This window comes from Myotis daubentonii, chromosome 3 (assembly GCF_963259705.1).
Source record: "Myotis daubentonii chromosome 3, mMyoDau2.1, whole genome shotgun sequence".
In the NCBI taxonomy this organism is placed as follows: domain Eukaryota; kingdom Metazoa; phylum Chordata; class Mammalia; order Chiroptera; family Vespertilionidae; genus Myotis; species Myotis daubentonii.
Window position 1 is genome coordinate 63,827,236 of NC_081842.1, and position 288,358 is coordinate 64,115,593.

Sequence of the window (288,358 nt, forward strand, 5' to 3'; positions counted from 1 at the left end):
ACCCCAAGCACATATGATGCCACATGTAATCTGCCGTCTTTGCCAGCAGATGACACTTTCAGGACATGACTGTTGGTAGATACAAGTATTGATCATACTATGGCCACACTACACTTCCATAAGTCAATTAACATAAGAGACCATAAGAGACCAGTTAATCATGTAAGCCCCTTGAGAGAATTATGCTGTAGAACTGGACATTCCAAGTGTTAGTGCCAGTGTTGGTCCACAGAGAGATTGAGTCTCCTAATTAGTGCACTGTTATGTAAAGATTAAATCTACTTCTCATTGCACCCCAAATCTGCTTTTTCAATGGAAAAGTTTGGTTATTGCTATTACCAGTAACTTACAAAGCTTCTGATACAAAAGGAAAGAGAAGAAGTATTGGATGCTCTATCTCAGGGGTCCTCAAACTTTTTAAACAGCGGGCCAGTTCACTGTCCCTCAGACCGTTGGAGGGCCGGACTATAGTTTAAAAAAAAAAAAAAAACTATGAACAAATTCCTATGCACATTGCACATATCTTATTTTGAAGTAAAAAAACAAAATGGGAACAAATACAATATTTGTATTTGCATGTGGCCCGTGGGCCTTAGTTTGAGGACCCCTGCTCTATCTAGATTCAAAATCAGATTGGACTATTGTAGGTATTGACCTGAAGGTATTGTACCAATAATTGGCAATAAATAAGAGTGTCTGGGGACAAATCTAAAACCCTTTAGGTAATGTTGTGCAAGCTGTAGTGAACCCAGGAAAGACAGGTGTGAGAAAATTATGGCCAGCTCAGCAGGTTCCTAAAATAATAGTAGATTCCGAAAACTTTCAGATTCTCAGTTGTGCTCTGAGCTGTCTCTAATGAACACTACGTTCTGAAATCTTTGTGTAGAAAAGATGAAAAACTGTGGGTGTTAGAAATGGGTTCAGTATTTGCTTTCATGCCTCATTGCATAGCTCTTAACCTGTTGCAGATTGCATTTGAAAATGAAGGACAAAGTGTAACAGAGGCTTCCTAAAGTCTGAGAATATTTGTTTCTGTATGCATTTGCCTCTCCAACTCCATTTCTATGATAAATTCTCTAAAATGCAGAAAATAATTTACAGTGTTAGTACCACAGCAACAGCAGGTCTGTGTGGGTCGGTTGTCGATTTATATATAAAATAAATGGCATCTTTCAGGATGAAAGATGGGTGTGGCAGGATGCATGGTTATACGTGTTTACTGTTGTCAGGCTGTGTTTTTGTGTCAGCATGTCTGTGAAAGCACACTTAACCATACCTGAAGCTAGCACATGTATCCATGTCTGGCCTCTTTAGGAAATCATTTAAAAAGAGTGCACACATGCCTACTCACATCTTACCGAAAGGTTGAAAGACTTATGCCAGTATAGTTTCCCCAATAAAGACCTGTTTTATGCTCTCCAGAAAAATAGACAACCCGTTGTCTTTTGGTGGGGTTGGGCAGGGACAGGCATTCCCTAAACATAAATGGGGAAGGAATTGGAAGGTCTGGTTATTTCTTGAACAGGATTTTAAAAAAAATCCTCCTGTTTTAGCTCTGCTTTGACCTGACTACCTGCGGTTTTGAGTGCTACAAATACCTGCCCTTGAAGAAGGAAGTGGTTTCTGCAGGGCTAACTTACTGTCTCAGATTTATGTTGCTTTAGTTTGAATTTGACTTTCTCAGCTCAGTTTATGTCAATTATCACTAGCTGATCTGCTTTTCAGTTTTCAAAGTTTTGTTAAACTCATTGCCTCTGATTTTTTTATTGACCATTATGTCTTTAAAATATGTATGTTTTCTTTTGTCAGTTAATAATGTTTTGGAAAGAAGCAGAAATATATCTGTGTTCAAGTTGCCATCTTTAATTATAAGTGTAGTATTCTTTAGCTTCTATTTCTTAAATTTCAACCCTTCATTGGGGACCCTGGTATTATACTATAGTATGAATCTCCCTGAATGTTGGTGATGCCCAGGGAGAGATGGTTTATATGAGTTTTTGAAAATGCATTCAATTCCTGACTGGCCAGCTATGGACAGCCACTGAGAAGCTGCAGAAGAAGTAGAAATATCAGATTAACTTCTCCTTAAATAGATCAATATTTCTGGGTCTAGGCCTCAAAAATATATACATACCTTGTTACTGGACTGTGTGCATGGCTATAAATAGGCCATTTTAAAATTATTGTTCTAATCCAATTTTCTATTATGTCCTCAACTAAAAAGAAAGTTTTGATGTCTTTGCTTTGATTATAAGGATAATTTAATTCTACAGAGGACTAGCTCCTTTGCTTGTTATATAACAATTGCTTTTTTATAAATTTAAGAAGTGCAGCAACTGACCCAAGAAAGATTAGAGTTGTAGAAATAATATAAATCAAAATTGTACATAGTAAAGTTTGTGATATCTCATGGAAACACTGAGAACTATAAAATTGACCCAAGAAAAATTAGAGATCTGAGAAACAAATAGAAAAAAATATAACTGAAAGTAGCTAAAACTGCATATAATATCATCTGTTATTGACTAAAAGTTGATAAAAAATCCTTACATTTTAGATATGCAAAAATTACTGACAAAAATTGGATTTGGTAGAATTAATAAACACATATATATAAATATAAAAACCTACATGTAAATGCAGAAGCTATAATTAATAAAATTCAATATGAACAGAAGACCTTGGTCTTTAAATTATTCACTGTACAATTTACACAAAAAAAGAATTAATCATAACAAAGCCAGTTTTAGCAAAGTGAAAAATGAAAAAAATATGGAAAAGATTTAAAAGCATCATATAGAATATTAACTAAAGAATGACATAGGTAAGTGGAGTTTTATTCAGAAAACACTCTCTACAAAAAGTTGAAAGTGCTCATTGAACCTTGATGTCAAAAAGTTCTCTGGCTCTTAACATGTTGTCAAGCTAGAGTTCATGGCTACAACATTTTCCCCCTGAAAATAATGCAATATGAAGGCACGAGTAGAAAAGTACAAGAGTGTTGGGTCTAATTCAATACACAACAGTGAAGCTCGCTATGAGGTACATATTGTGCCAAACTGAGTGAAAATTCTGGCTCTCTCAGCTCTCTGATTTCAGTTTGAGAGACACGGCTAGAATAACATTTTGTATAACCTAAGAATTCAGGAATGTTTGTTGAATTATGTTTTACTGAACTACCTTAATAGGATATGCTCAATCCTTGCGTACAATTTATTTATGAACCAGAGCATTGTCTTCTGTGCCTTGACATGTTTGTGTGTTCACCTGTTCTAAGCACTTTCTACTTTCAACCTGTGCTGGGGCTCTGCAGCTGGAACTCTGACTTGCAGATATCTCCTGGTTCCCAGCAGATCCACAGGCCAGAGGAAAACTGGTCTCCTTTTAAGACCCAACTTAACCTCTTTGTTCTCCTTCTCTACCAAATATGTCTCAAGACTTGTTTCATCTTTACAGGTGGTTCAGCCCTTGTATAGTAACTAGCTTTGTGCTGGATACAAGATGGATTAAGAATTGCATTCAAATTCATGATAAAAGATAAATCCTAAATGTGTACATAAAAGCAATAGTGCAGCCCTGGCTGGTGTGACTCAGTTACTTGATTGTTATCCCATGCATTGGAGAGTTACCACTTCGATTCCCTGTTAGGGCACAAAGCCAGGTTGCAGGTTTGACCCCCAGTTAGGGTGCATGTGGGTGGAAATCAATTTCTCTCTCTCTCTCTCTCTCTCTCTCTCTCTCTCTCTCTCTCTCTCTCTTTCTCTCTCTCTCTCCTCCTTTCCCCTCTCTCTCAAATCAATAAAAACAAACAAAAAAAAGCAATAGTACAGTCCTGAGGGGAAAGGAGGAGTTTGAGTTTGTCAGAGCAAATCACAGTGAGATGTATGGTCTATATGCCCAAGAGTAAAATGGTCTGCAAGAAGACCATGTTGAAGATTTGACTTTGGTGGTGGGCACACAATGCAATATACAGATAATGTATCATAGACTTGTACAGTTGAAACCTATGCAATTATTAATCAATGCCGCCCCAATAAATTTAATTTTAAAAATTAAAATAAATAAGAGTTTTAGATATTAACCCATGGAATTAAATAGTATCCATGAATCCATACTGATATAAATATGTACTTGAATAAATAATGTTTTTAAAGACCATTCTGGGCCGCGAAACAATCCTGTGTCTTAGGCAAGCTCTCAATGTGACTTCACTTTTTGTTTAAAATGCAATCCTAGGACACAAAGGACACCTGTATGCAAAAGCAAGCATATACACATTTCCTAGCCAAATAGCAGTTATATGAATTGTGTCACTTTGGATTATACTCATTGCTTTGTCCTTCCATTCATATGAATCTTTGAGGATTGGTTCTTTTGTAAAACCTCTCTAATCTGGCAATAAATATGTACATATCAAGGAAACCTTATGGAAAGAAGGCATTCCTAATGTGTATACTTAAGATTGCTTTGAAAACAAGTGTGGATTCAAAATAAGTTGTTTGATTGTGAGGGTGTTTGCACTTTGTTGCTAGCAGAAGGAAATTTTAAAAACTGCAGTATTTGTAAACATTCAATTTACAGCCCAAGAAAAATACATAAAATAAATTAAATTAAAAAGCATTACGCTCTACCTGATGGAAATATTTACAAGGAAACATGACTTAGAATTTGAAAGAGCAATTAGAGATCATTTAGGAGAATTTTCTTATGTTAAAATGAAGAAATTGTAACCCAAATAGGTCAGATAGCTTACAAAAGCTCAGAATGCTAATGCATACTTGTTTATTTTCTAGGACAAACATATTGCACATGTTAATTATTTTTTTACTTAAAATAGATGTTATGGTAATCCATCCTCTGCAACCTAAAGCAATACAAAGTATACCATATAGTGAGTGAGTCATTTCCAAAGCTTACTGCACTTGGGAGACAAAAGGAAGGCAGGTAATCAAGTTTAATGAGCATTTAATATATGCTCTGCCTTGTGCTAAGTTCTGTATTGCAACTTTTAGAGAGTTGTGCAGCAATGAAGCAATTCATATATTTACTGATGAGTGGTTTAGTGTTGACAGAATCGATGCAAACTATTGGAGTTAGGGTTTGAACTCAGGTCTCTGCCTTCAAAGTGCATTCCATGGTGTTGAGAGATAATTTCTCATAATTCTGGCATTTCTGCATGTCTTCTGGAATGGCATATGCTTTACAAAAAAATCTTAAAAGTTAGAGTTAGTATCTCTCTAGAGATAGAGATCCAGGTAGACTTTCACAAATAGTCAAGCCTCTCACCAGAGAAGATTTGCATACCTTTTAGGGTAAAACAAAAAACTAATCTTCCTCTCCAGAGGGGAGGATGTACAGATTTGAAAGCAGCCCCTTCTAAGATTAAACAGTTCCTAAACTCAGTGTTTCCAAACTGTGACACCTACCTGAGTGTGAGGCACTTGCCTGGGTTGGTTCCACAGAGTCCCCATACAACTTGGGGGACAAGGGAACTGGTATGACCATACTGTGCCATGAGTAAGAAGTTGTATAAATAAATGTGGGCTCATTGTTTTATCAAGAAATTATTCAAACAATGTTATGGGAGCATGGGAAGCACATTTTAGAGGCCACGTGACCACTTGACAGACATTACTTCTTCAAACCACACATCTGCCTGTCAAATTTGAGCAAAGAGATTTCATTCGTTCCCTGACAAAGTCTGTGTTCACATGGCTAAATCATTTGAGTGTGAAAAAGCATGAGACATTTCTTAGGTCCGTTGGTTATAGCCTAGATTCCATGGAACTCATTAAAAGCCAAGGGAGACGAAATAACAGGCGTTAATGAGATACAGTAACAAAGAGAAAAGCAGTTATTTACTAATTTAATTTACTTAATTTGAAATTTAGTTAATTGCTAAAAAGCTCTAATTTTCTTTCTGATTCGGTGTTGTTTGTTATCTTTTCAGACATTGTTCCATGAGCATTTCACTGATACTCCCAATCAGGAAGGCGGCTGCCCTTTCTGACCATTTTGCTCTGTTTTATGCTACCCGCTTCTGGCATTCTTGACAAAAAACTCCATCCATTTCTATAGATGTTTTTAATTATTGGGAAAGTGTAATTATCTCCAGTATACAACCCAGCCAACACCAACCTAAGATGCATATATTGAAAATTATTTAACCTTTTCTCATTACAAAATCCCCCATCTCATAACGGTTACACTTTTGTCTTGTGAGTTCCTTTGAATTGAATAGACTCTTCTAGCAATGTGCCTCTAAATCTGAAAAGATAAATGCTACGAGCGTTATCATTAGGATAGCCGCCAACATAGCCTGTGAAATGGTGCATCTTTATGCTGCTTAGTATAAGCTTCGGTGCTTTTGGCTGCTAGCTCACATGATTCTATTGAGCACTGTCTTTCCTTTTGTATAAATATGTGCCCACTCTGCCCAAACCTGTCACTCCCCCACTGCTACCCTAGATCTGATGGGTATGCCCCCCTCACTTGCCTGACCTCCTCTTGGTCAGCTATGCCTTCTGGAGCAATGGGCTTTGAGAAGAACAAAGAGAAAAGACATATGTTTCAACCGCTGAGTGGGCTGCATTTCTCCGGTCTTTTCGATAACAGCCATGATAATTGGAAGCTGACTATGAAGGGGAAGGGAGAACCGGTGTTTGAGCAAGAGTACGTGGTGAATTTCTTCTCACTGGAAAGGCTCTGACATGAGTCAGACCATGGCAGATAGAAGTACTCTATTCCACATCAGGAGAATTAACTAGTTTTTCATTGTGGGAAATTAAAAAGAGAAAAGTCATGTCATCAGAAACAAAATGGTCAGCGTGATTCTTTGTACTCTGTCCATACCTTTGTGCCAGGGGATGAGGCAAATTAAAGATATTAGGTTATTAATTTCCATGGTATCCTTGTGAGGGAGGACAATGGAAACTAATTATCCTTATTTTCTAGGTACTGAGAGCAGTGAAAAGACCTCTGTGCAGTCTGTGTAATTCATTGGTAGTGGAACCCCAAGCTGTGGATTAATTTCTTAGTAGTTCCTGGGGTTTGAGTCAAGTGGGAGGAAGACCTGTTCTGGGCAGGGGCATGTCACAGAGCACACTTCCTGCACAGGTGTCCTGTGATTCTTTCTCATCCTCTCCAGGATTTCCAAAGAGGCATGAAAAGATCCAAGTCAAAAAAACGGGGGGTGGGGATGCGGGTGGAGGTGGAAATTCATCTTTGTTCAGAAACAAAACTAAGGAGAGCATGTAACCACGTGACTGATTCACTGCAATAAAGTGATGTTGTCAAGTGTCTGATCTTTTCAAGTTTTTAGAAATATCACAGGAAAGACCCTTCCCAAGCCCGTCAGCTTTATGTTTGATAAAGTGGAAAAGTGTCCCTGGAGTGTCAGAACTGTCATGCTTATCATGGCCTCACCAAATTCTTTCCATCCTCCCCTGAAATAGACCTTTTTTGGTACGCAGACATTCCCTGTCAGGGTCAGGGGAGAGAAGAGGGAAGGAAATTGGATATAAGGATGTGAATAAGACTAAGAATCCTGTTAGGTGAATTTAAAATCGTGAAAGGGAATTTGCTGCATAGAGCGACAGAAAGGGGTTGGTGAGTAGCTGAAGGAAATCCCAAAAAATATATCAGTGGATACAGCAGTCAGTGATAAGCAATATGCCTAGAATAAATAAATAAATGAAAATCGCTTTCTCTTCCACACTTCAAATGGTCAGAAATTTGGCATGTAAAACTAAAGTAGGAAAAAAAAAATAGATTGAGCAGAAACGAAAAGGAAATCCAACTCCAAAGTTGCTGTCTACTGTACTTAGATGCATTCAAACACTGAATAATTATAAAGGTAATAATTAAAATGCATTTCATTTTCAAAATTGAGCTACCAGCTGTTAAAGTGTACATACATTTTTGGGTGACATGCTGTACGTGTGTGTGTGTGTGTGTGTGTGTGTGTGTGTGTGAATGTGTGAGTGTGTGTGTGAGAGTGTTCATACACACACATGCACACACGAGAAAATGTCTACAAAATCCTTTTTCTGTCATATTCATGTAAAAAGCATCCTTGAAAAACAGCTGGTTATGAGCGTGTGAAACCCTCTCACGATGTAGCATTCACTGAGCCCTGCATCAGGGTTAGCAGAGCGGGCGGCTGCAAGAAAGACCTCAGTAATGAGAACTGCAGAGTGGAAAACCCTTTGCACTGAGGGCTCAATAATTAATCAAAGCAAAAATTTCTAACGAAGGCGGCAGCTACAGCAGAACACAAAGGAAGCATTTATGGAACTAGGGCTAAATGAAAGAGAAAAAGACGGAAGAAGCTCAAAAGTCATGTTGCCAGTGAATCAGGATGTCAGACGCCTAAATATTTGAATTTCAAGGTTCCAGAGAGCCTGGTGGAGCAGAAATTCGTGCCACACATAAACTATAACCTTCTCTTCTCTTCAAGACACACCTATGGGGAGCTTGGAAGTTTGATGTGGTGGGGATTTGATGCTCACGGCCCTCAGGGCCTGGACTCTTTAATGAGATCTCACAGTGACAGCCCAGCCGAGAGCCAGCCTAAGGTGGGCTCTGGATCACTTATCTTCTGACACCTAGTAAACCTTGGTTTTCTATGTAACAGTACAAGCAAAGCGCACTTGCATTTAAATTGTATTCACATTCGCTCACTTATTAATCAATAATTATTGAGCAACTACTATGTGTAAAACTTAGGATGACATGGTGCAGACAAGGGACAGAAGTGAATATTGAAGTGGCATATCCTAAAGAAGATATAAAACACTACATTGAGTTCAGTGCCATGGGAGAATTGAAGACAAAGTGACATGGAAATTCACAGGACGGCAAGATCAATTCTTGTTTGGGAGAAACCAGAAAAGGCTCAAGGAAGAAGGTAGCATTGAAGTTGAGACTCCAAGAATGGCTGTAACTCTGTCGGGGAGCCAGCGTTGAAAAGAGCAGTTAAACATGGTTGTGTTGTCTTCAGTCGCGTGAGGCTGTCTAATTTAACTATTCCATGTAGCCACGTTTATCCCCCTGCTGCAATGTAAAATAATTTGAAGCCACTGAACGACTAACAATGCATGGATTGTGTATTTTAACAGAGAACGACCGCGGGGGGAAAGCAAATGGGAAACTCTGGGAGCATTTTTACTTATTTTGTTAGAGTAAGTGATTTTTGACAAAGTCTGAGTTTGTCACTGAGGATGCAGAAAGTGGAGGAACCCTTTTGATGACCACATAGTTACTCCAATGGCCACAAAATGCTGGATACCTTCTCTTTAGGGAGCTGTCCTGAATTACAGTTCTCCAAAGCTAACCTAAAATGGCAATCTCGCCTCTAAGAACTTGCATTTCCAGGGAACACAAATGTACATATAGTTACACATGTAAATCAATACCACATAATTCACTCACTGATGGGTGCCACTATACAGTGTGGAAAGGGTTTTCACATGTTTTGTTCAAGTATATTAATAACTTTATGAAATATGTTGGTCAAATGTTATCATTGTCCTTATTTTATATTAGCTCAAGGAGAATGAGTGTCAAGGAAAGGGGCTGCCTAAAATCAGGCAACTAGAAATGTGACCACTCCAACTATATTCATCTTGGTTTGGGGTTTCTTTTTGTTTTGTTTTTTGAATTATTATTGTTTTAGCAGAGACCAATGGGAGTCATCCATCTTCCAATTCATTTCAACAAATGTTTCCAGCCATGTTACCCACCATCTCAGTCCCCGTTTTTGACCAGTCTTGGCATGGCTGATGTGTATAACAAAATCTACTTTCTGATTAGGACGATGGTTGCTTTTCAGGTTTTTCTCAGAAGTCTTAATATTACTTCACACCCAGATATGCTCTCCAGAGGTGGCAAATTGAAAATCATCCAATGGTAATATGTTCTAAATAGCCCAAAGGCTTCCTTCCAACTCTATTTTTTAGCAGCCAGGACATAGTGGAATTAATGTGAGATGTCTGTAAGAGGGCTATCGAAGATATTGCACACATACATTTAATTATGTGTTGTTTTCTGTATGTGTGCCCAAACTATATTTCAGCCTGCTAGCATGTGTTACAATTACCTTTAATGCAGAGCCTAAAAAATAAATCAAACCCAGAGTGTCCACACCCCAATTCCGTCAAGGTTCCCTTGAAGTCATCGGGTACAGTGCTGCGTCCTTGATCCTGAGTTCTCAAAATCCATGTAGAATGCATCACTGCACATACTTGCAAGGCATGCTGATGTGTAGCAGACTTGGGGCACATTAGGGAGAGCCTCTGGTTTTATACTGTGAAACCTATCTGGTGGGGTATATCTGAGTTGCTGTAGGCAAGTCATAATGCTCTCTGGTCTGAGTTAGGACATTTTTTTTTTTTTTTAGTTGTGAAGAAACAGCCACATGTACTTCTTTTGTTATTTATTTACATTATTATTATTATTATTATTATTATTATTATTATTATTATTATTTCTGGCTGCTTCCAGTTTCTCCAGAATCCCAGGGAAGTTCCAAAGGCCTCTGAAGCTTTGCCTGCATACACTCAGGGCTGGAGCTCAGTAGGAGCTTTTCCTTTCTTGAACTAGTCAGAGGGCACAGGGCTGGCAAGGGTTTCTCTCCCTGCTGGGTGCCTCAGGGTTTATTCTTGCAATGGGCCCACCTAGGTGGGCAGTCCAGCCAGTCATTTCTCCTGGACAGAGTGATTTGGTAGCTGAAAGGCTGTCACCCACAGGAGCCACAGTTTCTGAGACAGAGGGAAACGTATTTCTGTGAATCCTTGATAAAGATTCTGAATGCTATTCCCAATCCTAGAATATCTGTCCACTTTCATCACATTTCAATATTGATCAAAATATGCTGTGAACATTTAGCAAAAATTAGGATTATAGGAATTATTTGGAAGATCGTGTAATCTCACTTCTCTAAAAATCCCTTAAAAGGCAGCAGAGAGAGGCTTTCTTCCTGCTAAGATGATAAAACTACTCTTATGCTTATGAAAATCACACAGCTCCCCTCCCCGACGCAAAGAATTAACATCAAACTAGAGAAAGCTAAGATGAAAACCTCTCTCTTCCCTCTCTCCTCATCAGTTCACCTCTTCCACATGTTTACTGTTTTTAAACTAAGGTTCCTATTTGAACTAAGGTTCATATCTCAGGCTTGTGAGATAATGGAGCCTCCCTGCAGGGTACAATTGTAGACAGACCTCATTGCCTTGCTAGCTTTCATTTTTCTTTCCCGGTAATCTGTAAGCTCTATAGATTACACATCAGAGATCATTTCTCATAATGAAAGCTCTCTCTAGGACAGTTTATCTTTTAACCCTTTCCCTTACAATTCTATGCTTGGTTGTGTTTCTGATCAAAAACATCCACACAGTTAGCATTTCAAAAGATGAATTTAAGAGATTAAATGAGAGAGAAGAGGAAGGAAGATGCAGTGTAATTGATAATTAGGTGAGCTTCACTCCAGCCTCCTCAGGATAACTCTTTGGTCTTTGAGCTAAATTTGGACAGTAATGAATTTTTATCGGGAACCCACTTTGTAGCTGGTCGGAGTCTTGTTCTCGCCTCTCAGTGTGAGCTGTCTTTGGTAAAAGGCTTATCAGGGGTAATGGGCCAGCCATTCACCTCTCCTCACACTGCTGCTGACTGCTGACCCAGGGTGTGCATTGCCATTGAACAATGAGGTGAGGATCAAGTAGAATCTGGTCCCATCAGCCCACATAAAGCCAAGAATGGGCTCATTTTCACAAATTATGCAGGGACAGCACCTGAACTGCTGTCAGCTCACTGGTTAAATTAGGGGAAGGAGAAAAATAGCATCCCCCTCTCTCCCCTGCCAAATTATCCTGGTGGTCTTTTCTGGTCTTGACTCCTTTCATAGAGATATAGCCTAAAGTTTTATAGAACCTTAATTAAATTTGAGGTGCTTTGGCTTGCTGTGAATGCTGAACAGGGGATCTCTTGATTATTTCATTTCACAATCAGACCATATCTCCCATGGCCAAGTAAAATGTGAGGGGAAGGGTCATTGGGGCTTTATGAAAAATATATATATTATATATGTTTTCCCCATTTTAGCATATTTTGTGTTTAATCACAAAGAAATTCACAACTAAATAGATTTAAACTGTAAAATGGGCTGCAGTTTAGCTAGTGGTTAAGAAGTCTAGGCTCTGAAGCTAGATCATTTGGGCTCAAAACCTCTTTCTCCCCACCTTCCCCATCTTTAGCTACGTGGTCTCTAGCAAGTTACTGTACCTCTGGAGCTTCAGTTCTCTCATTTGCAAATTGAGCATAATAATATTGTTGCTGTAAGGATGGAATGGATCTGAATTGGGCAGATCTGGTTCACTCACTGGGTTATTCTGTGGATATGATCACTAATTAGAGTCCTGAATAGTCTTAGGTTCTGTTTCCATGTACTTGATTGGAAATTTCACAGCACAAACTTGCACATACTGAAAGCAGCATTCCTCATTAGGGCAGAGTGATCTGTGCACCCAGGCACACTGCAGGCAGTAGGCGTCCATGTGCTTTCACCAATAATGTAAATGCCAGTCCTGTTGTGTGTGTGTGTGTGTGTGTGTGTGTGTGTTGTTGTTGTTGTTGTTTTTGTTTTGTTTTTTTCTCCACAATCTAGGTGTGCCTCTAGGCCACTGGTCTGGGGGAAACCATTAGCTCATAAACTCTAGGACTGCAGAGCTCTTGAGATACAGAAGATAGGCAGAACTGCTCAAAACAATGAAGTTCTTTAGCAGATCCCGCACTGCACTAACAGCACCTTTTAGGCTCCAATACTTTGAGGATTCATAGTTATTAGTACTGAATTCCTTCCTCTGAGCTATTGAAATTTAATTCTTTCCATAACTCTGATCATCCTCACCACTTAATCCCATATCCACTACCCCTTCCCTAACCCTTCAGTCTTTGTCATTGCTTTCCCTAGACCTGAGCTTCTTTCCCTTCTAAATGCGATGCAGAACCTCCATGTAGAGTCACTATCTTAACACAGACTTGTTCAAGTCTGACCCAGTCCCTGGACCCCTATGCTACAAGATTCCTCTAAGTGAGCATCATTTCTTTGACATTTGCTTTAATCCTTTATCTGCTAAAGGATAAGCGGTTCTCAACCTGTGGGTCGCAACCCCTTTGGGGGTCGAACGACCCTTTCACAAGGGTCGCCTAAGACCATCGGAAAACACATATATAATTACATATTGTTTTTGTGATTAATCACTATGCTTTAATTATGTTCCATTTGTAACAATGAAAATACATCCTGCATACCAGATATTTACATTACAATTCATAACAGTAGCAAAATTACAGTTATGAAGTAGCAACGAAAATAATTTTATGGTTGGGGGTCACCACAACATGAGGAATTGTATTAAAGGGTCACGGCATTAGGAAGGTTGAATACCACTGCTTTAGCAGGATGTAATTATTATAACATTGACTTATTTGAATCTCTTTCAGTAAGTCACTTAGTTCCATAACTAACTTAAGACCACTGAACTGAGGTGCTTGCTTCTTGTGCATGTTCTGTCGTATTACTTACTGTTTGCTTGTTTGCTTGTTTGTTTGTGAGAGAGTGGCTTCTCTTTCAGCCTGGTCCTTCAAAGTACCCCAACATTGATGCTTTTGTCAGATATGAGAAATGAAGGTTATGTTGCAGTAACAAATACCTCTCCCCCAAATCCTAGTACCTTATAATGATGAAGTAATATTTCATCTCACTCTCCATGTCTAACATGAGTGTTTTTTGATTCTGCGCCATGTCATCTTCATCTCAGGATTCCAGCTGATGGAGTATCCATGATGGAATATTGCCATCAGTTGGGAAAAGCAAATCATGTGTCCATGTCTTACTTCAATAAAATGGGCATGTGTAATCCTCCCACAAAAAGGGACCCTGTAGAGTAGGTTACCAAATATGAATGAGCATTAATATGAGCTGCCACCTTACTGAAGCAGGTTGCTATATATTATAAGAAAGACTAATGCAGACTTAGTGATTCTTCAGATTCCTAACACAGGAACCTCAGCTTCTAGCTTTTCACATCTCCAAATTACATACACAAAAAAGTGGTAAAAATACAGTGACTCATAAACTGCATCTTAAAATTAAGGTAGGTAGGCTTACACCTTATTTTTTAAAGAATTGTTATGTTAGAATTTCTTTGAAGAAGGATAGTGGCTGATAGATGGAAGTTAGACAAATTATTCCTTTTCACACCTTCCACTTTATCCAGCTATAAAAGATAAGGAAAAACAAATTAAGGGTATTCTCTAAATTATGGATCTCATTCATATTATATAAAAATCTAATGTAAATATACCATCTAAAGGTGAGCTTGATTATAAAGAGAAAGCATATATTCAACAAATTCATTCAAATCAAATGGGTATGGCAAAAGCTTTAAATAAGTAATGATAAGAAGGAAATACATAGTAATAAAGTAGCTAAAAAATGAGAGCAAAGTCTCATGTGAACCCATGGGAAATATAATGTTACAGTAGGATAGCTGACAACAAAATTAAACTAATAAATGAGAAATACATAGTATATCAATTCAATAACTCCACAGTGAATACACTATTTTACTTTCCCAATAAAGTGGCTTTTTTTAAGGAATAGAAATTAATATTGAGATTTTAAAATGCCAGAGCTTTTTCAAATTTCTTTGAAGAAATAAAATAAGAGCAATGTAACTGACTTTGTAGAGACCATAGAAAACTTTTTTATTTTAGGTTTTATAGGAACAAAAGTGTTTCCTGATCAAATATTGACTTAGTTGCAGTGAAACTACAAGAACACTGGATAATCTGGGGTTTGCAACATAAGATTATATTCCACTGAGAAATAAAAATAATTAATTTATATATTTAAAGCTCTTTGTACATATAAAGTCTTTATTATTATGTTATATTTTTAGTTTGATATGCATGAGAAATTAGTAATTAGTGTATAAGTTGCCTTTGCAAATATAATAAAATATAATAAATGGTTCACAAATTATGGCAGTGAATGACAAGTGGTTCACATAAGAAATCAAATTTTTGAGTTAAAATAGCACACAAAGAATGTAGAAAAATAATTAGAATAGACGAAGGAATGTGTGAACCCACCAATATTTGTTTTTTACCCTTGCCCAGCAAGGTACAATGACCTTTATAACTAATTATCCATCAAACATTCCTAGGAGCAAGTTGCTTCGACAGATGTTTCTAACTCTGTTTTGCATATGGAGAAAATGAAAAACAATGATTTAGGGAGAAGTTGAAATAGAACAAAGTTGACTAACAAAGCCTAAGAAGCTCATCTTTTAACTTGGGCATGATCCACCCAATAGCCCAAATTAATTTCCATTAAACTAACCCAAAGAGTGGCTTCTAAAATCTATCTTAGTTATTTTAAGTCTCTAAACGCAATCATGTTAATAATGCAATTTCTGGTGGAGGATTAATAACCCTAAATCTCTTGAAGTTGGTGAGATATCATGTGGCAAAAGGCTAATTAGAAGGGCCTTGATAGACTTCAGAGGGAAGTGTGGCCACACATGTAATACCTCTGTGGCTGATCTCGAGTTCCCAGTACCTTAGAGATATTCTGAAATGTTTTGCCATTTGGGAAATTAAAATTTACAGTGACAAAATTGCATATGTTTTAAAAAAAGCAAAACACAACCAAAAGAATGACTTCAATTAATGGGTCAGCATAGGGAAATGGATTTTTTATTTGTTAAGAACCAAGGGACTGAATAAAGATCCATCAATATACAGTATCAGGTAATTCTAATTAACTACTGTAAGCAAGGAGTTCATCCCACTTAGCTTAGGGGCCACATGGGAAAATAGCACTTCCGTCTTAATGCACAGGCATTATCTAACATTCTACAAAGGAGAAGATTTTGTCTTCAATGGAAATCTTTGCTTGTTCTATTCCAGCTAATATTTTTGTTAATCAGTATCTGATTAGGCATTTTTATATTCATAATATTTTAAAGTCTTAAATTTCAAAATAAAATTTTCTGGATTATTATCACTTTCTTCTTAACAAAGTATAAAAAACATAGAAAAAGAACTTTGGAGGGTAAAGTGATTAGATTGAGATCAGGGTAGCCTTAGACTTAAAGAATTTGGAGTTTTACATTGTATGGAAATATAAGAAAAAACTGTGTCACCTGATTGTCGGTTTCATATAATTAATTTATATCTTCTGCCAATTATGTGTCTTTTATTACTCTTAATTGAAAATGGCAATTAATTAAAAACTAAGTCTTGAAAATTTAATAATTTTAATTAAATTTTAAACTGCCTTCTACATCTTATACATAGATATATTATATTTTTAAATCCTTGCCCGAGGATATATTTTTATTGATTTTAAAGAGAGAGGAAGGGAGAGAGAAAGAGAAACATCCATGTGAGAGAGAAACATCGATCAGTTGCCTTCCATATGTGCCCCAACTGAGGATGAAACCCATAACCCATAACCAGGAATTGAACCCCCAATACTTTGGTGCATGGGATAACATTCCCACCAACTGAGCCACTTGGTCAATGCTAAACATGTTTATATATCCCAAAGGTTGATTATTACTGTATCTGTTCTATAAGTTTCACTTAACAGATTTTTTACCATTTTGCTAAATATTGAACAACTAATTGGCTATAGAGCATTTTCTTCTGTTCACATGGTATAATTTATTAAGCATTTTATTAATGTTAAATACTCAGATTGTTTCTAGCTTTTCTTTTAAAATTATTGATAATACTACAGTGTTCATTTTTTAAGCATGCTTAATTATTTTCTTAAGATAAGTCCTAGGAGTGAAATTATTGACTCAAAATATATGACTGTCCTTAGGATTTTTTTGGCTACATTTTTTTACATGAATTTATTTACTTACAATACCATTAGCCATTAATTAGTGTTTTATTTTCACTACAACCATTTCAACAGTGGAAGTTCTGTCAAAAAATTGCTACATCATTAAATGCAATATAATGCTTCAAGTCACTTAAATTTCCATTTCTTTGACAATTAAGTAGTTATAGTTAAGCTAAGTAAAACCACTGACATCATTAAAGCTGTATTGGTTATTATTGGGTTTTGATTCTTTGAGTCTAAAATATAGTTATATACAGATGAGTGTAAAATTTAGTTTTAGGAATTCCATGAATGAAACTTGTTGTACATACCATATCACTTAGTAAAATCATTTATAATATTGAACTGCCTCAGTCTCATATGAAAAGTATCAAAAGAACCATGTTAAAAGAATGGTGTTATTTTAGAAAAGCTTGAAGTGAATTCATTATCACAAGGTATGGACCCCAAGGGCATGGCTGCAGTATTTCAGATTTTATTTTTCTTTGATTGGGAACTTGACTTGTTAATATTTCCTCACTGATTCTTTTACCCTTGTGCTTAGTATATTTATTTTTCATCTTGTTTTCAGGAAGCTTGTTTGATCTTTCCTTGTTTCCAGAGTTTATTATTGAACTCTATATAAGAAATAAAATAATTAAAAAAATTAATTACTGCCCTGATCAGTTTGGCTCAGTGGATGGAGTGTTGGCCTGCGGACTGAAGCGTCCCGGGTTCGATTACGGTCAAGGGCATGTACCTTGGTTGTGGGCACATTCCCAGTAGGGGGTGTGCAGGAGGCAGCTGATCGGTGTTTCTCTCTCATCAATGTTTCCGGCTCTCTATCCCTCTCCCTTCCTCTCTGTGAAAAATCAATAAAAATATTTAAAAAAAAAATAATAATTAATTACTAGGAGAGAGATTCTTTAGGCAGAGCTTGAGAGTGAGAGTTGGGTCACTCATTTTCTAACAATGATATCTTATATCTTTGAGGGGATATACGTTCACTAATTGGACCAATTGAATCCCCTCTGCAGTATTTTGTTCAGTGATCACAGAGCCCATGCAGAAACAACACCATAGCTGGGGCTCGTTGCCCTTAGGTAGTTGCCATTGACTGGTTCTTTACACATTCAACTTTATTTCATCTATACAGTAACCCTCATTTAAAAAATAAATGATAGTCAGTGGTCTGCCTAACCACATGACAGGTATATATTCATAGTAGTATGACATTCTGGTACTATCTGACCCCAAATGCCTAATCAATTGAATATATGTCATGTTACTTCCTATTCCTGTCATTAACAGCATACATTACACATTAAAATGCACTTCCTCATGATATATTTTCATATATTTGAAGGCCTCTATGCTGTCTCTCATAACCTCCTCACTGGTAAGGTTAAATATTACCATAACTTTCAACTCTGCCTCATATGACAGTCTTATAATTCTCTTTCCCACCCTGATTTCACATCAGTTTCTAATCATCCTCTTAGATAATCTATTTATATAAAAGCCTAAGTAACCATTATGACTGAATGACTGGAATGAATGGAACGACTGATCGACCAGTTGCTATGATGCGCACTGACCACTAGGGGGCAGATGCTCAATGCAGGAGCTGCCCCCTGGTGGTCAGTGCTCTCCCACAGCCAACCTCCCATGATCCCTCCCCACAGCTGGCCAGCCCTCATCTGCCCCTGTGCTAAACCGTTCGTAGACGACCTGCTTCTGGGTCAGGGTTTCATATGTAGCAGAGCAGCTCCCTCGCTGCAATCTATTGAAAGTCAGCTCTCAACACAAGCTCCCATTCTCTCCCTTCCCCCAGGGGCCACCTGCCTGCCACATTGGCAGCGCGGCGACAAGGGAAGGAGGAGGGTGGGAGGAGGGGAACTGCAAGGAGGCAGGACACCGATGGCGGCATCAGCATCTGTTCCTTCTGTGCCCAGTGACCATCGCCTCCTCTCTCAATCCCACTGGGGCCTTTGGGCCCCAGGCTGGGAAGGGGAACCAGGGGTTGGTGGCAACAGACACGGCTCCTTTCCCAGGGAGGCCGAGGGCCAACTCCTTCCTCAGGGTCGGCAGCCAACCTCCCATGGTCCGTCCCCACAGCTGGCCAACCTCCTATGGTCCCTCCCTGCTCTGCACGAATTTGTGCACCAGGCCTCTAGTATGTAACATAAGAGCAGATGCTTACTAATGACAAACTATGTATAGTGTTAAGTGCTTTACAATGAGGTAAACATTTTACATTCACTTTATAAACAAAGAAACTGAGGCATAGGAATTTTATAATGCACAACATTACAGAACCAGGAAGTGGCAGGTCTGGGGTGCTGACACAGGACTATCTCCAAAGCTCAAGTTTATAACAACTGTGTACACTGGACAACCTGGGTTTGGTGTTACCAATGCAGAGTAAAGTGAGGTGATCAACTCCCTCATTCTAGGTCCAACCATTCTATTGGGGCATCCAAATTTTTCCTTTAAAATGTTTTTTTTTACAGTCCCATTATGTATAGGTCCATGATAAGTTTATTATAATATAAATCTGCTAAATCCTATTTCTTTGGTTTTATTTTTAACATTTTACCCCCATTAAAATAAGCCATCTACAGTTGATATCTAAAACCAAGTGATAGACTTTTCCTTTAGCTCACTTTATATATGAAAGTGATCTGGGGTTAATACAATTACAGATACCCACAAACTTCCAATAAGCTTGATATCATGTGCAACAATTTCAGAACAGCCCTGTAATGAAGCAGATGAACAGTTGTAAACATATCCTATCTGCTGAGTGATTCCTTCCACGACCCGCGTGGAGTAGGGTTCGGTATCTGAAAGAAGAGCCGCACAACTAATGAAAGAAAGAGACACAAGATAATTTTGCAATATTGGGGGACCAGGCGGGCAAGTCCGGAAAGACTTCCTCCTTGTGCTCAGGTCTCACCAAGCTTTTATTCATCTGGAGTAGCCCTTAGGGTAAGGAGGTTTTAATGACACACCTCAGCAGACAATCTCCAGGAATATCTAATCAACAATAATCAACAAAGATCTACATAAGTACCTAAGGAATTAAGTGAACTAAGGTGGAGATGCTTCAACTATTATTACTTAAATTAACTGGGTAGTTCACAGTTCTGACCTTTACTAGAACTTCAAAGGTTACTAGCCTTTTTTGGGGGGTCTCTGTCTAAACTCAGCTAGTAAAGACAATGAATGGACTCCGGCACTATCTAATAAAGAGGGTCTGGGGTTAATACAATTACAGATACCCACAAACTTCCAATAAGCTTGATATCATGTGCAACAATTTCAGAACAGCCCTGTAATGAAGCAGATGAACAGTTGTAAACATATCCTATCTAATAAAGAGGGAATATGCTAATTCATCCTCATGCCATCGCAAAGATGGTGGCGCCCACAGCCAGTCCGGAGGGAATATGCTAATTGACTGCTCTACCCTCAAAGATGGCAGTGCCCACAGCCACAAGATGGCCAGCAGGGGAGGGCAGTTGTGGGCGACCAGGCCAGCAGGGGAGGGCAGTTGGGGGCAACTGCGCTGGCAGGGGAGGGCAGTTGGGGGGTGATTGGGCCAGCAGGGGAGCAGTTAGGCATTAATCAGGCCAGCAGCGGAGTGGTTAGGAGCAATCAGGCAGGAAGACAGGGGAGCAGTTGGGAGCCAGCAGTTCCGGATTTTGAGAGGGATGTCCGACTGTCAGATCGGGTGTGTGGGATCGGGCTGAAACCAGCAGTAAGACATCCCCCAAGGTGTCCCAGATTAGAGAGGGTGCAGGCTAGGCTGAGGGACATGGGACCCTCCCCCCACCCCCCGTGCACAAATTTTGTGTACCAGACCTCTAGTTTTCTAATAAGTTATGATATTTGGCTGAAATCAAAGTGAGGATAAACGTAGATGTTCCCTTGTTAGTAGTTGAAACTGATTAGTTTACTCATTTATTTGATACTCTTGGGATGGGTATTGAAAGATATAGTATTAAACAGAGGATTTTATAATGAACAAAATAAAAATCAAAATTTTAAGATGATGTTTTACATACATTAGGGAAGATCTGTCATTTACAAAAGGCCTGAGGTCTATTATTTTTTCAAAATTTTCCTTTCTATATGAAGTTTGTTTGTTTTTTCTCCGTCTTGCATTTCCTAAGTCTTTTGATAACAAAACTAATTCAGTGTGTTTATGTGCAATTCCTTCACAAGTTGGGAGAGCACATGGGAAGGTAGTTAATGACAGCAGCATGAATACCAGTGGCAGCACTAGTCATGGTAATGTTAGAGGAAGTAGTGATAGTAGTACCTTGTGACTCCAATGGTAATTCACAACAGCTTCAATTCACACCTGGAAGAACCCAGGAGCAGAAGATCTGCTGACTGCGTTGACCATCTCTTCATCTCTCCTATATCTTTGAGCCAAATCATTTCCCTCAAAAACACAGCACCGTAGTTCTACATGTAGATGAGATGAATTGATGTTGCCTCATTGTTTGTTTGTTTGTTTTGTAGGTTAGTTGCTAGGAGAGAGAAAAGTAGGAGTTGAATTTTGGGTAAATAAAAGTTCTGAAAAAATGAGAAAAGACACTAGGGTGTCAACCAGGGTTATGCAGTACAATTGAGAACTGACCATGAATTCCAGGTTACACTCAAAACCAAAATGCACAGTGACTCACATCTATATGGCTATATGATTTTCTTTATCAGAACTTAGCAACCCTGACATAGGGATAGAAAATGTTTTTGCAGAACTGGTATATAAATGAGAGTTTACATGGAGACATAATCTGGGAGACAAGTAAAAGGGAGCAAGAGATATAATGTGCTCAAAGGAATGGATCTAGGGTGGTGGTGTAAGGAATTGAAATTGGAAGAAAGCTGATAGAAATAAAATTGAGGCATCAAAGCACTACAAGTCTCATTGAGATCAAATAGCAGATTTAATGAGACTGAGGAAAAGCAGAGGGGATGAGTAAAAAATAGCAGCTTGTAATTGGAGTAGGACAGTAAAATGTGTGACTGTGAAGTAGTGATGAAGTAGAGTGAGAGAGTAGATGGAGATGGTGAGAAGGCTCAGGGTGAGGCAAGGGATGTGATTTCCTAATGAGGGCTGGAAGAGACTCAAATATCTGAGAAGCCAAATTATTTGAAAAGTAAAAATGGAAACTAGAGTGTTGCTTGAGTAGGAAATAACACAATCCCAGACAAGAAGGCAAGGAAGTGCAAGATTTAAGGATGATGGAAAAATTGAAGATACATATGTTAGTTTAGTGGGAGTAGATAATTTTTAAAAATAAATTTTATATGATCCTCTCCTTCCCCTTTCCTCCCTCCTTCCCCTCCTCCTCCTGTTCTTCTGATTGTAAATTATATGAGAAAATAACAATTCTGATGTTAAGATTCCAGAGGGCTCATGAATTTGCAACACAGCTTCCTAAACAAAAGAAAAAGCAGGTTAACATACCAGGATGAGTACTGCTATTGTTGTAAAAATCAGTATTGTGTGATTGGTTGGTCAATTGTATACATTTCCCAATGTCACTTTGTACAGAGACTACTTAATGGGAAAAGAATAACTATCTATTACCTTTCTTCCTATTTGGGCAATAGAACTGAAAACTCATAAATATAATTCACTATATTAGAAAGACAATTATTATAATTTCAGAAATGCTGATCTCAGCTTCTTCCCTTTATGAATCTAAACAAATATAAATATTCCAAGTAACAACTAATGTTTGTTCTTTCATGGCCAAGAAAAAGAAAAAAAAGAAATTAGATAATTAACCAGATAGTCCTTCTTTTCTCTCTCTCTCTCTCTCTCTCTCTCTCTCTCTCTCTCTCTCTCTCTCTCTCTCTCTTATTTAAACCTTGCCTGAGGATATTTTCTCATGGATTTTTAGAAAGAGTGGAAGATTAAGGAGGGAGGGGAAGGGGGGGGAGAGAGAGAGAAAGAGAGAGAGAGAGAGAGAGAGAGAGAGAGAGAGACATCATTTGAGAGAGACATGGACTGGTTGCCTCCTGTGCACGTGCCCAACCAAGCTTGGCCCAGGATTAAATCTGCAACCCAGATAAGTGCCCTAGACCTGGAATCATACCCAAGACCCTTTGGTGCTCGGGCTGATGCTCTAAGCATTGAGCCACACCAGCCAGGGCAAATACAGTGGGGCCTTGACTTACGAGTGTCCCGACTAATGAGTTTTTTGAGATATCAGCTGTCTCTCGGCCGATTTTTTGCATTGACTTGACAGAGTAATTTGAGTTAACAAGCTCCTTAACAAGCTCAGTCTCAGAAATAATTAAACTCCTAAGTCAAGGCCCCACTGTAGCCCTTTTTGAAATCTCATATCTATATAGCTATCTATAATTTATGAAGCATATTTATATTTAACCAGTGGCCCGGTGCACAAAATTCATGTGGGGGAGGTGTTGCTCAGCCCAGCCTGCACCCTCTTCAATCTAGGACCCTTGGGGGATGTCCAACTGCCCCAGGGATCGGGCCTAAACAGGCAGTCGGACATCCGTCTCACAATCCAGGATCACCGGCTCCTAACCACTCACCTGCCTGCCTGCCTGATTGCCCCTAACCACTCTGCCTGCCAGCCTGCTCACTCCCAACTGTCTTCCCTTTCTGGCCTGATTGCTCCCAACTGCCCCCACCAGCCTGCTCACCTCCAACTGCACCCCCACTGGCCTGATCACCCCCAACTGTACCCCAGTGCTGGCCTGATCACCCCCAACTACCCCCCCTACCAGTCTGCTCACTGCCTATTGCCCCCCCTGCTGGCCTGCTCGTCCCCTACTGCCTGCCCCTGCTGGCCTGCTTGGCTTCAACTGCCCCCCCGCACTGCCCTGTTCACCCCCAACTGTCCCCCTGCTGGCCTGCTTGGCCCCAACTGACACCCCCCTGCTGGCCTGCTCACCCCCAACTTCCCCCACCACTGGCCTGATCACCCCAAACTGCCCTCCCCTCCTGGTCTGATCGCCTCTAACTGCCTCTGCCTTGGCCCTGCCACTATGGTTTTATCTGGGTGGCGGCCATGAAGTCTGGCTTCATTTCCTGGGTCATTGGGGCAACCCAGGAAGCCAAGCCAAGCCTCCCATCCACTCCAGCTGGCTCTGTGGCTCTGGCCGGCGCCACCATCTTTGTTGCATCAAGTTACATATTCCCTCCTTATTGGCTGTGGGCAGCACCATCTTTATTGCAAAGTGACAGTTAATTTTCATATTACTCTTTTATTAGACAGGTTATATGATTAATTATTAATATTAAATATTAACTGTTAATTATATAGAATATATGTATATTAATGTATAAGATATATAAAATGGAATTATTATACACTAGAGACCCGGTGTACAAAGTTTTTGCACTTTGTGGGTGTGGGGGGGTTCCCTTAGCCTGGCCTGCACCCTCTCACAGTCCAGGAGCCCTGTGGGGAGCAGGCCTAAGCCATCAGTCAGACATCCTTAGTGCTGCCAGGGAGGCGGGAGAGGCTCCTGCCACCACCACTGCACTCGCCAGCCATAAGCCTGGCTTCTGGCTGAGCGGCACTCCCCCTGTGGGAGGGCACTGACCACCAGGTGCAGTTCCTGTGTTGAGCGTCTGCCCCCTGGTGGTCAGTGCACATCGTAGTGAGTGGTTGAGCAGCCTTAGCATATTATTAAGATATTATGCTTTGATTGGTTGAACGGACGACCAGACACTTAGCATACTAGGCTTTTATTATATAGGATTGTATACTATAATTTTATATGAATAAAATTGATACAATGTTATATATAAAATACTGATGGGTTTTTTACTGGATTTAGTCTACCTAGCGTTATTTTTTTAAAACTTATCTTTATTGTTGAAAGTATTACAGATGTCCCCTTCCCTGCCCCCATTGACCCCCTCCACTTGGCTCCTGTACCCTCCCTGGGCCTCTGCAGCACTATTGTCTATCCATGGGTTATGCATATATGCATATAAGTTCTTTGATTAATCTCTTCCCACCCCCCTCCTTCCCTCTGAAATATGTCAGTCTGTTATATGCTTCAGTGTCTCTGGATCTGTTTTGTTCTTCAGTTAATTTTGTTCTTTAGATTCCACATAAGTGTTATCATGTGATAGTTGTCTTTCTGTGACTGGATTATTTCACTTAGCATTATACTCTCATGTTTCTCCATGCTGTCTCAAGGGTAAGAGATCCTTCTTTTTTACAACTGCATAGTATTCCATTGTGTAAATGTACCACCGCTTTTTTATCCATTCATCTATTGATGGATACTTTGGCTGTCTCTAGATCTTAACTATTATAAATAGCACTGTTATGGACATAGAGGTACATATTATTTCTGATTGGTGTTTATTTATCTTCCCAGAATCACAATCTTCCAGATAGAACATGTTAGATTTCATTTTCTTTAAGTTTCATATTATTGCTCGGTTGGTGTGGCTCAGGGATTGAGAGTCAACCCATGAACCAGGAAGTCATGGCTCGATTCCTGGTCAGGGCACATGCTCAGGTTATAGTCTCAATCCCCAGTGGGGGACTTGCAGCAGGCAGCCAATCAGTGATTCTCTCTCATCGTTGATGTTTCTATTTCTCTCTCCTTCTCCGTTCCTTTCTGAAATCAATTTAAAAAAATGTATATGTTTTAAAGTTTCATATTTTTTGTCATTTAGTTTTTCTCTGGAATTTGCGTAACTGATTTCTTCATGTAGGGACAGGGTAAGCTATAGAAATATTAAAATGTATACATGCAAGCTTTGGAGTTTCTGTTAACCACTGGAGGCCCATAACAAGAATGGCTCTCTGAAATATGAGTTTGCTTTTCAATTTGGCCCAGTTTCACCCTAACTTAACAATTTTGTGCACACATTTCAAAAAGGTTTAAGGTACTGCTGATGATTGAGTCTGATAAGCAAATTTTTGTATAGTTGTGCTTGGTCTCTCATTCTTCTTTTTCTCTTTTCATTTTAAATAATGAAAGAAGTAAGACAGGAAAGGTCAAATGCTTTAGGTTTTGTCAGGCAGTTTGGGATTTCTCCAGTGAAGAATACATCCCAATTCCCTGGAATGTCAAAGCAGCAGTTTAGTCGGTCACTGGAACCAGGACAGATGGGATCCCCCAGGAGGGTTGGCCCACTTCCCTTCTTAGATCACACAATTGAAACTTGAAACCATAGTTTACTTTGACCTCACATTTGTTTGAAAAAATACTCTTTTTTTTTTTACCTTCAAGAGAGTTTAAGCCAAAAATTTGAAAACTGTTTCTCCAGAGAAAGATCAAGAAGGAAAGCAGATGAAGCAGGAGTGAAAAATCATATTTTTATACAAGTTAATTAATTCAGAAGTTGTAAGTAATTGTCCATGTAGCTGATCAATAATGCCGTTGCTGATATCAGGGTCAGATGGTTGGCTTGAAAAGATGTGGCTTTGATCTCCTAGGCTATTTTCATGACTAGCTAAGGGATTTCTGTGTCTTGAAAAGCTTCACAAGCCTTAATGTCTTTTCTTCTAGAAAATGTAGAGTTAGATAGGTGGGTAATATAATTTTAAAAATATCTTATGAAGACAGGGTTCTTGTCTGATTCATTCAGCATTATAATTGACACATAATAGGCTCCAAAAGAGTGCTTACTGAGTGACTAGATGGATAAATAGTTTTTTGGGTTTTTTTGGGGGTAGAAGCCCTGAGTTTTATTTTGACATGTTCAATGGTTTTATCCAAGTTATTTAATACCCTTGTGTTGCTTATTCACCTTAGAATTTCTCTGGATATGATGAGGATTAATAAGATATTGATCCAAAGAATGTTATTATTTGCCCTGGTCTGGTAGCTCAGTTGGTTAGAGTGTCACCCCAATATGCCAAGGTTGCAGATTACATCCCCAATCAGGGCACATATAAGAATCAACCAATGAATGCATAAATAAGTGAAACAACCAATGGATGTTTCTCTCTCTCTCAAATATATTTAAAAAAAAACCCACCACAGACACGAAGGGTGTTTTTGTTTAACTTAGGACTGTATTATGTTAATAGTGTTATATTATTAGAGTATTACCATTATTACTCATTTTTGGATGCCTGACTGTTTCGATTACACTGCCATCTCCAATTTCAATCAAGACATCTCAACACAAAATATATTTGAAAAATGTTCTAATAATACTATAATTTGCATTCCTGTTGATGCCATATTATGAAATAAAGTCATGACATAATATATATTTCTATCAACATCAAAAAATTTTCAACTTCAGGCCCACTAAGAAGCTTGTCTGTGCGGGTGTTGCATGAAGCACTGTGGACCTGAGGTGTGATTCTGCCCTTGAATTTGACTGAGCCAGAGCTTCTGATTTCAAGCACAGAGCTAGTGGAGGTTGAGGAGAGCTCACTATTGATAGGCCCCTGCTTCCCTGACTGCTCAGGCCATTTGGAAGACACCTGCTTGCAAGAACCGAGTTTCTTCAAATAAGACTATATGAACAGCAAAGAAAATGCCCCCACTCAAATGACCTGGTGGCCTTTCCCATATGCCCTTTATCATGGTCAGCCCTGGTGGAGAGAGGGTTGACCGGGAGGCCTGGGCTTCATGTGGTCTCTTCCGAGGCTCCAGCCAGACCAAGTTCCAAGGAGCCACCTACAGGACAGCCCCTTGGGACAGTGGAGCCTGGATGTGATGTTGGCTTTTGTGCACACTGCCACAGTACCATGTGGTCCTGTTTCTTCCCCATCTGCTGTGCACATTTGACTAGAACAAGGGTTGGCTTCTGACCTACAGGGAAAATAATTTTTCAAGCCACAAGTATGTATTGAATGCCCACTGAGTGTCAATTATGGTTTGAGTCACTATGGCCATAACAATAGACCACATGGACAAGATCCCTGAACTTATATTCTAGTCGGGGATGGTTGTGCATATAAAGACAGATAATAAAGAAATGAAAAAATAAAAGATAATTATAAGTGTTTAGAAGAGGATAAGTAGAGTAAATGTGAAATAAAATGCAGTGGGATGAGTTATTTTAGATTAGGTACTTGGAAACATCTCTCAGAAGAGATGACATTTGAACTGAGCCTGGAGGTATATGAAGGAATCACGGCAAACATCCTAAAAGAGAATGGATTTGGAAGGTTCTAGGAATAGCAATAAACTCACTGTGGCTAAAATAAAATATTTGTACCAGGATTTGATGCACCAAGCAAGGGATAATGAATTTTTTCTATTGTCCCTTTAAAAAGCTTTTATTTCCTTTAGTACTCTAGGAAGAAGAAAAGATAAAATAAAATCTAAGTTTCAGAATTTATTGTCAGTCTGTTGTTTCAATCTACTTCCTGATGTGCAGGGTCAACACATTGTTGTTATAATCTCTCTTAATTCTCTAGTCTGTAACAGATCTCCTCCTCCAAATTTTTTTTATTTGTTTGGAAAATTGCACCATTTGTCTTGAGAAATATTTCATATTCTGGATTTGTTTAATTGTTTCTTTATGCTGTTGTTTACATTGTTCTTCTCTTCTACAAATTTCCCCTAGTTAGAGCTTGATTAAATGAAGAATCAAGGATATTTTTTTCAAGAATGTCTTTTAGGCATTGCTCAGTGCATCTACATAACATGTGAAGGTAAGCTCTAAATCGTTGCCGTCACACATTTTTTTATGCTCAGATTAATCAATGGGTCTAGGTACTCTCAACCCGGCTCTGTCTATTCTAAGGGTCCTAATCAATATTTTACCTAATAGTCTTAGTATCCACTGATGCACTGCCTAAGCAACCTGGGCATGTGCCCTGACTGGAAATCGAACCTTCAACCATCTGGTGCATGGGAGGACACTCAAACCAATTAAGCTACACTGGCCAGGGCAAGAAAGTATTTTTAATCAAGTTTTGTAACAACCAAATACTCACAATGAAGGTATAAATGGCTTGTATTTCTACTTTATTCCATGCCCACAATTAAATTTGAAATGAATACATTTGAACATAAAACCTAGAACCTTAAAGTTCTTGAAAAAAATATAAGGGAATACATTTGTTACCTGGTAGAAGGCAAATATTTCTTACATAGAACTTGAAAAGTACAAACCATAATAGGGAACAAAGATCCTGATAAATTGTAGCTCATCAAAATTAACAACACCTGCTCATCAAAAGCCATCATTAGAAAATGAATAGGTAAGCCAGAGCCGGGAAGAAAATATTCAAAATGCATTTTTCACAAATGAATTGTGTCAAGAATATAGAGAGGACTCCTGAAATCAATAAAAAAAGAGACAAACAATCTAATTAAAAATGAACAAAAGTATTGAGCAGACAATTTACAAAGGAAGATATATTAATGACCAGTGAGTATGTGAATAGGTGTTTAACATCATTAGTCATCCTGGAAATGCAAATTGAAAACTCAGTGAAGAATGCAAATTGAACCCCAATGAGACACCATATCCCACCTGCTAAAATAACTAAAATTAAAGAAACATGAGACAATATAAAATGATGTTGAGGATTTAGAGTAACTTTAATCTTATATATGTTGGGAATGTATAAAATGGAAAAAGCATTTTGAGAATGGTTTGGCTGTTTGCTATAAAGTGAAATGCATCTTTATCCTAGAGTGTGATTTTAATTCTTATCTCTGCCTCTTACTGGTAAGAGAAGCACCCTAGGTCCTTGACATTTTTCAGGGCCACAGATACAGTAAACCTAGCTGTATCTTTTGTTACCAGGAACTGATTAATGTGCCTCTCTTTCTGTAAAATCTCAGGGCCTCAGTTAATATTGGGGAGTGGAGGACGTTAGTACCCACATAGAGAACTATATCAAAAAATGCTTGGCTTCTTACCTAATTGAGCCTCCAGGAACTGAGAAAGTTATAAGCATGTGATAAAGACTGACACCGGGTCATTTCCTACTGAAACTCAGGATGACTTATTCTTTTTTTTTTTTTTTTTACCACTTTTGCCATTAGAATCAGAACCAACCAGGTGACTGCTGTCGGCAGCAGAAAGCCTGGAAAAAGTTGAAAGAGATGAAGAGGGTAAGGAGTAAGGAAGGTACAAGAAAGAGAGGACCAAGTTGGCCTGGTAGGCAAGGACTTACGTATTTTAATAATATATTTAAGGAATAAAACAGAATAGAAAGGAAAACTAGGCTTAATTAGTACTTGGCCTAATTTATGCTTATACTATTATCTGTTGAGTTGAATATGAGGCATTTTCCTATAGAATTCTTATTTCTGCAACTGTGCCACATTTTTTTTTCTCTCCAACATGATTTCCACTGGTCCCTGTTAAGCTTCATTTTGTTGATTTCTGATTACTTCTCCAATTTAATAATGTCATTTTGCATTCAAATACCATTCTCGGAAGTGCTGCCCTCCATGAACCTTTTTGGGTTTCATTTTCGAGTTTGGGAATAAACTCTATAATCATTTCATGGTTGAAAATATTAAATATGCAGTTTGAAATGCATAATAAAATTCCCTAAACTATTTCATGGCTTCACAAACATTAAGAATGATCAAATCCATAGTGTCCTCACAATTTAAGCTTTAGAATTTTCATTTTGTATTAAAACATCAGACTCTGATATTGTATAAATTGCTATTTACACAACAGCAAGACGGAATTCTGATGACCAGACCCAAAGCAAAATCTCAGTTTGTTTCCAGTGTGAAACCAATGTTAGGGAGCCAGAATCACTTTGTAATTAGAAAATATAAGTAACACTTATACCTCTAAACAAAAATTATGCAGAGATGTTTGTTAAAGAACAAATCAAAACTGTCAGGCTAAGATTTTACTTTACTGCAACATGTAAACAGTTTTTATGAATTATACTCTATTTTAAATATGTGAAACATTTTAATTTCCATCTGATGTTTAAACTGTTTTCTCAATGAGAGACAGGTGTCCATTGCACTTAAGCTAGTAGCTTTAGCTACAGTTTTGAATGGAAAGGGAGATTGTCTCATTCACCTAAAATTTTATAATACTATACTAAGAGTCTTCTCCTCATCTTGCTTCATCTGCTATTAAGATAGTCACATCTGCCCTAGCCAGTTTGGCTCAGTGGATAGAGTATTGGCCCAAGAACTAAAGGGTCCCAGGTTTGATTCCAGTCAGGGGACATGCCTTGGTTGCAGACTCAGTACCTGACCCTAGTTCAGGCACATGTGGGAGGCAACCAATTAATGTGACTCTCTCACATCAATGTTTCTCTCTTTCTGTCTCTCCCCCTCCCTTCCACTCTCTCTAAAACTCAATGGAAAATATCCTTGGGTGAGGATTAACAACAACAACAAAGATAGTCACGTCTTTCATTCTCCTCCTCCAGTATAATTTGGAGCCCTTTCTAGGGGTATATTGTCATCATAAGGGTCCAGTGCCTCCTAGTGGAAGAAGTAAGTCATGGGATGCCGGGATTTCTGATTATTATTTCCAGTTGACCAAGAACTGAACGTATAACTTGTGAAAGTTGAAATCACTGAACATCTTTAAAAAATTTAGTTGTGCTAAACATTTAAAAAATTATCTTCTACTCATGAAATATGTTCCTTGATTCCTTAATTAGTATCATCTTGCTTCTCAAAAATACAGTGAGGTATTCTTCTTCAATACAAAAAATCTACCAGAATATTAATACCAATAAAGAAGATACATAGAGGGTCTGACAAGTATAATAGCAGTAATAATCTATCTATATATAAAGCCTAAGCAACCATCTGACCATTCGACCAGTAGCTGTGACGCATCGCATACTAACTGCCAGGGGGCAGATGCTCAATGCAGGAGGTGCTGAGCTGCGGTGACTGAACAGTTGCTGTTCTTGGGTGATGCATCTGGAAACAGAGAGGAGGGGTGTGTCACCTGAGAACCACCTTCTTTCAATCTGGGACCCCTTGGGTGATGTCGAAGAGCTGGTTTCAGCCCAATCCCCACACCATGCATGAATTCGTGCACTGGGCCTCCAGTTTAATAATAATAATAATGGTAGTAGTAGTAGCAGCTAACATTTATTGAATGTCATGTGCCAGGCACTGCTCTATGTAATATACTAAATACAATCCTCCCAGTGAATCTGATTTACAGAACAGTAAACAGAGCAGAGAGTATCTTTCTGAGTAAGTGCTGAATCTTACTGTCTGAAGCTGGAAGTCATGTAATTAAACACTACATACCCTGCCTCTCGATGATATGAACTGTGGGTGCCAAATAGGGAAAGCACTTTCTGATATCTGAAAGTTGAAAGAACATGGAGCCTAACTTTAATCTCATGTCAGTCTAAAAGGTGTAGGCATCACACTGGCATTTGTGTGAAAATGTGGGTGGAATGGAGAAAGTACCCAAGGAGGGATATCCATACCTATTCTTTTATGAGGCAGGCAATTATCATGTGGCAACTGGGATTGGATTTCATGATTCCAGTAAGTTACATCTAGAATTTTCAAACATCTGTGTGATCTCATAGTTATAGGTGAAAAGTCCATAAACTGAGAGGTGAGAAAACTTGCTCTTCTGTTCTTTTGTTAAATGTAATTTGAATTACTTTGTCTATATAAATGGTATTGAAAGGATATATCATAATTAAATAATTCCTTTTATAGACTATTTAGGTTCTTCTAATTTTTCATCATTATAAATAGTGGGGGTAACGAACATCTTTGTATATGGGTCTTAACTCATAGGTCCTTGATTGGATTTGTAGAAATGGGTTTACTTAATCAAATTTGATAGCATACTTACTAAGGCTCTTGATACATTTTGTAAGGTGACTTTTAGAGGACTCTTTTTTCCTGCCAAAAATCGGATAGTGGCAATAAGTACAGCCTTAGCAGCAGGCTAGGTTCAAGAGTCCTATTATCCCCTCCAGATGTTGGCATAAGAAAGTTATTTCCTATTGATTTTTCAAAGTGAGAGTCAATGACTAGACTCCTTTGCTAGGGAAGATTATGTGGGAAAATCCAACACAAAATTTTAAAAACAAACACCTGAGAAGGCTGTTATTCCTGGCTAACCACTGACCTTGTATCTTCTCATTGAAAATCAGATATGGGAATTAGTTAATGTTCTTTCTTCAAGTATCCACTTGAAATTTGACCAAGAATTTCACAGCCTTTGGGCAAATATAGAAAGTAACTTGCATCAATACTGACCCAAATTCGTTTGGAGCCTTTTAGGAGGTTTAACTATGGAAAATGTTGTATCCTATGATGTCAGCATTTACAATTGAAGTTATACTGACTATTTATAGAATAGAAATGGGATAATGAGTTAAGCTAATAGAAATATTATTTACATGCATTTCATTACAAGGACGATAGATTATGAAAGTATTTTATAAATTGAATAATAATATAATATTCCTAAAATGGTAGATTATTTTACATCCCTCCTTTTACAGCTATGTGGAACTGAGTTTTCTATGACTAAATGACTTGCCCTAAGTTTGCCAAGTGCTGCCAGACCTCAGCATTTGGTTTATGTGGCTGATTTATAAACCTACTCATTTACCTCAGACTTCTCTATTTTAGTAACTATGTGTGACTAGCAAAATTAAATTGCATGTCCAAAGGGAAGTGCAATGTTCTTTGAACCTAGATACCCTTGCAAAAAGGAAGATAGCTTAGTTTCTTTGAGTCATCTTATGTTGTTGCAAAACAGAAAGTTAATATGCCCCCCAAAGTCAAACAACTCTTGCTTTTTCAAATTTAAATGCAGCACTAACATAAAAATGAATTCAGAGACTAGAGAGAAGGTACATTACTAGATGTAGACTTAAACTTTCAAGATTTATAAAGTAGGTCACTTTGATTTTATGAAGGCTGAAAATAAAAATATATGGAAATTTTAAATTGAAGAATATTGGCAAAATTAGGTTTGTAAACTAGTACTCCACTGGTTATTTTAATAGGGAAGGATGCTTTCGTTGCTAACAGCATAAAAGTATACATATGATTTGTTATGGACTGAATGTTTGTGTTGCCCCAAAATCCATATGCTGAAACCCTAACCCCAGAGTGTGGCCATTTTTGGAGATGTTGTTTCAAGGAACTCATTAAGGTTAAATGAGGTCATGGGGTGAGACTCTGGTCCAATAGGATTAATGTTCTTTTTAAAGTATATATGCTGTAACCGGTTTGGCTCAGTGGATAGAGCGTCGGCCTGCGGACTGAAGGGTCCCAGGTTCGATTCCTGTCAAGGGCATGTATCTTGGTTGTGGGCACATCTGCAGTAGGGGGTGTGCAGGAGGCAACTGATCAATGTTTCTCTCTCATCGATGTTTCCAACTCTATCTCTCTCCCTTCCTCTCTGTAAAAAATCAATAAAATATAAAATAATATATATATTTTATATATTTATATTTATATTTATATTTATATTTATATTTATATTTATATTTATATTTATATTTATATTTATATTTATATTTATATTTATATTTATATTTAATATATATTTAAATTATATTTAATTAATTTCAGAGAGAAGAAGGAAGAGGAAGAAATGGAAACATCAATGATTTAAGAGAATCATTGATGGGTTGCTTCCTGCATGCCCCCTACTGGGGATAGAACAGGAAACCTGGGCATTTGTACTGACCAGGAATCAAACCGTGACCTCCTGGTTTATAGCGTGATGATCAACCACTGAACAACACTGACCAGGCAGTATTAGTGTTCTTATATGAAAAGACACCAGAGCGCTCGCGCTCTCTCTCTCTCTCTCTCTCTCTCTCTCTCTCTCTCTCTCTCCCTCCCTCCCTCCCTCCCTGTGTGTCTCTCATCTATCTATCTCTATCTCTTTCTCTCCCTCTGTGTGTGTATGTGTGTGTGTGTGTGTGTGTGTGTGTGTACACACACACCTAGGTATTGCCATGTGAGGACAAAGTGGAAAGATAGCTGTCTACAGGCAAGAAAGAGAGCTCTTAATGAGAAATCAGCTGGCCCCTTGATCCTGAACTTCTAGCCTCCAGAACTGTGAGGAATTAAGAATCTGTTGTTTAAGCCACCAAGTCTTTGGTATTTTATAATGGTAATGCAAGCAGACTAATACAGGAAGTTCGATAGCAAAGGAAAGTGTCCATGGTTGTGTTAGAGCTGCAGGGTACTTACCATAAGTGAGTTATGTTCTATTAGCACTTCCTTGTATATTGTTTATAGCTTTCTGTTATTTTATAATTATCTTAAGAGCAACTTTTTTTCTTCTTGAGTAGTCCATAAGAATAAAAGGAAAGAAATTTACATTTATTAGACACTTAACATGTGCCAGTCACCATTTCACATGTGTTTTCTCATTTAATCCTCAGGAACATCTTGCAAGTTAAGTATTATTATTCCAATAATTAAAGTTAAAGAGATGAAATAGCTGTACCCCACAATCACTTAGCTAATTAAATGGGCAGATTTGAGATTCAAACCTGTCACATTTTTTTTTCTACAAAGCCATAATTTTTTCATTACATAATATGCAGGATCCAGTCAGTAAATAGAAGCATCTGAAGTATTTCAAATGGAGAGAATTAATTGCACTTGCAATAGGAGAATTGACAGGCTAATCAAAATAAGGTAAAGCAGGCCAGAGAATACCTCAAACAAGACATGACTACCACTACCTGGAGCTGGAGAATACAGGGAGTAGATCGTATTACTGGAGCCCAGGAGCTTCCTGGTGGAAGCCAGATCTCTTTGCCTGCTTTCTGGTAGCTAGGACCATGGGGGAGAAGTTGTCTAACAGGAACTAGAGCTGCCACCCAGAACACTTACCCAAAGCAGAGAGAGAGAGAAAAAAAATATTCTGACATTCCCCCTCATCTCACTCTCCAGTCTTCCACAAGTGCCTTTCATTAGCCAAATCTCAGGAAATCAGAAAGCAAAAGGCAACAGGGAATGTGACCTAGACAGGGCAGAGAAGGAACAAGAAATAGATCTGAGACAAACAAGGAAATGGGCAGGACAGGATGTGTCATGTTGCTATCTAATTGACAGAGACTCTCTGATTAGACATCTATTTTGCATTCCTCCCAAATCCCAGTAAAATAGTACACTCATGGTCATGTCTTTTATTTATTTTTTTTAATCTTTATTGTTGAGATTTTTTCCCTCCATAGCTTCCCTCCATCTGGTTCCCACCCCACTCCAGGCCCGCGCCACCCTATTGTCTGTGTCTGTAGGTGATGAGTACATGCATATAAGATCTTTGTCTAATCTCTTCCTGCCCTCCCCACATCCCCTTCCCTCTGAGAATCACCAGTCTGGTTCATTTCCATGCCCCTGATTCTATTCCATTCACCAGTTTATTCTGTTCATCATATTTTTTTATTCATTTGACTTGTAGGCTTAATTATTGATAGATATATATTCGTTGCTCCTTTGTTGTTCATATTTTTTATCTTTATCTTGTTCTTCTTCTTCCTCTTTTTAAAGAATACCCCTCAGCATTTCATGTAATCCTGGTTTGCTGGTGATGAACTCCTTTAGCTTTTTCTTGTCTGTGAAGCTCTTTATCTGACCTTCTATTCTAAATGATAGTTTTGCTGGGTAGAGTAATCTTGGTTGTAGGTTCTTGCTATTCATCTGCCGGGAGCCGGTCCATCCTTGCTGTTTCAAGGGACCTGGCATATATGGCATACGGTTCTTAATATGTTTGCTCACCTTCTTGGCGCTGTGTTTTAACCAAGGTCACCTCTCCGAGAAAGGTTGAATCCCCAGGTAGGGATTTTCCCCTGAAGTTAGGGAGGGAATAAAACCCCTCAACTAAGTGCCAGGCGGGTAATTAATCCCTTTAACTACGAACAATCATGCTTAAACTACATAATCTTTTCTCCCTGGAATGGAGATAAGAAACGCCCTAACCTTTGTAATAGAGATTGATGGGATTGAGTCAACTGGTATAAATACAGATGTAACAAGACAGAAAGAGAGAGAACTCAGAACTCAGAACTCAGAACACAGAATCAAGAACATAGGGCTTGGAAGACAGGACCAAGAGAGACAGAGCCTAGGCACAGAACCTACACAGAACATTCTCTAGAGACAGAAGAACTTCGCTGGAGAGAGCATGCCGGAGGATCCTGGACAGGGACTGGCCTCGGAGCCTGGCGAGAGAGCATGGCAGGGGATCCTGGACTGAACCTGACTGCGGAGATTGGCAGGAGAGCCTGACTAGAACCTGGTGACTGAACCTGGCTGGAGATCTGAAGCAGAACCTCTCTGGAGATCGAGACCAGAACTTGGCTGGAGATCCAGAGCAGAACCTCTCTAGAGATCCTGACCAGACCCTGACGAGAGAACCCGGCTATGATGATCAACTGAACTCAGCCTCCTTGTCATTTAGTCTTCACCGACTCTGTCCACGCCTTTGGGGACCCCTGGACCCGCTGGGGCAGGACCCCGGCATTCATTCATCATTTTGAATATTTCTTGCCTCTCCATTCTGGCCTGCATAGTTTCTGTTGAGAAATCAGCTGACAGTAATATGGGCACTCCCTTGATGGTAGCGAACTACTTTTCTCCTGCTGCTTTTAAGATTCTCTCTTTGTCTTTTGCCCTTGGCATTTTAATTATGATGTGTCTTGGTGTGGTCCTCTTTGGGTTCCTCTTGTTTGGGTTCTCTGTGCTTTCTGGACTTGTAAGTCTGTTTCTTTCACCAGGTAGGATAAGTTTTCTGTCATTATTTCTTCAAATAGGTTTTCAATATCTTGCTCTCTCTCTTCTCCTGGCATCCCCATAATTCGGATGCTTGAAGTTGTCCCAGAGGCTCCTTACACTATCTTAATATTTTTGAATTCTTTTTTTCTGTTTGCTCGTCTGGTTGGGTGTTTTTTCCTTCCTCATATTTCAAATTGTTGATTTGACTCTCAGGATTCTCTAGTCTACTGTTGAATCCTTGTATATTATTCTGTATTTTAGTCAGTGTATGCTTAATTTTTGACTGGTCTTTTTCCATGTGTTTAGCCTTCTCACTAAGATCCTTGAAAGTCTCACTAAGTCCCTTGGAGGTTTCTAGAAGATTCTTAAGTAACCTTATAACTGTGTTTTTGAACTCTATATCCAGTAGTTTGCTTTCTTCCATTTCTTCCATTTGTGACATGTTTCTTTGTCTCCACATTTTGGTTGCTTCTCTGTGTTTATTTCTATGTATTGGGTAGAGCTGCTAAGTCTCCTTGAATTGATAGAATGGCCTTGTGTAGTAGGTGTCCTATAGGGCCTAGTGGCTGAGCCTCCCCAGTCACCTGAGGTAGACACTCTAGGTGCATCCCTTTCTGGGCTGTGTGAACAGTCTTGTTGTAGTTGAGCCTTGATTGTTGTTGGTGTCACTAGGAGGAATTGACCTCCAGACCAATTGGCTGTGGGGACCAGCTGCAACTACAGTGGAGAGCTGCTGCTTAGGAGACACCCTTATGAAGCAGGACTTACTTCAGTGGGGCTTTGTTACTCACTGAGTCTGTCCCTTGAGTGTATCGCTTATGGATTTGTAGAGTTGTAAACTGGTATGGTCTGATGCTGACCACTGGGTACACTGGCTCTTGGGTCTCCAGGGAGGTGCAAAGTCAGACACTGCCTGGGGCCACCCAGCAAGAGTTACAGAGAAATCTGAAGATTTCTCCTCTTTGTATCAGGTTTGGAAGTGCCCAGATGAGGCCCAGTTGTGAAGCAAGGCAGGCTGGTTCTGGGTCTTGGGCCTTTTATTAATAGCTTTGTGGCTCCCTGACCCAGCTTCAGCTTGTTCCACAGGTTTTAGCCTGAGCAAGGACAGGCCATTCATATGCAAAAGCAGTTGCCCACAGCTTGGGTGGGGTTGTAAATTGGGTGGGTCAGGGTCTCAGGGAATCACCTGGGCTGAGCAAACAGAAATGGCTACCAGTCATCCCTGCAACCCTGAAGGTCCCAGCATGGGAACAATGACTGCTTTGAGCATCTCCATCTGGAAGAAAGCTGCCCCCAGGTTCCTGCTCCAATGCTAGACAGTTCAGTTTCTCCTTGTATGTGTTTGTGTCCCCCAGAGCCTTGCCTGGCACTGGAGCTCAGAGGAAGCAGGAGCTTGTAAGTTCAGTTCATGGTGCCAGGCTTTTAAGAGGAGCAGCTGGGTCTCCAACAGCCTCTGTGTCATTGAGCCTCAATCCACACTGGTTTTTATAGCCTGTAGTTATTACTGCCCATAGGGACTTCTTTTCCCAGCTTTGAGACCCTGGGCTGGGTGCCTGGTGTGGGACTGCGACCCCTTGCTCCTCCTGGCAGCCTCCACAGAGGTGAACTCCCTCCAGATTAAGAAAGCAGCACACATGGGTGCCGGACCAGCCCCTTCCATGCCTCTGCACTCCTACTGGTCTCAGTGTGCTTTCTTTTTTACTTCTCTAGTTGTAGGACTTCTATTCAGCCAGCTTTCCGGTGGTTCTGGATGATGGTTGTTCTGTATTTTATTTGTAATTTTGATGTGGTTGTGGGAGGCAGAAAATACAGGCATTTGCCTATGCTGTCATTTTGGTTCTCACTCATATTCATGTCTTTACATTTGAAAGGGTCCCATTAATTGTCTAGACTTTCATTTTACACAGTGCATAACTATGGCCCAAAGTGGTAAATTTATTTAATAAAAGTCAAATAGAAAGTAAATGTCAGAGCCAGAACCAAATCCAAGAAATCTGAAACTGAGTCCAGTATTCTTCACATTTCATCATGAAGTGCTCAGTGTGTACTTATCAAGTTGAATTGAACTGACTGAACCACTGAGGGCATTGTGCTGAAAGGGAAATCAGAAGCTTCTGAAAGCACAGCCATGTGTTGCCAGCACTGAACATTATTCTTGGTCAGACACATCTAGTAAATTCTTTTTACCATAAATGACTACTCATCTCATATCTATCTACCTATCTATCTATCTATCTATCTATCTATCTATCTATCTATCTATCATCTATCTATCATCATCTATCTATATATATATATTTATTTATACTTTTGTCTTGCAGTCCATGAAAATGCAGAATTATTTTGAATTTATTTGGCTTCCTGACTTGAGTAAATATAACTACCATAAAGCTAATGACCACCAATGTATTAAGAAAAATGCGAGTATCCCATAAATCAACCACGTAGGCAACTTTTAGTTTTTGTTCTTTTATTTTAAATAAATATGATTTAGCATGGTTCTTGACTGACAGCTTCTGAGACTTTTTCCTCTTCTTCCAACTTCCCATAATTTAGGGATAGCAACCAAAAATAATTTCTTTAACCCAAAGGATAAATATGTTTAGTTCACTTCATAAAAAATCATAACAATTTATTTTCAGCTTATTGTTACATATCTCAGTAAATATAGAAGAGAGGAAGCCATATTTTTCTTTTATAAGAATTTACCCTGTCAGAGGAAAATAATGGAAGATAGTTGGAAGTTTATTCTGCACTCCCCCCCCTTTTTTATATATTGCCCTATCCCACCAGGCCACAATTTCCAAAATCAGAGAACATTTATTATCTTGTCTGTGGAACTCTAAGTCATGTTTTGGGGATTAAAACTGATACATTAAAGTGAACCACAAGCTAAGAATTCCTTCCATTATCCTTTCCCTCTCCGCTGAAGGAGTACCCATATATTGTTATCAATTCTGTCCTCAAATTATAGTTTGTAATACAGAGAATCTTGAGGAATAATCATGCCAGGTTCATGTAGTAAGTTCCCAGTGTCTTCTCCCTTCCATCAGAACCTCACCTTGCCTGGAGTACTCTCTTCATTCCTCTGTGGCATCACAGCATAATTCCTGTTTCCCATTCACACAGGGCTAGTAGTTCTTCCTATTATTCATAGATTTAGGAATATCAGTGACTCCACTCACTCCCAACCACATAAACATAAGCACAACCCTCCAACCCTTTCTCATAGTATGTCATGGCTACCATCCATTTATATGCAGAGACACATATTTAACTAGACAGAGTGAGTCTACTGGTTCTCCATATTACACATTCCTGGGGTCCCCATTCAAAGTAAGGTCTATATGAGCTGTACCCCCACAGAGTGTGCAGTGCATAGTCATTTACATAGAATACAATGAAGAAGTATATTCCCTAGAGTTGTGTAAAAGGGCATATTCACATGGACTTAAACAATGTGGTCTCAGGAAAGTAAGTGGGGTTATATACAAAACACAATCAAGTTTTATCCAGATTATAAAACACTAGAGGCCCGATGCACGAAATCTGTGCAAGGGGCTCAGCCCTCTCAGCCACGGCAGCTTGCCTTGGCCTTCACAACCCCAGCTTCGTCCGGAAGGTCTTCTGGAAGGACATCCAGATGGTTGTTCCACTGTCCTGTCTAATTAGCATATTATGCTTTTATTATTATAGATTACGGCTGAGATTTTGCAATCTATATACCAATGTCTAATTTTCAAGTTTTACCAATGCCCAGGTTCCTTTTGCCAAGCATCTTGAAATTCTGCATTTTCTAACTGCATTATATTTCTCTATTTTATTTCATTTAATATGTATATCCCTTGTTGCAGATAGACTTAAGCTTCTTCTAAACTTGTTATTCTCTAACTGTCCTCTACCTCCCATTGAGCTGTCTGAGTTCACCTTCCAGCTATTATATCTGCCACATAGAAACATATATTATGTCCAGAAAGACAAAAGTCTCTTATTTATCAATTTATCAGCTCTCTCTTAACCATCGATCATATAAATAATGACATGACATTAAAGTGGTTACCACAAATAGATATCATATGATGCTATATAATATATATATGATGCTAACATTCACCAAAGTTTATTTTTCATGAAAACTACAGGAGCAATTTTTATTAATCAAACTTACAAGGTAAACAATCTTTTAAATTATTAATAGGGAATTTAGAATGCATTAACTAGTGAGATCCCACAAGCACCTGCTTGTACTGAAAACAATCATAATTATTCTTTTTTCAGGAAAAAAAGAAATAAATGGCATTCATCTTTGCAGTGGTTCATTAGGAACTATTCAGTTTTTTTATACTATGCTGCTCGTTTGTTCTGCCTTTTTAAGATTATATATGAAGACTAAAGGGACTATCCAGAACTACAATAAAATAAGAGAGGTTCCTTGGCATAGAGTAGTTAACCATAACCCATAGTCACCTAGCTAGTAAATAGCAGAAGGAGGTCTAGAGCTCAGTGATTCTGAATACCCATAACATTGTAACATTTACCTTTTCAAAATAGATGTAAATTAAGAAATATTCCATTTATTTCCTTGACCTAATGAAATCTTATTAAACAAAGACTTGTGGTTAGAGCACATTTTTCTCTTCTATTTTGGGAGTTTCATTAACTGGCACTTATTATGTGGCCATGGGTCAAACTGTGGAGTAAAAGAGAGGTCTGCTTAGTAAACTTTCCCACCATTGCTACAACTATCTTAATAATAATGATCTACTAAATTCTTCAGTTCTGTAGAAACCATGAAAACAATGGTAGATCTTTGAAATTTATGAGTAACACCTGCAGAATTCTGTATAAATCTTCATACTTTCTATGGTTTATTCTATAACAATTTTCTTTTCTGGTTGGACACTAATGCTATCTTAGAGACTCTCACCTTTTATTCCATCATGTTCATAAGAAGTTTCTATTTGTCTGTTTTCAAGGGAATAGGGAGTGGGAGGCCATTCCTAATGGGTGCTTTCCTCTTCTGATACTTCAGTGGACCACAATTGACGTGGACTAGAGTCAAGATGCTGGGCAGTTGGCTGGGTTCATTCACTGACATAAGAGAATCCCGTGTTGATTTGTGAATTGCCATCACTACAATATTAAATTCATAAATGCTAAGGTATCAAACATATCTGGAATTCACCTGAAATGACCACAACTAGTCTCTCCTCATTACCTCCCTTAATACCTTAGGAACATCATTTTTAACTCCAGGCCTATGTTCTAGTCATGCCATTTATGACCTAAAGCAACAGGAGGAAAATGGTCTCCTCTCAGCCTTAGCTGCCCTTCCTTGTTCTAGGGTCTTATTTAAAAAACAACAGGAAGGAAAAAAGCAAAAAAGAAACCTATAGTGGGTAAGCCTGAAGCTGAAACACAAATAATGATTATTCCTGTCAAGGTTTAGCCATGGTTGCTAAGTTACTGGCCTGTTCTGAAAAACCTTGAAGTATGGGATACATTAGGAGCTCGTTAGGTCCCGGTGACTCACGGTAAATGTACAATTTGTCTCTGTGCTAAACACACTTCAAAAATAACAATAAAAAAAACCCCATATGGCTTAAAATTTGTGACCTTTCCCTTTTTTGTTGCATTTCTCCTCCCCTCTCACCCAGCATCTTATAGTCTGGTGTTATTACGAAAGTAGCACTATTGGAAAAATAAACAGAAGCATTTTGCCATGGATGGGAACAAGATATATTAGCCTAAAGCCTTTGGCATTTAATAAATGTGTTCACAGAAAGAACCTCATGAAGGGCTGAGGAAACAAACAAACAAAAAAGATGCTGTAATAATGGTTTACGGGGCAAGCGGAGGGCCATCAGCTCACTCTCAGAGAATGCCTACAGTGTGTATACCAGGCTGCACACCCTTCCAGGAGCACAAAGCACTTGGCTGTTTCTATTACACCTGTATCCATTTTCTGTTTATTCTGGTCAAATTGTTTGTCCACTTCATAGATCTTGGAGGAAACCTAGAGACGTCCATTTTCAATCCACACTTATAATATATAGGGAATATCACATTCTTTGCAGCCCAAAGCTGGGTAGAGTTTTGTTTATTCTTTTTTTTAATACATCTTTATTGATTTCAGAGAGGAAGAGAGATGAAAAGAGGGATAGAAACATCAATGATGAGAGAGAATCATTGATTTGCTGCCTCCTGCATGCCCCACACTGGGGATCTAGCCCGCAACCCGGGCATGTGTCCTGACTGGGAATTGAATCATGATTTCCTGGTTCATAGCTTGACAGTCAGTCACTGAGCCACGCCAGTCAGGCCTTGGATAGAGTTTTAGTTAAATAAACCATTTCTGTTTATTAAGCTTCTGTTTCTCCCTTTAGTTACTGAAGCCGTGTTTCCAGTCATACTATTAGTGCCCCTTGCTATAGGTTGCAACTTCTAAAGTTTTGATATGACAGTGTTAGTGAGAACAAATTAGTGGAGGGTGTGCAGTTAAGAAAAGAGATAAGAGAGAATGGGTCAAGCAGGGATAAAGAGTAGGTGCCAGAAGAGAGGAGAGAATGGGCAGAAAAGAGGAAGTGCCAGAAGAGATCTTTGTGCAATTTCTAGCTGTTGCAAAGTTGACAAGTGACAAAGACAGAAAGTGAGCATTGTGGATTATCCTGTGACTACTCAAGTAATTCACACAAGATTCCACTAATATTTGAGAAGTGGACTCTAAGAACTGGAGGATTAGTTACAGAGGAATAATCACATTTCCTGTACTCAGTTCATAAATCTACCCTAATCCTTACTTGTGTTGGTCTGCAGTCTGAGGTAAAGATACAATTTGGCTCTGAGAAAACTTCCTAAAATGATTAGATCTGAACTGCTTCACATGTAAAATATTTTCTTTTCTGAGTCAGTAATCAATGTGAGATTATGTGTAGCTAGAGTGTATAATGCATGTGGAGGAGGACTAAGAAAAAGAGGTGCAATGAATGATGCCAGACCATAAAGGGCCTTGTAAGTCCTGTTGACATAAATGGGCTTTATCTTAGAGATGTGTTGTATCCATCCCGTTTTTGTAGGGAAGAGAGCCATATGATCAGACATGTGGAAGACCAGTCTTCATCTCTGTGGTTGGTATTTGGTGGGGGAGACACAAAAAGGAAGGCTGTCTAATTAAATGTCTACCACAATCTTCTAATGAAGGAAAATAATCAAAAGTAACCAGGAGCGATAGAAATTGAGAGGTGAGTGTGAATGTGAGTGATATTTATCTGAACATCCACAAGTCTAGGTGATTGACTGGGAGAAGAGAGAGAGAGTCAAATATGTCTCCGGGGATCTTATCTTGGGCTGGACTGACAACATTGCTGCAGTGATCACACGGAGAAAGAGTGAGAACCTGCTCATGAAATCCATTCATGATCAGAGCAACACTTAGTCTTCAGACATTTTCCTTTTTTAGTTGTTCTGAATACTGATCACTATTATTCATATGGGGAATTCAGATAGAGCAGAAAAAATATTAAACATCTGGAGTATCTCTGTATGGGTATCATATTTTAAAAAGACAGTATTGCTTTAAAATCATGATGTGGAGATCACAAGGCAAACTCTTAAAATATCAACTATCTTTGGCTGAACCCTTTTAAAGAAAGAACTCCCAGCTCTCCATGTTTATGAACTCCTTCATGGACAGTCATAGCAACTTATTTTCCTGGCTTCAGCCCATCGCTCTGAGTTCTCCACTTTTATGTGGGTCTCACTCAAACTGAATTATACGTGTGACTTGGCCAGTCTTAGGGATGTTCCTGTTACTGAGTCAATACTGCCACCTAGCATCTGCAGAGAATCTTTATTTCCCTAACAAGAGATTCCTAATCTCTTCTCCTGGCTTCACGGCCAGAACTCCTACCTTGAAAAGAGCTTGTTTACGATTAATTAGCATTGCAGGTGTACAGCTTCTCCTTTTTACATCAACATTTCTGCATGCTGTGCTAATGTTTGGAGTGTCCGTCACTGGAAAGTGCCAAAGAGAAGGCAGCACAGCTGTGTGTTTGTGTGTATGCTGTGCCTGCACGTATGTTCCACTTCAGGATGCAGGGAAGCAGGGGGAGGTGGGGAGAGAGCCTGCAGAGGAGAGAAAAACCATGCAGCTGGACCCATGCAGGAGGCAGCAACAAATCTCCACAGAATGGAATGGATTGTCAGGAGTGGAGGTTGTGGGGGTTGAGAGGATGTAGGGAACGGGATGAAGGGGTAGGAGTGGAAATAGCATAGACAGGAAGAAGAAAGGACAATGTAAATATTTGAGTCAGCAAAGAAGGAAGAGCATTTTCAAGTTCTTTTTTCTCCTCCTCCTTCCTCCCTTGTTCCTCCTATTCCTCCCTTCTTCTCTCCACCCCCCGTCCCTCCTCTCCCTCTCTCATCTTTTGGCTGAAATCTGAGGACTGCACACTTGCTAGCTTTACAGACTAGAAGCAGCATTTCTTGGTTAAGACCTGTTCTTTTTTTTTTTTTTCTGATGAGCATTTCTTGGATTTTAAAAGTATTTTCTCTGCTTTATTGGTTTTCCTGTGTGTGATACACAAATGGAAGATAGACAGGTGTTCAGGCTTAGTTATTATTAAACTTGTGTAAAGGCAGCTGCAGGTTCTGAGCTTCAGGAGGAAGTGTCCGTTCTCAGGATTTTATAGAGATCACAGAATGTGCCCCTTGTGCATCTGAGTGTCTTGCAAAGACTTTTTAAAAAGCAGCTCTTGCAGGGAACTTTGAGCTGGACTTGAGAACACTGTTTCTCCCTGCTGCCCTCTGCCTTGACAGTTTGATGTTCAAAGTCGTTAAAGGTTTGCTTTAGGGAAATGTTTGTACATCTGAAAGAAAGTGCCCAGGTCCTGATTCCTGTGGTGTTTTCCTACCAGTAACAGTGCGACACAAAACTCCCAATTTGTCACTGCCTGACTTCCTTCTTGGATGGCTGCCTTTTTTCTTCCCTTGCTTGTCTTCTGTCCACACTTTTTCCAGACTAAGCAACCTATTACTTCAATCACCTGACATCCATGTCTCCTGCTTATCATAATACTAGAGGCCTGGTGCATGAAATTCATGCACAGGTAGGGTCCCTAGGCCTGGCCAGTGATCAAGACCCCGATGGAACCTTCCTTCCCCTGGCTGTCAGCTGCTGGCTGGGGCCTTCCTTCATTCTGCACTGCCCCCTGGTGGTCAGAGCACATCATAGCGAGCAGTCAAACTCCCAAGGCGACAATTTGCATATTAACCTTTTTTTATATAGGGTGTGTGTGTGTGTGTGTGTGTGTGTGTGTGTGTGTGTGTGAAGACCAACTGTGAAAAAAGAGCTGATTCTGATCCAAAGTCCTGGTGGGTTCCCATAATAAGATTCCAATCAGGGATAGGGTTCCTGTAAGTCAAGTCACCTGTTCTCTACCCTAACCTTTTCTTCCCCTTCTTCTTCTGTGGCTGGCCTTGCATTTTGCAGTCTGTCCCATGGGGAACTATATTTGCAGTCTCCCACCCAACTAGTTCAGCATGTGACTCTCCTAATGACTGAAAAAGCTGCTAGCAAAATCAAGACCAAAATGATCCTTTTTATTGGGCTATTCCACACTGTCCCATACACTGCTTTCTTCTTTTAAAAAGGCTCCTATATGTGTGTGTTAAGGTTTTTAAAATAGGATTCAGTTAGGCTTCTGTCTTGGGCTAGCATCCACCCTCTCATCCCCTTTGGCCGAGGAACACTCAGAAGTAAAACTGTACATACCATGCTTATTGCCAAGTTGTGTTACCTTCATGAACACAAGCCTTTTTCAACCCTGGCCTTCACTCCATCATCCTTGTAATCTCTGTGTGAAACTTTCATAGGAACCAGAGCTCCTATAACCAGGGCTGTGGCCAGACCAGCTGGCAGCAGAGTTGCATTGGGCAGTGCAGCAGTAAGAATTAAAATCATTCATCTTCTTTCTTTCCATTGGCAGTCAGGGGAGAGCTGGGTGGAAAGGTTATGAATTGCAGCATTTCCAAGGGGACCACAGAGAAAAAACAGGAGGTTGGGAATTTAGGAAGGTGTTGATACAGGTTAAGATATGGGTCAGAGGTCCCTACCTTTTTTTTGGCATGGCAGTTCTGCACTTGTATAATTCATACTTCATTCAGATAAATATATTCCATGCTTTCAGCCTGGAACTGCAGCAACATAGACTGTTTTCTGAACAGTGCTGCATAGATTTAACCCTTTCTGAAACCACTCAAAATCTTCTTTGTGTTGATTGAATCCGGTGACATGTTGATTAAAAAGCAGATCTTTTTTTTTTTTTTTAAATAAATGGTTTGGGGCAAAAACATTGATTTAAATTGCAATTTTAGATTTTTTTTAATATATTTTATTGATTTTTTACAGAGAGGAAGGGAGAGAGATAGAGAGTTAGAAACATCGATGAGAGAGAAACATCGATCAGCCGCCTCCTGCACACCCCCTACTGGGGATGTGCCCGCAACCCAGGCACATGCCCTTGACCGGAATCGAACCTGGGACCTTTCAGTCCGCAGGCTGACGCTCTATCCACTGAGCCAAACCGGCCTCGGCTGTAATTTTAGATTTTCAAATAGATTGTTTGTATTGTGAATTGGGGAGCATGGCAAAACCAGCTTTCCCTTTCCTTCCCGCCAGCCCCAATATTCTTAGAATTCTAAACACTGTATATCTCAGTGCCTATGAATCGCTCAGACAATAAAATGTTTATAGTTGAGCTCTACTCAGTGAAATCTGTGTGTGTTATAAAATAAAATAAAGGACGCTAGTTGGAACTAGAAATTTACAACAGACACCCACAGGAAGGCATACTGGTGTGAAACACACCAGGACATGGAACTCTTAATATTGAATTACTCCAATGAGCCATATAGAATGATCACAACCTAAAAACAATGCAGAATTCACAGAGGAAGCCTCTGAAGATGATTTTATATATGATGCTAAAGTGAGAGTTATTTTTTTTTCTTTAACCTCATCTAGATTTCAGGGTCTATCCTAAAACATCAAAATGGAGAAGGCTTATAGTGTTTATTTTAGAACATCTTTTAAAATATTTATTTTGGCATATGCTCTTAAAGAGGAAAGCTCTAAGCATCAAACATAAAATTAGTTATAATTTAAACATTAGGGGTTAATAGTGGCTTCCCTGTTTATCCAAGCCTCTTAATTCTCCTAAGCTTCCTTTTCCTAATCTGTGAAATGGAATGAGGGTGTTTTCAAATCCTTAGTTACAAATGAAATTCTATGAATTTATGTTCTTTTCTGTAGCTTAGTTATGTTTCTCATATCACCCTTATCCTCCATAACATAGCATATATAGCACTTTTTAAATGCAGATGGCAGAGTCTCTAGAGCTATAGAATGAAGGTAGTATTTATCTCAAAATGTCTATAGCTCTGATTACCTAAATATGCTAATAGAAAAATTAGGCAAGAAAAAATGGTAACTAAGCAAAATATTCTCATAGTCAAACTGGTTATTAAAACTTTAGAAGCTATATTAACCAACCTATAATTACTTGGGGGAAGGCACAAAGAAACTGGGAGTAAAAGATTGTTTACATATTTAGTACTTGTTTATGATGTTTGCAAAGTAAATCTCTGAAAAAAAAAAAAGACATACCAAATTCTGATTATACGTCCAATAAGATTCACATTTTCCTTATTTTCAATAGGCGCAATCTTGAAGGACTTTTATCCATGGGTCTGGCAGTTCCATGAGCCGTGTGAGCAGAGGTTCTGACTGCCTTTATTCCAGAAACAGATTATTTCTCCCTCCAGAGCCAAAGGCAGGTTTGTTTAGTGACCATTGCAGTAAAGATTATTCCTTCTCTCTCCAGGGCCACAGTCCGGCAAGCTTTCTTTCTATTATAGAAGATTTTAGTTGCTAAGCGTTGAGTTGTTTTCCTAAAGTCCAACATAGTATGTATTTAAGTGGAACCCGATCCTCTTCAAGTCACACTGTGGGAACTGGGGCTCAGGGGATTGCACAAATGCTGATATTTTGGTTAATGCTTTTACTGTCAGTAATAAAGTCTGTTCTCTCATGTCTTCTGCTGCTAATGTCCATGAGACTGAGGAAGCTAACTTATTAGCTGGCAAGGTCAGAGTAAAATCTCAGACCCTTCACACTTCTTGATAAGCTATAGATTATACTTTTCCCTTGCTCCTAGGTCCAGGTCTCTACAGACACTTCTCTCACCAGTGTAGACTGTTAAGCTCTAGGTGGTGCTGCCTAAAAGCTCACACTTTGCCAGCCTACTGGTTGTCCTGGATCTATAGAGGCAGCTGCAGAAAATGTTAATGCTTCCCAAGGTGAACTTTGCTGGAAGGGAGAGAGGGGAGTCTGCAGGTAATAGATGATCTCCCTACCATCTATTGAGAAGATTCGGACTCTACTGAGATGCACCCTTCTCTTATCTCTTTTCTAAAGAGAGTTAATATGGCCACTCACTAATGTTCCTCTTCATTTTTGCTTCTCCTTGCTTCCCTTGCTCCTTTGCTTCCCTGAGATGGGATTCCTTAACAAATAGTAACATAGAATTTTTTGCCACAGGCTTTCCCCTCACTGGAGAACCCTAGTTTAAAAAGGAGTTTGCACTTTAATGCCTAAAATTTTTCAATTACAGTAACTATGAGATAAAATTGTATTAACAGAAAGGAAATATTCATGCAAGTTGGGTAGCTGTGTATGTGAGCTTTTCAACATGAGCAGTCCAGCAGAGGTGAGTGCATGGACCAGCCATCATAAAGACTGTTATAGCAGTCTCCCTATAATTAAAAACTCTCCCTACTCATATTCTTAGCTGATATATCTCAGTGCAGCTTTACAAAGCAAGGTTTGATGTAGTGCATTATTATTATTGCTATTATTATTATTATTATTATTTTCCACAATTACTGTGACCAGTAAGTTACTGACTTATTCAGAGGAAATATTTGATTCTGGTGCCAGGCAGATCTACATATCATGGTTTTAGGACTATATTCATATTCTCTTTGACATGGATAAGATTTGAAAAGTGATATCCAGGATGTACATCATCAGAAGACAGAAGAGAGAAACTGTTCAGATCAGGGATTTAAAAATAGACTTGATACTTGGAAGATATGTGTTCAAATGCTACTTTCACCACTTCATAGTTGTCAGTATTTTTATAACTAATAAAATAATAGTTTCTTTAAAGTTATTGAGATTATGTTTATCCATATTCTAGAAAAATATGTTCCCTTTTAATTTTTATTGTTGAAATCATTACATAGGTCCTCCTTTTTCCTTCATTAACCTCTTCCAGTCCTCTCCCATTCTCCTCCCTCCATCCCCCCTACCCCGCCCCAAGCCCTCACCACCCCATTGTCTGTGTCCACGGGTTATGCATATATGCATACAAGTTCATTGGTTGATTTCTTCCCATCCACCCTCCCCTGCCTTCCCTCTCTAGTTGTCAGTATTTATCAAACACCTTCATGTGCTATTTTGTGTTAAATTGTATCCCCTACCCCTATTTTCATATGTTAAAGTTCTATCTCCCAATACTTTAGAATGTGATCTTATTTGGTTATAGGGCCATTGCAGTTGTAATTAGTTAAATTAAGATGAGGTCATTAGAGTGGGCCCTAATCCAACATAATTGGTGTCCTTATAAAAAGAGGAAATTTGGACACAGACATGCACACAGGAAGAACATCATATGGAGATGAAGGCAGGGATGAGGATGATACTTCTACCAGCCAAGGAAAGCCAAATTGTGAGAAAACTACCAGAAGCTAGGACAAGGGCATTGAAGAGTTTCTTTTTCACAACCCTCCGAATAAACCTACCTGACAGCACCTTGATCTTGAACCTTTAGTTTTCAGAACTGTAAAACAATACATTTCTAGTATTTAAGCAACCCAACTTGTGGTTCTTTGATTAAGCCTCTTCAGAAAACTCATACAGGTGCACTGCACCATGCTAAAAACTAGGCATATAGAAGTTAAAAAAAAATACAGGCATAATGCCTGCTCTCAATGAATTTGCAATCTAATGTGAGATAATAGACAATTGAACAAACAAATAAAATGTAACTATACACTGTAATATATTAGGAAATAAACAAAGAAGAAGCTCTAAGAGAAAATTGGTGACTGGGAACAATGGTTACCTTAGATAGGAATGCTAGCAAAGGCTTCTCTCAGGATGCAACCTCTAAGTTGAGACCTTCTATTTGAAAAGTTTTGAGATTAGGAGGTTGAAGTGGAAGAGGTAGTACATGAAAAGGACCAGAGACCAGTTAGACCTTAGAGTATGCCAGGAACCAAAAAATGAAAACATTTCTATCCTAGTGATTCAAGGGCAAAATGCAAGAGATAAAGTAGAAGTATACAGAGGCAATACATGTAGGTGTCCAGTTGGAATCCATTTAAGGACTTTAAACAAGGGAGTGATAGGATCTACTTTACCTGTAAGTCTCATTCTGGCTTTTGTGCAGAGGACAGATTGGGGGAAGACAAGAAGGGACATGGGTAGATTAGTTGAACAACCATCCTTTGCTAAGGATGGAGGCATGGGATATAGAAAACAAAATAGTTGGGGGATTTAGTTTGAAAGAAGAACCAATAGAACTTGCTAGTTATTGGGATTAGGAAGTAAAGCAGAAGGAAAAAATCAAGATGACTCCTATGTTGCTGGCCTGAGCAGATAGATGGGCAGATGGTGGCCCCATTTGTTGAGAGATAAAAGGGAGGAAGAATAAAGTTTGTATTCTTGTGTGTGAAAGAAGTTGAGGACTAAAAAATAGTATTATAAAGTTGAGATGCCTTGAGACAGCAAGTAGAAATGTTACATGGGGAGGCGGTATACACATTTTGTCTGTAATGTTGAATTCTGGGCTAGAGATAATAATTTGTTTTTAATCAGCATATAAATGGTTCTTAATATATGGGAATGCCTAGGAAGAAAGTGTAGAGGTAAAGGAGAAAATATACACTCAAGCCTTGAGGTAGACATTAAGCAAATGACTTAACCCTTTTGAAACTTAATTCTATTACCTGTAAATGGGAGTAATATTACATACTCTTAAAATTGTGTGTGGATTAAATAAAATCATTCTATCTCTAAAATGTAATGTAAATCATAAAAACTGAATGCATGGTGGCTATTATTATAATTATGTTATTATTTCTGTCTGGTACTAAAGAGAGAAAAGATGACAACGGGAAGCTGAAAAAATAGAGAAAACAATGTCTCTTGGAAATCCAATGGACAGATTAAAGAAGTAAGAGTAAATACTCTTTGAAGTGTATATGAGAAAAAGTGGAGATGGACACTGAGATATGACCATGGTATTTAGCTATAAGGTGATTCCAGAAAACTGCTTTGCCACAATGGTAGAAATCAAACATGTAAGAAGGAGATAGGCAGGGGGAAGTTAAGTGAATACTTTTCAATTGAGAGGCTTATGTGTGTTATCAAAGGGGGGAAATCATTTAAAAAGGACATTGGGGATATTAAGGATAAATGTCTCTGAGGTCTGATTTAATTGATGTGAAAAATATGACTGACAATAGAGCCAGGGGCCCTTCCTCTGGGGTTGAACTGTACTTTTTTCCAGAGAGCCAGTAGTCTTCAGCACTGATAGTTGAAGATGATTACATGGAGGAGAGAGCTAGTTTGGGAATGGGTTACTGGGCTCAATGGAAGTGTAGGAAGGTGAGAACTTTTAGTGAAAATAAGAATCACTAACCATACAGTAGATGGTAACAAGGAAATACTTTGTGACGCAAATGACTTGAAGGCCTGAGTACAACAGATGGAAGTCACAATTGAGAAATGGTTCAGTTGTAGTGGGGGAAGTGCCAGGGAAGGAAGGGATCCACTTTAGCAACCCATATTCTTGTGATAATGATGTGAAAACCCTTAGTGACTGAGGTCAGCAGAAATCCAGAGAGCATAAGAAGCCAACAGATGACTTTGCTACGTCAATCAACCAAATAGGTGTTGATTGTCTGGAACTAGGGACAGAAACTTTGTAGTTATTCAGATAAAAATGTGTCCATGTGAAAGGTATAATTAAGAAATTGCATATGAGAACATAAACTTGGTTTTAGGCAGTTAGAAGGCAATTGTTAACAGTAAGTTTAAGTGTATGTTAAATTAGAAGAGAAAAATAGGATCACTCATTGATGTGAACTTCAAATTACACGAAGTTGAAAGAAAATTTTGACTGAATGTTTTTTAATTATTTACATGAAACTAGAAGAAGTAAACTGACCCTGTTCCCTTCTATCCACTGATAGTCAAAGACTATATCCTGTCCTTATGTTGTATTTCCTACAGTATCCTGTTAATGTTAGGTACATGGCAAACGCTGATTCTAGTATAAATTAGTGAATACATATATGAATCAATGCCCTTTCTGAGGATGCATTCAAGCACAGACTGGCCAACCAATAGCAGATGCTGTAGAAAGAATCCTATATAATAAAAGCCTAATATGCAAATTGTCCCCTCAACCGGGAGTTTGGGAATTTGACTGCTCGCTATGACGTGCACCAACCACCAGGGAGGAGTGAGGAACATGGCAGGCATCAGTGACGTGACACTGGCAGCGGGCAGCAGTGGAGACGCTGCCAGCCCCGATGGGCCCTGATGAGAGCAGGACCATGATGAGATGGTGGAGCAGGTGAGTGGGTGGTACCAGGCCAAGGAGGATGCGAGCAGGACCCGACCGCCCCACCAATCACCCCGTAGATGGTGACCAGTGGTGGTGGCGGGTGGCAGGTACGCCTCCCGGCTCCCAGGCTCTGAGGGAGCTGGGTGGGGGCCTGATGACTCAGGTGGGGGAGGGTATGTGGGGGCCCAGGGGCCCAGTGCTCCCCAGGGTTCAGAAGACAGCTGGGACCTGCCCTACCACGCCAGACGCTTGCACTTCCATTGCTGGCCAGGCCTAGGGATCGCACCCATGCACGGATTTTGTGCACCGGGCCTCAAGTTTAACTAAAGAGGGAGGAAAGAACAATGTGGTCTCTAAATCATTTGAGCAGTAAACTCTAAAATTCTGAGTACTTTGAGTCTAAGAATTAATAGATCAAGGTTTGCCCAAGAGTACATTCTATCTGAGACAAAGAATGTAGATATCAGACAACATATTTAGTCCCCCCAAACAACATATCCTTTAGCTGCCTCAAAACTCACCTAAGAGAGCAAAAGTTTCTCATCTTAAACGAAAGATTTAACTAGAGAAAGCTTTGCTTTCTGGGAATATATTTTTCAACTTGAAAGGATTATCTTAGAGCTTTCCATGAGAGAGCATTAGAAAGGGATGTTGAAAAGAAACAAGCCTAGGATTCTATTTACATTGGAGGTATTTTCTTGAAACACACCTTAAAGAACACGTACTTCTTAAAAGGTGCAGGAAACTCATGTACGAAGACACTAATGAGACTCTTCTCTGCTTAAAGAGAGTTCCATAAATAATATACTAATTTTAAGAGACCATAGCAATGATGAACACTCATGGGCTGTATCAGATCCAGGAAGTTAGTGATATTTTATGGAAAAACAAATTAATAGTATTATTTAAGTAATTGAGTGTAATTTAGCATTCTCCTACAGCAATGTTTTCTCTGCCAACTTTCTATGGTCTCTTTGACACTTTTAAAATAATATATATATGGCTAAGTGTCTGTCAGACCAGTAACTATGACACACACTGACCACCAGGGGGCAGATGCTCAACACAGGAGCTGCCATGACGTACACTGGCCATTTAAAAACAAAAGGCAATGATTCTCTCTCATCACTGATGTTTCTATCTCTCTTTCCCTCTCTGAAATCAATAAAAAATATATTAAAAAATAAAAATAAATGGCATCATGGACCTGATGCCGACAAACCAATACTCAACTTCCCCCAGGTGGGGTACACAGGCCCTGCCATCACCCTGGAGCGACACCCCACCAAATCGTAGCCAATGGCTGCCAAGACCCTATGGAGCAAAATGCGGCCCACAGCCTAGACCAGCCCAGAAAGGTCACTGTAGGCTCCAGGTAATGACGTCATATAGCAATGTCTGGCTTCCTCTCCTAGTGACTAGCATCCTTGGAGTTTCTTCAGCCCAGAAAATGCTTGCTTTATAGCCAGGTACAAACATTTTATGCTTTAACCAAATATATATAAAGCATTTTCAGGTGCCTCATCTCACATGATCCTCACGAAAGTCCTGGAGTAGATAGATAGGAGACTTGGTAGAATCCTATTTTCTTTTCATTAGCTGGAAAATGGAGATTTAGAAAGTCTAGAAACATGACCTGACTGAAAAGAAGTAAGAAATGGTGGACCTTGAAAATGACTTCAGATTTTCTCCCTGCACAGAATATAGTCAAACTCTGCTGCAGTTAAATATTTTGTCCTTTGTTCTCCCTGTGTGATCTACAATAATAATCTGCTTCATGTTGATATTCACTGCTGTGTTGCTGACAATTACCTGAAAGAGAAGTCAGGGTGCTTCAGTGGGCTGCAAAAGTTTAGCTAAATCAGAAAGCAGGTCTAATTAAGCAAATTTATTTTCTATCTATAAAAGGCTAAGTTGACTCGTGCACGCACAATACATATAAAGCTCTCGCTGGCACCAATCACACCCGTGTATTTTGATCTGTCATTGTCAATTATGAATTTGGTTGATACTTCTATTATAGAGAAAGGGTGAATAGTGATATTAAAATATTTCTTCTAATTAATTTCCTTTCAACGTGCACGAATCCATGCACCAGGACACTAGTATTAATATAATAAAAATGGTATCGAAATTAAAATAGCAATAACTAACATTAGTATTATATTTTATAGCTATCAAGTTATACTATCACATCTCACTTGTCAATTATCTTATGAGTCAGTATTATTATTTTCATTTTCATTTTAGAAAAGCTTAGAGTTGCCAGAGTTGTATAGTAAGTAAAGAAACTGGAACTATGAACTTTTCTGGCTACAATTTCATGTTATTTCTTCTGTTTCCCTTGTAGCTTTTCACAGCTATACCCCTAAATTGGATACCTTTGGTCCTTTCTTTAAACTGCCCAGGCAGAAAAACAATTTCTCTTTATCTGAGCTATAAACTGTCACCAGAAGAGAAAGTTAGAAGATAAGTTCTTGATTCTCTGGTAATGTGGTAACCTTTTGCTTTAGGGATATTTTGGGGTATACAGAGTATTAGACATATAATACATAATTTCTTTAAAACCTTTAAGCATTAGGAGATCACCATGAAGCATCAAACATACTAATTTGTAAATCCTGTTTCCAGGAAACAGAGCTAGACAGTTCTGTTATTTCTGGAGAACTGTGAGTAGTGAAATGAGTACATGCATTGGAAATAGAAAGAACTGAGTTCATATCCCATTTCTGCCATTATTAGCTGAGTGGTCTTAGAAAATGTATTAAATCATTGGACCATAACTACTCATTTGTATAATGGATGATACAATTTCCTTGAATTAGAGTCTTCCTCTTGGATTACAGGCAATATATGTAGAGACTATCATAAGGACTTCCTAGAATGCTCACAGTTGCTACTACTATTTCTGCTACAGCTATTGGAAATCACCCTGTGCCTGCTATACCGGCTTTTACAGGGCCCACCTAACAATGAGTAGGAATTAGCATTACAGACAATATTACATAGGCTCCAAGAAGGTTGCATGCATTTCTCCAATTGTTTACCCAATGTCTGTTCCTCCCACACCAAAACAATGGCAGACCAAGGGCCACACAAAATAGCTGTCCTCTTTTATAATTCTTACATATATTAATGTGTGTTTATGTGATGAGGTAAACCCTTATTACTGTCAGAGCATCCCCAGAAATTTCAGGACCAGGCTCACTTGTTGTAATAAATGCCTTTTTCTATGGCCGATGACTTCAATAATCAGAAGACTTTTCTGATGCACTGAAATCAAATGAGTACAACTTGGAACTACCTGAACCAAAAATTAAATAACACCTCCTGTGCTTTGTTTGTAACACCTCAGAGCCATAGGCAGAAGGCAAAGAAATGATGCTTGTGATGATTTATATTGTTTCTGGGTCTTTTTCATTCGCGAGGTTACCTGTGATCATCAGCTATGCCTGAGAGACAATGGCAGTCCTCAGAGCACAGGGAACAGGCACCACGATGCATAATAAAAAGGTGATCCTAGCAACAGCATCAAAGTGGATGTGTATTTGGTTTCCTTTCAAAAATGTTTTTACATACTATAGTTTTCTGTAAAGATAAAAGCCAGTAGGTTATCTGTATTCAAAAATATATAATAATAGGACTAATTTTAGCATAAAGCTTTTGCTGATTTTAAGTAATAACTTTCAGGTATCACAACCACCATGTGATGAAGTATAAGGTAGAACCACAGGTGCTCACCTTCACCTTTATTTATTGTGGGAAGAAGCTATCCCATAGATCAGAGTCTGGGCTCAGAGTCAGGTTTTCTGGACTCAGATCCCAGCTCTGGACTTTCCTGGCTGTGTAACACTGGGCAAATCACAGCCCTCCCTTAGTCTCACTTTCTACATGTGCAAAATGAGGTTCATTATGGAGCTATTGTCTGAATTCAATGAGATAATGTATGTAAATAGCTTAACATAGAAACAGGCACATCACAGGGGCCCAATTAACAAATGTCAGCTGCTATTATTTGTCATTTATTTATTGGATTCCATTCATTAACAAAATTCGAACAAAAAGCATAAGAGAGAAAGACAGCTCTGGGTGTCAGGGAGCTCATACTCATGACTAAGACACAGAGAAGGGTAGGCTTACATTCTAAAGGATACGCTTATGTCCTAAATGTTCCAGGAGAGGATGGCATAGCCAGGGTATTGAGACATATTGAATAAGGGAAATCTATCAGGCCAGGGTGGCAGGGACAGCTTCTAATCATCCAATAGTTTCCTGGTTGTAAGAGAGACAGGGAATCAGCTATAGCAGGAGTTGGCAACTTTTTCTGCAAAGGGCCTGATAGCACGTATTTCCAGCTTTGTGAGTCATTTCACATCTCTGCTGCAACTACTTAACTTTGTCATCATGTGAGAAAGCAGCTATAGTCCATACATAAACAAATGGATGTGGTTTTATGGCAGTAAAATTCTATTTACAAAAACAGGCCTTTATTAGTCAGGGTTCTCCAGAGAAACAGAACCAATATAATGTGTTTGTGCAGTGTATGTGTGTGTTTGCATGTAAAAGGATTTATTTTAAGGAATTGGCTCACACCATTATGGAGGCTAGCAAGTTCAAAATCTGCAGGGTGAACTAGCAGGCAGGAGACCCAGGAAGAAGCTGGTGCTGCAGTTCAGGTCTGATTGTGTTCTATTCAGAAGAACATATGAGGCCCACGCACATTGTAGAGGGCAATCAGCTTTTCTCAGAGTCCACTTACTAAATGCAAACCCCTTCCAAAAATATCCTCCAGTTTGACAAATACAATTAACCCTCACAAGATTAAGCCCACTATAGTTAGCTTACTGCTGAACTAGAAGGAGAATTCTCTCTGCTCAGACTAACATGGATAGAGATCTTTTCTCAAAAGCAATAGTAGTCAGATCCCAGGTTGCCATCAATTAGTCACTGAGCACTCCATCCAAACCCCCAGCTGAAGGACCAGAACATGCTGACTAGCAGGTTCTGATATTTGGTTTGGTTATTCCCAGACAACTTCTTCCCATCACTGAGAACTGGAGAGCCACTGGCCTGAGCTTCATATTCACATAGGAGACAATGGGGTGGAAGGAGAAGCCATAACTCATAATGGAACTTTACTTTCTCCTCCAACAAGTAGGACTGTGGGCAGAGGAGGGAGTTTAGCTAAAGGAAAGGATGATATAGCCACCTTTTCAAGTGGAGTTAGCAAAGTCATGTGGAGAATGGAGCCCCTCTCTTTAATTCTACCCTCACTTTAATTCAGAGATTTGTTCCTTCAGAAAGACCCCCATTATGTATGGGTGGAAAACTGAGAAAATGAAAATGTTGATGGGGTAGGAAAAGAAAAAAGACTGTGGAGGAAGCAGAGGGAGGAAGAGCAAGGGAGAAGAGAGGAGGAGGTAGGACATAACACAGAAAATGAGGGACAGGAGACAAAAATGATTTTTTTAATTTCACTCTTTAAATTTAAAACTGACTCCAGATATCTCTTTCTAAAATTTTATATTTCAAAAAAAGAATCTTTTCTGGCTCAAAGAGTGTTGTAGGGCTTAATTCATTTAAATTGCAATGTATTTCCAGAGTCTTCTGAAATGTATTATTGAAGTACAGAGCTCAGGTTCATTATTAATAAAATCAGTCCTTCATAGCACAGCCTTCTTTGAACTTATTGACTCCTTGAGAATGCCTAAAGGTAGTTGTAGGTGGCCTTCATTTAATAAAAGTCAGACAAATGGAGGTGTGCATGTATCATAACCCCTTTATGAGAGCTTTGTAAGAGCCATGTCTGACACTTGCTTGAAGAAAACACTGTGGTGTAGGGTAACTTGCTGTATGTCGCAGTTGTACTGGAAAGTTGTTCGAGTGTGGAATCAGTGTAGAGTGCAGCACATTTCAAATATCCTAGAGAAGATTATGGTATTCATCCCTATTGCAATAAAAAAGCTATACAAATTGGTATTCCTGATATTTGTCTAAGTAAATATGAGAAGGGATAAGAAGGAAAATTCTATGTCCCATGTTTCCACAAATGAGGACAATTAATATTATTGCTCTTTCTTTTATTTTATTTTTAATAAATTTACTGAAGAAATTAAGGAAAGCTTAAAGTAACTTTGAAGTTCAACTATGACTCCTCTTTTGAGTTATTGTCAAAGCATTTTTAATTTCCTTTGTATTTCTCTTCCTTCTGTTTCTTTTCTTTTCCTCCCCAAATAATACACATATTATTTGTAATTATTTGTACAAAATGTACAATGAGTTTTTGTGTGAAATTATTTGTGGGATAATATGAGGTATAAATAAACATAATATAAATAATATATATGTAGGAAATAAGAAAAAAAAAACAACAGCAGCTGCCAATTCATAAGAGCAAGCCCTGGCAAATATTTGTGGCAATATAAAAAACCCTCATTGTGTTGAAGTTTTCTTTATATTATCTATGAATTTTGTTCTCTGAATATTCCTGACAACATCTTGTTCCTATTTGATTGACTCGATAGCCTCACTTAATATCTGTGATGATATTAAGCATTATCTTCTACTTCTTGCCTTGTCTCTGTTTCCTTTAAGTTTTTTTTTTCTTTTCTTTTTTCTCTCATCTTTTAATCTATATCTTCAGGTACTAAATCCTTTTCAATATCTTCTGATTTTTGCTGTTTATTCATATTCTAGTACAAGGTGTCAATTCTGATTGGCTTTGCCTTAGAGTGGTCAGCTAGAGGGAGACTCCTACTATTGATATTCACAGGCCTTTCCTCTTATTACAGTTTTTCCTCTGGAGGAAACCTCTGCTCTCTTGCCTAGAGGTTGTAAAACAAATTGTCAGGTTTCTCAGATCTGAGCCAAATGAGTAAAGGACACAATTCAAAATATCATAATTCAAGATATAGATCTCACAGTTCAATGTATAGATGTACCTTTATTTTTTTTGATTTTTAGTACTTCATCCCACCCTCAAGTTTTTATAGTATTCTAGTGTCTCAACCTCCTCACTATTGATGTTTGGGATCAGGAAGTTTTTTGTTGTTTGGACCATTCTGTGAATTATAGGATGTGAGTAGCATCCTTGACCCAACCCAGGGGATGTCAACAACATTCCCCCCTACCCTCATTTTGGGATAAACAAAAATGTCCCTTGGGAGAAAACTTAAATCTGGTTGATATCACACAAGGAAGCCCTTCTATTCAAACACTCTATAGAATAAGTGTCTTGCTTTATTTTGGCGTGTGTGTGTAAGATTAGGGAGTGGTGTAATTATTATGCCTGCAGGAGCGGAGCAGGGATCTAACTGTATACAGGCTTCCAACCAATCTTTACATTTTTATCCCCATTAAATCTTTAGAGATACCTGTTGCCTATAATTCTAGAAACTTCCCTGGGTTCTGTAAGAAAAATGCATTGTTTGTTGGCTTCTGCCTTAAAAATGCTTACTCGTCTTTCATGTGCAAAACCAGTAAAATTTTTTCTAACTGCTTCTAGCTTCCAAAGTCTTCTGGATATATCTAACTGCAATTATTTCTTCTTTTATTGTTGTCTTTGTCTTTGTCTTTGAGGGTTGAGAGGATTTTTTGTCCTTTCAACCCTCTGTACTGTAAATCTTTAAACTTTGTAGAAGGAAAAATTATAAATATGTGTTCTCTCTCATGCTTCTGCATTAATTTTTAATATTAAATGCAAACCTTAAAATAATGAATGTGTTCATGGCAGGCCACTTCAGGCTATACCCACAGAACCTGGAGGGTGAATTATTTTTTCTAGGTTTTTATTACTAATCCAGGAACAATAATCCATTACATGTGTATGTGCAGGGGTGCTAGACACTGAATGTTTGTGTCTCCCCAAAAAATTCATATGTTGAAACCTAACTTCTATGTAATGGTATTTGGAGGTGGGGCCTGTGGGAAGTGATTATGTCATGAGGGCAGAGGTCTTATAGATGGGATTAGTGCCTTTACATAAGAGACTCCAGAGAGTTCCTTCACCCCTTCCACCAAGAAAGGACCCCAAAAAGAAGCACATCTAAGATGAAGTACCTTAATATTTAACTGTCTAGCCTCCAGAATGCTGAGAAATACATTTCTGTTGTTTATAACCCTCTCAGTCTATGGTATTCTGTTAGAGTAGTCGATGTGGACTAAGACAAAGGCAACAGCTTACCAACATAGGTCAGGCAATAATTTACTTCTAAGTTTTCAGAATAACCAGCATAGGCCAAGACCATCATTAGTGCTCAGTTCATTTGTTTATTTGATTCATTGTTTTTCCTCTCAATTTACCTGTGAAGCTGGCCAAACAAATATAAAACCCATGGAAAGTGAGCCATAAAGAGTTTAAGCGGCTTGTTTAAAATTACAAAGCTTGTTTGGAGTAGATGTAAGATTGGAAGTCCAGTTCACTTCTTTTTCAGTTTTCTGTAGAATTAGCTCAACACAAGGATGCTCTCACAGCAAAGAGGAAATAAGAAGACTGTGCTGGTTTTAGAAAGATAAGATGGTAGTGCTACCATGGGATTGTGCAAAAGGCACCCGTAAGGCTTACACAGAAGTAACCTCTGGCTTCCTGGGTGATGATGAGCCCTGTAACAGGTATCACTTATGGGCATTTTACTTAGTGTCTGGCTCTATTATAAGTAGTTTCCATAATGTATCTCACTGTATTCTCACAACCACTTCTTAAGGTAAGGCTCTGAGTCAAAGACAGAGCTTGAAAGTAGAATCACTACTGTAAAGGAATATATTCTTCTGAAAGTATTAGACTCACGCTTTTATGAGAGAGAATTTATACTTAAGTGTTTAAGAATAGGAGACTCTCATTCTTAAACAGGGTGTTAAATATGGTGCTACTAATATCAACTCATATTACAGGAACCAAGTTTATGCATTTTGTTTATTAGTTTAAAATTCAATTAGTTGACCTTGAATTTCTAGCTCAAGTCAAGATCCATAATTTTACCTGCCAATTTGATCACTTGGATGACCCACAGTTTCCTCAACAGAAATTTTTAAAAATTGATTTTTTTTACCTGTATCAGTTAGCTTTTACTGTGTGTAACACAGCACTTAAAAACTTAGTAGCTTAAAAAATAATTTTTTTAAGCTGAGTATCTTGCTGGTTGGTAATTTATCCTGGGCCAAGCTGGGCAGCTCTGATATGGCTGAATTCAACTGATTTTACTCATGTGGCTGAAGTCATCTGGAAGATATCAGAGGCCTAATTGTTTAGAATGATTTTTGCTGGTGAAGGAGACAGAATAAGTCCTCCCACTTCCAAGAAGCCCACATTCTGTTCCCTGAAACTTGTGAGTATAGTATCTTATGTAGCAGAAGGGACTTTGCAGATGTGATTAAGTTAAATATCTAGAGGTGGGGAAATTATTCTTGAGTATCCAGGTGGGCCCAATGTTATAACACAAGCGTCTTTATAAGAGGTAGGCAGAGGGAGATGCTACTGTGGAGGGGAGAAGGTGATATAATCACAGGAGCAGAGGTTAAAATGATAAACTTTGGGGATGGAGGGTGGGGCCAGAACCAAGGAATAAAGGCAGGCACTATAAACTGAAAACAGCAAAGAAATAGATTCTCCCTCAGAGTTTTAAGAAGGAGAAAGACCTGCTGACACCTTGATTTAGCTTAGTGAATCTGACTTCGAACTTCTGACCTTCAGAATTGTCAAGAGAACAATTTTATATTGTTCTGTCACTAAATTTTTGATTATTTGTTACAGCAGTAAAAGGAAACTAATACAGCTGAGATGGCTGGAATGATCATGGCCTCTTTGCAAATACATTTCCTTCCTTCCTTCCTCCCTCCCTCCCTCCCTCCCTCCCTCCCTCCCTCCCTCCCTCCCTTCCTTCCTTCCTTCCTTCCTTCCTTCCTTCCTTCCTTCCTTCCTTCCTTCCTTCCTTCCTTCTTTCCTTCCTTCCTTCCTTCCTTCCTTCCTTCCTTCCTTCCTTCCTTCCTTCCTTCCTTCCTCCCTCCCTCCCTTCCTTCTTTCCTTCCTCCCTTTTCCTTCTTTTTTTCTCTCTTTCTTTCCTATCTCTCCTCATTGTGCACCCTACCCTCTAGCCACACTAAGATTTAAGATTTACAGGAAAGGAGTTGAAAGGACAAAAATCCTCTCAACCTTCAAAGACAAAGATAAGAATAAAAGAAGAAATAATTACAGTTAAGACATATCCAGAAAACTCTGGAACCTACTAACAGATCCTATAGTATTCCCATAAAAGCTGGAAACAAATAAGAGTATTTTTATTCTTTATATTTATTTCTTAACATTTTGGCTTCCTTTTTCATTCCTCACCCAAAGATATATTTTTATTGATTTGAGAAGGAGGGAGGGAGGGAGGGAGGGAGAGAGAGAGAGAGAGAGAGAGAGAGAGAGAGAGAGAGAGATGTGAGAGAGAAACATTGATTAATTGTCTCCAATACATGCCCCAACTAGGGATTGAACTGCAACTTGCATATGTGCCCTGACTCTTGACCAGGAATCAAACTGAACCTCTAGGTGTAATGACACTTCAACCACCTGAGTCACTCTACCAGGGCTCCGGCTTAGTTTTTATGGAGCTTGTTAAATGTGAAGTTTTATTCAGTGAAAATCAGAGGTATAATTTATCTAAGGCAATGAATCATAGATACATATGCAAGGATTGATACATATGCAACACATTACAGTTTGTGAAGCCCATTTAACTGCATCTAATTAAAAAGGGATATCACATTGAACATGCCATGTGATGTTTTTGAATATGCCATGTACTTTAATGCAAGATCAATAATCCGTTTGTAAACATGCATATGCATATTCATCTATGTTTACAGACACTGTGGACACCATGTATGCTGCCCATGATAATTCATGCCTCCATGCTCCCCTGTGTGAGATGCCCTACGCCCCTTGATGGGTTTTCTATATCTATATCTTCAGGACTCTGATCAAACATTAATTTCCTAATGACACTTCCTTATCACTGAGTCTCTGTGACAACAGTGTCATCATCTTCCCCCTTATTCCCTTAACCTTTTAAATTTCAGTAAGTGGAAATTGAAACAAATTCTATGAAATATTAATAGCTCTTGATACATACATTTAACAAAAGTTGACTCCAGTATTATAAGTACTAATATCTCAGAGAAAGTAGAAACAAGTCTAATTGGGAATAAATAAACAGAAAAGCTATTCTTCTGAGAGTTAAATTGTCCACTCTAGGCAGATAAGCTCCTCTCAGATAAAGGAGAATTACAGAAGTTAAATCATGTGCTTGAGAGAGGCACTCAATCAAGTCCATCAGCTGGTTAAAAATAAACTTAGGCATGGTATCACTATAAATTTATTTTTTATCTAGGATCTTTCCTTTCCAATTTAAAAATCATTCTCTAAAGCTTGGATTTTCTATGAAGTCTCTATCTACTAAAATGCATCTCTGTTCAGTGTTCTCAATTATCTGTACTTTATCCATTCTTTTTCTTTTTATTCATAAGCATTTGGGGCAGAGACACACTTTATCTCTATGATATATTCAAAAAGTGCAGGGTGCATCCACAAAGCTTCATATATAATCATAATAACAATAATCTGTATTACATATGACAGGTAAAGAATTACTATTCCAGCACTCATCATTTCAAATGAGAATAAATAAAGCTCTATGCATTTCATTAAAGTGTTTCTCTCAAATCTGGTTTGTGGAACATAGATAACAATCTGCCTATTTCTGCAAAGATATTTTTTCATTGAAAACATGTCTAACAATTTCTAATACACGTTCACACAGACTTAGTTTGCATTTAGTAAATAAAGTCAGATGTTTCATAAAAAAAAACATTGAATTAGTTTTATGGTACATTAGCTTGATGGAATATTACATAGCCATTAAAATGATGAATGTGTGGACTATACAGATACATAGAAAATTATATACTGTGGGAAGAGTAATACAAAGTAAGATGATATGATCATCTCTTTGTATACATTATTTGTTACGCATAAAGCTTGGAAGGGGCCACCCTTAAAAGCTGTTTTCTTAGGAAACCATTATATAATCTACATATTTGAATTTGTTTTTAAAACAATAGTATTTAAGCAATATTTACTAGAATAAACTGTAAACATCCAGGTCATAGAAATTCTTATAATGTATGTTATGTCAATAGAAATAAAAATAGAAGCTTAAAAACATTGTCTCATCTGTAAAATGAGGGCATTGGTTAAAATCATCTCTGGGGTTCCTTTGACCATTGAACATCAGTTACTCATGACAACATTACCAGGAAAGGGGTGAGTTCTCTTTATTTTCATGACATCAAGAGGAAATTAGGAGCATTGTCTTTGAAGTTAGATTCCTTATTTTAAATCATCCCTCCACCATTGAACATCCACTGGATATCTGACCTGGGACCCGTAGCTTATCTTTCTTAAGTCTTAGTTTCCTCCCTTGTCAAGTAAAGGTAAAAAAAAAAAAAATGTTACTGTATAATATTGTTGAGAGGATTAAATGAAGAAAAACTTGTAAAGTGCGTGCTCTGCACAGAGCCTGGTACATATTAAGCTTCCAATAAAAGGTAGTCCTAGACACATGCCTCAAGGCCACTGCTGATTTACCAATGGTTTCTCCCCAAAGAAAACCCAATGAAAAACATATCCCTAGGAATAATACTCTGCAAATTAGGCCAATCTAGATGAAATCTCAACCAACAGGGAGTTTCTTTTATTTCTTTGAAGAGATATTTTCTTATATTCAAACTTTATTTGTAACGAAAGCAGACTTTTGCATGCTGCCTGTAGCAGGCGACCCTTCTGCCAGTGGGGCTTTGTGACAGAGTTGCAGGCATTCTGAGAAGTCATTGAGCATTTTGTGCGTTAATTTCTTTTGGTAAAAGTCACTGGAATTTGGAACTAAAAGTCTTTAGACTAGATAGAATGCCAATCATGGTGCATTCAATATTCCAACATTTGAATGGATCATTTTGAATTTGTCATTCTATTCTCCACCCCTCTTTCTACAGAACATATGTAAAATAGGGGGCCTATGTTTTGAGTATGTTTTATGTCCCCATCCTGCCTGTATGGTTTAGTGTGAGGGTTCAGTGAAGGAAAACAAACAGGTAATCAAAGGACTAGTTAAAATATGGTCAGATTTCTACATAATTATATGTCTTACACACCTGTCTTAGACTCACTGTGAATATGTTTAGGAAAAAAATCTTCTAACTTACTAAATGGGTGCAATTAGGCCCTTCTGAAATCTTATAAGAGAGAAAAAAAATCGTTTTTCTCATTCTTATTATAAGGGTATGCAGCTCTTTCTCTTATAGGGAGAGATTTAACTATACTCACCTCTGCAATGCCCAGTCAGAGAACAGGCAGGCATTCCAAAAGGGAAGCTCTGCCTCTCCAGAATTGGCATTTTCAGATATATTGGATTGATTTTAAAGACTAGCAAAGTCGCCCAGCTGGTGTTTCTCAGTGGTTGAGATTCGGCCTATGAATCAAGTCATGGTTTGGATTTCAAGTCAGTCGGGGCACATGCCCTCATGCAGTCACAATCCCCAGTATGGGGCATGAGGAGGCAGCTGTTTCTCTCTCTCTCTTCCTCCCCCTTCGTCTCTGAAATCAATAAAAAATATGTTTTAAAAAGTACTAGGAAAGTTGAATGGGAATAAGAGACTTTGCTTATTAAGTAATAAGGGCATCTCTAGGGAGAAGGTAGGTCCAAACTAGCCAATGCTAGTCCTAGCTTCTTGAAGTTTGTAACTGATGCTTTTAAGAACAAGGACATGCTGTTCTACAGCTGTTCTAACCTGGCCCATAGGTTACTGCTCTCTTCTTAGCTCCCACATTCACTATATTTTAACAATCGGTCTCCAAACCACAGAATGACTCCCTTGAGACTAAGGAATTAGGGATTAAGGATTGATTATTTATCTTCGTTCACCTAGTTTCTAGTTCCTAAGAAACCAATCATAAACACTTGACTACTTCACAAAGTAGGAAAGTCATACATTTAATTAGGTTCAAAATATGCTGATTTATCTGTTGTGACTTAAGAATAAAACACAGCCTTCAGAGGTTGGTGCCTATTAGGACTAACTACTCCCACAATTTGCAAGAAACAATCCTTTCTGGTTTTGTCAGAGGCAGAACTGGGCTGAATGGTGTATTTTTGTGTCCCTGTACCCTTTTCTGATCTGTGGACTTAAGTAATTCCTTAGATTGACTTCCAATAACTTTGTATGTTTATGTAATATACAGCATTTATCCGTCTTGCACACTGCAGAAGTTCCCCAACTTAAGATCTTTCAACTTATGAATTTTTGACTTTACGCTAAAACAAAAGGGATAAACATTCAGTAGAAACCGCACTTCGCATTTTGATCTTTTCCCAGACTAGTGGCTTGCAGTGAGATACTCACTTATGATGCTGGGCAGCTGCTGTGGGCAGCAGCTCCCAGTCAGGCACAGGGTCTCAACAACCGATAGTCTATGTACTGTGGTGCCTGTGTTTTCTGGATATTATGTTCTGAGTGCATTTAAGGTAGGCTAGGCTAAGCTATGATGTTTGCTAGGTGAGGTGTATCAAGTCCACTTTAGACTTAAGGATGTTTTTAACTTAAGATGGATTTATCAGGACATAACATCCTGAGTCAAAGAGTGATTGTTATTAGCAATCGCTGAATTTTTCTAGACTTCAGTCACCTAGAAATTGAGGCCCTACGGCTAGATTGTCTTAAAGATAGTACTCCACTCTCTGTACGTTTTTACCTGGTGATTAAAGACTAGATTTTTAGGGGCACATGCTTATTTTATAACAGTAAATTCTCCTCTTCTCCACCTCATAACACCTTGACAGTAGAATCCAACTCAAAATGAAAGTAGGAGGTAAAGAAAGAAGTTGTTTTCTGACTCGGTACTAAAATAATAGAGATAAGGCTGAAAATAAGTAGCTAAGGAAATTGCTTTTTGTGTTTGTGTAATTTTTTTTCAAGTTTTCCTATTGTAACTTTCTTTTATTTGTAAGAAAAATCATCAAATTGGAAGGGTTTTCCATTTTCTGCTGGCTGCTTCCCCCCGCCACCCACCTTCCATCCCATGCCCAGGGACTACGCATTGGAAGCAATGTTAACTGACATAACTAATGAAGGGCTGAGCGCATGCATGTGATATACTGTTATTTTATGACCAGGAGCTCTTCTAGATATCTTCTCAACTTCTCTCCTGGGTTGCTGTAGAGTTTGATCACTGTATTCTGTAAGTTTCCCCATGTGTGCAATGAACAGGGCTATATCATACATATCTATGGATGCTGCTGTGATGTATATCATAAAAGATCAATACTCATCCAACACATTAATATCTCTTGGCAAAGGTACAAAAAGACACAGTAATTGTTGCATTGCCTATACATGTCCCTGTGGCTGATTTGCATTTAACAGCTGGGGAAGTAGCCTCAATTCTGGACTGCTTTGCTGTGGACAGATGGGCCTCATCTTTCTTACTTTCCTTGAACTAGACTGCCCTCTTGGGAACTGTTCTCTTCTGTGAAAATCTCCAAACCTCAGACCTCATCACTGATAACAAAATAAGCAAGCAAACAAAAAAGGTTTAATTTAAAAAGTAAAACCAATAATATCAAAGTGAGCAGATTATATTACTTGGCAATGTTACCTGCCAAAACAAAATGTAAAGAACAGACTGTACATATTTGCTACATGTCATTAACACTGTCTAGTAGCTTTCTTTGAGATGTGAGGGACAACTAATAGACTATTAACAGCACTACATTCCAAGAGAGTGGATGTTATAGAGCAATTCATTTCTCCCAGTTATCTAATTCACTTCAATTTTGTGACCACTTACTGTACAAACTGTTTAATAGGTTTCCTGGAGCATATAAAATGAATGACATGGACTTTATCTTCTTTAACTTTCACTAAACACTTTTTGAATGTATGGCATATTGGGAGCAGCCCATTGTAGAATATTGGGATCTTTAAGGAACATTGGAGAAAGGGAAGACATGTACTCATGGAAAATCTTCGTAGCATGGCTTATAAAACATGATAATTTAAGATTAGAATAATTTAAGAACATGGATTTTTGAATAGAATATACCAATGTCTGAACTCTGTCAATTATTTTACCAGGGAAATTAACATAAGTTATTTAATTTCTTGACACCTCACTTTCTCATTTGTGTACATACTTTCATTTAGTAGTTCAAAATTAGTTGGATGTGAGCAAGTTAATGTGTGACTCAATCTAGTGAAAATGATGTTTATATGAAGGTGTTGAAAAGGCATGATTGAATGCCCAGTATTAACTATTAGCTGCTGCTGCTGGAACTGCCTGATGTTGCTCCTGTTACTACTGCTACCATTATCACTACCATCACCTTTGCAGCCACCACCATCACCACTACTACCACAACTACCACCAACCATCACCACTACTACCACAACTACCACCAACCATCACCACTACTACCACTACTATTACTACTACTTGTTATTATTTTCATGATTGACAGTTTCACCAATTACTATTGTCATCATCATCTTCATTATCGTCATTTTCATTAAGTGGAATAAAATGAGTTACCCAAGAATGGGAGAAAAATATGTTTCTTAAATTACTAAGAACACTTTAAAATTCTCGTTACTATTTTTTCTTTAAATATATTTTTATTGATTTTAGAGAGGAAGGGAGAGAGGGAGAGAGAAAGAGAGATAGAAACATCAGTAATGAGAGAAAATCATTGATTGGCTGTCTCCCACATGCAGGAAATCAAGCCTGCAAGCTGGGCATGTTCCCTGACTTAGAATCGAACCATGATCTCCTGGTTCATAGGTCAATGTTCAACCCCTAAACTACACCGGCCAGGCTTTCATTACTATTCTTGACTACTTTATGGAACAATATAGGTGTAGGGCTGAAGGTCAGGAATGAGGTTCAAGGCAGAAACTATGTATGTTGGACTTCCTGTGGATCCAAAACTCATTTTTTTTTTTCTGTTCATCAGATTATTTATTCACTTGATTCTTAGATTCACTTGTTGATAGATGCATATTTGTTGTTCATAATTTGTATCTTTACCTTTTTCTTCCTCTTCCTCTTCTTAAAGGATACCTTTCAGCATTTCATATAATCCTGGTTTGGTGGTGATGAACTCCTTTAGCTTTTCCTTATCTGTGAAGCTCTTTATCTGACCTTCAATTCTGAATGATAGCTTTGCTGGATAGAGTAATCTTGGTTGTAGGTTCTTGGTATTCATCACTTTGAATATTTCTTGCCACTCCCTTCTGGCCTGCAAAGTTTCTGTTGAGAAATCAGCTGACAGTCGTATGGGTATTCCCTTGTAGGTAACTGAGTTTCTTTCTCTTGCTGTTTTTAAGATTCTCTCTTTATCTTTTGCTCTTGGCATTTTAATTATGATGTGTCTTGGTGTGGTCCTCTTTGGATTCCTTTTGTTTGGGGTTCTCCGCGCTTCTTGGACCTGTAAGTCCATTTCTTTCACCAGGTGGGGGAAGTTTTCTGTCATTATTTCTTCAAATAGGTTTTCAATATCTTGGTCTCTCTCATCTTCTGGCACCCCTATAATTCTGATGTTGGTACGCTTGAAGCTGTCCCAGAGGCTCCTTACACTATCCTCGCATTTTTGGATTCTTTTTTCATTTTGCTTTTCCGGTTGGATGTTTTTTGCTTCCTCGCATTTCAAATCATTGACTTGATTCTTGCGCTCCTCTGGTCTGCTGTCGGGCGTCTGTATAATATTCGTTATTTCAGTCCGTGTATGCTTAGTTTCTAGTTGGTTCCCCAATATAAGATCGAGGGTCTTATTAGTTTTCGTGTAGATCTCATTAAGTTTATCGGCAGCTTCTAAACAGTTCTTGAGAGACCTTAAAAGTGTGGTTCTGAACTCTATTTCTTCCTTTGACAATTTTGTCCTGTTTCTTTGTCTCCGCATTTTGTTATGCTTCCTAGGTGCACCCCCTAGTGGTCTTTGTTCGCAGTCTTATAGTTAAATCTTGATTGTTGTAGCTAATTCCAGGGAGGGTTTGACCTCCAGGCCAAGTGGCTATGAGAATCAGCTGTGTCAGCAGTGAGAGAACTTCTGTCCTCTAGGGAGGTGCTAATCTAGCCTTTGCCTGAGGCTATCCGGCAAATGCCTGTGTGCAGGGCTTGGGCAGGGCGGGTCCCACAGGATCAACAGGGTGGGCCGGAGAGAGCAGTTATGGAGGCTCTCAGTCCTGTCCCCAGGGGCTCTGCCTCTCTGAGTCCCAGCACCCGCTGCAAAGCTCGGAGAGAAAGCTGCACTCTGACCGAAGCCAGACAGTCCCGCTTCTCCCGTTTGAGTCTGGGTCCCTAAAGACTTGCCCGGATCTGGTGCTCAGAGTCTGCGACTCCCTCCCGATTGAAAACAACAACCGCGCCCTCCGCCGCCAGCCCGCTCCTCCGCGCACTCCGCGCACTCCGCGCACTCCGCACCTCAGAATTTGACTTCAGCACTGCGCCTCCTCTGAGTGTCCGTGAGCGTTTCTCTTTCCTCCTAGTTGTAGGACTTCCACTCAGCCAGCGTTCCTGTGGTTCTGGGTGATGTCCCTTTCGTTTTTTGGTTTCACTTTTGAAGTAGTTGTTCAAAGCAGCAAACTCCTGCGTTAACCTATGCCGCCATCTTGGTTCTCCCGAAGTTCTCGATCCAAAACTTATTTATTTTAAAATTAATACCAACACTAAAAATTAAATACAAACAAGATAATTAAAGGTAATTGAAGGTAATTAAAGGAATACAGAAATTTAGGTCAAGTAGAAATAAAGGGGAAAGAGACCATCCAAGAAATAAAATGTGTTTAGGAAGGAAAAAAAAATGTTGAATCAAGGTAAATCTTTCCTAAAAGAGATAGAGAAAAATGAAAGAAAATGTTCTTTTTAGAGAATAGGCTTAAATAATAGATGACACAGATTCTATTTTCAATTCTTTTTGGATCATATTATACCTATGTTGAAGTCATGCAAAAATTCTCTCCTGAGCCCTAGCTGGTTTGGTTTAGTGGCGTGTTGGCTCGTGGACTGAAGGGTCCCAGGTTTGATTCTGGTCAAGGGCACATGCCCACGTTGCAGGCTTGATCCCCAGTAGGGGGTGTGCAGGAAGCAACCAATCAATAATACTTTCTCAAAATTGATGTGTCTATCTCTTTCCCCCTCCTTCCTCTCTAAAATCAATAAAAAAATATATTAAAAAATAAATTACAAAGTAAAAGAAAAACAGTTTGTTTGTAAAAAAAAAAAAAAAAAATCCCTTCTGAGAGGCAGACAATATACTAGCAATAGCCCCAACTTAGGTCCCATGCCTAAATTTATTGCTAAACATCTAAGTGACCATGATCAAGTTCCTAGATTATCAACACTAATAAAAGAGAAAAATGGTAATTGGCGTACGAGCTACACTTTTCATCGGCTAATCAGGGCTATATGCAAATTAACTGCCAACTAAGATGGCAGTTAACTGCCAACAAGATGTGGTTAATTTGCATACGTAGGCACAATGCAGGGAGGCGAAAGGGAAAGCAGGAAGAAGCCCCCTGCCACTGACAGTGATCGGAAACCCAGGGGGGAGCTAAGAGCTGGGGGGCAGGGCAAAGGCGGCCCTGGGGCCGCCTTTGCCCTGCCCCCCAGCCATGATCGGAGAATCAGGTGCCTTTGCCGCCCTGGCCAGTGATAGCAGGAAGTAGGGGTGGAGCCAGCGATGGGAGCTGGGCACGGTCGAAGCTGGCAGTCCCAGGAGCTAGGGGTCCCTTGCCTGGGCCTAAAGCGAAGCCCACGATTGTGGGGCCACTGCAGCTGCGGGTCCCCACTGCCCGGGCCGGATGCCTCAGCCAGAGGCATCCGGCCTGGGCAAGGGGCCGATCCTGCGATTGGAGGGTGATGGGGGTCAACGCCTGAGGGCTCCCAGTATGTGAGAGGGGGCAGGCTGGGCTGAGAGACACCCCCCCCCCCACACACACACACCCAGTGCACGAATTTCGTGCACCGGGCCCCTAGTTCCATATATAAGATTCTATACTGATACTCAAAGTGCAACATTACTCAGCTACTTTCCAGTTTAAACATGTGACTCTTATTTTTATTAATCAGCTGCATAATATCAATTTAGAAATAGTTTATTTCAAGCAAATTTTTAAGAATCTAAGGCAAAAAAAATTAGGAAAGGATATTCCCATTGGAAGAAGAAATGAGAACACATTTTTAAAGTCAGAAATGTATAACATTGTTGTATTGATTCTAGCTGCATTCTATGGCCTTCTATGGGCCATAGCTGATTATATTAAATACGTACACTTTCTCATACACTAGACGATTTGGATTGCAAACAGCAACCTAGTTTGACATCTGAGAAGATGTGCTAGTAAGTCATTTTATGTTGAAGATAAAGACAAGAAATATCTTGGAAGCCAATTGGATAAAAATGATTTTAACATCTCTGGAAACATAATCAGGGAACTAATCAATGTAACATCTTCCCAGATGTCTTAGAAAAAGAGTAGAAAAGGAAGTTAGTGGAAAAAAAACCTGACATTAAAGTGCAAAAAGTAATTTCCTCATAGTCACTCTATCACACAGATAGAGATGTTCTCACATGCTATGCATATCACCACCAATGTACTCCACCCTCCACCCCCAACCATTAAGTGCTGGGACCTCACCTTTGCTTTAAATCTACTCTGCAGGCCAGTACAATACCACAGCAAATAACAGTTATTGTTGTTACTATCCATTTATTATATTAGTGCATTAATAATATTATGCAATGCTAATATTTAATAATTATACATTATACCAATGAATTAACAATCATGTAGTAAAGTATTAATAAATAAATGTCAAAATAATAGTAATGCATGTTAATAATAATTATTAATGTTAGTAAGAGCATTTTGTATCTAGAAAGCTGGTAGAACAGTGGAAAACTACGCAGCAGCTGGGAAAAAGCTGAAACTGATGCTAGCAGTGGCAAAATAGATAGTTAACCTGGGACCAATTTAAAGTGTACAGTGTCCCATAAGCTAAAATTTAAAATCCCCATGATTGAATGAATTGACCATTAAGTGTGTCCAAAGGTTGGGGCTTCTTAGACAAATGAGATGCAATAGACACATCAAACTGGAAAGTGATATGTCCACCATTCTGGCATTTCTTATTCCTTCTTTGATGAGCCTGTCCATATGTAAATGTGCCTTTACTCAGACCCACATTTTTGCATATCGAATCTGCTTTCTTATGAAATCTGAAACTCAAGATTGCAGAAAATATACAAACATTCAAATGGGTCTTTATATATATATTATCCTACAGCAGAACATACCACAGCAGAGATAGATTGCTATTATTGTGATGATGATTCCAGGTTATGCTTTTTAGTATGTCTCTGAAATCTTTTGATTCTATATTAGAGTCTGTATTCTGTAGCAAAACTCCCTGCCTATTGGACTTATTCATTTTTAGATCTACCCGATCAAGACTGCATTTATGACTGAAAATTCAATAATATAAATCCTTTGCTGTTTTTATTTTTGCACAGGCTACTTTCTCTCCCATGTAATTAAAGAGAAATACAGTGGAGCAGAACTATGTGTTTAATTTTTCTTAGGTTGCCTAGATTTTAGTGTGTAACTTTCTGTAAAACAGAACTTCATGTTTCATTTACTCCTCATAGCAACAAACATAACTATTAAAATGTATTAAAGTTAGGGAGGCACGATATTTAAGGAGAATGCAGTAAAACTTTCAGGAACCTCTCTACTATACTGAGTTATTTGAATGTGATGATATATCACTGCCACAAATAGTTTAAATGCATAGATATCTGTCCAGACTTTCATTCTTTTGTGATAAAGACCATACTAGAATGTGTCCCCTCAACCCTGTGTGTACTTTACGGATGAATTAATTTTGATTTTACAAGAATCTGGCCTACTTTAGAACATCACTCACACAAGAGAAGTGATCCTACTGTATACAAAAAAAAAGTGCCATCTTGACGGAGTCAGTCATGTTTATCAGAAACCATAAGCCAGGATGACCTGCCCATCATTAGAGAGCATCCACATCCCAGAAGAGCCATTTCTTGCCAGTATCATAACTCAACAACTTGGCATCATCTGACATTTTAAGGCTTGTATAAGCAATTAGAAGAAATAAATGTGTATTTAGTACTTTGTGGACATATGTGTTCTTACAGACTCTTTGAAAATGTTACACAAAGGCATCGACTGAGAACGTAAACTACATATTAAAATAATCAAAACTCTCTATCATAAGTGCTCGATGGCATATCTCTTGAGACTGGCAGATGAAACTCTGTAGTGTGTGAACTTTGATACAACTGCAGTCAACATTGCAGTCTGTGCTTATGGGATTCCACACTAAGCACCACAGAAAGGAAAGCTAACTGGTACACACACAAACAGTATAGTCCTATACTTCATTTTAAGGCACAAATCATTAGAGAGCTTAGATGTTTAATTTTATTTTACCCACACTATTGCCAAGCCATCTGTAATTGTGAGTTTTAGTTGATTATTTTCCCAGAAATGTTTTTATTCAAGGGCAGATGCTGCTCGGTTTTACCTACTTAAGTGAATGTGCAGTTTGCAGTACAATCCGATCTTCCCCTGTGGAGACAGACTGTCCTCTGCTGAAGGGTGATTATTGCTTAGTCAGCTGTCCTGACGCTATAGAATCAGTTGCTATGGCAAGGGGAGTGGGTGGAAGATTGATAGACTCAAAGGAACTCTTTAAGAAAAAGGTTGAAGCAATTTTCAGTGGGAAAAAGGGGGAAATAATTAAAAAGAAATTCTTTCTGGAAAAGATCAATAACTAGAAAATTAACCTTTGAACTAATTGTTATAGGAAATCTATTTAATAATATTTTCTAACCAGAAGACTAATTTTTAAATTGACTTATATTGTCTCATGCAACTTTTAAAAACAAATATAAAGAATCCCATAAAACATCACTCCAAAGAAAAGCAAAAACAATGGTTTTCTTGCTTTTAGGAAAAAATACCTTATAGGGAAAATTTTAATTACCTACATTTAGCATATTCAGAAGTGGTTAAGGTTTAATTTAATGTAGTATACTTATATTTATATAAATGGAAGGTAAATTAAGGAGAATGTGAGTTGAAGTAGAAGAAAAATATACAATGTAGCAAAAGTACTATATACTATCTATATTTTAATATTAAGAGGTAAGCAATATTGTAGTTATCTTTAAAAATCTATAGAAATATATATTTTTAGTATTTTTAAACCCAGCTTTATTGAGGTATACTTTACATACAATAACAGTCACTAATTTTAATTGTGCATTTTGATGAGTATTGAGAAATGTATTCAGTTTGTATTCTCAATGGTAATCATGATGTAGAATGCTTCCATTAACCTAAAAGTTGCCTGATGCCCTTCTGTAGACAGAGCCTTTCCCTCACGCCCAGTTCCTGGAAAACACGGATCTTTGTGTCACTATGTTTTTTTGCCTGCTCTAGAATTTCATATAAATGAATAATACAATATACTCTGTTTGGGGTTAGCTTCTTTCAAAGAACATAATGATTTACAGATTCAGCTATGTTGTTGTATGTGTCAGTAGTTAGAATATTTAAGTGTGAAAGATATGCCACTGAATGGATGTACAATTTATCAATTCATCAGCTGACGGGCATTTGGATTTTTTCTAGTATTTTAGCTACTGTGGATAAAGCACCTATGAGTATTCAAGTACTAATCTTTTCGTGATCATATGTTTTACTTTTTCTTGTGTAAATACGTAGAATTACTCAGTCATCTGGTAAGAGTGTGTTTAACTTTATAAGAAACTGTCATTTCTTCCAAAGTGGCTAAAACCACTTTGAATTTCTGCTAGCTGATTCTGAGCATTCCAGTTGCTCCACATTCTCATCAGTACCCTGTGTAGTTCTAGATCAGTGAGCTATTATGATCATGAATCACAGTAAGAATTTCATTTTATAGTATAACCCATGATGCACACACATAACAAAATATTTTATGAAATAGTACTTTAGTTTACTACATTAAGGCAGTCTGATTTCTGTTTTCTATTCCTTATAATTTTTCTAAAAAATAAAAATGCATGTTTTAACTATTATTAATTACTAGTAGACCATTGCACGAAGATTTGCGCAATAGGCCTTCCTTCCCCTAGCTCCCAGCACCGGTTTTCCTCTAGCACCCGGGACCCAGGCCTTTGGTCTGGCCCCAGCAGCGAGGCTTGGCTTCTCTACTCCAGCTGCTCCCAGTCCCTCCTTTTTTTTTTTTTCCAACTCCTTGAGCAGAGCCCAGGACCCCAGCCCCTCCTTGAGCGGAGCCCAGGGCCAGCAGAAAGCTTGGCTTCCTCCGTCGCTGGGAGCAACCCAAGCTTCCTGCTTGCTCCAGCTATGTGGCTGCCGCCATCTTCAGTCATCTTCCGTCTTTGCTCTGTGCCTGCATATGCAAATTAACTGCCATCTTTGTTGGGTTAATTTGCATAGTCACTCTGATTGGCTGGTGGGTGTAGCAGAGTGGTGGAGTGACAGAGTGATGGTTAATTTGCATGTTTCTCTTTTATTAGTGTAGATACCGTCTACTAAAAGTTTGACCTACAGTTTAAAAAAAACATAACAGTTTTTGAAACATACATATACTCACACAAATATCTAATTTTAGGTTGTTGGTTTATTTTTATAATGAAACTATGGATGCATGGTATAGCATGATTTTCTCCACCAGGGATGAGTTGCTTGAGAGTAGAAGGGAAAGCTGGATGAAGAATTAATCTGGGTTTGGGGTTTTGCCAAATAGGTGAGATGGACATGAAACAAGGCAGGATACTGACAGAAGGGGGTGAAACTTTGTAATGAATCAGGCTGGATATGGCAGAAAGTGATACGGCTAGCAAGCTTATGCTAAAAGTGGACCTTTGGGCACAGTTTGGAACCATTAGGCAGCCATCACTAACAGCCACCAAAGTAACTGCTTTTTCTCTACATTTTCAGACTATTTTACATCAAAAGCTATGTCCATAAATGGGTGGGTTTAGAAAAAAAGTAATTAGTTATGGTTAAACCTTTATTTAGAAAGAATACTGAGACTATTATCTGAAACCATTAGGTTTAATAAATTATTTATACAACTAGAGGCCCAGTGCAGGAAATTCATGCCCGGGTGTGGTCCCTAGGCCTGGCTGGCGGTCGAAGGGTGAGCACCTGGCGTGGAAGGGCAGGTCCCAGCTGACCTCTGGGCCCTGGACAGCACCTGGGCCCCTCGGCCCTCACACGCCTCCCTCCGCCTGAGTCATCGGGCCCCCAGCCAGCCCCCTCAGTGTCAGGGAGCCAGGCAGCGACCCTGCCCCCTGCCGCTACCATCGGTTGCCATCTGCAGGGTGATCAGCAGGGTGATCAGGCCCCTCTCACACCCGTCATGGCTTGGCGCTGCCCGCTCACCTACTCCACCATGCCGCTGCGATTCCACTTTCATCGGGGCCCATCAGGGATGGCAGGGCTCCACTGACTCCCACTGCCAGCACCACATTGCTGACGCCCTCCATGGTCTGTACTGCCCTTGGTGGTCAGCACACATCATAGCGAGCAGTTGAACTCCTGGTTGAGGGGACGATTTGCATATTAGGCTTTTATTATATAGGATTGTCCTTAATGTTTTTTCTTCATACTTGTCCAGGAATTAGATACATCAAGATAAGCAATGGTTGAAACTTGAGAGACTAAAGCTATTAAATGAGGCTTTACTAGAATAATAGTCTGAAGAGAGTGGACTCATAAAAAGTAAAAAATAAACATTATTTTTTCTGTGTAACTCACAGATTTTCTTCCACTTTAAAAAACTTCACGGTGGCCTCTGCTTTTTCCATTAAAATTCACCAATATTTTTCTTCCTGTCAAAGAGTATCCAGCTAGAAACTGAGCTTTGTAAGGTTGTATATTAGAGGAAAGTGTGTGAGGTTGCAAAAACCTTTAGTACACTGATTCAACATTTCAGATTAGCAAAGGAACATGGTCCAAGGTCACTGAATAAATTATACTGCATTAAAAAAAGAGAAAATTACACCCTGACATAGTATGATTTTAATAAAAAATGAAAATGGAATTTATGACCCCCTTTCTTCAGGCTACTAATGTTCACTGCCAAAAGATGAATCCCTTCTGTGACATTAAATGTGAGATGTGCTACAGAAAATGTTGTGAACGAATTCACTTGCCAAGAAGAGAGGCAAAGTGTATACATGCATGTATTTTTATACCCATCTGCTATCACCATGAAGCCAAATATGTTTGAGGCAAACAAATCAGGCCAAATAAGTTCATTTTCTCCCCAGTGCAATAATGAAATCCAAATGAATAAATGAGATGCAGGTCTAACAGAATTAACAGAAGGAAAGTAACAATGCTGATTTGAAAGAAGTGACAGGCATTTGAATTGTAGCACTGAAAATAATTTAAAATAGCCCTTCTAGGAACCTTTGATAGGCCACTGTCAAACTGTAGCAACATGCATTGAGCTTCTAATAAGACACCTCTAAATATAATATTAATGAATATTGTCATTAACAACTCATGGGATCCAGTAAAGAAATATTAAAAGCATAATTTAAAGATGAAACAAATATAAGGGCACAGTAGCATGATGTGAGTTTAGATCAGCATACATTATACCCTGGTTAAATTTGAAAAATTGGTTAAAACCAGTAAGCTGAAATCTTTTTAGCACAAATATAAAATGGCTCAGTAATGGCAGAAATTAACAGATGCCTTTATTCAGAATGACAAAATCTGAGACAGACTCTGCAGGATGGTTGGATGCATAGATTAATGAAGCTTTTAATAAGATACCATTTTACTAAATATGCCATGGAGGAATATCTTCTCCAGCAGTTAATACTTTCGTTTTGCCTTAAAGAGAAAACATTAGTTTAAAAACTCTGAAATGTCAAGATGCTTCTTATAAATTCTTTTATTAAAACTCTAAGAGACAAAATTGGACATTGCATAGCATCATGAAGAGAGCACTTCCTTCCATTGCAGTTTAGAAGGTAACTTTCCTTAATATAGCATTTGCTTGGAACAGCTCTACCTTTATAATGCCTGTTTAGATTGTCTCTCTCGCCTGCCACGCCCTTGAACCTTCCTTGAATCTACACCTCTGCCTCCATTACCTCCTGTGTCCACATTTTGCTCAAGTGTTTCACTTGGAAGATATTAAAAATGGCCTTGTGTTTCCTGCCTATGCAGTGTTATTCCCCAGGTTTTATTTTCCTTTGAACTCTAACATTTGGCATCAGTGACCACGTGCTTCTCTTTTGAAATACTTCCCTCCTTTGGCTTTTGCATGGGTATCCTTTCTCCTTCTCTTCCTTGCTGTGGCCTTTCCTTCCTGTTCTATTTTATAAGAGCGCCTTCTTTACTTCTACCTACTAACAATGAGGTTTCCCATATACTCAAATCTTTTCTTTCTATATACTCAATCTACTGATATATTTTCTCTCCAGGAATTCACTTAACATGTCTATTTTTATCTAAAATTCTCTAATCTACATCTTCAACCTTGAACTTTACCCTTGTCCTCATTTAGTGATTTATTCCACTAAAATAAGTAATTTTAAAATATGCTTTTTTAATTTTTTATTTTATTGTTTAAGGTATTACACATAGTAGTACATATGTCTCCTTTTTTTTCCCATTGACCTTCTCCCAGCCTCTCCTTACCCCATCACTTGCCCTCCTCCCCCCACCCCCTGCCATGTCTGAGAATTTCTATTGTTGCTTCAAATTTAACATTTTCTCTGGAAGCAGAATTCCACTTGTAGTCACTTACTTTGTTCATATAAGTAAAACCACTGTTCTCCCTCTCTGCAAGATTTTGACTCATTCATTTTATTTTCCCTCTTCTATTTTTATCAGGTCAGTCACATTCAATCATCTGCTTCCAGGCCCTGTGTATTACTGTAGTCCAGGTACTTTGCACAGAGTGGCCAATTCCTGGGAAGGCTTTCCATGTGGGTTTCAGTGCCTTAACTGTGCCCTGTACCATCCAGCCTACACTCTGCTGCCTCCGCAAAGCTCCTTAACACACATTCCATCTTGTCACTTTTCTGATTAAGAACTTTCAATGCTTCTCAAAGCCCAGTGCTTCAAATCAATGCTTGTTTGACTACAGTTTCCCACTCATTTCCAATATATTGTGTCTACTTTAGTGAGGACATTTTCATATTTATTTCCACCTTGTGTTTTAGTCATGATGATTTTTACATCTGAAATAGCAATACTTGAAAATTTCAGACCAAGGGTTACTTATCAGCATCTGATAGCCTATGAAATATTCCCCCAAATATGTCCCTTTATTTGTATCTTTTGGGTAAATGATGTCTACTTGTATAGATATTTTCTTCAGTTTTCAACATTTTAAAAGTCACTACAAAGTTGTTGAGTTATTAGGAATTACTGTAATTTGAATATCTAAGTAAAAATAAGGAACTTACTATAGTTTGCTGGGGCACATATGTATTATTTATTTTATTAACAATGCTACATGTGTCAACATTGTAAAGCTTCTACTTCATGTGAAACAGACTGTTGAAATGTTCAGAATAGAACAGAAGGATTTGGTATTGGTTGTTACAGGTATAATATCAATGTAGTTTCCTCACAGTTTTCATTTTCAATTGGAAAAATTTTTACTTAGAAATCTGTGTTAATTTAGCTCCATAGTATTTAATTTAGCTTGTTGGGAGTGGATTTATTAATCCCATAGTATTAGTGATGCATATCCTATATAATAAAAGGGCAATATGCAAATTGACCTAACAGCAGAATGACTGGGAATGACTGGTCACTGACACACACTGACCACCAGGGGGCAGACACTCCTGCCTCCTCAGCAGAGATAAGAATGTCCGCCTGCAGCTTAGGCCTGCTCCCCGCTGGCAAGTGGACATCTCCCGAGGGTTCCTGGGCTGCCAGAGGGATGTTTGATTGCCATCTTAGGCCCAATACCCCGGGGAACGGGCCTAAGCCAACAGGTAGACATCCCCCAAGGTGTCCCAGACTGTGAGAGGGCACAGGCCAGGCTGAGGGACCACTTCCCCGCCCCCAAGGGCACAAATTTTTGTGCATCGGGCCTCTAGTATTGATATAATAATAAAAAAATACTGGCTTATAAATATCTAAGTACTAGACTTCAAGCTATATATAGGTTGCAGTTAAAATATGAATTCACAATACCCCTATTTTCAAATGCATACAAAATTTCATAAATTGTACCTTGATACATCATAATTCCTTATCACCTAGCCCCCAAACATGGTAACAGGCTGAATTAGTTGTTTTCCCTGCCTAAAAATAATTTTGGAAGCATTGATTTAAAATATCTAATCAGTCCCTGGCTGGGTGGTTCAGTTGGTTGGAGTGTTGTCCAGTACAACAAAACATTGAGGGTTTAATTCCTGGTCAGGACACATACCTACGCTGCCAGTTCAATCCCTGGTTGGGTCTGTACAAGAGGCAACCGATTGAACTTTCTCTCTTACGTCAATGTTTTTTCTCTCTCTCTTCTTTCCTCTCTCTCTCAAATTAATCTTAAAAAATAGACATATTTTTGGTGAGGATTAAAACAAACAAAAAAGAAACATCTAATCAGGTTTGCCTTGCTTAATAGCTCTTACTGCCCCAAGGCATGTTCACAGCTCTTGTATAAAGTGTATGTTTGGATCCAAGAATCTCTCCAGGCTACAACATGTTCTGCCATTCATTTCAAATCTAGTTCTTGCATATTATTTAGTCTTCTGGATTTGATGAATAGAACATACAAGGGAAAAGCAAAGGCTTTAGAGCATAATTTAGGTTTGTCATTTAGATCATCTATTGTCTAGTGCAAAATTGGGTATATTATGTAGGTTCTCTAAGCATCAGTTTTTTTCTTCTCTAATATAGGATATTACTTATATGTATGATCCTTTGGGAGGACTAAATGGAGTAACATCTGGCATAAAGAAAATCCTCAATAAATGTTGTTATCAGTATGCTTTTCCTTTGAGCCTATCATTGCCTTTCACTAAATATTCAGTTCTTTGTTTTTACATTAGTCAGATTTATTTGGTTTGTATTCACAAACCCAGTTAAACAAAAAGGATGATGTATTATAGAACACATTTTTTATTGTTGACACTATTACAGATGTCTTGCATTTCCCCCCTCTTTGCCCACCTCCACCCAGCTCCCACTTCCCATACTCCTGGACTTCACCACACTGTTGTCTGTGTCTATGGGCTATGCATGTATGTCATTTGGCTAACCTCTTCACAATTTTTTATCAGACCCTCCCAACCACCTTTCTTCTGACATTCATCAGTTTCCATGAATCCATGCCTCTGGTCCTATTTTGTTCGTCAGGTTATTATTATTTTCTTAATTGAGATCATATGGTATTTATCTTTGACTGGCTTATTTCACTTAACATAATAATCTCCAGTTCCATCTATGCTGTTGCAAAGAGTAAAATTTTCTTATTTCTCTCCTCCTCCTCCTCCTCCTCCTCCTCCTCCTCCTCCTCCTCCTCCTCCTCCTCCTCCTCCTCCTCCTCCTCCTCCTCCTCCTCCTCTTCTTCTTCTTCTTCTTCTTCTTCTTCTTCTTCTTCTTCTTCTTCTTCTTCTTCTTCTTCTTCTTCTTCTTCTTCTTCTTCTTCTTTTCTCTCTCTCTCTCTCTCTCTCTCTCTCTCTCTCTCTCTCTCTCTCTCTCTCTCTTTCTCTCTTTTGTGCTGCTGTGTGGTATTCCATTGTGTACATGTATCACAGCTTTCTTTAATCCACTCATCTACTAGTAGGCCCTTAGTTTTTTTCCAGATCTTAGCTATTGTAAATAATGTTGCTATGAGCATAGGGGTGAATATATCCTTTCTGATTGCTGTTTTGGGATTCTTAGGACATATTCCCAGAAGTGGGATCACTGGGTCTAAAAGCAGTTCAATTTCTAATATTTTGAGGACACTCCATACTGTTTTCCACAGTGGCTCTACCATTCTGCATTCCTACCAAGGTTCCCTTTTCTCCACATCCTTGCCAGCACTTGTGGATTCTTAACATATTAATGGTCACCACTCTGGCAGGGGTTTAACAAAGCTGGGAAGTATCCTGTGATGAAGAAAAATATAGGCTTAGGGGTTTATGACTCTCAATTTTCTTTCTATATCTTTCATTTTTTGTTCCATTTTTTGCACATAGTTCTTTGTTCTCCATCTTTTCAGGATAGCTTTCTCTGCTTGTGAATCCACAGAATAAAAAATACGGCTGACAGTAGCTTGTGAGATTGCTGGTTGCTCATCCAGACAAAGAAAGATGACACACAGATCAATTCAGAATAGCCAGTCGGTCAAACTGGAGGAAGAGATGATTATCCTAGCTTAAATATTGCACCCACTTTTAATCTGTCATCTATACTATCGGAGAGTTGTGTAATGTGGACATGACTGCTTCTGCTAAAACTATATATATGGGACATTTGCCAGAAAATGGGGCTTTCTCCAGAAAGGAGAAATCATTAAATGAAGACTGGTTAGATGGCTTAATGGTTTTCTGTTTTTATTTTATCATTATTAATACTTGCTCAACCTTAGTTCCCAAGCACAGATCATAGCTGCAAAGATCCATCTTTACCTGGGAGAAGACGTTAGATATTAAATCATTTCCCTTTTCCCACCTCTTCAAATTCTATCCATTCTTAACATCTAGCATGTACAAATATCCTCCATTAGCACTTTACAATTATGTATTGTCTAATATATTTTAAAAAAATATCTGAATATAGAAGTAGGTTAATAGAGCTCATATAAAGTATGACAGTAATTTACTCTCTTATAATTTCAAGTCTCTGGGCTATTTCCTTTCCTTTTATTTATTTTTTCTTAGATTATCTGTCTTTGTAATAATGATATACGGGAGCATTTTATGTATTCTATATATGAGTCTGGTAGTTTAAATAGATGACCACAAAATGAATTGACATTTATCCTGCTTTGAAGTGAGATCTTTGTTTTCTCCCCTTGATTATGGGTGAGCTTATAATTGCTTTGATCAATACAACATGGCAAAAATAATACTATGTGACCACTGAGGCTAGGTTATAAACAATAATATAGCTTCCAATATTTTTGCTGGAACATTTGCGCTACCATGCAAGCCTATGAGCCCTAAGCCATCATATAAGAAGTTCTAGGCCAGCTGGTTTGGCTCAGTGGTTGATCACTAGCCCATGATCCAAGAGGTTACTAGTTTGATTCTCTGTCAAGGCACATGACTGGATTATAGGGTTGCAGTCTCAGTCCCCAGTAGCGGGTGTGCAGGAGGCAGCCAATCAATGATTCTCTCTCATCATTGATGTTTCTATCGCTTGTCCTTGTGATTTATTAATAATCATCACAAATGGTGGTATCATGGGAAACTGTCATCAAATTAATTTAAATGGGAAGCCAGTGTCAGATGGGGAAAAATCAATACTTGGAATCAGAACAACCTCTCCCTCTGCAGATCCTGTTAATACTTCAGCTTTGGTAATGTTAGGTTTTAATCTTTTGATAATCAATCTGGTACCCCAGTTACTATTAAGATTTCTTAATAGCATGATGATTGCATCACTTTCAATTTTAATTTATGACACAGCATTCCCAAAGAAGTAATACTAAGAAATTCGATGGTAAAATTTTCCTTTTCAGCATTATCTGTTGAATCAATGGAATCATCACTCAAATATGTGTGAAAATCAACATCAAGTATATCTAAAATGTCTTCATTTAATTTTTGAACATGTTCATTTTTTTGGACAAATAATGGCATGTTTAGATATATTTTTAATGTTATCTATAGATATACTATTTCCAAAGGTAGCTTTAATAATAGATCCATTTCAAATCACTTCACAGGGATTTCAGTAATATCCATTTCTAAATGAAAACTGCTATCAAGCTTGCCATCTCCAAGTTTTACTAACTATTTACTATAAACAGAATCCTCTGATCCCATATTTGTTTTAAGAGACAGCTTTCTGAAACATCCCCAAACATTAGAGTACTTTAAACGCGTTCATACTATGGCTGATCACATAGCATGTGGTACAATTCTGAGACATTGTCAAAAATCCCCTCCAAGAAGGAGAACTTTCCCACCAAAAACAACACTCAAATTTCTAATTTCTATTAGTAATCTGTCTATGGCATTTAAAGCATGACTGGATGCCATGATGCATTCATCAATAATGAGAGGTGGGCCTTTTTAATAGTTTTAGCAACTTCACTGTTTATATCAAGTCTAGAAATTGAAGTTTCATTTAATGGAATTGGTCATTTATATTGGGAATGAAAGGTTCTTCCACTGAGAAGTAAATTTGCAGCAATTCCTGTAGACGCTGTGGGTAAAACAATGCCACCACAACCTCTAATATAATGTATTAAAACTTTATTGTGGGGAGCCACTACGGCGTTTTGGACAGGTTCAAGCCTTGGACTGATGAGAGGGCACAGTCCTCTCATTGCCACGTGCAAGTCCCAGCTTGGAGGGCAGGGCCTTCCCAGCACAATTATAGCCAACAGCTGTAGTTGTAAGCTTGAATCTATGGTCCAAACATGTGGCTGCATGTACCTGAGTAATGTGGGCTTGATAGAGTTCAGGTGCATGTAGTTGAGTAGGATTGAAAACCCAGGAGAATGTTGTAAACATCTTGATCACGCCTTTACTTTGCCTCATGGCATCTGCTATAAAATAAAGACACAGCTGTGGCCGTGGTCGCTGTCTCTCAGAGAAGCAGCGTCCCACTGAGACCCAGCTTTCATTCTCTTTTCTGTCTTTTCTAAGCCTTTCAGCTGCCCCCACTCAGGTTCACCCTTGGCTGTGCTGGCACGGCACACTTTATAAAGATATGCCTCCACGCTTGGAGGGCAGGTTCCTGCCTCATACTTCACCCTTACTGGAAACAGCTCCAGGAAACCGCTCAGGGGAGGGCGCAGCCGTTTCCAAGACAACCCCTGAAGGACTGACTTCCTTCCGGTTGGTCGTGCCTCCGGTTGTGATGTTACACCCAGAGTTTTTATATAAGTAGATTGCATAGGTTCTTTGACTTTTTTTAAAAAAGAAATTATAGTTCTTGGCTATTTTGGGGCCTTTGAAATGTAAACAAAATTGTAAACCAGCTCTTCAATTTATAATCACACATAAACACACACATAAAAACATAGCTTGTTAGGATTTTTATTGCAATTGCATTAAACCTATGGATCAATTTTGGGAAATTTTACATCTTTGCAATATCAGGTCTTCCAATTAACAGACAGATTTATTTCTCTATTGGAGTATTTTTTAGTTTTTTTGTTGTTGTTTGTTTGTTTGTTTTTTTTTATTGCTTAAAGTATTACAAAGGGTATTACATATGTATCCATTTTATCCCCCCGCCCTAGACAGTCCCCTAGCCTCCCCTATCCCCCAGTGTCTTATGTCCATTGGTTATGCTTATATGCATGCATACAAGTCCTTTAGTTGATCTCTTACCCCCCTACCTCCTGCCCCCCAACCCTCCCTGGCCTTCCCGCAGTTTGACAATCTGTTTGAGGCAGCTCTGCCTCTGTATCTATTATTGTTCAAAAGTTTATAATGGTCTCTATTGTCCATGAATGAGTGAGATCATGTGGTATTTTTCCTTTATTGACTGGCTTATTTCACTTAGCATAATGCTCTCCAGTTCCATCCATGCCATTGCAAATGGTAAGAGTTCCTTCCTTTTTACAGCAGCATAGTATTCCATCGTGTAGGTGTACCACAGTTTTCTAATCCATTCATCTACTGATGGGCACTTAGGCTGTTTCCAGATCTTAGCTATGGTGAATTGTGCTGCTATGAACATAGGGGTGCATATATCCTTTCTGATTGGTGTTTCTGGTTTCTTGGGATATATTCCTAGAAGTGAGATCACAGGGTCAAATGGGAGTTCCATTTTCAGTTTTTTGAGGAAACTCCATACTGTCTTCCATAGTGGCTGCACCAGTCTGCATTCCCACCAGCAGTGCACAAGTGTTCCTTTTTCTCCACATCCTCTCCAGCACTTGTCGTTTGTTGATTTGTTGATGATAGCCAGTCTGACAGGTGTGAGATGGTACCTCATTGCTGTTTTGATTTGCATCTCTCGGATGATTAGTGACTTTGAGCATGTTTTCATATGTCTCTTGGCTTTCTGGATGTCCTCTTTTGAAAGGTGTCTATTTAGGTCCTTTGCCCATTTTTTGATTGGATTGTTTATCTTTCTTTTGTTAAGTTGTATGAGTTCCCTATAAATTTTGGAGATTAGGCTCTTATCAGATATGTCATTGGCAAATATGTTTTCCCACACAGTGGGTTTTCTCGTTGTTTTGTTGATGATTCAATAATTATGTAGGCCTTTTCTGTGTAAAAGTATTGTGTAACTTATGTAGGAGTATGCCTAGATATTTAACTGTTTTACATTTTTAATTGATATGTTATTTTTTATATATTTTTATTGTGTGTGCATGGGTTGACCTTGTATACAGTAACCTTGTTCAATTATATACTTAAAGGAGTATTTATCTCAAGATTCCTTTGGATTTTTTTAATACACAATTACATTGTCTAAAAATCATGATACTTTTATTTCTCATTTTCTAATCCAGCTTTTAACTTTATTGTTTTTCAGCACAGAGTAGAATCTTTGTTTTAATGATTAATAGAAATAATGATAGCTAGTATTTTTTTTTTGTCTTAAACTTGGAATAAAGGGACAGATATCTCATCATAAAATATGATAATTGTTTAATTTTGGGTTTTAGTTATGTTATCATATTAAGTAACTTCCCTTTATTTCCTAGTTTGGGAAGTGTTTGGTTGCTTTATTTTTACTTTTGTTTTTAATTTTTAAAATATATTTTATTGATTTTTTTACAGAGAGGAAGGGAGAGGGATAAGGAGTTAGAAACATTGATGAGAGAGAAACATCGATCAGTTGCCTCCTGCACACTCCCTACTGGGAATGTGCCCACAACCAAGGTACATGCCCTTGACTGGAATCAAACCAGGGACACTTGAGTCCACAGGCCAATGCTCTATCCACTGAGCCAAACCGGTTAGGGCTTTACTTTTGCTTTTAACCCTGATTGAGGTGGAATTGCATTACCTTTTCCCCCTTCTATTGACAGTTATGTGCACTTTGTTCTTTATTTTTAATATGGTAAATTATGATAATAGTTTCTCAAATGTTAAACCAATTTTACATTTACATAATAAATGTAATTTGGTTGTAATATATTATTCTTCTAATATATTGCAAGATCCTGTTTGCTATTTTTAGTTTTTATTTTGCAAATATGTTCATGAGAAAAGTTGGCCTTTTATTTTCCTTTCTTGAAATGGCTTGTCAGGTATCAGCTCTGCTAGCTTTTATATACTTTTATACAAATAAATTTTATAGACATAAATTTCAAAGTATATAAAACTTGTATTTATAAAGCTGTATATAAACTCTCCATATATAAACATATCCATTTTATGGGAAATATAATGTCAAGTTATGTCAGCTTTACAAAACATGTTGGGCAATTTTTCTATTTTTTTAACGATAAAGTCATTGGAGTCTAGAGTTTATTTGCAGAGAAGTGTTTTATGTTTTTGTTTTTGTTTTTTAATTTACTTGTTTGTTTCTATATGGAATAAAATATAATTATGTAAGGTATGTAAAGTTTTTAGTAGCAGAACATCAAACATATGGGGCTATTCAGATTTTTGTATTGTGGGATTTACTTTTTTAGAAATTTTATTTTATTAATCTCTACAACAGTCCTAAAATAAAAGTTATGCCCATAACACATATATAGTAAAAGATAAAAGTCCATTTTCTGTATTATAAAGCAGTGTCTTCCCCCTCTAGATATGATACATATTATTTACTGAGAGCAACAAAATATGTTCAACGTTTCTAAGATTCTCAACCATGTGTTATATGTGCAAGGTTCTTCATAGATATTTCCTCTCTAACCTAAATAAGATACACAAATGTAAGATACTATATTGTGTTCCTTCAGAAAATAAAAATATTTAATTTTTACTCAGTGACTTATGCTATTATTCTATCATTGTTTTCTACAGTTGTCTTTTTTTAATATTTCATCCATGATTTTTTTATATATTTTATTGATTTTTTTTACAGAGAGGAAGGGAGAGAGATAGAGAGTTAGAAACATCGATGAGAGAGAAACATCGATCAGCCGCCTCCTGCACATCTCCTACTGAAGATGTGCCCGCAACCCAGGTACATGCCCTTGACCGGAATCGAACCCGGGACCTTTCAGTCCGCAGGCCGACGCTTCATCCACTGAGCCAAACCGGTTTTGGCATCATCCATGATTTTTTAATTGACTAAAGTGCCATACTTTATCATATTTCCTCAGGGTTTTTCCTTGTGTACTTTTTATGTTCCAGGATTTTATCCAGGATATCATATTACATTAAATTAGCAAGTCTAGTTAGGCTGCTCTTAGTTGTGAGAGTTTCTTGAACTTTGCTTGTTTTTGATGACTTAGGTAGTTTTAAGTATTACAGATTAAATATTTTGGAGAATATCTCTTAAATGAGACTTTTTAAAATTCCTCCCCAAACCATGTGTTTTTAAAAAGAAGACTGCAAAAGTAAAATAAAAGTCTCATTATGTCATATGAATGGTACTATTATAAGGACTACTTACACCCATTTCAATCCTTGCCCTCTTGGTGTTTACAAGCCAAATAGTACATTTTAAGTATTCTTGCATTTTATATAGGTAACTAGAGGCCCGGTGCACAAAAATTTGTGCACTCCGGGGGGAAGGTTGGGTCCCTCAGCCTGGCCAGTGCCCTCTCCCAGTCTGGGACCCCTCGGGAGATAACGACCTGCTGGCTTAGGCCTGCTCCAGGATGGCAGAGGGCAGGCCCAATCCCTAGGTGCAGCCCCTGGTCGGGCTCAGAGCAGGGCCGACTGGGGAGTTGGGGCGCCGCCCCCTGTCATGCACAGAGCAGGGCGGATTGGGAGGTTGTGATGCCACCCTCAGTCACGCTCAGGGTAGGGCCGATTGGGGGGTTGGGGCACTGCCCCCTGTCACACTCAAGGCAGGGTCGATGGGGAGGCTGCGGCACCACCCCCTGTCATGCACAGAGCAGGGCCAATCCGGGGGTTGGGGCTCCTTACCCTGTCACGCACAGAGCAGGGCCCATCAGGGGGTTGAGGAGCTCCCCCCTGTCACTCACAGAGTAGGGCCGGTAGGGGATTGGGGCACCGGCCCCTGTCACACACAGAGCAGGGCGGATCAGGGGGTTGGGGCGCCGCCCTCTATCACCCACAGAGCAGGGCCGATCAGGGGGTTGGGGCACCACCACTCTCACACTCAGGGCAGGGCTGATGGGGAGGTTATGGCTCTACCATGTCACACACAGAGCAGAGCCCGTGGGGGGAGAGCGGGTTGGGGTGCCGCACCCTGTCAAACACAGAGCAGGTCCGATCAGGGGGTTGGGGCGCCACAGCCTGTCACACACAGAGCCGCAGGGCAATCAGGGGTTGGAGAGCCCCCCCGTATCAGGCACAGAGCAGGGCTGATCAGGATTTTGGGGCGCCTTCCCCTGTCACAAACAGAGCAGGATGGATAGGGAGGTTGTGGCCCCGCCCCCTGTCACACACAGAGCTGCAGGGCGATCAGGGGGTTTGGGCGCTGCCCCCTGTCACGCTGATCCTGGCGCTGGGAGGCCTCTCGGCTCTGCTGATCCTGGTGCTGGGAGGCCTCGCGGCTCCGCTGATCCCAGTGCTGGGAGGCATATTACCCTTTTACTATATAGGATAGAGGCCTGGTGCATGGGTGGGGTTGGCTGGTTTGCCCTGAAGGGTGTCCTGGATCAGGGTGGGGGTCCCCACTGGGGTGCCTGGCCAGTCTGGGTGAGGGGATGAGGGGCTGAGGGCTGAAGCTCCTAACTGCTCCTTTTTTTTCTTTTTTTCTTTTATTCTGGGCCAGCTTTAGCTCTGGCTCCAGCTCTGAGGCCTCTGCTGCTGAAAGCAGGTATCTGGTTTGTTTGGGTTCTATAATCGAAACTCTGTATCAACTCCAGCTCTGAGATCCCAGGCTCGCTGAAAGCAGGTTTCTGGGGTTTTGTTTAGCTTCTATGTTTGTTACAATGTTTCAAACTGCAGGCTCAGAGGCCGGCAAGGCAGGCGGGGAACCTTGGTTTCCTCCGTCACTAAAGCAAGCAAGCCTCATGTTCGTTTCAAGCTGCCTGGCTGCCGGCCGCCATCTTGGCTGGCAGTTAATTTGCATATCGCCCTGATTAGCCAATGGGAAGGGTAGCGGTCGTACGCTAATTACCATGTTTCTCTTTCATTAGATAGGATAGTTTAAATGTAATTTAGATGTACATCCAAAATATTACTGGATATAAAGTGCTATTAGTGGCATTAAAAAATAAAAGGAATAGAAGAAATGTGATAAGAGAAATAAAAGGGTAAACATTAAATAGCACATTAATACCATGAGATGAAGTTTGGTGAAAGGGGAGGTGGATGATACATTTGCAAAAAAACAATAAAATAAACTAGCATATAATCAATTTAGAAGTCTGGAGAGTCCAGAGCAATTCCAATAATTGCCTACCTTCAGGAGGACAGGAATGTGGAGGAAACAAGGTAAATAAATGAGATAGTAAGTGGAAATGACTAGGCCCATAGGATTGAGTCAGAATTATGAGTCAGGAAAAGGGGAGAGAAATGGAAAGGCTTGCTAACAGCTGAGTGACCAGTGAACAGTACGTAAGCCTGTACTTCTGAACAATGCCTAAATTCAAGGACAATTGTATAGAAAAGAGCAGAAGAAATTTGCCTTCCTCCTCAGGTTATTTTCTGTTTTGTTTTCAATCTACTGATCTTTTACTAGAAGAACTTGTAGCAAAAGGCTCCTTTGAAAACACATACACACAGTGTGTGAAAATATGCTGTCGTCAGAAAGAAGGAAAGAGAAAATACATGCTTTAAATGTGCCCTAATGGTGTTCTGAAGCAATTTTTTTTTATTTAACTACAAGACCAGAAGAACAATTTATGACTTTAAAATGTCAAAGAACTAGGAGAGAGTGTGAATGTGCTGACACATTCTGAGCTTCTACTTAATGAGTGATCCAGGCATTTCAGGAATAAAAGATGGTGTTCAGTGGTCATTCTAAGAGATACTATTTTCTTAATAAATACCTGAAATTTCAGTACTATAATATTGAAATCATGCTCTTGACTTTTTATTTCTATGTACTTATGATTGTACCCTCTATATCCATAATTATTTTCAATAATTTGGCAGATGGGAATTTTGACCTTTAAGATAAGTTTCTGTGCTGGAATTCTGAGGTATGTGCTGTGGAGGTGGGTGTATGTGTATGCATTTGTGCATTTTCCCATCCAACTCAGAAGCTGTTGTGTGGCATTGTTATGTTTTGTGTGGCAAAGTTGTCCTTATGCAGGCAAAAGGCTGATGACTTTTATGCTGTTATCGTTTCCAATTAACTAGAAAAATCCCCCCCCCACCTTTGTCCATTGTAGTGAATCTCATTCCCTGGAGATTAGTGGGGGCAGATTAGCAAACACAGATGACTCTGCAGCAGGGATGCCAGATTCATTTCCAGGATTCAAATTTGAGCCAGCATATTGGTTCTACCTGCTGCTTGGTGTTACAGTCATTGAATTTAGCAGATGGAGGGGGAAAGTTTTAAACTTAAGAACACAGATGGAGAGCAGACTTCAGAGAGAGAGGATTATTCTGGAGTTTAGTGAAAGGTTGTTTGGCTCCAAAACAAATCCTTGGATCTAGAGATTAAGTCTCTATGCCTAGATAGAGAAACAATGTACACAATTAAATGCAGTCAACCATCCAAGAAACCGGTTCTGACCAATGGTTTTGACTTATCCACCCAGAATTAATCAAACCAAACAAACTCAAGGTTAACTTCTTTTTAATATCTTTTTAAAAAAACATTCTCTTTAAATCTTCTCCTAGCAGTAACAATACAAATAAGAAAAGAGATTTTCATTTTTATAGCTAATATAGATTTAGAGGAATAATATAACAAGGGAAATGGTATTATGTGCTTAAAGGCCTCATAGTTTGGTTTTACCTTAGGGAATTTACTACTTTTAATAATATGGCCAGGAGTCCATCAGATTCAGAAACATGATCTCCCAGGCAATGTCTCACATTAATCAAATTCAGAAGAGAATGAAATAGAAAGCCAGGATGCCCGTTTACTGTTTATCTCTGAGAAATGTAGCTGTGTCATAGGAATTAAAATATTAAAATACTCATCTAATCTGTCTGTAAGGAGAGCAATGTAGAAACACAAATCACAACCAGATTATTACAATTAGAGGATTTTTAAAAATATATTTTATTGATTTTTTTACAGAGAGGAAAGGAGAGGGATAGAGAGTTAGAAACATCGATGAGAGAGAAACATCGATCAGCTGCCTCCTGCACACTCCCTACTGTGGATGTGCCCGCAACCAAGGTACATGCCCTTGACCGGAATCAAACCTGGGACCCTTGAGTCTGCAGGCTGATGCTCTATCCACTGAGCCAAACCGGTTAGGGCAATTAGAGGATTTTTTATACACAGGGATATTTTGTCCCTGGGAAGAATCTCCTGGAAGTTTGTGGAGTAACTCCCCGCCCCCGGCCCCAAACCCAGTTATTTTTACATAGGGATGTCCTTAGCTGATGGCACTGAACTTTTAACTGGAGACTAGAGCAGTCATATAGGTACCTGATTCTGGACCCAGATTGCCTGGGTTTGAGTACAGCTCTGTCATTTACTAGCTGTGTGACTTTGGAAAAGCTAGTTACCTACCTGTGTTCCAGTTATAATTACCTCACTTATAAAATTAGGATAATAATAAACCTATATCATAGGATTATTTTAAGTATTAGATTAATTACGACTTTTCTGAAAAAGGCTAGAACAGAACCTATAAACATTATGTGTTTATTAAATATACTAGAGGCCCAATGCATGAAATTCGTGCAAGAGTAGGCCTTCCTTCCCCCGGCTGCTGGCACCGGCTTCCCTCTGGCCACCAGCAGGCACCTGGGACACAGGCTTCCTTCACAGCCCTGGCTTCGTCCGGAAGGTTGTCCAGAAGGACGTCCAGAAGGAAATCTGGTCTAATTAGCACATTACTCTTTTATTATTATAGATATTATATGTTATATGTGTGTTTGTATGATACATATATGTATATATGTACATGTGGTATATATCAACACTAATAAAAGAGAAAAATGGTAATTGGCATACGAGCTACCCTTTTCATTGGCTAATCAGGGCTATATGCAAATTAACTGCCAACTATGATTGGCAGTTAACTGCCAGCTAAGATTGGCAGTTAACTGCCAGCTAAGATTGGCAGTTAACTGCCAACAAGATGGCGGTTAATTTGCATACGTAGGCACAATGCAGGGAGGCGAAAGGGAAAGCAGGAAGAAGCCCCCTGCCACTGACAGTGATCGGAAACCCAGGGGGGAGCTAAGAGCTGGGGGGCAGGGCAAAGGCGGCCCTAGGGCCGCCTTTGCCCTGCCCCCCAGCCATGATAGCAGAATCAGGTGCCTTTTCCGCCCTGGCCAGTGATAGCAGGAAGTAGGGGTGGAGCCAGCGATGGGAGCTGGGCACGGTCGAAGCTGGCAGTCCCGGGAGCTAGGGGTCCCTTGCCTGGGCCTAAAGCGAAGCCCATGATGGCGGGGCCGCTGCAGCTGCGGGTCTCCGCTGCCAGGGCCGGACGCCTAGGCCAGAGGCGTTAGGCCTGGGCAGGGGCAGAGCCTGCAACCGCGGAGAGCTGGGGGTCCCCTGCCCAGGCCTGACACCTCTGCCAGAGGCCTCAGGCCTGGTCAAGGGGCCTGTCCGGTGATTGGTGATCGGAGGGTGATGAGGATCAACTCCTCTGGCCGAGGCATCAGGCCTGGGTGGGGGGTGGAGCCGGGGATTGGGGGGATATGATGGTCCCCTTGCCCAGGCCTGAAGCCTGGGTCAGAGGCATCAGGCTTGGGCGGGGGGGTGGGGCAAGTGATCAGAGGGAGATGGGGGTCCCCTGCCCAGGCATGATTCATGGGCCAGAGGCCTCAGGCCTGGGCGGGGGCAAGAGCCAGTGATCAGGGGGAGATGGGGGTCCCCTGTCCAAGCCTGACACCTCTGGTGGAGGCGTCAGGCCTGGGCAAGGGGCCGATCCTGTGATTGGAGGGTGATGGGGGTCAACGCCTGAGGGCTCCCAGTATGTGAGAGGGGGCAGGCTGGGCTGAGGGACACTCCCCCCACACACACACACCCAGTGCACGAATTTCGTGCACTGGGCCCCTAATATATATATATATATGTATGTATATATATATATATTATATTGCCTACATTCAACATTAAAACTGCTCCACCATTTAAGTGGACCAGACTTTGGAGAGGACTATCTCCTCAAACTAGTTTTCACACCTCTAAATGAGAATATGTGCAAGAGTATCAATCTCAGAGGGCTACTTTGTAGATTAAATGATTTATGCATGGGAAGCACTAGAAAGTGCTTGCCACATAGATGCCTAATTAATATAAGTAATTATTTTTCTCCCCTGGACTGTAAATAGAAATAATATATATATATATATTTTTTTTTCTTTCCTATTTCTAAGTTTTTAAAATGCCCACCAATTACATCAAATTCTTTTGCTCTTTCAATAGATATGTTGTTGACCTTGAATATGCTTGCACTTTAGATTTTCCTCTCTTTTATGGCTTATTCACATGTTTAGTTGCTTACATTCTACAGCTTTGTCAACATGTGTACATGCCACTGTATCAAAGTTTCAACCTCCATCATCTCATCTCATCAGTACACATCTCTATAATATAAGTACTTCCTCATACCTCCTGAACTGATGAAGAATTTAAGGTTTAGAGGAGATACATTATTTGACCAAACTCTACCAGTTAGAATTCAAGCCCAAGTCTTTCAGACCCAAATAATCTCCATTTTTTTGACATCTTATTTTTTTTTCAATTACAGTTTACATTCAATATTATTTGGTATTAGTTTCAGCTATACAATGGTCTCTTTTTATCTACCACACAATGGCAAGAAGCCTCACAGGCTCTTCCATGTACTGATGATGGTAACATAACAGTAAAAATTACTCTGAAATGTTGAAGAATTAGAGACCATGGTATACCTGAAACTAATGAATCAAGAATTGCAGATAAAATAAATATCAAGTTAAAGCAAGGTGAAGTTCGAGTAAGCATAAAATTCAGATTGAAAAGAATAATTTAGAATTGCAGCTATATTACTTTCTAGCATTATAAATGTTTCAAAGACATAAACTGTCACAGAGCATCAAAATATGGGAAGTTCATGAAGGTCTTATGAAGGATCCCACAGTCCAGCTGGAAAGAAAGACAAACAGACAGTGGAATGTCATAGGGTTGTGCCTACGACAGAGGCATGCTCACAGGACAGTGGAAACAGATGGCTCGAGCCCAATGTCTGTGGGATGATACCAAGTTGTTCCTTTTAGTTGTTGCTATGACTTCCATGCCTAGTTCTGTGCTTTCCCATGATATGTGGGAAACATTTTATCTCAATGAGGTTTTCTCTATTTTTTTAAACTAATGTTAGGGAGCCAAGAATAAATTTTCTTCTATGGGCTTAGATCTTGTTGGAAAATTATTTAAAGCCCTGAAACAAAATGGTTGGGTTCTGTATAGCCTGAGCACATCATCCAGCTGTACTGATGACTATAGTTGATTCCAAATGGAATGATTGCCATTCTTATACGAATGGCACTGGAAAAGTTGTCAAAGTAAAAGGACTTTATTAGCATCCAAATATGTGGCTATTAGCTCCACAATTAAGAGCTAGAAATTAAAACTTGGCATGTTTTTCCTCCTGTTTTACTGAGCAAGTTTATGGAAATGTCAAACCCATCCTAGAATAACATTTTAAAAGCAGAGCAATTAGAATGCTTCCTCTCACTTGCAACAATATCAGTACTCTTGTCCAGTTGTCATTTCACTGGGGGCACCTGTAAAGCAGGGCTGAACATTTATTTCACTAATGCCTATTTGTTTTTCTAGCTGGAGGCAAAATGATTTTTAACTTTCAACAGGAGATATAATAATCATACTCTCACCTGCTGGGGGAAGCCTGCTAAGTGAAGTAGCAGTTAGGCCCCTCAGTTTTAGAAGGAATGGAACCCCTACACAGCAGCCAGGCTCTCCCCTTTTCGATCAGCATCAGCTGAGGCCCCGCAGTGCACGTGTGCTTACAGTAGTCCCAGCTAATCTCATGATTCTCCCATTGGCTGCACTTGGCCAGATGCAAGAACAATTTCATTCTCACTTGCTTAAGAACAGGATTTTGAAAATTACTAGTCACTGCTACAATCAGGCGTCATGCCATATTTTATTCCTATTCAGCTCTAAATTCTACTCAACTATCACAGAATTTACAGAAGGTGGGCAGAAGTAAAGAGGAACTTGACAGAAACTAAATAGAAGAAGCAAAAGGCCTGAATCCTGCAGCTACCCCTGTTAGGGGGATAACCAAAGATAGCAAGTTCTTTAAAAACCAGGCAATGGGGCTAATGGCTTAACGCTATGAACACTCAACCCATGGAGGAGGATCAAGCTGACTCATAAAATGCATTCTGTTCAGTTTTCTGTCCTGCTGTTTCTCAAATGGGCTTCCCTGTCAAGAACTAAGGCTGGGAAGGGAAGCCACATGTAAACACTGGGCGGGGCCAACCCAATAAGCCTGCATGTGAGCAGCTGCAAACAATCCATTTTAATTCCAAGTCAGTGTTTAAGGACCCCAAGTGTTATAGTTAGGGAGGTGGGAGAGGAGGTTGAAATAAAAGTGGAATTGGATTTGGCAGGCATGCATTTTCATACGGACTGTGCTCAATTCTTCTAATCATAGTTATTATGAATGTTTCTCTCCAATTTATTCCTCGTGTCACTTTGTGCTTTCATGCTCTCCCCACCATCTGTTAGTCAAAGAAATGGAGAGTAGTTTTTGAGCCTACAAATACTAAGGTAGAAAGGTGATTACATTTCAGCCATATGGACACATGCACACAAATCTCCTTGGCTCCTGCCATACTGGGCTAAACAATTGTGGGCATTTGATAAAGGTTAGAATTACCTGAAGCGTGTAAGGACCTTAGTCATAATCATGTAATTTTCCAAATAGGAATGTATGTATGAGTGCATGGTGGAATTATCTAATCTACTAGGGGCCCAGTGCACAAATCTGTGCACCTTGAAAGGAACTGTGGGCCATGAGGCTGTGGTGGGCACAGGGGCAGGTCTCGGCCTATCCTCCATGCCCCTGCTCGGCCCCTTCTGACATGGCCCCTGGTTCCCTGTCTGCTGGCAGCCCCACTCCCGTCGCTGCTTCCACGTGCTGACAGCACTGGCCCCACTTGTACCCGCTGATGGAGGGCAGCTATTGGGGCCAGTGCCAGCAGCGGGTGTGAGTGGGGCTGGCGCCCTCAGCAGGTGCAAGTGGCAGATGCTGGCCCCAATCACCCTGAGGACTTCTCCATCTCCCCCTTTTCCAGAGGGGTGATCAGGGAAGCAGCCTGGCACTGGCAGCGAGTATGAGCATTGGCTCCGGCACAGGTTGCAGGTGTGAGCAGGGCCCATGCCAGCAGCAGGTGCGAGCGGGGCTGGCGCTGGCAGCAGGTGTGAGCACTGGGCGGGACCGCAGCTCAAAGGAGCAAAGAATTTTCAATAACCACCAGAGGCTTGCCCGGATAACAGCGACCAGTGCCCCACCAGCACCCCCACTCACCTGCTCCACCATCCTGCCGCAACCAACGACCATCATGTTCCACGCTCTGCCACCTGCTGCCGATGCATGCCATGTTCTGTGTGTGCCCCCTGGTGGTCAGTGCACATCATATCAACAGGTTGTTTGGTTGTTCGGTTGTTCTGACGTTCGGTCTATTTGCATTTTATTATATAGGATGTGTGACCTTGGGCACATGCCTCCATTCTCCAGGCCTTAGTTTCCCCTTCAGCAAACCAGGAATAATTTCCAAGGTCCTTTCCAAATATGTCATTATTATTTTCATAGTTAACTTGCTATCAGGCCATCTTTACAATAATGTTTGAAATGGTTATGAAGTACAGGATTGGAAAACAAAAGGATATTTGATTAGTTTAATTCATTATCAAACATTTTCCTGCAACTTCTAAACTTCTAGTAATTCTATCCTAGTAATTCTAGGCTTCTTTTCTTGTTCTATCTTTTAAAATCACTGGCCATAGTCTAATCTTTCTGATCCCTCCCATTTTTATTTTTTTTTAGTCCTTACCCAAGGATATTGTTCCATTGATTTTTAGTGAGAGTATAAGGAGGGAGGAGGGAGAGAGAGACAGAGACAGAAGAGAGATATAAACATAAATGTGAGAGAGACACATTTATTGGTTATCTTCTGCACACACCCTGACCCCTGCTGGGCATCAAGCCTACATCCAAGGTGCATGCCCTTGATGGGGAATCGAACCTGAGAACCTTATGTTCATGGACCAATGCTCTAACCACTTAAAAATCTGGCTAGGGCTGATCCCTCCAATTCTTAACCGCTGTAAGCACGTGTGTTTTTTTATTGGGGTATGGTTAGACCATAAATAAAACTGCTGTGCTGATGGAGAGCATTTCTATTTGTCTATTATTCTCTGAAAACTCAGTTTTTGCTGAGATATTAAGGTACAATTCTAATATAGCTTTAGAAAAAGTTTTCCCATTGTGAAGGGTATTAGCTCTGATATCCTGGCCAAAGTCCAAGTGAATAATTACTTTTCTCCCTGTAAATCTTTCCTGTAGTTTTAATTGGAGATGACATTCTTTATTTCTTTTTACCTCAACTGGTGTCTATTGTTCCTGAGCATCTGTTAAAACTTTGCTGCATTTTACCTCAATGGAGAATTCTTTGCAGTAGTTATCCTGGTATTAAATGGCCTCTTTAAATATACCCTATTTGTAGCTATGTGTGGGTGTGAGCAGGTGTGAGTAGAGACTTAAATACGATGATTTATAAAGTGCATTTGGATCCTGCATGGAAAAGGCAATTTAGACTGGGGTTATCAGCATTATGTGAAAAACATGCTTCTGTAAACCAGTTACTAATTACGCAATTACTTTCTGTGGCACAAGTTAAAAATGATGCGATGCTTTTCAGCCAATTCTAGTTTTAAATAAATAACTCTTCGCGACAGACAAATGATTAATTGTATTAAGTACTCTTTACTAGATACAATTTAGAGTAAGTAGTTTTCTTTTAAAAATGTAACAATTTGATAAAGTAATTGTAATCTGCAATAAATTTGTCTCCCTAGAAAGAATTTTATACAGGACAAAGCAAAATACTTTATTATTTTGGCATGACAAAAACCAATCTGTAATTCTTCAGTTTTGAGATTCTAAATTTATACAGAGCTGTCCCAACTGAGAAATCTTCAAATTAGTTCTTATTGTGTCGAAACTGTCCTGCGGAAACAGGGACACAGTAGACACTGTGGGGGATGCAGGTGACTCTGCTAATGTGGGGGACTTGAGGTTGAGACCTTTTGTCTAGTTCTTGATTAATAAGTAATACATACCTAATACATGAAAATCAAATCACTAGCTTCCTCTCTCCAATAGGCAATGAATACTAGTGCTTATTTTCTTGTACCAAAGAAGCAATAGTATGTTAAGATGGGAAACATTTACTCTTGATTTAGGAAGATGTATGTATATCCTGCAAGATCATACTTCCATGGAAGAATGAGGTATCTGCATAGCTTAGTGAGCCTGAGTGATAATTAGACAGTCTGATGAAGTAAATTCAAAAATCATTTATTCTGGGGAGATTGTCATATTCATAGTTTATGTAGACCAACAGGGAGCCTGTGGACCTGCCTACTTTTAAAAAATGAATGATGTCTTTCTAACCTTACCAATCAATATATATCATAAAATGATGAATTGGGCTATAGCCACCAGAATTGATTGTGGAAATAAGTGAAATTAATGAATTATCTATATACCACAGTCCAGTGTGCTCTTCAAGAGAGGGTTTAATATAGTGTCCAGAACAATACCTCATAATATTGTTTTATAACTAAAATTGAAAATTTGAGCAGCCAGTGGGGTGGGTCAGTAGAGAATGTCCCTGGTAGAATTAGCTGCACACTTTCTTGGCACCTAGTGAAAATAAATCTGATTCAACTATCCAAGATTCAAGGTGTTGAAAGCCCAAGCTAAATGGCCTATAGCACAGAAAACATTTTTGAATTTGCATAATATTTTCAGAAATGCTCAACTCATCCTGAACCTAAAGGGATAAGGATGTTCTCTGAATATTTTATATTTCTTTCATTTTTCTACAAAGACTTGGTCTAAATTGCAAGATGGAAATGGTTGTGCAGTAGAGTTTGCTATGGGAAGTTAACAGGTCTTTCTGTGATGAATAAAGTAGGAAAATCCCAAATGTAACTTGTTTTATTGGAGGTATAGTGACTTTGAAAACTATCAATGACTGTATTGAAGAAGGAATTTTCTTTTCCTTATTTGTGTTCCTTCTGAATCATTTGACTTATTCTTTATAATTATAACTAATTGCATTTAAATAGACTCTTCATTCACATTTTGTAGATAGGTGTATTCCATATATTTTTAGACTTAAGCTGACAATTAGTAGCTTAAATAATATTAAGTTTTAAGTTTCTCCTGTGGTCTGTTTAAATTCCAGTTGCCCTCTTATTACTGATCTATCTGTTTATCTGTATAGCAAACATTCATTCTTTGCCTAGTAAGTTCCAGGAACTAAAAGAAGGAATAATCCTTATTCTTAATTGCATTTCTGTTCACATCCTGCTTGGTATTAGTACTTTGGAAGGTCATCACTTCAAAAAGCAAACAAACAAACAAACGATCAGTTTCCCTATGAGATGTTTAAGTAATTCAATTAACAATGGCTTTTTGTAAATTATTTCTGAACAAGGGCTCACATATAGTATTAGGGGACAATTCAAGGAACTTTTTCTTCAAATGAAATGAAAAATCAAGGAAATCGTTTATGGCCATTTAAAATTTAATGATATTTGGCTTTGAAATGTTAATCTACCAATCCCCATTGGGAAATTTTATTCCACTTTTCTACATTTCCTTGCAGATTCAATTTATTAGGTCACCTTCAGTTTCTACTCTTCCCTATTGTACAGAGTTGTTCTTTCTGTCTGTTAAACAACAATCATAATGTACTAACAGTGTACACATTTCAGTTACCAATAAAGGGACCATAGTACACAGAACTCAAAAAGTGCTTCTCAGTACCTTTGGGCTATCTGGTGGTGTATTAAATATTATGCAGTGAAGGCACAATTCTCTGCTTATATAATAGATTCAGTGTAGTTTATTCTCCTCTGATTTCAGAAAGAAAATATGAGATTTATGTAACAAGTCCTCAAACACTGACATCATTACCCCAGATTCTTACATAGGCCACCAATTCCAGAACAATGAGATTCCTCAACCCAGCAGTCAAGACACTTACTCATAGTTTCTCTTAATCCTGTGTATTCCTTGTGATAATCAGTGTAGCCTCTGCCCTTCACAATACTGTATCCATTTATATTTTTAGCCTGAATGCTTTCTTTAAATTTTTCTGTCAATTTAAATTCTATTTTTGGTAAGATCCAACTCAAATCTCACCTATTCTAGGAAGTCTCTCCTTAATTATCTGATGCCACAGAAATTCTTCCCTTGTAATTAATTCTATTAGTAGTCTAATCACACCAGCATAATAGACAAAAACACACACATACACACAAAAACAAACAAACAAACAAAAAACACCTCTTAGACCTGGAACTTTGGAACTACTCTCTAGTTGCTTTATATTTTATCAACATCCATCCACCCATTCATCCATCCATCCATCCATCCATCCATCCATCCATCCTCCACTGAATGCCCCTAGCATGCTCCAGACTTGCTGCTCGGTTCTAAGAAATCAGGAGGGAAAAAGCCTATATAGTCTAATGGGGGTCCAGAGGAAGTAAATATTCCCTGCCTCAACCCTCACCTCACTCAAGGGATAGAAAACAATTTCTTCAGCAACACTGGCTTTCTGTGATAAAGATCCTCAGGGACAATAATAGTGGCCGTGATGGCAGCAATGGTGATTTGGTGCTGGCAGATTTTAGTTTAAGTTGTGAGGCTTAGAAAGGAACTGCAGACTATATTCTCTCTTGCCCCATAGTACCAAACATCAGGAGTTATATAATAATAGGGAAATAACTGAGAGTTTGTTACTCTGGGGTATTGGGGGCACAGGTGTGGTTTAAACTAGCTCTCTACATTATTCTTGTTGGATATGAAGATTAGATGGGCTTGTTACTAAATAAAGGGGCACACATAAAGTAAGGTACATATTATTAGAGTTACGTATGATTTTCTTTTTATCTGCATTACAACAAAAGAAAAGTTATTTGAGATATTCTTGGAATACTTTGGAAATATAAAGAGCCAGCTAATCTATATCAAACCTGGGAGAGTGACTTGACTTGATATTGGGGAAGAGTGATCATTTGAGTTGACTTCCGTAGAATGAACATGAGTTCACCAAGTAGATGAGAGGAAGAAAGGATATTTCAGGGGAAGCCATTGCAGGCAGAAGTATTATCATTAATAGAAACTAAATTGTTGTTGCATAAAGGGACTGCAAATCTTTTCTTTTGACATGAGAACAGGATTCAAGTTAAAAACTGACAAAAGAGTCAGTTAGGCAACAATTATGAAAGGCATAAATGTTATGCAAAGAATTTGGGGTATTATTTAGAACAAGCATGTCAAACTTGCAGCCCATGGGCCGCATGGAGCCCACAATGAATATTTTTGAGGCCCAGCCAATATAATGGTGTGAGCAGTTATTTATAATTATGAAAGGAAGTAAGTCTCCTGTCAGATCCAGAATTACTGGCATTCACCTTGGGTCAGTTTTGAAAGTAATCACTGTGAATAAGATTTCCCCTGAAGTAGGAAAAGTAGTATCAGAGAAGAGATGCCAAGTGTCAGGAAGAAAACATTAATTTTATAATTGTTCTTGTTCTTTTTATATATATATATATATATATATATACTATACTTTTAAAAATAAACCTATGAAAATTGAAGCTTTTGCTATTTTGCAGCCCACATAAACTTAAACCTTGTTTATTTGGCCCGTGTTAGCCTTTGAGTGTGACATGCTTGATTTAGAAAGTCATTAAAGAACTCTAAGCATGGGTTTTGCCAACATTGTTCTGGTAGCAGAAATAGAGCATGGGTTAAGGTGAGAGCAGAGAAACCAGTGAGATATTCTTATAGCTATCCCATTCTTTCCAAGCCTGCTGAACTAAGAATGAAGTCTTGGGAGAGGGAAAAGAGAGTGGATTTGAAAGATAACTGGTGCTTGGTGACTTATGGGACATGCGCATGACGGGAGAAAGGAGTCCGGAAAATTTTTTAGCTTTTCCTCTCGGTCCTCAGAGGACTGTGAATGGTGCCATTAAGCAAGATAAGTAATTCATGAATCTGAGCCTGTTTGCATGTTTTGGGGCATGTATTATTTCCACAACTAGAATTTCATATTCTCAAGGTCAGGGACCTTTTTTCATTGGTTTTATTTAGCCATTGTGTGAAACCCTCAAGTTATATTAGCAATTAATTGCTGAATACAATAAGAAAGATGAGCCATTAGCATTTTACTAAGGAGCACAGTGAAGCATAGGAAATAGTTAAGAGGACTACATGTATATATGCATTAAATATGCATACCATTTGCATATAATTTGAGTAAATCTGTCAAAATAAGTTTCATTTTTTATGTGCATTTTAATTATTCAAAGTCTATTATTGATGTCTTTTAAAGGAGCCACTACCCATATTAGACAAATATCATGAGAAGACTAAGGACAAAAGGCAAACCTATTACCTTATATCCAGATCTTCCAATGGGATGGTCACTCCTCTTCCTAATGGCTGTTTGTTATACTTGTGATTAACACAACATTGGGTACACTTCAGCAAAATTACCTCTCTCTTGCCTCAATTAAATAGAGAAGTGAAGTTAGTAAAGTTTGGTTACTGGCTAACTAATCATGGAAGGGCTTGAAGAAAGTATATTTAGTAAGAATATAAGATTGCACCCTCCTCTCAAACTGCGGGCATTTTATTCTTCCAATGTTGCTTAAATCACTCTACCAAGAGCTGGACTGCTAATGGGAGGATTCTTTGCACTGAGTGGAAGGTAAAACAGATGGGTGGTTTTCAACAGCCAGTTATATTAATGTAGGTCTGAACACAGTAAAATAGCTGGAAGAACTTACAGAAGACAGATGCATAGTCCACATCACTGGGTATTCTCCCTCAATAGAGCGGATAAAGGGTTTCCACATGTGTAGTTTACACACTCTCCTCAGATAACTCTGGGCAGAGCCAGGATTAGGAATAATAGAACAACTTAGATTTAGTAGTTTCAGAATTCTTCTCAGCATCTGCTTCCAGTGGAGCAGTGAAACTACCTGGCTGTGTCTTTGTCTCCTCACAAGACTTGAGAAGGGCTCTGAGGCCTAAATACTTGGAAGGATAACCTACAGGCATACCTCGTTTTATCATATCTCACTTTATTGTGCTTCTCAGATTGTGTGTGTGTGTGTGTGTGTGTGTGTGTGTGTGTGTGTGTGTGTAAATTGAAGGCAAGATGATTACAACTCGTTTTATGGAGATTCTCACTTTATTGTGGTGTTCTGGAACTGAACCCACAATATCTCCAAGGTATCCTATATAATAAAAGATAAAAATGTAAACTGACCATCCCTCCACTACACTCACCAGCCAATCAGGAGTGAGTATGCAAATTACCCCAACAAAGATGGTGGGTTAATTTGCAAACAAAGGCACCAGGCAGAGAGCAGAGTGGGGGAGCAGCGGCTTAGGGGGATGCGGCTCCCTCAGTTGCTCCCAGCGGCCCGTGGAGCACCAGGAATTCTGGGAATAGTAGTTTTGGTAGCAGCCCCAGGACTGGAAGTGGGAGCCCAGAGCATAGGGAGCACCAGGAATGCTGGGAATCATAGTTCTGGTGGTAGACAGATCTCCTAGACACTAGAGCAAAGTGAGCCTGGAGCAAGTTAGTATTGTGGTGGGGGATGGAGGGAAAGCAAAGGTGAGAGACATAAGTAAAATTAGAGTGTTTAGAAAAAATTAAAGGAAAGATATCCTCAAACTTCCAGGAAATGTCCATCAGTGAAGCAAAGAAAAAAAAATACCTCTATTATTCTGTGAGGAACAAACCAAACTGAGTTGGGGTCTCAGACAATTTGCTCATATGATTGCAAAGACAAACAGAAACTCCCAGATTGGAGATGGTGCAGGTTGGGCTGAGGGACCCCCACAATCCCTAGTGCATGGATGTCATGCACCGGGCCTCTAGTGTCTGTATATTACACACAGAGCCTCTTGGAATCAGAGATGAGTCATCCTAGATTCCAGAAACTCTCATCTGATCATGGTAACAATAGTTAGAAATCTTGAATTTGTTGAGCCAAGCTTGGGCCTTATCTTTAACCCTCACACTATACTAGTATATAAAATGCTTACATTTGTCTAATTGTATTTGAGCTCTTTTTACATCATTGCCAAATATATCTTTAATTTATTTCCTTCTTTTATCATTCCTTCCTCCTTTTATCTCTTCCTCTTATCCTTTCCCTTCTTCTACCAAAAGAAAATTCAGAGAGCTCGACTTGATATGAATAGTTTATTGAGCTAGAAACAAATTATGCAAGAACACAGAGACTTCCAATTAAAAGTGTTAAGAATATGGACTCTCAGCAGTTACAGCTCAGTTTATAAAGCATGAATGAGTAAATAGATTTTTTATTGTGATTGATTACTAAGACTTACATTCTTTTTCAGTGAATATGGTTACTCATTTATAGTGTTTATCTGGGAAACTGTTAGTTCACACCAACAAAGATAAAGCTTAAGTTTTGTTTAAGTTAAGAGTCAGCATTTTGGGGAAATCAGGGCAGCTTTAAGTTTAATTACTTGACTATGAGTGCTTGGCCTAGAGGTATACTCACACTGTAGCCTTATGGGTTTTTTTTTTGTGTGTATGTGTGTTTGTGTGTGTGTGTGTGTGTGTGTGTGTGTGTATGTGTGTTTAAGACTTCTTTAACAATGGGAACAGAATATTGCATTAAACGTATAACTCATGTTTTGGCCCACTTTCAACCTTGACCTGAGCATGATCTCTCTTATTTTTTTCCCCTCATGCATTTCCCTTATTCCTACCCAGACATAATCACCCATACTAATATGTTAACTGTGTACTGGTATTCTTTGCTGTTTTGTCAGTCATGTTTCATAAATGGCATTATGCTCAAACGTCTCTCTTATTTTTTCCCCTGAGTACAGTATTATTAATCTATTTATTCCAATGTATTTACATTTAACTTATTTTTTTCTAATAACTACATAGCATTCTATGGATTACTGCAATGCATTTTTCATATTGATGAACAGATACATAGACTTCAATTTTATGCTGACATAAATGATACTGATATAAACATTCTTGTTCAGATCCCTTCTTAGATTTGTGAAAAGTTTCTCCAAACATATATCTAGGACTTGTGGTATCAGGAGCTTTATGTCTAATTGCTCTAGTTATTGCCAAGTTGTTCTCCATTACTAATAGTTTAGATTCCCACCAGCAATGCTTGAGATTCCCTATTTATCACTTCCTGTGCAACACTTGGAATCATTCAAATTTAAATGTTGCCAATTTCATAAGTGTCAAATGATGGCTCAAAGTTTCAGTTTTTATTTTTTTTCATTACTATAGTTTAAATCTGCCTTCAAATAGTTATAACCATTTAGGATTTATTCCCTATCCATTTTTCTTATGGGCTTTCTGTCTTTCTCTTTGTTGACTTTAAAGGATTCCTTGGGTACCCAAAATATTAATGCTATATCATTTTATATAAAACTACTATCTATTCCCACATTTTCCTCTGTTAATTGTACCAAAGGAATTCTTTGTTAAATGAAAGTTTAAAAATTTTTGTTGTACTCAAAATCATTTTTTATTTTATTGTTTTACTTGTTGGATCTTATTTAGGAAGTTTTCCTCCATTCTGAAAACAAAGATACTCCTCTCCATTTTCTTCTTGTAACTTTATATTTTTACCTTTTTATTTAGGATTTTAACTAATTTTGGGCCCTATTTCAATATGATATGGAGAAGGGATCCCTGTTTCTTTTTCTCCTAATTGTGAACACTTTTAAAAATACCATCCAGTCTGACCAGCATGGCTCAGTGGTTGAGTGTCAACCTATGAACTAGAAGGTCACGGTTCCATTCCCGGTCAGGGCACATGCCCGGGTTGTGGACTCGATCCGCAGTGAGGGGTATGCAGGAGGCACCCAATCAATGATTCTCTCTCATCATTGATGTTTCTATCTCTCTCTCTCTCTCTCCCTTCCTGTCTGAAATAAATAAAAATATATATTTTTTAAAAATCTAAAATACCATCTACTAAAAATTAGTCATTTTTCCATTGACATATATCTTTATAATACTTAAAAATTCCCATGATTCTGAACTTTCATTTTTGTTCCAGAGACATCTTTGTTTCTTCATGAGTACAGTACTGTCTTTTTTTTTATTGTTTAAAGTATATGTCTCCTTTTACCCCAATTGAATCCCTGCCCCCGCTCCAGCCACTCCAACCCCCGGGACAAGCCCCCACCACCCCAGTGTCTATGTCCATTGGTTATGCTAATATGTATGCATACAAGTCCTTTGGTTGATATCTATCCTACCCCCTACCTTCTCTCTGAGGTTAGATGGTCTGGTGAGTGTTATCTTGTCTCTGGATATATTTTTGTTCATCAGTTTATGTTGTTCATAATATCCCACATATGCGTGAGATCATGTGATATTTATCTTTCTCTGACTGGCTTATTTCGCTTAGCATAATGCTCTCCAGGTCTATCCATGCTGTTGCAAATGATAAAAGTTCCTTCTTTTCTTATAGCAGCATAGTATTCCATTGTGTAGATGTACCACCGTTTATTAATCCACTCATCTGCTGCTGGGCACTTAGGTTTTTCCAAATCATAGCTATGGTAAACTGTGCTGCTATGAATATAGGGGTGTATATATCCTTTCTGATTGATGTTTCTGGTTTCTTAGGATATATTCTTAGAAATGGGATCAATGGGTCTAATGGGAATTCCATTTTTAACTTTTTGAGGAAACTCCACACTGTTCTCCACAGTGGCTGCTCCAGTCTGCATTCCCACCAGAAGTGCACGAAGGTTCCTTTTTCTCCACATCCTGGCCAGCACTTGTCCTTTGTTGATTTGTTGATGATAGCCATTCTGACAGAAGTGAGATGCTACCTCATTGTTGTTTTGATTTGCATCTCTCTGATGATTAGGGACTTTGAGCATGTTTTCATATGTCTCTTGGCCTTCTGTATGTCCTCTTTCAAAAAGTGTCTATTTAGATCCTTTGTCCATTTTTGATTGGATTGTTTATCTTTCTCTTGTTAAGTTGTATGAATTTCCTATAAATTTTGGAGATTAAACCCTTATCTGATATAGCATTAACAAATAAGTTCTCCCATGCAGTGGGCTTTCTTATTGTTTTGTTGGTGGTTTCTTTTGCTGTGCAGAACTTCAGGCTGCTTTTCTGGGCACAGCCTTCCTTGGCTGTTGACTTAGATCTAGAGTCCCTGGCTGCCAGAAGCCATGTGGACCCCCTTCCACAGTCAAGTGTTATGTGTATCCCCAAGGTGCAGTTTTCTTCTGACCCTCTAATCCAGTGGTTCTCAACCTTCTGGCCCTTTAAATACAGTTCCTCATGTTGTGACCCAACCATAAAATTATTTTCGTTGCTACTTCATAACTGTAATGTTGCTACTGTTATGAATCGTGATGTAAATATCTGATATGCAGGATGGTCTTAGGCGACCCCTGTGAAAGGGTCGTTCAACCACCAAAGGGGTCGTGACCCACAGGTTGAGAACAGCTGCTCTATTCCCTATTACGTGCCTCTCTTTTTCCAGCTCAGATCCCTGATCCTACCATTCTCCAGGCATCCTCTGTCTTTTCTGGCCACGGATTGTCTCACCAGCTGTGTTTAATTCACCAATTCTGGGTGGATGTTATTCGATTCAGCTGTTTCTTCTAACTGCTCCCTGAGAAGGAGCAGGACAGGTCAGCCTATAGGGCAGCCAGTTTGTCTCCCCCTCCCAGCCACCCCCTCCCCACTTGGCCAAACTTTTTAGGAGCCCATGGCTGGGAGGATGGAGTCTCAGTGTTCGTGGGTTCACAGCCAAGGCATCAGGTCCCTGGCTGGAGTGGCTTTAGTGTCCCAGGAAGTGTCCTAGGTAGTGTCCTAGGTCTCCCCCAGTGGAGATGAGGCTGGGCTTCCAGTCACAGCTGCTCTCCCCTTCAAGATGGCATGGTCTTTAGCAGTAGCTGAGGCTACCCCACTAGGGGAGCCTGGTCCGCCAGTCCCCAACATTCTGCAGAATATAACTGTTTCACACACACACACACACACACACACACACACACACACACACGGGCGCCCCACACACGCCCTCCCCGTGCATGCACTCCCTTTTCGATCTCTCACTCACTCACACTTTCTTCCTTGCTGCCATCCAGTCGGCTGCCCAGTCCTGTCTTTTATTTTTTATTTTTTTTTAGTATGTTTCATTACCTGATGGAAAAATTTCTCTTCTTTCTGTCAAAATTGTCCTTATTTCATTGTTTATTTTTCACTCTGTGTATGAGTGTGTATCTGAATGTTTGCTAGGTTTTGAAAAATACAGTGTTAAATCTATGTTGGGATTTCATTTATGTATAGGCCAAAGTTAGGGGGAACACTTTTTTAATAGAAGTCCATGTTATTTTTTGCATAATATAATTCTTTAATTAATTCAGTTATTAGTTTATGTTCAAGAGAGATGTAAAATGAAATAAGTGAAGATCTTATGTTCTTAGTATGTTTCTATGTTTTCTGTATTCAGCATGAAGTTTTCACAATACAATGTTCTTTATGCTAAATTTTCTATTCCCCTTTTCTAATTTTTAACATAGATTTAAGATTACAGTTCTAATTTGAACATAGTTTTTTATCATCTGTTGAGATATCTATGTGATTTTTTTTCCTTTTACACTGCTACATCTTTAATTTGGGGGATAAATACTGTCTGATCCAATTAAATATTTGAATATAGTCATGAATTTGATTAGTTAATAGTTTATTTAAGATTTTCTTATATAAGTTCTAAATTTAAACGGGCCTATAATTTTCATTTCTTGTAGTGTTTTTACTTGATTCTTTAAATTTGAAGAAGACAAGTAAACTTTTATCCATTTTGTAAAGTAATGTGCAAAATATAAGCATTATCTATTTATTGAAATGTTAGCTGAGTTCTTCTGTAAAATCACTTAGACCTAAGGTTTTTTGTTTTATTTTGTTTTAATTTTCTTTCAATTACAGCTGACACTTAATATTACATTAGTTTCAGGTGTGTTGTATAGTGGTTAGACATTTATACAATATACAGAGTGTTCCCCCAATAAGTCTAGTACTCCCCAACACCATACATAGTTATTAAAATATTATTGACTATATATCCCATGTTGCATACACATCCCCATAAGTATTTTGTAACTGTCAATTTGTACTTATTAATCCCTTCGCCACTTGGTACAAGATGGATGGACTTAGAGGTTATTATGTTAAGTGAAATAAGTCAGACAGAGAAAGACAAATACCATATGATTTCATTTTTATGTGGAATAAAAAAAACACACACCAATAAATGAGCATACAAAACAGAAACAAACTCATGGATTCCAAGAACAAACTGATAATTGCCAGGTGGCAGGGGTGTTGGGGGGCTGGGTGGAAAAGACTAGTGGTTTGTTTTGTTTTAGGGAAGAAAATCTTCATAACATATAATCAATTATCTACTTGTTTCTACTTTCTCTTGTTCTATTTTAGACATTTTCTACTTTTATCAAATAATTTTGTTTAGATTTAGAAATTTATTGTCATATAGTTGTTTTATAGACATTTTATTTTTACTTCTTTCTCTTTTGTGTCTCTCACTTTCTATTGGTAGCATTTTCTCCTTCTTTCTCTCTCTATTTGTGAAGTTTTTCTATTTTAATGATTTTCTCAGAAAACCAGTTTTTCTATTTTTATTAATTATATATCTTTATTTCAATAATTGCTGACCTTATCTTTATTATTTCTTCACTTTGTGTTTTTAGATGTATTGAATATTTGAGTTTAAATGTTTAGCTCATTTTTTTCATATATATATGTATTTATATATATAGTCTCAGATAAAAGCACTTCAAGCTTGAAGTTATTCTTTATGTTACAAGTTATCTACACCCACACATTTTAAAATCCACTTTTTAAAATCTACTTAATTTTTTTCTGATTTGTGTTAAGATTTTTTCTTTAGCCAAAAAAGTAGTTTTAAAATAGTGGGGGTTTGTTTGTTTTATTGTGTTGTCTTTTTGTATTATTATTTTTGTCATTTCCAGACAAACTGTGGTAGCTTAGCTCTCCTTTTATGAAAAAGTTATTATTTTATTATACTTTTGTCAGAGAATATAGCTGAATGATGATGAATCTTTGGAATTTATGCTTTCTCTGGTTAGTATGTAATCAATTATCATGAATGATCCATATGTGCTTGATTATAGTGCATGTTCAGTGGTTATAAGAGGTAAAGTTCTATATCTGTCTATTAAATAATATATATATATATATATATATATATATATATATATATATATATATATATATATATATCATACTCATACCTTTCCTCCTTTTTTATCTGCTTATTTTGTTGGTTTCTGGGGAGTGTGGTTTAAATTGCTGAATAAATAGTTGATTTATGTGTTTTTCCTCTTGTTTCAGTCACTTGTTTGTTTACATATTTTGAGAATATATGGTTAGGTCCTTATATTCTTATGCTTCATTTATCTTTTCAATACATTCTATAAATAATTCTTTCCGTCCTATATTATATTTTTGATAGGCTCTAATATTATTTCATAAAATCCCTGGGTTTCCAAAATCAGGAGCCTTTATTATCCTTTTGCTCTATCCCTGCTCTATTGCTATAACAGTTTCATAGCCAGATATTAACAAAGCCAACCAGAAAAGAGCCTTTATGAATAACTTATTTCTAATTTATTTCTTTCTACTGCCCAGTATTTATGTGCTTCCCAAGTCAGGGAGTAAATTATTCATATGTGTATAAAGAAATGGATGTATAATTGCTAGTGAACACTCCTACATTCTGAGTAGAGTCAAAAATAGAGGTTCCCCAAAGGAAAATGTAAAGAGATGCCAGCTCCTGGAATGTCCGTTGTTTGAAGGGGGTTGTAGGACATGGGCTGAATGGATTTGAAGTATAAACTTAAGCATATGGCACATGTGTGTTACCACACATTTTCTAAAATCGGTGTTACTTTTCTGCATTTTACAAGTAAAGGAGCTGAGGTTCAGAGAAGAAATTGTATTTACACAATGTCACAGAGCCAGTAAGTGGTGGAAGTGAAATAGAAACACGTGTCCTTCTGATACTGAAGTCCACATTCTTTGAACTGAGTTAAGCTGCCATTCTCCCTTCCCATATCAAGGATATTTTAGGTACAGAAGTCCCTTTGATCTCAGGATGCTCGAGGGGTTGGATGCCAGGGTGACAAGACTGTGGTCTTACACTTTGGTCTGTAGGTGGGTAGAATAAAGCTATACAAAGAAATACAAAGGGGATGGGAACTGCTTTTAAAGAAAGCCTGCACTGCTGACTAGCCCAGCACAGAATTACTGAATGTTTTATAAGAGTTTTCTTTAAAAAAAAAGAAGAAGAAGAAGAAGAAGAAGAAGAAGAAGAAAAAACAGAGAAATTCAAATTATTAAAGTTAATTTCATGATAAAATTGCCATTTGTCAATAGCAATGTAATTTGTATTATAAATTACAGGGCTATAGCTTTCAGGCATATTTTATCAATATGTTTCCAATGATTTAATAACAGTATTTTTCAAAAATAAGCCAAGACACTTTTTTTCCTCTTTTTAAGTGAACATGTTCAGAGGGTTTTCATCAGCGTGCTCGCCAGCTCTGCAAAATTTCTAGTAAATAAATTATCACCAGGAGGCTCAAAATCCATTACCATAAAAAAAGCCATTTTTCCCTCCCTAATCGATTGCCCACTGTGCGACTACTAATGGGACCATACACACATGTTGTGCAGAGGGAATTCATTTTCAGGTTCTCTCTCTTTTCTAGAATTTATTTTACAAAGAATTTCTCACTAAACTCATAAATTAGTCAATGCATAAAATGAACACTTCAGCTTCCAGCAGGAGAAACATTAAGGTTGTGCACCTAGAGAATTTTCCAAGCTGGTTCCCTAGGAAATGGGGGTTGCACTGGGGACTCTGCAACCACCACAGCACCTTCCTGGGAGAGCCAGCCCTCGGCCTGCTCCCAGGACAATGGTTTACCTGCTTATGTATCCTTGTGGGCGCACAAATTTCCTGTATGTGCTGAGAGGTATTCCATCTGACAACTGCACGGAACAGTGTTGGCCTTTGAATTTAGAAGTTTTAAAGTGATCTTGGGCAACTACATCCCTTTTACCATGTCATCTCAGTTCATTTCACATTCCCATCTTCTACTTCAGTCCAGTCTTCTGTCTTTCACAGATGATATTGCATTTGCATTAATCCCAATTCAAAGCCTTTTATAAGCTGTTGTAAGCCCAGAATTTGGCTGCATAATCAGCCTTGTCCACACAAAAAAATAGCCAATCTTAGGGACTAAAAAAAAGCTACTGGCATGGGAAAAGGCTCTCCCCCAAATTTTATTCCAACTGAGATCTGTTAAATCTAATGTTTTATTTAGAAATTATTTCTCTTGGCCACTCTGGCTGCCTTTTCTCAATACCTTAGAATCCTGAAGCTAGAAGCAGACTTAAGTTCAATTATGTGACCACCTTCAGTTCACAGATGGCTTGTCTTGATAAAGGTGACACTCTAGTTAGAGGCAAAGTCTGGAATCTGGTCTAAATTTTCTAACTCTTTATTTTTGAATGACATTATCCATATTTGAGGACCAGTTAAGTATTAGTGGAGTTAAGTGAAGGGGATGCCTCTAAATACTGGTGTGAAAAGAGGGTGGATAGGAAAAAGCAGGCCATAGATCAGAGAATCAGGGGCCATTTAAAGGAATTTAGGGACTAGAAAATTATAATAGGAGTGTATTGTGAACCTGGGTAATTTATCTATGTATACAGACCTAGCTCTGCCTATCAAGAATATATCATGATTCTTCTAAGAATAAGATGTTTTAAAAATTATCTTATGGTAATCTATTTTTTTTTCTCATTCTCTCCTTAGGTAAGTTGCCGTTCCTGCTTTTAAAACACTATTATCCTGGAAAAAGTCATATATGTGGGACAGGTAACTATTCTATTATGGTTTCTCTACTCTCCATCTTCAGGTAACTTCTTTTTGCCTCATTTTTCTTAGCTAGAGACTTAATTCACGGAATTCAGAGTTTTCATTTACTTGAGTCTAAAGGTCTGGGTCTGATAGCATAATCCTTACAATGTTTGTTTGTACATATTATATTTATTACCCAATTTCTTAGGGTGTTGTCTGACAAATTTTGATGAGATTTAATAAACTAAATGACACTCACCTTTCTAACACTTAGTTATACAAAATAGTAATATTCAAATGTTGCAGTGGAGCAACACAAGTCATTTCTACCAGTTACTCAATTGTGTCATTGTGGTTTTCATTTTGCAGGATGATGTCTTAGATGCATGTTGAATGATCAGAAATTCTTTGTATAATTATTGTCTGGCACAGATATAAGTGGTACATTTTAGAAATGCCTTCTCTTTATAATTCTTAAGTTAAATTATTCTTTCTGATATCCTCCAGTTAATTATTTCACTCCATTGTCATAAACATAAGATTTCATGATGGATGGAAGGATATATGATGAGAGATAGATAGATAGAAAGATAGATGAAAAAACACATATTTACTTAAATAACTATCAAGGATTAAGAGAGTAACCATTATAAAAATACCATAAAGAATAAAGAATGGAAATTACAAATTGTAAGGCTTGATTTTTTTTTTTTTTTTACCAGTGGAGATTTTTAATGTCCTGTTATTCTGCTCCGATGATCATACCATAAGTAAACTCATATATTTGTTGTACTTTTTATAACTACAGAACACCCAAACATATTTATGTTAGCTGTGTGTGTGTGTGTGTGTGTGTGTGTGTGTGTGTGTGTTGAGACGGGACCTGATCAAATCAGAATGTTAGAGTTAACTGAACAATTCCTAGATTGCCAAAATGGTGGGCCTGAAACAGAGGAAATACAAATGTAAATCACTGAGTCCTGAAAATAGCCATAGATCCTTAACAGTTTGAAAATGAATAGCTGTATTGGGATTAATGGTATTAAAGCTTTGGTCTAATTACAAACATTACTTTTCTTTATTAGCATTGTAATAGCAACTCTATAGCTCGAGGGTCTCAGTCAAGTCCCAAATTATAGATCTTTGAAATTATTTTTTCAGTTATTAACACCTTGCATTATTGAATTTTAACATATTTTACATTCCAATAGGCTTTTCATCAACTATTAATTAATTTTTCTTTTTAAAAAGGTTTCAAACTATTAAAAATAGTGAAATTTCTGGATGTTTAGGTTTTTCACTTTATTCTCTATTTCTCAGATACTACCGCAAGTTTCTTTTGTGCTTAGGCTTTTAACACCACAGGAGAACAAATTTTAAGAATATGTATTTTCACTGATATTTTCAAAGAAAAGAATTATGGCTGCTTTGGGAACTTGAACAGAGAATTTTCTGACTCCAATGTAATTATAATCTTCGTCTTAATGATACATTAGCATATTTTTGCATCTAATTGTATAAACAAATGCAAAACTCTATAATAATGTAGTCTTGAGTGGCAAATCTAAAACTAGAGAAATTAGACAATTTCTAAACATAAGATTCCTTGAGATAAGAATGGAATATATCTATATCTATATACCTGTATTTATCATAACCTATATTCAGTTTTTAAATAAGTTCTTTGCATATAGCTTACTTTAAGTAAATATCTTCATTGTCTTATGTTTTTTCATTATCTTGACTTATCTCACCAAGCCACACCTTATGCTTTCCTCACCAAGTCCCCAAAATATTTGACCAAGTGCCCTAAAACAGAGTGCTTTGACCTTACAAACACCCAGCCAAGTGGTGGTTAAGAGCAGAAACTCTAAAATTATTCTCCCTATGATTCAGTCTATTTCATCACTACCCAGCAGTGTAACTTTGGACAAGTTTCTTACTATCTTTGTGCTTCAGTGCCTCCATCGATAAAATGGGTATGAAAAATTCAGAGTTGTTTAGAAATTAGAAAACAAATTAATATATCTAAAAATATAAAAATATGCTTAGCTCATAAAAGATATATAAATGCTTGATATTTTCACTTTTAAAAAATTATCTTTATTGTTGAAAGTATTACAGATGTCTCCTTTTTTTCTCCGTTAATCTCCTCCACCCCGCACCTGCGCCCCTTCCCCAGGCCTTCACGGCACTATTGTCTATGTCCATGGGTTATACCTCTCTCTCTCTCTCTCTCTCTCTCTCTCTCTATATATATATATATATATATATATATAAGCTCAGCGACCTTTACTGAGGAACAACAAAAACGACCAGAAAGACCATGTGCTATGATGCACACTGACCACCAGGGAGCAGACGCTCAATGCAGGAGCTGCCCTCTGGTGGTTAGTGTGCTCCCACAGTGGGAACATCACTCAGCCAGAAGCCAGGCTTACAGCTGGTGAGTGCAGCAGTGGTGGAGGGAGCCTCTCCCGCCTCCGCGGCAACACTAAGGAGTGGTGAGCCAAGCAGTAAGGAGTGAGCAGGCAGGCAGTTAGGAGCAGAGCGAGCAGGTGGCAGTTAGGAGCAAGGGGTCCCAGATTGCGAGAGGGCACAGGCCAGGCTGAGGGATCCCCGCCCCCCTGTTCACCAATTTCATTAATCAGGCTTCTAGTATGCATGTTAAGTTCTTTGGTTAATCCTTCATCTTTGAATGTTGAAGTATTTGAAAAACAGCTACAGCTTTTGTTTAGATATAGAGTGTCTTTTTCAACATAAAATATAATTAAATAGGTATTATAATAATTCCTTGGAATGAGTTAATAAATAAAATTTGTAATATAGTCGTCCCTTGGTATTCACAGAGAATAGGTTTCAGAACTTCTGGTGATACCGAAATCTGTAGATGCTCAAGTCCCTTATGTAAAATGGTACATAGAGCAATTCATACAGTCGGCCCTCTACAACCATGGATTCCCAACCATGGATAGAAAATATTGGTTTTGATCCATGGTTGGTTGAATCTATGGATGCAAAATCTGAGGATATGGAGAGCTAATTGTATATTTATTGGAAAAAAAATCCATGTATAAGTGGACCTGCACATTCAAAATCATGTTTTTTTCAAGGGTCAACTGTGTATATCATGTTCTTGCTTTAATAATCCCTAAGCATAGTATGCATATAAAGTACTTTATGTAGAATTGAGTCTGAATCAGTTTTCAAAGAATAAAGCTGAAGCTGTAGAAATTTTAGCTGCTGTATCTTACTCAGTGTGCCTCTGCCTATAGCTCAATATTTTATTCTTAGCTACTGGACTGCATATTTATTCTTCTGACCAGAAATTTTACTCAGGATTTATTATCTTTAATTTTCTTCCAATGCCTCTAGTTTATACTTATATTGATGTTCCTAACAAGTAGTCCTGTGTCCTCAGCTTTTTAATATTTCATTCTGCATGGATAACTGAAAAGTATATTTAGTGATATTAGGCATTTTTTGTTTCATTTTTCTCCGGGGATTATGAATGCGTTAAGTCATTGCAAAAAAGGTGATAATAAAAATATTACTTTTATGAATTTGATGGTTTCCATTGCTTCCTTTGGCTTTTTCAGTGTAGTCTCAGGATATTAGTTTCAAGGCTAGATTCTCTTCCAGTGATAGATATTAGGGATTATCTCATCCTTTCCGTGCCTTCATACAACAGAAATATGCCCTTGAGTAGTAATAGAAAAACTTTAGCCCTAACAAAGTGTCCTGTTGTACCCATTCATTCTTTGATCCATCCAACAATGATAAAAATCTGGACTCAAATCCCAGCAGTTCCATTTCTCAGCTGTGGGACTTGAAGCAGGCCATGACTTTGAAAACCTGCTTTCTCAAATGTACAATATGTAAAGTATCACCTACTTTGTGGTGTTGCTGGAGGATTAAATGATATGTACGTGGCTTCTCATCTCAAAAAGCTGGAAATATAGTTAAATTGAGCTAGTTATTTTAAAAATTTTAATATTGGTTCATAGAAGCCAAACCTAGACCCTGGGAGTAGTATTTTCTGTGGCTAACATTTGTCTTCAAAACTAGGCTTGCTTTCTGATTGTTCAACAAAGTCTACTCCAAATGTTGTGGAAATCAAATAATATCAGAGTTTTAAAAAATCTGGCTAGCTTTTAGTCCAACATCTTTATTAGAATAGCTGATAAAACTATAGCCTAAATAAGTGAAGTCGCCTGCCTACAATCACTCGCAAAGTAGTGGATGAGTCAGAAATAGAAATCAGTTCTCTTAATTTCAACACAGAAACATAAGAGATTATTCTACTTTTATTTTTCCCCAAATCTGTTGATCCATACCTTATATTCTCTCACATGGAAACTTTGACGTTAAGGTATCAAAAGAAAAATGCACAGAATAAAAGAAGACGGATCCGCCTGATGGTCCTTTGTAGCAGAGTTTATGGAGAAGGGTATTCCCTCTTCAAAATTGCCCACAGGTCAAAGAAAAGATACAAGATGGAGAAGAGTTTGGTTCTTAAAGAAAGGTCAATATAAATAAATAATTAGAATTATATGACTACCACGTGTAGGTTTGGAGTAAATTTAAGGATAGGCAAACATGTCATTTTTAGTTATAGACAGTCGTTTCATTGGCTTTAAATTCCTAGGAGTTATGTAATGGTGACTACCATGTTGGTAGATAAGTTACAATAATAGAAAATAGAAGGGTGTCTCCAAAGGAAGTAGCTCATCCTATTTACCAACTGAACACTAGTTCTATATTTCCAGTTATGTAGGAGGTATTGCCAAGTCTATATAACAAACTTTCACCACCAACCATGAAGAAGTAATAAGTGAATAAGTATTAGCATTGTCATATTTACTTCTAATTGCTTTCATAAATAAAACATTACACATTGGGTAATGCTTTTCTTTTCTAATTATTTCTTTTTGTAAATAATTTATTTTCTGCCATATGCTAATATCTGTAAATCTGAATGCTTGTGGTTTCTACTATTTACTGGGCATATAATAGATGCTTAACAAGCTTTCTGATTCTATTTTGAAAGAAAATGTAACTTTTTAGTGCCTTTTGAAGATGTTATGTCATTTCTGATCTTGTTCTTTTGTATATTTTATCTCATGTTTAATATCCAGGGTTCTATATAATATTGGAAAAGTCATAAAATTAAAAGGCACTGAAAGACTTTTTACATATTCTTACTTAAATATCCCCATTTCTCCTCTGTCTTAAATTTTATTATTATAACTATTCCTTACACAACCATTATTGTTGTTGCTGTTTCAGTGAATTTTAGGATAAACTAGGCGAGTTCAAGCTGAATATGAAGCCTGGATTGCTTTGGTGGTGTCTTATCCAAATAGATAACTTCTTAATTCTAAGTTTTTCTGAAGCAAGAAGGACATGGCCTTAGAATGAACCTTCTATACTAACCTTAAGGATAAATGAGCAGAGAAATAACAGGAGCTATGGCGAACTACATATGGGACAACCTCCCTTAACATATTTTTTGTCATCGTTAAAATAGTCAGGCAAGAGTTCTGATTTTTAAGGCAGAAAGGAAATAATACAATGGCTTCTTTCCACCTAAATGTTAAAAGCTAGAAGAGACTCTGATCTCAGTTTGACATGAAATGTAAGCCCAGTTCTTGAATATAGATCGTGTCCCAGTTATCTGCACTCTGTTATAGCCTACTGCCTATATGACTGTAATGGGTTGGCCTCACGACATCTTCAAAGGCCAGTAGGAAGCTGGGGAGCCAGAGCAGGAGAGAAGCATTTGGTCTAGTCTGCACTGAAAGGTCAGGCAGCACATGTGTTTACATGTGTTGCTCTCCTGACTCCCAAAGTAGTATACAACTCAGGGTACTGACAGGTCTGAAAAAAGATATCTATGGTTTAAGCATCAATAGCCTGCGAACAACACAAATCACAGACAACATCCCATGGTTCTATTATTTCAGTTTTTCTAATTGCTTGGATTGTGTTCCTGCGGGTGCTTTGTTCTCTGTTAACCTAATACGATGGTATTATTAAAACCAAACTAAAAACCAGGCTATAGTGTTACTATTGAACTCTCTGCCTACCCACTCAAGTAATGGAATACTTAGTTCTCAGTTACAACATGCTTTTATTAAAGAGCCACAATGTTCTTTACAAATATTAACTCATTAAATTGTTCAGGCATCCCTCTGTGGCTCCTAGCAAATATTATTTTTCTTATTTTATAAGTGCTGGAAGAGAAACACAGGCACATTTTGGTAAGTTCACACTGAAATGAAGGCAACAGAGAGAAGAAAGGAACAATTAAATACCTCTCTTAACATCTCATCAGACCCCTGGAGCTACAGCATTATTTGTTCCTTTGAGCTTGTCACAATTCAAAAAGCTTATATCTCTCACTAATGTGTGATCTCAGGTGAATGATTTTAAGCCTCCAAACCTCAGTTTTCTCATATTTGAAATAGTGGAAATGATGCACTTTATTATGATTGTTGAGGCAACTATAACTATATTAGATTCTATATGTAAGCTTCTCAGTAGAGTCCTCTTCTGGTATTAGTAAGTGTAAAAAAATGAAAGCATTTCTTAAATTAAATGGTATTGGTATTGAACCACATTTCAATATTTAAAGAGTCTAATAATGGAAGTGCTATTTCATGAAAAAGGGAATTATCGCTCCCCCTCCCCCCCGCCATTGGCTGGGTCTATACAGAGGCTGATTTCCATTGCTCATTGGAGTATGTTACTAGGTGGTATCGTAGGTCTTCTTAAATTCTATTATTATAAGTAGTACCAGGTGGTGAGGCTTTATATTGGAGAATCATAAAAATCCATGGTACTTGCTTAGCTCTTTATAGTTTAAATGTACTATTATTATGTCTGTGCATTCTCATTTAATCTTCATAATAACCCTATGAGGAAGACAGCGGAGGTATAATTGTCTTCATATTATATATGAGAAAATATTGAGCATCAGAGAAATTAAATGACTTTCTCAAGGTGAAATATTTAGAAAGCAGGAAATTATTTTTGGAAAGCTGGAACTCACATCCTGTTTTCCTGCCTCTGTGTCTTTGCATTTTGCATGCATAATCATTCATGTTTCCGTTCATGGATGGGTACCATTAAAACACACTTTTAAAGATTTACCTTCATTTTTAGCATTCCCCTTCTGTGTTCTCCACATCTACTCACTTCTTCCTGCATCCACAAAACACAATGTTGGAATGCCCACATGCATGGGTTGAAGACCTGGGGTGAGATTGAAGGCACATTGCCAGCCCACCCCTAACCTCACTCTCCTCCAAATTTTGCCAATCTCCAGAATAAGATGAATGCCAAGAGTAGGCACCATCCTGTGTTATTCTCCATGTAGCAATGGCATTCTGAAAAGTCATGGTGAGGAGAGGAACATTTCTTGCTGTGAATTACTCTTGAGGTGAAAACTGTTTTTTAGCTAAACCTGTGGGTGTGTAGTCATTCAGATGGTGACTAATTGGGTGGTTGTGACTAGGGAGGCAGCAGGAAGCTACTTCTGGGAGGCTGAAACTGGGCTCTCACCTCCTGTAATTTACTGCCATAATGAGAGGAAGGAGAAAAGTGCCACAAATGTTTAACAACTAAGGAGAGTGTCTTCAGATCTGCTTTCTTTCTTTCTTTTTTTTTTCTAGACACACATCACTAGAAGAGATATCATCTGCCATTCCATTTGGATCACTCCAGCCAAAGTTTTTCTTTATTTAAGCTTAATTCATGCTGTATTTTCCCATTTACTGCAACAAATACTTTTCCTGCTTTCTTTAAAATGAGATAAACAACATCAGCTAATGGAGGCATTGGGTTTGCTCATCATCACATCCCCCCACGGCAGTAAAACAAAAATGTAGCTACGGGTGTTATATTTGAGGCTGAGAGATGCTGAAACTTAATTCCTCTTGGTCCTGATAAGCTGAAGGTTGAACTGAATCCATAGGAAGGTCTAGCTCAGCCCTGTGTTTTGGCCGTTCATCCTGTCCCATGGGCTTTCCCTCTTGTTAAACAGTAGGCAGACAGACTGGTTGTGGTAGGAACACATTAACATTAACTCAGTTTATATATGTTTGGGTAAATCATAAACGTGTCCCAAGTCAGAATGATTTGTGGAGAAGGCAACAGCCAGTGAGTGGAATCGTCAGGAAATCCTGAAAAGAGAGGTCCATTCCTTGTCCACTTTAATTTTTATTATTTTATTCAATAAACCCTAACCACCATATAATGAATATACAGGGAAATTGTAAAACTTTGAGCCCTTCTAGTAACTCTCAGCATTCTGTGGGAGATATGTAAGTAATAAGACAGTGAACTCTGTGTAATAATAGATGGGAATTCAGGTGTTTCAAAGGCAGAGAAGAGGGGAGCCAGACTATATCTGAGGAGTATAGGAAGTTTCTCTGAAGGTGGAGACTCCTGAATAGTGTCTCAAAGAATGAACTTATGAGGTAGATTCAGGAAAATGAGTCTTTCTAGATAGCAGGATATACAAATTCATGAACTTGTGCGGGAGCATGTCATGTCCAAGACAAAACAGTTTGACGTGACTAAAGCAGCGTGTATACGTGTATACCTGAGGCTGTGGTAAGAACTGTAGTCAGAGAGCTATGGAGCTGTAATCTTTAAAAGTCACCAGGTGTCTAGTGAAAAGGTTTGGATTCCAGTTGTGAGGAGAAGTGATCTGGATAATTTTTAGTTTGAAAGAATTTTAAAAGCCACAAAGCTCTAGCATCTGGTGGATGTGCATAGCAGTTGGTAAATGTTTCTTTCTTCAGCTTGCCTCCTCTTTAAGCTGAGGTTGAGATACCTCATTCTCAGAACCTGGTTCGGATGGATATAATTTATTTGCATATCTGAGCTGGAATGGCAAGGAACACAAAAGGACTTCATAACCTTTAAATAAATCCTTTTGGGAGCTGAACTAAGGCATCACAGTGGGGCTAGAGAAGGGAGAGGCTGGAGGGAAATGCTGGGAAGAGAAAAGCAGGACTTTGACAATGACTAGAGAACAATTCAGATTCACTGGCAAATGAGTGGATAATTGTTCTGAGAACAGTAACTCGCATACAGGAGAAAGGACATTTTTCACTCTGAAAAAGGAGCAGGTATGAAGAACAACTGTGTTGGAGGGGAAGCAGTGTAGACAGTGGTCGGCAAACTGCAGCTCATGAGCCACATGCAGCTCTTTGGCCCCTTGGCCACATGCAGCTCTTCTGCGCATGGGCCACGAAGTTTCAATCGCACTGTACATGTGTGCCTGCACATGATATTTTGAGGAAGAGCCACACTCAAGGGGCCAAAGAGCTGCATGTGGCTCGCAAGCCGCAGTTTGCTGACCACTGGTGTAGGATCCTACACTCACTGAAATTGATATCTCACACATAGTTTAAAACATCTAATTGAACTTAATGTTTCTATAGCAGTGTTCATGGTAGGTTGTGGATGACTGTTACTTTAGTAACATTGGTAAATGTGTCCTAGATAACCCCTAAACTTCCTTAAAATTGTATGCAAGGCAGCCTTGCAGGAACAAGATCAAGGGGGCCTATAAATTTATGCTAGTAATAAAAATAATTCATAAATAAATATCAATAATATAATAAATAATTATAATGAAATATGCTATGCACCAGGTCTGTATTCAGCATATTCCATATATTATTGCATTGAATTCTCACAACCATCGGACAGAGGATGTAGTCTCATGATTACCATTTTATAGAAAAAAAATCTAAGAGCCAGTAAGGTGAAATGGTTTCGCAGGGCCTTAGGCTAGCAAGTGGCCTAAGTAGGATTTAGCCCCAGGCATGATTAAAAAAAGGTGGAGTACAAGTGTGTGAGGCTGAATTTGTCAGTAATAATGCAAGAGCATTAGTCAGCCTACCACCATGAGGCTCCCAAACAAAAGCCTTTATGTTTTTCTCTCTATTATTTATTTAAGAAGTCTAAACCTATTAGACCACTGAGAGTATTCACAATGATAATTCAGTAGATGGAAAGAGAGAGAGAGTCAGAGAGAACCAGACTTTTTTTTTCAGTCTCCAAAGATTTCAAAAGCTACCATCAGAGATTATAAGGGGAGTATACATGAATTAGAAGTTTGTGCATAGAGCCACCCTAGAAGCAATCTGTATGCAAACAGCTCGGATGATTCTGCAGATGCTTCTATGAATGGATGGTGCTTCTATTTGCTTACTGGAGATATACCTGAAGTAGTCTCCAGGCTGTTCCTACAGGTCCTGCCACTAACATCCTGGTGCCCAAACAGAAAAACTGGCTTCAGGCTGCTGCATCAGCTTTCCTCGGAAAGGATCACTGTGGGATGGTGCCTGCTCACTAGTAAAGGACACCACGGACAGTGAAACAGATCTGTACTTGAGCTTTCAAGTATGATGTTAAACTCCTCCCTGTCGGCTTCCTCCCAGTGGACCGTTTTCTAAGACTTACGGTGAAGGGAGAAACATGCTCCAATATCTTGGCCTAATTCCAAGCCAGGAAATTCTATTTGGCTTCCAAAATTGATTCCTCCCAACAGTTTCAATTAGGTAAAAAAATTCTTCTTCCTCCTCTACCATAAGAAAGTGTGGGTGTCGGATTTGCTGTCTTCATTTGGATTCACAGAAGCAACAATGCACGTTTTGAGAAAATATATGTGACAACCAGGGGGCTGAAAAATTCTGTAGAGATGTGAGGTTACTGCCGTATTTCTCTGAAAATATATAGCCCAACCTCTGGCCTTTTAGGGGGAAAAAGTGATCTTTTTACAATCAGCATATCCACTGGTACCATTACTTTCCTGCACAAGGAAGTAAACACATAAATAAAATATTAGTGGTGGTTGTAACAGCATGTTCTATTTTTTAAGTCTGTTATCATTGTAACTAGCTCTTGAGGAATGCATTCTGAAATTCACCGAAGGCATTTGTGCACACATCTTTCTGCAGGAAATTTGTACACATCATTCTTGACGCTTAAAAGAAAGCATTTGAAAGTATTTGGCTATAAATGTGGAATATCTTCCTTATGTTACATATACAAATTTTTCACATCTCCTGACTTTCCTACTTCTATCTTCCTCTTCGTTCACCCTTCAACAAGATCTAGTTGTGAAAATGGATGTGTTTTGAGAGAAACTAGAGATAAATGATAATGGAAAGAAAGAATACCTGGCACCTGAGCAGGAAAGACATGCAATAGGAAAGTAGTGTTGGAGGAGGATTATGAGAAAATTAAACATATATTTACAGGAACATCAAATATTTCTTTGCATGCACTTATCTCTTCCCATTACTCTCTTTGAAGAGCAAGAGCCCTGTAATTCCTCTCTTTGTCTTTCTTGCCCTCCACTGAATCTCCAGGACTGCTAAAACAAATCAAATCAAGAATTAACCTTTTAAGCATGAAATATATCTTTTTGCTATGCTATGTGTGTCCTCTATAAATCATTCTGTGGAAGAAGTCTGGGAGATCGGCACTGCTCCAATTCTCAGGTGACTACACAGGAAATGCTAGCACAGCCCCCTCATTTATTGTGATGACTTTTCTTGGCTGAAATATTGTTCTGCTACAGCCTTGGGTGGGAATGAGTGCTGCAAATAATATCCTCATGCGATATACAGAAACACCACAATTATAAAACTAGCACAGTGGCAAGGTTATAGGCCCAGAGGAAAGAATGGTAAAACATAATTATTTCAGAGTAACAAAGTCATTCCATGGCCAGAAGCTGTGGAGTTATGCTAAGACTAAATCACAAGGGAAAATAGCAAGGGGGAGAGGCAAGTCCAGGTTCATAGCACCTTTTCCCACCTTGCATGACCCAAGGCTACTCCCCCTACAGGACTCAGAGCTGCTGGTTCCTAGCAATCTCATTACCCCTGGCCACAGCACTCATGAATATAACGATGGCAACTATTTACTGCATGCCTATCTTGAGCCAGACACAGGACACTGCTACCTCTAATCCCTCCCTTAGCCCTGCATTTTCAGTGCAATGACAGTCAGTGTCACTGTACAGAGAAATTAATTAGCATGTCCAACTTCACACAGCTAGGATGTGGCAGACCCAGGATTCAAATGCAGGTCAGCCTGACATCAATGATTCTGCTCTTGCAATAACTCAAAGGGAGAGGGGAGCCAACCCATAGGTCTATGGCAGGGGTGGGCAAACTTTTTGACTTGAGGGCCACAATGGGTTCTTAAACTGGACCGGAGGGCCAGAACAGAAGCATGGAGGGAGTGTTTGTGTGAACTAATATAAATTCAAAGTAAACATCATTACATAAAAGGGTACGGCCTTTTTTTTTTTTTTTTTTTTTTTAGTTTTATTCATTTCAAATGGGCCGGATCCGGCCCATGGGCCGTAGTTTGCCCACGGCTGGTCTATGGTATATGGTATACTTCTACTCTCTGTAAGGAGCTATTCTCATGCATAACTTTTAAAAAAGGGAGCATCCCAAAAGTAGAGGATATTCCTCTAAGGCAGTGCTTCCCAGTCTTTCCAATATTATCTATAGTACTACCCCATGAGCCTTTTTAAACAATCCTCCCCCGTGAAATTTTAATACAATAATGCACTGTGTATCTTTTATATACTGTGGACCACAAATAATTATAACCAGCTAGGATGTTTTTTACCTTTTTGGGGATCGTACTGGCCCTGTTGAAATGTGTGTTCCAATGTGGCACAGCACATCACTGAAGCTCTCCTTATATTTGAAACACCCAACAATGACAGCACAGGTCTTCTTCCCCTCCCACTCATCTGGAGATGAAAGACATTGTGAAAGAACTGCATTGGTGAACATCTCCAGTGCATGGATTTAGTGAAGAAGACAACTAGAGCATGCTGGGCACTTGCAGACGGGCAAATCTGATGTCAGAGACAGCGAAGCCGGCACGCCTGCAGCTGTATAACCAAAACCACTGCCGGCCATTAATTATTTTTCTTCTAATTGTTGATTGATCTATACTTTGATTGTAGAATCCCAGCTTTTATACTGAACCTTGGGCTGAGCTACCCAATTAAGAATACAGAGTCCCAAAGGAATCCAAACACATGGCTGTATTTACTGAGAGATAGAGCTGATGCTTAGCAGAGGGGCTAATTAAAAACTCCTGAAAAGTGGGAAGAGACTTAGATTTAAATTGAATTAGCCTTTATTAAGCACCCACTATACACCAGGCATTGGCGTGTTTGTTTGTTTCTACATGATCATATATCTAGATTTCACAGCAACTCTATGAGGCAGATGGAAACACTCACTGGTGAATATCCCCAGTGGATGGATTGAGTGAAGGAGGGCAACTAGAGCATTCTGAGCACTCACAGGAACCTGAAACTCAGCGTTATTCCAAACTTACTAGTTCAAGATCATGCAACGGTCAAGCAACAGGATAAAGACGCACGGTCAAACACGCTTCCGTAAAATCCCATGTTACTCTTTTTGGTTGCAGTTCTCCACTGTAACAAACCTGATACATGAAAATACACTTTTATACAAAATAAGACATTGTATAAACATAGAGTCACAGATATTGACATAAATACATATTTAAGAATTACATTTGACTTATTTAGAAAATTTGACATTAACTTTTGTTGGCAATTTTAAAATGAAGAACTTTTGAAAGCCATACATTATTTTATTTTATACTATTTATATTGAAAATCATACATCTTAAAGGTATTTATAAACTGCTGACTGGTAAGGAAAAAGTGGTTTTTTATTCTCTCATCCAGCCTCTTCTATTCTCTTAATTTCCTTTTCTTTTATCTGAAACTGTCACAGATCAAACTCAGAACAAAGGAGCAGAATATAAATTACTGTGCTTGGTTGTGGGATGTAAGCTAATAAGAATCTGTCTTAAATTGGCTATAACATGCAAAATTTGAGAAAAATAATTCTAAGATCTTGGTTTATTGCTCAGTCTGTGACAGCAGTCCACTATACTTTGTTTTACTTAACTCTTTGTAACTTGACCAAACAACACAAAGAATAGCTGTTTAGAAAAGCAGAGATGATTCATTCATTTACCAAATCTTATATAATAAAAGCCTAACATACTAACTGTCTGGTCATCTGGTGACCGGTCAACTTACCAATCAAAATGTAATAGGCTAATGATATACTAAGGCTGCTCAACTGCTCATTATGACATGCACTGACCACCAGGGGGCAGACAGTCAACCTGTCGACCAGTGGCTATGATGTGCATTGACTACCAGGGGGCAGACCCACAGACCAGGTTAGCTTGCTGCTGGGGTCCGGCCTATCGGGACCGAGCGAGGTGGGCCAGACACGCCCTGGAGCCCTCTAGTTGTCCCTTTTTGACCCCGATCATGCACTGGTGGGGCCCCTCGGCCTGGCCTGTGCCTTCTCACAATCCAGGAACCCTTGGGGGATGTCGAAGAGCCAGTTTCAGCCTGATCCCACAGGCCATTCCCCTCAGGAGGGCACCAGACACAGGGCTCACGGCTGGCAAACTCTGCTGTGGCGGTCCGAGCATCTCCCATTTGGGACTGATTGGGCATGAGCCTGGCAGGTGCAGTAGGGCCAGGATGAGTGGGAGCATCAGGTAGGAGCTTTAGGCAGCGTTGGACTGTGAGTTTTTACCCAATCCCCACAGGCCACCCCAAGGGACCCCACCCATGCATGAATTCGTGCACCGGGCTTCTAGTACTTAATAAATAACTAAGATATGCCAGACTTGTATTAGGCACTGGATAAGAAGAAGTACATTGATTAGACAAGAATCCCTACCTTCAAAGAGATACAGTCTAGGTCAGGGGTCCTCAAACTTTTTAAACAGGGGGCCAGTTCACTGTCCCTCAGACCGTTGGAGGGCCAGACTATAGTTTAAAAAAAAAAAAAAACTATGAACAAATTCCTATGCACACTGCACATATCTTATTTTGAAGTAAAAAAACAAAACGAGAAGAAATACAATATTTGTATTTGCATGTGGCCCGCAGGCCATAGTTTGAGGACCCCTGGTCTAGGTCAAGTTAAACAAGTTAAGCAAGAAACACATACATGAATATCTACTTACAATATTGATAGATATTTGAATGAAAAGATCTGGAATTGATAGAGAATAATGGTGGGGATAGTGTAATCCACTTAAGAAGAGTCAGCATTAGTTCTGAGGAGATGAGACCTGACTCAGAATGAGAACTTCGTCATGAGAAGGAAGGTGGGCTGAACCTAGAGGAACAAGTAGGCTCTGAAGAAGAAATAGGTATGGCATAATTGAGGAAAGTAAAGAGGCCAACATGTGTGGAGTGCTTTGGTCAAGGGGAGAGTGGCCAGAGGTACCCTGGACTCTAGGAAGACAAACACAAGCAGGTCACTGCTGGCCACATTCCAGAGATGGGGTGTTATTCTAAGAGCTGTGGGGAAACTTTACACAGGGTTAAGCTGGGGAATAGCAAGGTCTGCTTTATATATTTGAAAGATCACGTTGACTGATCCAAGGCATAGAAGAAGGCCACAGTAGATAGTCTATAGCAGTGTCCAGACACAAAGCACTGGTTGGCTATAGTAGTATGGGAGCCAAGGCAAATGGAATGACTCAAGGCCTGATCATTGATGATTCATGTGTAAGGAGACAATTCCTAACAGCTCTACTTGGTGAGGAAGAATGTATCTAGGACTACTGTGATCACACCAAGGCTAGCCTGGAATCGTGTACACCCTACCTTTACTAGGACCATTAATGTGTGTCTATTGTCATCTCCCAGGTACTCTTTCCCTGAACATTTGGGAAGTCTGCATGCGACTTCCTTTCCCCTAAAGGTAATGTTTTGCTTTTTGTTGGTGGTTTGTTTTGTTTTCTGGGGAAAAACATTTCTATGTAAGTATCAGGAACAAGGTAGGGGGAGAGGAGTATAGATGTTGATTTTTCCTGTGGCTATTTCTTTATAAACACTGTTTCTAAATTATATATTAGATCCTTTTTAAAACAAAACAAAGCACTTTATTTCTCTCACCACAGATTCTTAACCTATAAAATAAAATAAAAAATACTGCCCTATCACTCTAGGAAAAGTAATGGGAGGGATCAATGTGACAGCCTCTCCAACTGCAATATAAACATGGGTATGCTAGATGTGTTTGCTAAAAGTTGCATTTGGCAGAACTATAAGGTCAAACAAAATGATGAATCAGATGGCAACTCTTGGGACAGTATAACTCCTATCCGTCTGGGGTCTCAAACTGGTTTGCACTTTCCAGGCAACAGCCTGAGGTCCAGCCTTCACCTTCATCCACCTTCTATGTGATAGCCTCTTCAGTGCCCCACTCTGGCTAAGCAGCAATCATGCCAGAAAGCAACCTGAGAAGCCTGCTTTTAAGGCATTAAGGAGTATCTGCAGCCTAAAGTGCGACTCCTGCAGAGATTCTGCATTATGACAGGAGACTCCAAGATTGCAGATCCTTAGCCTAAGAAATATCCATTTCCAGTGCTGATGAAAGAATGCTATTTGGGGCAATAGTTTTCTTGGCAGCCTTCTAATCAGACTGCAGAATCAAAGGACTGCTCCATAGGCCTAAGAGGCCAGCCCTGCTGCTCAGGGTTCTAAATGCTTTTTTTTTTCTCCTCTAGCTTCTGCGCTCATGACAGCTGCCTCTCAATCCTGGAAGCGGGCCAGCTGTCAGTCAACCCGCAAAATTTGATCAAATACCTCAAAGTGTATTGCCCCCTTGAGGCTCAGTCTGGTTGTAGCTTTACTGTTTTGTGAGCCATACATTTCCAGACATAACTTAGCTCAGGGAGACATTTCATTTTGAATGCAAATGTTTAGGGGTCAAAGGCTTATTTAAGTGTCCCCAGGGTCTACTGGGTGGGGGACCAGCATTGCCTTCTTGCCACACATACTCTGTCTGGAGCCAGTTAAAGCCTGGGGAAATAGCTCAAGGAGGCGTGTGGAAACTTAAAAGATAGAAAGCAATCAGTGCAACATTTTCCGAGAATAGTGTTAAAACCATGATTGAGAATAGAAATAAATATGAGTCTCTTTTTTCTTTCATTTTATTATCAATACAATTTCCTGACTCGCTGGGATGGTTTTGGGGTTGGGTGGATTGTTAATAGTCATATTGTATACCTTTTGCAAATGTTGTGGAATTATTACTCTCACGATGAGTGGATACAGCTGATGCCTGCCATTGGAAGTACCCTAGAAATAGGGCAAGCTCAAAATAAAAACTATTGCCTAACAGTCCATGGTGGTACTTGTAGGACATTCCTTCCTGAGTTGCAGGGCCTGTGGATTTAGGGCTGATGGCTGGGTGTCACAAGTGCATTGACCTTTCTCCCTGCCACTGTTGATAGAAGTGGAGACAAAGGAGATAACACAGTCTATGAGTGAGTTCGTGAATGTGTGTGTGTGTGTGTGTGTGTGTGTGTGTGTGTGTGTGTATGTATGTCATGCATGTGTGGGTGTGAGTGTGAGTTTCATGGTGACTAAAAAGAGACTGAGTAGAAGTCTAAAATTCCTGCCCAGGCAAAAATGTGCTGGCAAGGATGTCACTCCATTGACTTGGTTCCATTTCATTCTCCTTAATATTGAAGTTGCTTACAAAGTATATCTAGGTTATATATAAATCAATATTTCTCATACTTACTTTCTCTTCCTTTCAGTCAGGTCCACATATTGAAGAATTATTTTTATCTTTACTATCTTCCAGTCCATTGCCTTCTCCCAGTCCCTGATATTGTAGTTTTTTATCTATATAATTTTAATAACCTTCCAACTGATTTCCTGACCACCAGTGTCACCTGTTTCCACCTTCTCCTTCTTCAACTGACCATTATTCTGAAGCCTAGAGATGGTTGAATCACTTTCTGCTTAAAGTCACAGAATAATTCCTATTGGCTGTAGCTAATACCTAATGGTGAGCAACAATGTCCTTTATGTGGTAGACACTATGCTAGACATGGATTTTGCTCCACATAGATTTTTCTCATTGACCCTTCTGCATTTCTTTGTTTTGGGTGCTAAGTCTAATTTGCATTCTTTAATATGAGGAATGAGTTATAAGATTCAGAACACCAGGAGACAAAAGCAATCAAGTGGTGTTCTAGTGTCTTTTTAGTTTCAACCATAAATGATATTAAACAATAAGTGGATATTACCCATATAACAAGCTGAGACCTATGACATTTATCAGATATCTGAATATATGGGATAAATTCCTAAGAGAAATATCTTAAAGGGTTTGTATGATTTTACTAGTAAGACACATATTGGCAGGTTACCTTCATAGAAGTTATGCAATTTACATTCATACCAGCAGTGTATAAGTGCCTTTTCATTCATTTCCTTGTCCACATAAGCTTGTTGATTTTTGCCAGTCTGATAAATGAAAAATACCATCACCTTGTTGTAATTTGTGTTTCTCATTACCTGAGAGAGGTTATATAAAAGAGGAACCTGGCATTAGCTGGTTTGGCTCAGTGGATACAAGTGTGAGCCCATGACTGGAGGGTCCCAGGTTTCATTCCTGTCAAGGGTAGGTACCTTTCTGTCTCTCCCTCCACCTTTCACTCTTTCTCAAAATCCATGAAAAAATATCCTTGGGTCAGGCTTAGCCAAAAAAAAAAAAAAAAGCAGGGGGCGGGGGCGGCGGGAACCTGGCCAATGGTATCCCAGAATAACTGGGAGATAAATGCTATTATTATTCATCCCTTTATGGAAAGTAAACTGACTCTAGACACTCTCTAGCTTAATTCTTAAATCTCCTATCATCAATTAACTTATTCAGTTAGGTTTCAATACTCATTGTGTTCAGTCTTGATTCGATGCAGAACCGCATCGGCTGCAATACCTCCCTCATTCGCAAGTCCCCCAAATACACAGTGTCTTCTCTATCTCCAGTCTTGGCACCCAGCTCTTTTCTTCACATCCTTCAAATCCTTATCCAAGCAGCTCCTTCACCAGGAAGACTTTCCTGATTTGAATTCCTCTTTATGTTCTGAGAACACCCTCTCTGACTTCAAGCCCAGGACTTAGTACCCTGAACAATAGGCTTGTTTCAATGCCAGATTCTTGATGGCAAGACAATCTTTTATTTGACTTTATTTCCCAAGTACCTGGCCCAAGGACAGGCACATAATAAGTGCTAACTATGTGTTTGTTGAATCAGCTGAAGGAATGAATGATTGAATATAACAAACTAATTGAAAATTCAAAGAAAGTAAAATAAAAAAACACATTTTATATATGACAGTTTTCCAGAATGATATGGTACTACTTAATTGTTAACATATTTTTAACACGATTTTATTTTCTCCAAGGCTGTATACTTTTCAGAAGCTATTACTTAAGATATCCTAGTTTATTCTTCATTTGAACAGAAGACATAGAAAAGGTCTTATACTTCAGAGGGTCCAATTGTCTTAGGGGTTTGGGAAGCCCTCTGAGGGGCCTTGAAAGAGATAGTGGGCATGTGGGCTATACGTCCCATCTAGCCTCCACCTTATCTCCTCTTACCTACCCACCTATTTAAGTAAAGCAAGGTGCCATCTATCTTACATCTTGGATTCCTGTTAAGCTTTTTTAATATAAAAACTTCCTTGTTTATAAAACATTTAATAGTCTTCATAAGAGGAAGCCCAGGTCTTTAAATCAGGAAACCTGGGTTCTAGTCCTGCCTCTGCCTTGGGCTAGCTTAGTGACCTTACACTAGCCATTTACTCATCTAAGGCCCAAAATTTAATGTGAGAGGAATCCTTTGGTCTAGATGAGGCCAAAGTCCCTTGAAGCTCTAGATCAATATTTCTGTTTATATCTAAACTTTCTCTTGTTTTTGAACACTATAATCAATTTTTTTTTTTATTCACCACTGGCATTATAGAGCCCTGCAACCCTCTCCATCCTTCTAAAAGGACACTTTTAGTTTTCAGTGCTTCATGTAATAAGAGTAATTTTCATGTCCTCACCTTCAAAACCTCTCATGGGGGACTCTGTACTAACCAGGCCCCTTGGTCCTTGTTGTGTACACCCCTATTTCATTAGATGCAATCCATGAAATCAACTAAAAACTGACTACTTAAGGGACAATGTTCATTATTTCATTTTTGTGTTACTCATAGATCAAACGTCCTATCATGATAGACCTCATAAATATATAAATGTTTATTGTTAAGATTTATTTTTTGTGGAAAAGTCTCTTTATTATGCAGATCATATTGCTCAGAGACTACAATCTCCTTGAGGGTAAATTTGTTTTAACTACTGCATGAAGCATGAATAAAACAATTATGTGAATGTGAGTATTCATAGCTTTCTGTGTCTATAAGGACTCAGATTTAAACTATAGGGGTTGGAGGTTCCTAGTTAGGAATAAGAGACACTTTGAAAGTAAAATGTAATTTAAAAATTATGCTAAAAGCAGGCTTCTTAGTTCTTTTCTATTACATCTCTTTCCCTGTAAAGTAAGAACACACCTGTTATTTTGTGAATATCAATAATGCACTTTCAAAAGAAGGCCCCTTCACATAGTTAAAATATCCTGGAAAAAGAGAAGTAGTTTGTGGAGTAGAAGAAAAACCCACTTCTGTCATTTCCTTTATTCTTCTGTCATTGTCAAAAGAGTATAAGATGAAAAAAAGAAAATTTAAGAATCTGTGTCTAGGACACTTTTCACTACTTCCTTTCTCTGAATCCTGATCTTTCTGCTACTGCTTGAAAAACACTAGGACCTAAGTTCTGAAACAGATCCAAGTGGCAAAGTCTCTGATGTGACACATCCCTATCAATAAGCAGGATGGCCCCAAGTGGCAGCCTGGTGGTGCCAGCAGACCTGTCCCTCCCCCACCTCCATCTAATGAGCTGACTCCCTTTATCTGGTTCACCTCAAAGGCCTCGCTTCCCCTGGGCCACCGTGGGGAATGGCTTTCTTGTATCACTTTTTTCAATGAGGGTGACACCTCTACCTCCTGTAGGGGAACTTGTTCTCTGAGATGAGCGTTCTGCCAGTGCATATGACTCTGTCTTTGCTTCTCAAAGAGCAGCAGCTGCTCCTTAAACACTGTGTGGCACCACCTCTTACAGAGCGGGGAATCCCTCCCCTTGTCTTAGTCCTACTAGTAGGTTAACTTTTCATACTGTAAAATTTCAGTGGCACATCAGGTGTGCGTAGCCTAGACAATGTAGTCTAGCAATGTAGTGAGAAGAAACTTTTTCCGTAGGAAACTTCCCTCTTTAATCATTTTTAAAAGTCTATATTAATCCTCAGAGTTTCATTCCAATACAAAATGACCTAGCAGACTAAATAAACTCCCAAAGCCCCGTAAACATATGTATGTCATCCTTCTAATCCCCTGGCGTCGGGTCTTCAATAGATGGGATGAACCCTAAATTCCTCTTGTCTTGGCATCCTAATGCAGATGGAGCCATAGGAGGCAGAGTGTCATTAGCCCTTGCTCCCTTCACCTCCATCCTTACTCCCTTAATCTGAGGGAGCGGAGCCCTGTGATTTTGCAGATTAATTTATTCTACAAGTTTATTTTCACTGGTAAATCAGAAAAGGCAACAGTATTCCACACACATGTTCTAAATCACAATGTTAACTGAGCCAGATTCAGAATGCCATTATACTAGTCTGCAGAATTCTGATTACAAAGATGGTGTAAAGTGTGGGGGTGGGGTAGGGAGAGGAGGTGAGGGGGAGGAAGGAGAGGGAGGAAGAGGTGAAGGTAGAAGAAGAGGAGGAGAGGTAGAGACAGAAATGCATGCATACACATACAGAGACCTGTCTCACCAATTTCTAGTTCCCCGGACTTTTAAAAAGTATAGAGAGTATGGAGACGGAAATATTAGTGGGGAATGATTTGGATTTTGATACTGTCACTTTTTTGAAATGTGTTCACACAGGGACAAAAAAGGTAAGGCAGGGAAACTATGAAATTACCTTTTATAATTTTTAACTTGCCTGATGGGAGATTGAGCAATATTACAGACAGGGGTTGCAGTTTATTTTGTTTTGTTTACTTTCTTTTTCTCTGTGTCCCTTGAGCTTTGAAAGGAATTTACCTTGCTTCTGCTTCATAAAGCCTTTAAATTGTAGGCAGTGTGTGGGCTGTAGGGTTTAGACCTGCCCCCTTCTCCTTACTACTTGCCATGCTGTAATTTGCTCAAAGGCTGATCAGGGTAAAACTTTTTCATATGTGTGATGCAGAGCCAGGTAGAATTGGTCTCTGGCTACTGCATTTAATCACATGGGGGATATGTTTACATCTATTTATATTTGTTCTGTACAAAACACAACCTACAAAATGATGATTGGTGCCTGCAAGGAAACATTGAAAGGTGTTTCTCGCCCTGGCCAGGTGGCTCAGTTGGTTGGGCATCATCCTGTGCAGCAGAAGGTTGCCGGTTTGATTCCTCGTCAGGGGACATGTGGGTTGTGGACTTGATCCCTGGTAGGATGTGTACAAGAGGCAGCCATTGTTTCTTTCTCTCCCTCTCCCTTTCTCTCTCTCGAAAAATCAATTTAAAAAGCTAAAAAAAATGTTTCTTCAGTAGTCATTGTGATACTGAAGGTTCGGCCTGGACTGTGCGTGATAAATTTGTAAGATAATAAGACTATTTTACCTTCTAGGCAGTGATGTATCAAAGCTTTGTTGTGAGTGTGTGTGTGTTTTTAATCAGAAAACTCCCAGAGGCTTCTTCTTACTAATATTTGGTTGAGGTTATAAGATGTTAAATATAAACAAAGGCTCACATAAATCACGATGTGGGCCTCCATGCCAGTCCAATCATAAGAGCAACATTTTAATTCTTCATGCTCGAAACACTCAGATGGAGGTCATCAAGTCACTCTCTACATAGTACTTTCTACCTCCAAATAATTGTGAACTATAACAGCAAACATATATAGGATTGAGGGCAAATAAAATTGGAGCACTTATCATTTGAGTTAATATTCAAAATTACATGCACCATGCAGTTGGTTCTCATTATTCACATCAGTTATGCTCCATAAAATTGGTCTGAACACTAAATTAGCGAACACTGAAGCATGGCTCCTAGGGTGAATACTGGATAAGGATCCTGCCAGGCTCTGGTCAAAACACTTTCCATGTATCAATACATAACCTTGTTTTATGTATTTAAAGGCACCTTATTGAATATATTGTTGGTTCATTAACACTGAACTTACACCAACATCTCTATAACTTATACATGAGAAGCTTATCTGATTTACTTTCAGCAAGACCTGTCACAGCCATCTTGCATTTAGGACCAACAGACAGCACTTTAGCACTACACTTTGAGACATTTTAAACAGCAAAATTACCACCAGTAACAACAAAAAAACCACACACAAATGTGAAAGATGGGGCACTAGGAAGTAAAAAAAAAGGGGGGGAGAGGCTGGTTTCTAGTGTGGGGACTGATCAAGAAGGCAGCTGGGCTGGAACATGCATCTCACGTTGGGCATCTCACATTGCACACTGTTCTGTGCATGTCCATGAATGACCTGAAGGTATAGCAAGTATGGATTTGGAGATTACAAATAAATTCCAGCAAGTGGACAAATTTGCAAATAATAGAATCCCCAATAATGAGGATCAATTATAACTTGTAATTTAAACTGAAGGGTCAGACAATGCAGGCTCCCAGAGAAAAGACACTTTCCATCCCATAGACCTGAATGGTCTGATCAATCTCTTTTATCTTCAGAAAAACCTTCCAAGGGCAGGGGCTTCTCCAAATAGCTCAGGGTAATAAAGAAAGTTCATCAAACACTGCAGAGCACATATGGTGGATACCTGTGATTTAACCTTAATCTTGTAGAAGTAATGTTCATCTTTTAGCTGTCTAAAATTCCTGTTTCATAAGTAAATGCCTAAAATTTTATTTATCATTGCAATTAAGAATTTTCCTATGGCTATCTTAAAACTTGCTTTTCTTTCCTATTGTAAATAACCAATAACCACCACATCTTTTGTGGCTCTCTAGAAGATTGCTCTCCCCAGCCCTATACCCTTGGCATAGGTTCAAACTTCCTTGGAGCATTTTAAAGTGGGAAATCCTTTAAAGTACACAAGAATATGTACTTTATAATTATCCAATATAATAAAAGAGAATTATGCAAATTAACCATCCCTCCATTATGTTCAAGTCACACCCACAAGCCACGCCCACAAGCCAATCAGGAGAAAGTATGCAAATTAACCCAACTAAGATGGCAGCAGCCACAGAGCTGGAGCAAACAGGAGGCTTGGGTTGCCCCTGGTGATGGAGGAAGCCAAGTTTTCCGCCTGCCCTGGCCAGCCTTCATCTCCACTCAAGGCCACAAAGTTTCAATTATAGAAGATAAATAAATCCCAGGAAAAAAAAAAAGAATAAAAGGAGAGGCTGGGAGCTTGGGTTGCCGGGGTGTGTGACCAGCCTGAAAACGGCCATCAGCCCCTCACCCAGGCTGGCCAGGCACCCCAGCGGGACTCCCCCACCCTGAAGGGCTGTGGGCAGCCTGAAAATGGCCCTCAGCCCCTCAGCCAGGCTGGTCACACCCCCATGGGGTGAGGGTCCCTGCTGGGGGGCTTGGCCAGTCTGCAAACAGCCATAAGCAACTCACCCAGTCTGACCAGGCACTCCAGAAAGACCCCCACCCTGATCCAGGACACTCTTCAGGGCAAACCAGCTGGCCCCAACCCATGCACCAAGCCTCTATCCTATATAATAAAAGGGTAATATCGCCGAGACCGGTTTGGCTCAGTGGATAGAGCGTCGACCTGCGGACTGAAAGGTCCCAGGTTCGATTCCGGTCAAGGGCATGTATCTGGGTTGTGGGCACATCCCCAGTAGGAGATGTGCAGGAGGCAGCTGGTCGATGTTTCTCTTTCATCGATGTTTCTAACTCTCTCTCTCCCTTCCTCTCTGTAAAAAATCAATAAAATATATTTTTAAAAAAAAGGGTAATATGCAAATTGACCCTAACAGCAGAATGACTGGGAATGACTGGTCACTATGACACACACTGACCACCAGGGGGCAGACGCTCAATGCAGGAGATGCCCCCTGGTGGTCAGTGCACTTCCACAAGGGGAGCTCTGCTAAGCCACAAGCCAGGCTGATGGCTGCCAGCACAGCGGTGGTGGTGGGAGCCTCTCCTGCCTCCTCAGCAGCACTAAGGATGTCTGACCACAGCTTAGGCCTGCTCCCCGCTGACAAGTGGACATCACCCAAGGGCTCCCGGGCTGCCAGAGGGATGTCTGACTGCCAGCTTAGGCCCGTTCCCCCGGGGAGCGGGCCTAAGCCGGCAGGTAGACATCCCCCAAGGGCTCCCAGACTGTGAGAGGGCACAGGCCAGGCTGAGGGACCCCCCCCCCCGAGTGCACAAATTTTTGTGCACTGGGCTTCTAGTCCTATCTAATAAAAGAGAAACATGGTAATTGGCGTACGACCGATACCCTTTTCATTGGCTAATCAGCGAGTTATGCAAATTAACTGTCAGCCAAGATGGCGGCCGGCAGCCAGGCAGCTTGAAACTAACATGAGGCTTGCTTGCTTCAGTGACGGAGGAAACCAACGTTCCCCGCCTGCCGCTGCCTCTGAGCTGGCAGTTTAAGAAACATTGTAACAAATACGCCCAACTTCAGCCAGCAGATTCGCAACATTGTAAGCAAAGGCCAGAAACCTACTTTCAGCCGCGGAGGCCTAAGAGCTGGAGCCAAGCCTCAAGCTAAAGCTGGCCCAGAATAAAAAAAAAAAAAAAAAAAAAAAAAAAGGAAAAAAGGAGCGTTTGGGAGTTCAGTCACCCCCAGCCTGAAAACAGCCCTCAGCCCCTCACCCAGACTGTCCAGGCACCCCAGTGGGGACCCCCACCCTGATCCAGGACACCCTTCAGGGCAAACCAGCCGGCCCCACCCGTGCACCAGGCCTCTACCCTATATAGTAAAAGGGTAATATGCCTCCCAGAACCGGGATCAGCGGAGCCATGAGGCCTCCCGGCACTGGAATCAGCATGACAGGGGGCAGCACCCAAACCCCCTGATCGCCCTGCGGCTCTGTGTGTGACAGGGGGCGGGGCCACAACCTCCCTATCCACCCTGCTCTGTGCCTGATAGGGGGGAGCTCCCCCCCCCCCACGGGCCCTGCTCTGTGTGTGACGGGGTAGAGCCATAACCTCCCCATCAGCCCTGCCCTGAGTGTGAGAGTGGCGGCGCCCCAACCCCCTGATCTGCCCTGCTCTGTGGGTGATAGAGGGCAGCACCCCAACCCCCTGATGGGCCCTGCTCTGTGCGTGACAGGGGGTTGCTCCACAACCTCCCCATCGACCCTGCCTTGAGTGTGACAGGGGGCGGCGCCCCAACTCCCCAATCAGCCCTGCTCTGAGCCCGACCAGGGGCTGCACCTAGGGATTGGGCCTGCCCTCTGCCACCCGGGAGCAGGCCTAAGCCAGCAGGTCGTTATCTCCCGAGGGGTCCCAGACTGCTAGAGGGCACAGGCCAGGCTGAGGGACCTCCCCCCCCCCCCCGAGTGCACAAATTTTTGTGCACCGGGCCTCTAGTATATAATAAAGAGGGTAGTTGTATTTTCAATAAATAGCAAGTAGTGTCATGAAGTTCTTTCTCCTCATGTGAGTAGTTCAAGTTGAAGAAAAAAAGTCAAGTATACTAAACGATGATGTGCTAGAAGTTCTACTCCATAGTTTTAGGTAAAATGCAGAGTTCTTCATGCTTCCCTTATTCAACTCCAGAGGAAGTAGAGAGAATACAGAAGAGAAGAGAAATTAGATATCTTATCAAAACTTCTTTTAAAGGAGTGACTTGTTTTTCTCAAAAGATGGAATTGTTTCATTATACTTGTCTGTATGTCTCAAGAGAACTTTTATAAAGATTTCAGACTTCCTAATAAAAATTTTTTTCCGATTTTCAGCCTCTGCTAATATTTCTTCTGAGTGACCTGCACAAAATAAACATCAATTTCCTGATGCCACTGGTCTTATTAAAATCCATCTGTGACTTTCTGTTTCTAATACATCTAATGCAATTCTACTGCTTGGAATTTAGGTCTTATGCCATTTGGTCAGGGTTTTTTGCTCCTTCCCTGTAATACAGCAGTTCTCAAACTTTAACAAGTATCAGAATCACCTGGAAGGCTGTTCAAATACAGATTCCTGGGCCCCAGCCCCATGAATTGCCAGTTCAGTAGGTCTGGGGTGGGCCCTGGGAATATGCATTCGTGAAAAGTTCCCAGGTCATTGTGCTGATGCCTCCTGCCCAGGGACACCACACTTTAAGGACCTCTAATCCCAACACAACCCATTTACTACATGTTTTAGTACAATGCCTGCAACATTGTAAATACTCAATAAATGCTTATATATCATTTTTATTCCTTACTATCGAATAAAAATGCCATTTTCAACCATGCCCTTGCTTCGTTGCCCACAGTTTATAAATAGGCTATTTCTACCCAATCTTTGCCTACTAGGAACCATCTTGTCTTAGGTAAAACTCCAATCAATTTTCTTAAAAAACTTTTAAGTCATCAATAACCCCTCCTTTTCTGAATGCACATTGATCCATGCCATTTTTTCATTATACATTGGCATGAAAGTGTGCTAATTTGTTTTCTTAGTAAAATTGTTCCTCCATCTAAATGAGGAGAGCTGAAGCTATATCTTGCACATCTGCTGTACCCACCACAATGTCCAAAATAACTATTGAATGGGGAAAAATGGATTATTTGCTTTTAGGTACTCGAATAGGCATCTATTTTGAAGATTGTAGAAAAACTCACAAAGTATATATTTGTTTAATAGGAGGGCAGAGGGTGTGAGTAAATACTGATTCAATTTCTCTTAAAGTACTAAAGGATGACTTGAAAACAACTTCAAAACTCAACTTTATTGCCAAATTAAAATTTATGGTTTAGCTTGTTTCTTTTTGTAAAGTTAGAGTGTTTTGAATCTCAAATCCTACTGACCCTCTTCTCTTAAAAAAACACATATTTTAATTTATTTCAGAGGGGAAGGGAGAGGGAGGAAGAGATAGAAACATCAATGATGGGAGAGAATCATTGATCAGCTGCCTCCCTGCATGCCCCACAATGGGGATTGAGCCTGCAACTCAGGCATGCGCCCTGATTAGGAATCTAACCATAACCTCCTGGTTCATAGGTCAATGCTCAACCACTGAGCCATGCCAGCTGGGCTGAACCTCTTCTCTTTATTATAAATATTTATAGTACATATATTATGTAACATTATAGAGGCTTGATTTGCTTCCTAAGCACAAGATTTGGAGAAAGGCATTTTCAGGTAGACAATTTTGCTGATTCTATGATTGAGAACTAAAACATTGGGCACTGAGCAGTTTTTCATTAAGCACTTACCCATTGGATTAAGCAACTTCTTTTCAGCAGGGTGCTAAGTCTTTGGAGTTTAGATGGTTGACTTGCAGTTAATTTTGTACAGAAGAGAATTACTTGAACACCACTAACTTTTTCAGACACCTCTCTAGAAGTAACTTTGGTTTAGCAGAAACTGCAAATTAACTTGTTTGTTAAGTCATCCAGTGGACATATATTGAATGCCTACATGTACTGGGAATTGTAGGAAATATTTAGAGAATTAAGAGATGCATCCAATATAGATTCTCCTTTCCATCAGGTATGGCTGGTAGAACATGTGTGTCCATAAAGACCTATGTCTTGAGATAGAAAGAATTAAGTGTCATCAAGAGAGGCTACATTGAGGAACAGTACAGACTCTAGAGGACATTAGGGGAAACTTACAGCAGAAGCTTTAGATTGGGTCAGCAAGGGTGCATATCGGTATGTGCAGGGGCGGGGAGATAAACAGCTTTTACAAAACCTGGTCACTCTTCACTCCAGTTGAATTCTAGAGAAAGGGACTGAGTCAGGGGTCAGGGTGGAGGAATGTGAATGTGAAAACCCTCTGGTTCTGTTGGACTGGAGTTCCAGGGGCAGCAGGAAGAAGGTTGGAAGAGCTGGCTGGTGCCAGTTCAAGAAGTGCTGTCAACATCAGGCCAAGGCAGACGGGTTTATGCTGTGCATAACAGGATAGGAAGTAAAATGAATCAATCTGTGCTTCAACAAAATTAGTTTGGCAAGAGAATATAAATTGAATTGTCTATAGTCTTACTTCTGGCCTTCTGTCTATACTTTTGATGAATTGGCATCTTTATGGACTTTTACCCCTCCTGGACCTTGAGACTTGCGGGGATTTCTTGGGCAGTATTGCTTTCCTCAATGAAAGAGGGGCCTAGGGTCTATGACCAACTTGTTGAAAGGGCTTGTCTAGAGGGTTACCAAGTCAATCAAGCAGATAATACTCTTCTAAGAAAAACTAAGGCCCAGTTATATGTGTACTTCATGATTCAACAGGTATATCAAGGACTTTTAAAATGTACTGAAATAAAAATTCATAGGTGTCAGCACTCTATAAAAAGTTGGAGTCCAGCAGCAGAGGGTTTTTTTTTATCAGGCCCAGATTGCTCGAGATAGTCTTTGGGAGCTGATCTGAGAATGATGGAGGCCATGTATATACTAGGCAGATATTGGCATCCTGCAAGTAACTTTACCTCTCCTACAGGAATGGAGACACCCAATAGATATTTTAGACAGCTTACATTATGAAATTATCTGGTGAAATATGGAGAGTTGCTATTTTAGTTTTATATTAATTAATTATGAATACATCCAAAGTGAAAGAAAATATGTACTCCCAGAACACACTAGAATTTTCCCTTTATATTATTTTGAATCTAAATAAAGATGAGAAGTTATCAAACCAATACATCTTCTATCAATGTATTTACTCAGCTGAGAAATGCAAAGTCAGCCTTCTACTAGTAATTTTTTTAAATTGATGTGGATATGTGGTCGTTAGGTAGGTGTTAATTACAGAAAATAAATGTTTGTTAAACCTGCCCACACACATTAACAAAACCAAAAAATCACACTATTTGCTGTAAACCTAATACATTTCATCACACAAAAGCTGTGAGTTTTAAGAGTATGTATGAAATATTATTTTGTTCATACTTCTCAAAACTGTTTGGGGCTGCTCTGTGTTGCAGTTTTTAGATTTCCCTGTCCATTTCCCCTCGCCTCCCAGCCCCCCCCCCCCTTTTTTTTTTATCTGTGTCTGCTTTCTGCAGATGACTAGATGACTTGATGTCATTTATTTTCCAATTGGGATGTTTGTACAAAAGCAGAGCAATTGCGCCCTCAGCTGGCCAGAGAAGTGGTGACAGTGTGAATTTCTCTGAGTTTGAGGCATAGCAGACAGGAGAGAATCTGTTTTGATATGTGAAGATGTATTTTCTTGTGTATTCTAAAGTTTAGCAATTTCCCAAGGCACACTCATTTCTTTAGATATTATGACCCCCCCCATCGCACTCTGCAATTATCAAAGAAGAGAAGAAAGGTACACGCTGAGCTCCTCAAGGAATACCACTTATCACTGTACTTTTGCCAGATAGCTAGAGGGAGTCAACAGAGGTCTAAGTTCTTAATTGGCATGTTGCAGGCCCATGATAAAAATCTCTGAATGACTCATAACTGTTTTTCATTCGTCTCTCTAACTCATCTGTCTGCTTTTTAGGAGGAAATCAGCATTAAACTGATTTAGTACTTCACAGTCTAAAGTTGGAAATACACATTTTTTATTCTCCTGACATCCCCAGACTGAATGGGAAGAAAGAAAATGCTTTTCACTCTTCAGAAAGGATACTGTACTCACTGACTATATATAAGGAGGGTAGGGGCCCTCCCTGAAGCCTGATGGACCCCAAGCAACCAACTCAGTCCCTTCCACTGAAGAAAAAAGCAGCATTATTTCCAAGAGGACTCAGAATGTACAATAACAGTGGCAGCAGCCTGGGGCCTTAGGATTCTTTGGAAAGGGAACCATGGGCCATTTCTTTATAAGCTAATTTGGTGTAACAGGGCTGTCATTAACAGAGGTCAGATATTCAGAGTCTCAGGTGCTCATATCAAGTAATCAATTAATAGCTTTTTAAAAAATATGTTTGTTTTTTAATTGATGTTAGAGAGAGAGGAAGGGAGAGGGGCAGAGAGGTAGAAACATCAATGAGAGAGAAATATCCATCAGCTTCCTCTTTCATGGCCCCTACTGGGGTCAAGCCTTCAAGCCCGGTATGTGTCATAATTTTATCTTTTAAATCTTGCACATATACCCTAATTCATACATTAATTTGGGCTTGCAATGTTTTCCACTAATTTAGTGACCCAGGGGAGAATTGTGATGGTAGATGTGAGGGGAGGATAGGTCCCCAGTTAGAGATGTTTCCCTAGCAAGACAACTGCTTACGTTGCACCATGTAATTGGTCCTGAGCTCTGACAACAAGCATAAATCTCTGAATTACTGTAACCAGCCTGAGCTAGACCTAAACTCGCAGCCTCCAATGGGATTGCTTTTTTTTTTCTTCCTGAAATTCAGCACTTTGGAAATCAAAATGGCTTTATCATTTTCCTGGTAAATTCACTCCCCTCCTGACTTGTCTTTTCTGTCATCGTATTTTCAGTAACAGATTCGTTGCTGACTACTCTTTCTTTCTTGCATCTATTATCCAAAAAGCTCTCTATGCTACATTAATATTCTCAAATTTTCTTCCTTTCCTCATTCTTCCATTCACACCACCTCCACCGTAATTGTGTCCCGATCCCTAACCGGGCTAAGTGTAACTCAATTGCCCGCTCTGGGCTCTGCGTTCTATAGTTCATTCTCACTGGATGTTCACCAAGTAGAGAATGAAAGTGTCTTCCCAAGTGGCTTTCAGTGTGTCCTAGGGTCTGGCTCTCATCTTTGCCTCTGAAGCTCCTATGCTACGATCTTGTATGTGAGCTTGTCCCTCATGTTCCTGTGTTAGCTGGATTCTAGACTTCTGCCCTGCAGTTCTCTCTACCAAAATGCCTTCCCCTCCCCTTTCACTTACTGAAACTATACCCATCCTGCAAGGACATGTTCACACCCTTCCTTCTTTCCAATAACTTCTTTGAATGCCTTGCCAAGAAAGAGATCTCGTACTCCTCTCATCCATTCTACTATACAAAGTAGGGGTCCATTGGCCAGCCATATGTATGCTACATTATATCCTGTGTTTCTCTCATTTATTTTCTAAGTTGTATGTATTTGAGGTCAGAGACAAGGGCTCATTCATCCTGACATATTATCAAGCAACCAAACATTCAGTGCTCTGTACATCTGAAATAACTGCTTATGTTGTTAATTTGAATGTACATGTTTAAGGAAAAATACGCTTATAAATAAAATATGTATACTTTAATTTATCCTTCTTATAAATCAGGAGTTTCGGCTAAATACCTTGCTGAAAGATATACTAGCATCTTATACAGAAATAGGTTTTAAGAGTGCTCTAAGATAATTCTTTAGGGGAATTGCTTTAATGAACAGGTTAAAAAGCAAATATAGTTAATATATTAATCACTTATAAATAAATAGGTACTTTGAAAGTAACAATTATATTTTTTTCTTGGTTGTTTTAAAACTTACATCCTGAAACATAACAGGAGCAGGTAAACTTAGCAAATCCTTTAAAAACACTCTATCCAATCCACATCCAAATATATTTTGAAATATTGGAGATCAAATTTTAAAAATTCTTTTGCACTTCTTATCTCATCTGAACTGTGGTCTTCTTGATACATCTGACAAGAAAAGTGGTGAGATACTTGTCATTTAATAAATATTTACTGAGCAACCAATGTGTCGGGTACCAGGGAACCCACAGTTAGCCAAATTGATAAGGTCCTTGTGCTCCTTTCAAAGCTTTATGCTGGGAATATGACTTTTTCTATTTTATATTCTGCCAGGAATACCAATTTTGGAACCTGAATAATTATTTTAAGGTGAATTGAGGAATATAAGCTGGTTAGCTACATTTCCCTCTTCTGCTAACTTCCTTCAAACTTAAAAAAAATTTCAGAGACGAATTTAATGAAAATTTATTTTTAATTTTGTTTCACAGCAGGAAAAAGTAACTGAAAAGAAAACTTATTATCAGTGTTACCAGAGGACATTACTGGGTGTGTTCTGGTTAAGTACATGTAATTTAAACTTTCTTCTTCCCCCTTTCTCTTTAAACCATGTAACACACAAATAAGATACGTCTTGGAAAGATGGAGAAACTAAATAGAACACTTCATAAAAACTGGAATTTAGAGTTCGAAGGGCCTCTAAGAGCATACAATTCAACTACCTCATTTTTCCATAAAGGGAAAGGAAACTCAGAAAGGAAATGAATTTCTCAAGGGTTTGTAGTGAATTAGCCAATACAGACCCAAAAAAGTCTTCAGACAACCTGTTCAGTTCCTTTTTCTCTAAACTGTATTGTTCCTGACAGCTATTTTCTTCATTTAGACATTGCCCACAAACATAGTTTTTCATTTTTAGTATGTCTAGCATACTTTTGCAGTCACTGTAGATAAAGTAACAAAAATCCCATCCATACTATCAAGAACCTCACAGCCTGGAGAGGGAGACTGCTTGTTATAGGGCATTTTGATAAATGTTGTAATAGGAGATTGCATAGCTTTATAGAAGAGCAAAGAAGGAGAGCATCTAACACACAGTGGAGGGCTAGAGAAGGCTCCCGGAAAGAAATGAAACCCACTGGGGCATCCTAGAAAATGTACGTTCTTTTTAAAAATTATTAATTACTATTGAGAATAAGGCATAGGGTGATATTCTAGACAGAGGGAACATGTGTGCAAAGGCTCAGAGTGTGAGATTGCATAGCAAAGTGCATAGGGCAGGGATCTGAGGGTGAAGATGAGACTCAAAAGGTAGGTGAGGTCTAGGGCATCACAAATCTTGGATACTTTCAAAGGAGTTTTTGGCTTTTTCCCTAATGATGATAAAGAACTTTTGAAAAGCTTTCAGCAAGGAGTGATGGGTATGTGTATGTGTCAAATAATTAAATCTTCATTGTCAAGAGTGTAGCAGTGCAGAGGACAGAGGTGGGTGGCACTACAGACAGCGAGGCCAAATAAGAGTTTGTTTTGATAATTCAAATAAGCACTGATGAAAACTCAACCTAAACCTCACCCTTATTACTCATGTTGACCCAAAGAAAATAAGGGCATGAGGCATACCATGCACAATGGAAACCCACAAATCCTAGTCTAGAAATGAGCTTCAGGAATGCATAAGCTCCTGAAAGTGAAAGCATACTGGCTGCCTGTAAGTATGTGCAGCTTACAGAGAAGGTAGGTGCAGTTTATTATCAAAGGGGATGGTCCTTCCAGTTTTTTTGTTTGTTTGTTTGTTTTTTAAGCAACTGTGCTAGACACCTGACAGAGTTTCTCTGGTGCCTCACTCTCTCCCAAGGAGAAGCTGATCTTCCTGGGTTAGGGTTGTACATGGAAGGGAAATGATTTTTTTGGATCATCTATCTTTTGGCTGAAATCAATGTAGTAGGTTGGTAACTGCAGAAGCCATGGTCATTATCATGGCCTCTCACCAGAACCTGAGCCACAATTCATATGGTTTCAGAGAGAGTGTCAGTGGCGGGGAGGGGGAAGCATAGACAATTCACATTTGGGTGGCACCACGTGGTATGATCAGCAGTTGCTGAATCTCTGCAGTGCAGCATAGCCTCAGAGTCCAGTCTATCTTAAATCCTGAGTGGATTATTGGTCTATGTCCTATACTGCTATAACTGTGCAGTTCTGAGAAACCAGATGCTATGTGTTTAATTTTTTCTATAATAAAATTGTACATATGTATCATATTAATAAAATAATGGCATCTTGTTTTCATCTTTTGTGCATTGTAGCTTTTTCATAACTTAAACGGCCTTTTCTCTTTGAGCATCATTATAAACCCCGAGCTGCTCACACTTTCAATGTGTCCAAAAAGTATTCAAGGAATCATTGATTAGACAATAGGACACCTGGAAGCCGACTCTTATTCTTTCAGTATCATCCCTGCTGTTTTCAAGGTGTGTGTGTGTGTGTGTGTGTGTGTGTGTGTGTGTGTGTGTGTGTGTGTGTTTTTGGTTTCTGACAACCAGATATTCCAGGCACATTTTGATTCCTCCTATCACAAGAAGTGTAATCAGCTACCTTACATGGAGCCCAGGTTCCTTTCAGTACAGATTAGTATCAAAGTAAGGTCTGGAAAACTTTATTTCTAAAGTCATTGCTTATATTATTCTTTCTAATTTACATCTTGCTAGAAGCCTCTACTCTTACAATATGTGATTCTATCAACCAATAACATTTTCCTTTATTTATACCTTTTAACATTTTATATACTTCATAAGACAGTGTGTGGCATACATGTAACAGGTGCTTAGCAATGTCGCATAAACTCTACAGAATCAATGAATCAAGTGCTTGTAGAGCAAAGGGACATGTGTGAAATGATGCACCTCAATCTCCCATTTATTTGGTTTCTGACTACAGTCAGTGTGAGAAAAAATAATGCCCTCAGCCAGCTGCCCAGGCCTGGGGAAACCTTCCAGCACCACAGGCAATGATTAGGGTCTGTTGGTGAAGGAGGTCTCTGTCCTCTTGACCCCATACTCTTTCCACTCTTACGGCTTGAGTTTACTATCTTCTGGATATAAATACTATGAATCCTTTGATATTAGGTTTTGAATTTAAACCCCAATGAAGGATCTGAACAGGGCCCCCAGTTACCTTTCCAATAAGGCACAACCCTGTCGGGTAGGCAGCATTCTTAAGCCACACCCCTGGAAGGCTGCATGGCAGTCTAAGATGGCTGGCTGCCTTTGGCTGGGTAGCCATTCCTCATTCACTCCGCTTTGGTAGAAATGAGGTACTAAGTTTAGTGTCCCCTGGGCTGGGGCATGCACATGTGGCTACTGTCGACCTAGACCTCCCAGCTCCAGAATTGCATATCTAGATTGGAAATGGCTGGCCAGAATGGGAAATATATGCAACCAGAATGCTGTGTTTTAGAAAACAGCTTCAAAACAGTAGAATGCCTCTACCCTGGAGGATGTACTATTGCTGCATAAATGGTTTATAAAATAAACTGGCAGGAGTATTCTATTTCAACAACTAAATTGCCTGATCCTTCATCAGAGAATCAATGAAATGTGTGTTTATTTGGCATGGTTATGTGGTACTAAGTATTGCATGTTGGGTACTGCAGACATGTAGGAAAAGGTGCCAGCCCGGTGATACAACATGCACAGTGTGACACAAATGCTACTTTCTAAACGCAAGATGCTCACTGATGGCTTCCACTGCAGTAAGTCCTCCATTACTGAGAGTTGTGCCTACAGTATTTTAACATACCTTGTTTTCATATTTTAGAGAAATAACAACTATTAATGCTGAAATTTTACTTTTATTTGCTTAAATAATTTATGGATACATACACATTTATGTTTATTCATATATATATATATATATATATATATATATATACACTATTAAATTACAAAGCAATATATTTTTAAATATATGTAATTTTTAATATATTTTATTGATTTTTTACAGAGAGGAAAGGAGAGGGATAGAGAATTAGAAACATCGATGAGAGAGAAGCATCAATCAGCTGCCTCTTGCACACCCACTACTGGGGATGTGCCCGCGACCAAGGTACATGCCCTTGACCGGAATCAAACCTGGGACCCTTCAGTCTCCAGGCCGATGCTCTATCCCGTGAGCCAAACCGGCTAGGGCAAAACAATATTTTTATAATGAATAATCAACTCAAAGCCTGGGATATTTCCCAAATTTGCATCTATCAATATACTGCCTTCCTATTTCATTCTCTTTCCTCTCCTTAGAGACAACCATTTTCTGAAATTTTATTTTTACTATTCACTTGATTTTTGATAAAACACCTATTCTATAAGTATATATGTATGCACATATATACACATATGTGTACATACATATATCATATGCATGTATGTATGCATGTATACATTGAAATAATAAATTTGTTTGTTTTACTTGTCCTTAAGCTTTGTAAAATAATATTAAATATATGAAGTTTTATAGTACCTTTTTCATGTAGCATTATACTTATTTGTTTCTCATCAATGTCTATTTATCACAAAGTGGATATTCCGCAATCTGTATATCCACATTTTTGCCAGTGGGCATTTGAATTCTACTGTTTCCAGTATAAATGTTACAAAAATGTCTTCATTGCATTTTTGTAGATAATTTGTTATTCTCATTTTCTTGGGAAAATGACTGTGTCTAGACTCTTAATCTACTTTTTTCAGGTATAGATACTGACTCTGTCTCAGGACTGCTCCTAGGTTTTGACCTATTATTTTCCTCCCTGGAAATATACCTCCTATCAGCTCACTTTTGGGCCAGTCACTTATTTTCATGGCTGCACAGTAAAGAAAGAGCAGGTGCAGTGCATCCTTGGAGGTATATAGGGCAGCCTTTTAGAGAATAATGCATTAGATCAAAGGCTGAGACATTTTTTTTTGAGACATGTGCTTGTCACCTAGGAGTAAATCCTTTCTCTTTATGGGTCGTGGCAGCAGTAGTCCTTTGTCAGCAGCATGGAGATGTGTTTGCCTGTACATCTGCAGAGCACACGGAGCGGCTTCAGCTCCCTCCTCTGCCTCCTTTGCTTGGAGCTCGTGGATTGGCTGTGAAAGAGAGTACCTCTCAGTATTCATTTTTAGGAGAATTTTTTGGAAACAAGGGTTTACGCTGAGCTTATATCATTTATATAGTCATCCCTGGCGGTAGCATCTCCACCATCATCACTATTGCCTCCTTCACCAGAATTATCCATAAGCATGATTTCTGGGTAGTTTGTCTATTTTTGACTTGATCCTAATGTTGACCCTTTTTTTTAAGTTTTAATGTTTTTTTTTTTTTATTCTAATATATTTTCACTAGGGGCACGGTGCACGAAATTCGTGCATTGGGTGTGTGTGGGGGGGGGGGGTGGGAGTGTCCCTCAGCCCAGCCCGCCCCCTCTCACATACTGGAAGCCCTCAGGCGTTGACTCCCATCATCCTCCAATCGCAGGATCGGCCCCTTGCCCAGGCCTGATGCCTCTGACAGAGGCGTCAGGTCTGGGCAGGGAACCCTCATTTCCCCCATCACTGGTTCTGCCCCCAGCCCAGGCCTGATGCCTCGGCCAGAGGCGTAGACCCCCATCACCCTCCGATCGCCTGATCAGCCCCTTGCCCAGGCCTGACGCCTCCGCCAGAGGTGTCAGGCTTGGACAGGGGACCCCCATCTCCCCATGATCACTGGCTCTGGCCCCCGCCCAGGCCTGAGGCCTCTGGCCCAGGAATCATGCCTGGGCAGGGGACCCCCATCTCCCTCTGATCGCTTGCTCCACCCCCCGCCCAAGCCTGACGCCTCTGACCCAGGCTTCAGGCCTGGGCAAGGGGACCATCATATCCCCCCAATCCCCGGCCCCGCCCCCCACCCAGGCCTGATGCCTCAGCCAGAGGAGTTGACCCTCATCACCCTCCGATCACCAATAACCGGATCGGCCGCTTGACCAGGCCTGAGGCCTCTGGCAGAGGTGTCAGGCCTGGGCAGGGGACCCCCAGCTCCCCGTGGTTGCAGGCTCTGCCCCTGCCCAGGCCTACCGCCTCTGGCTGAGGCGTCCGGCCCGGGCAGCGGGGACCTGCAGCTGCAGCGGCCCCGCGATCATGGGCTTTGCTTTAGGCCCAGGCAAGGGACCCCTAGCTCCCGGGACTGCCAGCTTCCACCGTGCCCAGCTCCCATCGCTGGCTCCACCCCTACTTCCTGCTATCACTGACCAGGGCGGAAAAGGCACCTGATTCTCTGATCATGGCTGGGGGGCAGGGCAAAGGCGACCCCAGGGCCGCCTTTGCCCTGTCCCCCAGCTCTTAGCTCCCCCCTGGGTTTCTGATCACTGTCAGTGGCAAGGGACTTCTTCCTGCTTTCCCTTTCGCCTCCCTGCATTGTGCATACATATGCAAATTAACCGCCATCTTGTTGGCAGTTAACTGCCAATCTTAGTTGGCAGTTAATTTGCATATAGCCCTGATTAGCCAATGAAAAGGGTATCGTCGTACGCCAATTACCATTTTTCTCTTTTATTAGATAGGATATGTGCCTTTTTTATGATATCTTATTGATAAAACCAAGAAACATGTGTTCCCTATTCTTCATCTCCATTCCTACTGTTTTGTTTTTTTTTTCCTTTCTTTTATACTAGAGGCCCGGTGCATGGATTCATGGAAGGGGGAGAGTAGGTCTCTCAGCTTGGCCTACGCCCTCTCACAATCCAGGACCTCTCGGGGGATGTCTGATGCCAGTTTAGGCCCGATCCCTGGAGGCTGGCCTGGGAGCCTACAGGGATTGGGCCTAAACCTGCAGTCAGACATCCCCCGAGGGATGTAGCAGTGCACCAAGTGGCAGGCGGCCAGGGAGGAGCCTGAGCTGCACCACTTGTGCTCATCCTGGCCTGCTGCACCTGCCGCTGCCACTCCCTAGCACTGCAAAGGAGTCGGGAGAGGCTCCCACCATGACAGCTGCACTAGCCAGCTGTGAGCCCAGCTTCTGGCTGAGTGGCGCTCCTTCTTTGGAGCTCCTGGCTAAGTGGCACTCCTGTGCTGAGCATCTGCCCCTGGTGGTCAGTGCATGTCATAGTGACTGGTTGACCGGTTATTCTGGTCATCGGCTGTAATGGTCACTTAGGCTTTTATATATATAGATAATGACGTACCTGAAGTTTTCTGAGAACATCAAATAATTGAACCTCTAGAAGCCTCTCCCGCACAGGTAGATGTTCAGTGGTAAGGAGGGAGGTGCTTGAACAGTTCTCTGTCCAGTTGCTTACAATAAAAATAATTACTCTTGAGGTTAAAAAAAGTTTAATTTTAAATATAGTTCTAGGCATTAAGTAACACTCAAAGTTGAATAATAATACCATAATTTTTACATTATGAAATATTATTTATAGAACTATTGGATGTTTTGAATAACAATTTGGTCCTCTGATAAATATAAGTAGATGATATCATCAAATATAATGTAAAAACATTAACAGTGACTAACTTTGGTTCTACATTATAAGCATTATAAGCAATAGCATGACCTTGTCCTTTTGAGTAAATTGATGGTAAGCACAAGTTTAGAAAAGTTGAACACACTGAAAAAATGGTTTTTGTCCATCTATGAATGCACTCTATAAGTAGAAATTATTACATTATGATTACAGTTTTCAGGTTCTGAATTTGTGTTTGCTGACATACCAGCACATGATTAAAAAATACACACACGCCAGATGTGTGGGGGGTGAGGGGGTAAGATATCAACCAAAGGACTTGCATGCATACATATGAGCATAACCAATGGACAGAGATAGTAGGGGGGTGAGGGCATGTATTTGGGGGTGGGAGCGGCCAGGGAGAGGCAAATGGGGGGCGGGTGAGGAAGGAGACTCATGTAATACTTTATACAATAAAGAATTTAAATTTAAAAATACATACACGCACATGCACACATACTGCATACTATTATTTTTCTTAAACCTAGGGACAGTGTGGTTAACTATCACCTACTTGAATAACATTTGATGACCACTGAAGGAGACACTGACATGGTGCTGGAAAACTGTTCAGGGTGGGACTAGGCTCAAAAATAAATATTCTGAAAAGCTCAGAAAACTGTCCCGCCATGTAGCTGCTAAATATTCCCTAATATCTATAATAATAAGAGGGTAACATGCTGATTAGACTGGACGTCTTCCAGATGTCATTCCAGATGTCCTTCCTGATGAAGCTAGGACTGGAGGGAAGCCAGCTGGGGTCCCAGGTGCCTGTGGGTGGCCGGAGGGAAGCCAGCCCAGTTCCTGGGTGCTGGAGGGAAGCCAGTGCCAGCAGCTGGGGGAAGGAAGGACTACTCTTGCACGAATTTTTGTGCATCAAGCCTCTAGTCTATTATATTTTCCTTTTTAGCATTTGATCACATGCTAAGACCAAATTTTTTTTAAATAGACACCTAGAATTTCCAGTAACTTTATTTGGCTTATCTGCATGGCATTATAACCTATATTAGGTATTGGAGGTATTGGTATGTTCTTTTTATAGGGGGGGGAAAAAACAACAATAAAAAAACAGTGCTTTTCCATGCAGCTTTCTCCTTAAGTTACTGGCAAAGTTTTGTTTTATTATTAGTTTAAATTTGAATTATGAATTCTTTTCTCCCTCCCATTCTTTGTCCCTCTCCAACTTGGCATATACCCACCACATTGCATGGATGTGGTTCTTTCTAAATTCACCAGTGGCCAACATCTTGCAAAATTCAAGAAACACTTTTCAAATCCTGGCTTTATTTCACCTGTCAGCACTTCCAGCACAACTGCTTTGCCTCTCTTTTTGCAACATTGTCTTCACTTGGTTTCCTTGGTGCCCTGTTCCCAAGATTTTGTTTGCATTTTTCTGTCTGCTCCTCAGTTGCCTTTGCTGGCTCCTTTGTCTCTTCCCAACTTCCAGATGTTCGAGTGCCTCAGACCTCAATTCAGGATCCTTTTCCTTTTCATATCACATTGTCTTATTAGTCTACCTCACCCACTCATCTGGTTTTTTATAGACCATGTGTAAGACAAAACATTGCCTTTTTCCCATCAGCTTTCTTATAAGCTCAAGATTTATAATTCAAGCTTTTATGTGATATGCTCACTGGAATACAGGGACTCCCCTGTAGATTAGAGGTAAAACCCCTTTAATATTGACCTCCATCATCGACCACTACATGAGTTTCAATGCTCAGAATTATTTAGATAATTGAAGAGTTCCATTGCAGGTATTTGGCTAGAAGCACCATGTAATTCTGAAAATAAATTATAATGACTTTGAAAATACAGGGAGAATGTTGTCATTTTTTGCGTGTTTTTTTTTTTCCTCAGTGCAACTCTACCATTTTCCTTTGCACATTAGTCAGCTATAATGCTGATGGGATTTTCCCCAGTTAATGGACCAACCAATAATGGTGCCTCTCTGGTATGTCCATACCTTTTCTTTTCTAATTAACAGAGATTGTTCCCCACAAATTCTTCTGGTTATTTTTTATTCCTGGCTATCCTGGGCATTCGAATATCTCTCAAGGGAGGTACTAACATCTACCCCTGTCAGCCTGAAGCAGAGATTGGCATGACATTTCAACAGTGATTGCTGCATGATGAAGACTATATTGGGAAAGTGGAGAATAAATGCTTCCCCCACAAAACTCCGGCACACGGAGACACAGATACACACAGATACAAACACATGGGAGGTGAGGGAAAGGGAGAGAGGAAGGCATAAAATAAAATTGTATAAAGTTGGGAGGCCAAAAATAGAGAAGGAAAGAGAGCACATCCGTGGAAAGATCAATAGAATATCACTGTGAGTCAAAAATGGATGTGAGATGCTGTCCATCCTCTTAATTCTGTTCTCTGTGGCCCTACTTAGGTCTGTTTAAACTCAGTGCTAGGTGGAGGGCTCTGCGTCCTGCTCCTTGAAGTACCAACCCTGGGTCTTGCCCTGCCTCTTAGACTGGCTTCAGGCCATGTCAGCAATGCCCTTCATCCTGCCCAGACATTTGAATTTATTCACAACATCTCATGGCAGATATCCCTGTGGAGAGCCTGGCCTCTTCCCTGGTTCCCTGGTTCCAAATCTTATCCTTGTTAAGGTAAGGAGGAGATAAAAAAGATGCTTTTTGATTTCTGTGCAGTGATAAAACTTCAGAAATAGAGTAGTTTACGGCCAAGCAAGGTGACTAAGGAGATACATCAGAACAGACACATAGTCAATCTGGAGAATGAATAGCTCAATGAACACTTAGATGGGCATCGAGAATGGCTGTGGGCTCTAATGTCTCCTCTTCGTCGGGACCATATATAAAGCACGTCTTTGCTGAAATTCTAAATGTGGCAGCAAATATCTGGCTCAATTGTTCACATGTGCCTAAGAGAAACAAATGTAAAAACTCAAAGAGCTGCAAGGAGAAAGATATCAAGGAGTAAATGACAGGAAATCATCACAATAGCATATTCTTTTCATCACTCCCTACCATGCAAGACACCATTTTTAAACCAAACCTTAGTGACTTTTATCGATTCGAATGAGCTGGAAGCCCCAGGGGCTTCTACTGGTTTATTTCAAAATCTTGCTTTTAACACAATCACATAATTGTACCTGGATTAAGAAAAGATAGTTTAAGGAAAGATGCTCAATTTAGTTCAATTGAATTTAACAAACATGGAGCGTGTGCCTGCTGTGGATTAGGCATTGTAATAAGTACTAAGGAAGCCTCAGAGATGGAGACTAACACCATTCCTGCCCGCGTGAAGCTCAAAGTCCGATCTGCAAGACAGCATTTAAGATGGAATTTCCAGAGAGGTTTATGTTAGCAAGGGAGAAAATTCAGCTCAAGTGATATGAGCTATCAAACAAAAGTGGCACTGGGATTTGTTAAATTAGTAACTATTATATATTTTGTCCTCTTCTGGAGAGCCATACTTCATCTTATTACATTTGAAGCTCTAAGGAGAGAAGAAACTCTTAGTCCATTCTGGATGCTATAACAAAAATATCATAGTCTGGGTGGCTGGAGCAGCAAACATTTATTTTTCACAGTCCAGGAGGCTGGGAAGTCCAAGTTCAAGGAGCCAGCCAATTCAGTGTCTGTGAGAGCTCACTTCCTGATCCATAAGGCTGTTTTCTTGCTATGGCCTCCCATGTGGAAAGGGGCTGGAGAACTCTCTGGGATACCTTCTTAAAATTTAAATGTTATTTTTCAATTACAGTTTACATTTAATACTATTTTGTATTAGTTTCAGGTGTATATAGCATAGTGGTTAGGCCGCTATGTACTTTTCAAAGTGTTCCCCCTACTATTTTCAGTTCCCACTTAGTACCATACATAGTTATTGTAATGTTGTTCACGTTATTTCCCAGGCTGTGCTTTACATCCCCCTGACTCTTTTGTAACTACCAGTTTGTGCTTCTTAATCCCTTCACCTTTTCACCCAGTGCCCCAACCTCTCTCCCTTCTCTCAACCCTCAGTCTGTTCTCTGTATCTATTAGTCTGTTTCTGTTTAGTTTTGTCTGTTTATTTTGTTCTTTAGATTCCACATGGAACTTAAATCATATGGTATGTGTCTTTCTAGGTCTGACTTATTTCACTTTGCATAATACCCTGTAGGCCCACTTATGCTGTTGCAAATGGTCTAAGATGCCATTCTTTTTTATGGCTGAGTAATATTCCACTGTATATAAGTACCACAGCTTTTTTTATCCACTCATATACTGATGGGTACTTAGGCTGCTTCCATATCTTTACTATTATAAACAATGCAGCAATGAACATAGGGGTGCATCTATTCTTTCAAGTCAGTGTTTTGGGTTTCTTTGGATATATTCCCAGAAGTGGAATCACCAGCCCATAGGCAGTTCCATTTTTAATTTTTTTAGGAAACGCCATACTGTTTTCCACAGTGCCTGCACCAATTTGCATTCCCACCAGCAGTGCACGAGCGTTCCCTTTTCTCCACATCCTTGCCAAGACTTGTTGTTTGTTGATTTATTGATGACAGCCATTCTGAAAGGTGTGATTTTAATTGTGGTTTTAATTTGCATCTTCTCTGATGATTAGTGACAGTGGGCATCTTTTCACATGTCTATTGGCCATCTGTATGTCCTCTCTGGAGAAGTTTCTGTTCAGGTCCTCTGCCTAGTTATGTCATAAGGACACTGATCCCATTCATAAGAGTTTCACACTCATTAACTAATCAGATAAATTCTACTCTCACTGTTTTATTTACTATGTGTCACATGTTTCCAGTTAAATCTATTGACCTTGCTGCAAGAGGTCAGTGAATAAACCTGAAATTAACATTTATTAACTAGATAATCAGGCCTACTGTGCAGAAAAAAAAGTATTCATATATTGCTATATGTTTTACTTTCAATTTTAACAAACCAAAGAAAGTCCATTATTCTCTTTATTTCCCAGCATCAAGAAACTAAAGCTGGTTTCCAAGGTAATACAAATAGTTGGTGAAAAGAAACCACACTTTCAAAAAATAAGTAGAAAATTGTAATTTGAACTTTGGTCAGCATGACATGAAAACTGAACTCTTAAATGTTACAGTCTAGTTACAGAAATAAGAAAAAAAATAAAGAATACTAGACATCTAGAGTGAGCAAGCACAACGAAGATAGAGATTAAATAATGCTAAATTATTTATAATAGATTGTCACATTCTAGAATTTTTGAGAATAATTGTGTGTATGTTAATTAGACATTACCGTAGGTGCTCACTTCATTAGTCTTAATCATACACTAGTCACAAGGAATTAGCAATCAATGCAGGTTAGAACTCACACCTGCAACTAACCATATTTCCAGTAGAGGGAGCCTCCATCTCACAATTGAGCCTCTTATCACAGAAAGTGCAAAATTCTGTTTTCAAAGGGAGCCCTGAAAAGTCAGGAAAAACAAATTCTCTTCAACTGTATTGGGGGGAAGAATGACATCTATTTTGAATCATATGCCTTGACGCATAGAGGAATGCATAAAATTACTTGCTCATTACCTAAATTAAAGTTACAAAAACCCAATGGGACATTAGATGTTGCCTTTGGTTCATTGTACTTTTTAAGGGCTAGAAATGGTCAGTATTGTCCTGGCTGTTATTGAAGCATTTTATTCCCGAGGCTGTGTTTTGACATCTCTTGGCTTCATTAATATAGTGATAAATAATACCGACTAACCTTCAATAGGTCTCCTCCTCCCATATTCTCATTTCTTCTGGTTCTTGAAAGGAGAGTGGGTTAGGTCTAGAAATAAGAAAATATAGAGTCAATATGTACACTTACATAGCTATATCCCTATTTTGTGAAAATGTGGCACTAAAGAAATATTCTAAGTTCTGGTAGGTAAAGCAAAACTTAGTTTTGTTTGTTAGATCATTTTAGTTGCATTTTTTTTCTAATAAATCCTCTGATAAGTGACAGGAGGGAAGAGGGGGATGGCACATATTTTTCTGCTTTAGTCTGCATTTTAAGAGACTATGATGTTGCTGATGATTTAATTGTTCTCATAGAATCTCTTTCTTTGTGCCATGCATTTATTTTTCCCTGCTGTTTTTATGTTTTGTTTTGTTTTCTCTTCATTCTTCTACCCCATTTTCCTCTTTTCCATTTCCCCCCCCTCTCCTCTGTGAGACCCATTATTTCTTCTTTTTCTAACTGCTTCACGTTCTCCAGGGTGTTCTTCCATTTCACACACAAATCTACTTAGTCAGCTTTTGTACATAAGCTGTCAGTCATCTGAAAGTACCCCCACTGTACTTCCCCTGCCCCATATGATTTGAAATAGTGGGAGGAAGGACCTAGCCAACCCCACTGCCCACTTCAGAGGAGAAGATGATGTCTCAGAGGGCGCGGTAGCTTTTGAGCTCAGGGGATACAGGGACGGCTATGTCATTGTCTTGCCTCTGACTGGGCACAGTGTGAAGTAGACACAATGTTGCTGGGATTTGATATATATGAATCAGGACAGGAAGAGAAACTGAAATAAAGAAAAATGTAGGTGTCAGGTATTTAGTGAAAAATAAATGCTGGTGGTAGGGTTAAAGCTAGTCTAAGAGTGCTATCTCTTTGACTAGCTGTATTACTGTGGTTTGATGTCTTACATTCTCTAAGCCTCAGTGTCCTTATCTGTATAATGAAAATAAAAATCTTCACCTCCAAAAAGGTTTTCCATGAGGGTAAAATGAACAAAGCATATAAAATGTTCACAAAAGAACTTGGATGTAACTCAAAATGTGGTTTTGGAAGGTGGTGCGATGCTGGGATCAGAGGTTCTAGTCCCTGCTGCCCTGCTTTCTCCACTGTCCACCTGTGTCAGGATGTAGGCAGGTGCCAAGGTTTCCAACCCAAGGTCTGCCTCTGACCTGTGACTATGTGCTCATGGATGAGCCACATAAACGTTGGGCTTTCTATTTCTGTAAATGGAAGATGAACATAACTGCTCTGCTATGCACCTGAAACTAATGCAAAATCATATGGAATGTAAACTGCGATTGAAAAATAAACTTTTAAAAAGTAAAAAGTACCCCCTTCAAAGTTGAGAGGATGGACTGTGATGATCTGTGTGGAACATGGCTGCTGTCACCAGGCAGGCTGCATGTTACCTCTTTCATGTTCCAGCACCCCAACCCTTTTCACCCTTTCTTTAAGGGTCTCAATTACTTCAACCAGTCATACAGCCCACTCTTTGTTGTGATAGAGCTTTCCAGAATCTAGTCTATGTTCTAGTCTCTGTTCTTGTTGATCGTTCCTTCACTGACCTTCTGCTGTGAGCAGTGTGCCTATGCCCAAACGTGGAACACAATCACCTGTCATGGTGACTCCCCTGGGTCTAGATCCCAGTGAGTCCTGGAATGAAATGTGAATACCTCCATGCTCCTGGCTCACCACAAAGTCATTCTGACCCTGCTGCCACCAATGAGGCACCCTTACTTTAGCTCTATCAGATGTCTAGAACCTTCTCTCAAAGGCTACTGCAGAGCTTTATTCTCAATATTCCAGTAAGTACCAATTTTAACTGATTCAGGTTCCTGCCTTACTGAAATGATGGAAACCATTTGGTTGGCCTCCTCTTCTTTCTAAAAATGTGTGCCTTTGATTTATATACCTTTCTGCTTTCAACCTAATATCTGACCATTTCTTCTCCTTTTCCTTAATCTATCTCCTTTATTTTTCCATAGCTGAAATGTGGACACACATAAAGACTTAGTCATAAGTGCTTCTATTCTCCCAACTTTACTCAAACATTTTAGTAAGCACGTTCGTTTTTGTAGAAGCAAAGGTTGCTTTCGTCTAGATGACAGTCTTATGGGCTCCAGTGTTTTTATGTCCTGCTGCCCTCTGGGCATTTCAAGATTACTCTACGTTGGTTACAATATGGTATAGAAAAATAAGAAGTGTATCATCCTGTTTTTAGAGAGTGCATTGTTTTCCCATTGCTGCTGCAACACACTTAGCACTGTAAAGCAACACGAATGTATTCCCTCAAAGTTCTGTAGGCAAGAATTCCAGCACAGCATGGCTGGATCATGTGCTCGGATTCTTACCAGATGATAGTTAAGGAAACTGCTGGGCTGTGGTTTTCATGTGGGGTTCATGGGCATCTTCCAGGGACACTGGTTGCGGAAGGTTTCATCTCCTTCTATGCTTTCCGATGGCCTCCTTCTTCATACTCAAACTATCAATAGTGGGTAGAGTCCTTCTCATGCTTCCAAGCTCTCTGACTTCCTTTTCTGTTTTTAAAGGTTCTTGTGACTATACTAGGCCCAACTGGATAATTCAGAATAGTTCCCCTATTTTAAGGTCTATATGTTAGTAACATTAATTCCAGTTTCAAAGTACCTTTTGCTATGTATGTGATGTATTCACAATCCTGAGGATCAGAAGGTTGATTTTGTTGTTGTTTTTGTTTGTTTTTGTGCCAGAAAGAGCTTTTTTTAAAATTTTCTTTATTGATTAAGGTATTACATATGTGTCCTTATCTCCCCAATTGCCCCCCCACCTCCGCTGCTCATGCCCTCACCCCGCTGGTGTCTGTGTCCATTGGCTAGGCTTATATGCATACATACAAGTCCTTTGGTTGATCTCTCCCCCTTACCCTCACCCTCCCCTTTCTTCCCTCTGAGGTTTGACGTTTTGATCAATGCTTCTCTGTCTCTGGATCTGTTTTCATTCCTCAGTTTATGTTGTTCATTATATTCCACAAATGAGTGAAATCATGTGATATTTATCTTTCTCTGACTGGCTTACTTCGCTTAGCATAATGCTCTCCAGTTCCATCCATTCTGTTGCAAATGGTAAGAATTCCTTCTTGTTTACAGCAGCAAAGTATTACATTGTGTAGATGTACCACAATGTTTTAATCCACTCATCTGCTGATGGACACTTAGGTTGTTTCCAAATCTTAACTATTGTAAATTGTGCTGCTATGAACATAGGGATGCATATATACTTTCTGATTGGTGTTTCTAATTTCTTGGGATATATTCCTAGCAGTGGAATCACTTGGTCAAATGGGAGTTTCATGTTTAAATTTTTGAGGAAACTCCATATTGTTCTCCACAGTGGCTGCACCAGTCTGAATTCCCACCAGCAGTGCACAAGGGTTCTTTTTTCTCTGCATCCTCTCCAGCACTTGTCATTTGTTGATGATAGTCATTCTGACAGGTGTGAGATGGTACCTCACTGTTGTTTTGATTTGCATCTCTCTGATGATTAGTGACTTTGAACATGTTTTCATATGTCTCTTAGTCTTCTGTATGTCTTCTTTCAAAAAGTATCTACTTAGGTCCATTGCCCATTTTTTGTTTGGGTCATTTAATCTTCCTTTTGTTAAGTTGTATGAGTTCCTGGAAATGTTGGAGATTGAACCCTTATCAGAGATAACATTGGCAAATATGTTCTCCCATGCAGTGGGCTTCCTTGTTGTTTTGTTGATGGTTTATTTTGCTATGCAGAAGCTTTTTATTTTGAACTAGAAAACCTAGAGGAAATGGACATATTCTTAGAAAAAATACAACCTTCCAAAAACTCAGTCAGGAAGAATCTAAAAATCTCAATAGGCGAATAACTCTGGAGGAAATTACAGCAGTCATCAAAAAGCTTCCAGCAAACAAAAACCCGGGGCCAGATGGCTTCACAGGGGAGTTTTACCAAACATTCAAGGAAGAACTAAAATCTATCCTCCTCATAGTATTCCAAAAAATTCAAGAGGAAGGAACACTTCCAAGCTCATCCTATTAAGTCAGCATTACCCTAATTCCAAAACCAGATAAAGACAACCACAAAGAATGAGAATTACAGGACAACATCCCTCATGAACATAGATGCCAAAATCCTCAATAAAATTCTAGCAAATCACAACCAGCATTACATCAGAAAGATCATACATCATGACCAAGTAGGATTTATCCCAGGGATGCAAGGATGGTACAATACCTGCAAATCAATAAACATGATACATAACATAAACAAATTGAGAGATAAAAATCACATAGTCATATCAATTGATGCAGAAAAATCATTTGACAAAATCCAACACCCTTTCTTGATAAAAACCCTCAGCAAAGTATGAATAGAGGGATCATACCTCAACTTAATAAAAGCCATATATGACAAACCTATAGCCAACCTCATACTCAATGGGCAAAAACTAAAACCATTTCCCCTAAGACCAGAAACAAAAGAGGGATGCCCACTTTCACCACTCTTTTGCGACATAGTACTGGAAGTGCAGGTCATAGCAATTGGACAAGAAGAAGAAATAAAATGTACCCAAATTGGAAGACACAAAACTGTCATTATTCGCAAATGACATATACTGTACATAGAAAACCCTAAAGACCTCATCAAATATTATTAGACTTAATAAATGAATTCGTCAATGTAGCAGGATACCAAATTAAGGCCCAGAAATCTATGGCATTTTTATACGCCAATAGTGAATTTACAGAAAGTGAGATTAAAAAAAACAACAAAAATCCCATTTACCATTGCACCAAAAAATTTAAGATACCTAGGAATAATTTAACTAAGGAGGTAAAAGACCTGTACTCAGAAAACTACAGGACACTGAAAAAAAGAGATAGAGGAAGAAATATACCCCAAGAAATTAGAAACACCAATCAGAAAGTATATATGCATCCCTATGTTCATAGCAGCACAATTTACAATAGTTAAGATTTGGAAACAGCCTAAGCGTCCATCAGCAGATGAGTGGATTAAAACATTGTGGTACATCTACACAATGGAATACTTTGCTGCTGTAAACAAGAAGGAATTCTTACCATTTGCAACAGAATGGATGGAACTGGAGAGCATTATGCTAAGCGAAGTAAGCCAGTCAGAGAAAGATAAATATCACATGATCTCACTCATTTGTAGAATATAATTAACAACATAAACCAATGAACAAAAACAGATCCAGAGACAGAGAAGCATTGATCAGAACGTCAAACCTCAGAGGGAAGGTAGGGGAGAGTGTAGGTAAAGGGGAGAGATCAACCAAAGGGCTTGTATGCATGCATATAAGCCTGACCAATAGACGCGGACACCAGCGGGATGAGGGCATGAGTGTGTGTGTGTGTGTGTGGGGGGGGGGTGGCAATAGGGGAATAATGACACATATGTAATACCTTAATCAATAAAGAAAAAATAAAGAGATAGAGGAAGACATAAACAGATGGAAGAACATACCGTGTTCATGGATTGGTAGAATCAACATCATTAAAATGTCCATACTACCCAAAGCAATCTATAGATTCAATGCACTCCCCATTAAAATACTAATGGCATATTTAACAGACCTAGAACAAACTCTCCAAAAATTCATCTTGAATTAAAAGTCCCTGAGTAGCTGCAGCAATCCTGAGAAAGAAGAACAAAGTAGAAGGGATCTTAATGCCAGATATCAAGCTCTATTAAAAAGCCACTGTTCTCATAACTGCCGGGTACTGGAATAAGAACAGACATATAGACCAATGGAATAGAATAGAGAACCCAGAAATCAACCCAAACCACTATGCTCAATTAATATTTGACAAAGGAGACAAGAGCATACAATGGAGTCAAGACAGTCTTTTCAATAAATGGTGTTGGGAAAATTGGACAGATACATGCAAAAAAAAATGAAAGTAGACCACCAACTTACACCATACACAAAAATAAACTCAAAATAGATAAAAGGACTTAAACATAAGATGGGAAACCATAAAAATCTTAGAGGAATCCACCGGCAGCAAAATCTCAGACATATGCCAAACAAATGTCTTCACCCATACAGTTTCTAGGGTAATGGCAACTAAAGAGAAAATGAAGGTTGATTCTTATTTAAGGCCTTTTAATTTTCCTATGGTAAACATTGCCAAAGACATATCTACCACCTTTTACATAAATTAGACTTGAAAGGAATACTAGGAACCACTTGGTCTAGACCAGTGGTTCTCAACCTTCCTAATGCCATGACCCTTTAATACAGTTCCTCATGTTGTGGTGACCCCCAACCATAAAATTATTTTCGTTGCTACTTCATAACTGTAATTTTGCTACAGTTATGAATCATAATGTAAATATCTGATATGAAGGATGTATTTTCATTGTTACAAATTGAACATAATTAAAGCATAGTGATTAATCACAAAAATAATATGTAATTGCATATGTGTTTTCCGACGGTCTTAGGTGATCCCTGTGAAAGGTTCATTTGGCCCCCAAAGGGGTCATGACCCACAGGTTGAGAACCGCTCGCCTAGACTCTTTATTTTCTAGGTATGGAAAGTTGAGTTTCAGCTCCCATATAGACCTGCCAAGGTTACACACTGTTCAGTGACAACCCAGTGCTCTTTCTGCTATGACCCAAATGCAATACTTCCATCTGTTCCCATTAATTTCATCTTTTAAAGTCATTGCCCTTTTTTTATCCAGTTGAAATTATATTCGATCATGTGTCTTCTAGTAATTATACCAACTATTCATCTCAGCTTTGAATTTTTTATTTAATGGAACTATCAATAAAAATATTAACAAAAGACTTTTAAAACAGATTCATGGAGACCTGAATGAAGCAACTAGAGATAAGTCATAATGCAACCTGCAAACAGTAGTATGTAGTGGATACACATGGTTAAACACACACACTAGTAGAAAGTAAGAGTGAGTCACAAAAGTGTCCCCGGAGATGGGCTTTGGAAGACAATGAAACATATTGGCAGAAGGGGAAGAGGGATTGTTAAGAAGGAAGAAGGCACAGATGTGTGAGTGGGTAAGTCAAGAGCATCAGCAGATTGGATTTTGTTTCCTGAAATGGAAGTACTGTTTGAAGAATAAGACAGGGATGATTCTGGATAGATGAGATATTTACTAGAAAGCATTGGCTTCGAGTTCACAGGAAGGCATGTAGTTTGGTTTTTGGAAAAGCAAGTTGAACAATGTATTCCAGCTGGCCGTCTGTCATCTTTGGGAGATGGAGATAGATCCTCCAGAGAACAAACCAGGAAATGGTTGCAGAAATCCGATGTGAATTATGAAATGTAACAACTGGACAAATCAGGGAAACATGGGGACAACAGGAAAGTACTTGTTGACTAAAAGGGTATAGTGCACATAGAAAGAAAAGATTTCTGGATGATAGATACCATCAGAGATGGGAAAGATATGAATGATGGCTTGTTTTCTTTTAGTATATGTGGGGCCTCATTCCAAGGCTATCATACGTAAACATGAAATACATTAATCAGCATAGGCAGCTTTACAAGTATAATTTTTATTCTCGTTTTCTCACTTTGTTCCCCACAATAAGACCAACCATTTAAGCTGACATAAAAATAACTATGAAAAGATATGGTTTCTTATATATGAAGTTAGTGTATAGAAAACTTTACAGAAAAGTGAAAAATATTTTTTAAAGCAGACACTGAGGTTTGACATTCTAGATGTATCTCCCAATTTTGATTTGTAGAATTTTCTTGTAAATTTTTTTCTCATTGCTGCCCTGTAACTCTCACATCCCCACTACAAGCAATGCCTATGCCTTCCTCATTAACTGCATGCCTTCCATAGTATTGGCTAGTGTATCTAGTCAGGTTCTCCAGAGAAACAGAACCAATATTGACTTACCTATCTGATATATATATATTCTCTCTATCTATCATCTATCTATCCATCTATTATCTATTTCTGTCTGTATTTATTTATCATTGAGAATTAGCTCATGCATGTATGAAGCCTCATGATCTGCTATCTGCAAGCTGGAGACCCAGGAAAATCAGTGGTATAATTCAGTTCTAAATCCTAAAAGCCGGTGGAGCCAATTAGTGATTTAAATCCTCATGCAAGGGCAGAAGATGAGATGAGATGTCCCAGCTCAGTCTTCCTCTGTCTTTTGTTCTAATCAAGCGCTCAATGGCTTGGATGGTACCAATCCAAATTGGGGAGGATAATCTACCTTACTGATTCAAATCATAATCTCATCTGGGATTACCCTCAGAGACCCCACAAATAATGTCTAATCTGGACATCCCATGGGTAGTCAAGCTGGCATAAAAATAACTATTACAGCCAGTGAATTGGGATAAACTGACTTCATCCATTTGTTTGTTTGTTTATTTGTTGGTTTTTGCTAATTCTCACCTGAGGATATTTTTTCCATTGAGTTTTAGAGAAAGTGGAAGGGAGGGAGGGAGGGAGGGAGAGAGAGGGAGAGAGAGAGAGATATTGATGTGAGATAGACATCCATTGGTTGCCTCGAGTATGTGCCTAACCAGGGCCAGGATTGAATCTGCAACCCAGGTACATGCCTTTGACCGGAAATTGGACTAGAGACCCTTTGGTGTGCAAGCCAAAGCTCTAACCATTGAACATACAGGCCAGGACTTATCCATTCATTTTACTTTTATTTATTTTTTAATAGTTTATTGATTTTTAGAAAGAAGAAGAGGGAAGAGAGAAATGTTGATGTGAGAAATCATTGATTGATTGGCTACGTTCTGCATGGGCCCTACAGGGCATGTGCCTTGACTGGGAATGGAACTGGCAACCTTTCAGTGCCCAGGCCGATACCCAACCAACTAAGCCACATTGGCAGGGGCTCATCCATTATTTTTAATAAACTGATAAAAGCTGCAAAAAATGTAAATGACTGGAGACAAAAATAGGCTTAAAATTTTGGGAAAATCTTATTTGCATTCCTTTTCACTCATTTTTTATTATAAACTAATTTCCTCACCTCTGGTCTCTACCTGCTCCAACCTTTAAGTGGATTTTCCTAAGATCTCACTTCAATAATATCACTTTGTTAAAAAATCAAACAACTTTTTAATTTTTCCTCATAGTCTAAAATGCCTAACTCTAATTCTCAATGTAGCCAATTTTCTGAGATATAATTTTCTTCTCCCAGTATGTTCTCACCATTCCATTTCTTGTTTCAAGCAAGTAGCCAGGCTCTGTACTCCTTGATCTCAGGGGAGGTTTGTGGCAGTGAGGTCAGGAGTTGCCGTCAAGGTATGTCTTTCCCTGTTTTGTTTTTTTGTTTGTTTGTTTTGTTGTTCTTTTTTTTCCCCAACAGCAAATAAAATTTAACTTTAATTTATCTATTTCTTTTTATTTTTCAATTACAGTTGACATCCAATTTTACATTAGTTTCAGGTGAACAGCATAATGGTTAGATATTTCTATAACTTACAAAGTGATCCTCCTGTAACCATGCATAGTTATCCTAACATATAAAAACACTGGGTCCATCACATCCACAACAACCAGAGACTAGAGCTAATGCCCAGGCTGTGCATGCAGCAGGCTCTGGTGGGTGGGAACTTGTGGCAGAGGAGTCGGAGACGAGGATGGGGGAGGCAGGGCCGGCACTCACACTCACTCAAAACCGCACACATGCACAGACCACACAGCCCCCACCAGCTCACAGCCTTTTCTCCCTTTCTTTCCGTTCTTCCCAGCTCGCTCTGGGAGCCTCTCTCAGATGAGGAAAGAAAACAGACTGGGCCTGAAGAGACCTGAATGGAAGGGAGGGCCCGCAGAGGGTGGAGCACTCCCCACTGGTTCCACCCTCTCCTAGCCTGGAAAGAGGCAGAGGGACACAGGGAGGCCTGGAGGAATGCTGAGGAAAACAAAGAGAGACAAAGACTGGATGAGATCAGGCCGGCAGGGAAGGGCAGTTAGGGGTGATCAGGCAGGCAGGCAGAGGCAGTTAGTGGTGATCAAGTAGCCAGGAAGAGAGGTTGGGGCAATCAGGCAAGGGAGTGTTTAGGAGCCAGCAGTCCCAGATTGCAAGAGGGATGTCCTACTGCCGGTTTAGGCCCGATCCCTCTGGGGTCCCTGATTGGAGGGGGTACAGGCTGAGCTGAGGGAATCCCCACCCCAGTGTATGAATTTCATGCTCTGGGGCACTAGTTACAGTATAATTGAGTATATTTTATATGTTGTACTTTATTTTTTATATATTTTTATTGATTTCACAGAAGGGAGAAGGAGAAAGAGAATCATTGATCAGCTGACTCCTGCACTCCTCACACTGGGGTTTGAGCTCACAATCTGGTCATATGCCCTGAGAGGGAATCTAACCATGACCTCCTGGTTCATAGGTCAACCCTCAACCACTAAGTCATGCCAGCTGGGCCCTATGTTGTACTTTACATCCCAATGACTATTTTGTAACTGCCAATTTGTACTTTTTAATCCATTCAACTTTTTTATCCAGCTGGCTTTGTTTTCTAAAAGTCAGAGAAATTTAGAATAAACATCCTGGAGGAATGAAAGTCTTAAAAATACCAGGTATGGATAACATTGACAGATTTTAATTGATGTTGAGATCAGTTGAAGTTGGGCTTATGATGGAGTAAGTACATTTATTCTTATAAAGTCAAAAAACTCTTCCATGCAGAAGGCAGGTCAATATCTCCAGCTTTATTTGCTTTCATAAGCTTCATTTCTTTATCTCTAACTTCCCACTGGACATTTTTCTCTTTTAGATATCATTGAACAAGTTTCAGAAGTAACTTTTTAGTCCTAACTTGCTAAAATTTTTAGTTATGGGATATTTCATTTTATCCTAATCCCTTTTCTATGTTTATTGAGATAATTATATATTTGTTGTTCTTTTATCTGTGAAAGGAGTTAATTATATATTTATAAATTTTCTAATAATGAATTACCCTTTGGTGCCTGAGATAAAAATTAACTAGAATATGGTGTATTATCTTTTTTCACACACTTCTGACTTTTTTATTAGTATTATGTTTAGGATTTTACATCGAAGTTGATAATTGAAATTGGTGTATATTATACTTTCTAGTATGATCCTTGTTTGGTTTTGTTATCAGTAATATCCTAGCTTCATTAAATCAGGCAAGTTTGCTCTTTTTCTATTCACTAGGGAAAAAAAATGATAAGGTTAGAATGACCTCTTTCTTTACCTTTTAGGAAGATTTTTAATTGTTCACTCTGTATTTTAATAATTGATTATAAGTCTATTCAAACTCTCTAGTTATTCTTGAAACTGTCTTTATATATTGTTTTTGTATAGAATATGTCCCATTTTCTTAAATGTTCAAAGTTACTGGAATAAAAGTGTCCACATATTTTGTTTTTATAATTTTAATCCTTGTATGTCTACTTTCCTCCATCAGTTCTGACAAAATTTTGTCTATTACTTAGTCTTTGCATAGGGATATATTTTGCCTTTATTTAATGTCTACATTTTATCACTTGTCTATTTTATAAATTTATTATATATTTCAGAATCGTTTTATCTATTTTGGTTGATTTTGATAATTTTTTATACTTTCAACCTGACAGCTCACACTTTTAAAAGGTACCCTGTAATTTATCTGGAATATAATGGTATTGTAGATAAGGCTTTCAAAGTGTCTGGTTTGCCATACTGTCCTAAAAGGAAGACCTTGAAGTATAATTTCTTGAGCAATGGAGGCAAGATAATAACTCTATTTCAGCTACTCTGACCACACCTGAAGTATGATATTCAGTTCTCTTTATATAACAAACAAACAAAAAAACTCAACACACTAACAATTATAGGATGTGCACTGATAAAAGATAAAAGTAAATAAGGTAGTAGGATGTCTGAAACTCATAATGAGGAAATACTAAAATAACTATTGCTTAGTTAAGCTAGATATTAGAATGGGGAGGGGAATGAGAAAGTCTTCAAATTTTTGAAGTGCTATAGTATGAAAGAGAGACTGATTTAAAAAAAAAATCCTAAATGGCAAAAGTTAGTCTACAAATAAAATTCAGTTAGTTGATTTTTGTTCAAGAAATAAACATTACTAATAAGCTACCTGGTGGTAGAAATCCATCAACACAGGCATTGTCCAGAGGCTGTTCATACAACATAACTAAACGTTGTGAAGAGATATCATAAATGATTTAGAGAGTTCGATGTGATGACCTCTAAGGTCCTTTGAGATTTGGGGATTTTAATCTCAGTGGTTATTGAAGACAGATCCTGTAACACCTACTGCTTTTGTTTTCACTAAAACTCCTAACTAAGCTTTATGAATACCAAAAATAAATAAATTTATAAATAAATGAATGATTGAATGACTAAAGCAGTCGTAATAGCAGTAAAAATAATTTGAGTGGTCTTTTGCTACCTTTCCCATAGTTAATACAACTATAAACTTAAAAAGTCGTGTGTGTGTGTGTGTGTGTGTGTGTGTGTGTGTGTGTGTGTGTGTGTATCAAGTGGGAGAAGAAAATCTATTAAAATTCAAGCACTGGAAGTGATTTCTTATTCAGGGTGAGTAAAACCCTCCAATGCTTCAATTCACTGACACCCTCAGAATGTTTTATGGATCAGGTTTCATCACCTGTTAGCAGTGGGGGTGAAAGGCTGAGCTACTTTTGATGGATGGCCCTTCAGAGTCTTGTCTAAAAAACAGTACCCTGGGCTCACCCCTTCCTAACTACTCCCTTTGTGAAGTATTCTGATAATCATCGTTCTGTTGCCTCCTGAGTCAGTGTAAGGCATCCGCTTTCTCCAGTAAACTTTTGTCTGCCTTCCTACCTGGACTGTAAATTACTTACAGGGCTTATATTTCTGCCCATCTTTCAGGTTTGTGAGGGAATTTTATCATACACACTCTAATTTCAGTCATCACTCTCTCATCCCTGGATTACTATAGCAGCTTCCCAACTAGGCTGCCTGCTTCCAGTTTTGCCCCCTCTCTCCTCCAACTTGATTCCTACTCTGCATGCAGCTGATCTCTCAATAACAAAAATGTTGATGCTTCAACTTACTTATTTATCCCTGTGCAATGCTCCTGCATTACCTGATAAACCCCAAAGCTTTGGCATAGCCTAAGAGGCTGCAAAATATGTAACCTGCTTACCACTCCAGTGTCTTTTCTCAATGATACCTCCCTACACAGGCCATCTTTGGTTGTTGGATATCAACTATTCTCTCTGTCTCTTATCTAGTTGTTGCCTTTGCCTGGAACGCTCACTAGTAATGCCAAATAAGATTGATTTGGTAAAGAAAATTTAAATGTTGGAGACATGTATAGAAAGAGTAAATCTTAATCTTATTATACAAAAGATGATCACTTTTTTTATTATTAAATGAACTTAATCTCAACTCCAGGGCCACCGTCTTGCCACCTTGGTTAGAATTCTATCAGTACCTTGGTCATTTTGCTAGTTGGTTTCTCTTATCTCTTTATACTGCAGAATAATTCTTTTTATTTCTACAAAAACACTTTTTCTAAAAAAAAAAAAAGAACACTCTTTCTGAGTTTCAGATATAGTTATGACATTTTCATGTTTCAGACTCTTCAATAACTCTCTGTAATCATTAGGATAAACTATGCTGTAGACTGCCAGTTGTGCTCTCCATATCCAACTTTCCCTTGTTCCTGGAACATTGACTACTTAACTACAGACTACATTTCCAGCATTCTTTAAGCTACATCTGGCCCTTGACTAAGCTCAAGGCACTGGGATAATGAATTAAAGAGATATCTATAAGTCAAGGTCATCTCCATGTGCCAATAATTACTCTGTTTGCTCTCTATTCTCATATCTTTCTGAAACTTTACACTCTGATAATATCAAACAACTGTGGTTCCCATTGTTGTATGTCATTTCATGCTTTTGATTTTGCTCCTTCTGTTCACCAAGTATGATATCCTTTGTGCCTTTCATCATATTTAACATTTAGAACTTTATCTTCTCTAATAAGTCTTCTTTGTCTTTCTCTCTGAAATCTATTCTGATATGGGATAGATGCTACCCCTGTGAGCTTCTACCATAACAGGTATATGGAAATTTATTATTTTTCAATTAGGATAAAGCCCCTCAAGATAGCTGCTACATTGTATCCATGTCTATATAGTCTTAATGCCTAGCGTGTGCTTGGCACTTAGCTGATGCTTAACTGAACTGCTTCTTCTATTGACCCTGATGTTACAAAAATGCAGGTGGCAGAAGGCCCTGAAACATCATGACTGGATGGATGCACATGGTAAGGAGCTGGGAAGAATCACACTCTCCAAGGGGCCCCCAGTGTCTACTTAACTTGGAGATCTAGGAGAAATCATTTTTCATCGTTAGGGAAAATAATCTCTGATTATGCATTGGATAGCCCCAGATGCATTCTGTCACTCATTTTCCTAGTTTCTCTCTTGATCTTTGGCCATGTCTTTTTTATTCGGCCTTTTTCATAGCATGTGGTGCTCACACTTCAAACGTGGCTACCTACGAAATGCTTTGTTATCACTATTTCACAAAGTCTCACAGTTGCTTTGGGGCAGAGAAAGCAATATAATCCTAATGTCTTGTTTGCCTCAAGTACACAGGAATGACAGGATTGGAGTGGGAAAGTATAATTGGGCATAGGGAAGACAAATATTGGGGGAAAGATTCCTTTTACGGCACAATGCTATAATGTCATGTCACAACTGTCGCAGGACAGTTGTAATTTGCTTTTGTATTTTTTAATTTTGTTTTATTGCTTAAAATATTACAAATAGTAGTACATATGTCTCCTTTTTTTTCCCCCCTTGACCTTCCCCCGGCCTCCCATAACCCCCAGTGTCTTGTCAGATGTGTACGAATCATAATTCCTGGATGACTGTGTGATTTAGATTGTTCGTAATCTGTCAACCCCTCTGCTTACTGAGTTAAGATTAGAGTTCAAAAACTGTCCTCCATGTTCCCTTTTAGAGGCAAGGGGAGTTTTAATCCCTACCTTAGTTTGGCCAATATTTCTATTGGTTGTTATGACAGACACCCCCAGTGGTTTGTCCATCAGAGGCACTTCTGCTTCATCTTCACACATGTCTTTCTCCCCACATGCATTCTATCACAGAGGCTGCACAAAGCTCATTTTCCTATATGCAGATTTTCCTGTGACAGCTATTCATTCATACAAAATATATTTATGGAGCACCTTCCAAACCTGTGCTTGATTAATGTCTTAAATTCTTACTTTTCCTTCTCCTCCTTTTCCATGTTTGTTTGGTTTTATTTTTACATTCGTGTCTGAGGCTTACACTTAGTCCATGAATTTTCCAGCCTTCCTCAGAGTCCCTACTAAACTGGATAGAGCTTTTTCCTTTTACTCATAATGTGGGTGCGTGTCTTGGTTTTGACTTCTATTGCAGCTCTAACTTACTGCCAAGATGCTCCCCTAGCCAGGATTCAGGGCATGTCCTTGTCTTAGTGGAGGTTACAGAGGCTTATTACTTCCATTCCAGGTTTGAGTTAGCATGTAGGGTTTGGGTTATCCTTTCAAAGACAGGAAGGCTAACAGGGCCTCCATGGCGACCAGGGTCTGAGCCTATGGAGAACATTTCCCTCTTTCCTGTGTGCCTGGAGATAAAACGCCCTTCTGTCCTTTTATTCCGCTGCCTTCCCTCTTGTGTGGATCTGTAATGATTGCTGGAGTTCTGGGAATTCATGCTAATAATGAGTTCTCAAGAGCGACTTTTACTTTTTTCTTCTTCCTTTTTTTTTTTTCTCTCTAGTGGTTATCTCTGAAAAGAATAATTTATCAAATAATTTTTATTCAACTTTGGAGGAAGAAGAAAGAGGGAAGGGGGAGCAGAAACCCTTTTTGTGGTTTTAATTGCTTTGCAGCATCTGGGGGAGGCTCTGCTCAGCTTATCAAAGCTCACACAGCCAGGCCCTGAGCTCATGGAGAGGTTGGGCTCCGCTGATGGACCAGATAGGGTCTCCGCTATCTGATGGCTTCAGTGCTTAGGAAGTTAATTCAAGTGATGAATTGAAAATTTGGTTAGAGTGGGAGGAAAGGAAGAGGGGCTTTTTTCAGGATTTTTTAAAATTAAGACGTAAAAAGTTGAAGTTTTATTTCTCCTTCCTGCATTTCAGGACTTGATAAATTTGTATATGTAAGGAGAAAAGTAATTTCTTCTTTAGTACTGAGGTCATAATATGAATTAGAGTTCTTTGCTTTATTTACCATGATCTTTTTTTAATACTCACAACCTCTCTGAACAATAAGACTCATTGAGGAAGCAAAAAATCTCTGGGGATGTTTACACTTGCAGAAGAGTAGGTAGAGGCTTAACGAAGTATTCCAATTAAGGTAATGGATTCCTTTACAATATACAAATCTTATAACACAGAAACCCACACCTGAAACCTATATGTTTATGTTGACCAATGTCACCCCAATAGATTTCATAACAAAAAGAGATCACAATCTCTAGGAAGGAAGACTAAAACTAATAGTCAATTCAGTGTGAGAGAAATAGATGAGCTTTATAATAGATGAGATTTATAAAAGCAAGTGTTTATAAAAGTGGTTTGGGAGCAGGTTATAGAATCACTTTCAACAGAAGGACTTAAAAATTGATAGTTTAAAAATTGTTCTTTATATGTGGGAATGGTGGTCAGAATTACCTTGTGATGTCTTTATTTCTTCAAGATCCTATGTTACCTTGAGGAGGTACAACAGCTTGTGGGCAGGTGTATATGACTGACCAAGGACACACAGAGAAAGGACATACACTTGTTCAAGTGCACTCCCTTATCTATACTTACCCATACCCTTGCCTTCTTCCATGCTGGTTAAGAGCACCAACTTTGAAAAGCCACACAGCCTCGTTCACACTTAATAGCTGTGGGTATGTACCCATGTTTTGTGGATAGTAAGCACATACCCTCTACGTGCTTCAGGGTTCTAATCTGTAAAATCAGAATTATTAATAATCACTACACCATAGTGTTTTCATGAGAATTAGATGAGTTAATATTCTAAAATGCTTGCAGTGGTGCCTGGCACATAGTAAGCCCTCTGTGATGCAAGCTGTGCTTATGCTATGACAATCCATTGTCATGATACAAAATAGATTCATTTATCTTCAGTCCAACTCTATTGAGGTATAGGTATTCAGACCCCAGAGTTTCTTGAATAGAAATGCCATGACCAATTCACCACTATCTGTGTTAACTAAGGCTTTTACAAATTATGATGATGAAGGTCATCATTACTATTATCTCTCCTTAGTGGGTATAGATATTGTAATAGAAAGTGCATGGATTGGGGGATCTCTTAGGTCTTGTTATGTTCAATCTCAGCTTTTTTTTTCTCTGACTATGAGTGATTTACTTAACCTTTGTAAACCCAAGTTTCCTCAATGTAGAAAAATGATTTTCAGGAGGATGGTGATTCAAAATGCAGTCACAGCCATAGCAGACTCCCTTATAAAGGGAAATCAGAAAATGCCTGCCTATTATTGTAGATTAGGGTAATATAGGTAGCCAGCAGGGGAAAGGATACTGTGCAAAAGATTTTAAAAATAGCCTGCTTTAATATCTTTTAAATAAGATAATTTATAGGTAAACCAGTCAACCCAGTTAATATATATTTCACATTTAAAAAAATTAAGAACCGTTTAACTACTATTCCTATTAAATTGCTTAATTGGAGGCAGAATGCAGGGTTATTGCTTGTCAATTATATCTGATAAAGAACCTGTGTTCTCTGGTTAATTCAATTTAAAATAAATCCCATCACTTTAAATATATTAGGAGAAGGGGGAAAAGGCCTTTCTCTCTCCAAAGCAACAATGAAGCGATCTATTATTGAATGTAGAAAATGATGCTAATGCAACCTGATGACTGAGATCTCACAACACACAAAAAATTCAAGAGTTCTGTTACCCACAGTAACTACACTCTCCTCCCCTTGAGCATGTGTAACGTTTCATATTACCAAATATGCATTTAGCTCTAAATGATTATATATGCATAATAGGTCTGGGATGTAGTCACCATGGGCACCAGAAATGTGAAGTTCCTGACATTTGTATATTTGAGAATATAACTTCCAGTGGTGCTTTTCATTTTTCTTCTTTTTATTTCTATTTTAGTTTAGTTTAGCCTTCTTTTAAAATATTGTCACTACCTCCATGCCTCAAGCTTTCATTTATGATGCAATAGATATGTTAGAAAGGCTACAATAATCAGGTCCCTCTATGCATGAATTGGGGACTTACTATGCACAAAACCAATTCTGTGCTCTTTAATTGAAATGTGTGCTTAATGCTCAGGTTCTTCTGTTTGCAACTTCCTACTTGGCCCTACAAACCATCTATTAACATTGACTAATTTTGACACCACAGTCAATAGTTTTTTGTTTAAAAGTGGTATTTGGAAGAACTCACACTGGAGTTTGATATCATTAATATCCACAATCTATGTACTTATTTGATTAAGAAAGACACAACTAGCCATTTTACCACTAAATTACTTTAGGATATAATTTCAACCACTCTGCTCCCTCTTCACTCCATGTTAATTAAAATAAAAAACAAAACAAAACAAAAACCATAATAAACAGTGTTAACACCAGAAATAAGCCAGTTAGAGAAAGACAAGTACCACATGATCTCACTTATATGTGGAATCTAACGAACAAAATAAAATGACGAAGAAAATAGATCCAGAGACATTGAAGCATGAAACAGATTGATAAATCTCAGAGGGAAAAGTGTGTGTGTGTGGGGGGGGGGAGGGGCAGGAAGAGATCAATTATGTAATTCAAGTTTTTAGTGATATTATTCCAGATTAGTTCTTTTGTAGTAGAACAATGACTTGGAGGAAAAGGCAGTTTCTAAAATAGGAACTTTGCTAAAATATTAGGGGGCATTGCATTAGAATTTCTGCTTCATAGAATTTCCCAAAGCATCTAAATAGATAAGAGCACCAGATAGATGTGCAGACACAAGCACAATAACATAGATTGTAATGTTAAAAATAACGTAGATGAACAAAATACCCTTTGATAAGTACTGGTTAACTAAATACTGATACAACACTATAATAAGCAGCATTTAACAATGATTATATATATATATATATACTAGAGGCCCGGTGCACAAAAATTTTTGCACTCAGGGGGTAGAGGGGGTCCTTCAGCCCGGCCTGTGCCCTCTCCCAGTCTGGGACTCCTTGGGAGATAACGCCCTGCTGGCTTAGGCTGGCTCCAGGGTGGCAGAGGACAGGCAAAATCCCTAGGTGAAGCCGCTGGTCGGGCTCAGAGCAGGGCCGATTGGGGAGTTGGGGCGCCTTCCTCTGTCATGTACAGAGCAGGGCAGATTGGGAGGTTGAGATGCCACCCTCAGTCATGCTCAGGGTAGGGCCGATTGGGGGGTTGGGGCACCGCCCCCTGTCACACTCAAGGCAGGGTCGATGGGGAGGTTGCAGTGCCACCCCCTGTCACGCACAGAGCAGGGCCAATCAGGGGTTGGGGTGCTGCCCCCTGTCACACACAGAGCAGGGCCCATCAGGGGGGTTGGGGCACTGCCCCCTGTCACACACAGAGCAGGGTCAATCAGGGGATTGGGGAGCTCCCCAATGTCATGCACAGAGCAGGGCCCATCAGGGGGTTGAGGGGCTCCCCCCTGTCACTCACAGAGTAGGGCCGATAGGGGAGTTGGGGCATCACCCCTGTCACACTCAGGGCAGGGCGGATCAGGGGGTTGGGGCGCCGCCACTCTCACACTCAGGGCAGGGCCGATGGGGAGGTTATGGCTCTACCCCATCAGACACAGAGCAGGGCCCGTGGGGGGGGGGCGGTTGGGGCACCGCACCCTGTCACACACAGAGCAGGGCCAATCAGGGGGTTGAGCCGCCTTCCCCTGTCACTAACAGAGCAGGGCGGATAGGGAGGTTGTGGCCCTGACCCCTGTCACACACAGAGCCTCAGGGCGATCAGGGGGTTTGGGCATTGCCCCCTGTCACTCTGATCCCAGTGCCAGGAGGCCTCTCAGCTCCACTGATCCCGGTGCTGGGAGGCATATTACCCTTTTACTATATAGGATAGAGGCCTGGTGCATGGGTGGGGTTAGCTGGTTTGCCCTGAAGGGTGTCCTGGATCAGGGTGGGGGTCCCCACTGGGGTGCCTGGCCAGCCTGGGTGAGGGGCTGAGGGCTGTTTTCAGGCCGACTGAAGCTCCCAACTGCTCCTTTTTTTCTTTTTTATTCTGGGCCAGGTTTAGCTCTGGCTCCAGCTCTGAGGCCTCTGCTGCTGAAAGAAGGTATCTGGTTTGTTTCGGTTCTATAATTGAAACAATGTATAACTACAGCTCTGAGATCCCGGACTCGCTGAAAGCAGGTTTCTGGGGTTTTGTTTAGCTTCTATATTTGTTACAATGTTTCTTAAACTGCAAGCTCAGAGGCTGGCAAGGCAGGCGGGGAATGTTGGAGTCCTCAGTCACTGAAGCAAGCAAGCCTCATGTTAGTTTCAAACTGCCTGGCTGCCGGCCGCCAACTTGGCTGGCAGTTAATTTGCATATTGCCCTGATTAGCCAATGGGAAAGGTAGCGGTCGTACGCCAATTACCATGAGCTCCCCAACCCCCCTAATAAAAGAGAAACATGGTAATTGGCGTACGACCGCTACCCTTCCCATTGGCTAATCAGGGTGATATGCAAATTAAATGCCATCCAAGATGGCAGCCGGCAGCCAGGCAGCTTAGACTGAACATGAGGCTTGCTTGCTTCAGTGACGAAGGACTCCAACGTTCCCTGCCTGCCACTGCCGGCCTCTGAGCTTGCAGTTTAAGAAACATTGTAACAAATATAGAAACTAAACAAAACCCCAGAAACCAGCTTTCAGCTGGCTGGGATCTCAGAGCTGGAGTTGATGCAGAGTTTCGATTATAGAATCAAAACAAACCAAATACCTACTTTCAGCAGCAGAGGCCTCAGAGATGGAGTCAAGCCTCAGAGCTAAATCTGGCCCAGAATAAAAAAAAAAGAAAAGAAAAAAAGGAGCAGTTGGGAGCTTCAGCCCTCAGCCCCTCACCCAGACTGGCCAGGCACCCCAGTGGGGACCCCCACCCTGATCAAGGACACCCTTCAGGGCAAACCAGTTAGCCCCACCCATGCACCAGGCCTCTATCCTATATAGTAAAAGGGTAATATGCCTCCCAGCACCAGGATCAGTGGAACAGAGAGGCCTCCCGGCAATGGGATCAGTGTGACAGGGGGCAGTGCCCAAACCCCCTGATCGCCCTGCGGCTCTGTGTGTGACAGGGGTCAGGGCCACAACCTCCCTATCCGCCCTGCTCTGTTAGTGACAGGGGAAGGCGCCCCAACCTCCTGATCAGCCCTGCTCTGTGCCTGATACGGGGGAGCTCCCCAACCCCCTGATTGCCCTGCAGCTCTGTCTGTGACAATGTGCGGCGCCCCAACCCCCCCCTCCCCTACGGGCCCTGCTCTGTGTGTGACAGGGTAGAGCCATAACCTCCCCATCGGCCCTGCCCTGAGTGTGAGAGTGGAGGCACCCCAACCCCCTGATCGGCCCTGCTCTGTGGGAGATAGAGGGTGGCGCCCCAACCCCCTGATCCGCCCTGCATTGTGTGTGACAGGTGGTGGTGCCCCAACTCCCCTATCGACCCTACTCTGTGAGTGACAGGGGGGAGCCCCTCAACCCCCTGATGGGCCCTGCTCTGTGCGTGACAGGTGGCAGCGCCCCAAACCCCTGATTGGCCCTGCTCTGTGTGACAGGGGGTGGCACTGCAACCTCCCCATCCACCCTGCCTTGAGTGTGACAGGGGGCGGTGCCCCAACCCCCCAATCGGCCCTACCCTGAGCGTGACTGAGGGTGGCATCACAACCTCCCAATCCGCCCTGCTCTGTGCATGACAGGGGGTGGCACCCCAACACCCCAGTCGGCCCTGCTCTGAGCCTGCCAGGGGCTGCACCTATGGATTGTGCCTGCCCTCTGCCACCCGGGAGTAGGCCTAAGCCAGCAGGTCGTTATCTCCCCAGACTGCGAGAGGGCACAGGCCGGGCTTAGGGACCCCCCTTCCCCCCGAGTGCACAAATTTTTGTGCACCGGGCCTCTAGTATATATATATATATATACCAGGGTTTTTAACAACCATTAGGACTGAAGGCTTGTCCAAACTGGAAGTCTGTGCTGGGTTGCTGTGGGGACCCAGCACTGACTCCCTAAAGGGCTACAGAGAGAGGCCTGCAGAGAGAGAGAGGCAGGTCTGATCCATAGCCTCTATGGCAGCCTTTGATAGAACTTGACTCTCTTTCCCAATAGCCTCACCTCCATTTCTCTCCAGGCCTCCAACTGGGCTGCTGATCAGCCCTGCCTTTTTGATCAGGCCCCATTGATAGGCCCAGAGATGCTGACTGGCATAAAAACTGACTAATCAGAACCAAATCTGGGTGAATGTAAGGAGCCAATGGCTGCCTAGGAGGTGGAGCTTTTGATGCTCACTGGAATAGAAACTAACCATCAGAACCAAATTGGCCTAGCAGAGGAGGACAGTTGGGAGCAAGATCAGGCCTGCAGGGGAGTGCAGTTGGGAACAAGATCAGGCTGGCAGGGGAGGGCAATTAGGGGCAATCAGGCAGGCAGAGGGAGTTTGGGGTTATCAGACTGGCAGGGGAGAGCAGTTAGGGGAGAGATCAGGTCGTCAGGGGAGGGCCATTGAGGGCGAGATTAGTACGGCAGGGGAGGGCAGTTAGGGGTGATCAGGCAGGCAGAGGCAGTTGGGGGTGATATCAGGCTGGTAGGGGAGAGCAGTTGGGGGATAGATCAGGCTGACAGTGGAGGGCAGTTAGGGGTGATCAGGCAGGCAGTCAGAGGTAGTTAGGGGCGATCAAGCAGGCAGGCAGGTGAGTGGTTAGGAGACAGCCGTCCCAGATTGTGAGGGCGATTGGACATCCCCGGAGGGGTCCTGATTGGAGTGGGTGCAGACTGGGCTGAGGGAACCCCCCACTCCATGCACGAATTTTGTGCACTGGACCTCTAGTATGTATATATTTATCACTTATCATAGAAAAAGTTTCATAATACATTGTTAATTAAGAATTATAAATTTCAAAATTTAAATACACAACCTGATCTAATTTGGAAGTTTGAATATATGTATAATTATATGTATATGTACATATTTGTACAGAACTTGAAAAAATATCTGAAAACTGTCTAAAATATTGAAAATGATTATTTCTGGATGGTAGAATTTCAAATAATATTTATTTTTCTCATGATTTAGCTGTATAGTTTTAATTTTCCCAATAACTATTTATCACTTCCATATTAGAAAAATCCATTAAATCACTTTTAAAACAACTATATGTTTGTATATGTGTATACAGAAATATGTATATATATATATATATATATATATATGACTAATTTGTTGCCTTTCACTATAGTAGAGCTAATACAGTGCAACCACAGACTCTGACATGGTCAAAGCTCACACACTTCACCACGTGAACCTTTGATTTCTGACTAGGTCATGATAATTAATTGGCCTCAAGTGAAAAATAAAAGTCACTTAGATAGGGATCCAGGGCTCATAGATTTAAGGACCAAATTTTCAACATGTTATATTGTTAGAAGAGGCTGAGTAAAGAAGTACCTGGGCCCAGCCAGCATGACTCAGTGGTTGAGCATCAACCTATGAACCAGAAGGTCACTGTTCAATTCCCAGTCAGGGCACATGCCCAGGTTGCAGGCTTGATTCCTAGTGTAGGACATGCAAGAGGCAGCCAATCAATGATTCTCTCTCATCATTGATATTTCTGTATCTCTCTGCCTCTCACTTCCTCTCTGAAATCAATAAAAAATATATTTAAAAAAAAGCAAAGGAGTACCTGGAAAAGCCTGGCCATTTATTCACAACTGGAATAAAAGGGTGCTGAGAGCATGTGAGTGTGGGAGAATGAGTAGTGGATGCTGATAGCAAAGCAGATATTAGTGGATGAAATAGAAATGAGCTGAGGGAAGCATTTTAGAGGGATGTGGATATAGCAGAAGATAAATATAGATCTTAAGGATACGATTTAGATTGATTAACAGGAAGACTGGTTGTCAAAAGCATAGACTTAGAATATAGTTCAGTCAGGATTTATTGAATGCTTATTTACCAAAATGCCAGCCAAGCACTGAAGCAGAGATACAGCAATCAAGAGTGAGAAAAGGAAGACATCCTGATGAAATGAAGAGATGGTGTGTAACGAATGAGCACTGAACTCATGCCTAGAACATTAAGAAGACAAGACCGAGCCACCTCGGCAGAAACTCATCCATTGAAATTTTGCACACTTTCTTCCTTTCTTTCCTTCATACTGTCATTATCCTAATCTGGGCTATTATTTTTCTTTTTAACTCAACTCATGCACAATTTTTGTGTATCTGTTATTTGTCAGACTTGTGAACAAGGAACTCTTCAAGCACTTTAAACCTAATGAATGGAGAGATCTGATAGGAGTGATTAATTCATGCTGGTAGATTGGGATAAGTTTTTTTGTTTGTTTGTTTGTTTGTTTGTTTTTTTATGGTTTTTTTTCTATCTTATTTCCGGATTCCTTCAGTGGCTTCCTAATTGTTAGACTTGGTCTTCATTCCACCTGAAGGATTTTAATGCTTATAATAGATTCAAATGTTCTAAAAAAAAATTAATCTTGTTACTTCCTTGTTCATGAACTTACAATGACTCTATAACAGTTAAACTCCTTCCACATTCTCTCTGTTTCATACTTCTACCCAAACTCATAGTTCTTCATTAATTTATTTATTTAGCTAAGGTATTTGTGCCACCACTACCACCACCACTACTCTGAGGATCACTGAGGTTGCAAAGATGAGCAAGATATGGTCCTTACTCTCCAAGTGCTTATGGTCTAGTAATACAAAGTAGAAATATATAAAAATGAGTAAAAGACTGTATAATGCTATGGTAGAGTGTATACAGGACTCAGTATAAAGGAAAGAGTTGTGAAGTTTCTCTGAGTGAAGGAGAATAAAACTAATAGAGAGGCAGAGCTTAAGCTACATCTTGAAAAAATGAGTTGTAGCTTGCAAACTGAAGAACAGCTTTCTTTGCTAAAGGATGAACATGAATAAGAGCATGGATAAATAAAGCAACCTGTGAATTGGAAGAGAGGTTGACATTGAAATTGAGCTAAAAATACATGGAGAATTAGGCTATGGAGATGAATAGAGGCTAAACCATGGCAGAGTCTCTTTATCATACTAATTAGTTTGTATTCACAGACTCCCATGGAATACTTCTAAGGGAGAGAGTGACATGACCAGATTTGCATTTGGGGCAAATATAGCTTATTGAAGGGTGAGACCCAGAAAAAAAATACACAGAATGACCAATTAAGAGCCTATTGTATTTATTTAGACAAGGGTACCTCAACAAGGGTACTAAGACAGTCTGGTGAAGAGGGGAAACTGATACAAGAGCAGGTAAGTATCCAACAACAATAATTTATGGATTAATTTCAAGATTTTTCACTTGGTGCCTAGAGTGATGGTTGATATTCATCACAGAAAAAATTCTTTAGGATTATAGGCAGTAGAGGGGATAATGGGTAGATATGAAGAGACAAGAAATTCAGTCTTGGGTGAGTTGAGTTTGTGATGTTTGGGGGTGATTAAAACAGACAGTTGAATATATGGATTTTAAGCCTAGGGAAGAGTCCTAGGCTAAAGAAACACATTTTCCAACCACATAAAAATTGCAATTGAAATCATGGAACATATTTATTTATTTAAAAAATACTTAATGGAAGCCATTTATAGTACATAGAGTTGTCTAGATGTTGAGGATTTAGAGTGACCAAAATAACGAAGCACTTCCAGTCTTTTTATGCAACTTTCATTTTTTGCATGGGAGTCAGGCAATAATTAAAAAATAAAAATGTATAATATATTAACTGGTGATAAATAGAGCATGGCAGAGGAACATGGAGTGCAAGGGTGGTAATTATGGAAAGAGTCGCAATTTTTGAAAGGGCAGCCACAGAGGGCCCCATTGAGGGGATGGTGTTTAAGTAACAATAAAAAGAGAGGCAGTCGCTACTACAGTTAAGGATAGAAAGTGTAAGGTTGAAGCTATGAGAGAAGAGAAACTGATGATAAAAATTTTCAAAACACTTTTGAACTTAAAAATTCAGAAATTTTTAATGTAGTTGCAATATTTGGTAGTATTTTTATGTGTAAAATGGAAATGTCATAAACATTTTTATGCTTTAAGTTTAAAATATAGATTAATTGCTGAAATAATATAAATTATCAGAAATTCGGGAGGTTTACTTAAACATTGAGAAATGATACTTGAAGTGTTTTGGAAAATTCTTCCAGCATGTTCTTTCTCTCTGTATATCTAAATATGTGTCTTTCTGTCTATACACATTGTCAAATAGCTTTGATTCATGTCTTTAAGTTTATACTCTCAATCGCTAAGCAAGTCTACCATAACCCTTCACCAGGGCCAGGCTGTAATATTAGAGGATTCTATACTCCACAAGGGTTGATATGGAAAGATCATGGAAGAGATGCTTAGGACCTTTTAAACATTCTATTCCCAACACCTTATTATAAAGCTCACTTTTAAATTTACTAAAAATTGTGCAGATGTAATTTGATCTTTTCTTCCTGGTAACAACAAAAAAGCAAAACATATAATTTGTGATAATTTCCACAGAGCTCCAGGAAAGTGTTAACATTTTCTATTTACATACATATTTATTTAGCATGTGTCTAATGAAAACAATGAAATTATGAAGGCCATGCCTGGAGTAATTTTAATATGCCCAGATACTATATCTCCTTTGCTAACCAGACAGATCAGATTAAATTTCTTGATATAAGAAAAGTTTTCCCAGATATCTTCATCTTTCTTACATGAAATCATTCATTATATGTTGTTTATTTCTGTGAATTGCGTTCTTTTTCTACCAGTGTGTAAATATTTATTATTATTTAATTGGGAACTCATAATTTCCTCAAAATATTTGAGGTACTCAATGCACAATATTTGAATAGGAACACAATTGTGAATCTCATGTATTCCCATACATAGAAAAGATTAGCTGTCCATGGTTTTTGTCACTCCCAGAGACAGTACCAAATATTAACTTGCACTAGGCCAACTGAGCTCCCTAAAGCATAGCATTTTACTACCCACTTATGCTCTTTATCTATAGAGATGATATTGTTATGGGAATCTACAAATTTCAAGATTTCTGTTTACTATCCTATGTAAATCTCTTAACTGTTTCTTTCTTTCTCTTAACTGGTTTATTTGTGTGTGGGTCTCAGTTATTAAAAACAAGAACAATAACAACTCTCAAATACTCAACTGAAGCTGTCTTATGTTTAATCTAATCTTCCTTTTGCTTCTCTCTTTCTCTCTCAGGCAGCACTTATTTTTTGCTCTCTACTCAGTGGAAATGGACAACTGGACACAATTATATAGCAGTCAGTTTCACAGGCATGAATAAAAATCTATTCATTATAGCTCTAAGATAAAGGAAAAAGTTAGATTTAAAAAAAAACTGTTTTATTCTTCCCTGTCAGCTTTTCACTTCAGCTCAACACTGTATTATTATCTATGTGAGGCTATATAAGTAGTTTCCAGCATACACTTGACAGAGTTTCTTGCTACTCAGCTGTATGAGGTATATTCTCCTTGAATCCACATGATGAGCCCAGTGTGGGCCATGACTTTAATAATTATTCTGCACATAGTTTTTGAGTTAATACATTGTTAACCATACAAATGCTACCTGTCAATGGTGTGGAAAATACAGTGCTAACTATATTTGCTTTATAATATTTTAATAAATCTCTCCACCTTCTCACTTCTCAAGTTGTGTAGAGTGCTTCATCTGCCAAGGTAACCATGGCTTTAGCCTTTATTAAATACTTCTTGAGTTTAGGTATAAGAGAACCATGCCTTGCTGGCAGTCTGCAAGTTCAGGATAAAGTACACCATGAATGCACAGCAGATATCTCACAGAGATACCATAATTACACAACAAATACCTCTTTGCTAAGCAATGAATTATAGAGCCCAATATACTGTAATTACAAACCATTTATATATCTGTTTAAATTAGTGTGGATGCCACTTAGCATAATCACTTTGGTGATTAATCAAACATTATGTGCAGTATGGAATGCTTCAGAGTTCACAGGTGTGCATGTTTTTCAAATGCTTGCCCCAAAGTATCAAACTGTAAAGTTGCTAGCATTTTATTTTCCCCATTTTTTGAAAAAAAGTTCTATTTTGAACTACCATGGCTTATGCATGCTTTGAAGACATTTAGGAACATACCATCCAGGTTTTAATGGTTAAAAGGCCTTGTCTTAATAGCTACAGTTTTCTGAGCCTTACCATGCACATACTTAGGGGGTTAAACCAGAGATAAACTCATCTTGCCAAGTATTCATTTTGGAGTGAAGCTGTAGAGGTTCATTCTGCTCCTGTTCTCTTGAGTGAGACCTTCAATGGAATAGTCAGGGAGCATTCAAGGAATTGGGCCAAGTGCTTACCAAGGTGTTCCTTGGACAGGGTACAGATCTGCCCTAAGGCCATGAATGGCAGGGATTAGTCCAGGACCAGTGGCCTGAGGTTTTGGCTGCCAAAAACTTTAGCTTAATCTTCCTGGCAACAGTAAGTAAGGGTCAAATCGGATTAGTCTAAACCAATATGAGAATAATTCGAGAACAATAGCTGGCTAGGGAGAGGATGCCATGCAACTAAATTACAGTAAATTATACAGAGTCTTGCCTTGGAAGGAATAATTTGATCATAAGACCTATAAGTAACAATTATTCCTGATTGCAGCAGGCCCTTCTTAGCAGCTCAGAGGGAAGCCTCCTTAGGCAATAAGCAACCTGATCTCCTCAGCGTTTGCACATGATCCAAGAATGTGGATCTGCCAATGTTTCTATGATATAGGAACAGTAGCTAGCAATTGCCATGTGGCAGGCACTATCCTGTATTTTACTTATACGACTCAGTTGATCATCACAATAACTTATTGAGATACTTACTATCATTGCCCCATTTCATAGGTGTGGAAACTGAGATTGATCTTTCAGGTAACTGGCTCTTATCTACTAAGAGGCAGAGCTAGCTTTTCAACCCAAGCAGCTTGGCTTCTAAGTCTGTTCTTATAAACACTGCGCTATAGAAGCCTCTTTTTAAAGTCTAAAATGCGCCCTGCTTCCAGTTATATTATGTTGCATCTCAACTGCATTTATTCTCAGAAGCCACAGTCTTCCTGCCAATGCTATGGCACTGCTCTCATTTGTGCAACTGCAGGAGTGTCATAGAGCCCCTAAACTGTACTATGTAGTGGTTCGTACCAACTAACATTGCTGTGTGCTGTGGCAGAACAGATCAAGGATAAATAATGGGCAGGGAACTCATTGATAATTTAATGTCCAGGCTATCAGATAATTTACTAGCTATATGACTCTGTGCTGCTAACTCTATCGATTGCTTGCTTCCTCTTTTTGTCTTCTCCTTTAACTTTTTTATTTTTTTGTAAATAAAGTAAAAAGCATTGTCCTTAGACTATAAACACTAGAAAGTTGAATTCTAGACACTAGGAATTTATTTCCCCAGCCTTAAAAAGGCAGGGATCTAAAATTGAAAAGCAACAAACTATTGGAAAAGACTTGAAAATGTATTTGATATGGAAACATCACAGAAATCTTGGAACATCAACTAATGGTGAAAAGGAAGGTAAACTGTGGGAATGGAGGCACTAGAAAGAAATGTAAAAACAAAACAAAACACATTAATCAGAATAGAAAATAAAAACATTCTTCTTCCTAATGAATTTTTTCTTGCAAGCCTGCTTTTGACAAGTGTAATAATAAAGCACACTTAATTATAGGATCGTAAGTATATTCACTAGGTCATGGTAGACTGACTTATTGAAGGCTGAAGAGACAAGGCCAGTACAGAGCTATGCTCAGAGGGCAAACACAGAAAGAAAAATTTAAAAAGTAGTAGTTATTTAAAAGCATAACGTTCATAAGCATGGGACATTTAGAAAAAATGTATTTTATTATTATTGAGAAAGCAAAAGAGGAAGAAATTAACTGCCAACAAGCAGGTAGATTGAAAATTTCTTAGAGTGAAGCCTCTTAAGGGACTTTTCCAGGTCAGGCAGGTCCTAGAAAATAGACTTAATTAATTGATTGGAAGGTTTGCTGAGAAACTCTCAACACCAACTTTAAGTTTGAAGTATACGGATAAAGCAATCTCATTCATTCATTCATTCATTCATTCACTCAAAACAAATTCATCGATAATTGTTACCACATAAAATGCTATGCTGAGCATAGCCTCTACCCTCCAAAGACCAGAATTCAGTGAAGGTAGGGCTGTATTAGAATTAATAACAAAATTGCTATGTAAGAACACACATAGACACACCAAATGCCAAGGAAATATTGCAGAGGGGCAGGTAAAAGATGGTTGGGAAAGACTTAATGATAGAGGTAACATTGAATGGGCCTAGGTAGCTATAATTTTTCAGGAAGAAAGGAGGATCCAATGCAAGCTGTTGAGACTAGTGGATATGTGCAGGGTCAACAGGGTCTAATACTACTTCTCTTCTGTTAATAAACATGAAGTAAGTCAAAACATTTTATTTTATGTTCGATAGTGAAATAGGCTTTGCGTAGGCCACTCAGGACACCAAGATGATCCTGTCTCTGTTTTGAGCATAGTTGTGGTGGAATTTGAGACCAATAAACAGATCAATTTATGATACAACCAAATTTGACTGATAACAGCAGCCAGAGCATTTGGCAGTAAAACTCTGCCTGGAGGAGACATTTAACAAGGCTTGAATTGATGAGGGGGAATTTGACAAGTGACAAGTCCAGGGTGAGAAAACAGAATATACAGAGGTCTGGAGTTTTGCTTTAAACCATAACTAGATGTGGATCCCTCATCTCACACCCAACTTCTATTGTTGGTTTTCCTTGCATGGGCTGGGTTCAAACCTTAAAGGTCTCTGAGGTGAAAATTATTCCCACTCCTCTTACCTTCTGTTGATTCCCTTTGCTCTGCACTATAAAGTGGTATCCCATATAGAAGGTCAATGATCAGAATTTTCATCTTTTAGCACAATTGCATTCTATTGTACTTTCATTGAACTGTAATTTTACAATATTTAAGACAATAACTTTGAAGTCAACACATGGTATTCTATGCCATAGACTCCATCTATTTAGCTCTATCTTGAACTTCGGTTTTGCTTTATTTCTTTGAGGTCAATGCCTGTTATCTTATTGTGTGGGTGCACGTGTGTGTTAGTGTGCATGTGTGTACAGGAAATTCTATGGGTGTGGATAGATCAATAAATAATCAGTTTGAATCAAGTTTTAAGCCATGTCAATTTCTGTTGCAGTTAATTAATAATATCTCTTTAGTCTTTTTAATCAATAGAATGGATCAGCAGGCAATAGCCTATGAAACAAAGACAGTTTATGACCTGCTTTGGCAAACTAAAGTCTTCATTATTTTACATCTTTTCTTTTCTTTTTTATTGATTTCAGCGAGGAAGTTAGAGGGAGAGACAGAAACATCAATGATGAGTAAAGATCATGGATTGCCTGCCTCCTACACTCCCCTTACTGGGGATAGAGCCTGAAATCTGGGCTTGTGCCCTGCCTGACCAGGAATTGAATCATGACCTCCTGGTTCATAGGTTGGTGCTCAGGCACTGAGCCATACTGGTCGGACAGTTTACATGTTTTCTATGACTGTTTTCATGATACAACTTCAGTCTTGAGTAGCTGGGACCAGAATTGTATTGTGTATAAAGCTAAAAATATTCACTATCTTTCCTTGGACAGAAAAAGTTTGCTGATTCCTAATCGGTGGTTCCCGTCAAATCATTTTCATTTCATTGGAATAAAAAAAATATTCAGAATAAGTCTCATATATGCTTTGACTACCAAGCCTTGCTAAAGAAATGTTCACCCCCCAAAAAATATCTTTCTACAAATTACAAACTCTTTGGGAGGGATGTAGAAGAGAAGCAGACATAGGAGACAGCTTGGCTCAGGCTTTGCAAAGTGGAAGTAATTTGCAAAGATTAGTACCTTGGATCCCCAACATTATACATACTTGGCTTTGTCACCATAGTCAAAGATGATCAAGTTTTGGGGACTAACTCCTACCTTCCTAACTCAGCTTCTTGTCAGCATAATCATTTGCAGCAACATTGATAAGATTTAATTGGAATTCAGATGTGTAGCTAGCAATGCTCTAAATACTTCACATTAATTAATTAGCTTATATCTATTACACACTCACTGCTATTAATTCCACTTTATAGATGTGGAAATTAATGCACAAACAAGTTAATAGAAGTCCCAGGCTGACCAAAAAATCAAATCAGCTTGCCATTGTATTCTCTCCTCTGTTAGAAAATCTACATGAGCGGTCAGCTATTTTAATCAGAAGGTTATTTGGGGAGCATTAAATAAGAGCAATGCAACTTAGGTAGATTTTCTTGGTGATAAAGTAGCTCAAGATGTAATGGGAAAAGTCCGCACTCCATTTCATAAGTAGACATGAATGTGGCCACCAGAGATTCATGTTTGTTCTTCAAGGAACTCTTTGGCCTGGATTTTGTTAAAGATACATTGACATCATTGACTTTCTCCGTGGCTTTCTTTATGAACCTATGAAAATCACTGTTCTCTTTTTCTTCAGGTCAATTAAAATAACATGTTTGGTTTTCATCTTTCATTTTTCAGTTCTTTTTCTTAAAGCTTTTGATAAAGTCATCTTACTTTAACTCAGGTATTTTCAAATCTGCTTTGTTTCCCATTTTATAAACTATATTTGGCATGTCAACAGATGACTAATCTTCTACTTTGTGTTGCTTATTGATAATTTCACTGTCAATAAGTAAACTAATTTCCATATTCTCGGAGGCACTTTACATTCCCCCTGCCTGCTCAGTAAACTCTTGAGAGGATTAACTCTTCCAGAAGGGTTTTTACAGATGCTGTATTTAACTTCTGAGTCCATAATACCACACACCAGCATAATCAGAATTGGCCCTTTATTATCTACTGCAGAAGCAACCACAATAATGACTTCAAAAGTTCATGGATGCTCTTTAGTCTCAGTGCTAAATTTCTAATACAGGACTGATCAAAGATGCAGAAAGACAGCTTGCACTGCCAGTGTTGGTATAAAGCTTAGCAAGGACAATTTCTGCCTCCATGCCTATCAGGTCTCTCTGTTTTTAGCAGGTGTAACTAAGAGTAAAAACCAAGGTATTGCAGTGACACCACATGGCCACCCAGACAGCCATGAACAACACTTGGTAGTCATTGCCACTTCTCTATTTTACCCCTCTCTTGGTATACAATTGGGAATATGTGAGGGGAATTCAAAAAGTGGGTTTAGAAATTCAGCCTCATGGTAGGGCAAAAGAGTTTAGAATAAAAAAAAAACACAACAACAATTAGTGAATATTAAATGGAGTCATCATTACCTAAAAACCCAGGAAGTATTTTGGGAAGTGTGAAGTTATATGCTGTGATGTGAAGCAAAGTGGCATCTCCCTACTCAGTTGCTACCCCTAGATGTAGTGTCTTACTGTCTTGTGAAAATAATGCCTAGAGTATCATGAAAAAGGATCCATGTTCCATGTTTAAGCCTCCATGGGACAGAGAGACATGAAGAATCAAAGGAAGCAAGATGAGCATGAGACTGAGAGGGCAAGACATAAAGGTGAGAGGGTTCTGATCATGAAAATAGAAGGTCTATGGATTAATAGGAATCTTGGAGAACATCAGTGAAATGTTCCAAATATATTAGGATGGGTTCTAGGCCAATGTTATTTGGATTGCAAATTCCAAAATGGACTATATGAACAATAAAATATGAGAATTAGACAGTGAGGTTTACCAAAATAAGAGAGAGGACTTTATTAGCATATTTAAAATAATAATCTATTTTGGTCCAGTGTGGCCTCTTCTGATACCTTCCTCTATATTCCATATTATAGTGGACTCCTGTCTTTGTGTACCAGGATAGACTGATCCCACTTATGGTGGATCTTTTAATGATTTGAAGAGAATTCTTAACCATTGTGTCTTTAAAGGTTGAAAGTTCACTTTAAGTAGAATTGCTTTCTATTGATTCTTACGGATGCTTTCATCTTCCCATATTCTGCAAAATGTTGGCTGTCTGCATTACTTAATAGCCTAAGAATACCTTGTTTTTGCTTACTTTTCCTTTAAGTTCTGTAGCAACAATTGTCATGCTTTTACCTTGCTACTAAACAAAAACAAACAGAACAACCCGTCATTTCAGAGTGCAAAATAAATGTCCCTTCTGAGTTACCCCCACAGAGTAGAAATGTAGAGGGAGGCTATGATACTTCCTATGTCAATCATTAAGTGTCAATCTTCTTTCAGGGTGAGAGATTTATAATTTCATGCTCAATTTTGAGTTTTTATTTTCACTTTTACTACTAGGTATTTGGTGCTTTTGAGAACTGCTTTGTATTGGGGGAGAAGATGATCACAGCTTTTATTTATTTTTAAAATGTTCTTACCCATTTATTATATAGCTGTCAGATGCTATAATAAAACCCCTATTTTCACAGTTGCAACAGAAATGACCACTTCCTTTTAGTAGGACTATTTTTAACCATATAAGGTGGGTGGATTCTATGTCTTGTAATGGGCAGCTTTGAACACACAATTTCTCTGAAGGCATGACTACAGGAGACAAATGCTTAGATTTTTTGTATATCAGGATGAGTTGGCAGGCTGTAAAGGTACAGCAGATCATAGAGTTCTATGGAGATTTCTATATTGTGCTTTCTTCCAGTGGAGAGCTGGAGGAAATGAAACTGTTGCCTGTTGCCTTAACGACCAGCATTACTTGTGACCTTCATTGATGGCTGCATTTTTTTAGCAACATTGCTGAGTAGGAGAAAGGCATGGATTGGGGAAGCATATTCTTGGAGACTATTGTGCTCAGCCTAAATACCCATCATAATGCATAAGTGTAAACAAACACAAAGCTTCCTAATTGTAACACTTGAGTTGAAAGAGAAATCTGGTGGCATCAACTGGGGCCTTTGGCTTCAGGGATGTTGAAAAGGTTTTGCATAGGAAGTACTGATTGGCATGATTATGGGTCCAGAAACCAAGCTGCCAGCTGTGGCTGTGGATGCACAGTGTTTCCGCCATCTTACCTGGGCTCTCAGAGAGGGGATCAAATGGATGCTAGGGACTGGGAAGCACATTCAGTTTCATAAAGATTGAAGCAGTGTGGGAAAATGTCTAGTTCAAAACACAGTGGCTGAAGCACTGCACAACTGTAGCTTCCTAGACTCCTGCTGCTTCACCTCTCTAAGTCACATAGCACTGAAATGACTGATGAGCCATCTCCATCTCCATATATGAACGGACTTAGTCTGACCCTGCCCAATGGCATATGGCAGAACAGTTATCATTTCATCCTTTCTCTCTCTTCCATTCAGCAGTGCTCCGGCCTCTGCAAGAATGACATGCAAGAGTGATTTCTAAGCTAAACCAGAGAATCTTGTGACTAGAAATAATGGAATTGAACACAACAGGCAGCATTCTCTTATGGTTTTCCTCACCCATGCAGTGAAAACTTAACGTATTTCTTGGAAAATTACAACAAAATTATTACAAAAGATGACTCCCCCATCTATATTACTCACTCTAAGCGTAGGTGCTTGACTACTAGTATTTTAAGAGACTTTTCTTAAAGACACAATTATGATGTGCACAAAAGCATGATTTCATTTACACAGTGCTCAGGAACATACACAAGAAATCTATGGTGTTGGAGGGCATAATAAAGGAAGTAACAATTCACAGAGACCTCAGTCTTGGAGAGCAGGGAGTATGACATTGGCAGAATAACTGAAAAATCAGGTGGATGGGATGTTAGATGCTAGAGAGTTGAGTTTAGACATCATTTAATCTGTTTGTTTAGGGACGTGAGATGGTGAAAAAAACTTTAAGTAATGACATCTAGGAAGAAATCACAGAATCCCCCTCTATATTGTATAAGAATGTTTCATCTCTTTTATTCCATTCTAGAGAGAATTAGCCCACTGTACATACTTAGAAGTATTAATTTAATTTAATCTTCATAGAAATCACATTCTAGAATAAATTCTAAAAAATGTAACTTTGCAGTGGAAAGGTTATTTCATATGTTACAAATCAACTGCATACATGAATGCTCAATTATGTTTTTGCACTGATTATTTAAAGGGAAATAATCTGGGAATAAGAATGAGGTTATCTTGGAACAATTGCATGCATTTATCAAACCAGCTTAAATATATTCCTGATGACAAATAATGGATCAAGTGTCATTTTTCCTATGTATATCTTTTCCATCTGTATTTCCCATGAGTCTATTAAAGTAATAATATAATAGGAGACATCTTGTCCACTAAGAAAAATAAACTGAGAATGGAATCTACCACCTGAATCTACACTATGTGTTTATTGTTTAAAATGTTTTATACAGTTCAACACAAAAATAGATTAAGAACATAATTTTCATTGCTGAAGTCTGAGCATCTCTATCACACAACCATTGGGAAGTTCTGTACCTACATGAGAGGAAATAACAACCTGAAAGTTCTATTTGTAAACTTTAAGTGATTTTAATGCATTTAGTCTCATATCCTTGCCACCTTTAATCACTGATGGTCAAGTCTTTATGTCCCTGCTGTGCCCATACTTTCATTCCTATTCTGATGATCTAATTCCTCTCACCTCATCTTCTTTGATTATCCTCAACTTTTCCTCTATGTATTCTGTAGTGTCTGACCAATGATAATCTAACTCTCAGACATCCACAACTCCCTCCCTGTGCCACTGGCCTTAATTGAAGTCTGATTCACTTCCAAGGATACTGCTTACATAGGAAACCCTTTAAGAAGTAGAGAATGATCATTTTGTCAATTGATTCATATGATCTCTCTCATTAATTCTCAACCAATTGGTTATTCTCAAGCCATATCCTCTGACCTCGTTAAAAAAATAAAAAAATAAAAACAAAACAAAAACAGATGTTCTTGCAAGTCTCATGCCATCTATCTAGTTCTACCATTTTTGGTTGCTATCCTCCCAGCTAGTTTATTCCCCATTGTTCCACTCAAATCCTATTATCATCCTATGTTTATTTCAGGTTTCATGTGGCTGACCAACACAACATTCTGCTTTCCAAATACTTTGGCTTCTTTGATAAGTTTCAAATTTCATTTACTTCAGTTCTCAGGAGTCACAATATTAATGATTTAACTCTGTCATCTCTTCAAATGTTTGTTTCTTATGTTAAATTTCAAAATTCCATTTTCTAACCACAACCACAATTAAAATATTTTAACTTTCTCATTCCCTTACTGTGACTATATTATCTTTTATCTCATTTTAAATATAGTTTCTGGTTCCTTAATTTACTCAAGTATCCCTATAGTTCTCTCCTATTTTTAGAGATGGTGGATTAGGGGAGTTTTCTTTCCTCCCTTCCTGCTTCCCTCCCTCTTTCCCCCCTACCCTTCTTTTCTCTTTCCTTCCTTCCTTCCTTCCTTCCTTCCTTCCTTCCTTCCTTCCTTCTTTTTTTAAAGATGGAAGATACTGAGTATGTTTGAATATAAATATTTTGAATATTCATATGGGAATGGTCTAGTGATAACAGAAAGATTTATTTATCAAGAAGTTAAAAAACACACAAAGGGACCAGCCAGTGTGGCTCTATGGTTGAGCATCGACCCATGAACCAGGAGATCACAGTTCAATTCTCAGTCAGGGCACATGCCCAGATTGCAGGCTGGATCCCTAGGAGAAGGTATGCAGGAGATAGTTAATCAATGATTTTCTCTCATCATTGATGCTTCAATCTCTCTCTCCCTCTCCCTTCCCCTCTCTGAGAATCAATAAAAACATATTAATTAAAATAAATAAAAGAACAAAGTTCTTGAGAAATTGCATGAGGATGGAACTCAGTATTCAGGTGCAAGGATTTTCCCTTTTCTGAGAGAACCAATTTTTTTACACTGAATTAGGTGAGCCAAGATGCAAATTGGTTTTTCCAATTTGTTACTGAGAGTAAAAAATCCCCTGTAATAGTTTATTTTATTAATAATGTATAAAGCAGATCATCAACTTAGAGTGAGGAGGGGAGTGGGGATGAGAGATTTCAGACAAGAAGTATGAAATAAATATATTCAGAGAGGGGCAAAGCATATTTATTGAAGAAAGTAATAGAATTTTGGCACTGATCAGGGTCCAAATGAGTTTATAGTCATAAATTAAAATGAAACTAGTTAGGCTGACTTGATGTTTTTATTTCCCCCCTCCATCCCTGGCACAATTTAGGTATTCCTTCATAGGCAAAGCAAGGGAGAAGATGGGCTCAGCAAGGGGGTGGGGAAGATTGAGTAAAGCAAGTAAGATGGATAGGAAAAGGGGTCAGGGAGTTGAGGTTGATCATGATGATGACCCATGAAATTCAAGACAGATTATTAAACAGAGCCAAATATAAAATTCCTCCTCTTGATCTAATATTCTTGTTATATGCATTTTTAGCCTACCATTGTCTTTTGCTATTTCAGAATTTTTGTGTGATTTTAAGACTTACTTATTTAATACAACAGTCTTCTTGAAGAAAGATACCACATTCTATTTTACTTTTCTTTTCATCATAAGAACAGAAATACTGTAGGTGCTCAATAAAGTATACTAAGTCATTGAATTGAAGATGAGGATGGGAGCTGAGGTCCTTCAAAAGTTTTACATTCAAATTATGTGCCAGAAACTTATCCTGAGAAATATTTGTTTAGTGTGGATATTTACAGATACAGTACAGCAATTTTAGTGAAATTTTAATTTAGGCTTCATGTAGTATTCCCAATCCATCTGTTAATTGCACTGATTACATCCTCTGGCTGATTACACTGAAAATTGCTATCCATGCCTCAGGTCAGGCAATGAGAAAGTTGTGGGTTGAGTTGTGAGTGAGGATAAATTGGTGTGAATTGAAGTAACAAGCAACTGAAAATAAAGGCAGGCGATGTTTGTAGAGAGTATGCTGATTGGTTACCACACAGCATTTAGCCTTCAACAAAATCTGTCTCTGCTGATTTACTGCAAGACCACATCGTCCTTGAAATGCAGCTACTAACACACTAAATTTTATTTTATTTTATTCTTAGTTTAAGAAACACACCTCTATATCCATCATGAGGAGTGCTTCCAATTGCAATAGCTGTTCTCACATCATTGTTTAAATTCCCAAAGTGTGAGTCACTGAACTCTCTAATCTGATCTATTTGAATGTCCAGTGGAATCCTCTGGGTTCTGGGAAAGAGGTATAGTGTACTCTCTAAGACTTACTAAAACAGACTCATAGGTACAGAGGACAAACTGATGGTTGCCAGAGGGGGTGATGGATTGGAGGATTTAGAAGTACAGAGTGGAAATTACAAAACAGACACAGAGGTATAGTTGAGCATGGAGAATATAGTCAATAATATTGTACTAAACTATGTATGGTGCCAGGTGGGTACTGGAAATATCAGGGAGGAACATTTTGTAAAGTATATGATTATCTAACCATTATGCTACACACCTAAAACTAATACAAATTAACACTGAATGCAAACTCTAATTGGAAAAAAAGAAAAGACATGGAGTTTAGAGCAAGGGCTACTTAAACTTGAGTCTTATCTCTAGTATTATCTTGAGTTTTGAGTATTATCGTATCCCTAGGAAGGAAGAAAGGGTGAGAACCCAATAGTCAAAGTGAGGACTCTTTTAGGTCTGATGTGTTTCCCAAATGCAAGTCTTGCTTAAGGCCCATAAATGAAAGAGTGGAAAAGGAGAGAAAATGGAGCATTTATGAAAATCTGTATTTGGCTGATAAAATATACTGACAGTGTCTCCAAACCCACATTATTTCTGCTCTGGGCCTTTTTCCACTTGGTATTTTCAGCAGTGACCAGGATAACAAAATAGAGGGCCTGTTTATCAAATTTTCAGACGTCTAATTTGTGAGGGATATCTAATATTCTGAATAACAAAATAAAAATTCAAAAGACTGTCAGCTTAAATAGTGAGCTAAAGCTAACAAGCTGAAAATCAATGGGATACATGTGAAGCCCCACACTTAGATTAAAGCTTCCACAAGGCAGATTGGTGGAAATGTAACTTAATATCACTTTATGTAAAAACAGACATTAATTGTCGGCACAGTTTATGATACAGAGCAGAGTGATCTTACACTGAACTAATAGATATACAGCTTCCAGACTGAGGGAAGTAAAATTCCAAACTTACTCTGCATTGGTTAGGTTATGCTTAGCCAATGTGTTTTACAGGAACCATTGAAAACATGGTGGTAATCAGATGGCAAAAAAAAGAGAAAAAAATATGTATACTACCCTATGAGATGTTAAATTGAAAGAAGGGATATTTTATGGGGACATAATAACCATCCTTTTATTTGAAGGATTCCTGCGTGTAAGTGAAGTTGACTTGTTTTCCAAATGCTGAAATTTTGACTCCATTTTAAGGATGTATTTTCTAACGATTGAAGCTGTTTGGGAAGATAGGAGGCACCCTGCTAGAACCAAGCCTGGAAGGCAGGCTGGGAGGACGGGCATAATGTGCATGCTGAATTCAGTGGGGGTTTGGCCTGGGTGTGGATGACCTCCAATGTCCCTGTGGTTTCAGGAGAAGGGATTGACTTTGAAAATGAAATCTTGATAGTGAAAGTGTGCATTTGGTATTAGCCATCCAGGCTGTTGAATTGCACATAGGCGCTGTTTGCTGTTTGATTAGCTCATCCTTGTCTGATGGACAGGTGTTGTTCCCTAGGAAGCAGGCTCAGCTCTCTTTGTTTTGGTTACTTTGAAGCAGGGAGACTAATCCCCTCTGGAGATATTTGCTTGTTTTTGCTGTCAGAGCAGTCACACTTTTCCCTTTTTTGTCTCTTGGCTTGTTTTTTTGAAGCTTAGCTTCACAGAAAAATAGACCTCACGTTTCCTTGGTGATTTACTGCATTTGGACAGCCCCTCCTCCACCCTCCAAAGAAGCCACTCGTGGGTCCTTCATCCTGGTTTTCATTTTAGCCTCTAGGAGGATGGATGAAAGAACACTTTTTGGGCCAAAATTTAAAAATTCCTTGCAAAATATATATCGCAGAGGTCAAGACAGGTCAGAGCCATTTTCTTTTATTTTTTTTGAGTTGCTTTCTATATGAAAAAAGGAAGAAAGCTAAATGTTGTCATTTTGCATTTTAGAAATTCATGCTTTTATCAGAAATAAACATGGCAACTCTGTATTAACCCTGTGTGGGTAAAAGCACACATGGTCTACATTGAAGGTCTTTGCCATGATGGTTGTGGCAAGTTGACCTTTCTGGCTATTCATCTATAGGGCCCTTTTCCAAAAGAAGATTAGCATAAGGGCATGCACTTAAACAACATTCATAAAAATTGAACTTTAATTTAAAGAAGGAAACTGTACTGAAAATCTTAATGTAAATAAAACTATAAATATATCAATCTACTTTATTACCTGAGTGCATTTATGAATGCCATAAGAAATAGGGAATTTAATGTAAATTTTCCCTGAAATTTATATGGCTAGCTCATACCCATTTTTCATTGCTATATCATACTATCAGAATGAAATTGTTATTCAAATGTAGTCTGTGGACCAGCAGCATCAACGTCATCATCTGGAATTTCTTACTGATTCAGAATCTCATGCCCAACCCAGACTTATTATATGAAAACCTGCACTTAAATAAAATCCCCCAGTAATTAATATCTATATAATAATAGAGGAATATGCAAATTGCCTGGGACACCGTAACATTATGACCATTCAGCAGGAGGCATGCACAGCAGGAGCGGGTGGGTGAGGACTGCCATTACCAGGAGGGCCTGCGTGTGGCCTGGGCCAGGGTGGCCCCCAGCAGAGGCAGCCCCTGGCAGAGGCGGCCCCTGGCAGAGGTGCGCTCAGGCCTGCCCAGCACTAACGTGGCACTGCCTGTGTGTGTCCCCACCCAGCGCTGACGTGACACTACCTGCATGTATCCCTGGCCAGGGACGTGACACTGCCTGTGTGTGTCCCCACCCAGCGCTGACGTGACACTACCTGCATGTATCCCTGGCCAGGGACGTGACACTGCCTGTGTGTGTCCCCACCCAGCGCTGACGTGACACTACCTTCATGTATCCCTGGCCAGGGACGTGACACTGCCTGCCTGTGTCCCTGACCCGGGATGTGGTACTGCCTGCGTGTGTCCCCACCCAGCACTGACATGACACTGTCTGTGTGTGTCCCTGGTTTGTTGTTGTTATATCATTTTGTTATTGTTTATTTATTAATAAATTTATATATTATTTTCATATACATTTTACTAATTTCCTTTCAACTCTGACACTTCTATTATAGAGAAAGGGCAAATAGCAATATTAAAATATTTCCTCTAATTAATCCCCCTTTAATGTGCATGCATTTTGTGCACTGGGCCACTAGTATACAATAAAGCTGAAGATGTACTGCTCTAGAAAATAGCTGCTCAAAAAATTACAGCCAGTAGGATCTAAAGGGCAGAGCTGGTTATAAGTAGATGTGACTATTTTAGTGATAGCATTACAGAATGGCTCTCATGCCACAACCTTCCCTTTCTAAACTTTTCTTTGCATTTAGAATAAGTCCTGCCATTTTCAAAGTGAAGGTGCAATACTTCCATATTCCCAACTTTCTTATACTCCCTCAGATCAGGTTTTTACATGTTCTAGATCAAGGAAACAATTTTTGTGCAAAGGTCCAAAAATTCTAGGCTGAAGAGCAAAATTTCTAAAGATCCTGATTATGCAAAGAAGACTCTACTAATTTGGGGGAATTATTTTATCCTTAGGATATTTACATTTTGATCAATTCTTTCACTTCCTCATAGTTATTATGGAGTTTCATAATGGGTAAGAAATATGTCCTCTCCTTTCCAGCAATAACAGAGAAGGGTAACAGGAAATCACTGTGCGGACCAGGGAAAAGGAAGCATGAAACGGAGAATATAGTTCACACTCTTTTCTATGCAAAATATGTCTTCCTAGCTTATATATATTCTAGGCCAGTTCATCAATGTTAAAACCTCCAGTGGTTTGGACCCACAGCTCTAGTTACAAATAATAGTGTTTATATCTGGTTATTCTCCATGTATATCTCCACTGGAGACCAAGCATGTGGTAGGTAGTTGAAAAAATTCAAGACCTAAAACCTGGCAACAACATGCAAGTGACATCTCTTAACACAATTGAGCCCCAGGTCCTTAAGAATTTGATTTTGGTTATACAATAAATAGTCTTACAAGGCTTACAAGGGATGGGGTATCATATGAAGTGGATCTCAACACTTTGCATTAATGAATTATCTGAGTGCTGCAATTAACAGAATTAGGGAGTGAAGAGGTGAGAACTCATCACCCAAGTGGAAAGGGTAACCAGACAACTAAAGCAGGAATCATTTTCATGCTGGGTCCTCTATAGCATTAGAAGATTACTCAGCACAAAGCTTCACTCTGGTAGTACTTCATATTTAATCTACTCCAGGAAAGAACAGCAAGAGAACAGTTAGAATGAGGACAGAATGTTGCTTAAAATATAATCTGGAAGTAACTTTATCTACATTGTGTGTGAGCATAGTTTCAATTTCATTATCTTGAATTAGATTGTGTTGTTGGAGTGAATGGTTTATCAACACAGGGTTAAAGACGTTTTACTTGTGTTTTTCCTGTTTGTCTCAATGCTTATGCAAAATAAACTTCAGCTTTTTCTTATTTTAGATGAATTAATAATCTCATAAGTTCATTGTGATAATTTGATGAGATAATGCATGTGAAAGCACTTGGTAAACTGAAAGCTACAGCACAAATGTTGTATGAACATATATAAGCAGATACTATTTACTCTCTCACTTGACATTTTCTCAATATAGGTGAACCCTGATTGTAGATAAAAGCATGTAATACAGGCTCTTCTCTTTAGACTTCACATTGTCATTTATCAAATCTGCAATTGCTGAGCACCTCCAACTTTTCACATCTCTCCCATTTTTCAATTCTGTCCTACTTCTCTGCTTTTCCCCTAGACTATTCTAAAAAGTTCCCTCTCTTCTCTTGCCATTTACATTCTCCAAATGCTTATAAACAGTTATCATAAGCCACCTAAGTTATTGCTTTGCCAACTTATTCAGATTTCATCCTTTCATCTTTCCTCATCATTATATGCCTCTATCTTTTAATCATTTTTTCTGGCTGTTCTCTGAATATCATCCAATTTTTTCATACCTTTTGAGTATGAGTTGCCAAGAATGGAGTGTGCAGTGTGATTAAGGAGCCACATCCATCACTTCTCAGCCAGATGGGATGACTGATACTTCAGAGGACATGTTGAATGTATAGAAGGGCCTGAGATAAAGGAAAAGAAAACAGTAACACTTGAGAAAATAATTCTACAATTCATTATCCCTAGGGAAAAGAATAAACAGTTAATTAAAAGCTGTGTTTCTAGTTTCGTGACTAGCAGATGCTATTTGGGTGAGAAAGGCAGAAAAGGGCATCATTTAATAAAAAGCAGTAGCACAATGCCATAAATTAGACTCTTTCTCACATTTGGGGAAATAATGGCAAACTATGAGTAATACTATCTTGAGATATGTGTTTTGTTATTGTACTCAATATGAAAGCAGAAGGGAAATTTGGATCAAGTAATTTAAAATATTAAACATATTCCTTATACCATGCTAATGGAGAGAATACCCAATTCATAAAATGTGCCCCCACAAACGAGATAAATTCTGTGAATTTATATTTATACTAGAGGCCCGGTGCACAAAAATTTGTGCACTCGGGGGGGAAAGGGGGGTCCCTCAGCCCGGCCTGTGCCCTCTCGCAGTCTGGGACCCCTCGGGAGATAACGACTTGCTGGCTTAGGCCTGCTCCCGGGTAGCAGAGGGCAGGCCCAATCCCTAGGTGCAGCCCCTGGTCAGGCTCAGAGCAGGGCTGATTGGGGAGTTGGGGCGCCGCCCCCTGTCATGCACAGAGCAGGGCGGATTGGGAGGTTGTGATGCCACCCTCAGTCACGCTCAGGGTAGGGCCAATTTGGGGGTTGGGGCACTGCCCCCTGTCACACTCAAGGCAGGGTCCATAGGGAGGTTGTGGCACCACCCCCTGTCATGCACAGAGCAGGGCCGATCAGGGGTTGGGGCGCTGCCCCCTGTCACTCACAGAGCAGGGCCCATCAGGGGGGTTAGGGCTCCGTACCCTGTCACGCACAGAGCAGGGTCGATCAGGGGGTTGGGGAGCTCCCCCCTGTCACGCACAGAGCAGGGCCCATCAGGGGGTTGGGGAGTTCCCCCCAGTCACACACAGAGCAGGGTCGATCAGGGGGTTGGGGAGCTCCCCCCTGTCATGCACAGAGCAGGGCCCATGAGGGGGTTGAGGAGCTCCCCCCTTTCACTCACAGAGTAGAGGTGATAGGGGAGTTGGGGCGTCGCACCCTGTCACACACAGAGCAAGGCGGATCAGGGGGTTGGGGTGCCGCCATTCTCACACTCAGGGCAGGGCCGATGGGGAGGTTATGGCTCTACCCCGTCACACACACAGCAGGGCCCATGGGGTGGGGGGTTGGGGCATCGCACCCTGTCACACACAGAGCCGCAGGGCGATCAGGAGGTTGGGGAGCTCCCCCCTATCAGGCACAGAGCAGAGCTGACCAGGGGGTTGGGGGGGGCCTTCCCCTGTCACGAACAGAGCAGGGCAGATAGGGAGGTTGTGGCCCCACCCCCTATCACACACAGAGCTGCAGGGTGATTAGGGGGTTTGGGTACTGCCCCTGTCATGCTGATCCCGGTGCCGGGAGACCTCGCGGCTCCGCTGATCCCAGTGCTGGGAGGCATATTACCCGTTTACTATATAGAATAGAGGCCTGGTGCATGGGTGGGGGCTGGCTGGTTTGCCCTGAAGGGTGTCCCGGATCAGGGTAGGGGTCGCCACTGGGGTGCGTTGCCAGCCTGGATGAGGGGATGATGGCTGTTTGCAGCTGGTCACACACCCTTGAGGGTGGGGGTCCCCACTGGGGTGCCTGGCCAGTCTGGGTGAAGGGCTGAGGGCTGTTTTCAGGCTGGGACTGAAGCTTCCAACTGCTCCTTTTTTTTCTTTTTTTTGTTTTTATTCTGAGCCAGCTTTAGCTCTGAGGCTCCAGCTCTTAGGCCTCCACTCCTGAAAGCAGGTATCTGGTTTGTTTCGGTTCTACAATCAAAACTCTGTATCAACTCCAGGTCTGAGATCCTGGCTAGCGGAAAGCTGGTTTCTGGGGTTTTGTTTAGCTTCTATGTTTGTAACTATGTTTCAAACTGCCAGCTCAGAGGCCTGCAGTGGCAGGCGGGGAACTTTGGAGTCCTCCGTCGCAGAAGCAAGCAAGCCTCATGTTAGTTTCAAGCTGCCTGGCTGCCGGCTGCCATCTTGGCTGACAGTTAATTTGCATATTGCCCTGATTAGCCAATGGGAAGGGTAGCGGTCATACGCCAATTACCATGTTTCTCTTTTATTAGATAGGACAAGAGGCCTGGTGCATGAATTCATGCATGGGTGGGGTCCGGCCGGCTTGCCCTGATTGGGCCATATCAGCCGGGGGGAGAGGACATAGGAGGTTGGCCAGCCGGCCCCACCCCTGGGCGAACTCAGGTCAAACTCCTGGTCCAGAGGACAATTTGCATGTTACCTTGCATATTTTATTATATAGGATAGAGTTCCCATTAATAGTTTTTAGGTTAGATTTTACAAGTTAGGTGTAGGTTCATTTGCAGTATGAATGAAAGATTAAAGCATGAATATTTCTTGTATAGAATGTCCATGGTTAATATTCTACAGCCAGTATTTTCCAGACTGAAGCTGAGTATAGATATTTCAGCCAGATGCTTTATTGAAGCTGAGTTTCATTGCAGCCCTAATTTATCTTTAGTGTTTTGCTTCATGCTTATGTTTAAAGTTTTACTGTACTCATTGAACTGTGCTTGATCATTAATAACAGCAGCTATGTTTAATGAGATTCATGTCACCCTCTAGCAGGTGGTATGGTCTAATAGTCTGAGCATAGAATGATGAGTCAGAAAGGAAATACTTCTTATCTCTGGGACTATTTTGTAAAATAGGAAAAATACAAGCATCTTAAAAATGAAATAACATTTGAAATGCGAGAATGGAAAAAAACAGGTTTTCCTGAATAATAATTATGTCCTTTTAGTCCCTAAAAAGAGAAATCATAATTCATATACTACTGCTGTGAAATCTAGTAGATTATTGGTCAATAAAATGCTGACATTTTTAGTTGAGATAGCCCATCTCTTTCTTTGTGTTATAAGGAAGAGGTAGAGATGTACATTGTCTAGCATTAAGCTGCCAGAGACAATACAGGTCCTTACTTCTTAGAATCCTGAGCATATTTATGAGGTTGTGTCGGCCTACACACTACCTACATGTACACTGATTGTGATTCTCAAATATGGGCCTAGTCAAAGTGTTAGGTTTATGCTAAGATGAGGGTTTGAGAGATGAGAATGCAAAGTCAATATTTATAAGCAAATTCACAAGGCCCCAATATTTGATTCAAAAGGATCAAAGTTTGGGTTCAGTTTACTCAGCAATATGACCTTAGAAAATGCCTTTGAGTTTGTAAATGGAGAAATTGCCCAGGCTCTCTTTAACTCCTAGGGCAATTGGGGTATCCAGGCTGGCAGTAGCATGGGATAACAGTAAGGGGAGTGGTATGCAGAAAAGCACAATGCCTTATTATTGTTTTTCACTGTGTGGTAAAGGTTAAGCATATCTCCTTACATTCCTTTCATCTTCACTTCAAGGTTTATTCCTAAAATATGTTAATTTAGAATAAGGATTCAACTCTGCAAATAGGTCAATTTTGCTAGTAAGTTTCAGAGTAGAGAATGGGAAAATAAGTTGCGCTGCATAAAAGGTAGTACTTATCATTAGAATTTTCTTTCATAATATATTTCATATCTGGATTTTTACAATTTTTATAGAGAAATAAGAGACAAAAAATTACTTTGGCCTTAGCTGGGGCTCTGTTATCTTATTGTATGGTTGTAACCCAGTGTAAGGTTACCATCCCTTTCTGATCTCTACTTACCACCTTGTCTCCCACTTCATTTCTATTATCCCCTCTGAGTAGTCTTTTCTCTCTTTAGTCATACTTTATTGTGCCATGGCCCACTGCACACTTGTTGCCAGTGTGCCTGAGAGGTCATGGGTGGCAACCCCATGTGTGACTAAAGCTGACAACCTCAAAGTGGTCTCCCCAAGTGAGAAGAATTAAGGGTAGGTCTTACTAACTAATTTTCCTCACAATCATGTGAAACAATATGAACATATATATCAGATTATTGAAACATTGGAAAACTATCTTAATATAAAAAATGTGTAGAGAATTTTACCTTGCATACTAAATAGAATGATTTTTGAAGATAAATGTGCATAAGACGTGAGTGCAGACTGATTTAGAAAATCACTTCCTTATTCCTTGCCCTCCTTACCTTTAGAAGAGGCCTTTATTGTTTAAATCAGTGTCAAACATCTCTACCCATACTTCACAGGACACTTCATCCTCTACTCACCATTACTGTTCATTTGTTTGCTTGTTTGTTTGTTTGTTTTTGTTTTTACCATAGCTACACAGTACAGAAAAGGGAGCTCTTCTAGTGTGAGGGAGACAGCTTAAGTTCTGGCTCTGCTTACCGCTTAACTTTAAGATCATGATCAGGAAATTTAATCTTTCTGAATCTTTATATCACCACAATGATGATAATGTTACTCAGATTGGTGAATTGCTTGTTATTCATTGAACAAGTACATATTAACTTCCTACTGTGTGCCAGAAATTCTTCTTGGTGCTAGCAGAGGGCCAGAAAACACAGGAAAAATAATAGGTGTAAGGATTAAATAAGTATCTTCAATGGTTCCTGGCACAGACAGCAGATTATTCCCTATCTTATTATTTTCCAAAACCAATCTCCAAAATCAAGAGAATCTTTGCTCCCAGCTTTCAGTATAGATTGAGAAAAGAAAATCATATAAACTGCCAAGAACAAGACTTTGTGAATTTTTTAATAACCAGCCAAAATTCTAAGTATTTTTTTCTTATGTGTCCATGTTGAATGAGGTAAGTTATATAAAACAATAAGGGTACATGTATGTGTAAGCACCTCCCACTACACACTTTCCTACAACTATGTATGCAATCTCTTCCTTATAAAATACAGAAGCAACCACAATGTTACTTGTACTTCAGAATTTTCCTATGGCTCTTGAAGGAAAACTACAGATATTTTCCTTTGTTATTGTTTCTTCACGTAAAGATTGGAAGGCAGAGAAAGGGTCTTATGACTGATTTTTTTACACACTAGGAGTAAGGTTGGGGTAGGTGATTAACCAAAAAAATGTAATATCTTTTGCTGATCATCATCTCTGAAAAACAGAAAAGGGTTTAAGCAGAATAAGACTATGGAGAGGAGATATTAAAGGCATTCAGGAAAACTAACCAAAGAATTACTTATTTTTTTTCATCCCCAAAGAGAATGATCTGTTGCTATTTGGGGGCCGGGAAAGAGAATCAATACTTTGCTAGGCCTCTTAAATGTGTTATTTTATTTATTTATTTCTCACGACATGCAATTATATATATGTATATATCTGACCCCTTTTCCTAGATAACTGCCCTCCCTCCTCCCTCTCCTCTCTCTGGTATAATATGCAATTAGCAAAAACACACACACAGAGTAAGTATAATTTTAGATTATGCATGTTTTGCCCTTGTTTGACCAGGAAGCCCATATTTTTCTGCTTCATCGTGAAGTTCATCATATCCCATTAGCCTTTGTCCTATGAGTCTTAAAAGTGTTTGCCTGGGTTCTTTCTTTAATATTGCGTAGAGATCTTTGATGTGGTGACACCTCCCTGAGATAACATTATGGGGTGATGTAGAGGATATTGGGTGAAATGTCATCAAATCTCTATTTCAGGCTTGTCACTAACTAGCTGCAAGGCATGGGATGGGCATGTCACTTGATCTTGTTGAGCTTTGGTTTCCTCACGTGTGGAAAAAAATGAGGTTATACTAGATTCCCTGTAACACTCTTGTGTCTCAACAAAGCCAGGCCCTCAAGGGGGGTATGTATTTAAATTACTATTATTTTAAGGTCTCTGACTAACCCCATTATTTCAGAATACTGGAAATACTTTAAATTATCACCACAGTTCTACTGTCTCCTCAGAGATGCTTACTATTAATTCTAAAATCCTCCCATTCACACCTGTCATTGGCACCTGCTCCTGGCAAGAGGATGGAAGAGGAAACAGGAAACAGGTGCCACAGCTCCACATCACTTCTTATAAAACCCTGGATCCAGAATTATGAGACTGCTGCCTGTTCCCCAATATCTCCTCTCCCTGTCCTTCTCTCCTCTTCATTGCTGATTTAACCTTCTCACAGCTACCTGATGGCTAAACCAAGCTAAACATTTTCTGAAAAATGTGACATTATACTCTACATTCCTATAGTGTAATAGTAATAATCAAGGACCAACTTCCCATGGCAATTCCAAGCTGTAGTGGAAGTGAGGGATACGGTGGAGGTAATTTCAGGGAATCCCAGCTTTCTGAGGAGCCCATTTCCTGTGGATGAGGGAAACAAACATTAGTGATTTCACAGATGTAAAGTCCCAACAGAATGCCTGGCACATAGTAGGAGTAAATGTTCTTAGTCTCAATATGTAAATCAATTTTGCATTTTACATAATTTATTCATGTTCCTGGAAAGCCTGTCCTCTTTTAAAATGCCCTTGAAGTCTTTGAAACCTGGAACAATGTTTTAGAGATTAATCTAATGTATTAGAACAATCTTTCTAATGCACTTTCTTTTATCTTTCTCTGGCTCTTGCTAATCCCTTATTTTAGTCTCCATTCCTGTATTTTCTCTCATTCCTTCTTTTGAATGTGTACCTTCTACATTTACAGAATTGCCATCCCCTAGTATTCCTATTATCCAGGCCCCCTTGCTTGTGGCCGTAGGGTGAAGTATATTCTCTGGCTCAGGAGAAAGTCTGGTAATGTGTAGAAATGCCTGACCTGAGGCCAGGGAAGCATTTAATACATTTTTTAATCTCTTCACCCTCACCTAGTCCTTGTATCTGAGTACTGAGAGTGAGGCAGTCTTTTTGTCCCCCGGTTCCTTTTCTCTGACTTTGTTTTATTTTTATTTGTTTTCTGTCAGCTTGTGGAAGACTGAGAACAGGGCTGTATGATGAGAGAGCCTGATGATATTAAGGCAGGGGAACAGCATGGGGAGCCTGCTGCTGCATTCATGCGGACAACCAGCGTTCCCTGCCTAAACAAAATGGATTAATTTACTTTTATTTAAAATTGAATTCAACTGCCTGTGCTTTTATTGTCTCTCTTCCCAGGCCTTGGTCTCTCTTATGCCTCCTGCTCATTTCCCTCTCAGCTTTTTCTTACATCCGTCCTCTTTTCCTAGACAACTGCCCTCCCTCTCCTCTCTCTGGTACTTCTTTCCAGGACAGCATCACTCCTCATCATTTCCTAAAAGACAGGCTAATTATGAGCAATAATGAAACAGAAAATGTGTATACCTTCACTGAATAAGATTATTTTTATTTTCACATTTTATCTAACTCTTGAAATAACCTTGTAAAGTACATATTATTGTCATTCCCATTTTACAGGTAAAATAACCAGATCCAGGCTCTGTATTGAATGGAGCAACTAGGTATTCTGACTCCTGTTAGTATGTCCTTTGCGCAAAATTTTGCTCTTTCCATTTACACCTATATTGATCTTTCCCTTCTCTGATTTATTGTGATACTTATACATGACCATATAATTTAACATTTAATTATATATTGTTTAGGGCTATTATAGAATTTCTTAATAAATAACTACATAACTATGTAACTATGTAACTATGTAACTATATAACTAAATAACTATATAACTGTATAACTATAACTAGTTATAAATTTAGTTTAGTCTGTCTAACAAGATTGTTGGCCACACAAAAATGGATACTCTGTTTGTTTTGTTTCTGGAGAACCTGATTCAGTATCAGGGTCATATATGCTTTATAAATATTTTGATTGAGTCAAAAATATTTATCCTATTTTAATAAGTTATGTATCTTCTTAAAAGTCTAAAAGAATGGATAGATAGTAGTGGTGATGATGGTGGAGATAATACTGTAACTTCCTGTTCATAAACTTCATCATCTTAATTCCCCCTTGAGAACTCTGAATGCTTTTCCTGGTAGGATACCCATTTCACAGATGCTGCCTATGAAGCAGACAGTAAAACAAAAACAAAAGAAAACAAAACAAAACAACAAAACAAAAACCACTTCGGCCTGTGCCATCCTTGCCAAAATGAATGAAGACTGCCACCCTTTGGAATGCTTGTCATGCCATATTTTGTAAGGGTGAAGCGGTCATGCAAGCCACAGCAATATTAACCTAAGAGCAAATGCGATTTTCCTAACCAAAGTCAAATGTTCAGGATATCACTTTACAAGTCTGGGTAAGCTGAATTCTATTGTGTTATACTACTTTTGCCTTCTGCAAATATGACATTTACTTAATTCCTTCACTTTTTTTCTGCTGTAAATGGTGTAAGGGGAAAGAGCTGGCTTGGATATTTCTCTAGTAGGAAGAGTGCCTCTTAAAGGAGGAAACAGGTGTTGAAGTGCCTCTTCTCTTCCTTACCCATGCCCTGCTCCTCATGTTTCCTCCTGTCTTCCTAGTTGGCAAGAGAGGCTGGCTTTTATGCATAAGATTCACAGGAAATGTTTCTTCCTCAGCTGAAGAAATATTTAGGCATCTGTAGAGAGAGAGTGAATCTCCCACCCATGGCAGACTTGGTCCAATCCAGCCTTTCACACGAGAGAACTAAAGCAGAAGGCTGTTTTTGAAGAGTTTTATTAAAATTATTTTTAGTAACCACAGTCCTCTCTTCCTTGGAGGCTGGCAGTCTTGTATTTTCTCCCCACTAGCTAGAGGGTTGTAGAATACTGTCACGTACTCTTCCTTTTCACTTTTTTCAAGGGCAGATAGGAAGTACCATCCTAGGTTATCATGCAGGTGTTTATAAAGGAGACAGTGGTGGAAAAATTCAACGCCTGCTTCATAGTCTGACTGGGAAGCGGTGGCAAAGGAAGGGATGCTTTTAGGACAGTGAGTTTATTCTTTGTCCAACAACCAGGTTAGCGTGTAATGGAACAGACATAATAAGGGCCACAAAAAACACATACAAAAATATATTAGAGAGAAAGAGAACTGTATCCCATAAAGGATAATGAAGGATAAATGGGGGTGGGACACATATGTGATGAAGGCATTATTTTGAAGGTTTGAGCTTTTTTGGACACAGAGAAGTGCTACTCTTTGTACTCAGAGTGGGGTCCTGGGATAAGCATCATCACCCTTGAATGTGTTAGAAATGTAGAGCCTTCAGTCCACTTCAGATCTTCAGAATCAGAACGTGCATTTGACAAAAATGCCAGGTAAGTCTTGGGCACCGCTGGAGGCTTTTATTGATACTTATCTTCCTTTCTGACCATTGCTGCCTTTTTTTGTGACTGGCCCCTTTGCTTTTCCTGTCCATTTATTTCAGCATCTCCTTTCTGAGGATTCTCATCTGACTTCTTGACTGCTGGACCAAGCAGCCCATTTGTAATAAATTGCATAATGCTGTAGAGAGGATCAGTATTTAGCTATCAAACAAAATTCTGATGTCAGGCTAACTCTCTCTGGGGGTGCTGCTTGTGTATGCTGCTGGGTGTTCTGTGGTTAATACATAATTTCACTCTTGGAAGACCAAAATTAGATCAATGTTTCTTCATTTCCTTGAGTTTAGGAGTAACATTCTCCAGGATTAATAGGTCTCAATTTTTTTTTTCAAAATATTAAAGTTTGTTCTATGTTGTCAGAACAATAAATCATTTACTCCCTGAGTCCTTCATGCTCAAGGAATAGTGAAGTAATTACTGATTCTGGTCACAAGATTAAACCTTTGAAATGATATTTGCTGATGCATTCTTAGCCAGGAAATATCATCATTTTCTTTGCCAGTTACTGTGGGTTAATAATGAACTCCTACAACCTGAGCTATTGTTTTTTATTGCTTTATGACAAGGAAACACAATGAAGGCATCAGGGATATTCTCACCAGCTGTTCTACCCATGGGCCATGACACCAGGTTTGTTCTGCACAGCACCGTATAATTAAGGCTCATAGCTGCTTTGGTCCCTGAATGTGTTGCTGTTTTGCTGTGGTACTGAGGTCTTTCAAGTATATTATTCTCAATATTTAGTTACTAGAGGCCCGGTGCATGAAAATTCATGCACTGGAGCGGGTGTCCCTCAGCCCGGCCTGACCCCTCTCACAGTCTGGGAGCCCTCAGGGGTGGGAGGTGACCTGGCAATCAGGGGAAGGCGACGCCCCACCACACCTCTGCTGCTGCCACTGCTGGCAGTGCAAGCCTTGGCCAGCCCTGGTTATCTGAGCCTTTGGGGGGCCCTAGGCAGCTGGGAAGCCACCATCCAAGGCTTGCCTGCACCTTGGGCCAGCCCTGGGTGGCTGGGGGGCTGAGGAGACTGGAGGTCTCTGGAGAGAGGCATGTGGAGTAGCTGGGCACACCTGGGGTTGGGCCCGGCCTTGCCTCGCGCCTGCCACCCCGGCAGGACTGAGGGGACTGGGTGCCACCATCTTGTGTCTGTGGGTGCTGCCATCTTTGAGGGCAGGGAAGTCAATTAGCATATTCCCTCCTTATTGGCTGTGGGTGCCACCATCTTTGTGACAGTGTGAAGGTCAATTAGCATATTCCCTCTTTATTAGATAGGATAGGGGCTTGTTTGTTGAAGGTCTTACTCCCATTTGAAAATTAGAATAGAAAAACCTTAGGATGCTTTTTCTTCCACATTTGACTACAGAGTTCATATAAGTATATTAACTGGTGATTTTGGGTAGTGTCTGATTCAAATTAAAATAAAAATCCATTTTGGCTGAGTAGACTCAACTCTGGGGAAATCAAACTTTCTTCTACTCTGTCATGTCTACCACTGTGACTGAATTATCTGTGGTGTCCCTAATTTAGTATTTTTAACTTTTAGTCATTAATCGTACAGCAGAGAATTTGATCAACCTTGCAGAAATTTGAGTTGGTTTTTAATAGAATAAAAAATACCTCTTTCTTTGTGTTAGGGGAGCTTCATGAACTCAGTAGGTTCCTCAACATACTTGTTCTATTTCTTAGATTATCAATAAAGATATTGAAATTTCACCCTGTACAGTAGTTATGCCTAAAATCAAAGAAACAGAATACGAGGGGGATTGTTTCTTTTCCTTAATATTGAAGATAATGTATTATGCTAAAAGAAAAATTCTAACATCAATAGTTCTTTAATCCATTTCTAAGGGACATGCCTTTGCCTACAGCTATGTTGATTAACCTTCAGGCTAATTTCAAATCCCAAGCCTCACATCTGAATTGAAATCAAAACACTCCTCTTTCTTGCTGAATACAATATTCTTTTCAATTCAGCAAGAATTTATCATGAACCCGGCATTATGGTAGGCAATGTTAAAGCTAGAAAATGTAGTTCCTTCTCTCTCTAGAACATATACTGGTATATTATTTCATGAAATAATTAGAATCTCAAAGAATACATAAAATGGATACTTGAAGATATAGATTAAATCATTATCTGTTTGCACCAAGCTGGTTCTTTCCTGCAGGTCCTCTCTTAAAAAGCTGTACACTAGCTATCCAAACCTCAGTTGCAGATTTCACCCAAAACTTCTCCCTTTCTCTTCCCACTATATCCCACCAATCCTCAAGTTCAGTTTGTTCTACCTCCCTAGTATTTCTTGATTCAATATCCTTCCCTCCATCTTTTATGCTGCTGCTTTAAATTGGTCTGCTTTATCTTTGGCTCAGACCAATACTCAGACCTTTGTAAATTTTATCTGTTCTCTGACTCCAGCTTTTCACTTAAGCCAGTGGTTCTCAAACTTCTGGCCCTTTAAATATAGTTCCTCATGTTGTGACCCAACCATAAAATTATTTTCGTTGCTACTTCATAACTGTAATGTTGCTACTGTTATGAATCGTAATGTAAATATCTGATATGCAGGATGGTCTTAGGCGACCCCTGTGAAAGGGTTGTTTGACTGCCAAAGGGGTCATGACCCACAGATTGAGAACCGCTGACTTAAGCAGTTTCTTAAAACATAGAACTCAAATTGATGCTCCTTTTTATTAATATTCTCCACCACTCACCTCTGTTCTAAACTTAGGCCTCCAGTTTTGTCTCTATCAGCAGAGATACTACATTCCCACCAGAACATGTCCAGTTGTTTCAGCATCTGGAGTTGTTTGTTTTCATTCTATTCCCTGCTAGAATGATCTTTCTACTCATCTTTTCATCTTTTCTCCACTTGAATATATATTCAAATTTCCATTTTAAAAAGTATCTTCCAATCAGTTTCCTAAGCAGAACTGACCTTCCTGTCCTTTGGGCCCTGCACTTCCATCCTTATTCCGACTATATCTACTCTCATTTGAATGCTCTCAATGACAGGATCCAGGTATTTGTTTTGCCAGCTCCTAAGAAGAGTCAATAGAATCAAATGAGAAAATGAATGACAAACAAGTGATAAGGAAATGAATGGTCAAAATGTGGTACTCCTGCCCTAGCCAGTTTGGCTCAGTACATAGAGCATCGGCCCATGGAGTGAAGGGTCCCAGGTTCAAGTCTAGTCAAGGGCAAATATTTTCTGTTCCATCATCAGGTCCAGGCTTTCCATAAAGATCCCTGGACTCCACATTGTCATTGGGTTTTTTCTTAAAAGACTTTCTAAAGATGAACCTTAGCTTAATTTCATGAGTCACGGTGCCCAGTGAAGCTGATTTGCCTCAGCTGCCTCCCATCTAAAAAGGGCTCAAGTTGATGAGCATTCTTTTTCTGCAAGCTCACTTCAGTCTTTTTGAGATGGCAAAGGACATTCTAATCTGTGCTGTTCAATAGCACCTTCAGAAATTGGTTGGAACATGTAAGGTAAAAATAGTTATATCTTTGGTTTGAGGTGGTTGTGATTTTCTAAAGAGTTATTTGCTTCGTTATTTCTTTGACATGCCTCAGGAAAATTGTCATATTGAGTCTAAGCATCCTCATGGCCTGAAACTTAATTTGCCCAATGATATATTCCTACCTTAAGATTCTTCATCTCTCCTCTAAGGTCACAAGTTGTTGGACTTAGCTTTAAATACAGTTTTTGTTTGTGGATGATTGAAAACTTTTTCAAAGATAATACATACCTTCATCTCCTTAATTGAGATAATAGTTAATCAGTCAGACACTGGTTTAAATTTTCTGTTTCTTTTCCCTTGAGACCTGATGGCCCTTCTTGTCCCTATTCATCAGCCCTTTCTACACTTTCATTCTAAAATCTCTGAATGTGTTTGTGCACACTCATGTGTGTGTGTGTATTGGTATACTGAGAGTCAAATACATTTTCTTTCCCCACTTAGTAACTGGATTCAGAATGTAATGAGACTAGGTCCTGAAATATCAGCACTAATCCCCTTGCCCTGAAGGAAATGGTGTTTGAAATCTTGAAAGTCCCTTATCAGACAAAACTCTATTTCTCTATAGATAGGAACCACCTTATATCATAGATATTTATTATTCAAGTGTCAACTGACAAGATAATGCCTTATCAATCATAAAATGTCCAAGATATGCAGATGTTTCCTTCTATTATGTTTGTATCGTCATTTGTGTATAGTGTAAAAAAAAAAAAAAGTGAAAGAGAGAATCTTACCAGGTCACTTCCCACATATACTTAAAAGTCAAAGGTATGTTCTCACCAGTTTTAAGAAACATATTGTTATTCATACAAAATCAGTTCATGTTATTAGATACTGTATTATGGGGAATTGATGTGAGAGGCAAAAGTGACATGAGATAACTTTCTGGCCAACTCAAGTTCTGAAGTGTTGACTGAATTTGATTTTTGTAGAATGGTTAACAACCCAAGGGCATTTTCTACAACTGCCAGTTACATATCAAGGAGTTCTCTGAATTTGACTAAGCTTATTAGGGATAGCATTATCATTTATAAGAAAATCCCAGGAGGTTTTTTAAGTACATGGAGTCCTCAAGCAATATGAAAAACACACACACAGTGAACTATGAGATAGGCAGAGCTCAGTCTCAGGAGAATGACAGGTTGTCTTGACCCAGGCTGGATTTGAAGCTCAGGTTTGAGATAGTACAGGACTGAGTTTTAGAACACTAAGTAATCCCCTCTGGCTCATCTTCTCTGCTTCGTCTGTGTCAATTTTTTCTTTAAGTACCTGAATTACATTTTTATGTTGTTCTATAAATAAGTGATTGTGACATTTTTAATGCATTTACAGTTCCTGTAAGTCACTGTTCCTTTCATTTAGTTGAAAGGTGGGTTGGATTGTTCAAATTTTGTAACATGCTATCAAATGGAGTTCAAATCCAACTCAGACATAAACAAGCTCCTTCACATTTAAGTAAAATGAAGCATTAAGGCTGTTCAAATCTTAATTCAACACCATCTCTATTTAAGGAACTTAAATTATTATATAAACTATTAGAGAAATCCACAACCAAATATAATGAATTGTTAGGTCTTTGAAGTTAGTCACCCATTTTGTTTTTCTTTGTTATTCAGGCGCTTAGCCAATTATTGGGTATACATTTAATTATTCATTCAACAGACATTAATTTATGCATGTTCTATACCAGGAGTATTTGAGAGTCTGTAGATATAAGAAAGAAAATCATAGTTCTCTCTCTTACAAAGAGAAATGTAGAAAGAGTTGTGGGACAATGTAAGACAGATACTTTGCCAAAGGCAGTGAGTTAGGGGGTGCCATTTTGGGAAGTGGGAAAGCCGAACAGGAATGGAGTATTCAGTGTAAGGAATGGGAGTGACAAGAGATAGTTGTTAAGAGATAGCAAATAGACCATTATGAAAATCCTGGTATAACATACTGATAGTTTGGATTCTAATCTAAAATTCATGGATCGATATTAGAGAATTTCTGGAAGTAGCAAAATATAATGTGATTTGGGTTTTAAAAAATTGACTCTGATGATGTTGTGGAAAATAGATGGGTATTGGGGAATAAATTGTGAAAAACTGGGAGAATGGAGACCAATAAGAGATGTTTTATAATCCAGAAGATGACATTCCCACCTAGAGAAGGAGAGGTGGGAATGTCGAATGCAACGTAAAGGGAAGAATCAAGGATAACTCTTTAAAAAAAAAAAAATTATTGTTGAAAGTATTACAGGTGCCCCTTTTTTCCCCATTGACCCTTCTAGCCCCTCCCTGCGCCCTAGGCTTTCATCACAGTAGTGTCTGTGTCCCTGGGTTATGGATTTACACATACAAGTTTTTTGGTTAATCTGTTCACACACACCCACCCACCCACCCACCCCACCTTCCTCTGAGATTTGACAGTCTGTTCTGTGCTTCTGTGTCTCTGTATCTATTTTGTTCATCAGTTTATTTTGTTATTCATATTCCACATATAAGTGAGATAATGTGATACTTGATTTTTTCTGTAAGGCTTATCAAAGATAATTTTTATCTCTTGCTTGAACATCAGAGTGGATGGCAAAGGTGTTTGCCAAGATAGGAAACAGTGGATAAGAAGTAGTCCTTGAGGAGGAAAAGAAGAGAAGAATGATGTTGAGGTTAGTTGGATGGCACACAATGATAACATGATAAATAAAATATTCTTGAATACCATTGCATTACCTTTTTATTTTAGCAGCCCATAACTTTAAATTCTTTCTAACTATGCTTTGACTGTACCATATTAACATTATCAACCTCCATTACTTCTTTCTGCTATATCTCATTTCATTCAAATTCTTATCACATGTCCCACCTTCTTTGTAATGTCCACACTTTTACTTTCCTTTATGGTATAACTTTGACATACCACTTATCTCTCATGTCTTAGTATCTCTGTCCATGTTACAAGGCTAAATGTTAGCATTAGAAATTCGTTTATAGTCTCTTCCAATTTAACCTATTCTTTAATAATTTGGGGCTTTTTAAGACAACTTACCCATATCAGACCTTTTCTTTGTGAATGATTTGATATGCCTTGGTCAGTATCAATTTGACTATAGGAAGGATCCAACATGGCATCATCTAAGCCTGAACAAATTGCCCAAAGTTAATAACTAACCACCAATTCTGCCTATATATTTCCTTTAAAAAGATTAAGAGATGTAATTCAATGAGCCACGGGACAGAAAGAGCAGCCAGTGTTCAGACTCACCATCTGTTTGTGTATTGTAAAAAATTTGAGCACTTGAATTATGCTAAAACACATGGTTTTCTAATAATTATGTAAAAAACCCCTTGGGGATTACACTGTAGAACCAATCCCATGACATATCTATCTAAATATTTACATTTCCTCATTATAAAAAAAGAAGCAATAGAGATAAAGTAAAGTAAATTATCCAGAAATAAAAGTGGAAAATTACAAATTTGAGAAGAGAAAGTGAACTTCCAAAGTACAACTTGAGCTCTTTTTAAAGATTATGTTGCCCCTCAGTCAAAACGCCCTGTCATAAGTAACACAACATGCATGATGTGCATATATATATATATATATATATATATATATATATATATATATATAATTGACTTCAGAGAGGAAGGGAAAGATAGAAGTATCAATGGTGAGAGAGAATCACTTATCAGCTGCCCCCTGAACACCCCGCTATGGGAATCAAACCCACAATCTGGAATCAAACTGTGACCTCCTGGTTCATAGGTCGATGCTCAACCATTGAGTCATGACAGTCAGGCCACCATGTTCTTTTTAAGTAAACCTGTGAAGTCAATGATGGGGCATGGTATCTGAGGCTCTTCTCACGACATTTACTTAGATAACATCTTCCTAGTGAGGTTTTCCTGGCCATTTTATTTAAAATAGCCCCACTAACCTATTCAACCCTCCCCATTTTCTTTCCTTGCCTCATTTTACTCCATAACACTTAAATTCATTTAACAAATCACATGTTTGACTGTTTGAATTTTGTTTTATGTTCATCTTTACCTTCCCAACCAGAAGGTAGACTCCTTGAGGCATGAGTATGGGTCTCTTTTCTTTTACAGCTATATCTGTAGCCCCCAGGACAGCACTTGACACATGGTAGACACCCAATAAATATTTGATGAGTAAGTGGTGTATTTTTTTAGAAATATTTACATATCAAGATTTTTTCCTAAGAAATTTATTTTTATTATTTTTCCTTACATATAAAAATAATACTAAAATTATTTTCTAACCATGAAATTGTGAACAGAAGGGCTATTGTAAGAAAGATGAAAAAGACCTAAAGTAGTTGATCCTAGGGGATCTCCACTGAATTTCTCATTTGAATTGTTCGGGTAATAGTCTCACAGTTGTTCCCCCACTGTCTTTTAGATTTAGAGCTTTTGGAGGAGGCCCAGAAAAAAGTGAATGAGTAGGCAGAGTGCTAACTGATTGAATATATAAGCAGAATAATGTCGATCTATAAATTTCTGGTTCATGCCAGCTTTTTAAGGGGGTGAAGAGTAAAAGCATGCTGTGACCAGGATAGGCTGGTTAAGTAGGCAGGAGAGGCTCTGTGACCTCCCCAATTCAGGCGTGCTGTGTCTTGTTCAACCTGAGAATTCACACAGAATTTATTTTATCATTAACTTCAAAACCATAAGGTTGATTGAGGAGAGAAGAGAGGATACAGAGAGGAAGAGGGTTGGACTTTAGTCAAATACTAGCCTTTGACTTCTTCACAAATTGAAAATTCGTAGACATATTTTTAACTTTGATATGTTCTTGTGTTCATTTATTCAACACATAGTTTTTGATTGCTTGCTCTGCATTAGGCACTGTGCTCTATCTAGATAATATAGGGATCATTCATTTTTTTAAATATATGTTTTGAGCCCCTACTAGTGTCAGGTCTGTTTCAAGCACTAATGATGGAGAAGTGAATACATCAAAGTTGCTGCTTCCACTGAGCTCACATAACATGAACAAAAATGGCAATAAACAAATGAACTAGAGCAAAAACACAAATATCATCAGGAGCTGACAAATACTACAGTGGGAAATAAGACCAGGTAAATGGGATGAAGCAAGGCATGAGGGAGATGAGTCTGAGATGAAGCAAATATAAATATTATTTTTGGGGGTGGTTTTGTGCTTGAGAAAGGCAGCTCTGGTGACAAATGTGAGGGCCAGTTTGGATTGTGATGAGATGGGGGTTGCTATTTATGTATCATTATAATTATACAGCGCAGATATGGCAATGACTGTGCTAAGAGTGTGGCAGTGAGGTAGAGAAGAGTATAAGCAAATCAATAGACCTATAAATGTATATTTATCTATCTTGTATGTGTAGATCAATATATCTTATAGAGAGAGAGAGAGAGAGAGAGAGAGAGAGAGAGAGAGAGAGAGGTATAAGAAATATAAGCCATGTTAAAATATAGACTAGATAGGACTCAGTCATTCCTTACATCTTGTACAGCTGCTTAATTCAAGCGGTGTGGTAGCCACTCAGACACACAGTATATGTGTGTGTATAGCTGCATGATATTTTACATAGGAAGGTGTATTATATAGGAAAAAAATATGGGCTGTATCTGCCGCAGAGAATATTTAGCTGTACCCATCACATTTAATGTGTCTTCTCAACAAAGATAATTACTTTCAAGAGTATATTAGTAAATGGAAATGTATTTTCATTTTGGAGTCATGTTTGTATTACATAAGCAAGTCTTTTCCTTCAAGACACAGAGCCTGGTCAGTTCTACTTTACTAAAGGTAGAAATAAAGCCATCAGATTTCAGTAAGGAAACAATTTCCTGGAGGATGAGGAATTGTTAGATTAGATATAATACAATAAATTTACTGATTTTTTCACCCACCCTACACCTTTAAGAAGTTAGCCACCAATTATTTATACATGTGCACACACATGCACACACTATAAGAAGTAATTTTTAAAAAGGGTTCTCTAGTAGAAAATGCTTTCTTTTCCCATTAGCTTGATCACTGTGTTGGAGAGTGGAGGGTTTGTCCCTCTCTGACCAGGACACTGATGAGCCTCATGAATTAAAATTTATGACTTCCAATGTTGCTGATGTTCTACCTGGCTCTTTTGAATTATCACAGCCACCAAATGAATTTTATAGTCCATTGAGGGCTGTCCATGCTTGTTAAGGTAATATTTCCATCTCTGGCATAGCATGGAATCTTATCTCCTCCTTGGTAAATAATCACAGTACTGAATCCCCATCCATTATCTTTTGCTTCCTGAAATGGCCTCTATGTTATATATCTCTTACTTCTCAGAAAGTCAGTGCAAAGATAGCATTATGAGCAAACCCTAATGGCCCTGTTAATTATCTTTATTGTATATCATCTTCCCACTACTGGTTTTGCAACATATATTCCTTAGATGGTTTGTTCTATTTCCATCTAGATTTTCCCCATTTCTATTCCCCTTTTCTAGTTTCTATTATTTTCTACTTCTCTTTCTTCCCTATTCTATTAAGATCATTCTGCAAGATTTACTTATATTATTGCATTTAATTCTTTCAAGACTCTCTAAGTAGGTATTTCTATTCCTACATAACAAATGCAAGAAGATTGCCCAAGGTCATGCAGGTAATAGGAAAAAAAGGCCAGAATTCAACTTGAGATTATAGGATTCCAAAGGCTATGCTTTTAAAAATCCAATACTGTTCCTTGAAAAAGCCATTTCCCCCTCATTCTTCTAAACCTCTCTCTAGCATTCTCAGTATCTTACAGGAAACTCTCCTGGGAGAAGAAAACAGCCCTGCAATATCCACTCCAGTGCCTTCCCAGCAGATTTCTTCTAAATCAAGAAAGCAATAGGAGAAGATAAAGAACATAAAATTTGGTCTTAGGAAATATGGTTTTGAGTGTAGTTCTGATATTAGTTAGTCAGGTGATCTGGGTAAGTTCCTCTCAAGTATAAAATGACATAATGGCCCGGCCGGCATGGCTCAGTGGTTGAGCATCAACCTATGAACCAGAAGTTCACGGTTTGATTCCCGGTCAGGGCACTTGCCCGGGTTACAGGCTCCATCCCCTGTGTGGGGCATGCAGGAGGCAGCCAATCCATGATTCTCTCTCATCATTGATGTTTATCTCTCCCTCTCCCTTATTCTCTGAAATCAATAAAAATATACTTTAAAAATTGACATAATGATACCCATAAGATCTTGGGCTCATAGAAAGATAAATTCAGACTAACTAGAGCTGTCCATGACAATCTGATTACCTCAAAGGCATAAAATGGATGAAGATCAATTGCTTGAACAGCAGGGCCCAATGAGGTCTCCCAGAGTTTCTGTGAATCAGATCCTAAAGAATGCCTGGGTCCCTATCTTCCGTAAGCCATGTTTGTGCAAACCACTCAACATATTGTTTGAAACTTGTTTTGTTTTCCTAAGTCAAGTTTTGCTGTTTACAACACAAGGAACCTGACTAATATCATATCTAATTTACATTCCTCAGGAGCTTGATTCCCAGGGAATCTCAGTGGGACAGGATTAAAGGTAGATGCTACCCTGGGCCCAAAATGGCTAAATTGAGTAGATTCGGGTAGTTTGCTCATGAGACCATATGTTTGTCTCATTTAGTAAGGGCTTAGGTCAGTGATGGTGAACCTATGGCACAGGTGTCAGAGGTGACACACGAACTCATTTTTTTGGTTGATTTTTCTTTGTTAAATGACATTTAAATATATAAAATAAATATCAAAAATATAAATCTTTGTTTTACTATGGTTGCAAATATATCAAAAAATTTCTATATGTGACACGGCACCAGAGTTAAGTTAGGGTTTTCAAAATGCTGACACGCCGAGCTCAAAAGGTTCACCATCACTGGCTTAGGTCCTGGGGGTATTCTCATATTCCCCCTCTTTTGGCCTGGTATTCCTAGGTTGACCATAAAGCTGCATAGTCACTAGAGCAGCGGTTCTCAACCTGTGGGCCGCGACCCCTTTGGGGTTCGAACAACGCTTTCACAGGAGTCACCTAAGACCATCTAAAAACACATATATAATTACATATTTTTTGTGATTAATCACTATGCTCTAATTATGTTCAATTTGTAACAGTGAAATTGGGCGTCACCACAACATGAGGAACTGTACTAAAGGGTTGCAGCATTAGGAAGGCTGAGAACCACTGCACTAGAGGGTATCCCAGGGCTAGAGGTAACTCAGACCTGAAGTAGATTCTGAGGGACAGTTCTAAATGATAAGGATTCCTTGAGCTGTTCCAGCTCCACTGGATGCCTGCACTCAAGAACCTTTGGTTTAATGACGTACTATATGATTTGGATTGCTACTGAAAAACAACATGATTCTCAGCAGGGCTGCCCATATTGATAAGGAATAGGTGTGAGGCTAGGCTGTGCTGGCAGAGAGAAAGTATGCCTCATTGCAATGCAAGAGCTAATGCAGATTTTTGACTCAGTCTCTAAGTCTCTACCCTTGAAGATCATCAAGTTCTGGCCACTGAATAAAACAGGAAAGAGATACATTCTAGGGTAGAATGCTTTTTCTATCATAATTTGCCTCATGAGAAATTCTTTCAAACGTGTGCAATGAGTATTGTTTTCTTAAGGTAAACTTCAAAATTTTTACTCGTTTAGTTTTGGAAGAAGTGGAGGTGTGTGTGTGTGTGTGTGTGTGTGTGTGTGTGTGTGTGTGTGTATGTGTGTGATGCTTTGGTCCTGATTTGTACTTACAATAAATTGAAATATTGGAGAATATCTAATTTCCCAGCAATCAGTACCATTACTAAACTGTTTTCTGAATGAATCTCTTTTTTAGTGTTTACCCAACATAAGCAATACAATTGAGACTGTACCATATGTGAAGAAATTAATATTCCCTTCATTTACAGGGATATTTGGCCTACTAGGGGTGGAATGATATTTTGGATAATACATAAAGTCAAGATCCAGATGGCTTGCCAATATTAAAGATCTATTTTAGGCATATAATTTTCAGGTTTTAACTCATGGCCCCTTAGCTAAATCCAAATGAAATTTAATTATTATGTTTCTCTAAATTCCCTCAAACAATTTTACTCTTCCCTGTGCTGGGTGGTGGTTCTGTTGCTGCTATTAAACATCTGCTAAGGCCTATCTGAGGGGTGAGTAAATAGATCCTTATCATTACTCACTTACATCATCAGTTAAATGAGACTTAGGTAACTCATATTTTGAAAAAAAGTAAAATGAAAGATATTTCAGTCCCTTAATTGAAACATGGTATAAAATTCTAGCATTTTATAATTTCCATGAAGAAAAAAATGTTAGCCTTTACATAGAATGAAGTTAAAGGAGGAGGGGGTGTATTACACTTATGTCCGTGGACCACATGGCTTTCATCAATGGCTGCACATTAGAATCACCTATAATGCTTCAAAAAAGACCAATATCCTGGTGACAACCTAGACCATTTAAATCAGAATATCTGGAGGTAGGGCCAGAGAATTGATATTTTAAAACAGCTTCTTGTGATTTTAGTCCATAGTCAGGACTGAGTACACTCACAAAATTCCTCTCTCAAGTGACTCAAGGTTGAGTATCACTGTCTACATCCAATTTTACAATATTAGCCATAGACAAGACAAAATAATCCTATCTAATAAAAGAGTAATATGCAAATTGACCATCACTTTAACACACAAGATGGCCGCCCCCATGTGGACACAAGTGTGGGCAATCAGGCCAGCAGAGGAGGGCAGTTGGGAGGGACCAGGCCTGCAGGGGTGGGCAGTTGAGGAGAACCAGGCCTGCAGGGAAGAGCAGTTGGGGGGGACCAGGCTGGCAGGGGAGGGCAGTTAAGGGTGACCAGGCCAGCAGGGGAGGATATTTGGGGGCAACCAGGCCTGCAGGGGAGGACAGTTAGGGGCAACCAGGTTGGCAGGGGAGGGCAGTTAGGGGCAATCGGGACAGTAGGGGAGCAGTTAGGTGTTGATCAGGATGGCAGGGGAGTGGTTAGGGGCAATCAGGCAGGTGAGCAGGCGAGTGATTGGGACCCAGCAGTCCTGGATTGGGCCTAAACGGGCAGTCAGACATCCCTCGAGGGGTCCCAGATTGGAGAAGGTGCAGGCTGGGCTGAGGGACACACACACCCATGCACAAATTTTGTGCACCAGGCCTCTAGTACCTTAGAAGAAGATAATGCCTTAAATTGAACATGCAAACTGTGTAATTAAACCTAACCTCAAAATTCGTAACCATGCAACCATGCTGTTTTCTACAAGACATTCTTACCTTCCTTTCATACATTCGATAATCAATACTCTTTCTTAGGTTGTTTCTATGCTGTATTTCCTTTCATATGTAAGAACTACTATAATTTCAAGCTACTTTTAATCTTGTCATAGCAGTTAATCCTACTTTAGGTTCTTTCAAATGACTAAACAGCCCCCTGGGGGAAAAGAAACAACAACAACATATTAATTGATGAGACAAATCAGAATTAAAAATGTATTTTCAGTTAGGAGCTTCTGAAGACTGGAAAAGATCAAATGCTTGTGAACTGGTATTAGGAGACAATGCCAGGCTAGTTCTGCCATATGCTAGTGGCAGCCACATCTGTACTTTACCAAGCAAGCCTCTTCTCATCAGATCTTCACTGTAAGTCTGTGAAGCAGGATGGAATAGGAATTGTTATACCCATTTCACTGATGAGGAAACTGAACTTTAAAGCTAGTTAATGGCTTTTCAAGCAAAATGTTACTGCATTGGTATCTGCAACACAATGCTTCTCTCAATGAGATTTCCCCCCTTCATACTTATACTGGCATTGGCTTGTGTGTAGAAAAGCTATTGGTTTTTATATGCTAACTTTGCATTCAGACTCCTCCCAAACATCTCTTATTGGTCTAATGCTCTTTTAGTGTTTTCTTTTTTTGTTTTGTTTTGTTTTGTTTTGTTTTGTTTTGTTTTCCCTCTGCTTTTGCTGGCACATGAACACTGAATCTCTAAATAATGGCAATATTGTTTTCACTTTACTATCAGGCACACACCTTATTTATTTATCTTGTCTATTTATAATAATCACTGCTTACAGAAAATGCTAAGTATTTTTTGATACTGGATAGTCTTCTTGGTACTAATAGGGAATTCACAAAAATGTCTCACACCCAAATGCAATAGTGGATTTTAGTTTGAGAGAAAGAAATCTCTATGTATGTGTATGTTTGTGTGTGTATTTATTATATATTTACTTATGATTTATGCATATATAAACTGCAATATGAGCAAAAATCTAACATTGACAACTAAGCTTTTAATACAACTTACAACAAAAATCAACAACTAAAAGACAAACCACCCAATTAAAACAATGTGCAGAAGATTTGAATAAGCATTTCTCCAAAGAAGATATACAATGGCCAATATACACATGAAAAGATGCACAACATTATTTGTCATTCTGGAAATACTGTTGAAATCTTAAAGAGACTACTTCATACACACTAGGATGGTTGTAAGTTTTTATTGGAAAATGAGAATGCTGGTGAGGATATGGAGAAATTGGAACACTCATACATTGCTGTTGATAATGTAAAATGGTGCAGCCACTGTGGAAAGCAGCTCGGTAGTTCCTAAAATTTTAAACATAGAATTATCATATGCCCCCAAAATTTCTCAATGTAAAGATGTAATGGACTGAATTATCCCTCTCCTTGATTCATGTGTTGAAGTTCTAACCCAAATGTATCCAAGTTTGGAGAAAGAAACTTTAAAAAGTGAATTAAATAAGGTTATAAGGGTTTGGCCCCAAGTCAACATGTCTGGTATACTTTTAAGGAGAGAGAGATACAAGGGGCATATGTCCACATAGAAAAGGCCATGTGAGAAGACATATTCAAACCAATGAGAGAGAACCCAGGAAAAACCAATCCTGCTGGCACCTTGATCTTGGTTTTCCAGTCTCCAGAACTCTGAGAAAATAAATTTCTGTTATTCATGCCATCCACTCTACTAGTATAGTATTTTTGTCATAGCAGTCTTAGCAGACTAATACAGATATTTAAATTAAAAAATCATTTTCTCTTTTTCTTTTTTTAAATTTTTAAATTATTTTAAAATATATTTTTATTGATTTCAGAGAGGAAGAGAGAGATAGAAACATCAATGTTGAGAGAGTATCATTGATCAGTTGCCTCCTGCATGCCCCACACTGGGGATGGAGCCTGCAACCTGGGCATGTGGTTTGACCAGGAATTGAACTGCGACCTCCTGGTTCATGGGTTAATGCTCAACCACTGAGCAACACTAGCCAGGCAAGGTTCTGCCTTCTAAATCATCAGGAGCTGCACATGCTCCCAATTCACGTGGCAAATGCACATCCTTCTGTGTGGTGGTTCAGTATTTATCCATCTGTGTTTTCCTGCCTCTTATCCATCTTTTTTCTGCCCACATCCCACACTGGAACTATCTTACCTGCCTTTAGAAGAGATGGTGTATATCAACCACCTGAGAGGTGTCTACCTGCTTTTCAATTTCTTCATCCCCAAAGAAGGGACCCAGTATGCTCCCGTGACCCACCTGTGAGGACCTCCAGTGAGAGATTGTTTTTGATCTATGCATCTATGAAACAGACTTCATAAGTTTTGGGTTGAAACTGTTGCTATTTGCTAGTTTCACTTCTCTACTCTTCAATTGTCTTTCAGTTTTCAGTTAACTCTGTAGAAATCAGATAGTAATCTCTATCCTGCCATCTTCACCTCTATAGTGAATTGCTTTTATCAGAAAACACAAACCTAATTACTTTAAATATATTTTTTAATTGATTTCAGAAAGGAAGGGAGAGGGAGAGAGAGATAGAAACATCAATGATGAAAGAGAATCATGGATTGGCTACCTCCCACATGTCCCACACTGGGATCAAGCCCGCAACCCTGGCATATGTCCTGACCAGGAATCGAACCATGCCCTCCTGGTTCATAGGTATATGCTCAACCACTGAGCCATGCTTTTCGGGCCTTAATTATTTTAAACTAGAGGCCCAGTACACAAAATTCATGCATGGGGGCGGGAGGGGGTGTCCCTCAGCCTGGCAGCCTGCACCCTCTCCAATCTGGGATCCTTTTCAAAATCTGGGACCACTGGCTCCTAACCACTTGCCTGCCTGCCAGCCTTATTGGCCCCAACTGCCCTCCTCTGCTGGCCTGATTGCCCCCAACTGCCCTCTCCTGTCAGCCTAATCACCCCCAACTGCCCTCCCCTGCCTGCCTGATTGTCCCTAACTGCTTTCTCCCCCGCCAGCCTGATCACCCCTAACTGCCTCTGCCTTGGCCCCTACCACCATGGCTTTGATCAGAAGTTGGACGTCTGAAAGATCTCTGGTTGATCTGGTCCAATTAGCATATTACCCTTTTATTAGTATAGATGAGTGGTTTTAAAAGGTATTTTCTGTTTCTACCTTTTATATTATCACTTAACTAGAGGCATGGTGCATAAAATTTGTGCATGGGTAGGGACCCTTGGACTGGCCAGTGATCAGGGCCAATCTGTGGTGTGACCGGCGGGGCGATCTGGGGGCCCTGCTGGCACCCTCCTTGGCTGTCCTGGGGCTTGCAGGCTGGGGGCAGCTCCTGCATTGGGCGTATGCCCCCTGGTGGTCAGTGCATGTCATAGCAACCACTCATTCCAGGATCTTTCTGCAGTTTGGTCAATTTGTATATTAGGCTTTTATTATATAGGATGAGGTGATCTCTCCCTTTCTCCCTTACTCTCTCCCTCCCTCCTAGTAAAGCAAAGGAAAACAGTACCACTTAAATACATTGAGAGCACTCAACTCTGAGTTAACCCCATTTATTTAAATTTTCTCCAAATTACATAACACATGCCTGGTTCTTATAACAATTCCTTTTTTTTTTTTTTAAATCCTAACCCAAGGATATGATATTTTTCCATTGATTTTAGGGAGAGTGAAAGAGAGAGGGAAAGACAGAGAAAAACATTAATGTGAGAGAAACACATCAATTGATTGCCTCCTGGAGCCCTAACCAGGGCTGGTGCCAGGGAGGAGCCTATAACCCAGATACATGCCCTTTACCAGAATCGAACCTTGGACCCTTTGGTCCACAGGCTGACACTCTATCCACTGAGCTAAACCAGCTAGGGCAAACAATTCCTTGTTGAGACTCTAACTAAGACAGCCGCAGTTCCTAATAGCTTTATTACTTTGTTGCAATGAATTTATAAACCTAAGCTTTGTTATGTTTAGATGTTTCTGGTGGTTTTTAGAATAAGACATTGACAAGTAATATATTTCTCTTTAATTCATAAATCTATTCAGGACTATTTATTGAACACATTATGTGTTTGATATAAAATGAAGAAATATAATCGCTAATATTGTTATATATTACATATACTTGATAGTAAGAGTTAATTATACTAACATGTGAGGTTTATAGAATTGTTTTACATATGATTTAATCTTCAATTACTCTTTAAAATGAAACTATTTAAATACAAAATTTAAAGCTCAGCAATATTAATTGGAAGCCATCATGTTAAAGCATTGATCTATAAACTTAATCTGTTAAATAGATACTGTTAAGATAGTTATTAATCATTGTAAGTAACTGATGAGAAAACTGAGGTTCAGAAATGCCTGGAACATTTCTAAAGGTCATATAATTAGCAGGAGGGCACATCTCCAAATCTCATTTCCCCCAGCTTTATTGAGATATAATTTACAGATAAGTTTAAGGTGTACAAACTGTTGATTTGATACATTTATATGTTTCAAAATAATTACCATCATACCTTTAGCTAACACCTGTGTCATATGATATACTTTTGGGGGGAGTGAGATCTTTTAGGATTTACCCTCTTAGTAAATTTCAAGTATATAGTACAGTATTATTAATTCAAATCACTATGTTGTATGTTAGACAACAGGATCTTATTCATCTTGTAACTGGAAGTTTGTACTCTTTGACCAACATTCCCCTTTTCTCCGCTACTCAACACCCAGTAACCACCATTCTAGTTTCTGTTTCTATGAGTTTGGCTTTTTTAGATTCCAAATGTAGGTAATATCATGCAATATCCATCTTTCTCTGTCTGATTTATTTCACTTAGCACAGTGCCCTCAAGTCCCAGCCATGTTGTCACAAATGGCAGGATGTTCTCCTTTCTCATGGTTGAATAATATTCCATTGTGTGTATATACCACATATTTTCTATTCATTTACCTATTGACAGACACTTCGGTTGTTTCCATACCTTATCTACTGTGATTAATTTTATAATGAACATGAGAGTGCAGATATGTTTTTAGGATCCTATTTTCATTTTTTTAAAATATATACCCAAAAGTGAAATCACTGAATCATATGATAATTTGTTGTGCCCTGAGGGGTCCCAAGAAAGGGAAGTTACAAGTTACCCTGACATTCCACAGGTATGTTAGCTACAAAAAGACAATAGGATCAGTAAAGATCAAAGTTGATCTTGTCAGGGAAGATACTGGCCTAGGACATGACTACCCAGTATAAACTGCTCTTTAACTAAAAGGTTTTAATTTCAGACCATTCTTTGTGGTTACTTTAGGTCTTTTGAGTTTGCAATGCAGTTCTTCTAACACAGGCCTTCCCTGAGTTAGTCAGATTAGCATGTAACTCCTTTACATCCACAGTTATCACTTGTCCTTTTTATGATAGCCATTCTAGCCAGTATGAGGTAATAGCATCTCAATATGTTTTTTACTTCAATTTCCATCATGATGAGTGATGTTGAGCATCTTTTCATGTAGCTGTGGCCATTTGTGTGTCTTCTTTGGATAAACCTCCCATTTTGAATGCTTTGGTAATATTTAGATGCTGAGAGAGGGAAAATGACCCAAGAAAAAACAGGGAGACTAGATGGTGTTCTTTGAGGATTTGCAGTGCATTTATTATTGCTTGAGTGAATGGTTAGTGAGAAAGAATTTAGAGATGGGGCTGGAGAAGCGAGCTGGACAGTGGCGTGTGTGTGTGTGTGTGTCTGTGTGTGTGTGTACACATGCATGTGTGTGTAAGGGAGGGTTTGGATGATGTTTGAAATAAATTGAAGACATAAAGAAGAATGCCATGTAAAACTGTGTGTTTTTGAAATACTGCTCTGACAGCAAAGTAGAAAATAGATTTAAGGAGAGTAACAGCAGTGATAAGGAGACCAATCAGGAGGGTATTTTAGTGCTCTGGGAGAAATATGAAGTTGTCTTAAATGACAGTGGTGACAGTAAAAATGGAGAAAAATAGAAAGATTGAGAGATTGATGGGCTGGATTCCATGGGATTCTCTTATTGATTGGATTGAGAGGATGACAGAGTGATTGAAGTCAAGGATAACAAGTAAATATCAGACTTGAATAATTACTGGGATGGTAATAAGTAGAAGTAAATTTGTTGGGGTAGAGAATTTTAGCTTTGACATGCTGATCTTCAGAAGTGTCTGTGTGAAAGCACTTAATTAGGCAGTTAGATATTTATGCCTGGAGCTCAGGAGCTATCTGGTGTGTGTGTGTGTGTGTTTGTGTGTTAGGCATCTGCTTATATTTGGCAATTGATGCCATGAGACTAGAAAAAAAAACTGTCCTGTAATGTTTCTAAGAGTGAGAAAAACAGAAGAGCCAAGATTAAACACCAGTATTAAAAGTAAGTACAGGAAACAGAGCATGAACGAGAGATTAAGAAAGAGCAGCCAGAAAAGGTGATGAAATGCAAGCCAGTACATTGGAGGTCAAGCTAAGACATGGAGCCAGCCAAGAATGCAAGTGACAGTGGATTTAGTAGAGAGACCTAAGGATGTTGAAAAATCTTCCTTTCCTTTTAAAAAAAAAATTTTCCATTGAGTAAAAAATCATCTACAGTGTTCTCTCAGATCACACTTTTTTTTTTTTTTACGTCTTCATGTTTCCCTTGGTCATTTGTTTTTATCCCAGTTCTACCAATGGGTGCTGACTTCATCCAAGAAAGCACACCCCAGAGTCTTTGTGGTCCTCAGATTGCCCTGGATGTAAAGGAGTCGCATGCTACTCTGACTAACTCAGGGAAGGCCTGTGTTAGAAGGCCTGTCTTGCAAACTCAAAAGACCTAAAGTAACCACAAAGAACGGTCTGAAATTAGAACCTTTTCGTTAAAGAGCAGTTAGCCTGGGGAGTCATCTCCTAGGTTCAATTCATACAAGGCGTTGGATCTTCATTGTGTATCTTCATTAGGTGTTTCTGAACGATCGAATCCTCAGACCCGTGCACTTGTGGACAGATATACTTTTCTCTTGACAATATTTGTTAACTCACATTGCATTATTTTGGCAAGTCATTATGTGAAAGAAAATGCCTGGTTCCTACTTTGTCTTACCAAAGACACCTTCTTGAGGAGTGAAGAAAGAAGTACAAAAGGAAACAAAGAGAAAAGAAAATTATTTCTTATTACTCAGAACATATATGGAGAGATTGTAGAAGAAATGGACATTGTAGTTAGAAGTGCTCATTCTACTGGTGATTCATAGGTGATGGAGCTCACAGATATTATCACCCCCTGACCCCCCCCCCCATCCCTGCACCTCTTGGGCAATCACATTGCATTTCCAGATACCTACTTGAAATTATACATTTAAATCAATATTTTTGTTACACTTTAAATGAAATAAAATATATAATAATAACAATAATAATTGGACATTTTTCTCTGAAAATGCAGAATAAAGCCAGTTCTATGTTATTATCTAACTTCTTGTTTAACGTATAGACGCTCCAATATAACAACAAACATTTTGCACAATGATGATTTTAACTTAAGAAACGGACCTGCTGATATTGTTCTCTTATTTCAAATCTATACACTACCCACCCTTAAATTTTTCTTTTTGCTTCATCTAAGCTTATGTTCCTTGACCATCGTGACAGTTTGCATATATGCAGAAGGAGGTGGAGGTGACTGGTACTGCTACTTGTTCCTTCTCTGGGTCCTGATCACGTCTCATTTTATTTTTTGCCTTCATTTCCATGGTTTTCCTCCTCCTACTCAGTTTCAAAAATGAAAAATAAAAATAGGGAGAGCTTTTTAATATGCTTTTAAAAAAAAACCCTTTGAAACGATACCGTCTCTGTCACTTCACTCTCACTTTTTAAATTATAAACTAAAATAAAAATTGGCATATTGATAAAAGCTTCTAAGGCTGCTGCCTGCTGCTTTCTGGTGATTAGGTATGAGAAGGTGGCCTTTCTCAATTCAGATAAAAAATATGCAAATGATGATATTTAAACCAAAATGACAGTGTAGTAGAAGAGGGAAGGGCATAATTATTCTCTTTTTTTGCCTCCACCATTTCTTTTTTGTATGGCTATGTAGGCAATAATTTAAAACTTCATTGAGGAGTTGAAGATTAAGGAAAACTTCACACATAACTGTGTACCAGTTCTCCACCTTGGAAAGAAAGCATTTCTGATCTGGCTCAAATATTCTAAATTCTCCCTTCTTTATTCAGATGTTGCCTTAGGCTTGTTGATTTTCCACATGGACAGGAATCTGGCAAATTTTTAGCTCTTGTTTTGGGCCAACCTTTATGCTGAGCTTTTAAATATAGCTTTTCATTTACTCCCTACATAATTCTTTAACGTAGGCATTGCTATCCTTATTTTCAAAGTGAAGAAACTACAACATGCTGTTAGCACACAGTCAACATTAACATATCCAAGATCACTCAGTAGAAAGTGAGAGATGAGAACTAGGTCTGTTTGATTTTAAAGTAAGTACTATTTTCATGTTGCAGAATTTACCTGGCGACCTGAAAAAACACACAAGAAGTACTCGGAGATTCAGGAAAAACCCATTTATTTTCAGATGTACTAGTACAGTGACTCAGGGGAGTCTGTTTCTCCAAAGCCTGAGTGATGAAATGGAGAACTTTCCCGTTTTACCCTTTGGTTTCTTTGTCTCCCAAATATGGCAGACTTCTGAACCTTTCGCGGGCTTTGTGAAAAGCCCCGTGTGTTGGGATGGGAGACGTGAGATTACACCCAAAGGCCTGGTCTGGTACCAGCGCGCTGATAACCTCCTCTGGGGGTTGTGTATGGTTCATAGTTTATGGCCTCTGTACAAGCATTACAGATAAGAGGGATGGGGTTTAATTATACTAGCAAGAATGTGCGGCAGAATACTAGTTCCTGGCACAGATTCAGATTCCTAGCGCCCCCGTCCAAAATGTCTTATATATCCCTTCATTCACCCATCACACAAGGAAAGAGGTAGATAAGTCCAGGGTGGAAACTAATGAATGGCCAGTGTCTCAGTGCATGAGCTGTTGTCTGAGCACACCTGAAGACTTACAATATGTGTCATGTCTATTTCAATGATCCCCAACCAACACTGTGGATGCAATTCAGAAGGCCATACACAAATATTGTACACATACTGGAGGGAGCATACATATAACTTCTTACAGGTTTGCGTAGAGACTCTGTGGCCACTCTGTAGAAACTGAACCTGAGCTTTCAAAGTCCATCATCTGCACTGACATATTTATTGTCACAGTCAATGTAATATGTCACCCAACAAATTGATGCAATTGTGAGTTATAACATGTATACAGGCCAGGAATTGGGGTTTTCTAGTGAAAACAGGAATCTGTGACTTCATTGATGCTGTGGATGTTTTAAAATTTTATGTGTAAAATAATAGTGTGAATATAGTTTACTGCAGACATTGGCTAGAAATGATGTGTGAATATTTATGCATGTATTTAGACATGTGATTTTCTGCATGAAATGAAGAACTGGAAAACTGGGGTGGCTGAGCTTTTTCAAACAATAGCTACATATATTGAGTGAAAGGCAGCTAGACTGCTCAAATTCTAAATTCCCATTTGTAGGACGCATTAAGCCTTATAGCAGCACTAACTATGATTCCAAGGACAGTTCAGCCTTCAGGATACAAGCACTCTCCTCTGAAGCACTGAGTCACTGCAGTTCTTGCTGGATCTAGAAGCAGCCATGGGACTCATTTTCTCACTTGGAAAGCTACTACCAGCTGACTTCGGATTGAATTTCTCAAGCTCCTGATATCACTTAAAGGTTACATATTTCATTAAAACTTTAGGGGAAGGGAGAAAGAAAGAGTATGGTGTCGCCTACAGATCTGGTGGTGTGTGTTCCTTTGGGTAAATGGCCAAATGACTACAGCACGGATACTTCTGATGATGTTTAAAGGGCCACATATCCCGTTCATACTTCATGGCCTCATTATTCAGCAGCTTCTAATGAAACTGCCTTTTTGTAATTTCTTTTCCCACAAAGTACAGTCCTTCAGACAGAGGGAGGTAGCAGTCTATCTCTGTACTTTAAAAGAAAAATTGAGTAGAATTGGACATCTGTGCCTTTCATGTCAGCCATGTGGAAGAGAAAAAACAAGGAGACAGGAGATACGGGTAGCTGGTGCTTTGCCTATTGTGAAGACCATGGGAACCCCAGCAGCCTCCTCCAGAGACAACACATCTCTTTATTCTTTTATCAAAGAGAACTCATCATGTTGAAAGTCTAAACTCCTTTAGCAAGAGAGAGACCTAATGGTGCTTTTTTTGTCTCTCATCTCTCACTGCTGTTTGAAATATACAAGCCTTTTGAGAGGGAGGTAGCATGAGACCAGGAACCTAATACCATGTCTACCTCTCCATTTGTTCTTCTTTCTCTACCTTTACCCAAATGCTATGGGAAGAATGAGAATGAAGCCTTGTGAATTTCGACTGTGATTCAGCAAGTTTTATATGCAAGAGAAACTGGAAGTAGTCATCAGTTATCAAGGATAGCTTCATGTTGCAGACTTTAATAGTCTGTGAGATACAAATGACATGCTGTATTGGACAAGATTGACCCAGAATGCTTGTACTAACAACAAATTATCTTTTTTGAGGACTCTAAGTGCAACAAGGATGCAAAGCTGCCAAGGTACTCTTTTTCCTTAAAATTCACTTTAGATCAGGAAAACCACCAGATTTATCAGTAGTTATGCCCTTAACCCAAACGTCTCAGGATTTACCAGTTTTATATCAACCATGCCTCCCTTTAAGCCTATGTGCTAAAAGTTAAATGAAAGAAGGTCCTCCCCTCATTTTGGCATTAGTTACCTCTGACCTTGTTCAACCAAATATTGTTCACTCTGACAACAGCAGGTATATTCCAGTTCAATTCTGCCACTAAACACTCAGAGTTAGTGTCAGACTTCACAACTTTAAGGCTATGGTCCCCAACAGGACTGCCCTTACTTCAGATGCCAGGTATATGTGGGGAATTTCCAAAGCACTCACTCTCTAACTGACCGGCCACAGTGCAGGGGTTCCAATGACCCCCTTTGGCTCAATAATTTGCTATGTTAACACACAGAACTCAGGAAAGTGCTATACTTATATTTGGAGTTTCATTATAAGGGATATAAATCATGACTAGCCAAATAAAGAGACACATAGGGCGAGGTTTGGGAGGGTCTAAAACAGAACTTCAGTTTTTTCTTCATGACGTCAGGGTGTGTCAACCTCCTGGCACATGAATGTGCACACTAACTAGGAAGCTCCACTGAGCTTCTGTGGCTAGAGGCTATATTGGGGTTCCTTTACAAAGGCACAATTAACTGAATTATTGGCCACATGATTAAACTCAATCTCCAGCCTCCTTCCCCTCCCCCAGAGGTAAGATTACCTCAAATTTCCAGCACTATAATCATAAGATTTGTTTTCCTAGTGACCAGGCCCCATCCTACAGCAATTTAGGGGCTCACCATGAGTTTCATTAGTGTAATATTAAGTGTGATACAAAGGGCTCATGAATAACAAAGACACTTCTATCACTGGGAACATTCCAAGGGATTCATAAGCACTGTGGTAAGACCTGGGGGAAAAAGCAAACACATTTTTTTAAAAAATATTTTATTGATTTTTTACAGAGAGGAAAGGAGAGAGATAGTTAGAAACATCGATGAGAGAGAAACATCGACCAGCTGCCTCCTGCACATCTCCTACTGGGGATGTGCCCGCAACCCTGGTACATGCCCTTGACCGGAATCGAACCGGGGACCTTTCAGTCCGCAGGCCGATGCTCTATCCACTGAGCCAAACCGGTTTCGGCAAGCAAACACATTTTTAAAAAATATATTTTATTGATTTTTTTACAGAGACAAAGGGAGAGGGATAGAGAGTTAGATACATCGATGAGCGAGAAACATCAATCAGCTGCCTCCTGCACACCTCCTACTGGGGATATGCCCGCAACCAAGGTACATGCCCTTGACTGGAATCAAACCCGGGACCAGAATCGAACCTGGGACCTTTCAGTCCACAGACTGATGCTCTATCCACTGAGCCAAACTGGTTAGGGCAGCAAACACATTTTTAAAAATAAAACAATATTAGATCTAGATGGATCTTAAATATTATCTCTTATATAAAAGGCCCATGGCCATCACGTGGTAACACTGTCACGACCAAATGAGCAGCAGCTCTCGCAGCGGGCAGGACACAAGCTACTAGCAGCAGAGAGCTACGAGTGGCGGAGGGCGGGGAGGCCAGCTGAGGGAGGCAGAAGCGAGCTACTTGCGCAAAAAATTCTGCATGCTGGGCCTCTAGTGCAGTTATAAGAGCGTTAGCTCACCCTTGATCACAAACCCTGTGAGAGAGAAATAGAATGACTACTATGACTTAGGCCCTGTGGCTGCCTTTCTTGTCCTATGCTGCCCATGTCTCTCATTTCATTAGCTTACAGTAAAATGCTCCCCTGGGCTTATCTATATTTTATACGTATTTTGGTATTTTGAAATGTCTGATTTGAAATTAAACACAAATTCAACATGGAATGGGCTTTCTCTCTTTCTCTCCCTTCCTATTTAACATCCAGAAGGCCCTTTACTTTGTCAAAATGAAGAGATGGCATCTTAAATGTAAACGTTTTGAGGGAAGTAGAGCTATTGAAGCATATTTAAGGCATGTTTTTTTGGAAAAGAGTAGTCCAACTTTCAATTGAAGAAAGTTTTTGAATGACCCTTCAGAGTTTCTGTCATTTGCCATTATGTGCTGTTCTTATTCAAACCAGCAATCCCTGTGTACAATCCTACATAATGGCTTGATTTTCAAGAGGATAAAGGGAAAATGGCTTGCCCTCAGTGGTGCACTGTTCAGAGCCATTTCATCATTCCCTTCATTCTTCTAAAGAGAAAGACCAATACTTTCCAATTTCTGAGAATCCAACAATCTAGTCCAAATGGCTATATGAAAATGGCACTTGGCTTGCCCTTTCTGGATCATCCCTCTTGTCCTAAATGAGAAAAACAAAACAAAACAAAACAAAAAACTGCTTGCTCTCTGTGCTGATTCAACTACAGGAGACACTGATGAGCAAGCCTTGATATTTGCTTTCACAAACACATGAAGCCATATTTACACATTAGCAGGATTATGAGGTTCCTAGAGATCATTTGTGCTTGAAGATAATCGTGGCTTACTTTTAAGGCCAATTTTGACTTGCTTTCAATTCTTTCTACTTGCCTGCCCTCATTCAGATGTTAAGCCTTCTTGTTTCTCTTCATTACCTATTTTTTCTTTTACTTTATGTCATCCCAGATATTTAAAGTACAGTGAGAGATTTTTAACTATTAATAATATTAAAACCTTAAAAGCGTCACTCTTATCCTACATAATACTGCTACTTTTTTTTTCATAAACATCACCAATCATGTAATTTGTTCTCAAAAATATTTTATGATCTTTTGTTACCCTTCATTAACTTTTAAATGAAGTACAAATTTAACCTGGTATTCAAGGTTTTTCATAACAAAATTTATCTCCAATCTTATTTTATTCTATCCCATCTATGTATACTTGATCTGCTTCCCAGCTGGCCTATAAAGTGTTTCCTGGGTCCCAATCAATGTTTTCGATTGCTTTTGTGATTTCCACTGTCTAAAGGACTTCTTCTCAACCGGTAAAATTTCACCTTTCAAGATCCAGTCTAAAGCCATATCTGCCAGACAACCATTTCTTCTGTCCCTTCTTTTCTTCTTTCCATGAGCAATACACTTTTATTGATGAAGTGCTGTTATGTTAGGTAGAGCATTAGTTGCTAGAAATACAATGGTGAGCAATTTAGCAATAGGAGTTTTGTGCCTTCAGGATTCTTAAGCCCAAGAAGAGGTGAATTAGTAGCAAAATAATGTGCAAAAGGTGCTGTAATGGAGAAACCATAAGGTTCTATGGGGACACATAGAAAGGAACTTAGCCCAGTTTTAAGCAATGTCAGAAGGATTCTAAGAAAAAGTAACATATATGCCAAGGCAGAAATAAGAATCCAACAAATGTCAGGATGATGACTAGGAAGAGGAAAGAAGTTTCCATGCACATGGAAAACTTGTATCAAAGGTGAGAAAAGGCAAATGATATTTGAGGAGTACACAGAATTTACAAATAATCTTAGCATAGAACAAGTCAAAGAAATGATGAAAGCTGACATTGAGAGGAAAGTAGGTGCTTATAATAGTTGTTATCAAATTATAATAGGAGGCTTATCTAGCAAGAAAACAAATTTACAAAAAAAAAGAAAGCAAGGAGATATAGTTTGTAAATTTAGATTTGAGAATCTTCAGTATACTGATGGAGTGTGATATCACACAAGATGAGTATGTAGATGTGAGAACCTAAAACATAACCCTGAAGAATACCAATATTTAAAGTACAAGTAGTCTAAGCAGAAATAGCTGGAGAAGTGAAAGAAAAAACCAGAAGAATATGCTAGCACATCAGTCAGCAAGAAATAAGGCAAAGCTGATCAATAGAGTTGAATGTTCCTAAGAAGCTATGTAAGATAAGGAATGAGAAGTGCCCATTGAATTTAGCCAATAGGCAATCTCTGGGAACTCTGGCAAAACATTTTCAATGGAGTCTTGGGGGCAGAAAAAGACTGTTTGGGGTTAAAATGTGAGTGTGAGGTGAGGTGGTAAAATGTTGGGTCCACAACTGAGATCTATTACAAGATTGGCTTTGAAGGAGTAAAAAAGGACATTGGTAGCCAAAGGTAAATATGGGCTCAAGAAAAGATCTTTTAAATTATGAAAGAGAAAATATGTTTCCATAGTACAGAGAAAGGTCAAAATTAAAAATACAGAACAGAGAAAACTCTTGTTAAGTAAGTTCCTGAGAAGAAGATAAGGTATAGTAAAGCATTAGTCTCAGACAGGAAGCTAATTAAGTTTTTGTAGCAACAGGAAAGAAAGAAGGTTAGATGCATATTCCTAGTATGTGATGTACAGGTTTGGGGGCAGGGAGTTGGGGGAACTTCCTACACGATGGCTTATACTCTCCAGATTTGCATAAATTTCACTTTTGACCTCCTTTAGCACTTGTCCCCTCATCTCATAGGTTTTTGGTGTACTTATTCTATCTCAGCCAGATTATTGGTCAGCGCTATTTAATAAAAATATAATGTGAAACACATATATAATTTAAAATTTTCTAGTAGCCACATTAAGAAATGTTTAGGAGATTAAAAATGGCAGCAGAGTAAATGGATGCTCCCAGGAACAAACAGGAATTACAAATAAAATACAGAAAAACGTCCTGAATAATCAACGGGAAACTTGCAGGAGAGAACTCTGATACCCGAGGACTGAAAGTGGAGACCATTAGAAACTGATTTATTTTGTATATTGTAAAAAATAAAATAATAAAAAATAAATGTTTAAAAAAAGGAAATTGATATTAATATATTTTATTACATCAAATGTATCTAAAATATAATTCAACATATAATCTACATAAAATTAATGGAATGTTCACATCCTATTTTTTGTACTGATATTTAAAATCTGATGTATATTTACCATTATATTAAATCTTAACACAGACCAGCCAAATTTTAAGTGTTCAGTAGTCACATTTGACTAGTGACTATTGTATTGGACAGTAAAGACATAGATGTTAAGTACCATGAACGAAGATACTCCCATCCAACTCCAATATCTTGCTCAATTAATGGTTGTTGAATTAGAACTCTGTAAAATAAAAACATCTATTAAAGTCATCATAGGACATCCAAGAATTTACTAAAGAATATTTCATTGATACAATAAGTAAAAATCAGCAGTGCTTATAAGGCTGGAAAAGCCATGTTTTTCTCCTCAAAAGCCTTTGGGACACTGAGCTAACCTTTTTTTGTTTGTTTGTTTTAATCTTTACTGTTGAGATTATTACAAATGTCCCTCTTTTTTCCCCTCATAGCTCCTCTCCACCCAGTTACAGCCCCACCCTAGGCCTTTGCCCCCCTAATGTCTGGATCTATAGGTAATGCATATATGTATATAAGATCTTTGTTAATCTCTTCCTGCCCCCTTCCCTCTGAGATTTGTCAGTCTGTTCCAGTTCCATGCCTCTGATTCTATTTTATTTAACAGTTTATTATGTTTATTAGATTTCTATTTATTTGATTCTTAGATTCAATTGTTGAAAGATATGTATTTGTTGCCCCTTTGTTGTTCAGATTTTTTATCTTTTTTATTTTTCTTCCTCCTCTTCTTAAAGAATACCCTTCAGCATTTCATATAATACTGGTTTGGTGGTGATCAACTCTTTTAGCTTTTTTGTGTCTGTGAAGCTCTTTATCTGACCTTCAATTATGAATGATAGCCTTGCTGGATAAAATAATCTTGGTTGTAGGTTCTTGGCATTCATCGCTTTGAATATTTCTTGCCATTCTCTTCTGGCCTGCAAAGTTTTTGTTGGGAAATCAGCTGACAGTCCTATGGGTATTCCCTTGTAGGTAACTGAGTTTCTTTCTCTTGCTGCTTTTAAGATTCTCTCTTTGTCTTTTGCTATTGGCATTTTAGTTATGATGTGTCTTCGTGTGGTCCTCTTTGGATTCCTTTTGTTTGGGGTTCTCTGCACTTCCTGGACTTGTAAGTCTATTTCTTTTCCAGGTAGGGGAAGTTTTCTGTCATTATTTCTTCAAATAGGTTTTCAATATCTTGCTCTCTCTCTTCTTCTGGCACCCCTATAAGTCTGATGTTGGTACGCTTGAAGCTGTCCCAGAGGCTCCTTATACTATCTTCGTATTTTCGGATTCTTTTTTCATTTTGCTTTTCTGGTTGGGTGTTTTTTGCTTCTTCGCATTTCAAATCTTTGACTTGATTCTTGTGCTCCTCTGGTCTGCTGTTGGGAGTCTGTATAATGTTCTTTATTTCAGTCAGTGTATGCTTAATTTCTAGTTGGTCCTTTATCATAACATGGAGGGTTTCATTAGATTTCTTGTACATCTCATTAAGTTTATCGGCAGTCTCTAGAAGACTCTTGAAAGACCTCAAAAGTGTGGTTTTGAATTCTATATCCAGCAGCCTGCTTTCCTCCAGTTCTGTAATTTGTATCCTGTTTCTTTGTCTCTGCATTTTTTATGCTTCGCTGTGTCGATAGAGTGGCTTTCTGTGCTAAGTGTCCCAATTACCTGAGGTAGACACTCTTGTTGCACCCCCTTGTGGTCTTTGTGCGCAGTCTTGTTGTAGCTAAGCCTTGATTGTTGGATGTAACACTGGGAGGGATTTGACCTCCAGGCCAACTGGCTGTGAGAATCAGCTGTGTCTGCAGTGGGAGAACTTCTGTCCTCTAGGGAGGTGCTAATCTAGCCTTTGCCTGAGGCTATCCCGCAAATGCCTCTGTGCAGGGCTTGGGCGGGGTGGGTCCCAAGGATCAACAGGGTGGGCAGAGCGAGAAGTTATGGCTGTTCTCAGTCCCGTCCCCAGAGGCTCTGCCTCTCAGTGTCCCAGCAACCGCTGCAAACCTCGGAGAGAAAGCTGCCCTCGAGTTCTGACTGATGCCAGACAGTCCCACTTCTCCCATTTGAGTCTGGGTCCCTAGAGACTCGCCTGGAAATGGAGCTCAGAGCCTGAGACTCCCTCCCGATTGAAACAGACAGCCGCACCCTCAGCCGCCAGCCCGCTCTGTGTGCACCTCCGCACCTTAGTATTTCACTTCTGCACTGCACCTCCTCTGAGTCTCGGTATGCTTTTCTCTTTCCTTCTAGTTGTGGAATTTCCACTCAGCCAGCCATCCTGTGGTTCTGGGTGATGTCCGTTCCATCTTTTAGTTGTATTTTTGAAGTGGTTGTGCAAGGCAGCAATCGCCGGTGTTTACCTATGCTGCCATCTTGGTTTCTGCTTCCTCATATTTCAAGTCAGTGATTTCATTCTCAGGATTCTCCAGTCTACTGTTGAATCCCTGTATATTATGTTTTATTTCAGTCAGTGTATGCTTAATTTCTGACTGGTCCTTTTCCATGTGTTTGGCCTTCTCACTAAGATCCTTGAAAGTCTCACTAAGTCCCTTAGAGGTTTCTAGAAGATTCTTGAATAACCTTATAACTGTGGTTTTGAACTCTATATCCAGTAGTTTTCTTTCTTCCACTTCTTTCATTTTTGACATGTTTCTTTGTCTCCACATTTTGGCTGCTTCTCTGTGTTTGTTTCTATGTAATGGGTAGCTGCTAAGTCTCCTTGAGTTGATAGAGTGGCCTTGTGTGATAGGTGTCCTATAGGCCCCAGTGGCTCAGCCTTCCCAGTCACCTGAGGTGGACACTCTTGGTGCACCCCTATGTGAGCAGTGTGCACAGTCTTATTGTAGTTAAGCCTTGACTGCTCTTTGTATCACTGGGAGGAATTGACCTCAAGGCCAATTGGCTGTGAGGACCAGCTGTGTCTACAATGGAAGAGCTGCTGTGTAGGAGACACCCTTATGAGGCAGGATTTGCTTCAGTGGGGCTTTGGTGCTCACTGAGTCTCCCTCTTGAGTGTGTCACTTATGGATGTGAAGAGTTGTAATCTGGTATGGTCTCACACTGACCACTGGGTACACTGACTCTTGGGTCTCCAGGGAGGTGGAAAGTCAGCCACTGCCTGGGGCTACCCAACAGGAGCTACAGAGAGATCTGCAGGTTCCTCCTTTTTGTATAGGGTTTGGAAATGCCCAGACAAGTCTCAGCTGTGAAGCAAGGCAGACTGGTTCTGGTGCCAGTCTTGGTCCTTTTATTGATAGGTTTGTGGCTCCCTGACCAGCTTCAGCTTATTTGACAGGTTTTAGCCTGAGCAAGGACAGGCTATTCATATGAAAAAGTTGCTGCAGGCAGCTTGGGTGGGGTTGTAAGTTGGATGGGGTGGGGTCTCAGGGAATCACTGGGGTGGAGCAAACAGAAATGGCTGCCAGCAAGCCCTCCTAGCATAGGAACAATGACCACTGAGAGCACCTCTGTCTTGGAGAAAGCAATCCCCGAGTTCCAGCCATGATGCCAGACAGCCCAGTTTCTCCTCGTATGTGTCTGCATCCCCCAGAGCCTCGCCTGACACTGGAGCTCAGAGGAAGCAGGAACTTGTAAGTTCAGTTGGTGAGGCCAGCCTTTTATGAGGAATAGCTGGGTCTCCAGAAGCCTCTGTGTCATTGATCCCCAATCCACACTGGTTTTTACAGCCTGTAGTTCTTACTTCCTGTACGGACTTCTTTTCCCAGCTCTGGGACTCTGGGCTGGGGGTTTGGTTTGGGGCTGGGACCCCTTGCTCCTCCAGATGGCCTCTCCAGAGATAATCTCTCTCCTAATCAGAAAAACAGTCTACGTGGGTGCTGGACCAGTCAGTTTTGAGCCTCCGCATCTCCTACCAGTCTCAGTGTGCTTTCTTCTTTACTTCTCTAGTTGTAGTACTTCCATTCAGCCAGCTTTCTGGCAGTTCTGGATGATGGTTGTTATGCATTTTAATTGTAATTTTGATGTGGTTGGTGGGAAGCAGCCAGTATAGGTGTTTGCCTATGCTGCCATCTTGGTTCTCTGAGCTAATCTTTTATTAAAGAAAATGCTATTTTAATTTGAGCAATTTAGATGGCATTAGGCAACATTGTGCCCATTTCAGATTGTGGAGAGCAGCTACAGTGTTTGGACAGGTTCAAGCCTCATACTAACAAGAGGGCACAGTCCTCTCATGGCCACGTGCAAGTCCCAGCTTGGAGGGCAGAGCCCTCCCAGCACGATCATAGCCAACAGCTATAGTTGTAAGCTTGAACCTATCTATGGTCTGAACATGCGGCCCCACATGCCTGAGTGGTGTGGGCTTGATAGAGTTCAGGTGCATGTAATTGAGTAGGATCGAAACCCATGAGAAATTTGTAAACATCTTGACCATGCCCTAACTTTGCCTCATGGAATCTGGCTATAAAATAAAGACACAGCTTGTAGTCCGTGGCACTGTCTCTCTCCATCAGAGAGAGCAGCATCCCGCTGAGACCCAGCTTTCATTCTCTTGTCTGTTTTTTCTCAATCCTTCACTGCCCCCACTAGGACTCACCAAATTTGGCTGAGCTGGCACGGCACATAAGGTGCCCAATGTGGGGCTGAATATGCCACGGCCATGCCAGCCCACCACATCAAATAAGTTGCTATCCTTCTGCTTTTCCAGAAGAGATTCTGATTCCATGAGTATAAATTAATACAGGATTCTCCTGATTTGGAATTAGAGCAATGACCTTTACCATCTTCCAGACAGGTGGTTGGTCTGGATTCATGGAGGGACTGAAGAGCTGAGGGCTTCTCACTATTGTCTAGCCACACGCAGAAAGTAAATAATCATCAAAGAGTTTCTTTCCTCTACAAAGTCCTTGTGCAGATGGAAATCTACTTTTTCTTAGAGATACAGCTCCTGATAGTGCCAAGTGTGCTACACAAATAAATGAGTCATAGAATCATAGAATTTAGAATTGGAAGGAAACTTAAAAATCATCTTATTCACAGTTCTACACACTTCTGTACCAAGTTCTTATTTTACAAGTGAGGAAGTTGTCATAACAGTGCATTTCTACTGATACTGAAAGCAAAATTGAGCTCTTGTATTAAGATTTTCCCTAGGGGCACTAGAAGATGGCCATCAATGAAGTAGGAAGCAGGCTGTCACCAAACACCAAGTCTTCTGATGCCTTAATCTTGGACTTCCCAGCACCCAGAAATGTGAGAAATAATTTTTTGTTGTTTAAACAAACAAATAAAAAGAAAAGATTTTCCCTAGAAACACATTTTCTGTAAAAATGTGATCAGACACTTCAGAGTAATTATTGGACATGTGGCTTTTGTATAGACCTCTGATTTATTTTTTAAAAAATCACTCTTCATAGATTATCTTCCTCTAAATAGTTACATTTTATGTATTCTTGAAGTCTTGAATGTGTCCCTTTAAATGGGTTCTCCCATTTATTTTAAATTTCCTAAAATAAAAAAGATCCCTGCTATATATTGGCTTCTTTGTCAGTTCCTGCCACTGTACTCCCAGCGATGGCTACCGAAGAGCTCCCAACAGATTTCTCAGCTTTGCCTAATTCCTAAATCATTAAGATTCAGGCCTGGTGGTATATTAGAAACTAATTCTCTACCAGCAGGAATGAGGAAATTAGTCTGTAGTCCTATGCCAGGTGTCCCTTTTTCCCAAGGACTGCATCAGCACCATGCTTTCTTTCTCTCATCATTTCTCCTCCCTTTCCTCGGCATTTCCATTGCATTCTACTGAGCCACCTGCCCCTCTGGGTCCCTGGCCATAAACCCCAAGCCCAAACCCAGTTGTCTAGGGCTCTGAGTTTCCTTCTAGCTCCTGCAGATCTCATCCTCCAGGCTCTAATTCCTGTTCCCAGCATTGTCATTCACTGGCTGCTTTCCTGCTTAATTTCCAGTGGAACTCCCTGATGTTACGAGGCTCAGTTCCCTCACCTACTTCCAGGTGTAGAGCCAATCCTTGTGTTAAACTCCCTTGTTGCTCTTCCTTTAAATCAGACCTTTTGGAAAGCTGGCCAAAACCTAGAGGATCACCTGCATTACTCTGCATCTAACAATTTGGACTTTAGGCTCTCTTCTCTCAGAGTTATCACATCTCCCCTAGGATTGTGCCTCTGAATCTAAATTACCTTGTTGCCAGATAGCTTCCTCTTCTCCACTCCTCCACCATAAGGCCCCGTATGCTTTGGGCTAAAGTTATGTAGACTGTCAAATTCTGGCTAATTTTAAGAAACAGAATAATAAATATATATTTGTGTTATACCATCTCATTTCAGTGGGTACCAGGAGTCTTTCTGAGGGGTTTTTATATTTTTGGTGTCTTTGATGGCTATCTTACTAAGAAAATTAATCATCTATCAATTTCAAACATCTAATTTAAAAGGCACTGTCAAAACTTTGGCTGTGGTGTAGCATCTCATAAAGATGAGAAAAGAGATTCTAATGCTGTCAGTTCTGCTTATGTGGAAACCCACAGATACTCAGGTGGTTGAGTAAGAATGGAAACATGTCATATAGTACTGTTGACTGTTTCTTTTGATTTTACTGTGTTGTGTTTTTTTTTCTGCTTTTGAGATGCTAAGAAGAAATCCACAGTAGGAAATCAAGACAGAATTTTTAGGCATGGGCAGTCACTATTACCAGGACTGTGTACACTAGGTATATTAGCCTGTGGAGACTTTGTCATATAGTAGGTTGCAGGGGGAAATGTGTTTATATAGCCATCTTGAAAATTATCAGACAATATATCCCTTGAAAGCTATCATATAAAATAAAACATTAAGAAGAAAAGGTATGTATGGGGTTTTATGCTGTCCTAGCATTACAACTCCAACCAATCATTCTGCAGCATGTGCCCCTCCCTCTTTCCTTTCTGTCTTTGTAAAAGTTGTACAGCCTGATAGTTGGTTAGAACTTGGAGAGTCACAGCCTGATGCAGTGGTTCTCAACCTTCTGGCCCTTTAAATACAGTTCCTCATGTTGTGACCCAACCATAAAATTATTTTCGTTGCTACTTCATAACTGTAATGTTTCTGCTATTATGAATCGTAATGGAAATATCTGATATGCAGGATGGTCTTAGGTGACCCCTGTGAAAGGGTCGTTCGACCGCCAAAGGGGTCGCGACCCACAGGTTGAGAACCGCTGGCCTGATGGAACACTGAGTTGGAGAGTGTGGATGAAAATGTCATCCTACAGGCTGCTGCTCCCTAGCCTGTGAGCACCAAACTACTTGCATGAAATTAAAACTAGTTTGTTATAAGAAAACTAGGGATCCCCTCAGCCCAGCCTGCACCCTCTCCAATCTGGGACCCCTTGGGGGCTGTCGAACATCTCTTTCACAATCCAGGATCACTGGCTCCTAACTGCTCACCTGCCTGCCTGCCTGATTGCCCCTAACTGCCCCCCCCACTGGCCTGGTTGCACCTAATTGCCCCCCACTGGCCTGGTCACCCCTCACTGCCTCCCCCTGCTGGCCTGGTCACCCCCAATCCCCCCCAGGCCTGGTTGCCCCATGTAGCCTGCTGCTCAGTCATTTGGTCACCCCCCACTAACCCCCCTGCTGGCTTAGTTGCCCCACACAGCCTGTTAGGTTGCAATGGCCACTTAGGCTTTTATTAAAAAATCCAACATAGCACTAGAAAACTGCAAATTAAAAAGACATGGACCAGTACCAATTATGACACTGAGCAGTTAACTACATCACCCTAGCAGTGGGTTTAAGAAGTGCCTGCTGTTAAGTAGGTAAAGAGTTTATCTAGCAGCTCTGAAGCTCTCCTGCCCTTTCTGGAGATTTCTAGGTCTGTGTTGGTTCCTGAGTCCGGCTCCATACTGCCCACAGTGAGTGGCAAGAAGTCTAAGCAAAAGTCAGCAACTTTTATTCTGATAGGCACCACACTTAAGGGGAAAATGAAATAGTGAATATTTCCAGATGCAATCTCTAACATTCCACCCATGTGGGCAACATTATTGACTTAGAATTCAAAAGCCCCTCTTTATGGTTTAAGTTTTGCTTTGGCTATACTGTGAGGTTGCTGCTGGGTACTCAGTCAGAGATGCTAATGTATTCACAACTTAGAAGGAAATGGATTTCGGTTTTGAGTAACATTAATATTTAGACCAGAGCTTTCACAGTGGGACCCCTGGCTGACAGGACAGGCAGATGTGCAGGGCAGCTAGGAATTCAGGAGGGGAGGAGGCATTTTGTCTCTGTACATTAAGCTTTGGGGGGGAAAATGGTAAGTACCTTGGGCTTTTATTTTCTTATTCATCTCCCATTTGTAGTTGTTTATTTATACAGAGATGAGAAAGGATGTCCTCCTCTTGTTTGAAAATCTCACATCTTCTCATCAAGGTAGCTAAAATAGCAGGTGCAATATGCAAAAATGCTCCCACAAGATCAAAAGAAAGAGATTAGCACCTTATATCTTACTCTATCTTATAAGACACAAAAATAACTAGCATTTTTCTGTAATGTTGTGGATGAACATTGTGAAATCCAAGCTACAGATTTGTAATTAGGACACATTATAACTAATCTCTAATGCAGTGCTGTGAGCATGATCCATATTGTCATGATCCTGCATGAAAATTGTGTATGTATTTCTAATTGCTAATTAATATGCTTACTTCCTGAATTAAAACACATTTCTTGAATTTCAAATTTTCTCTAATTAAGATTACTTCTTTTTTTAAAAAAAAATGTGCCTTGTATTTCAAACCAAACTTCCTTTGATCAAATTGTAAATTTAGGTAAGTGTAGAGTAATATCCAATTCATCAATATTTATCTTAATACATGAATTGTCAAACAAAATTTGCATATGCAATGTAAAACTGTTCAAATTATATGAGTTTACATGCATTTACAAATTTAGGACCTTTCCACCTAGGAGCCAAATTTGTGATCTCAGAGAAGTTCTTTTACTTTTTCAGTTGGCATGTTTGTAAAATAAAGATCTGATAATAGAATGCTGTTACTCTCAAATCATTCTAGAAAATTCTGTAAAGAACTTGACTAAATTATTGTGTCATAACAGTATTATCCTCATGAACTCTGTGAAGGCAAATGCAATGGCTATAAATTTCTTAAACCTTATGTAGTGATTGGCATATACTAGTAGTAGATGCTTAATAAGGATTCTTGCATTAACCATTGAAAGTTCCTTGGCTTTGGAGGTATACAGACCTAAATTCAAAAAACAGTTTATGCCATGTATGATTTGTAACCTTGAGTGAATTACTCAAATTAATTGTTTTGGTTTTAACACCTGAAAAAAAATGAGAAAAGGAAGACAGCTACTTCTTAGGGTAATTTTAGACTTTAAATGAAAAGAATTTATATTAATGAGCTGGCACATTTTCAGGGCTCAAACCATATACCTTCTTTCTCCCCTCCCTTCCTCTACATTGATGTGGTAAGAATCGGAGTTCAAGTCTAAGTAAGAGAAACTTGCTAAAATGTGGCTTTCCAATCTTTACAGCAAAATCTTTCTTTTCTTTGATGTGAAGGTATAAAGAGAATTCACCTTAGGCAGAGAAGGAAGAATGAAGAGGGGAGAAAGAAGGAAAAAATATTAACTTGGCCTTTGGAAATTTGATGGATTGTGGGACATGCTTGCTTTAATGCCAATAGTATGCACTGTGGATGTCAGGCAAAGCTGTGAAACAGCTGATATGTGTCCCTGCACTCCTTTGCTTCTTCACGGTTGAATCATTTTTTAAATTGAGGTATAATTAACATACCTTTTTTTTTAGTTTCAGGTGTACAATGTAATGATTCAATATGTGTAGAGATAGCAAAATAATCACACAATAAGTTCAGTGACTGTATATGCATCACCATACATGGTGATAAATTAAAAAAAAAATTCTTCATGGTTGAAATTTGATAGTGGTTGGTGCAAGCTGTTTTAGGGTTAGCTGTTAGGGTCTTTGAAGAGCTACCCATTCTAAGCAGGGTACTCTTTCACACTCAAAAATGGAAATAGTTTTATCCACATTTGTTCATCATGAAAGCAATCCATACACATATTGTACCAGTATAGATTACATACAGAAAAAAATATAATATAAAAATTTTATCCAAATACATCAACTATTAACATTTTGCATTATAAATAGTTTTAATATTTTTCTTTGCTTATACAGAGAAAACTGGATTATGTGACATAATATACTTTATTTCCTCCTTTTTCAGTAACTACATTTTGGATAAATTTCTATATAAAGAAAGATAGACCTACATAACCATTTTTTAATGGCTGTATAGATTTGTAGTGCATGTTGGTATCATTATTTATTTGCTCACTTCCTTATTAGTGAGCATTTTGATTATGTCAAGTTTTACATTCTTGTAACTAACAAGCATCAACCTTTTAAAAAATACAACTTTAGCCCTAGTTGGTTTGGCTCAGTGGATAGAGCATTGGCCTGCAGACTAAAGGGTCCCAGGTTTGATTCCGGCCAAGGGCACATGCCCAGGTTGTGGGCTGGATCCCCAGCAGGAGGCCAATCAATGTGTTTTTTTTTTTTTTCTCATCATTGATGTTTCTATCTCTCTCTCCCTTCCTCTTTGAAATCAATAAAAATATATTTAAAAAAATAAAAATACAACTTTAACATTAATCTAATTATATGCTGATTATATTTTTAGTGGAATCACTGGGTCTAAGAGAATACATATTTAGAATTATGATTTATTTTTTAAGAATGTTTTGTGTTTGAGCCATTTTTCCTTTCCAGTAGAAGAATACTTAACATATCCAGAAGCTGACATATGCACAGGGTATAATGAAACCCACTCTGGTGTTTGTAAAATGCTTTCACATTCATTGAGTCATTAGACTCTTACCATGTGAAGCAGGCAGGGCAGCTACACTATACAGTTGCATAAAGTGAGGCAAGCAAGTACCTGTACTTTCTTGATGGTCCAAGGAGTACTGCTTGCGGTTTGCCTTTTATTATTATCTCTTTGTGGAGTTAGGTTTAGTATATTTATAATTCAGATCTATTCAAAACTCTGTGACCTCTACTAAAAGAAAATAGCAGGTGGCAATTGGCCTTTCATTTGCATATCGTTTGCATCTAGTTCATTGGATGGCATTGTGTACAGAAATTTTCTTAGTCCTTATTAGAGAAAATCATTTTTTTGTGGTAAAAGTAACTCTCAAATCTCTGAGTCTGGTGCTATTGGGATACTTTAGCATTGAGAAAGAGGAGCTCAGGCATGCAAAGCCAATTTGCCTCTGAGGGCCAACTCCCTACAGATTCCCTTACTAATAATACTGTCATTTTCAAAAATGCACATAAGACTTTATTTCTCTTTTAATACCCTGGTTATACTCTGAATAAATAACTCTTCATTTAATATCCATACCTCAGCTGAGACAAGTCTGAAATATTTAAGAAATATACTATTAAAGGAAAATCAACAGAGGGAATATGTCATTATTGTGCTGCCAAAAATTTTTGAGAATATAATGTAAATCATGGATTTTCTTTTTTTATTTTATTTTATTTTATTTTATTGCTTACAGTCTTACAAAGGGTATTACATATGTGTCCCTTTTTTCCCCCCGCCCTTGACAATCCCCTGGCCTCCCCTACCCCCCAGTGTCTTACGTCCAATCATGGATTTTCTTACTGATTAAATTACACATAAACAGTAAAACATTTGTATATTAAATAATGAAATTCATGGATTCTCTGGAGTCCATACATGGGCCACAAATAATAATCTTAGAATCTTTGCTAGAAATAATCTGATCTGAAAAAAAAGTATTTTACCTTCTTGGGTCACTGCTGATTTCTTCAAAAACAATTTGTTGTTTCTTAAGTCTTTCTTTATCTTAGTAACCAGCAGCCAACACTTCATCCCTTATACACCTAGACTCTCTATAGTACAGAGGCCAATATGTATTAGTAACTAAAATCAGCCCCGCCACCAATAGTTGGATGTTTCTTCCCTGACTTCACCTATCAATCAATGCCCTGGTTCTACACAGACATCAGAAGAAGAGGCCTGTTTTATATAACACAGCCATCATCACACACATGCAGCAAAGAGTTAAGTCCACACAAAGCTTAGGTGGGGAAGACCTCCATCCCTACTCTTGTTTACTGTTTCCCTCAACCTCTTTTCAGTGTTTGATGTACTTTTCTTTTTATTTGCTGAAAGAAAATTTAAAATTCTATATTATTTTGTGTTCTAAAGAATTCTGTGACTTAAAAAAAAAAAACTTTCTCTCAGTATCTAAAAGAGTTGCTAGGAAACACTTGCCAAACAACGATAAATCAATAAGCCTGTGGTCTTATGTTTCCTGGAAGTAGAGGGATAGCATGTCCTTGTGCATCAGAGAATATACTAGAGAGAGCTGAGCAAACTACTCACAGACAAGATCTCATGGTCCTTAGCAGAGGATGAGAGAGAACAGAATAACAAAGATGATTTTCTGAAGCAGGAACTTCTGAGATGAGATATAAAATGGGCATTTGATGCAGAACTTAAGAGGAGAGTTGGTATTAAAACAAAGAAATGGCTTTCTGCAAAGTCGTGTAAAAGTTACACAAGTGAGGCTTTCTGTGTAGGGCATCTTAACAAGATGTTTTACAGTCCAAAGTGTGGTGCTGTGAAGGGAAGAATGCCTCTGGCTCACTTGGTAATTTAGTGGAGCAGCTTTCTTCAGTTTCCCTATGTCTTAAAGCTAATGAAGTTTGTTCATCTTCCACCCCTCAAAAAATAAACCAGTTGTTCACTGGGGCTTGGAGTGTGGGTACCCTTTTTAATGTTCCATTGTTTTAGGACTAAACTAGAGCTTTATCTCTATTGTGTGATTTGAGAACCAATGGAAGGATTATAATTGCTCCTCTTTTTTTGTGTGTTCCCTCATTGCCTGTGTGACTGAATTTCCTCAATTATAGATTCATTCCCTTTCCTATAAAAAGACTGTGACATGTTAGCCTGGCTGTCGACGCTCAGTGATTGTGCATCAAACAATATATCTTCTACCTAATATCACCCACTTCCAAAAGTGCCATCTAAAAATAATCTTTGAGTCTGGCTTGTGTGGCTTAGTGGTCCAGCATCAACCTATGAACCAGGAGATTGTGGTTCGACTCCAGGGCTGGCACATGCCCGGGTTATGGGCTTGATCAACGGTGGGGGGATGTGCAGGAGGAAGCTGATCAATGATTCTCTCTCATCATTGATCTCTCTCTCTCTCTCTCTCTCTCTCTCTCTCTCTCTCTCTCCCCCTCCTTCATCTCTGAAATCAATAAATAGACTTTAAAAAAAGACTGTTACATGTTAAACACACACAATTGGGAAGGAAAAAGGAAGGAAGGAAGGAAGGAAGGAAGGAAGGAAGGAAGGAAGGAAGGAAGGAAGGAAGGAAGGAAGGAAGGAAAGAAGGAAGGAAGGAAGGAAGGAAGGAAGGAAGGAAGGAAGGAAGGAAGGAAGGAAGGAAGGAAGGAAGGAAAGAAGGAAGGAAGGAAGGAAGGAAGGAAGGAAGGAAGGAAGGAAGGAAGGAAGGAAGGGAAGAAGAAAGAGAGAAAGGGAGGGAGGGAGGGAGGGAGAAAGGAAGGACCCAGGTAAAAGGTAATACTTCTGTTTTATCAGCAAATACCTTAGAGAAATTAGTTGCTACAGTCTGAACCGGAGCCTCAGCAATGCGGATGTTTGGATGAGGGTCGAGACCCTGAGTGGAAAATAGGTTACTTACTTCAGCAATTTTGCCAGAGGTCAATCAGGCCAGACCTCTAAGGATCAAAGAAACTCTGAGAGGCCAAATAAGAAATGTAAATGTCCGGCTTGGGAGGCCAATTTTGGCTGATCACTTACTCCGGTGCAGTTAGTGTTCTGTGGCTCTCGTCTCTACAGGCGTATTCTACCTCAGTGGCCCCAGGTTACTAATGTTATTTAAACTGTACGCTTTTCCAGTAGTTTAGGTTCTTGAATAGAATCTCTGCCAAAACTACTCCACAGAAAACCCCATTACTGTATGGATAGTAATGACCGAAGCATTTTTCAGTCATTATGATACAAAGGAGGACTATTTTGTCTTTCATGCACTTTCAATGTCAGTTCGTAGAAGTCTGTCTGGGCTTGTTGACTTCCACTAACCTCAGCACCAGGACTTACTTGACCCTCAACTACAGGACATCTGCATACTGCTCTCCAGAATATAGCCTTGGGAGAGAGTTGGATTTTAGCTGTGCTGTACTGTCTAACATTGTTACTTTGGCAGGTCACTCCCCACTACCTCCATACAGGACTAAGTTCTGCATTTGTACAAGGAGGATTCATTCACTCTTACCAAGCAATAGCTCACTAAGAACCCACCTGTGTCAGACCTGACCTGTTCCAGACACTGTTCATCTAGACAGTCCTTAACTCCCTTTATGATCTATGGCATGGCTCATCACCGAGTCCATTTCGCTGCTGATGATCATGAGATTGTCTCTGAATCCAGCCGAATGATTCCTTATTTCCCAGTGAGTATTAAAAGTTCCACATCAGGCTCTCCAAGACTGGGTATCCCCACCCCCACCCCTACCCCCATCATGATCATTACTACTGTGCTCCTACCTCCTAACCCTGTCCTATGAGCTGCTATTGAAAACTCTTTCCTTGCTGTGTTTCTTTCTGCCTAAAAAGACACTTTGGCCTCTGTGTCAGTGTTTTTGAGATTTGCCTCCTGCTTTCTCTGTAGGTTGGTCAGAGTGTTGATCTCTGCATGATCCACCCAGCCTTGCTTCCGGGCCACAGGATAGGCTCCACTGGGCACACTTGCTGCTGGCTTTCCCTCAACAGAATGATTCTGCCACATTCTTATCCCAGTTCTGACAGAGCTCTGATTAAATACACCGACCAAAAAACAGAAAATGCTTATGGCAAATCTTCAGGCAAATACAGCCTACTTGGGTTGAATTGTTTTTGCTGCTTATCTAAATAGAAATGCCAAGCAGCAAGAACTTTGTATTCTAGCTGGTAACAAACCAAAAAGGAGCTAACTGCTACGTTTCTGTTGTCTCATCTTCTGCTTTTCCTTTATTTCTGATTGTGTCAAATATATGTCTGTGCATACCTTCCTCGCCCCCTAAGCGTTCACTCTCATTAAAGCTCTGGTTTGAGAAACATGCACACATATATATGCAATTAAATGCAGGCTTTGACTTTTCGCCTGGGAAACGGGAAGGATAAGGTGAGCTAAGCTTTTAATTACAAGTACCCATTCTGGGAGGCAGGGAGTTTGAGCTTCCAACAGCTACCGCTGCTTAGCCTAATCCCCTCTTTCAAGAAAGAAAAAGAAAAGCCCACATGTATCTATCTACAGAAATGTTGACTTAATATAGTCGACATTTTTTTCACTATTTGCTATTGTAAACTCTGCTGGAAAACCAGAGAAAAAATATTGTCGTTAAGTAAAGGCTTAATGTATGAATGGGACTTTGATTCCTTTTAGATTCTTGCATTGTTCTTTTTCTGTTTTGCTTAAGGTTGTCTCAAGATATACAGAAATGTGAGTAGTCTGCAATTTTATAACTGCTTTCATCCAAAATCCCAAATCTCTTTACAAATACTAATTATTGTGATCGAATGTCACTGGAAACTGTTAAATATGCTCCAAAGAGGTTTGACATTTTAAATCCCAATTTACAAATTAAAAACTAGAACTTGGAAAAGCTAAGCTGCACTGGGGATTTAAAAAAGGTTTTGGTTGAAACAACTGGAAATGACAGCTGTCAAACTAATCCCCTAGTCCAGTGGTTGGCAAACTGTGGCTCGCGAGCCACATGCGGCTCTTTGGCCCCTTGAGTGTGGCTCTTCCACAAAATACCGACTTCTGCGCATGGGCCACGAAGTTTCAATTGCACTGTACGTGCGCACCCGCACGTGGTATTTTGTGGAAGAGCCACACTCAAGGGGCCAAAGAGCCGCATGTGGCTCATGAGCCGCAGTTTGCCGACCACAGCCCTAGTCCATGAACTCAATTGACACCTTCATTTCTTGAATTATTATACATGTAGGAAGATTGGTTGCCATTGTGAATTCAGGCACTAAAGATCTCTTTTCCTCCAAATAATATATAACACCTAAAAATATCATTGTAGAGTGGTGGCCTCTCTCCAGGTCAAACTCTAAAATATTTCTTTCTGATGGACATCATTAAAATAAACAAACAAACAAACAAATAACAAAAAACCAACAGGGATTGTAATCAGTGATTATTTCTTCCCTTTTTAGCAAATTCTAGATATCTGCCAACTAGATTCGGTTTTGTAAGTTAAAAAAAAAAGAGAGACACACAATATAAGTATAGGTATGTGTATATGTTTAAGTATGCATATGTGCTTGCGCATATCATATACTAGAGGCCTGGTGCATGAATTCATTCATGGGTGGGTTCCCTCGGCCTGGCTGGTGATTGAAGCCTATGGGGGGTGGGGTCAGATGGCCAGGGGGAGGGGCCTCAGAGCACACTAACCACCAGGGGGCAGCTCTTGCATTGAGCGTCTGCCCCCTGATGGTCAGTGTGCATCATAGTGACTGGTCGACTGGTAGTTCTGGTTGTTCAGTCGAAATGGTCCCTTAGGCTTTTATATATAGACATATGCATATATATTTTATAAATGTCTATACACATAAAATAAGACACAAAAATTACTCCCATTTAAGACTTTGATATGAAGAACAACTAAAATGAAAGTCTTTGTTTTTAAATAAATTTTTGTTGATATTTTAGAGAGGAAGGGAGAGCAATAGAGAGAGAGACATTGATGAAATGAGAGAGAAATATCATCTTTTGTCTGATTGTAACCTAATATTTCTCTACCAACAATTTTCCTCAAAATATAATTTTGGTTAAAAGATGATCTTGGTTTTTATGTTCTCAAATTCTATATGTGGAACGCCATTCTCTAAATTGATTTGGTTCCTGCCCTAGTGCAATGTTAGGGAAATCCTAAAGGGTTTGCTACAATTCTAGGTTTTGGCACATGATTACAGGCATATATGTCCCCATACCTGGAACCTGGGGACTCCTGGGTTCAGGTTTCCTGGATCCTGTCTGATAATTGGATGATTTGGGCAAAGAATAAATGTTTTGAATCTATTACGATTTATGTCTATATTTATATATCCACATCTGTATATATTTATCTTTATTGTGTGAGCTAACAGATATAAAGCATGAAAAAGTTCCTGGCCCATTGTTCAAAAAACTGTTACCTATCACTGCTGCTATTGTTACTGTTGGTTCATTTGTTCTTTTTGTTGCTTGTTATATGACATAATAACCTTCCCAGGGGAGGGTGAACCTTGATTTGAAGGGAACTTGCATGATTAGCAACTCTTAGATTGGCTCATCTCACAGCAGACACCTTAACTAACTTTCCATCAGGCAGAGTGCTTCATTTCATTTCCAGGGTTGGTTTCTTCCACTCTATAAGATTCCTCCATGATTGCCACTCTATTTCTCTTGCTGTCTCCTGGGAAGGAGTTGCAAGACCTTCAGAATGGGGGTCAATATGTATGACCTTGTAGTGATCTTTGAACAAGCACTCTCCGTGAAGAGGAGTTTTCAGTCTGGCTGAGTATTAGCAAGATTCAGAGAGTAGGCTACTAGATGTCCTGGGGAAGCTCACCTGGAGCTTTTCCTTTGGTTGATCAGGCCCAAAGGACCTTCAAATCTGGCCCTGGAGGTTCCAGGGCTGCCTCCTAGATGCAGATCCACATGAGACTGGGATCATGTCTCCAGTTAACCACTATTCTGACTGAGAAAGTGAAATTATATCTGGTTTGGAACTAAGCTTTGTGCTGAAATCAACTCTGAGTCATACTCCATAAGCCCAGGGTTATTATCTATTATCACACATGGAATAACCTCTCCATCTTGTCACTGCCTATGCAGCATCTTCTCTAATTTTTCTCATCCCTGCAGTTCATCTCTCCAGTCTCCAGGCAAGGCAGCATATCCTGCCTACTCCCAACATCATCTATCCTAAGAGTGTGTTTTGTTAACAGTGAGATTACATCTTCCCAAATTCCTCAAATCTCCACAAATTAATAGCATAGCATGGCTGTTCAAATCACAGACTTTGGAATCAGTTCAACTCGAATCTGTATTCTTTCTCTAACTGGCTGGTTGTTTGACCTTGGGCAGGTTATTTAACCTCTATGAGTCTTCCTTTTATTGCCCGTAAAATGGTGATATCAATAGCCACAATTTATGGAGTTTCTGTGAGGTCTGAAAACAGTGATATATATATATATATATATATATATATATATATATATATATATATATATATATATATATATATATATATAGAGAGAGAGAGAGAGAGAGAGAGAGAGAGAGAGAGAGAGAGAGAGAGTGACCAGATTATTATGACCACCTGAGGTTTGTAGGTAAATTAACTATAATTTCCCACTGAAATTTCTAGAGGACCAGATCATTATAAACATCTGAATAGCACAACATACATAAGTATCGTTGCTGATCAAGTTCATCCTATCATGTTGATGGCATATCCCAATGGAGATGGCTTCTTCCAACAAGACAGTGTGCCATGCCATGGTGCTCTTATTGTGCAGGAGTGGTTTCAAGAACATGAGGGAGACTTTACCTTGCTTAGGTGGCCCTCACAATCACCAGACCTCAATCCAATTGAGCATTTGTGGGACGAAGTTAAAAGAGCCATCAGGCAGCTGGTTCCACAACCATCAAATCTCACAGAATTGGACAGTGCTATTCATCAGGCATGGTGTCAGATTCCTCGCATCGCCTTTCAACATCTCGTGGAGTCAATGCCAAGAAGAATCGTGCCCGTATTGAAGGCAAAAGGTGGCCCAATGAAGTACTGATGGGGTGGTCATAATAATCTGCCCACTCAGTATATACAAATATAGTGCTTGGGACTAGTCCAGCATTGTTTAATTAAATGAGATGGATATGCAAAATACTTAATACAATATTTTGGTATCGATGAGCACTCAATCTATCTTAGCTATTATTAGTATTGGCCCTTTCCCCTCAGTCTCTTCTTAAACCTCTCCCTTCCTCTTCTAGGCTTTTTGGGGTAGAACGATAGAATAATGGATCATCTCTGTCCTTCAGCTTCTGAGTGGGGAAAGGTGTCAAGAGTAGGTAGAAGAGAAGTATAAGAAAATTATTATGGGAATTCTGAATAGGGAGAAATTGATTCCGATTAACAAAGGAAGTGTCAAAGGCTTCACACAGCAGGCAACATTTGAGCTGACACTTGATGGACTAAAACTGATAGCTTAATGATGAAGAATAAAGGAAAGAGAGAAAGACATGGAAAGGGATGGCAGCCAAATACATTTGACCTGCCATAACTTGCCAGGCAGTAAGAGTGAGGTCAGCAAGTCGGCAGCTGTGTGCTGAGAGTCTGGGTATAAGACAAATACCTGTTCAGAGCAGTTTGGTTAAATATTCATTTACTCTTTCTCATTCTGGAAGAGACTTCAAAGTGAGCAAGCAGAAGGCTAACAGTTACATTCTTATTTTTGTTATTATTTTAAGGCCTTTATAAAATCCATAATGAAATAGACTTTTTTTCCCTTGGGAAGCACATTTTTCTGAATCAGAGATAAGATGGTTTGCAGTCTTATTTTGGAGGCAGCTCGCCCCAATCCCCCAGCGCACAAACACATCTATCCATATCTAATACATTTGTTGAATCATAAATAAAAATAACAATGAAAGTATAAACATTCCTCTTTACAAATATTAATCATGACTAACCAAAAGTTGTTTTGTTTTTTTAAAGCCATAAGAGAAACTTCTGCTTCAAAAATACAGTTGCCTGTGTTTATACATATATCATTTCAAAGAGCATTGCAGGAGCTGGAGCAGCTGGTGAGAGACTGGGAGGAGAGACTAGCAGGGCTCCATTCCAGCAGAATCCTTATGGTGATCACTTGTCATTACATGTAAATCCTACTGGTCTTCTTGCCTCAGTTTCACGTTAGACTTGAGTTTCACTTGAGAAATCACTCTTTATCTTCTTTTTCTCTTCTAGAATTTGCTTAATTCATCTGACTGGCTGCCTGTTTACCATGACTATTACCCACCTTCAGGCTCTTTTTCTCTAAAGCCAAAAGAAATAAATGTTGTATATGTATATAAAATATAAATAGCACATATGCTGTTGTGTTGAACAAGATACCACATATCATGCAAACCAACAAAAGGTACTTGGGACAGCCCAAAGTGAGTAAAATGTCATTGAACCACTCCAGACTATTTAGAAATTCTATAGTCAACCTTGGCAAAAATCCATTCTCCCCAAAATTTGTACTTGGACCTTGAAATAATAACTCTAACCCAGATATTGTCTTAAGAGACAGATATTGTCCTTTTAATTTTTAATACTTTCTTACTCCATTCTATTTATATGTTTAAAATATAAATATCCTCTGATAGTCTAAAAATGATTCCTTTCTTTTCTATCATTTACTGGCTCATTTCCTATGTGACTAAATAGGTCTACCTCACCCCCTGCATACATTTATTCCTTAATGAAACTTGGCTTTTAAATTAGCACTAGGAGAAAAATCTCAAATTCAGCACCTAGCCCAGTGTTGATCTCAATGTCAATTCATTGAATAAATGAATGAATGAAAATAACCAGAGATGCTGGGACCTATTACAGAGTAGAGGTACTGTATATTCTCTACTCCTGTTACTTTATGTATACTACTGTGTATCAATAATATTTTTGGAGGGAGGTATGAGTGTCTGTGGGAAAAAAAAACTGCAGTAAGTATTTTGACAAGTACATTAATAAGTTTGCCAATACAACATAGGAAAAAACCTGTAATTTCCGGCCAAAAGTTATTATACTGCAAATGACCATTGAGTTTGCTTTCAAAATTGTTGTAAAATACTAGTACAGCTTGACACACAGCTACCATTGTCTTTATCACTCTAAAAGATGTTATATTCCTTTGAGATGCACCCCTAGCTCTCTAGGTATCCTCTTTGAAAAAGATCATATTTTTTTCATAAGGTTCTGCAATAGAAAGTTTCCTGCACCAGTTTGTCACAGATAGTTATCATTCCATCTTTCAGTTAATGAATTATCCCCTGATCAAAATATTAAGAGGAGGGGAACTTGCTTCCATTATCAGATCTTAACAGCTTAGCATGGATCTTTTCAGCATAACCTGAGATTTCCTTTTTACCAAAGGAAGCAGGAGAAAAAATGGAATTAGGAGTTATGTATATAAGCACAAATGGACCAGAGTGTAAGACTTAAAGGCAGGCCTAGATGTGGAAGTGCAAATTCAGGGTTGGTTAGAATAGGGGATGTGTGGGTTTGGTGACCTGAAGAGTGAAGAAGGCATGAAAAGTGGTTCAAACAGAGGGAGCTATGAAAACCCCTATTTGTCTAGGGCTGAACATAAACACTTCAGTAAAGTGAATTACACTTAGACTGTACATATTAATAAGATAAATATGTTATCACCTACAAATGATAGCTTGTTGAAGTGAATAATATCTTCTTCTAGGCAGTAATTTCTACTGACTTACTATTAAGACAACATTTCTGAGTAAGCATGATTTGTATCCTACATGACAGATAATCTTTCCTTTCTGTCACAAATAATATACATGACACTCCTTTCACAGATAGAGGCAAGTAGAGCAGGTTTGATTCTGAAATCTGAGTTTTCTGCTGATGTGCTATGCTTCCCTAATTGGAATAAACTTTGCACTCTTTTTCAATTCAGATTGTTTCTTAACATTTTCTACCCACCTGAAATAAAGAAGACTATTAAACTATGTGAGTAAGAACAATTTTACTGTATTATGTAACTTTTGCCATAACCTAGATGTTTAAAAAAATGAGTATTTATTGAGCATTGAGTGTATACCTAGGCATTGGCAAAACCATAAGACTATAATTTGCCAGCTTTAAGAAGGCAAAAAAGTGAAGACCAGTGACTAGTCTATTTTATAGTACTTAATTATAGGGTAACTACAGAGGAGAATAGCTCTTATATGCAATTCCTCTTTAAAGTACCAATGATGGCCCTTTGTAATTGTGCTAAATATTCTTACATGTAGGTCACTTAATGTTTTTGGATTCTGCAATCACATTCCACTTTTGCCCTAATAAGCCCCCTTATCTTTTTCAGTATCCTGAATGCACACCCTGCTTTCAACACAATCAGACCTTTACTGCTTGTTCATGCTCCTCTGCCCTTAGCCAGCCCTCATCCTCCACTCACTGGCACTTTATTTCCTCTAAGCCCAAACACATTTTTTCTCCTGGAACTTATTTAGGTCTTTCTGATCTAATGACCCCAGGGCTCTACCATTTGACCAATGACATAAATTTGAGACTAAGAAGTTTGTAAGGTTAGAAGTCTCTGTTTCAAATATTTCCCCATCCTGTGTTTTCAGATTGAGCTGTGCTTTTTTTTTTTTTTTCTTTTTTTTTTTCATTTACTCTAAATTAAACTTCTTTTCAGGCATAAATTTACAATTTTTTTTTCTATTTTCTAAACCCCTAAATTGACCTTCTTTGCCAAATTCTTAAACCAAACTCTACTTGTCTGTTCATTCATTCTGACTTGAGAGAAGGAAAAAGAAAAGCCACCCACCAGACACTTACTTGTTCTACTCTCTCACTTTGTAGGGAAAAAGAGACTTCCTGGGTTAGATTTATTTATTTATTTATTTTTCAGTAAAACTGATCCTAGGGAGGAAAGCTTATAAGGAATGTGAACTTATAAGAAGTAGGCCACACCAGGAGATGCCATTAGTGCATTTTTTGAGGTGCTTATAATATACTAGAGGCCTGATGCACGATATCCGTGCAAAGGGCTCGGCCCTCGCAGCCGTGGTGGCTTGCCTCGGCCCTGGCAGCACCAAGCTTCATCCAGGTCATCCAGAAGGATGTCCGGAAGGTCATTTGGCTGTCCAGTCTAATTAGCATATTATGCTTTTATTATTATAGATAGATGTCCTAGAATGTTTCCTCGTCACAATTCACAATGAAAATAATGTGGTATTAGTTATGATATCAAATGCCACTTAGAGAAACATGGTCTTACCTACAGGGCAGTCCTATGGCCGGGGTCCCAGGGATAGCTGTAGGTTTATCATTATATCATAATCACATAGTGCAAGCAAGGGTCAGAACAGTGCTGGACACATAGTGAAAACAGTAAATGTTAGCTTCCCTTCCCGTCTTGGTATCTGTGGCTTTTCTACATCTTTAGTTCTCTCTCTCTCTCTCTTTCTCCATATATCTTTGAATGTACCTAAATAATATTTTTATGTAAGGTATCACAATTATTTTTCTTTGAAATCTGAGGATATTTAATGACCTGCATAGAACCTATGATATGGTTTCATGTATGTCAAACTCACAGGTGACGATCAGCACATTGTGAGCTAAATTGCATGATGAAATATGTGATGGGGAGCAGTAAGTGGCATGCATCTGGGTCCTATCATGCATAACAATTTCCAGTAACAATTCTGACTTAGAAGCTAGTAGACAAAGACCTTTGCCCTACATGCTTTTTGATTTTAAAATCAAGGACAGCCACAGAAAAAACTTAATATTAGTATAACATTGGTAGGTCAACTAGCTCAGGCCTCTTTTCAATAACCTTCCTTCTAATTTTAAACTGATCAAAATTGTGTGTTTCAGTGACTACTTCTTGCCTCCTACTATGTATACTGAGTTTCTAATTCATTCCTTACAATTTCTAGGCTAGCTGTTATTTTTAGTTGTTGAATAAGGTAGAAGGATGTGAAATAATTACTTTTGCTTAGATGTTTTCACAGCATTTCTATAAAGTGTTTTCATGATATACCTTCTTTCTCAAATTACATTTTCATGTATTTATATTTAATATCTATCATCTTCCTAAGGAACTTTTTAAAAATTTAGTCTCTGTTTTGCTTTGCCCAATTGTCTTGCCCATGGTGAAACCGTGGTGAAAGGAGCACACTTCTTGCTAAACTCTTAAAGAAAAAGATGGATTAGCTACACTCAAACAAGTCATAATTTAATTTATAAAATTAAAATAATACATAATTATTTATAAAGTGAAGCTCTAAATAGGTTTAAATGTACTTTCTATTCAGACCCAAATACTTTAGTTCACTAAAATTAGCATTATTATATTACTATTAGAGGCCCGGTGCACAAAATTTCTGCACTGGGAGGGGGGTGTCCATCAGCCCAGTCTGCACCCTCTCCAATCTGGGACCCCTTGGGGGATGTCCAACTGCCAGTTTAGGTCAGATCGCACAGGACCTAAACCGGCAATCTAGGCCTGATCCCTGTGGGATCAGACCTAAACCGGCAGTTGGACATCCCTCTCACAATCTTGAATTGCTGGCTCCCAACCGCTCACCTGCCTGCCTGCCTGATTGCCTCTAACTGCTTCTGCCTGCCAGCCTGATCACCCCCTAACCATTCCCCTGCCAGCCTGATCTACACCTAACTGCTCCCGTGCCGACCCGATTGCCCCCAACTGCCCTCCCCTGCGGGCCCAATTGCCCTTAACTTCCCTCCCCTGCTGGCCTAGTCACCCCTAACTGCCCCCCCGCAGACCTGGTCACCCCCAACTGCCCTCCCCTACTGGCCCGGTTGCCCCTAACTGCCCTCCCCTGCCAGCCATCTTGTGGTTGTGGGTGCCACCATCTTTCAGGGTGGGACAATCAATTAGCATATTCCTCCTTATTGTCTGTGGGCACCACCATCTTTGCAATAGCGTGAGGGTCAATAGCATATTCCCTCTTTATTAGATAGGATTTTATGAACATGAATAAATCTTGAATGGACTAAAATATAAAATATATTTTCTCAATAGCCCCACATGCTTTACTGGCACAATTAATAGGTATTTTAAGAACATTGACTAAAATCACATGCAAGGCTATGATGAAGTAATATGTTTCTTTAACTAGAAGTATTGTAAATATGCATGAAGTTAGATTATTCGCACTTTTAGACTGTGACCACTGCCTGACTCACATGCATCTATAAAACTTTAGCTGTTCCATTATTAATTCCACATTTATGTAGTTACTTATATTTTCATTTATCCATTCTGTTCCTTGGCCATGCAGTCTATTACTTTTCAGATTACATAACTTATTTAAGATTTAAAAGAATCATTTACATTGAAGTAATAATTACTCAACCTATGTTTATCAAGAGCTTATTATATGCAGCACTATTCTAGATACTGGAAATGAAGAAATGTAATTGCAAAGTCCCTACCATAATAAGTACTCATTCTACTTAGGGGAGATAATTGGTGAAAACTAAATATGTAAATTTTATAGTAAGTAGGGTGGTGTTGAGTGCTGCAGAAAATAATAAAACCATTAAGAGGGATGGAAATTCCTATTCGTATGGGGGTAGTGTTGTGTAGGTGTGTGTATGTGCATGTGAAATTATTTCTAATAAGGTTGGCAGGAAAGATTTGATAATAATATGACATTCTGGCAGACACTAAAGGAAGGAGCAGAAGAAATTATGAAGCTCTGGAGAAAGGCTTTCCAAAAGGAAACAGCAGGTACCAAGAACCTAAGTGTTGACTTTGCCTGCTATGTTCAAGGAACAACAGGAAAGGGGAGTGGCTGGAACAGAAAGAAGGAAGGGAGAGTGATATGAAATAAGGTCTGAAAGTAATAGGGTAGGGCCAAGGGAAAGAAGATCATATTCAGACTCCTAAGGCCTTTATAAAAATGTTGACTTTTTAACAGTACTACACAATCTGCCATGTGTCTTTTTTATTTTGTTTTATTTATTAAAGTATAATTTACAAGCAATAACGTACAATGGTCTTAAATGTTCAGTTCTAATGATCTTGACAATTACACATTTGTATATATCCGTGCAACTACCACCCAGAATAAGATACAGGCCATTTTTATCACACCAGAAAATCCCTGCAGGCATTTTTTTCATTCAATTCTCCCCTCATTCTGTTCTTGAACTTTATATAAATGGAACCATTTATTATGTACTCTTTTGTATTTGGTATCTCTTGCTAAATGTAATGTCTCTATGATTCATTCCTATTGTTATATAAATTTCTTTTTATTGCTGTGTAGTATTCTAATGTTTATTACCCATTTTCCTGTTGATGGATATTTGGGCTGTTTCTAGTTTACATTATTATAAATAAGGCTGCTATGATGTCTTTTTGAGAACATGTATTTATTTTTATTATACACCTATCTTTGAAACTGGGTCATGGGGTAGAGGTATGTTCAGCTTTATAGTGAACTGCCAAACAGTTCTCCAAAGTGGCTGTATACTTTTATACTCCCACCATCATTGTAAGGGTTGCTCTCCACTGGTATCACGAATATTTTTTTAAATTTACTCATATAAGTGGGTGTGAAATGGTCTTTGTTGTTCTGGTTTGCATTTTTCTTTGGCTCATGATGATGATGAGCACTTTTGCTTTTCTTACTCCTTTACCTTCCTTTGTGAACTGCTTTTTCAGGTATTGTGCCTATTTTGACAATGAGTGGCTTGGTTTTGTATTGTTTATTTGTGGAAGGCTTTTATGTATTTTTCTCAAAAAGTGCTGTTTTCACACACACATATATATATATTGCAAACATTTTTTCCCAGTGTGTAGTTTGCTTGTTTCATTTCCTTAATGGAATCTTTTGATGAGCATAAATTTTTACTTTTGATGAAATCCAATTAATCATTTTCTTTTCAGATCAGTCCTTTGTGTCCTGCTTAATACATTTTGCAAAGCTATTCTCTATTTTCTTCTAGAAGTTTTACAATATTAGTTTTTACATTTAGGTTTATGATGTATCTCTAATTATTTTTTATATATAAAATGAAGCAGGGATGGAATAGTTTGTCTTTTTCATGTAGCGATTCATATGTTACAGAGACTTTTCTTTCTCAATTGTATTGGTTCAGTGGCTTAATTGAATATCAATTGACTGTATATGCCTTACATTTTTAAAAGATCACTGGTTCCTATGTTGATAACATACCATGGAAGGTGCTAAAATGGAGGAAGCAAACTGTTAAAAGATTATTGAAATCATTCAACTGATGGACTTGGACAACATTAGCAGCAGATCTAATTTTGGACATGTTTTGACAGTAAACAAGGAAGATTTGTTACTAGATTAGATGTGGTTTATAAGGGAAGAGGAGACATCAGGCATGGCTCCAAATTGTCTGGCTTGAATGACTAGTAGAAAGATGGAGAGATAGAATTTCTATTTACTAAGATGAGAAATACTGTGAAAATAGCTTTGCATGACAAAGTCTGCAGATATACAGACATGCCTATCGATCGCCAAATGGAAATGTTCACAGATGTGAACAATTGTCATTAATTTTATTTTTGAGAAGCCATTTGTGATTTCTCAAGGGTATTTATGGGAATCTAAATCCCTATATCCAACTGCCTACTAGACATTTTTACCTGGGATGCACTCAAGACCTCTATGTTTAAAATTACATTTAACAACTCACCCTACCCTTGCTTTCTACAATTTTTTTAATGGCTGGATGATGTTCAAATTAAACAAAAACTTTGGAGTCCTTCCAGATGCTTTCCCCTCACTTACATTATATCTAAGTCTTATCATTTGCCAAGTCCTAGCAACCTGTATATTAAAAGTATACACAAAAGGTGACCTTTCATTTATATCTTCTTTATAGGTCTTGTATAAGCACTTTTGAGACCATATTGATAAATATTCTCACTAATTTCAACCCCCTTGTTTTTGCTTACTAAGAAAATCTGGCTCCACTGAAGAATGGTAAATGCAGCACATGTTGGTTAGAAGTTTTGTTCTATCTCTTTCCACCTGTATTGCTTCAGACAAATGAGGAACCATCTCTGTAAAATGAAAATAACATTGGCAATAACCTCAAAAAATTGTTGGGTAGATTAAATTTGTTAAAAAGTATAAAGTGCTTAGTTCTTGGAATAGGGCACTCAGAGTATGTTAGCTGTTAAGCTCATATTTTATTATTTCTAATCATGAAACATCATCACCCTACCCCCCACAACACCTCCACCCCCTTAAGCTCAGCTGTATCATTTCCCACTTGGAATACCTATTGCATTGCCTGCCTGTTTTCCCTGCGACCAAGTGGCAACTATGTCGGTGATCATTTTTCTCTAAAATGGGAACCTGTTCAATTTATCTACAATATAAAAATTATGCAATAACTCAAAATTTGCCTACATGATAAATTTAAATACACAGTGTGTACCATTTATAATATTATCTTGCTATCCTTCTCTCTCCCCAGTCCCCAATTTATCCCTTTCTAGTCTTGACTCAAGAAAACATTTATTGACTTTATACATTTGTTTACGCACGAGCCTGTTTAGCCACTGGACTGCTCTCTCACTAAGGACAGATGAAGTATCTTTCCATCAATGGGACAACAACATGAAGCACAGTTTCTGACACATGATAAATGAGCCATGATATTTTTCAGTAAATAAAAGCTTATATAGATTGTCTGTAATTTTTAAGAGGCTGAAATGCAAGGCTAAAACATATTCTATTTTTTCTTCCAAAATCTTCTTTGAATACAACTTTTTCGATATTCTTAGACTAAGCAAACTTAGCCCACAGAAATAATTTGCCCATAATGCTAATTCATCCAGGACTGAAATAATTTGTTTTAAGGCAGATCAGAAATATAATTTTACTTCTCTATAAAATAATTCTTTTTAGCCCAATTATCTCATGTCTAAACAATAGAGAGGGTTGCATTTTAAGTGTCAGAAAAGAAAGCTGTCTTCCTCAGTGATCTTTGTAACCTTGCTAAGAATTCAAAATCTAGCAGGAAGATAGACATATAAACAAATGATCATCTTATATAATAATAGCCTAATATGCTAAGTGTCCGGTCGTCTGGTCATCCATTAAACCAGTGGCTCTCAACCTTCCTAATGCTGTGACCCTTTAATACAGTTCCTCATGTTGTGGTGACCCCCAATTTCATTGTTACAAATTGAACATAATTAAAGTATAGTGATGAATTACAAAAACAATATGTAATTATATATGTGCTTTCCGATGGTCTTAGGCGACCCCTGTGAAAGGGTGGTTCAACTCCCAAAGGGGTCGTGACCCACAGGTTGAGAACCGCTACATTAAACCAATAAAGCATAATATGCTAATGATATGCTAAGGCCACTCAACCACTCTCTATGGTGTGCACTGACCACCAGGGGACAGAAGCTCTGACCAGAAGGTTAGCTTGCTGCTGGTGTCGAGCTGATCAGGATTGACCAAGAGGGGCCAACCATGCCCTGGAGCCCTCCCACAGTTCTTCCCCAGCTGGCCAACCTCCTGCACCCCTCCCTGGTCCAATCATGCACCAGCAGGATCCCTTGGCGTGGCCTGCACCCTCTCTCAATCCAGAACCCTTTGGGGGATGTCAGAGAGCTGGTTTCAGCCTGATCCCGCAGGCCAGGTCAAGGGACTGCACTGGTGCACGAATTCGTGTACTGGGCCTCTAGTCATACAATAAGAAAGAGAACAGACAATGTCATTAGGTTCTCATTGCCTAAAATAGTGCCTGGTTGAGAACAGGTATTTGCTAGGTGAATGTAAAGGAGGCTGATATAAACCGGACAATAATGAAGTTTAATAAATGGCCACTTTCACTTTCTCCTAATGTGTGAGAATTCAATGTGTATAAGCTGTGTGTGTTTGTGTGTGTGTGTGTGTGTGTGTGTGTGTGTGTGTGTGTGTATCATTAGGACTTCTATCAGGTCTTTCATAAAGGACCTTACTATGTTTATTGAGGGATTAGGGGATCTTCATGTTATACTAGTAATGTTTTGCTGAGTCTCTGTCTGGATTTGGGGGACAAAAAACTATGAAAAGAAAAAAAAAACTTTCTTTCATTGGTTTTGTTTTAGTATTCTCATAGATAACCACTACCATCTGTCCAAACTACGCCAGCTTTAACTCCTAGACCCTGTCTTATGGCCTTTAATTCCATCTGTTTCACCTTCATGAAATTACTTTCCCTGCTCCTCATCTACCAAAATCATACTTGCCTCTTAATACCCAACTCAAAAGTTCCTTCTACCATGAAGCCTAGTAGATCTCACCCTCCTTCAACATCAACAGCACTGTCTTTTTGGTTCCACTCATAGCACTTGATACCAGCTGTTTTAAATTCCATAGTTTGAACACATATCCTATCTATTCCAATGTGGAGAACTCTCAGTAGTGCAAGAGGCATGCACTTTGAGTCATGCAGATTGTTGGCCCCAGTCTTGGTTTGGGGAATCTTATATAATTTACTTGAAACTCATTTTGGTCATCTGTAAAATGGAGAGAATAACATACAGGAATAAATCAAATAGTATCTATAAAGATAACATTAAGATGCTCAATAACCCACACTATTCTACCATAGCTTTTTTGTATGACTGTAAACTTCTCGATTCTTCTTTTTCTTAAAGTCTAGAATAGTACAAAACAAAGTATTTGTATAACACTCTTTAATAAACTTATTTAGATTTACAGAAAAACTGTGAAGATAGTCCATAAAGTTCCCATTTGCCTTGCACTAATTTCCCATTTTGATTCCACTATACCTATGTAGTGGTTTGAGAATTGTTAACCTGTACACCCAAGGGAAGCAACTTTATCAACTTTCAAAATTATGTAGATCAGCACCTTTCCCTCCACCCTCTTCAGTGAGGTTGTTTCATACATTTGTTATACAGTTAGATGTGTCTTTTCACATTCTTTATTCCATCTGGGAGCCTCAACCTCATAAATGATTTTTAAAAATATGCATAGATAATGTTCACTTTTTTTGTTTGCTTTAAAGTTCTATGAGTTTTAACAAATTCATAGTATTATGTATCCACTGAACCACACAGAGTAAGTTCACTACCCTAAAAAAAAGTTGTTTCATCTAATCACCACCTCCCATCCCTGAATCCATGGAAACCACTGATTTTTTTTACTGTCTCTATAGTTTTGCCTTTTTCAGAATGTTATATAATTGGTATCAGACAAGCTTCTTTCACTTAGCAATATGCATTTAAGATTCACTCAGGTCTTTTCATTGTTTGATCACATTTCTTTATATTGCTGGATACTATCCCCTTGTGTGGCTATACCACAGTTAATTTATTCACTTACTGAACCAGCCTCTTGCTGCTTCTAGTTTTTGGCACATTCGTTTTTGATCAGTATAAGAATGGAGTATGGGATTGAATGAACAAAATAAGTCTTTAGCCTTAAAAACTTAGAAAAGGGAAAGAACCTAACCTATTTCTTTCATTTTAACCTCAGATTCTCTGATATCTCTTCCTACTTTACCAATCCCATGCTCACTTAATTGGGAATGTATTTCCAATTGCTTGTCCCTGGGAAGTATAGCTTTTGAAGAAAAAAGAGAAGAATATGCAGAATTATTATATACTAGAGGCCCGGTGCACGAATTCGTGCACCAGTGGGGTCCCTCGGCCTGGCCTGTGGGATCGTGCCAAAACTGGCTCTCTGACATCCCCTGAGGGGTCCCACATTGCAAGAGGGTTCAGGCCAGGCTGAGGAACCCTACTGGTGCATGATGGGGGCCAGGGAGGAACGCAGGAGGTTGGCCAGCTGGGGAGGGACCACAGGAGGACTCCAGGGCGTGTCTGGCCCATCTCGCTCAGTCCAGATTGGCCAGACCCCAGCAGCAAGCTAACCTACCAGTCAGAGCTTCTGCCCCCTGATAATCAGTACACATCATAGTGAACGGTTGAGCTGCCTTAGCATATCATTAACATATTACACTTTGATTGGTTAGCATATTAGGTTTTTATTATATAGGACTAGAGGCCCAGTACACAAAAATTTGTGCACTCGGGGGGATCCCTCAGCCCTGCCTGTGCCCTCTCACAGTCTGGGACCCCTCAGGGGATGACCATATGCTGGCTGAGGCCTGCTCCCCAGAAGATTGGGACTAAGCTGGCAATCAGACATTACTCTGGCAGCCCGGCAGCCCTCGAGGGATGTCCACTTGCCGGCAGGGGGCAGGCCTAAGCTGCAGTCGAACATCCTTAGCATGGCTGAGGAGGCAGGAGAGGCTCCCACCACCACTGCTGTACTGGCAGCCATCAGCCTTCCTTGTGGCTGAACAGAGCACCTCCATGTGGGAGCTCACTGACCACCAGAGGGCAGCTACTGCATTGAGCATCTGCCCCCTGGTGGTCAGTGTGTGTCATAGTGACCAGTCATTCCCATTCTTGCTGCTGTTAGGGTCAGTTTGCATATTATCCTTTTACTATATAGGATAGAGGCCTGGTGCACGGGAGGGGTCTGGCTGGTTTGCCCTGAATGGTGTCCCGGATCAGGGTGGGGGTCCTGCTTGGGTGCCTGGACTGCCTGGATAAAGGGCTGATGGCTGTTTTAAGGCTGCCCGCACTCCCTTCAGGGTGGGGGTCCCCACTGGGGTGCCTGGCCAGCCTGGGTGAGGGGCTGATGGCTGTGTGCAGCTGATCACACACTCTCAGGATGGGGGTTCCCACTGGGGTGCTTGGCCAGCCTGGATGAGGGGCTGAGGGCCGTTTTCAGGTGGGCCAAGCCTGCAACTGAAGCTCCCCGTCTCTCCTGTTGAAGGGACAGAACGGAACTGATAGCTGTGTCTCTAACTCCTCTCCCTGAAAAAGCCACAGAATGTATCAGTTATTCAGCCTGCCCTTATCTCAGCCAATGGGAAAGCGGGGGAAACTAGCCCAAGGCCAAGAGTATGCTAGCCACCCCCCTGTCTTTGTGTAACCAGACCCTAGCTGCACCCTGCCCTTGCGTCACTAGCCCCCAGCCCTCACTCAACCAACCAGAATCAGCCAAATCAGTGGTCAGAGTGTGCACCCACCCCCTACCCCAAGCCCTATAAATTCTTTGTTCCCTTGGGACTCGGGGCTCTCTCTCGCATCCAGTAATGGAGGTGGAGGGGGACCAAGCCCGGGCTTGAATAAAAGGACTCTTTGCTTTTGCATCGGACTCGGCTCCCTGGTGGTCTGTCTTGGGGGATCTTGAAATCTGGGCATAACACTGTTTTTCTTTTTTTTTCTTTTTTATTCTGGGATTTATTTACCTTCTGTAATTGAAACTTTGTTCCAGCTCTGAGGCCGGCTGGCTGAAAGCAAGTATCTGGGGTTTGTTTAGCTTCTATAATTGAAGCATTGTTTCTTAGAGTGTAGCCTAGAGCTGGGCCTCGCAGGTGGGGAACGTTGGCTTCCTCCATTGCGGGGGCAACCAAGCCTCATGTTCACTTCAGCTGCATGGCTGCCGGCTGCCATCTTGGCTGGCAGTTAATTTACATATCACCCTGATTAGCCAATGGGAAGCGTAGTGGAGGTATGGTTAATTAACATGTTTGTCTATTATTAGATAGGACTAGAGGCCCGGTGCACAAAAATTTCTGCACTCGGGGAGGGGATCCCTCAGCCTGGCCTGTGCCTTCTCGCAGTCTGGGACCCCTTGGGGATGACCACTTGCAGGCTTAGGCCTGCTCCCTGGGGGATTGGGCCTAAGATGGCAATCAGACATCCCTCTGGCAGCCCAGCAGCCCTCAGGGGATGTCCACTTACCAGTGAGGAGCAGACCTAAGGTGCAGTCAGACATCCTTAGAGCTGCTGAGGAGGCAGGAGAGGCTCCCACCACCACTGCTGTACTGCAGCCATCAGCCTGTCTTGTGGCTGAGCAGGGCTCCTCCATGTGGGAGCTCACTGACCACCAGAGGGCAGCTCCTGCATTGAGCATCTGCCCCCTGGTGGTCAGTGTGTGTCATAGTGACCAGTCATTCCCATTCTTTCTGCTGTTAGGGTCAGTTTGCATATTACCCTTTTACTATATAGAAGAGAGGACTGGTGCATGGGTGGGGGCTGGCTGGTTTGCCCTGAAGGGTGTCCCAGATCAGGGTTGGGGTCCTGCTTCGGTGCCTGGCCAGCCTGGATGAAGGGCTAATGGCTGTTTGCAGCTGGTCACACCCCCTTTAGGGTGGAGTTCCCCACTGGGATGCCTGGCCAGTCTGGGTGAGGGGCTGAGGGCTGATTTCAGGCTGGCGGGTGACTGAAGCTCTCCTTTTTTTCTTTTTCTTTTTTATTCTGAGGTTTATTTACCTTCTATGGCTGTCACTGGAGCTGAGAGCCGTCTTTAGCTCTGAGGCCAGCTCCAGCTTGAGGCCTCAGCTGCTGAAAGCGGTATCTGGGTTTGTTTGGCTTCTATAATTGCAACATTGTTTCTTAGAGTGCAGCTCAGAGCCCGGCAGTGGCAGGCAGGGAATCTTGGCTTCCTCCATTGCCAGGGCAACCAAGCCTCCTGTTTACTTCAGGTGTCTGGCTGCCACCCGCCATCTTGGTGGGCAGTTAATTTGCATATCGCCCTGATTAGCCAATGGGAAGTGTGTTAGAGGTACGGTTAATTACCCTATTTGTCTTTTATTAGATTAGATAGCCTGAAACTAATCAGAAATCCAAGAACAAAGGAGGTTGCATTACCATAGTCTTTGCCCCGAAGAATGTATGGATAAAGACATAAAAGTAAAAACAAGCCAAACATGTAGCCATCACAAATAATTGCAAAATGATTTCAACTATTATATTCTTATTTAGGCGACATATAGTTCCCCATTTATGGGCCAAGACTTTAAGGTATAGAAGTTGATAGGTACAGAGAAGATAAAATACCTAGAGATGATAATTAGATGTAAGCATTTGTTTTTAACAGCAGGTTGATGGAAACTACATATGCTATACTATTTTTTTTTAATAGAATCTGTACTCAGGGAGCCTCAAAACCTCTCCAGATTGAAATGCAACATCCCTTACATCTTAGAAGCAGAATTTATATTGGGGCAGCATTTCAGAAGCAGGAAAGAAAACATGCCATCTTCACTGAAGCATGCCAATTCTAAGGCTGATTCACATTCCAAATTGAGTTGTTTTGCCTTTCTTAGCTTTCCCTTGAATCTGTTTCCTACCTATAATCTATAGACAACTGTTCGCCCACATACCTGTGGTTAGGGCATTGTGAGACAGCTTTGCCTTTATTCTATATTAAATGTAAAAATTACTTTAATGCAGCACTGAGCTAAAAATGCTGTAGGCACTCCAGAAAATAAAAGCAGAAACTTCTAACTTAATGGTCCCATAGAAGAAAAATCTCAGCTTCATTGTGTATCCTATGCACATCACAATGCACAGTTGACGTGAAGCTGAAAGATAAATAAGATAAACCACTTTCATCCCAACACTTATTAAGAAGGATTAGAAAAATATATCAAGGGCAAACCAGTTCTTACTTTCCCCCCTGTTTTGCTCTTGTGTGTCTCTCTGGGCAGGGCGTTCTTAAGTCATATTTCTGAGATGAGCACAGAAGTAGGGCAGAGAAGATAATCAAGCTCAAATGTACAACCTAGTTGAATGTGTCTTTTCAATCATAGAAACTATCAATCTAATTTTGCACTGAAATAGTTTAATATTTTTGTGTTTCTTTTAATTGTAGAAGGGTGTTTATTTAATCAATAGTTATTTCTCAAAAGTCCGCTTTGGCCATGGAATGCTGATAAATTTTGAACAGACTCCAAAATTTCAAGGAGGTAGGTCAGATTTATTACCTACTTGGAGAAAATAGACTTCAACTCATAAGATATGAATAATGAAGCGGGATATGATTAAGTACCTGATAAGTGGTACAGACCAGTTGTTACCACGAAAGAAATACCTGTGGAATTGCATGAGAAAATTCCGGTATCTCCTGGGGCTATCAGCACAGTCAGAGTTCTATAAGCACTCAGAAAAAGAGAAGAGAGAGAACATCATGGAACCATAGTATTTAAGAAAGACATTTTTAAAAAAAAAAAAAAGGCAACAAAACTAAGGTATTGATTAGTTTTTTTTCTGCATAACAAACCACGCCAAGACTTAATGATTTAAAACAACTAATTTATTTAGTTCATGATTTTGTGGATGCCTGGATAGTTTTAGTCCAGGTTTCCTGCTTCTGCTCATTTTCATGGGGTTTCTGGGCAGCTGTTGGTTTGGCTGATGGCTGGTAATTAAGGATGGCCTCATTCCATGCCTGGTGATTTTCCAATGTCAGCTAGAGTGGTCCTCCATCATGCTAGTTTAGGGTCATTAACACGTTGTTCTCAGAGTTCCAAGTGCAGTAAGTGTGGGCAAGTTCTAGTGCAAAACCATTTTTTTTATTTGCCAAAAGAGTTTTTATTCTGTATTTGTAACTTTATTTTTATTGTTGATACTATTACAAATGTCTCCACCTCCCCAAGCCCCTTTGTCCACCTCTACCCAGCCCTACCCACCTTCCCTCTGTTGTCTGTGTCTGTGGGTTATTGGTTAACCCCTAGAGTGCCCATGAGCGCGCTCCTCCGGTCTTTCACCAAAAGTGTCGGGAACTCTATTGCGCTCCTCCTGCAGTGTCACTATTAGATGCTAGTAGCTCACTCTTTATTGACAGATGGCACCTAAGTGCAGATTACTTATGATGCCGAATGTTTGTAGTTCTAAAATTGACCACTGGCATTTATCTGCCTAATTTTTTACAGGCACTATGATATTATAAAGTTTACTCAGATGTTGTAGCCCTAAAGCTTCGAAATGGCATCCAGTTCTAAGTCTGCTTTTATTAGTGATGATGATATTGCTAAATATGTCAATTCTTGCTGTGAAGATGACGATTTTGTGGAAGATATTGGAGAAGGGTGTCCCTCTATTTTAACATTATATGTTTTGTTCAAATTTTTTTCTACTAGTATTTTATAATACAATCAGCAAACAATATATGTCAAAGATGAAAACAAATGTAGTAAAGGTTTCCTTAAGTTTTTGAATATGAGCTTTATTTACTTGTGATTCATAATTTTTTTCCTAAATTGCTGTAAAATCAGCAAAAATGCCTTGGCAATTTTAACATAGTTCCTAGGATATTGTTTGGCACTCAAAGGGTTAATCATGTGTGTTCTTTGGCTAATCCCTTCACCTTCTTTCATCCAGTTCCCCCTCAACATACACACACACACAGCCATCAGTCTGTTCTATGTATCCATGATTATTTTGCTCATTGTTTTATTTTATTCATTAAATTCCACATATAAGTGAGATCATATAGTACTTGTCTTTATCTGACTGGCTTATTTCACTTAGCATAATAATCTCCAGGTCCATCTATGCTATCACAAAAGGTTAAGATTGCATTCATTTTTATGTCTGTGTAGCATTCCATTTTGTAAATGTACCACAGCTTTATTATCCCCTTACCTATTGATGAATACTTGGTCTGCTTCCAGACCTTGGCTATTATAATGCTACAGTGAACATAGGGGTGCATATATTCTTTCAAATTAGTGTTTTGAATTTTTTCAGATAAATTCCTAGAAGTGGAATTGTTGGCAGTTCCATTTTTAATTTTTGAGGAAACTCCATACTGTTTTCCACAGTGACTGCACCAGTCTGCATTCCCAACAACAGTACACAAGGGTTCCCTTTTCTCCACATTCTCACCAAGACTTGTTGTTTGTTGATTTATTGGTGGTAGCCATTCTGACAGGTGTGAGGTGATATCTCATTATGGTTTTAATTTGAATCGCTCTGATGATTAGTGACATTGAGCATTTTTTCATATGTCTCTTGACCATCTGTATGTCCTCTTTGAAAAAGTATCTATGCAGGTCCTTTGACCATTTCTTAATTGGATTGTTTGTCTTCCTGGTGTTAAGTTGTATAAGTTCTTTACATATTTTGGAAATTATCCCCATATCAGATGTATCATTGGCAAATATGCTCATTTTTATTTTTATTAACTTTATTGGGGTGACATCAGTTAATAAGAATATATAGGTTTCAAGCATAGACTTCTATGGTATATGATCTGTATATTGCATTGTGTGCCAAGCTCCAAAAATCAAATAATTTTCTATCATCATATATTTGGCTCCCTTTATCCTTTATTGCACCTCACCTTCCTTCTCTCTGGTAACCACTATACTGTTGTCTGTGTTTATGAGTTTCAATTTTATAACACACATATGAGTAAAATCATCTGGTTTTAGCTTTTTATAAGTTATTTTGTTAAGTATAATATTCTAAAGGTCCATCCATATTGTCCCATATATTTTCTTATGGCTGGGTAGTATTCCATATTATATATGTACCACAACTCCATTATTCAATTATCTGTCAAAGGACACTTTGTCTTCATGTCTTGACCACCATGGATAATGCTGCAGTGCACATAGGGATGCATATATCTTTGCAAATCAATGTTTTCAAGTTTTTTGAATAAATACCCAAAAGAGGGATTGCTGGGTCATATGGTGACTCTATTGTTAATTTTTTGAGGACCTGCCATACTGTTTTCCATAGTGGCTGTACCAGTATACATTCCTACCAGCAGTGAATGAGCGTTCATTTTTTTCCACAACTTCTCCAATATTTGTTATTACTTGTCCTGTTGATAATAGCCATTCTAACAGGTGCTATCTCATTATAGCTTTCATTTGCATTTCCCTAATAGCTAGTAAAATTGAGCAACTTTTCATATATCTGTTTGCCATTTGAAAAACCACTTTTAAAGTCTCTGCTTGTCATATTGCCAAAGCCAGTCACAAGACAGAGTGAAGAAATAGATGCCACATTTTGACTGGAGAATGTACAAATTCACATCACAAGGTGGTATTTATGTGAGGATTGAAAAAGTATGGCCAATTTATTAATATATTACAGTTATGAAGCAATAAGCAAAGATGTAGTTTTGGTGGAATAGAGTTCATGTTGAAATGAAATGAAAAAATATTGTTGGATGACCTCAAATGAACCACTGCAGGAATTTTGCCAATAGAAAGAAGAGATTATTAAATTATCATCTTAAGGACGGTTTGGAAGAGAGAGAATCTAGAGAAACATTCATGTTTGTGAAAGCAGCTAGCAATATTTGGTACCTAACAGGTGCTCACTATATGATTTCTATATCTTAATCAAAATCCAGATCTGAAGTAATAGGACATACACTGTGGTAAGCTATGAATGCAAAAGAGTGGCATATCTGCCCTGGCAGGTTTTGCTCAGTGGATAGAGCATCGGCCTGGGGACTGAAAGGTCCCAGGCTCGATTCCAGTCAAGGGCATGTACCTTAGTTGTGGGCACATACCCAGTGGGGAGTGTGCAGGAGGCAGTTGATCAATGTTTCTCTCTCATTGGTGTTTCTAATTCTCTATCCCTCTCCCTTCCTCTTTGTAAAAAATCAATAAAATATATTTTTTAAAAACGAGTGGCATATCTGAGATGTAATTTTGAATGAATTATTAGTATGCCTTGATTACTGATGGGTTTGGGGGTTAGGGGAGATAAGTAGAGGAAATAAAAAAGATAGCTTCAAGGTTTCAGTCCTTGGTGAGAGGAAGACTGGTAATGCCTTAACAGATACGAAGAAGGAAGGAAGAATTAACTTAAGTAAGGTTTTGTTTGGACACATTAAACTTTCATGGATAGCAACATATCTCATTGATTATGATCAGTGGAGCATTGGAAATATGGGTGTGAAGCTTGAATAAGAGTCAGGAATCTACACTAATAAAAGACAAACATGCAAATTGACCATACCTTTGCTATGCCTTAAGCCACGGCCACCAGCCAATCAGAGCGACAATATGCAAATTAACCCAACCAAGATGGCAGCCGGCAGCCACAGAGCTGAAGCGAGCAGGAGGCTTGGTTGCTTCAGTGATGGAGGAAGCCAAGATTCCCAGCTGGTTCTGAATTCCACGCAAAGCAACAAAGTTTCAATTATAGAAGGTAAATAAACCCCAGATACCTGCTTTCAGCCGGCCGAGGCCACGGAGCTGGAGTGAGCAGGAGGCCCATCCTGGCCAGCTCTGAGTTCCACTCCAGGCTACAAAGTTTCAATTATAGAAGGTAAATAAATCCCAGAATAAAAAGAAAATAATAAGGAGAGGCTGGGAGCTTCATCACCAGGGGGGCTTGGCAAGCCTGAAAACGGCCCTCAGCCCCTCACTCAGACTGGCCAGGCACCCCAGTGGGGACCCCCACCCTAAAGGGCGTGTGGCCAGCCTGAAAACAGCCATCAGCCCCTCACCCAGGCTGGCAAAACCTCCATGGGGTGAGGGTCCCCACTCAGGGGGGCTTGACCAGCCTGCAAACAGCCATCAGCCCCTCATCCAGGCTGGCCAGGCACCCAAGCAGGACCCCCACCCATGCACCAGGCCGCTATCCTATATAATAAAAGGGTAATATGCAAACTGACTCTAACAGCAGAACAACTTGGAATGACTGGTCACTATGACACACACTGACCACCAGGGGGCAGGTGCTCAATGCAGGAGCTGCCCCCTGGTGGTCAGTGCGCTCCCACAGGGGGAGCTTTGCTCAGCCACAAGCCAGGCTGATGGCTGCCAGTACAATGGCGGTGGTGGGAGCCTCTCCCGCCTCCTCAGCAGCGCTAAGGATGTCTGACTGCAGCTTAGGCCTGCTCCCCGCTGGTAAGTGGACATCCCCTGAGGGCTCCCGGGCTGCCAGAGGGATGTCTGACTGCCAGCTTAGGCCCAATCCCCCAGGGAGCAGGCCTAAGCCAGAAGGTGGTCATCCCTGGAGGGGTCCCAGACTGTGAGAGGGCACAGGCCGGGCTGAGGGACCCCCCCACAACCAAGTGCACAAATTTTGTGCACCGGGCCTCTAGTCCTACATAATAAAAGGCTAATATGCAAATTGTCCCCACGAGTGGGAGTTCAACTGACCAGGAGTTAGATGTGTGCTGACCACCAGGGGGCAGCATGGAACATGGTGAGCAGCTGCAATACAGCGCTGGCAGCGGGTGGGAGTGGAGGTGCTGCCAGCCATTATGGGCCCTGATGAGAGCGGGACCACAGTGGAATGGTAGAGCAACTGAGTGGGCGGTACCAGGACAAGGCAGGTAAGAAGGGAGGCCCTGGCCTGCAGTCAGCAGCTGCTAGAGACCCTGCCCTTGCATGAATATGTGCACTGGGCCTCTAGTGTATAATTAAATAGAAATTATTGTCTACCGTCCACATAGAGATGATCTGGAAATATGATAATTGGATGAATTGCCTGAGACAGGGATAGACAGATAGACATATACGGACATTAAAGAATGATCACTAGAGAATGAAACCAGAAAAGAATTACAAAAAAAAAAAAAAAAAAAAAAGAGCAGAGGAAGGGTGATCAAAAGACTGGGGAGTAGGAGGTGGGGAATAAGAAAGGTTTTTAAAACAATTCCCTGAGTTTCTATCAGGAATATTAGAAAAGAGAAATTAGATGTTGTTTCATAGAAACAATAACAAACAAAAGTTAGCATAAGTCTGATAGCAATGCAGACGAGCAGTCT